Raw genomic sequence first — 288,358 nt, forward strand, 5'->3', positions numbered from 1 at the left:
TTTCAGATATGGAGCCATCCTGGAGCTGACCTCTAATGAGCTAGGGGTCAATAAAGAATTACACAGGGGTCAAAATTTCAAAATGCTCCAGTCATGTTGAAAACTATACCACATTATTTGTGTGATCATAACGGTTCCAAAAGTATACTTTGGACTATCTATGACTGAATTCCATGGAGTTATGGGGTAAAAACAGCAAAAATGGTGACAAAGGTCAGTTTAAGTTTGTACAGGGGTCAAAAGTTAAAGTTGCTCCAATTTTGGTAAAAATTATGCAAATTATTGGTTGAGTTAAAAGCATTTTAAAAAGGAATAGGTTGCACCATCTGTCATGCTTAGTTCCCACGTTTCAGGGTAACATATGTCATACGTCATAGAATCCAATGGATGTCGACCTTGTTTGATCTTTACTTTGGAGACCAAGCATTCAACACAGTCAAAACTATTCCATTTATTAATCCTTTCATTTCAACCAATAATTTGCATCACTTTTTTGCTAAAATTGGAGCAACTTTATCTTTTGTACAAACTGAAACTGATCTTGTCACCATTTTTGCTGCTGCTTTTATCACAAAATGAACAATTATTTTGCTATGCTGCCCCACTATCTGTGCAAGCAGACTTTGATTCTGAAAACAGCAGTGACCCGACACTGATGATGCCATCACAGATCTGCTTCTCGGTCAGCAGTTGTGCAGCTTTTCACGGCTGCACGGCTCTTCTAGTTTCATGTTCAGCACTTCCTTATGCATGAGCTGCACCAAGCTGCTGCAGAAGGAACTAAAACAGTCTGGTGTTAATGCTCAGTTTTACAGCAGGCCCACTGTTTGAGCATTCACTATTTATGATGGGGGGTGGCTAACTTGATGTCCTGCTCATCTGCTCTAAAAATGCACAATTATTTGATCTTATGCAGACAATATAAAGATTTAGAACAGTCGTTTGACATATTAATCATATGCAAGTGTCATTAAAGGAGTAAATAATGTGCAAGCATGACAAAGGTTTTACATAAAATTATGTCTGGTTTTCATGTCAAACTCAAAGTTACTCCACAGTTTGAAGACTGTGCACATACAGAAGATAATCCATCACAAAAAGCAACATGGGAGTCTGAATCGTGTTTTCTGTTATGTAAATGCTACTCAAAGGTGTCAGGTACACATGCAGACAGGGCTGGTAAAACTTTTTTTCTAAAAATTTATGATTTTAGATTTCTTTGATTTAAATGGACTTTTTCATTTTTATTTATTTCACTTCTCTAAATGAGACTATACAAATACTATAATTAATTAATTATCTTTATTGACATGTTAACAAAAGTGCACATACAACATGTACAAGTACCATTAATTAATGGTATTGATTTCATATTACAGTGATGTTTTAAGTACCGATTAAAAAAAAAAAAAACATTTTTGGTGATTTTTTTTTTTTTTTTTTTTAATGATTTAAATCATACCAGCCCTCCATTCAGAGCTGCAACAATTAATTATAAAGTTGATAATCTATTTTGGTAATGTCCAAATTCTGTGGGTTTCTTATAGTTATTTATTTATATGTTACTAGTTTGCTCTTCTATGTCAGTAAACTGAATATCTTTGTGTTGTAAACTGATTGATTTTTTTTTTTTTTTAACCATTTTATGGCCCAAACACCAAGTGGGTTCATCCAGAAAATAATCACCAGAATAATTGATAATGAAAATAATCTTAGTAGCTGCAGCCCTGTGAAATATTTTCAGATCTTGAATTTTCTGTCTGAATGCCGTTTTAGCTTTTGGTTTTTGACTTTCTGTGCTTTACAGCACCTGTTGGAAGTACAAAAAAAAAAAAAAGTAAAATAAATTCTTTTTTATCACAAAAATATTTACTTATTTAATAGTTATTTGTCAAATTCATGGTTACAATTTGCTGGTAAATTAATAATGAACATGTGTGGGCCGCTGAAGAGGAAGTACTGCTGGCCCACCACCACCAGATGGCGCCCTGCTTGAAGTGCGGGCTTCAAGCACGAGAGGGCGTCATAGCAACCGGGAGTGACAGCTGTTACTCGTCATCAGCATCAGCTGTCACTCATCCACATCATCACCACCACCTTAAAGGCCGGACTGCAACTCCACCTCCCCGCCGAGAAATCATCTACCAATCAGGTAATTTTCTCTGCTGACTCAAAACATTGAGTAATAATCTGAACTTCTTTGCAGCCGTTTTCCTGTGGTGTGTCCTTATCTGTGGGACTGGCGTTTGGTGTGATCAGCGACGGCTTCGCTTCACACCCGAACCAGATAAGTGGTTAGACAGGAGCTGCACGAGTGTGTGATTGGAGGTGGAGGTTCTCCCTCCTTACTGAATACAGACTGTGGGATTACTGAGTGTGCGACCTCACACTCATCAGGACTGTCTCTGTTCTCTGCCAGCAGTACCGGGTCTGACTGCTGAAGACAGCAGCCACCTGGGGCGCAGGGCTTGGCGGCTCCGGTGTTCTTCAGCTCCGTTGGCAGTGGAAGCTGTGTGGATCCAGCTCTTCTCTCGCCAGGCGTCTTCTATCGTCGAGCCTGCCCACACGTCACCTAGTGTATGATTGACAGTCACTATATTGTTATTGTCTGTACGTCGTTGTGTGATTCACAACATTAAATTGTTACTTTTGGCTATTCCATTGTCCGTTCATTTACGCCCCCTGTTGTGGGTCCGTGTCACGACACTTTCACAACAACATTCAAAGTTCACCTGGTGTGGAGTAACTTCTCAATCTCCAGAAAAACGTTAGGAATGTTGATTAGCTTTGAGGTGGACTGAACATCAGCATGTGTGAACTGTTTAGTTTTGAGCATATTGCTTGCAGGGTGACATTAGGTCTTGTGAAAAATTGGGGGTCCTGCTGTTTTCGTAGTGAGCATTGGAAAGTCTCCTACTAGTCTCCTGGTGGCTAATCTGACATACAGTAGTGTTCAGAATAATAGTAGTGCTATGTGACTAAAAACATTAATCCAGGTTTTAAGTATGTTTCTTAGATTTCCAGTAGATTCAGTAGATTCTCACAAATCCAACAAGACCAAGCATTCATGATATGCACACTCTTAAGGCTATGAAATTGGGCTATTAGTAAAAAAAAGTAGAAAAGGGGGTGTTCACAATAATAGTAGTGTGGCATTCAGTCAGTGAGTTTGTCAATTTTGTGGAACAAACAGGTATGAATCAGGTGTCCCCTATTTAAGGATGAAGCCAGCACCTGTTGAACATGCTTTTCTCTTTGAAAGCCTGAGGAAAATGGGACGCTCAAGACATTGTTCAGGAGAACAGTGTAGTTTGATTAAAAAGTTGATTGGAGAGGGAAAAACTTATACGTAGGTGCAAAACATTATAGGCTGTTCATCTACAATGATCTCCAGTGCTTTAAAATGGACAAAAAACCCACAGACGCGTGGAAGAAAACGGAAAACAACCATCAAAATGGACAGAAGAATAACCAGAATGGCAAAGGCTCACCCACTGATCAGCTCCAGGATGATCAAAGACAGTCTGGAGTTACCTGTAAGTGCTGTGACAGTTAGAAGACGCCTGTGTGAAGCTAATTTATTTGCAGGAATCCCCCGCAAAGTCCCTCTGTTAAATAAGAGATGTGCAGAAGAGGTTAGAATTTGCCAAAGAACACATCAACTGGCCTAAAGAGAAATGGAGGAATATTTTGTGGACTGATGAGAGTAAAATTGTTCTTTTTGGGTCCAGGGGCCACAGACAGTTTGTGAGACGACCCCCAAACTCTGAATTCAAGCCACACTTCACAGTGAAGACAGTGAAGCATGGTGGTGCAAGCATCATGATATGGGCATGTTTCTCCTACTATGGTGCTGGGCCTATATATCGCATACCAGGTATCATGGGTCAGTTTGGCTATGTCAAAATACTTGAAGAGGTCATGTTGCCTTATGCTGAAGAGGACATGACCTTGAAATGGGTGTTTCAACAAGACAATGACCCCAAGCACACTAGTAAACGAGCAAAATCTTGGTTCCAAACCAACAAAATCAGTGCCTCGCAGATGTGAAGAAATCATGAAAAACTGTGGTTATACAACTAAATACTAGTTTAGTGATTCACAGATTGCTAAAAAAGCAGTTTGAACATAATAGTTTTGTGTTTGTAGCATCAACAGCAGATACTACTATTATTGTGAACAGCCCCTTTTCTACTTTTTTTTTTTACTAATAGCCCAATTTCATAGCCTTAAGAGTGTGCATATCATGGATGCTTGGTCTTGTTGGATTTGTGAGAATCTACTGAATCTATTGGTACCTTGTTTCCCATGTAACAATAAGAAATATACTCAAAACCTGGATTAATCTTTTTAGTCACATAGCACTACTATTATTCTGAACACTAGTGCTCAATGATGTTTCTGTAAACATCTGATAGGTGTTGTATCGTCAATTATCAGGCTATTGCAAACACCTTATATGTAGTTTAAATGCTTTGTTTTGTTTTGTTTTTGCATTTTCTGTTAGATATGTATTTGTCATCTTTTCTCTTGTTAAAGTGGCTGTAGCAGATGGCCACCCACTGTGTCCAGTCTGCTAGAGGTTTCTTCCAGTTAAAAAAAAAAAATCCCCTCAGGTTTTTTTTTAACCTAGCCACTGTCAGTGTTGCTCGTGGGGTAGGTGAGGTAAATTTTCATCAAGCTTTCATCTCTTTAGTTATAAATCAGTGGAATTCTTTACAGCTTATTGGAATCATCTCATTTATGTTTTGTTTAATTGTCTAACATTTCCAGAACACTGAGGATACATCAGGCATTGCAACAGCCTCAACTTTAAAGAAGATGTTATGTAACCTACTCACCTCATAACCCAGTCTCACTGAAGGTCATGGGACTGGGGAATGAAAAGTACATTAATCAATGGGTTTGTGACGGGGTTATGACAATGGGGCGCTTTCGTAACGGGGGCATGAATTCATTTCGTGATGGGGCCACAAAATGTGGGGTGAAGGGGGGGGTCTGGGGGGTTAGGGTTAGCAGGAGGGGAATATTATAAATAACAAAATAAAGGGCCACGAAATGCAGGCACTAAACGTGACGGGGGAACGGAAAAAAACATGAGACCAGGCTGCTTAGTACATTACAGTCCATCTGGAAAGTATTCCAGATTCACGCCGCTTCACTTGTTCCACATTTTGTTATGTTACAGCCTTATTCCAAAATGGAGCGAAATCATTTTTTCCCTCAAAATTCTTCTCACAACACCCCATAATGACAACATGGTTTTATTTTTTTGCAAATTTATTAAAAATAAAAAACAGAAATCACGTGTACATAAATATTCACACCCTTTTCTCAATACTTTATTGATGCACCTTTGGCAGCAATTACAGCCTCAGGTCTTCTTGAATATGATGCCATGAGCTTGGAGCACCTATCTTTGGGCAGTTTTGTCCATTCCTCTTTGCAGCACCTCTCAAGCTCCATTAGGTTGGTCGGGGAGTGTCGGTACACAGCAATTTTCAGATCTCACCCGAGATGTTCAATCACATTCAGGTCTGAGCTCGGGCTGGGCCACTCAAGGACATTTACAGAGTTGTCCTGAAGTCACTCCTTTGATATCTTGGCTGTGTGTTTAGGGTCATTGTCCTGCTGAAAGATAAACCATTAGCCCAGTCTGAGGTCAGCGCTCTGGAGCAGGTTTTCATCCAGGATGTCTCTGTACATTGCTACATTCATCTTTCCCTCAATCCTGACTAATCTCCCAGTTCTTGCCGCTGAAAAACATCCCCACAGCATGATGCTGCCACCACCATGCTTCACTGTAGGGATGGTGCCTGGTTTCCACTAAATGTGATGCCTGGCATTCACACCAGAGTTCAATCTTTGTCTCATCAGACCAGAGAATTTTATTTCTCATGGTCTGAGAGTCCTTCAGGTGCCTTTTTGCAAATTCCAGCTGGGCTGCCATGTGCCTTTTACTAAGGAGTGGCTTCTGTCTGGCCACTCTACCAGACAGGCCTGATTGGTGGATTTCTCCAGAGATGGTTGTCCTTCTGGAAGGTTCTCTCTCCACAGAGGAATGCTGGAGCTCTGACAGAGAGAACATTGGGTTCTTGGTCACCTTCCTGACTAAGGCCCTTCACCCCCGATCACTCAGTTTAGCCGGGTGGCCAGCTCTAGGAAGAGTCCTGATGGATCTGAACTTTTTCCACTTACAGATAATGGAGGCCACTGTGCTCATTGGGACCTTCAAAGCAGCAGAAATATTTCTGTACCCTTCTCCAGATTTGTGCCTCGAGACAGTCCTGACTCAAGTCTACAGACAATTCCTTTGACTTCATGCTTGGTTTGTGCTCTGGCATGCACTGTTAGCTGTGGGACCTTATATGTAGACAGGTGTGTGCTTTTCCAAATCATGTCCAATCAACTGAGTTTACCCCAGGTGGACTCCAATTAAGGTGTAGAAACATCTCAAGGATGATCAGTGGAAACAGGATGCACCTGAGCTCAATTTTAAGCTTCTTAGTAAAGGCTGTGAATACTTATGTACATGTGATTTCTTAGTTTTTTTATTATAATTTTTTTAAATAAATTTGCAACAATTGTAAAAAAAAAATTCACATAGTCATTATGGGGTGTTGTGTGTAGAATTTTGGGGGAGGGGGGGAATTCATTTTAGCCACTTTGGACTAAGGCTGTGACATAATTTCATTTCAATTTATTTCATTTATTTAGTGCCAAATCACAACAAAGTTGCCAGTTTGGTGTGAGATAAACTGGAGAGGATCCATGCTGAGAAAATCTCATTTCTGCTTAAAATCAGGTTCTACTTAAACGTCTTACGGCATATTATTGACCAGTGTTTGTTTCTTGCTGCTTGTTAATACATGAAACAAACTTCAGTCGTCTGCCTTACTGGCCTTTGGCTCATTATGTGGTTGAAGGAAAATGGCGCAGCACCTTTTGTACTCTTACTGCTGCTGTAATTTTTATGAGGCAGAGCTGCACTTTGCTTCGAGCTTCCTGCGGGTAAATGCATCAGCTAAATGCCAAAATATGAATGTTGCTGGTCATTATACATCTATAACATAATGGCTTAGGCTGTATGACTAATCTGACAAACTGCTGCGTAAGTTATTAGTAAACCTGCCCCCCCCCCCCCCAAAAAAAAAAAAAACACACCCAGCCAATCCATAAATGGGAAAGGGGTGGAAAGTGGGTGAAATTGAGTCTACCTGGGTGGAGCAGCTACGTATTGTTTCTGTCTCTGTGAACTTCAAGGAATTGGTTAAAGATATACCTGCAGTTATTATGAAACAATAATATGAAGTCTTATATCACCTCTGCAGGTATGAATGTGTACCCTGCTGCATGCCCTGTGACTGCTGGAATAGGCTTCAGCCCCCATATCTTGATTTGAAATAAGCGGTTGAAGATGAGTGTGTGTGTGTATGGTATGAATGACTTCATAATGAAGCCAAACATAGTCAAAAACACTATTACTGTTACGCAGATGAATAAATTGGACCCCAAAATGCAGACAACCACACACTGACTGGGTGAAATAAGTGATTTTATTTATCAAAGAAGAAGAGTCAGCATCCTAAAGCTAAGGATTTGTCCAAACACACCAAAGTGTACCACAGGCATGGGCGGAGCATGTGGCAAGACTGGACATGGCCAGCACAGGAGGGGTGTGAACAAACTATCAAGGAGTGGATGAATGAGCTGGTCTTTTAAACTGCACAGGAGTAGATGATTGATTACAGGTGTGAGAGCCCAGAAGATCAGCCATGCCCAGCCTAAGACTCACAAGACAAACAGAAAAAGGTCAAATCCTCACAAGACAAACAGAAAAATTACAACCACAATCACAGTTACAGACATATGCATACTTCATGCTTGTACATTTTTATCACGCATAAACACACACAAACCCCAAGAGAGAGTCTGTTGGATTTACATGACTTTAATATGTAAATCAAATGCACATGATGAATGTGTCCAAATAATTTTCTTGTTATTTGGACACAGTCTGATTATGTGAAACAGTGAGCATATTTAAGTCGGGTATTGTTTTGCTCAGTGTCGAGCGCATGATGTGCATAAACCCTCCGATGCCTTTATTATTATTATTATTATTATTATTATCATTATCCCTTTTCCTAACCCACGTGACCACCGATGCTGCCTGCCAACAGAGCCACATCACCTGTGGACATAAATTGATGTTTGCGCAGCACAGAACAGAAAATAAACAGAAATAAACCGCCATCCCTTCACAACGTGGAGTTCAATATGAGAAATTATCAGGGGGTCCTCCCACCCCTCTGTCTTCTGCTCTAATCCGCCCACATGGATCGTCTGAGAGAGAGAGAGAGAGAGAGGAGCATCATCTCCACTGAACCCAGAGAGGAGGCACAAGGAGCTGTCACATTATTTTGAATTCATTTTTGTTTTTGGCCAATAACACAGAGGGAAACCGAGGGGACCTTAATCTGCTTCATTCCATCCGAAAAAGACTCATCCTCCCTTTGCCATCATCAGCATGGTCATAAGTCACATTTGCGTCCAAAGCAGATTCCCGGCACCAGACGCGCGCGCTCCTCTTCCCGTTCGGTAGAACCGGGCGGAAAAACTGGATTTACTACTACTACAGTCCGTAAGAAAGAGCGATCTAACAAAGAAAACTACGCTTTGATTGATTCCTTTCTTTAAGAAAAAAAAAAAAGAAAAAAAAAGGTTGGCGTGCGTGTTTCTGCGCGCACTCGGCAACCAAAAGCAAGTGAGTATTAAACCGTGTCTGTGTATATGTCTGTGGTCTTTTTTTTATTATGATCCTTTTAAATTTCTCTCCTCCTCTTTTTCCCCCGATGATCTGATAACTGCAGCCGTGCAAAAAAAAAAGAAAAAAAAAAAAAGAGGAGCTGCATTCAACAAGTATCGTGTTTTATATACAATAAACTGCGTAAACATTTTGCGTTTGGATGGAGCGCAAATCACGAAGACCGCCATCCCCCCCCCACCTCCTCCTCCTCCTCCTCCTGCACCTCCCAGCATATTTAACATTCTTCTTTGCACAAATGGATGGTGGTTCCTCTTCTGTTTACTAGATCAGAGCAGGTTCTCTGAGAGGAGCGTGCCCGTGCATTCCTCACCGCATCACCGTGCGTGCGTGTGTCTGTGCATGCATGCATTTGTTTGCATGTGCATCCACTGTCTCTCTCTTTGTGTGTGTGTGTGTGTGTGTCCATGCAGCACTGGGTGTTCAGTGTCAAGGCCTGAAATGGAGGTTTGATTTAAAAAAAAAAAAAAAAAGGGGGGGGGGGGTTGCTGGAGGAGAGAGCATCACAGGAGCTGGAGGATGGAGACGTCTAGACGTGGTCTTCTTTCCCCCGTCACATCTTCATCATGTCCCCCTCTGTTTTGCCTCGATCTCCATCCGCATTCTGCTGCATCACACTCCGGTTTCATAACGCCTCTTCTTCCACTTTCCAGCTCCCGTTGTTTTTTTTCTCCCCCTTCTGCCACCTGCCTTCAGTGATCTCCTCATCCTCATCCTACCCTGCCCCCTCCCCCCCAACTCAATCTTGCATTGTAAATCTACAGCTGGTGCTATTTTTAGACTGAGGGTAACCCAGAAAATACCCCTTCCACTTCTGTTTTGGGGAGTGATAGTGGTGGTGGGGTTTAAAAAAAAAATCACCTCTCATCCAGAGATAGTGACATGCTGGTGGTCGTGTGTGTGATTGGTAGTGATGAGGCGAGAAAGGAGGGCGCCGCTGTTTAAGCAGGGAGGGGGTAAATCTATTTCAAGACTGTGATTGAATTACGGGTCTGCCGTGTCCTGAGTTGTGTTCTTGCTTCCGACACTGCTTGTTTGCTCGGCTGTAACGGTTTTCCCATCTCTCATCCTCAAGCCGCAGGATTGAGAACTTCCACCAATTAAATCAAGAAGCTGATCCGGTCCTTCAAGGCCTTGTGTGTTTTCAATCATTTGACCTTGAGGGCCCCATCTTCATTTAAACCGCGCTTTTCTTACTCTGTTCCGCCTCATCACACGGCAAATCCACGCTTCCCTCCCTCGTCCTGGGCGTTGGAGAGTCGAGGCTTGTCTGTGACTTCCCGAGACCTCTTTTATGTCTAATCGGAGGATAGTTAGTTCTTCTGCTTCGTCTTCTATATCATTTCACTGCTGGATCTCAGTGTTTCTAATCATCCAGGAAGGACAGCGTCATTAATTAGACTCCTATGCTGTCCATGAGGCCCAATGGTGCTTGTGCCTGTGCCCAGATAGTATAGCATGAAGTGGATGAGAGACACCAGTCCATCGCAGGTACTTCCTCAGCCAGGACCAGCACCCATTTACAACTCAGTGGACTGGGATGATGCAAATGAAGTGTCTTGAAATCTGACCTAGATCTGTGTTTTGGCACCCATTGAGCCACCTGCTCTCAGAATTAACCAGAAAAAGAGAGGTGAGATGACTGAAGAGACAAAGCAAAGGTGAAAGCTCTTAAAGGGATCATATTGCGCAAATCAGTCTTTATCTACCTTTTTGCATACAGGTGGGAATTATTATGATCTATATTATAATAGCCAAGTGGCCTTTGTGTGTGTGTGTGTATGGCTTTGATCATGCAGAAACCGGGGAGAGGTGACATTTGCCGTTTGGTATGCTTATGTATTTTGGGTCAAGAATGAATGCTGCGAAAACACAAAGTTGATAGGACTAATATTTTTGGAGAAATTAGCAATTATAGCTTGCAAGTAAACAATGGACATTTTGCTGCAATGCATCATGGGAGTTTGGAGTTTTAAATGTTGTTAATGTGGTTCCTGCTAGTTTAACAGTGTTGTTAGTGTTATTGATTTATTGTGTTTTTGTAGTTCAGTTGGTTTAGTTAGTTAATTAGTTTAGTTTTGTTGCTATTACCATAAGTGAGAAGTGTATTGCATTTGATGTGTTACATCACCATCTTTGTTTGTGTCTAAAATTAAAAGCACCTGCTTGCGGCAAAATGTGGAAAAGACAAAAAGCTCTGCGTGTGGGTAACTTCGATCACAGAGAAACTGAAGACAGCTGACATTTGCAGTTTTGTATGCTTATGTATTTTGGGTCAAAGATGAACACCGCCAAAATGGAACGTTGATAGGACAAATATTTTTGGAGAAGCTATGGATATTAGCAAACGATGGTACCTACATTCTGGACTTGCACACCTTTCCAGCAGGGGTGGTAAATCATCTTTATATTAAACGCATGCATGCACGCGTGATTTTATTTAGTAAGTTTGATGTAAATACATAATATAATTATGAATATGTTAAAAATACATGGATGATACAAGAAAGTGAAAATACTTATTTCCATTATGGTTCATTTAAAAATTAAATGACAAAATAGATGTGATAATGATAATAATGAAAATAATAATGATAATAATAGTTTGTTTATGATAACAAGACCTTAAACAATTTATAAATACTTTAAGACAGTTAATTAACATTAAAAATTACGTAATTAACAGGAAATAAAAGGGTTGAGTTCCTCTTCTAAAAAACTTTGAGGTTTAAGCTTCTAAAAACATTCTGGACTCACACGCCATTCCAACTCATTATAGAAACTTTGCATAACTTTTCATCTTGAAAAATGTCAGCTACCTATTTTATAAACACTACCCAATCTAGAACCCATGGATCCCCATGGGCAACGCGCTAGTTTATGTTCAATATCCAAAAAAATTCCACAATTCTACATCTGTAGAAACTCTTTCACTTCAAGTAATATTTAGGCCTGAAACGGCTCTTTATGGAAGTCTATAAAGAGCCGTGACATACATCACAGAAGTGCATTTTTAGACTCTTGCTCGCTCTGGCTGTGTTCCAATTCAGGGGTTGCATACTTCTAAGGCTGCAGTTATCGGCCGCCAGGCAGCATGACTAGACTATCTCATTTTGAAGGCTCTTTGGAAAGTGGCCAACAAATGCAGCCTTCTTTCCCTGAAAACAAAGGATACAACAGGTGTATCCTTCATGACCCAAACAATCCCATGAGTCAGTGAACAGTTTTATTTTATTAGACAAAATAGTTGATAAATGAAAAAAAGACTACTTCACACTCCGTATGTACAGTTATAAATAAGTAATGTTTATGACTAATGTATAAATAAGTATGGAAAAATGATGATTAAACTATGGGTTACACCCGCTATGCTAGGTTTTCACGTTCAGCTATTAAGTTTGCCAGGCGACAGGGTGATAGGGCCGGGAAAAGATAATAAAGAAATAGCAAAATGCTCCGTAGGCTAGAACATCTCATTTCAGAATGGCCTTCACAATCTTGGAAGGTTTGACCTTCATAGGATGCAGCCTTAAAAGGGTGCAGCCCCTGAATTAGGACACCACCTCAGCAGACTCAGCTTGTCCAAAGCTCCTGTCCACTTACAGTAAACAGGTCTTCATTAGCAAACCTAACATGATTATAAAATGTGTAACTGTCTACAATTTATTTTTTTTAACTGCACTCTTTTTTAATGCACCTGATGACCTGATTTAGATGCTGAAAATGTGAATAATATTACATATTTTTGGTACATAGTCTGAGACTTGTAAAGTTGAATCAAAGTGCGGCGTGGTTGATCGCTGACATCCAATTTATTATTTCATGGTGTTTTCTTAATGGCGGCTTCAGAGTTTATTTCTTGGTGGGTCTAGGTGGTGCTTGATTATTTGCTGCACTCAAAAAACAAACAAACAAACTGAAATGCTGGCTTTCATTAAATTTATTTTGTCAACAGGTTTCACAAAAATTGGATTACTTTAGGTAAGAGCAAAATATATTTCATTCCTCTGAGTAAATTACTTGTGTTACTTGAAATAAAAATACACTCACACACTCATCTTCAATTGCTTAGTCCAATTAAGGGTCGCGGGGGGCTTGAGCCTATCCCAGCAGTCATAGAGCGCGAGGCGGGATACACCCAGGACAGGACGCCAGTCTGTCACAGGGCCACAAACAAACAAACAAACACATTCACACCCACTCACACACCTACGGACAATTGAAAGATTCCAATCCATTTAACCCGCATGTCTTTGGATGTGGGAGGAAACCTGAGCACCTGGAGGAAACCCACGCAAACACGGGGAGAACATGCAAACTCCACACAGAATTGGTGGGAATTGAACCCATGACCTTCTCGCTGTGAGGCAACAGTGCTAACCACTAAGCCACCATGCTGCTGAAATAAAAATATTTCAATTGAAAAAAAAATCATGTATTTTAAGAAAAACTAAAAACTAAAAGTTGATATAAAGTGCACAACTCACTTTTTTCACTTATTTCAGTGTTGATAACAAAATCCGTAGTAAATGTGCAAATATGCATTTTAAAGTATGTAATTCACTCATATACCACAAGAGATAGAACTAACAATTGCACAGCCACCCCTTTTGGCAAGACACTTATCGAAATTTGAAAACTCTCGGAAATCTTACAGGCTGAAACATAGAACTCTACAGGTTTAATAAAACTATTAGAGGCTGCTCTCCTTTAGGTGGAGCAATTCTTTTTCAGGCTTTTTGAATGTTGGACTGTCCTCCCGTTTCTCAATGCCCTGGTTCTTAGATCAAGACATTTAACAATAAACAATATTAATCATGCCAGTGCATGAAGCAAATGTAATAATAATAATAAAATATATTTAAATATATACATGTTGCATTTGGTGTGAAGTTACTCAGTTGATTCCAGTTGGTGCATAAGCAGTATCTCATAGGTGCCGTGGCAGCTGTATGGTAAAAAGTCTTGGGGTGGTAGTTTTGGGGGGTAAAAATAAGGACGTTCCAGGTGCCTACCCCATTAGCTTCTTCAGGTTGAGACTTGGACGGCACTGTGCAGTAGATAACCCCTCAGCACCGCACCGTCACCACCCTGCTTGAGTCATCAGTGGACATCCTTACTGCAGCACCTCAGAAGCTGAGTGAGTTGGCATGATATCTGGATCTGCAATCATCTTGGATCATAACTAAGATCCGGGTTTTCAGTGACTTCCTGCTCTCGGCCATCAGAATGTGTGAGTGTTGGAACTTGTTGAGAAATTCACTTACTTCAGCACTAATGTTCACGTCTCCGGTTTCTCTGCCTTTGAGATCAAGATGTGTCTGGGTCTCTGCAGAAAGTATTTTCCCAGACAGACATGTTACTTGAAGCCTTTGCAGAACATTGGTCCAAGTCTTTAGGCTCCTGGTGCTTTCTGCCTTACTGGATGTCTCCGGTACTCTGCCTCTTCAGTTGGAATGACTTTGTGTCAAAGGAAGTATTGCTTTGGAAGATTCAGATGAAGTGTACTAGTTGCAGTGAGAGGGAATGTCAGCTATGGTATTAAGTCCATGTGGTATGTTTCTCTGGGCATGATCCAGCACACAGACACCTCATTGCTGAGGACTGTCACCGCAGCAACTGGAGATGGCCAAGGAGACACCATTATATCACCTAGCTGTGTGGCTACTGTCAGACAGTACAGATAGATCTGTTGCATGTCAGGATGGTTCCCATCCAGGTCAGAGGGTGCTTTGGGTGGATGCAGCAACATGTGGCGCCAAGGCACCTCATCTGGGAGAACCTACAGTACCATTAGGTCACATCCTTGTGCTCCGGCTTCCTCACACATCCAAAGACATACAGGTTAGTTTGGAAACTTTGTGTTTGTGGTCCTGTGACAGACTGGCGTCCTGTCCAGAGTGCACCCCGCCTCACGCCCTATGACTGCTGGGATAGGATCCAGCTTCCAGTGAGCCTTCATTGGAGTAAGCGGTTGAAGAGATCAGTGCAATCCAAAAGCAAGCAAATATATCAAAAAGTAAATATATCACCCCGGTTGGTGACCGACCCCAAATGTTCACCCATGAGGGTGTCATGCATGCAGACCGATGGCTTGTGGAGATCCAGAGCACAGAAGTGATGCTGCTTCTGGTAGATTGCCCATTTTCCTTTCGTCTCTTAATTGATTGGCGATTTAATTCATGTTCTGGGAATTGGCCACTTGTGAGCTTTATTATGATGACAAAATGCTTTGTTTTGCCCATTAGCTGTTTTCAGAGCCAATGTGGATTTGCTCTTTCTCACCACACAATTTCTCCCGCCTTTTCGCCATCGATTCCCCGCCATTTTTCTGCCCTTTTGTTACATCATCTCTCTCTGCGTCTCACCTTTTGTGGGTGGGGTAGCTGTGCCATGAGGTGTGATGACAGCGTAGGGGGGGATGAGGCCTTGTGGTGGTATGACACTGCACTAAAGGTGGGGGGACAACCGCAGTGCTTTCACGCCGCTGCAGTGCCGCCTTCTCTCCTGTTGGGGTCTCCTCAGCACTGGGGAGCCCCGACAGAGGGGAAGAGAGGGAGGTGATGTCGGGATGAGGGAGAGAGAAAAGTGATGTGGATGGAACAGCGTGAAATGTTGTGCTTACATCCTTTGATGAGGCGGCGGGTGGGAAAGATGCCGTTCTCTCTCTCTCTCTCTCTCTCTCTCTCTCTCTCTCTCTCTCTCTCTCTCCCACTCCCCCATTTCCCCCAGTGCCATCTTCACTCATGTTCTCACTGCATTCTTCTTCCCCTCTTCACTTCCATTCAGATTCTTACTGCAGACCTGCACGACCATTCAAAGTTTTTTTTTTTTTTTTTTTTTTGCGAGCGCGCGCCTTTAACCCTCTCCTCACCTTCGCTCCTCCGCTTGCGCATCGCCTTTCCGCGCGCTTCCCTTTCCCTCCTCTCCTGTCACCTCTCTCTGTTTCTCTCCTCTCTCTCCCTCTGTGATTTATTTCTTCTTTTTCTGCCTACTGTCTGTTCCGCATAGTCAGCACTCCTCTAAATTCTTCCCTGTCTCTTTGCGCGCGCGCGCGCTCTCTCTCTGTCTCTCTTTTTCTGGCGTGCGCTCTCCTCCCCTCCCCCAGTTACTGCCACCGGTACCTCACAGTCAATGCATCCCATAATGTCTCCCCCCCCCCCCCCCCCCCCAATTGCTGCAGTGTTTCTTCTAATATATATTAGCGTTAGCGCAGCTTTACGCACCGGCTCCGCGTGCGTCTTCTCGCTCCTCTGTGCCCGCTGCAGATTTACATTCCTCCTCTATAAGATTCATAATGTTATTGTTGAAATTCATGTCTTTTTTTTTTTCCACTGTGCAGCCAGGTGAGTGTGTGTGTGTGTGTGTGTGTGTGTGTGTGTGTGTGTGTGTGTGTGTGTGTACACATGCGTCTCCCTCCCTCCTCTCCCCATGTGTGCGCGGTGTTGAGGCAGCGAGAGCGGAGTGGCGCAGGACATGGTGGCCATGGCAGGAAATGCTGCAGGAAAGGGGGGGGGGGGGAGTCTTTTTTTTTTTTACTGCTCTTCTGTTCCTTCTTTCTTTCTGCTCCTCTCGGTTTTTATTCTCCTCCTGATGCGCATTGACTTGAAACTCTCCTGCTTTTTTCCTCCTGTTTTTTATGAATCCCCACGGGATCTGAAGGTCTTCCTTCATTTAACTCTTAGCATTAACCATCTTTGGCTTTCGTCCTTTTGGCATCCATCCCTCTTTTCCTCCTGATTCTGCTCCTTGGCTGCTCCCCCATCACAGTTTTTTCTTAAAAAAAAAAAGAAGAAGATTCTTCGCATTTATCAAAGTGCTGATGCTTGGCCCTAAAACAAAACATGAAAAAAAAAAAAAATCTGAGCGGTGCTGACATCTTGAAGCTTCAGACGTTCTTATTCTGAACTATAATTTGCTTTTGATGAGATTCTTTTCATTCAAGTTGATTTCAAATCGAAAAGTTTCAAATGATTAATGAAGGGAGCAAACAAACAAGCAAGAAAAAAAAACACAACAAAAAACCTCTGCATCCTCCTAATTTCTGAGTCAGAAAAGGAAATAATAATAATAATAACAATCATAATAATCATAATAATCATAATTATTATTATTCCTGGTTTTATGTCTATGTTAATGTCCTGTAGCAATTTGTATTTCGTTGTAAGCACTTCCAATGGCAATAAAGTAAATTGTGATTCTGAATAATAATTACTATACTTATTTTTTTTTTTGTTTATTTATTTTCAGCCACGCCTCTCTGGGCACAGCTGATTCGGTCAAATCTCAGAAGTGAAGAGGAGAAGGTTCTGATTAGTATATGGCTGGGAGACTGCATGTCTGTGTTTCAGCAAGAAAACCTGTAGTTGTGTCAGGAAGGGTAGCTTATAAAAAACTTGTGCCAAATCCTACTGCGGACGTGTAGTCCTTGTGTTTGAACCAGTGCAGCTGAAAGACAAACAGCTATTTATTGAGTGTTTGATTTCTTGGTTTGTGCTGCCCGTAGTTGCTCAAGATCACCACAGCAGATCCACATTAGGATTTGGCACAGGTTTTACGCCGGATTCCCTTCCTGACGCAAATCCAGTTGTACATGGAGAAATATACCAGCTCCCGATCTTCCTCAGCGGTCTCCCAGCCCGAACTCCTTCACTCCACAGGATCAGGTGCACAGAGCTGCACTGCTGCACATTAAATAGCACTAAACGTCACCGCACGCCCCCTAGAGGCAATCAAAGGAATTTAACCACAGGTACAGGCTTGCAGGTGTTCATGCGTAAAATATTCAGCAGTTAAAAAAATAATACTAAAACATTTGTGTGAACAGTAGTTGGAGTTGCAAATCCTGCACAGCACAAAAAAGAAAAACTTAATAAAAAGTTCAGCACCGTGTTGGCGGACAGTAGAGAGTGTCTCTGTCCATGGTGCTGAAACCTGATCCAGATCCACAAAGCTGAGCTCAGCGCACGGTGCCTGCAAAATGCCCCGTTCTAAATGTTAGTGTTAAACTTCAAACACGTCCTAATTGGATTAAAGCAAACATTCACTGTCATTAAATCTCTTGATATGATTTTAAGCATGTCAGAATGACCAATGCAGGGGTCTTCTTTAGCAGATTGGATGTGTCCTGCAGGAGACATAAAAAAAACCCTGCAGAGTCTTGCACTGAAAAAAGTGAAACATCAGTGCACTTCCTTCAAAGTACAAGTAGGTCAAATGGAAATTGTCACTTCCAGTTTCAATCTGCTGGAATCACTTTACCAAGTCATAAATATACATTGCGAAAAAAAATAGCTGTAACAAATTACATCAATTTTTTAAAGTTGATCCAAAGCATCATTTTTGTCAGTGTGGGATAGTTTTGTAAAAAAAAAAAATCAATGACTTCCTATTTTCCTCATTACTAATCTTAAATTTGAAGTATTCCAACCTAGTTATTTGACTGTATTGTTTTAAGGTTGTATTTAGCGCTCAGCAGCTTTCTGTTTTGGCACCGTTATCCAAATCTGACTGCAGTTTTCCTCATCTAAGCAAATCTTACCTGAATCTTTCGTCTTTCTCCGAGATCTTCAAACAAACAAACACAAAGAAGTGCAAATCAAAGAAAGTGGTTGCCAAAATGACAACAAAATAAACTTTTTCCACACAGAAAAGTCGTTTTATGCACAAAAAAGTAATGAAATCATCAGAGTAGAACTCTATTAGGAGGAAAAGAAGAAGAAGAAGAAGAAAAAAAAAAAAAACCAGGGGAAAAAACTACAAGTGTCCCATATGAGAGGATGGAAAAGATTTAAGCCAAAGTGAATGAAGCTGACTTTGGAGCAAGGAGGAAGAGGGAGAAATGGAAGGAAAGGAGCACATCCGAGTGAACTGCAGTGAAGAGAAGGATGCAGAAAGAGCAGAAGTGGAGAGGAAGAAGGAAAGAGAGGCACCATCCTCTCCTTCAATGAAATGTGATTCCTTTATGCGGAATAGGAGAGCAAGAGAGTTAGAGCCGAGTAGGAATGTGTGGGGTGAGGAGGGGGAGAGACAGGAGGAGAGAGGTGTGAAGAGGGAGGGGAGCAGGAGAGTGGTGCATTTAACTGACGAAGGTTTATAACACATATGGTGCATGGAGGGATTTCTGCTCTGTGCTGCTTTGGTTTTTTGGAGGCCGGGGGGTGGGGTGGGGGTGGGGGAGTTTGATGCTACACATCAGGGAGATGGTGTGACCTCACCGACAGTATGAGCAAATAAATATGGTGCTTTTGTTTTTTTTTAACTGCAGCAGAATCCATTCATTTTTATAGCTCACTGTCCTTTTGGATGCCCCCCTCTTCCTCCCCTCACACTCTCTTTCACTCCTTCACCCCCTCCCCCTCTCCTCGTGTGCTCTCTGCTCACCGCAAACGAGGAAAAAACATTCACACGTGAGACTCAGGCATCACTCTTCCTTCCTTCCTTCCTTCCTTCCTTCCTTCCTTCCTTCCTTCCTTCCTTCCTTCCTTCCTTCCTTCCTTCCTTCCTTCCTTCCTTCCTTCCTTCCTTCCTTCCTTCCTTCCTTCCTTCCTATGCATGGACACATATCACTCAAAAAAAGACTCATTGGATGAACTCAATTCAGTTATGTGCAGGATTTCCATCTTAAATGTATGTAGCGCCAACTCAAAAAGCACATCCATGCAAGATAATTTAATTTAATTAAGTTGGGACTACACATTTAGATGGAACTCCAATCCAATGAGTCAGTTTTTTGAGTGACATGCACAGATGATCATAAAACAAATTGACATTTCTGCATTGCATGAATGTGTAATTTTACTGTTGCTGGTTTTAAAAACTCTTCTTTTGTGGGATTTACTCAACAAATACTTTTTTTCTTAAGTGTAATTGAATCACTTCTGTTATTTCAGTGAAATGTGTTTTGGCAGGTTAATTCGACGGCTTTTTGTTGAGTCAACGCAACCCAGTCTCACGGCAGGTTGTGGGACTTTTGGGAAGGAAAAGTACATTAATCTGTGGGTTCGTGACGGGGTTACGACAATGGGGTGCTTTTTGTAATGGGGGCATGAATTTATTTTGTGGTGGGGACCACAAAATGTGGGGTGAAAGGGGGGTCTGGGGGAGTCATGTCAACGTTGGAGGAGGGTACACACTTTCGTTATAGTTATGGTTAGAGTTAGGAGGAGGGGAAGATTATAAATAGCAAAATCAAAAAAAGGTCATGAAACACGGGCACTAAACGTGATGGGGGCACAGAAAAAAAAAAAACAAAAACGTCAGACCGGGCTGCATTATTGAGTAGAAAGCAGCAGATTGTCCCTTTAAGGCGCTGCATTCCCATGTTGGCTGTAAGTGGCAGACGGTAAACCGATCATTCTGTCGATGTCAGTGAAATGTTGACAGAAAAATATGGCACTTGCCATGAAAAATTACAATTTTTCAAGTTTTCCTGCCTGGTGCAGCAAGAAGGACAAAGCGGACAAATACTGTTTATCGTTAATGCTGAGAACAGACAGGCAGGGAGAGATGGATTATTTAAGTGCAGAGAATCCACCTATTTTAATCAGGTAAATGTGAATCATTTGTGTGGTATTTGTAGAGAGTATTAATCTATAACCTCACGAAATTTAACTTTTTAAGTGTGAGGGCCACATACAGTATACTGAGTTGAATATACTCAATTAACTCATGTAAAATTCATTTGATTTCATTAAAAAATGAAGTACTTTCAGAGTTACTTAACACAGTTGCGTGGAACCACTTGACAATTTTTTTTAAAGTAAATCTAAAATTTTTTTTTGAGTGAATGGTGTGTTGGTGGGGGGCTAGGAGGGTGTGCATGTAGCATGCACATGAAGTGATTGGGGAAAGAGATCCCCACTTTTATGCAGTGCTTCCCAATCTTGGTCCCCATGCCCAAAGTACTGTATATAGGGCCGTTTGTGATATTGTCACGAAAATGGGGCGCTTTCGTCAGGGGGGCATGAAATGTGGGGTGACGGGGGCGGTTGGTTAGGGTTAGGGGAAGAGAGACACGTATGGTTAGAGTTAGGACAAAGATTATGAATAGTAAAATAATAAAAAATAATAAAAAACCGTGTCACAGAAAGTGCCCCATTTTCGTGATGGGGGTACGAAAAAAACACATGAGACTGGGCTGCATTTGTCCCTCATCTATACTCAAACCAGATCAGCTCAGTCAGGTGTTTTCAACCAATCAACAGCTGGCTGAACAATGTGGCACACCTGGTTTGGCTCATTATGTGGTCAGGGACTTTGGGTGCCGAGTACCAGGATTGGGAACCACTGCTTTAATCCATTCTCATTTCGAATCCCTTCTCTTATTACACACACAACCAAGGGAAGGAGGCAGGGTCACTGCAGGTGTGTGTCTCCGGGCTAATTAAGGAAGGGAATTCCAGATCAATTTCGAGATTGTTGGATGAGAGAGAGAGAGAGAGAGAGAGCGCATGAAAGTTGTTTAAAAAAAGACTCGGTGACATGACATTAAGGGTGAGAGCGCTGCAAAAATCTCTGAGGGTGTCAACATGTGGGATGCTGACTCACGATTGCGCGCTCGTCACCTGTTTTCGCGCGTGTTGAAGGTCACCGCGCGTCCTTCAGTGCGTAATTGTGCAATGTTGATGATCCAAATCTCGCTTCTGCTAAAATATGTGCCCTTTCTCTCCCCCCTCTCTTTCTCTCTCTCTTTCCCCGCAGACTCCTCAGACTCCTCCTCCCTCCTCCTCCTCCTCCTCCCTTCGGTTTCTCTCATCCTCTCCCTCCCCGCCTCCCCCCACCCCCCGGTCCTCTATGCTCAGTTCGGTGTGTGTATCCTCTTTCAAAGGGCGCAAGGGTGGGAACAAGTCGTCCAACAAAGCATGTTACAGCGCAGACATGACTTGTCCGTTGGAAAGCGAGAAAATTGTGATAAACTGCGGCGGGGTGCGGCACGAGACCTACCGGAGCACCCTAAAAACGTTGCCCGGCACGCGCTTGTCGTGGCTCACTGAGCCGGACGCCTTCAGCAACTTCGACTACGACCCCAAATTGGACGAGTTCTTCTTCGATCGCCACCCGTCAGTCTTCTCCTTCATCCTGAACTATTACCGCACCGGGAAGTTGCATTGTCCCAACGACGTGTGCGGACCCTTGTTCGAGGAGGAGCTGGCCTTCTGGGGCATCGATGAGACGGACGTGGAGGCGTGCTGCTGGATGAATTACCGGCAGCACCGGGATGCGGAGGAGGCGCTGGACAGCTTCGAGACGCCGGAACCGGACGCGCCGGACGACGATCCCGCACTCGGGGGTGCGGATGGAGACTTGAAAAGACTGTGCATGCAGGAAGACGCAAGGAAAGCGGGCTGGTGGAAAACCTGGCAACCCAAAATATGGGCGCTCTTTGAAGATCCCTACTCCTCCAAATATGCTCGGGTGAGTTCCTCCTACAGGAGCCAACTTGTTTCTATATTTTCAGCCTTAAAACTTCTGCTTTTTGTGTATTTTAAAATATTTTAAAGGTGTTTTGTGCGTTCCAGAGATGCGCTGCAGTCCGATTACATATAGCGCGCAGGATATAGGCTTGCTGATGTTGAATATTTAATGCTGATAGGAAAAAACGGAAGCTGGTATGACAGGTGTGCATGTTGATGCTCTTATGAAAAATTTTTGTCACCCCTACATTGCATTATTTTGATGTTTGTGCAGGTTGAACACACATGGCACGCTTCAGTGACAGCTGCCCCCTGTCCCATTTGAATCTAAATGTCATGCACAGGCGACAGCAGCAGGTGTACGAGTAACAAGTATCCTCGATTGTGCAAACAGTTGCACACGGAAAATCCTCCAGTTAAACACAAACGGCTGCCTGATTTGAAGTGCTTTTGAACACAGCAGTTTGATCATCCTTGTCTGCAGATGTGATGCTGATGCTGCTGCATGCTGGATGCTGGTGAATGTTTCGAAGGTGTGTTAAAAAAATGCCCCCACCATTTGCACATTCTGCACGCCACCTTTTCTCAGGCCGCCTCCAGCTTTTCTGCTCTCACCGGACCTGGGATTTATGCAGGAAGTGTTGCTCTAACTGTCACGGTTATAGATCCCAGTCAGGTTGATCTCTCCCCATCCCAGCTCTGGCTGCTGCACCTTTAAACCAGCTCATTCAAGCAAACTGCACAATGGATCTTCAAATGCTGCACAGCCAAGCCAGTGCATGTGTGGAAAATTATGCTTTAAAATGCATGTGGGGGAAACAAGTGATGCTGGATTGTGAGTGCTGCATTATTACCCCAGATACAGGCTAAAATGTGCTGCTGCCTAGTTGCTAGAATGCGTATATGATGTAATTTACAGTTTAACTCTATAGCAACTGTTTACAGCAGTCAAGATCTCATGAATCATGCAATAACTCGCACGGTTTTGACTGCAGCTTGATTCCTTGCACAGCACTGGCACCGTTTGTCCTGTCCCGGCATGCCAGAAGGTTTTAGACCTTTGCCCACCATGAGAGATGCAAATATCAAGAAAGACAGAGAGGATATAAAGCGGGCAGAGGGACGCTTTGATGTGAAAATGCATGGGGTGAGGGTGGGGGTGGAGGGTTATTTGTTGTGATGTTGTGCACATGTTGCAATCGGAATGATTGACGTGCAGAATTTTGGTGATTTTGCATCCATGTATGTGCATGTGCACGCTGGTGTCTGTGCTGGCTTTTCTGCTGCAGTAGACACAGTGAGAAAGAAAGAGAGAGGAGAGAAGGTGTTGGGGGGAGGAATAGGCAGAGCAGGAGAAATGGAGAAAGGGTGAGATAGCAGAGGAGGGAAGGGAGGTTGAGAGGGACAAGGCCAGAGGCGAAGAAGAGTTGAATAGGGAGGGCGATGGGGGGAGGCGACCCTCGTCTCAGCATCTTCGATTAACTGCCAGCATCCAATCTTCCTCCTCTGGTCTCCCTGATTGATATTTTATTGATTACCTTCTGTATTTGTCTGTTTTTTTTCTCTCACCACTTTAAACGGGAGAACGTCTAAAGGAATCCGTAATTGTTCTAATCTATCGGACAGCGACTTTGTTTGTCTGTTTGATGAGGTGTTATACAATACAGTTTGCATCTGATTTCTTTATCGATCCGTGTCCGCTCGACACAGATCTACAAAGAAGCCAGCCAAGAAGTCACTGGTGTTGCGTCAAAGGATGTTTGACAGATCTGATTTGACCAATTTCACCCCCCCCCCCCGCCTTTTTTTTGGACTGATGGACATGAGCTTAATGATTTTATTCTTGTTATTCTCTGATTGGTGTTTTTAACACTTAAATAGACACAGTACAATATGATATAAACACTCCTCATTCCGTCGTTTGATAGTCATAGTTAGAAGTCACTTTGAAATCATTCATCATTTGAAAAAAATATAAGTGTTGTAATTACTGAAATCACAGCAGGGCTACAACTAATGAATAGTTCATAGTTATAGTCTAAAATGTCAGAAAAGATACGTTAAGAGAATTCCCAATTCAGTTTAGGACAACAGGACACCCCCACTTGCTGTTTTTAAAAAAAAAGATCCAACAAGCTATTGAATATACACGAAGAAAGAACCAACTTAAAATGTTGTTAATTAAGTTGTTTGAACTTAAGTTAGTAAGTTAGCTCTCTAACTCTAACTTACAAACTTAAACTGAAACAACTTCATTTAGATGTTACCAATTGAAACAATTCATTTAAGTTGGTTCAACTATTATCTTGATGTACAATGATTAAAAATGGAGTCAATAATGCAACTACTTAAGGTGAAGTTTTCTTGACAAGTCACTTAAAATGGTCAAAATAGTTTATTGCTTTTATATTTCTGGAGGCGCCCAAGTGTGAGGCGTCCGGGATGAAAATCAGCATCTCCAAATCCGAGGCCATGGTTCTCGACCGGAAAAAGGTGCTTTGCTCTCTTCAGGTCGGTGGAGTGTCCTTGCCTCAAGTGGAGGAGTTTAAGTATCTCGGGGTCTTATTCACGAGTGAGGGACGGATAGAGCGTGAGATCGATAGACGGCTCAGTGCAGCGTCTGCAGTGATGCGGTCGCTGTATCGGACCGTCGTGGTGAAGAGAGAGCTGAGTAGGGGGGCAAAGCTCTCGATTTACCTATCGATCTACGTTCCGATCCTCACCTATGGTCATGAGATTTGGCTCATGACCAAAAGAACGAGATCGCGGGTACAAGCGGCCGAGATGAGTTTCCTCCGCAGGGTGGCAGGGCGCTCCCTTAGAGATAGGGTGAGGAGCTCGGTCACTCGGGAGGCGCTCGGAGTCGAGCCGCTGCTCCTCCACGTCGAAAGGAGTCAGTTGAGGTGGCTCGGGCATCTTTTCCGGATGCCCCCTGGACGCCTCGCTGGAGAAGTGTTCCGGGCACGTCCCATTGGGAGGAGGCCCCGGGGAAGACCCAGGACACGCTGAAAGGATTACATCTCTCGGCTGGCTTGGGAATGCTTTGGGGTTCCCCCGGAGGAGCTGGGGGAGGTGTGTATGGATCGGGAGGTCTGGGCGGCTTTGCTTGAGCTGCTGCCCCCGCGACCCGACTCCGGATAAAGCGGAAGAAAATGGATGGGTGGATGGATATATATATATATATATATATATATATATATATATATATATATATATATACGAGGTCTGTCAATAAAGCAACGGTCCTTTTTATTTTTTTCAAAAACTATATGGATTTCATTCATATGTTTTTACATCAGACATGCTTGAACCCTCGTGCGCATGCGTGAGTTTTTCCACGCCTGTCGGTGACGTCATTCGCCTGTGAACACTCCTTGTGGGAGGAGTCGTCCAGCCCCTCGTCGGAATTCCTTTGTCTGAGAAGTTGCTGAGAGACTGGCGCATTGTTTGATCAAAATTTTTTCTAAACCTGTGAGACACATCGAAGTGGACACGGTTCGAAAAATTAAGCTGGTTTTCAGTGAAAATTTTAACGGCTGATGAGAGATTTTGAGGTGATTCTGTTGCTTTAAGGACTTTTCACGGTGCGAGACGTCGCGCTGCGCTCTCAGGCGGCGTCATCAGCCTGTTCAAGCTGAAAACCTCCACATTTCAGGCTCTATTGATCCAGGACGTCATGAGAGAACAGAGAAGTTTCAGAAGAAGTCGATTTCAGCATTTTATCCGGATATTCCACTGTTAAAGGAGATTTTTTTTAATGAAAGACGTGCGGACGGGTCCGCGCGTCGGGACGCAGCCGACGCTGTGCGGCGGCACAGGAAAAACACCTCCGTGTTGATAACCATTTGTAAAATCCAGGCGGCTTTTGATGGCTTTCAGTGGAGTGAGTATATGAGAAATTGTTTAACAGCAGGACATGTTCCAACTTGTCCTTAAGGCTTTCAACAGAGGTGTTTTTCCTGTGGCGGAGCGTCGCGTCGGCTGCGAGCCGACGTGCGGACCCGTCCGCACGTCTTTCATTAAAAAAATCTCCTTTAACAGTGGAATATCCGGATAAAATGCTGAAACCTACTTCTTCTGAAACTTCTCTGTTCTCTCACGACGTCCTGGATCAACAGAGCCTGAAATGTGGAGGTTTTCAGCTTGAACAGGCTGACGACGGCGCCTGAGAGCGCAGCGCGACGTCTCGCACCGTGGGAAGTCCTTAAAGCAACAGAATCACCTCAAAATCTCTCATCAGCCGTTAAAATTTTCACTGAAAACCAGCTTAATTTTTCAAACCGTGTCCACTTTGATGTGTCTCACAGGTTTAGAAAAAATTTTGATCAAACAACGCGCCAGTCTCTCAGCAACTTCTCAGACAAAGGAATTCCGACGAGGGGCTGGACGACTCCTCCCACAAGGAGTGCTCACAGGCGAATGATGTCACCGACAGGCGTGGAAAAACTCACGCATGCGCACAAGGGTTCAAGCATGTCTGACGTAAAAACATATGAATGAAATCCATATAGTTTTTGAAAAAAATAAAAAGGACCGTTACTTTATTGACAGCCCTCGTATATATATATATATATATATATATATATATATATATATATATATATATATATATAATTACTAAAATAACAGCAGGGCTACAAGTAGTGAATATGTTCATAGTTATAGTGTAAAATGTTAGAAAAATGTTTTAAAAGAATTCCCAATTCAGTTTAGGACAACAGGACATCCCCACTTGCTGTTTTTAAAAAAGATCCAACAACCTATTGAATATACACGAAGAAGGAAACAACTTAAAATGTTGTTTCAATTAGTAACACCTGAAGGAATTAAGTTGTTTGAACTTAAGTTAGTAAGTTAGATCTGCAACTCTAACTTACAAACTTAAACTGAAACAACTTCATTTAGATGTTACTAATTGAAACAATTCATTTAAGTTGGTTCAACTATTATCTTTTTTCAATGTACGATAATTAAAAATGGAGTCAATAATGCAAATACTTAAGGTGAAGTTTTCTTGACAAGTTACATAAAATGGTCAAAATAGTTTATTGTTTTTATATTTCTGGACTTATTTAGTAACCATTCTACCATTTTGGCTCTTGATATATATATATATATATATATATATATATATATATATATATATATATATATATATATATATATATATATATATATATATATATATATATATATAAACGCAACACGTTTGGTTTTGCTCCCATTTTGTATGAGATGAACTCAAAGATCTAAAACTTTTTCCACATACACAATATCACCATTTCTCTCAAATATTGTTCATAAACCAGTCTAAATCTGTGATAGTGAGCACTTCTCCTTTGCTGAGATAATCCATCCCACCTCACAGGTGTGCCATATCAAGATGCTGATTAGACACCATGATTAGTGCACAGGTGCGCCTTAGACTGCCCACAATAAAAGGCCACTCTGAAAGGTGCAGTTTTATCACACAGCACAATGCCACAGATGTCGCAAGATTTGAGGGAGCATGCAGTTGGCATGCTGACAGCAGGAATGTCAACCAGAGCTGTTGCTCGTGTATTGAATGTTCATGTCTCTACCATAAGCCGTCTCCAAAGTCGTTTCAGAGAATTTGGCAGTACATCCAACCAGCCTCACAACCGCAGACCATGTGTAACCACACCAGCCCAGGACCTCCACATCCAGCATGTTTACCTCCAAGATCGTCTGAGACCAGCCACTCGGACAGCTGCTGAAACAATCGGTTTGCATAACCAAAGAATTTCTGCACAAACTGTCAGAAACCGTCTCAGGGAAGCTCATCTGCATGCTCGTCGTCCTCATCGGGGTCTCGACCTGACTCCAGTTCGTCGTCGTAACCGACTTGAGTGGGCAAATGCTCACATTCGCTGGCGTTTGGCACGTTGGAGAGGTGTTCTCTTCACGGATGATGCGAAGGAGATGTGTTGCACTGCATGAGGCAAATGGTGGTCACACCAGATACTGACTGGTATCCCCCCCAATAAAACAAAACTGCACCTTTCAGAGTGGCCTTTTATTGTGGGCATTCTAAGGCACACCTGTGCACTAATCATGGTGTCTAATCAGCATCTTGGTATGGCACACCTGTGAGTTGGGATGGATTATCTCAGCAACGGAGAAGTGCTCACTATCACAGATTTAGACTGGTTTGTGAACAATATTTGAGGGAAATGGTGATATTGTGTATGTGGAAAAAGTTTTAGATCTTTGAGTTCATCTCATACAAAATGGGAGCAAAACCAAAAGTGTTGCGTTTATATTTTTGTTGAGTATATATATATATATATATATATATATATGTATACAAGGTCTATTAGAAAAGTATCCGACCTTATTATTTTTTTCAAAAACCATATGGATTTGAATCACGTGTGATTACATCAGACATGCTTGAACCCTCGTGGGCATGCGAGAGTTTTTTCACGCCTGTCGGTTACGTCATTCACCTGTGGGCAGTCTTTGAGTGAGGAGTCGTCCACCCGCTCGTCGATTTTTTTCATTGTTTAGGAATGGCTCAGAGACTGTTGCTTTGTTTGATAAAAATTTTTTCAAAACTGTAAGGCACAACTGAGTGGACACCATTCAATAAATTCAGCTGGTTTTCGGTAAAAATTTTAACGGCTGATGAGAGATTTTGGTCTGGTAGTGTCGCTTTAAGGACGGTCCACGGCGCCTGACGGCGATCTGCGCTTCGAGGCGGCAGCGTCTCGCCGTTTCAAGTTGAAAACTTCCACATTTCAGGCTCTGTTGACGCAGTAAGTCGTCAGAGAACAGAGAACTTTCAGAAGAAGTCGGCATGAGGAGTTTATTCGGACATTCCATTGTTAACGGTCATTTTGTAATGAAAGAACGTGCGGGCAGAGTCGCATGTCGGGCTGGACCCGACCGCGGGGGGTCGCGGCAGGAAAAACACCTCCGTTGGAAATCTTAACGGGCAAGTTGGAACATGCCCAAGCTGTTAAACAATTTCTCAGTTACTCACTTGTTGAAAGCCATTAAAAGCCGCCTGAATTCTACAAATGGTTTTCAACACGGAGGTGTTTTTCCTGTCGCGGCGCACACAGATTTGCTGAGTCGTCACGGAAACGACTCGGCGAATTTGCGCGTACGTCTTTCATTAAAAAAATGTCCTTAACAGTGGAATGTCCGCATAAATTCCTCATGCCGGCCTCTTCTGAATCTTCTCTGTTCTCTCACGATGTCCTGGGTGAATTAAGCCTTAAATTAGGATGTTTTCAGCTCGAAACAGGCCGACGACAGCGCCTGGAAGCGCTGCAGGACGTCCCGCTCCGTGGGAAGTCCTTACACCGACAGAAACACCCCATAATCTCTCATCAGCCGTTAAACTTTTCACAGAAAACCAGCTTAATTTCTCGAATAGTGTCCACTCGGATATTCCTCACAGGTCCAGAAAAAATTTTGATAAAGCAACGCGCGCCGTCTCGAGCAGCGTGTGAAACAAAGGAATTCAGCCGAGAGGGCGGGACCACATCTCACTCAAGGCCTGCCCACAGGGAAATGACGTCACTGACACGCGTGAAAAAACTCACGCATGCGCACGAGGGTTCAAGCATGATTGGTGTAATCGCATGTCATTCAAATCCATATAGTTAAAAAAAAATAAAAGGGTCGGTTTATTATCTAAGAGACCTCGTATATATATATATATTTGTATGTCACATAACATGGATTAATTATCCCATTTGTGTTGCATTGCATTCAGAGTGCTGCTTGGTTCCATTTAGAGTTCAAATTTGGTTCCATACGTTTGGTACCATTGCACTCACACGTGCACACGCAAGCGCGCACGTCCTCGTGCACGAGCGCACATGCTCGTGCGCGCAATCCACTGTGCTGCCTTGGAGGTTGTTAGCAGGAAGAAAGAAAAAAGCTGGACTCATTTCTGACGTGATTTTTTCTTTGCTGCACTGAGGACGTATACGGTCATATTTTTGTTGTTCACGCACGCACGCACAAGTGCCGACCAGGTTGGGTGTGTGCACATGCGCGCGGGGGACACGACTCTCCTGAGACATAATTTGAGCTAACTAACACTGCTAATTCTTGTAAGATACACACACACACACACACACACACACACACACACACACACACACACACACACACACACACACACACACACACACACACACACACACACAAACAAATCCAGTGTGCTGTCTGTTAGCAGGAAGAGAGAAAGAAAACCTGGACTCATTTCTGACGTGACTTTTTTTCGCTGCACTGAGGAGGTACACAGCTCGACCGAGCCGGTTGTGTGTGCGTGCGCGGGACAGCGACATGATGACTTGACTGAGTTAACTGATGCTGCTACACACACACACACACACACACAAAATCCACTCCGCTGTAAGCCATCTGGATGCATGAAGAGCTGCTCACATAAAACGCTGATGTGATTTTTGGCTGGACTGATGAACTACACAAAGTCTTTTTTTTTTTTTATGGAAGTCCGAAGTCAGTGCACAGCATTACTGGACTACACGTCACAGTGGAACACCAAAATGTAAGTCCCTTTTCTGTTGTTTATAAATTAATAAAATATCAAATTACAATGATCTATTTTAGCCATTATATAAAACAAATAATGAATGTTTTTACATTCTGTCAATGGTACGAATATTTCATGAGGTGAAAGCTGGAACAAACCATTCAACGAGGCAAAGCCGAATTTGCTGAATGAGCTTAAGTTAGTAAGTTAGATCTCTAACTCTAACTTACAAACTTAAACTGAAACAACTTAATTCATTTAAATGTTACCAATTGAAACAATTTGTTTAAGTTGGTTCAACTATTATCTTTTTTCAATGTACAATGGTAAAAAATGGAGTCAATAATGCAACTACTTAAGGTGAAGTTTTCTTGACAAGTCACTTAAAATGGTCAAAATAGTTTATTGTTTTTATATTTCTGGACTCATTTATTAACCATTTTGGCTCTTGAAAAAATAAAATCCTATCTATCTATCTATCTATCTATCTATCTATCTATCTATCTATCTATCTATCTATCTATCTATCTATCTATCTATCTATCTATCTATATATATATATATATATATATCTATATATATATATATATATATATATATATATCTATATATATATATATATATATATTATATATATATATCTATATATATATATATATATATATATATATATATATATATATATATATATATATATATATATATATATATATATATATATATATATATATATATATATATATATATATGCAATTTTGAAAGTCCAACCAAAAATCAAATGTGATTTATTTTTAATTAAATTAAATTAATTTATTATTAATCAAGTTTTGGGGCACGTGCTGATGCTACACTTTGCCTGCATGCATGACACTATGGAACTGCTTTGGGTCCTGGATGGCAACCACCCAGGTGGTCCATTCCCACATCGCTAAAGTAAAGTTTCTGCCGCAGTCATGTGAAACATGGATGTCCTCAACACTCAGGCACCGTGTACTGGATCATACACAGTTGACATTTTGACCCACATGGTCAAAATGTCAACTCTGACCCTCCCTCACAGTGAATGTGACACTCCTTAACTTAGTCTGTCTTAGCAACTGCTTGTTTGATACAAAATCATTCCAGCCGTATCCAAGGATCCTCCGAAGACACCAACGTCCAGTCAACGCCTTAGGTCACTGGTTAGCATCCAAACCTCATAACTATACACCAAGACAGTCAGCACCAGGACCCTCAAGACTTCACCTGTAAAGATATCGGCATTGCTGAACACTTTAATTAAAGGATATGATCAATTATGATTCCAGCTTCAAATTCAATTCATTTTTTTCTGTGTTTTGTTTAGTCTTTGTACTGCCTGGTGTACCAAGAGTGTTGGTGAACATTCATTAATAAAATAACAAGAAGCACTTAGGAACCTTGTATGTTTGACATTGAATTATGCAAAGTTCTTTTTTGCGTGTGATTCAGTGATACCATGTTGTCCCCAAAACATGAATCTGTTGCAAATCGTGAATTATCCACAAACCGTTAACAAGAATTTAGGCAAACTGTGGACACGAGGCTGTGAATTTTGCCCTAAGGCAGGGGTGGCCAAGTTTGGTCCTCGAGAGCCACCTTCCTGACACTCTTAGTTGTCTCCCTGCTCCAACACACCTGAATCCAATGAAAGGCTCATTAAAAGTCTGCTAACGAGCCTTTCATTGGATTCAGGTGTGTTGGAGCAGGGAGACAACTAAGAGTGTCAGGAATGTGGCTCTCGAGGACCGAACTTGGCTGAGGGTGATGCCCTTTACCTCCCTGATGGGTTGGTGGGGCAGTGGGAGAGAAACCTGGAAGTTTGGAGGGGAGTGAGAAGCAGGCTAGGGTTAGTAGATGATAGCACATTTTGATCAGACACCAAGTGTGGATTTTCCCCTAAAGTGTTCCTGGAGGAATGCGAAATGTAAGACTGTAAGGATTTAGGGCTAGGGCTAGGTGTTAGGGTTAGGGTTTAAGGTTCGGGCTAGGTGTTATGATTAGGTGTTAGGTTTAGGGTTAGAGCTAAATGTTAGGGTTAGGGCTAGATGTTAGGGGTAGGTGTTAGGGTTTAAGGTTAGGGCTTGGTGTTATGGTTAGGTGTTAGGTTTAGGGTTAGGGCTAAATGTTAGGGTTGGGGCTAGATGGTAGGGATAGGGGTAGGTGTTAGGGTTAGGGTTAGGGCTAGGTGTTATAGTTAGTGTTGGGTGTTAGGGTTTAGTATTAGGGATAGAGGTTAGGGTTAGGTGTCAATCAGACTTTGTGTCCTCGTGTTTGATTCCAGCTGCTTTTGGGAGAGCAGCACGCTGTCCCGCTTCCCCTTGTCTGGTGCATCTCCCTGAAGGTCGTGTCTTGTGATTCATTGTTTGCTGTTCTTGTCTGTTGTGTTTGGTGCCACAGCGCACAATGCTGTCATAAACACAAATATGTCCTGCTGCTGAGCCGGACAGCCTTGGAACAGGTCGTCTCCGGGTAGAAAATCACTGCGCTGTGCAGAAAAGAGGAAGAAAAGAGAGTATTGATAGGCAGAAGTGTATATATAGATACAGTGTTGGGTGAAAAAGAACATTGCTTTGGGCAGGGTTTGGGTGACATTACCATTTTTGTCAGGGACATTTACTTTCGTGTGACCTGAAACAGTTCTGTACTTTGGACAGACAAGCGTGGAACAAAATTAATATTTGACTTATACTGTCTTGTCCTAAAGGACTCACATTTCATGGTCATAATAAAGCATCCTGACCTGTTTGGTCTTGAATGATTCCTCGTTATTGAATAGGTAACCTCTAATTCCATCCGTCAAGGTGGTTGTGTATTTGTTAGCAGAATTACACAACACAATTTCATCTGATGTCTAGGAAACTTGATTAAATGATCATTCAAATTAAGTTGAAGATCCCATTCAATTTTGGTGAAGTTCAGAGTCAGTTAATGAATTATAGGTCATTTCTTTGATTCTCTCCATCAAAGAGGAGGTGTTTTTGTTGACACATGTCTGTTTGTCTGATTGTCAGCAGGATACCTGTTATAGAAGGACATCACTGGATTTCAGTTAAATTTAGTGGAGAGGTAGACCTTAGGTTTGGATAGAACCCATTAAATTTTGCTGGATCAAGACATTGATCTTTGATCAAGATTCCCTTGAATCAAGCATATTTTTCTTTTTATCGCTTCTCTAATATTTTTTTAATCTGATTTGTTGACATTTGAATGTGATCATCCATATTTGATCATGTTTCCTTTGATGCCAGGTCAGGATCAAAGATGAGCAATCACTTTCAAAAATAAGGATCAAAGATGAGTGAATAAGATCAAAGGACTGGATCAATGAATGTTCTAGAAGAAATCAAAGGAGTAAGTCTTCTGATTCCTTTGATAAGAATCAAAGATGAGTGTTCAGGATCAATGTCCAGCAATTCAGATCAAAGAATGTTAGGGAAGAGATTAAAGGAGTAAGCCTTTGATGAAAGGTGAGTGATCACAGTCAAAACTAAGGATCAAAGATGAACAGAATCAAAGATCAGTGATCAGGATGAAAGGCCAGCAATTAGGTTAAAAGAATGTTTGAGAAGAGACAAAAGAAATACGCCTCTGATGCCAGGTCAGGACTAAAAGATCACAATCAAAGTTAAGGATCAAAGATTATGATCAGGTGAGTAGGATCAAAGAATGAGAGAGAAGACATCAAAGTAGTAAGCTTCTTGCAATGTAAAGTAAATGTCATCTCCATCGGAAATACCAACACAGACAATGTAAGCAGAGGAGCTTTGGACCTTGGTGGCAGTTATTTATCTCCAAGTTTTGTACTGTAAATCTGAGTTATTTGTTGAGTGTGACGGTGACACTCCAGGTCAGTTTTATGAATAAAGATGTTTAGTTTATCAGAAAAACACATTTTCACCATACTTCTTCCATTGTTGCAGTATTATGCGGTGATCTTCCACATATGTTGAACACATGCTGTGTGCTCAGATTACATCAAGAGTTCAAATCTGCTGAAATTATTACTGTGAAAACACATCACAATTAAATAAAACAAAAATAAAATAAATAAAAGCATTACAAAATTCAGTGTTATACTGAATACTTAGGTTGTTGTAAAAGCCAAGTTTGAATGTTTGCAGAGAGTGTCGCGAATGTAGTAATGCAAAAGCTAAAAGCAAGAGCTCATGTGGTGACAAAAAAAACACTATTTCGAAGTGGTAAATAATTACTTTCAGTGAAGAGTTACATAAATGGATCACATGTTAAGGGTCTACAACAAGCTAATACAGCGTACCAGGTGCCTCATAAAAAGCGGTAAGGTAATAAAGGAGGGGAAGCATCCTTTAAAAACAAACAAACAAAACTAGAAAAATCAGTTCATTGAAAAATGTCCTGTTTATGTACCTGTTGCTTTAGGGTGCACGGGAAGCCACGCCTCCTAACAGAAGGGAGGTACAGCTGGATCAAGGTAATGACTAAACAGCCCATCTCTCTTTCACAGGTCATGTGGGCATGTCTCACAGAGCATATGACTTCTGTGACATATGTCACATAAGTTTAAAATCACTTGTTTCAGATCTAAATTTTGCTTGAAGCCTTGTAGTTTCTTCCTACATTGATGTAGAATTATGGGACTTTGAGGATGTTTAACATTGAGACTCGAGTTATACTGAGGTGTAAAAAGTAGCTAAAAATAGATTTCCCACAGGAGGATCCCTTTAATGTTTTTTATTATTAACAGAAAAAAGACTGAAAATTAGGCTGGGGTTTGGTATTTCTGCTTAAAAGTTGTTTCTGTGCAAACCCTGACCCTGCTCACAGGCCTATTTCCCACTTCCATTCTTGTTCCTCTCTCAGTGGGATGTGCCTGAAAATAGCAAAAAAAAAAAAAAAAAAAAAAAAAGAGGGAAGGAGGACTTAATGTCATCCTCCAGTGGCGGATGTATTCCGCCATTTCTGGTGAGAGGACGAGACATTGTAACCATTCAGCATGTAACAATACTTAGAAAAACAGGTAACTCACACTGTCCTGCCAAACCTGTCTCACCTCGTAGACAGGAAGCACAGCTCGGAGGAGTGAGCGTTCCTTGAGGTTCCTTGAGGTTCCTTGAGGTAGAGTTTTCCTCAGCCAGGAGGTGCCAGTGTGGAGATCGTAATTAGCCAACCTCCCCTTTCTGGGACTAGTGAAGGTTTTGTATTCGCTTTGAATTTTCCCTGACAAGGTTTTGAACCACAGGCCTTCACGTATCGTGTTGATATTCCGTGCGCACAGCGCCGATGCGTTTGCAGCCTGAGAGCTGTTTGTTGGCACGAGTTGACTCGATGGCTTACACCAATGACAGAGACAAGACCGTTATGTTGAATAAGTGAAATACTTAAATAGATTGAAAAGAGAAATAAAATACCCAGCATTTAAAAGTTCTTTAAAAGTAGTATTACTGTAGTATAAGGTCAGTTTTTGACTGTAATACTTATAGTTAACTTTGTCAACTCTGTCAAGAAGTTTATGTTTTCATTGCCGTCTGTCTGATTGACAGCAAGATATCTCAAACAAACATGATTTCATGCCGTTTTGTTGACTAAAATTTGATGGAGAGGGTGGACCCCAGAGGGTTAAGTGCTGAATCAGCCCGTCAGGCCGCCGTGCATCCAGTCAGTTAACTAGACTTTGTGTTGAAACACTGGAGTTGGACTGATTTAGGACACTGGCGTGGTGTGGAGATCACATGGCACAGATTACAGCGCTGGGAGTCTGAATTCTCTAAATGGGACAAATGGAGTGAAATCACACAAGAGCAGACAAGGACATCGTGCGCTTCCTGCTGACAGAGAGCCGTATTTTTAACTGCGTACGGCCTCAGCAGGTTTTTATCATCGCCAGCATGTACTGTATGTGCTATCGAAATGCCATTACACACTTCCATCATTCATCTTCTGTGTGGACACCTCAAACACCTGACTAGAATAAATCCCCACCTTTAGTCACTATCCTACCTTCTGTAAGCGTAGCTGACTGTGAAGCATTCTGCAGAGCGCTCACGCTCACAGCACGCAAATAAATCAGTCCACCCGACAACCCTGCAGATCACACTCACGTGCAAGTGTTTAACAGCAAGTTTGGTTTTCTTTTTTCTCTTTTTAACATTTTCTGTTTGAAAAAACACAGTAGTTTGAGCTGTATGATGCACAAGGAAGCATGTTTTATTCTGCACGCCAGGATCAGATCAAACATTCACTCAGAGTTATTGGTCAGGGGGATGCGTGTGGTCAAAAGGGTCAAAATGCACAGGACGGTATAATAAACTATAACATACATATAAAGGCAATTAAATGTGAATGCAAGCAATGAAACATTTTTAAAATAAGGATCCATGTCCAGCTCTCCACAATTCTCTGATACTTACTGGACTGGTAAGCACTGAAAGCAGAGATAGGCATGTCCTAACTTGTCCACTACACGCTGACATGGAGGCGTTCTTGGTCTCGCTCATCAAGCGAATCGGTTGTGACGCGCGAAGCCTCCGCGCGGCGTTCCATGACAAAATCTCTTGTTAAAAGTGAAATCTGCCAGAAAATGGCTGATGTCCAGCTCTGGTGATTACCGGAGAAAGAGCACACGACGTCTCGTATCCACAGAGCCATCCGTTTAGAATGATACGGTGTTTTGTGCCGCGTCGCCGCAACTCGGAGCGCGGCGTGCCAAGCGTCCTTAAAGGGGTCCTTAAAGCGACAGTTAACAGTCCTTATTCTCTGTGAAGCCCTCAAAATTTCACCGAAAGCCAGATACATTTTTCGAATGGTTTCCAGGTGCCAGTCTCTAACAGCTTCTGAAAAAAATCTGATGGAAAAAACCCCACATCATTCCGCCATTTCCAGACAATGAAATTCCAACGAGGGGGCGGGACCACTCCTTCCCAAGGTGTGCTCACAGGCGAATGACGTCACCGACAGGCGTGGAAACACTCACGCATGCGCACGAGGGTTCAAACTTGCCTGATGTAAAAACATATGAATGAAAATCCATATAGTTTAAAAAAAAATAAAAAGGGCCGATACTTTACGGACAGCCCACGTAAGTTTGTAATTTTTTTGATGCAACATGTAACATTACCTGAAGATGTGCCGTAAAGGGCCTTTCACATTGAACATGTCAGGCCGATGCGTCAATGCTTTCCAATCCGTCGGATGCGTTTCCAATGCGTCATGATGTCAGACGCTTCGCTTCGGAAGCGGCAAGGGGGCGGAGATTGCTACGTCATACTCTGGCTGTTTCCACAACCTGAAAAAAGTTCAGCGATCACCATCTTGAATTTGCGCCGCCTGAACCACAAAAAAGCTTTAATAAACAGCAGTAGAACGATTCTCCCATCACCCTGCTGGGAGAAGCTTTTTTTCAGCTAGTTTTCGGAGTGAAGCCGACTGAGGGAGGACTGACGACTTGGTGGGATATCGATTGAACTGTGACAGCGGGCCGACCCACACGGAGAAGCCGGCCTTCAGGCATCATTCCTGGGCAGACCGAGGCAGGCAGCCAGGGGGATGGAGCAAACCCAGTCAGTCCGAAATCTCCCACTTTTTGGATATATGCGAAGTCCCAGTTTGCCCAATGGAGTTTAGTTCTGCAGCTTTATCAGGTGAGGATAAAATAAAAGTAAAACGTGATGTTTACTGGACTGCTGTGAAGATTTATTGATCGGCTAACGTTAGCTTAGCTTTTTAGCACAGTTGATCTGAGTGAACGCTTTAATTTGTAGATGGTTGTCTTTTTTATTTTTACCAAATAAAGCTACAGATTTTTTCGGAGACCACAAAAGGTCAACTTTAAATAACTTTTTTTTCAGGCGTTTTTTCTGTTTTTTTTTTTGTTTGTTTTTTTTTAATGTATATATAAACTGTTTAGTGTTTCTTTATATTTAAATAAATATTTTATTTGTCCCAATCAGGAGCATTTGCTGTGCAGACAACCAAACTTCCATTGATGAGCTGAACACCACGAAGTCCAGTCGAAAGAAAACATCTCTGCTTTTCAGCAACACCACCAGAGTTCAAAGCTGCAGAAGAGACCTTCATCTGGTCCAGAGAATCCAGCAGAACATCACCTGCTTCTAAATAAAAGGCTCTTTGAACAGCAACTATTTTAGTATTTTTTAAAAAGCTGTTTCATTTTATATTTTAACAATAAATGAATGGATCATTAAAAATGTCCACGAATCAAAGTCAAAAGACATTTGCACAGGTAGAAGCACTCCACTTATTGTGCTCAAATTCATATTTTAGAAATAACTCTGTCCTGATAACAACATGAAAGGCATTACATATTTGATAAAATTACAAGTTGAAATGCACCATTAAAAAAAAAATTCATCATGAGGTTTATGTCACAGAAATCCTACTTTACAATCACACTGCAGTCATTGTTAAATTATTTCCTTTTGCATTTATAATAAACATTTGTATTTATTTAGTGTCTGTTTTTCCAGTTGAAATGAGATATACGGGGTGTATTAGATAAGAAACCGACACTTTTATTTTTTTTAACTATATGGATTTGATTGACAGGCGATTACACCAACATGCTTGAACCCTCGTGCGCATAGCGGAGTTTTTCACGCGTGTCGGTGACGTCATTTCCCTGTGGGCAGGCCTTGAGTGAGATGTGGTCCCGCCCTCTCGGCTGAATTCCTTTGTTTCACACGCTGCTTCGAGACGGCGCGCGTTGCTTTATCAAAATTTTACTGGACCTTGAGGTATATCCGTGTGGACACTATTCGAGAAATTAAGCTGGTTTTCGGTGAAAGGTTTAATGGCTGATGAGAGATTATGGGGTGTTCTGTCGCTGTAAAGGACTTCCCACAGAGCGGGGACGTCGCGCAGTGCTTCCAGGCGCCGTCGTCGCCTGTTTCGACCTGTTTCGACCTGAAAACATCCTAATTTAAGGCTTAATTCACCCAGGATGCCGTGAGAGAACAGAGAAGATTCAGAAGAGGCCGGCATGAGAACATTCCACTGTTTAAGGACATTTTGTAATGAAAGAACGTGCGCACGGCAAATTCGCCAAGACGACTCGGTGAATCTGTGTGCGCCTCGACAGGAAAACACCTCCGGGTTGAAAACCATTTGTAAAATTCAGGCGGCTTTTGATGGCTTTCAACAAGTGAGTAACTGAGAAATTGTTTAAACAGCTTGGCATGTTCCAACTTGCCCGTTAAGGTTTCCAACGGAGGTGTTTTTCCTGTCGCGACCCCCCGCGGTCGGATCCGGCCCGACATGCGACTCTGCCCGCACGTTTCTTTCATTACAAAATGTCCGTTAACAATGGAATGTCCGAATAAACTCCTCATGCCGACTTCTTCTGAAAGTTCTCTGTTCTCTGACGACTTACTGGGTCAACAGAGCCTGAAATGTGGAAGTTTTCAACTTGAAACGGCGAGACGCTGCCGCCTCGAAGGTCAGCACCGTGGGCCGTCCTTACGGCGACACTACCAGACCAAATCTCTCATCAGCCGTTAAAAGTTTTACTGAAAACCAGCTGAATTTATCGAAATGGTGTCCACTCAGTTTGTGCCTTACAGTTTTGAAAAAAATTTTATCAAACAAAGCAGCAGTCCTCTGAGCCATTCCTAAACAATGAAAAAATCGACGAGAGGGTGGGCGACTCCTCACTCAAGACTGCCCACAGGCGAATGACGTAACTGACAGGCGTGAAAAAACTCTCGCATGCCCACGAGGGTTCAAGCATGTCTGATGTAATCACACGTGATTCAAATCCATATGGTTTTTGAAAAAAATAAGGTCGGATACTTTTCTAACAGACCTCATAAATAATCTACCAGAACTACAAATTTCCATGTTATTTATTTGTCTAAAAATAATGTCTGGAGGTTCCTTATGTTAAACAAGAAATGATCTAATCTGAAATAACAGGTGGTTTTAAATTTACAGATGAAACGGTTTCTAAAGAACCATTTATTGATTTTTTAGCTATTTTAATTACAAGTGTTCTAAACTTTTTTTTTAACAGTAATCAGAAATTTTGAGGTAACAAACAACAACAAAAAAACATTTCCAAGGATTTTTCTTCAGAAACTGCTCTATAAATGAGCAGTCCTGTCACAACGTTAATGTTTTGTACAGATCAGTGGTTTTCTGCCACTCTTCCGTGTTTTGGCCCGACGCGTCGTTCCTATTGGACAGTGCGAAGGTACGTCACAGCTCAGAGCGTCGAAAGTTGGATTGGGTTGAACTTTGACCACGTCAGCCTGCCGACAAGCGGCAATGCACGCCCCTGTCAGAAGCATCGCTTTAGCTTGGCTTTTGACGCGACGCTTCTGATGCATCTAAAAAGCAACGCGTCTCATTGGAAATAATGCTTTTTAGACCGATTTTGAATGCATTTGACGCTTCCTACGTGTTCAGTGTGAAAGGCCCATAAGAATTTCTTTTTTAACACTCTGTTTATTAAACCTTTTTGTGATGCCAAAAAAGAAAAATCCCAGCCAGTGGCAACTGCCACAAATATAAAAACATGTTAATAAATTGTTTTCGAAGCATGACTGCAACTCTTAGTAACTTGAAGTACATTTTAAACACACAGAGCTCCTTATCCTATCTGTTTGTTAGCATTGCGCTATGTGATGCTAGCCAGTTTCATACTAACATCAGCATTAGTGTTATGTTTTTGACAATAGCCAGTTTCATGCTAACATTAGCCCATTAGTTTCACATTGGGTGGCACCTGTTAGCATTGTGTTATTTGACCAAAGCAAGTTTTGATGTTAATGTTAACCCTGTTAGTATTATGTTATATGACGCTAGCCATTTTATGATAACATCAGCAGTTAGCTTTATATTGTATGACGCTAGCCAGTTTCATGCTAATATTAGCCCTTAATTTCACATTATGTGATACCCATTAGCATTGCATTATGCGACCTAAGTGTTATTTCTACCTGGTTCTTTTATGTAAGATTCTGCCCCTTACCAAAAAACCAAAACATTGTATTCCTCATTTTGAGTTTATTCAGGTCACGTTAGAAACCAGGCCTGGGACCCTCACAAACAGTGTCCATCTTGTGAAAGGCCCCTAAAATGGAGTCATACAACACTTTTTATACGTTGTGGGTGTGGCCACATTTCTCCATGTAATGTGGAGTTGCGTCAGGAAGGCATCCGGCGTAAAACCTGTGCCAAATCAACATGCAGATCCACCTTGGATTTGCTGTGGCGACCCCGAGTGCAAACAAGGAGCAGCCGAAGGGACTTACTAGGGTGTTAACATGGGTGTGGTTTAGTCTCACATTTCTAATGTTACTGGCTCTCACCAACAGGTGGAGATCTCCCTGTGTCTGAAACTGGGACACATGATGAAGTAAAACTTAACATATATTTTTATGAACTTCCAAACAAATAACACAAATAGTTGATAGCTAACATAAATAAGAATTAGCACAGATATTATCTAACATAAGCAAGTTTTGATGCTATTGTTACCCTGTTAGTATTGTGTTAGGTGACACTAGCCAGTTTTCATGCTAACTTTGGCCCATTAGTTTCACATTATGTGACACAGGTTAACATTGCTTTATGTGACCTAAGCGAGTTTTGATGCTAATGTTACCCTATTAGTATTATGTTATATGACACAACCCACTTTTCCTTTTAACATTAACGCATTAGTTTATATTATGTGACACTGTAGCATTGTGTAATGTGACCTAAGTGAGTTTTGATGTTAAAGTTACCCTGTTAGTATTATGTCATATGACATTAGCCAGTTTTTGTGCTAACATTAGTCCATTAATTTCACATCATGTGACACATGTTAGCATTGCTTTATGTGACCTAAGCGAGTTTTGATGCTAATGTTACCCCTATTAGTATTATCAATCAATCAATCAATTTTTTTTATATAGCGCCAAATCACAACAAACAGTTGCCCCAAGGCGCTTTATATTGTAAGGCAAGGCCATACAATAATTATGTAAAACCCCCACGGCCAAAACAACCCCCTGTGAGCAAGCACTTGGCTACAGTGGGAAGGAAAAACTCCCTTTAAACAGGAAGAAACCTCCAGCAGAACCAGGCTCAGGGAGGGGCAGTCTTCTGCTGGGACTGGTTGGGGCTGAGGGAGAGAACCAGGAAAAAGACCTGCTGTTGGAGGGGAGCGAGATCGTCACTAATGAATTAATGCAGAGGGTGCATACAGAGCAAAAAGAGAAAGAAACATGCATCATGGGAACCCCCCAGCAGTCTAACGTCTATAGCAGCATAACTAAGGGATGGTTTCAGGGTCACCTGATCCGCCCTAACTATAAGCTTTAGCAAAAAGGAAAGTTTTAAGCCTAATCTTAAAAGTAGAGAAGGTGTCTGTCTCCCTGACTGATTGGGAGCTGGTTCCACAGGAGAGGAGCCTGAAAGCTGAAGCTCTGCCTCCCATTCTCCTCTTACAAACCCTAGGAACTACAAGTAAGCCTGCATTCTGAGAGCGAAGCGCTCTATTGGGGTGATATGTACTACGAGGGTCCCTAAGATAAGATGGGACTGATTATTCAAACCTTATAAGTAAGAAGAAGAATTTTAAATTACTATTCTAGAATTAACAGGAAGCCAATGAAGAGAGGCCAATATGGGTGAGATATGCTCTCTCCTTCTAGTCCCCGTCAGTACTCTAGCTGCAGCATTTTGAATTAACTGAAGGCTTTTAGGGACGTTTAGGACAACCTGATAATAATGAATTACAATAGTCCAGCCTAGAGGAAATAAATGCATGAATTAGTTTTTCAGCATCACTCTGAGACAAGACCTTTCTAATTTTAGAGATATTGCGTAAATGCAAAAAAGCAGTCCTACATATTTGTTTAATATGCGCTTTGAATGACATAATCCTGATCAAAAATGACTCCAAGATTTCTCACAGTATTACTAGAGGTCAGGGTAATGCCATCCAGAGTAAGGATCTGGTTAGACACCATGTTTCTAAGATTTGTGGGGCCAAGTACAATAACTTCAGTTTTATCTGAGTTTAAAAGCAGGAAATTAGAGGTCATCCATGTCTTTATGTCTGTAAGACAATCCTGCAGTTTAGCTAATTGGTGTGTGTTCCTCTGGCTTCATGGATAGATAAAGCTGGGTATCATCTGCGTAACAATGAAAATTTAAGCAATACCGTCTAATAATACTGCCTAAGGGAAGCATGTATAAAGTGAATAAAAATTGGTCCTAGCACAGAACCTTGTGGAACTCCATAATTAACTTAGTCTGTGAAGAAGATTCCCCATTTACATGAACAAATTGTAATCTATTAGACAAATATGATTCAAACCACCGCAGCGCAGTGCCTTTAATACCTATGGCATGCTCTAATCTCTGTAATAAAATTTTATGGTCAACAGTATCAAAAGCAGCACTGAGGTCTAACAGAACAAGCACAGAGAGTGAGTCCACGGTCCGAGGCCATAAGAAGATCATTGTAACCTTCACTAATGCTGTTTCTGTACTATGATGAATTCTAAAACCTGACTGAAACTCTTCAAATAGACCATTCCTCTGCAGATGATCAGTTAGCTGTTTTACAACTACCCTTTCAAGAATTTTTGAGAGAAAAAGGAAGGTTGGAGATTGGCCTATAATTAGCTAAGATAGCTGGGTCAAGTGATGGCTTTTAAGTAATGGTTTAATTACTGCCACCATTAAAAACCTGTGGTACATAGCCAACTAACAAAGATAGATTGATCATATTTAACATCGAAGCATTAAATAATGGTAGGGCTTCCTGGAGCAGCCGGGTAGGAATGGGGTCTAATAGACATGGTTGATGGTTTGGATGAAGTAACTAATGAAAATAACTCAGACAGAAACAATCGGAGAGAAAGAGTCTAACCAAATACCAGCATCACTGAAAGCAGCCAAAGATAACGATACGTCTTTGGGATGGTTATGAGTAATTTTTTCTCTAATAGTTAAAATTTTGTTAGCAAAGAAAGTCATGAGTCATTACTAGTTAAAGTTAATGGAATACGCAGCTCAATAGAGCTCTGACTCTTTGTCAGCCTGCTACAGTGCTGAAAAGAAACCTGGGGTTGTTCTTATTTTCGTCAATTATGATGATAGAAAGATGTCCTAGCTTTACGTGAGGGCTTTTTTATAGAGCAACAGACTCTTTTTCCAGGCTAAGTGAAGATCTTCTAAATTAGTGAGACTCATTTCCTCTCCAACTTACGGTTATTCTGCTTAAGCTACGAGTTTGTGAGTTATACCACGGAGTCAGGCCACTTCTGATTTAAAGCTCCTTTTTCAGAGGAGCTACAGCATCCAAAGTTGTCTTCAATGAGGATGTAAAACTAGTGACGAGATACTCTATCTCACTTACCAGAGTTTAGGTAGCTACTCTGCACTGTGTTGGTATATGGCATTAGAGAACATAAAGAAGGAATCATATCCTTAAAACCTAGTTACAGCGCTTTCCTGAAAGACTTCTAGTGTTAATGAAAGTTATTCCCCCACTGCCTGGGTAGTCCATCAGAGTAAATGTAAATGTTATTAAGAAATGATCAGACAGAAGGGAGTTTTCAGGGAATACTGTTAAGTCTTCTATTTCCATACCATAAGTCAGAACAAGATCTAAGATATGATTAAAGTGGTGGTGGACTCATTTACATTTTGAGCAAAAGCCAATAGAGTCTAATAATAGATTAAATGCAGTGTTGAGGCTGTCATTCTCAGCATCTGTGTGTATGTTAAAAATCGCCCATTATAATTATCTTATCTGAGCTAAGCACTAAGTCAGACAAAAGGTCTGAAAATTCACAGAGAAACTCACAGTAACGACCAGGTGGACGATAGATAATACAAATAAAACTGGTTTTTGGGACTTCCAATTTGGATGGACAAGACTAAGAGTCAAGCTTTCAAATGAATTAAAGCTCTGTCTGGGTTTTGATTAATTATAAGCTGGAATGTAAGATTGCTGCTAATCCTCCGCCTCGGCCCGTGCTACGAGCATTCTGACAGTTAGTGTGACTCGGGGGTGTTTGACTCTTTAAACTAACATATTCATCCTGCTGTAACCAGGTTTCTGTAAGGCAGAATAAATCATATGTTGATCAATTATTATATCATTTACCAACAGGGACTTAGAAGAGAGAGACCTAATGTTTAATAGACCACATTTAACTGTTTTAGTCTGTGGTGCAGTTGAAGGTGCCATATTATGTTTTCTTTTTGAATTTTTATGCTTAAATAGATTTTTGCTGGTTATTGGTGGTCTGGGAGCAGACACCGTCTCTACGGGGATGGGGTAATGAGGGGATGGCAGGGGGAGAGAAGCTGCAGAGAGGTGTGTAAGACTACAACTCTGCATCCTGGTCCCAACCCTGGATAGTGACGGTTTGGAGGATTTAAGAAAATTGGCCAGATTTCTAGAAATGAGGGCTGCTCCAGCCAAAGTGGGATGGATGCCGTCTCTCCTAACAAGACCAGGTTTTCCCCAGAAGCTTTGCCAATTATCTATGAAGCCCACCTCATTTTTTGGACACCACTCAGACAGCCAGCAATTCAAAGAGAACATGCGGCTAAACATGTCACTCCCGGTCCGATTGGGGAGGGGCCCAGAGAAAACTACAGAGTCCGACATTGTTTTTGCAAAGTTACACACCGATTCATTGTTAATTTTAGTGACCTCCGATTGGCATAACCGGGTGTCATTACTGCCGACGTGACTTACAATCTTACCAAATTTACGCTTAGCCTTAGCCAGCAGTTTCAAATTTCCTTCAATGTCGCCTGCTCTGGCCCCCGGAAGACAATTGACTATGGTTGTTGGTGTCGCTAACTTCACATTTCTCAAAACAGAGTCGCCAATAACCAGAGTTTGATCCTCAGCGGGTGTGTCGCCGAGTGGGGAAAAATGGTTAGAAATGTGAATGGGGTTGGCGGTGTACACGGGGCTTCTGTTTAGGGCTACGCTTCCTCCTCACAGTCACCCAGTCGGCCTGCTTTCCCGGCTGCTCAGGATCTGCCAGAGGGGAACTAAGGGCGGCTAAGCTACGTTGGTCCGCACCGACTACAGGGGCCTGGCTAGCTGTAGAATTTTCCACGGTGCGGAGCCGAGTCTCCAATTCGCCCAGCCTGGCCTCCAAAGCTATGAATAAGGCTACACTTATTACAAGTACCATTACTGCTAAGGAGGCCAAGGAATAACTAAACATTTCACACCCAGATCAGAAAAGTGCAGGAGAGACAGGAGAAGCCACCATGCTAAACCGGTTAAGAGCTAGTAGCTGCGCTAAGATAGCGGATTCCTAAAAACACGCAAAGTGATAATGTGTAAATAATTTTAGAGGTGATTCAGCAGAAGGAGTGCTTTAGTTAAGGCACGTGAAGATTACCTGTGAAACAAATCGTTATCTAGTTAACTAGATCAATCTAACTGCGCAGATTAAACAGCTAACAGATACAGCAAACACCGCTGTGCTCCGGAACAGGAAGTGATACAATACCGCAGTGAGAGCCAACCACCAGTACAGCAAGCAAGAGCCTATTATGTTATATGACACAAGCTAGTTTTCCTTTTAACATTAGCACATTAGTTTTATATTATGTAGACACTAGCCAGTTTTCATGCTAAACATATTGTTGGGAAAGTGTAGGTACACGGACCCACAACAGGGGGCGCAAATGAACGGACAATGGAGTAGGTCAAATAACAACACTTTACTGTTGTGAATGTGCACAACAAATACAACAGATTACAACAATAGACAAGAGTCAATTCACAAAGGTGTCGTGTGGGCAGGCTCGAAGATAGGAGACGCTTGTCCAAAGCAGAACCGGAACCACACGATTTCCTCCGCCACCAGACCCCGGGAATACTGGAGCCGCCAAGTCCCGAACTCCCAGGTGGCCACTGCCTCCGCGTGTCGGACCTGGTACTGCTGGCGAGGAACAAAAAGCAATTAAATGAGGGCGCGTTTGCACCCAGGAATCCGTACGGCAGGAAAGCTACCCTCCACCTCTCGTTGGAAAAGTAGTCCACAATACAACGCACAAAGTCACAAAAGAATACTGTCAAACAGTCAGCTGAGGTACGTTACCTTCCAGGTAGAACGATATCTCGGCAAAGAGGTGGAGATGACGTCTTGCTGATATACCGATGCTGATCAGATGATGGTGACAGCTGTCATAGGTGATGAGTGTCAGCTGTCACCCCGGCTGCTCCTGTGAGGCGGCAGCGCCCTCTGGTGCCTGGAGCCCGCACTCCGGCAGGGTGCCCTCTGGTGGTGGTGGGCCAGCGTACCCCTCTTCAGCGGCCCACACACAGGACCCCCCCCTCAACGTGCACCTCCTGTGCGCCCGACCAGGCTTGTCCGGGTGGCGGCGGTAGAAATCGGCCAGGAGGGCCGGGTCCAGGATGAAGCTTCCTCTTCACCCAGGGAGCCTTCTTCAGGTCCGGTACCCCTCCCAGTCCACCAAATACGGAAGTCCCCGCCCATCCTAACGGACATCTAAAGCCGGCGTCACAGTCCAAGCCGCTCGCCATCGATGATCCGGGCAGGAGGGTGGTGCCGACCGGGAGTAAGAGGGGTGAGGTGTGATGGGCTTATCCGGGACACGTGGAAAACTGGGATGGATCCGCAGTGAGGCCGGAAGCTGAAGCCTCACTGCGGCTGGACTGAGTACCTTGATGATCTTAAACGGACCGATATACCGGTCCTGCAGTTAGGGGAGTCCACTTGAAGGGGAATGTCCTTAGTAGACAACCACACTGCCTGCCCTGGCCGGTACGTAGGGGCCGGGTCCGCCGACGGTCTGCATGGGCCTTCGTCGTCATCCGGGCCCTCAGCAGGCAGAATGGGCGGCACGCCACACCCGACGGCACTTCCGTAGGTGGGCCTGGACCGAGGGCACACCGACCTCTCCCTCAACCACCGGAAACAAAGGAGGTTGGTACCCCAGACACATCCTCGAAAGGGGAGAGGCCGGTGGCTGACGACACCTGGCTGTTATGGGCCATACTTGATCCAGGCCAGATTGGGTACTCCAGCCGCCAGGTGCGCGGCTGTCACGCAACGCAGGGCCTGCTCCACCTCCTGATTGGCCCGTTCTGCTTGCCCGTTGGTCTGGGGATGATACCCGGATGAGAGACTCACCCGTGGCCCCCAGTTCCCGCAGAAGCTCCTCCAGACTTGCGAGGAGAACTGGGGACCGCGATCGGAGGCGATGTCTGTTGGGATCCCATGCAGCCGGACGACGTGGTGGACCAGGAGGTCCGCTGTCTCCTGGGCCGTCGGGAGCTTCGGGAGGGCCATGAAGTGGGCCGCCTTGGAGAATCGGTCTCTACTATCGTGAGGATGGTGGTGTTGCCCTGGACGGCGGGAGGCCCGTGACAAAATCCAGGCCGATGTGGGACCAGGGGTGATGGGGCACGGGCAGCGGCTGGAGCAGTCCCGAAGCCCTGCGATAATCAGCCTTGCCCCTGGCGCAGGTGGTGCAGGCCTGGATATAATCCCGGACGTCGGCCTCTAGGTACGCCCACCAGAAGCGCTGCCGGACAACTGCCACGGTTCTTCGCACCCCTGGATGACAGGAGAGCTTAGAGCTGTGACAGAAGTCCAGGACTGCAGCCCTAGCTTCTTGTGGGACGTAGAGTCTGTTCTTCGGCCCAGTTCCGGGGTCCGGGCTTCGTGCCAGGGCCTCCCGGACGGTTCTCTCTACGTCCCAGGTAAGGGTGGCCACGATAGTGGACTCCGGGATGATGGGTTCCGGTGGATCCGACAACTCTGCTTTGACTTCTTCTTCATGTACCCGGGACAAGGCATCTGATCTCTGGTTTTGGTCCCGGGACGGTAGGTGATCCGGAAGTCAAACGGCCGAAGAACAGTGACCAGCGGGCTTGCCTGGGGTTCAGCCGCTTGGCGGTCCTGAATATACTCCAGGTTCCGGTGGTCAGTGAAAACCGTGAATGGCACGGACGTTCCCTCCAACAGATGTCTCCACTCTTCAAGAGCCTCTTTCACCGCAAGGAGTTCTCGATTGCCGACGTCATAGTTTCGTTCGGCCGGGGTCAACCTGCGGGAAAAATAGGCACACGGTGAAGGACCTTATCGGTCTTCCCGCTCTGGGAAAGCACAGCTCCTATCCCTGAGTCCGAGGCGTCCACTTCAACCACTAACTGGCGACTAGGATCGGGCTGCACCAGAACGGGTGCAGACGAGAAGCGCCGTTTCAACTCCTTGAATGCGGCATCGCAACGATCCGACCAGGTGAAGGGGACTTTTGGTGAGGTCAGGGCTGTCAGGGGGCTAACTACCTGATTGTACCCCTTAATGAACCTCCTGTAAAAATGAGCAAAGCCGAGGAACTGTTGCAGCTTCCTACGGCTGGTGGGTTGGGGCCAGTCTCTCACCGCCGCGACCTTGGCCGGATCAGGAGCGACGGAGTTAGGGGAGATGATAAACCCCAGGAAGGACAAAGAAGTGCGGTGAAACTCGCACTTCTCGCCCTTCATAAACAGTCGGTTCTCTAATAACCGCTGCAGGACCTGACGTACATGCCGGACATGGGTCTCAGGATCCGGAGAAAACATGAGTATGTCATCCAGATATACAAAGACGAATCGGTGCAGGAAATCCCGCAAGACATCATTAACCAATGCTTGGAACGTTGCGGGGGCGTTTGTAAGACCGAACGGCATGACCAGGTACTCAAAGTGACCTAACGGGGTGTTAAATGCCGTCTTCCACTCGTCTCCCTTCCGGATCCGAACCAGGTGATACGCATTCCTGAGATCGAGCTTGGTGAACATTTGGGCTCCATGCAGGGGCGTGAACACTGAATCCAACAAGGGCAATGGGTATCGGTTACGAACCGTGATTTCGTTCAGCCCCCTGTAATCAATGCATGGACGTAGTCCGCCATCCTTTTTCCCCACAAAAAAGAAACCTGCACCCATTGGGGAAGTGGAATTCCGGATCAACCCGGCAGCTAAAGAGTCCCGGATGTAGGTCTCCATTGATTCGCGCTCAGGTCGTGAGAGGTTGTACAGCCTGCTGGAACGGGAACTCAACGCCTGGAACCAAATCAATGGCACAATCGTACGGACGGTGGGGGGGAAGGGTGAGAGCCAGATCCTTACTGAACACATCCACAAGGTCGTGGTACTCCACCGGCACCGTCCCTAGATTGGGCGGGACTCAGACCTCCTCCTTAGCCTGGGAACCGGGAGGAACCGAGGAACCTAAGCATACCCGATGGCAGGTCTCGCTCCACTGCACCACTACCCCGGACGGCCAATCGATCCGGGGATTGTGTTTTAACATCCAGGGGAACCCTAAAATCACACGGGAGGTAGCAGGAGTCACAAAAAACTCGATCTCCTCCCGGTGATTTCCTGACACCACCAGAGTTACTGGTGGTGTCTTATGTGTGATTGGAGGGAGTAGGGAGCCATCTAGTGCCCGCACCTGCACAGGCGAGGTAAGCGCCACCAGAGGGAGCCCTATCTCCCTGGCCCATCTGCTGTCTAACAGATTCCCTTCAGAGCCCGTGTCCACCAGTGCTGGGGCCTTCAGGGTTAAATCCTCATAAAGCATTGTAACTGGGAGTCGTGTGGCAATGTGGGTGTGTCCCACGTGAATGTCTCGGCCCACCCCTAGCCCAGTTTCTAGGGGCGGGCATTGGTGTTTAACCGCTCGGGGCAGTCTCTTACCTGATGCTCTATCTAGCCACAAACAAAACACGCTCCGCGGGCCAGCCTCCTCTGTCTATCTGGTGCCCTAAATGTGGCCCTGCTCGTGTCCATAGCTTCGTCAGCAGGGGGAGCTGTAACCACACGGAGCGTAGGGGCCGTGGAGCGTGGGGAGGGTGGAACGCGGTCGGAACCGGAAGGGAGAGGGACGGCGCGTGCCCGGCCACGCCCTTCGTCTCGTTCCCGACGGCGTTCTTCTAACCGATTGTCTAATCGTATAACAAGATCAATAAGCCCATCTAAATCCCGCGGTTCGTCCTTAGCCACCAGGTGCTCCTTTAGGACCAACAACAGTCCGTTTACAAAGGCGGCGCGGAGGGCAGTGCTATTCCAGCCGGACCTCGCAGCCGCGATGCGGAAGTCGACTGCATAGGCAGCTGCGCTCCGGCGCCCCTGTCTCATTGACAGCAGCACGGCTGAAGCGGTCTCTCCTCTATTTGGGTGATCAAACACTGTTCTGAACTCCCTCACAAACCCATCATATGTCTGAAGGAGCCGTGAATTCTGCTCCCAGAGCGCTGTAGCCCAAGCGCATGCCTCACCGCGAAGCAGGTTTATTACATAAGCTATCTTGCTGGCATCAGTTGCGTACATGACAGGACGTTGTGCGAAGACGAGCGAACACTGCATAAGGAAGTCCGCGCACGTCTCCACACAACCTCCGTACGGCTCTGGAGGGCTTATGTATGCTTCCGGGGAAGGTGGGAGGGGTCGTTGAACGACCTGTGGAACGTCACTGTTACGCACAGGGTCGACAGGAGGGAGAGCCGCAGCAGCGCCCTGAGGGCGCGCTTCCACCTGCGCGGCGAGAGCCTCCACCCTGCGGTTAAGGAGGACGTTCTGCTCGGTCATTAAATCCAACCGAGCCGTGAAAGCGGTGAGGATCCGCTGCAACTCACCGATCATTCCTCCTGCGGACGCCTGTGCGCCCGTTCTTCATTGGCCGTTCAACAGCCGGTTGATGCCCCTCGGGATCCCATGACGGTGGCCGAGATATCCTGTTGGGAAAGTGTAGGTACACGGACCCACAACAGGGGGCGCAAATGAACAGAAATGGAGTAGGTCAAATACCAACACTTTACTGTTGTGAATGTGCACAAACAACTACAACAGATTACAACAATAGACAAGAGTCAACTCACAAAGGTGTCGTGTGGGCAGGCTCGAAGATAGGAGACGCCTGTCCAAAGCAGAAACCGGAACCACATGATTTCCTCCGCCACCAGACCCCGGGAATACTGGAGCCGCCAAGTCCCCGAACTCCTAGGTGGCCACTGCCTCCGCGTGTCGGACCTGGTACTGCTGGCGAGGAACAAAAGCAATTAAATGAGGGCACGTTTGCACCCAGGAATCCGTACAGCAGGAAAGCTACCTCCACCTCTCGTTGGAAAAGTAGTCCACAATACAACGCACAAAGTCACAAAGAATACTGTCAAACAGTCAGCTGAGGTACGTTACCTTCCAGGTAGAACGATATCTCGGCAAAGAGGTGAGATGACGTCTTGCTGATATACCGATGCTGATCAGATGAGTGGTGACAGCTGTCATAGGTGATGAGTGTCAGCTGTCACCCCGGCTGCTCCTGTGAGGCGGCAGCGCCCTCTGGTGCCTGGAGCCCGCACTCCAGGCAGGGTGCCCTCTGGTGGTGGTGGGCCAGCAGTACCTCCTCTTCAGTGGCCCCACAACACATATTGTACAAAGAATGTCCCCGCCCACTGCTTTGGCAACTATCCAAGTAGTTGTGTAAGCTAATGGACTTTGTGTGTATATATATATATATATATATATATATATATATATAAAGAGGGAAGGGAGCTCAGCCTAGGAAGAGGGGGCTGCGTCACAAGGAACAAATGCTTATAGTGTGCTGCAGTAATCTGGAGTGAATACAAAGCAGCTGAGACACGTGCACTCGTCCATGCAGGATTGTTTTTGTCTCCGGGAACATTTGACAGGAGTGACTGAAACAGATATCAATCTGTAACAAAATGTGCAGAATAATTAGAGAGAAGAAGATAATTCTATCGTTTATAAACAATCCTCACCTTTGTCATTCTCCGCTGTCCCCCAGTGTCCCGTGCCGGTGTCACAGACCGAACGGTCCCCCCCAAAAATCGGTCCACCCTGCCTTCACTGCACATGCGCCATTAGCCGCGATTCACAGATTATCACTTCGTTTCTGCTTCAAACTGCACTCCAGTCATCATCTATCTCAGCGACAGATATCTGAAGCTTTTGTACAACAATCAGTTCCAAATAAATTCAGCATTATTTCATCATAAAAGACAGAGGAAACGATCAGAGCGCTGCAGCTACACGAGCTGCTAGCTGATGCTTTCGCTGCGTCGGTCATTTCAAAGCGGCATCAAGTATTGCCTCGTTTCTGCTTAAAGCAGCCTTGTTCCTGCTTAAAACTGACTTTAGAGTGATTTACCTTGTCATCTGATGGTTAATAATCCCATTAATCCATTTGATCGCTTTGGATGAAGAGAGTCTGTCTCAGAGCTCTGAATGAAGTATGTGCAGTGGAGGCAGGGCGGGACAATTTTAGGGGTGGACCATTGGGTCTGCAATGCCAGGTGACCCTTAACAGGGGCACACAGGCTTTTTGGTGCAGCGGTCTGTCCCGGCTCAGACTCGGCAGGGCAGCGGTTGTCGATTGGCTGCAACAAGAAGCAAACGATCTGCTTATTATCTGCCTGTAGTTAAACCTCTCTTTGAAATTAGGAAATGAGAAAGACATTTCAACCAAACCGTCCCTTGTATTATTGCATCACAAAGACGAAGTTGAAATATTTGTTGGAAATAGTGAGACATCACTGACTCGATGACTAGATTAATCAGTTGTTATATTAATTTCTTTTACTGAAAAACACATGAATGAAAATCCCAATATTTTGCTCTGACAGCTCATCGATTTGGAGATTTTCTGGCTTCATTTGCTTTCTATCAGCTTTAAAATCAATTTAGTTTCAATATTCATTGCATTCATTTTTTTTTTTTACTTCTGTTGTATTATTGAGTTACGTGATTTATTTGAGTAGATCACTGCAAAAACGGTCCCTCTCAAAATAAGACAAATAATCCAAAATCTAGCAAAAATTGTCTTGTATTAAGCAAAAAGAAAAATTTACTTGGTTAGAATTCTCCAACTAGCTAAATGTCTAGTCACTGATAATCAAAATGTGCTTTAAAACTAGACAGAATTCTTATTTTAAGATTAGCCTCTGTCTTTAAATAAGGAAAATAGACTTGTTCTTTTGCTTGGATGATTTGAAATCCATTACCTTCATTGTTACTGGTTAAATTCAGCTTGATATTAGCTGGAAAAACGTATTAGAAAAAGTGAGATACATTTTCCCAAAATAAGACTTTTTTTCTTATGTAAAAAAATGCTTGATAAGATTATTGTTCTATTTAGACAAAAAATAAGTCGAATCTTTTTTTTTTTTTTTTTTTTACTTTCTTAGATATCAGTTTTTGCAGTGATAATAGTACCCCTGAGCATGAAGACACTAAGGACTATGGCAATCTAACATTTGACCCCAATGACTTTGAACTTTGTCCAGTTGGCCAGGGTTAATGCTAGAATCCACCTGCATGCCACATTTGGTCCAAATCAAATTGAAAATCAAAGTCCTTGACCTTGAGCTTTACCAAAATAAATTTTGAAAGGGCAAAATCCGGGTCTGCTTTAATGGACATACCAAGGCTACAATCGAAAACTCTTACGTCATCATACGTGTCTTCATGACATGACGAGTTTAGATGCATAGCGTTATATGTCCATTTTTTTCTCAAATGGGTAAATGTGAATTACATTAAATTATTATTATATTATTATATTAATAATATTATTATATTATGTTATTATTTTATAATTACACAGATTTACATGAATAAAATGAAAATGGTATGTTCACATTTTGCATACTGATGATATTGGCCTCAACTAAAAATGTATGGTTTTGGGCTACTAACATTTTACATCTAAACTCTTCATATAGTCTGCAAAAAGCAGTTTGCCACAATTAGTAGGGTGTCCAAATACATTTAGTAGGCATTTAGTAGCAGTCGAACGGTACACGGATGATCGATCACCTCCACATTGTGTAAAATGGACAGTGTGATGCCACCCCAACTGAAGAAGAACTGAAAATTCAAAGAAGGTAGCAGTTAAAAAAAAAAAAAAAAATGTTCTCATCAGGTTGAAAACGATAGCTTACAATTTGATTAGAAGGATTTCAAAAATATATTTTTTTGTGCTTTTCTATGGCTGAAAGCTATGGAGTTATTGGGTAAAAACAGTGACAAAGAACTCACTTTATACGTGATCAAAAATGAATGTTGTTCCAATTTGATTAAGATGATGCACATTCATTGTGAGATGACTGAACAAAAAAACAAGAGCAATCTGAGATTTCTGACGTAACGCAAAGGGTTGACAAGGACTCAAGATAAAAGATATGTGATTCACATCGTAACCTGGACTTTACCTGGATCCGGATTCCACAACACAATGCAATAATTGTGTACTGATGCAGAATGGGACGACTGATCAAGATGTTGCAATCTGATATTTAATTCACAAGCTGAATCAAAATTGTGTCTTCCTGATGTTGGTTTACATCGCGATGTCGTATCCATGAAGTAGTTTTGGACGTAATCCTTAAAAGTTTATGAAGTCAAATCCTGATCCAGAATCCAGATCTGGATCCAGATCACCTCCAAAATTTAATGGAGTCTTCCAAGGCCTAACATCAATGTGTGGTGGAAATTTGGTGAAAATCTGTTAAGTAGTTTTGACGTAATCCTCAAAATCCAACAAAGTGAAGTGTAAAAATTGAAATCCTGATCCAGAATCCGGATCCGGATCACCTACAAAATTCAGTGGAGTCTTCCATGCCCTATATCTATCTGTGATGCAAATTTGTTGAGATCTGTGAAGTAGTTTTGACGTAATCCTTAAAAGCCTATATAAAGTGATATCCTGATCCAGAATCCGGATCTAGATCCGGATCATCTCCAAAATTTAATGGAGTCTTCCAAGGCCTAACATCAATGTGTGGTGGAAAGTTGGTGAAAATCTGTTAAGTAGTTTTGACGTAATCCTCCAAATCCAACAAAGTGAAGTGTAAAAATTGAATCCTGATCCAGAATCCGGATCCGGATCACCTAACAAAATTCAGTGGAGTCTTCCATGCCCTAATATCTATCTGTGATGCAAATTTGTTGAGAATCTGTGAAGTAGTTTTGACGTAATCCTTAAAAGCCTATATAAAGTGAAATCCTGATCCAGAATCCGGATCTGGATCCGGATCATCTCCAAAAATTTAATGGAGTCTTCCAAGGCCTAACATCAATGTGTGGTGGAAGTTGGTGAAAATCTGTTAAGTAGTTTTGACGTAATCCTCAAAATCCAACAAAGTGAAGTGTAAAAATTTAAATCCTGATCCAGAATCCGGATCCGGATCACCTACAAAATTCAGTGGAGTCTTCCATGCCCTAATATCTATCTGTGATGCAAATTTGTTGAGAATCTGTGAAGTAGTTTTGACGTAATCCTTAAAAGCCTATATAAAGTGAAATCCTGATCCAGAATCCGGATCTAGATCCGGATCATCTCCAAAATTTAATGGAGTCTTCCAGGCCTAACATCAATGTGTGGGTGGAAATTTGGTGAAATCTGTTAAGTAGTTTTGACGTAATCCTCAAAATCCAACAAAGTGAAGTGTAAAAATTTAAATCCTGATCCAGAATCTGGATCCGTATCACCTACAAAATTCAGTGGAGTCTTCCATGCCCTAATATCTATCTGTGATGCAAATTTGTTGAGAATCTGTGAAGTAGTTTGACGTAATCCTTAAAAGCCTATATAAGTGAAATCCTGATTCAGAATCCGGATCTGATCCGGATCACCTCAAAATTTTATGGAGTCTTCCAAGGCCTAACATCAATGTGTGGTGGAAATTTGGTGAAAATCTGTTAAGTAGTTTGACATAATCCTCAAAATCTGCAAAGTGAGTGTAAAATTGAAATCCTGATCCAGAATCCAGATCCGGATCACCTACAAATTCAGTGGAGTCTTCCATGCCCTAATATCTATCTGTGGTGCAAATTTGCTGAGAATCTGTGAAGTAGTTTCGATGTAATCCTTAAAAGCCTATATAAAGTGAAATCCTGATTCAGAATCCGGATCTGGATCCGGATCATCTCCAAAATTTAATAGAGTCTTCCATGCCTGATACCTATCTGTGGTGAAAATTTAATCCGACTAACAGACAAAAAAAATAAAAAAAATAAACCTAACCTAACATGAAGTAGCTGAACATAAAACTGCCTGATTTTAAAGACAACTGAGTAGCTAAATGTGAAAAAAAAAATCTGTTATACGATAATTAAAAAAAAAATCTTTGATCCATGCCTTTATTGCATATCAACCTTCAAATTTAATTTAAAAGCTACAGTGTGTAGGATTTAATGTCATCTAGTGGCAGACATGGAGCCAAATACAAAAGTATTTGTATTTGAAAATACTTAAATACATTTTTCGGAGTATTTGTATTTGTATTTTCTGATTTTGAATTCAAAGTATTTGTATTTGTATTTCAATACATCGCCGATCCAAGTATTTCCAAATACTTTTCCAAATACTTTTTCAAATACTTTTCAAACTTGGGAATCTCTGTGACACCGTGTTGAATGTATATTGTGATAGTTTGATTATTACCTGTGATATTATAATAGTGAATTTGTGATAAAACATTCAATCCTTTACTTAACAATAGTATTTGGTCATGCTATTTTCACAATAAATTGTCACCGGTTTATCAGTTTTGTGTTGATTTGTTGTTTATAGTTCATAGAAAGTATTTTTGTATTTGTATTTTAAATACTCAAATATAAAGTATTTGTATTTGTATTTGAAAAAGTACAAAGTATTTGTATTTGTATTTGGAATTTGAAAATCTAAAGTATTTGTAGTTGTATTTAAATACAATGCAAAGTATTTGACCCCATGTCTGTCTAGTGGTGAGGTTTCAGTTTGCATTCTTCTGTTGCTGGCAATTATTTGGGTTCCTCTTTTTGGTTTTTCTCTTCTTTGCAAAAGGAATTCTTGCTCTCTTGCGTTCCGTTGTGAAAAGCAATAGATATGATCCTCAGTTTCAGAGAATAGAGGGTTTCAACTTGCAGCCTGCGCTAGTAACCAGGAGACAGTGATAGGGCAGCAACCCTAAGTCCTCTCTCTTTTTTCTGAAGTTTCCTGGCTGCATTGTGCTATGCCTTATTAGTGGCGTAAGTTCCTTTTGGTCTACTGTGTCAACATGGCGGAACAACATGGCGGAACAACATGGCCGCCACTGTGAGGGGGCCCCGCTCCTTTAAGAGGAAAATGCTCATTCTAATCTTATAAAAACACACTGAATTCTTTATTGCATTTCTTTTGAACCCCCCTTCATCCAACACACTGTAGTGTTAATTTACCCGAGACAGACCGGTTTCGTTTCACTTATTTTCATCAAAATGAACTAAATTGTATGTTTATCAGTACAGTTAATTAGTTGTAAACACCTGATGTCTTGATTTCTGTTTCCAGGTCAGAGCCAACATCTTCCTCAACTTTATTTAAACCCATTAACATCCAATTAATGTATCTATTTGTCTAATTGATTGTTTACGTAGCCCTAGAAGTGTCATCGCAAAATGTTTTGCATGTTGAGAGAAATGGTGCACTTGTTTATAACATTGTGTGCTAATAATTGTAGCTATATTTGTGCACAATTTAAAAATATTGTGCGCTCGGTTTACTAAATTGTGTACTCGTTTTGCCATAGTGTGTGGCAATTTGCTATGTTTTTGTGCTTGTTTTACTATTTGTGTGTGTAGTTTACTATATTGTGTGCTCATTTAACTAAATCGTGTGCTCATTTTACTAATTGTGCTCTTATTTACTAGGGGAGTTGATGGTCTAGTGTGTTGGGCTTGAGTCCAGAGGATCATGGTTCAAATCCCGCCTGACTGGAAAATCACTAAGGGCCCCTTGGCAAGGCCTTTAATCACCTATTGCTCCCGTGTGCAGTGAGCGCCTGTATGGCAGCACCCTGACATCGGGGGTGAATGTGGGCATACTTGTAAAGTGCTTTGAGCGTCTGATGCAGATGGAAAAGTGCTATATAAATGCAGACATTTACCATTTATATATGTGTGCAATTTAACGATATTGTGTGCTCATTTTACTATATTGCGTGCACACTTTACTATATTGTGTGCTTGTTTTACTAAATTTGTTCTCATTTTACTATATTGTGTGCACAACTTACTATATAGTGCACTTGTTTTACTAAATCATGTGCTTATTTTACTAACTTGTTTCCTCATTTTATTATATTGTGCGCTTGTTTTTACTAAATTGTGTTCTCACTTTACTATATTGTGTGCACAACTTACTTATTGTGTGTGCAGTTTACTAATCATGTCTTGTTTTAGACGAAATTGTGCTCTCGTTTTATGATACTGTGTGCATAATTTTACTATATTGTGCACTTGTTTACTAAATCATGTGCTCGTTTACTAAATAGTGCTCTCGTTTTACTTATTTTGTGCACAATTTACTATAGTGTGTTCCCATTTTTACTATAGTGGTGCGCTCATTACAAGTTTCTAAAATGAGCACATGAGTGAGTAAACAAGGCACGATTTATTAAAATGAGGGAAGAATTTAGTATAATGAGAGCACAATTTAGTGAACACTGTTATAGACATTGTGTGCACGATCTAGTTAATGTGGCCACATTTGTAAAACGTGCACTCATATGTCTTGACACATGCAAACACGAGCACGATTATAGTATAGTTTGAAATCTCAATCTACTAACTGCAAGTGACCCTGCTACACAGAGTAGAAGTCCGCTATAAACCGTCACCACATGGTGAACAGGCTTTAAATGGCTGTCTACATTTATCATCACTTGCCAATATGAACTGTAATGTGTATAACTGTAATGCCTATAATGTGCTCACGTTTTATTCATTCGAGGGCTCAATTAAAGAAAAACGTGCTCGCAAATGATCACTGCCAGAAAAAACAAACATCACGTTATGTGACCTCTCTCGGGTCCCGTAATTGTTGGCTGGTGAACCACAAACGAAGCTGCATTATGTTGCATTTTATTATTTATTTTCATGTTTCACCACATGAATCAATTTATGAGAATAAACATTAATCTCAGCTAGTTGTTGGTATTAATTGTATGCACTGCATCCAATAAAAGATGGGCAGTCTGAATACTGTAGCTGCGGTTGCCTTCCATGTATGTGTGTATATTATATATATATATATATAAAAGCTGTTGGATGGTGACCCTTCAGAAGAAGAGTGCGTTTTATTGACATTTAAATGTCTTTATTTCATGCCTCATTCAAGACCCACCTTCCACCGTCAAACCTTGGTTGCAAATTGCTTTTCTCTCCGGGAAGGAATGTTACACTGCTCCTCATATTAATACTCATTACATATCACCATCAGATTATTTAAAGTGTTCATGCTATAGATCTTTTCAGCGAGGTAATACAGGTTGCCATATTGGCTTCATGAAATATCATTCATCTTTGACTATTGTTTTGTGTGTGAGAAATCATGATCAGAATATTTTTGTTCAGGAAAGAATCACACAAATCTACCATATGATCAAAATAGCAACAAAATAATGCATGCAACCTTGTGTGTAACTGTCAGTATGGCAGCAGTACAAAAGGTCAGAAGATATATATATATATATATATATATATATATATATATATATATATATATATAGATATAATATATATATATATTATATATATATATATGAGGGTCTGTTAGAAAAGTATCGGACCTTTTTATTTTTTGCAATAACCTTATGGATTTGAATCACATGTGATTGCATCAGCCAAGCTTGAACCTTCGTGGACATGCGTGTGTTTTTTCACGCCTGTCGGTTGCGTCATTCGCCTGTGAGCAGGCTTTGAGTGAGCACTGGTCCAGCCCCCCTCGTCGGATTTTCATTGTGAGGAAAATGTCTGAACGGCTGGAGCAGCAATGCATCAAATTTTTCCAGAAACTGTGAGAGACAGCCAGGTGGACACCATTCGGAAAATTCAGATGGCTTTCATAGACGTTTTATGGGCATCACACAGATTAAGGAGTGTTACAGCCGGTTAAAGAAGACGGCGCACATGGCGGAGGGCGCGCCGCGCTCCGAGTGGCGATCGACAGGCTGAAACGACCAGATCATTTCCAAACTGAATGCTGTTTTTGATCCGGGACGTCGTCTGACTACTAGAGAAATGGCAGAAAAGGTGGACATCAGCACTTTTCTGGCACATTCCACTGTTAAAGGAGATTTTGTCATGAAAACAGGAGCGGAGGAATTCGCCACAGAGCCGCTAATGGCGCGGAATGAAGCACCTCGTGTTGGTCTCACAGGACATGTTGTGACATGCTCAGATCTTCGACAATTTCTCGGATACTCACTCGAATGAAAAGCCACCCAAAGCCGTCTGAATCTTCCGAATGGTGGAAGAGCTGGGCATGTCCTGTGAGACTTCCAACACGGAGGTGCTTTTTGTTTTGCGCCATTATGTGGCTCCGTCCTGATGCACGAATTCCGCCGCACGTCTTTCATTACAAAATCTCCTGTAACAGTGTAATGTGCCGAAAAAGTGCTATGTCCACCTCTCTTGCCATTTCTCTGGTAGTCAGACGACGTCCCGGATCAACACAGCCTTCACTTTGGAAATGATCTGGTCGTTTCAGCCTGTCGACGGCCGCTTAAAGCGCGGCGTGCCCTCAGCCGCTGTGGGCCGTCTTTAATCCGGTTGTAATGCTCCTTAATCTGTGTGATGCCCATAAGATCTTCACCGAAAGCCATCTGAATTTTCCGAATAGTTTCCACCTGGCTGTCTCTCACAGTTTCTGAAAAAATTTGATGCAGCAAAGCGGCAGTCGCTCAGCCATTTTCCTGACAATGAAAATCCGCCGAGGGGGCTGGACCACTCCTCCCACAAAGCGTGCTCACAGGAGAATGACGCAACCAAAAGGCGTGAAAAAACTCACGCATGCGCACGAAGGTTCAAGCTTGGCTGATGCAATCACATGTGATTCAAATCCATATGGTTTTTGCAAAAAATAAAAAGGTCCGATACTTTTCGAACAGACCTCATGTATATACATACACTCAACAAAAATATAAATGCAACACTTTTGGTTTTGCTCCCATTGTGTATGAGATGAACTCAAAGATCTAAAACTTTTTCCACATACACAATATCACCATTTCCCTCAAATATTGTTCACAAACCAGTCTAAATCTGTGATAGTGAGCACTTCTCCTTTGCTGAGATAATCCATCCACCTCACAGGTGTGCCATATCAAGATACTGATTAAACGCCATGATTAGTGCACAGGTGTGCCTTAGACTGCCCACAATAAAAGGGCCACTCTGAAAGGTGCAGTTTATCACACAGCACAATGCCACAGATGTCGCAAGATTTGAAGGAGCGTGCAATTGGCATGCTGACAGCAGGGAATGTCAACCAGAGCTGTTGCTCGTGTATTGAATGTTCATTTCTCTACCATAAGCCGTCTCCAAAGGCGTTTCAGAGAATTTGGCAGTACATCCAACCAGCCTCACAACCGCAGACCACGTGTAACCACACCAGCCCAGGACCTCCACATCCAGCATGTTCACCTCCAAGATCGTCTGAGACCACCACTCGGACAGCTGCTGAAACAATCGGTTTGCATAACCAAAGAATTTCTGCACAAACTGTCAGAAACCGTCTCAGGGAAGCTTATCTGCATGCTCGTCGTCCTCATCGGGGTCTCGACCTGACTCCAGTTCGTCGTCATAACCGACTTGAGTGGGCAAATGCTCACATTCGCTGGCGTTTGGCACTTGGAGAGGTGTTTCTCTTCACGGATGAATCCCGGTTCACAGTGTTCAGGGCAGATGGCAGACAGCGTGTGTGGCGTCGTGTGGGTGAGCGGTTTTCTGATGTCAGTGTTGTGGATCGAGTGGCCCATGGTGGCGGTGGGGTTATGGTATGGGCAGGCGTCTGTTATGGACGAAGAACACAGGTGCATTTTATTGATGGCATTTTGAATGCACAGAGATACCGTGACGAGATCCTGAGGCCCATTGTTGTGCCATACATCCAAGAACATCACCTCATGTTGCAGCAGGATAATGCACGGCAAGGATCTGTACACAATTCTTGGAAGCTGAAAATGTCCCAGTTCTTGCATGGCCGGCATACTCACAGGACATGTCACCCATTGAGCATGTTTGGGATGCACTGGACCGGCGTATACGACAGCGTGTACCAGTTCCTGCCAATATCCAGCAACTTCGCACAGCCATTGAAGAGGAGTGGACCAACATTCCACAGGCCACAATTGACAACCTGATCAACTCTATGCGAAGGAGATGTGTCGCACTGCATGAGGCAAATGGTGGTCACAACCAGATACTGACTGGTATCCCCCCCAATAAAACAAAACTGCACCTTTCAGAGTGGCCTTTTATTGTGGACAGTCTAAGGCACACCTGTGCACTAATCTGGTGTCTAATCAGCATCTTGATATGGCACACCTGTGAGGTGGGATGGATTATCTCAGCAAAGGAGAAGTGCTCACTATCACAGATTTAGACTGGTTTGTGAACAATATTTGAGGGAAATGGTGATATTGTGTATGTGGAAAAAGTTCATCTCATACAAAATGGGAGCAAAACCAAAAGTGTTGCGTTTATATTTTTGTTGAGTGTGTGTATATATATATATATATATATATATATATATATATAATATATATATATTGTGTGTGTGTGTGTGTGTGTGGTGTGTGTGTGTGTATGTCCTTTAATAACTGATTTTACAATTTCCAGCCAGAAATGCCCACAGATACACAGAGGTAGCATGACCAGGAATCAAACCCCGGGTCTACATATTGGTACTCTGACTCCTTATCCTGCTGATCTACCTGCTCTGCATTTGACAAAGCATAACTCCTTGAATGAAAAGCAGAATCCTTTGTTTTTATGTACTTCTCAAGGTTATCCACCTTTGTACTTAAAAAAAATAGATTGTTTTCATTGATGAATCAATCAGATTGATTGAGCACACTTTGAGGGTGGTCTTGCTCATCATGTTCAGGCGTCAGAGCCGGCTGTAGGAGCCGTATTCGGCGTAGCTGCGTCCTTGATGCCTGAAAGCAGAGGTTAACGCAGTGGTTGTCATGGTGACAGGGAGCCAGGCAGGGCTGTGGTAATAGTGTAATGATAAAGCTCTTCTGGATGGTGCCGCAGTAAACACAGCGCCACTTGGGTCCCGTTAAGAAAAAGTGCCGTGCGCTGCTGTGCATGCCGACATGCCGACATGCCGTAGGGCTGATATCAGCCCTGACAATCTCTCTGCGGTTATATCGATTCCATTCCCGCACCTCCTTCTCTCTTTATTACAGTCTGCGTCTCTCCTCTCGATCAGCGATGCTCACGTCATTGTCTTCTCTCCAGCACTCATCTTTTCATCCTTTTCCCCTCCATCGGTTCCCTCTTACTCATTCGTCCATCCAAATACAATTACACTCTGTATCATCAACTTGCTTTCACAGACCCCCCCCCCCCCCCCCTCTTTCCACTCCCTCTTGCTCTCTCTCCCTCTCTGTCCTTGAAATTTATGTTGATCATCTTTCCCAACCTAATTTCAGAGTCTGGAGAGATTCGGGAGTCTCCGTCGGCCTTGAAGGTCATCGGGCTGCAGCTGTGCCACACGGTGGGAATTCTGCGGATCCAGCTTTGCACCACCAGTGCGGCTCCCAGTCGTGGGTTCATCCACTAATGTGTCTCCTAATTCCAGAACCTACATGCTGCATTGAGGAGTTGGTGGGGGTGGGGGTGGGGGTGGGGGGTGGGGTTGGGTGGGGTGTCTCTCCCTCCACCTCTTTCTCTCCCTTTGTTCTATGCGCTCTCTGCCCATCTCTCACCACCACCAGTGCCGCCTCAGTGCAGCGCTCTTGCAAGCTATCTGTAATCTGTGTGTGCATGCCGGCTCACATCGCGGGTCGTGAGCAAGACCCGCACGTGCGCTCACATGCATGCATGCACACCTCTCTGCACTGTGAGGTGCTGCTTTAGATGAAGCAGCGGGAGCTCCTCGGGATGGCTCGTCATCCACAGCGTGCCTGTGTTTGATGCGCCTCTGCGTGTTTGTGATGAATTGATCGATATTGATTTGAGACCTGGTTCAGCACTGTGATCCACTCTCCTTCTCTGTCTAGGAACACTCTGTCATTTAATTACTGGAAACACAAATCGTTAATTGTTCAGTCTGTTAAAGGGGTCATTTGAGCAGGATACTTACTGATCCGCTTGCTTGTACCTGGTTGGACCCGCTTTTGCATTCAAAATTGCTTTAATTCTTCATGGTATAGATGTAAGAAGATCCTGCAAACATTCCTCAGAGATGATGACTAGACTAGCGGAATCCATGCAGATTGGAAGCTATGCAGATATTGTAGATATGAAGGAAGAATATTAATTTACCAAAGGATTTGCCTGAATATGAAAAACTGGCACTAGAGGACTAAAAGTCTTCTGCCAGAAGAAGATACTTGTTAGCACTGTATTCCATGTTGACATAATTTCACACAGTTGCACCACATTACACCACCAGTAGGCTGTGTTTTGATACAAGGCAGGATGGATCCATGCTTCCGTGTTGTTTATCCATCGGAAAGTCATAGCAGAATTTCAGACTTATCAGACCACAGACCAGTGGGGCTGTTGTTGAGTTCATGCCCGTTGTAGTCTTGGTGGCACCCAGTGCCAGTCTTCTACTGCTGTAGCTCATCTGCTTCAAGATTTAGCATGTGATGCTCTTTGGTGGTGGTGGTTCTATCAGCTTGCACCAGTCTGGCAGTTTTTGACTGACCTCTGCCACTAACAAGGTATTTTTACTCAGCTAGTCCTTCTCAGTGAGATAGCGAGTTGGGCTATTGATATATAAACTTGGGTATGATTCTGAGTCACTTCATCTGCATTGTCCCCAACCAGCTGTAAATGGGTTTCAACCTTGGTTGGGGGAAGTAACCTAGATTGGGCTGGTGCCCTCTCTTTGGGGGGTCATAGACTCTCATCCAGTTCATGCTGAGGAATCTGGTGATTATCAGCAACACCAACTTAATCTCTACATCCTAGAGATGGTTGTGCATGAAAATCCCAGTAAACCAACAATTTCTGAAATACTGAGCCTGGCAAACTTGCTTGGTTTAAACTTGAGCAGATCCTCTTGGCCCTGCCCACATGTCACATGATTGGCTGATTAGATATTTGCTTTACTGAGTAGGTGGGTCTTATAGAGTGTCTGGTGAGTGGAGATCACCAAGAGCCTTAAAACATATATTAAAAGCTTGTAGCTGAAGACACCGGATGGGCACTAAGCGACTGTGTCCTAAAAACAAAACAACAAACAAACAACAAACAAAGGAGAGGAGCTGCTGCCTGCCATGCTCAATCAGACATACGTCACAGAAGCCTAAAATGAGCATATTTAGAGGCCAATTTTGAGTTGCCCAGTAGACATTCTACATGCAGTCACATAATTGGTGGGACTTTATGGATATTTAACTTTAAACCTGATCTGTCTGGAACTGTAGATTAAAACTGATCCCCCCCCCCACACACACACACGCAGTATGTCACCTTTAACTTATTAGACACCTGATTGATTTGTTTTGTGATAAATGCAACTTGAAGTCAGGTCCGTTTTTTTCTATGTACTGCAGACTCAAAGCTGTCTTGTCTCTATGATGTTGCTTTCATGGATAACACCTGTCATTTAGCATTAGCCTTCATGCTCTGGATAGCGTTCCCTTCTCTCCTGTTTTTTGTTTACTTTTTTCCACATTTCTTTTTTATTTTTTTAAACACTTAACATCTCACCAGGCTTTCTAGGCCCTTTCGTGTTTGAAAGTCTCTTTTGTTCGACAGTGTCAGGAGAAGTCAGGATCATCAGAATGCAATGTTACGTTAGCTCATGCTCATGATGCATTTGAATTGTAGCGTTGCGTTTTGACCCACTCTGTCCCTGGCACTGTCTTTGTAATACTCCTTTTTTCCCCTCTGAACAGCTTTTTCTTTTGGATGTTTATATGCATGGATCCCCATGTCCCTGCTCTCCCTCCCACTTGTCCACCCCCTGCTGTGTCCCCACCTGTGTAGCCTACATAGACGTTATGATGGGAATGCAGTATTTTACAGCTTTTTGTGTGCAAACCTGTATGTGTGCACGTGTGCAGTATAGGAAATACAAAATCGCCATGTACGAGGTATCTTATAAAACTAACCGGCAGTTTTATAAAAAAAACAAAAAAAACCAATATGGATTTGATTGACATGCGATTACACCAATCATGCTTGAACCCTCGTGCGCATGTGTGAGTTTTTTCACGTGTGTTGGTGATGTCATTTCCCTGTGGGCAGGCCTTGAGTGAGATGTGGTCCCGCCCTCTCGGCTGAATTCCTTTGTTTCACACGCTGCTCGAGACGGCGCACGTTGCTTTATCAAAATTTTTTCTGGACCTGTGAGGAATATCCGAGTGGACACTATTCGAGAAATTCAGCTGGTTTTCGGTGAAAAGTTTAACGGCTGATGAGAGATTATGGGGTGTTTCTGTCGCTGTAAGGACTTCCCACGGAGCAGGACGTCCTGCAGCGCTCCCAGGTGCCATCGTCGGCCTGTTTCGACCTGAAAACATCCTAATTTAAGGCTTAATTCACCCAGGACATCGTGAGAGAACAGAGAAGATTCAGAAGAGGCCGGCATGAGGAATTTATGCGGACATTCCACTGTTTAAGGACATTTTTTTAATGAAAGACGTACGCGCAAATTCGCCGAGTCGTTTCCGTGACAACTCGGTGAATCTGTGTGCGCCGCGACAGGAAAAACACCTCCGTGTTGAAAATCATTTGTAAAATTCAGGCGGCTTTTGATGGCTTTCAACAAGTGAGTAACTGAGAAATTGTTTAACAGCTTGGGCATGTTCCAACTTGCCCGTTAAGGTTTCCAACGGAGGTGTTTTTCCTGTCGCGACCCCCCGCGGTCGGGTCCGGCCCGACATGCGACTCTGCCCGCACGTTCTTTCATTACATAATGTCCGTTAACAATGGAATGTCCGAATAAACTCCTCATGCCGACTTCTTCTGAAAGTTCTCTGTTCTCTGATGACTTCCTGGGTCAACAGAGCCTGAAATGTGGAAGTTTTCAACTTGAAACGGCGAGATGCTGCCGCCTTGAAGCGCAGATCGCCGTCAGGGCGCCGTGGGCCGTCCTTACGGCGACACTACCAGACCAAAATCTCTCATCAGCCGTAAAGTTTTTACCGAAAACCAGCTGAATTTATCGAATGGTGTCCACTCAGTTGTGCCTTACAGTTTTGAAAAAATTTTGATCAAACAAAGCAGCAGTCTCTGAGCCATTCATAAACAATGAAAAAATCGACGAGAGGGTGGACAACTCCTCACTCAAAGACTGCCCACAGGCGAATGACGTAACCGACAGGCGTGAAAAAGCTCTCGCATGCCCACGAGGGTTCAAGCATGTCTGATGTAATCACACGTGATTCAAATCCATATGGTTTTTGAAAAAAATAATAAGGTCGGATACTTTTCTAATAGACCTCGTATATTATTTTGCAGATGACATGCAACTGCAAACTTGGAATTTCCAACTTATAACTATAGCAAAAAAAATCATGTACTCTAAATCATGTACCCTTAGGTAGGGTGACCAAGCGTCCTGTTTTCCCAGGACATGTCCTGTTTTCACATCCTGTCCTGGCTGTCCTGTTTCTTTTTTTTTTTTTTTTTTTAGAAAGTAATGACAATTTCCTGGTTTTCATTGTTTTTCATTGGGCCATTAAATTGACCGGCATTCAGGAGCTACTAATCACCGTAATTATTCACCTTATTCAGCCCCGCCCACTTTTACAACAGAGGCATTTCCGTTTTGTCTTAGGACTTCCGCTGAGCGGTGTTTTCAATATAGAGCAATGGAAGATATTACATGAGTAGAAACAAAAACCTTTTTGAAAAGCTCAAAGGGATGGACTCTGGCTCACCCACGGGTCATAACAGAGTGGGAAGATGACATGAAAAAGTGGCCCTCGATTATTTTTAACTACTTTGTGTTGTCACTCTGCGTGGACGGTTTGGCTACAAGGAACTATGAGCTCCGGAGCTCGTATAAAAGCACAATCAAGTTAAAATACTACCAGACAAGTAGTATCACCGTAATGCCAAGATTACGTAAGGTAATATACGTATGGTATTATTTCATCCAGTGCTTGGTTGTATGAAACGCCAGAAAATGAGTAAATAAGATAGCAGCTAACGCTACAAACACAGCTTACCCGTTTATCTCACTAGCATCTGCCGTGGCTTCTTCAACAGAGTGTTATAGTCCAATCATTTCTCTGGGTAAAGATCCAGTGGTGTGGGTTTTTTTCTCCATAAAATGAAAAGAACAGCCATAGCAACGTTTGGGTGGATTTTTCAAATTCAGCGCCTTTAGCGAACACCGGAGATCCTCGTCTTTCAATGGAGGAGGGAACAAGTTAAATGCTGGTCCACAGCACTCAGATCTCTCCTTTCCATGTTCAAAACATCGTTCTGAAAGCGATAGTTTCCTCTTCTTCCAGTTGTTGTGGCACCCAAGAACTGAACAATTAATGCTGCTCATGTTTGTACATTTCTAGCATACTGTGTTCCCACGTAGCTAATCATTCGACACAGTGGCAAACCGGAGGTTTCTTCACAAAATGGAGCCGCCCACTCTGACTTTCTGAATAAGGTGAATAGGCGGAATGGGCCGTTATTGCTTATATTACACCTAAAACAAGTATTGATAAGATGATCAGGTGTCACCATTAAAATAATCAAGTTATGTAGCCACTATATAAAGCTATAGGTCGGCATTAGAAGCCCCAAACTCTTGACATAATAGCGAAGGAATGGCAGAACGGGAGCTTGTGTAGGTGCAATTATCTTGAGATTTGATATCAATACCTTGAGAGTAGGGGGCATAGTAGGATGCTGTTCTACCAGTTATTCCATCAGTTGTATTACCATTCCGGTTCTGCCAACTGTTCCGGTTCTGCCAATTTGTAGCCGCTGCTAACTGAGTATCATTTGAGTATCTCATTGCCGGGCCAGGTGTCCTGGTTTTTGGTCATCAAAATATGGTCACCCTACCCATAGGTTTTCTGGAGGATGGGTTTGAATCTCAATTTCACAGTGCCTACCTCTGCTCAACTCCTGGTCAATCCATAAATGGGTAAAATGTCTGCTGTGAGCCAGGGGGATGAATGAAGCCCACAGTGCTTGTTGTAAAATAGGTTAAAGAAAATCGCTAATGCAGCAACATGCAACTGCCAACCCAGTAATCAACAAGTAAAACTCTGCCTACAAGCATGGGACAGAAATAAACCGCAGTCATTTCTGCTTAGCATTGAGTTTTTAAATTGCATTACTGAGGTAGCAGCACAAATTTGCTCTGGTCCAATAGCCAAAATTAGGAAGTGTACTGCCTGAAATTTATGTAGCACAAGGATCCAGTTTTTAAAATCTTTTAATTTGGTCTAAATAACGTGCAGGATTCAGTCAGGGAGGACTTTGGTCTGACAGTGTGTGCCCGTTGGCCACCGATCACCGAGCCCTGCAAACATGGGCATCATGAACAGCAGGTGGTCACACAGCACACACGCTTGCATCAAAGTCCAGAGTTACTGAGAACAAAAGAAGCCAAGCTGTTCGGTAACCTTATGCAGTATAAGATAGAAGGGCGCTGTGATATTTACAGAAACTGCAGCGGAGGATTATGCAGGAATCAGGAAGAGTATCTGCAGAGATCACACGACAAATGTACATTTTAAATTGTCTGTCTCTACAGCTTCCCGAGAAGGGAACCGTAACTTTAAGGACAACTCTTGACCTACCCGATATTTCATCTTCAACACTTTATTACAGGGCTTGTTTTATTTATGTACTTGGTTGGTACTACTTACTGTATGTCTTTAATGTCCACTGGTGCTATCCTTCACCGGGACATGGGCCCCAAGTTGGGGGGCCGGGTGGGAGGTGGGGGGTGGGGTCCCAGAACCTGCGTGCACATGCTTTCACAATATGGAGGAGAGCACTGCAGCAATCTGAGAAAGTAGGTCAGACACGGAACACAGAGAAGGAGAAGAAGGGAGAAAAGAAGGATTGGGATGGAGAGAGAGGAGCAATAAGAAAAGAGGTTCTGGAAAAGAGGTGAGGAGAAAGAACCGGTGTGTGGGGGGGGTGGTACCCTGACAAAGTTTGCTGGTTCCACTGTGATTGTGTAATATTTTTGTGAAGGACTTTCATCAAGGACAGCAAGTAATATTGATTTTTATTATAGAATAATCTGCAAATTTCTTATTGTAGAATTATGTGTATGTGTAATAAAATTTGAAAAATGTAATTTTTGCAATTAATTTAAAAAATTGATTTTTTTTCAAGTGCGTGACAACAGAAAGACAGTTGGTGATCACCCAGTAATAAAATGATTGCAAACATGCAAGACTTGGAGGGCACGACTTAAAATGACATATTACTAAAAGTGAAAAATGCAAAAAGAAAAAAAGTAACATTTATTATTTAATTGAACAGTGTTTCAGTATGACTAAAAATTCTTCTGGCACATTTTGCAAAATGCTGATTTTGTTCGCAAAATCCTGACCAATATGTAGCTATATCGGTTGGCCAGTAATATCGGCTGATATGAGCCTTTCACAAACATACTGATATCTACATTATTTTTGCTGATATGTAAACTTTTATTTTACTAAATAAACAAAGTGGAAAAGCACTTTGTTTATTTAGTAAAATAATTAATAATAATTAGTAATTAATTAATAATAATAGTAATTATAATAATTAGTCTAGCAGAGGTCCAACAGCATTGTTTGAATTTTTCAAGCATAGCTGAGACCCCCATCACCCCTTGGCCATATTAGCTGCAAAACACAGAGGCAAAGTGATTTATTTTCAATTAGAGTGTGTGTTTTACAGTGGTAGCTGTGCTGCCACCTAGGCTGGGTGAAAATAGACGAGAAGTCTACAACCCCTGGCAAAAATTATGGAATCACCGGCCTCGGAGGATGTTCATTCAGTTGTTTAATTTTGTAGAAAAAAGCAGATGATTGCATCATCACCACCAGATGAAGTAATTTCAAATGGCAACTTTCTGGCTTTAAGAAACACTAAAAGAAATCAGGAAAAAAAATTGTGGCAGTCAGTAACGGTTACTTTTTTAGACCAAGCAGAGGGAAAAAATATGGAATCACTCAATTCTGAGGAATAAATTATGGAATCACCCTGTAAATTTTCATCCCCAAAACTAACACCTGCATCAAATCAGATCTGCTCGTTAGTCTGCATCTAAAAAGGAGTGATCACACCTTGGAGAGCTGTTGCACCAAGTGGACTGACATGAATCATGGCTCCAACACGAGAGATGTCAATTGAAACAAAGGAGAGGATTATCAAACTCTTAAAAGAGGGTAAATCATCATGCAATGTTGCAAAAGATGTTGGTTGTTCACAGTCAGCTGTGTCTAAACTCTGGACCATATACAAACAACATGAGAAGGTTGTTAAAGGCAAACATACTGGTAGACCAAGGAAGACATCAAAGCGTCAAGACAGAAAACTTAAAGCAATATGTCTCAAAAATCGAAAATGCACAACAAAACAAATGAGGAACGAATGGGAGGAAACTGGAGTCAACGTCTGTGACCAAACTGTAAGAAACCGCCTAAAGGAAATGGGATTTACATACAGAAAAGCTAAAAGAAAGCCATCATTAACACCTAAACAGAAAAAAACAAGGTTACAATGGGCTAAGGAAAAGCAATCGTGGACTGTGGATGACTGGATGAAAGTCATATTCAGTGATGAATCTCGAATCTGTATTGGGCAAGGTGATGATGCTGGAACTTTTGTTTGGTGCCGTTCCAATGAGATTTATAAAGATGACTGCCTGAAGAGAACATGTAAATTTCCACAGTCATTGATGATATGGGGCTGCATGTCAGGTAAAGGCACTGGGGAGATGGCTGTCATTACATCATCAATAAATGCACAAGTTTACGTTGATATTTTGGACACTTTTCTTATCCCATCAATTGAAAGGATGTTTGGGGATGATGAAATCATTTTTCAAGATGATAATGCATCTTGCCATAGAGCAAAAACTGTGAAAACATTCCTTGCAAAAAGACACATAGGGTCAATGTCATGGCCTGCAAATAGTCCGGATCTTAAGCCAATTGAAAATCTTTGGTGGAAGTTGAAGAAAATGGTCCATGACAAGGCTCCAACCTGCAAAGCTGATCTGGCAACAGCAATCAGAGAAAGTTGGAGCCAGATTGATGAAGAGTACTGTTTATCACACAACTGAATGAACATCCTCCGAGGCCGGTGATTCCATAATTTTTGCCAGGGGTTGTATAATATACAAATACTGAGCGATGTGATGTGGCGACTGCCAATCTGAGTGAGGGCAGTGTGATGTATGTTGATTTGTAGGTATTCATAATAAAGTTCATCTTTAAACTGTAAAACATCAAGTCTCAATTACATTTAGCTGGAATCATTTCTATGTTTTATCTATATATTGGCAGATATATCGGTATCGTAATTTTTTTTCTCCCTAACATCTGTATCAGCCCCCAAAAATCCATATCGGTCAGGCTCTAAAATTCACATCAGGCATCATACCCAGTAAATGCATTGACACGGTGCCTCCTCTAATTTGGTCATTAAGATTCAAGATTCAAAGCTTTTATTGTCATATGCACAGTAAAGAAACATGTTTCCCTGTGCAATGAAATTCTTACTTTGCTGCTCACACTGGATGGCCAAATATATATATATAAATAACTAAGTATAAAATATCTAACTATAAGTAGGGGGGAAAAAATGAAATAACATAAAATAAGCATGCTGGTAAGAACAAGAGAATATAACAAGCAATGTAATAAAAATGTAATAATGTAATAAGAAGAAATATACACTGTAAGAAGGGGAATATATAAGACACTTTAGAGAAAACATACAGCATGTAGGCTCTCATTAAAATTTCAGTCCAGGAAAAAGCTGATCAGGCAAATCATGACTAGAAAGATAGCTGAGTCTCTCCGTCTTGGATGTAAGGCTTCCTTTGTGCTCTTGATATTACATGAGTGCATAATGTTGGGAATACATGGTGGCACGCACAATACACTCAGGGCACTCAGGCTTCTTATCTTCTTTTATTTATATATATATATATATATATATATATATATATATATATATATATATATATATATATATATATATATATATATATATCAGACATCATACCCTATCAGGCATATGCTTTTAAACTCAGATAAAACTGAAGTTATTGTACTTGGCCCCACAAATCTTAGAAACATGGTGTCTAATCAGATCCTTACTCTGGATGGCATTACCCTGACCTCTAGTAATACTGTAAGAAATCTTGGAGTCATTTTTGATCAGGATATGTCATTCAAAGCGCATATTAAACAAATATGTAGGACTGCTTTTTTTGCATTTACGCAATATCTCTAAAATTAGAAAGGTCTTGTCTCAGAGTGATGCTGAAAAACTAATTCATGCATTTATTTCCTCTAGGCTGGACTATTGTAATTCATTATTATCAGGTTGTCCTAAAAGTTCCCTAAAAAGCCTTCAGTTAATTCAAAATGCTGCAGCTAGAGTACTGACGGGGACTAGAAGGAGAGAGCATATCTCACCCATATTGGCCTCTCTTCATTGGCTTCCTGTTAATTCTAGAATAGAATTTAAAATTCTTCTTCTTACTTATAAGGTTTTGAATAATCAGGTCCCATCTTATCTTAGGGACCTCGTAGTACCATATCACCCCAATAGAACGCTTCGCTCTCAGACTGCAGGCTTACTTGTAGTTCCTAGGGTTTGTAAGAGTAGAATGGGAGGCAGAGCCTTCAGCTTTCAGGCTCCTCTCCTGTGGAACCAGCTCCCAATTCAGATCAGGGAGACAGACACCCTCTCTACTTTTAAGATTAGGCTTAAAACTTTCCTTTTTGCTAAAGCTTATAGTTAGGGTTGGATCAGGTGACCCTGAACCATCCCTTAGTTATGCTGCTGTAGACTTAGACTGCTGGGGGGTTCCCATGATGCACTGTTTCTTTTTATTCACCTCTTTTTGCTCTGTATGCACCACTCTGCATTTAATCATTAGTTATTGATCTCTGCTCCCCTCCACAGCATGTCTTTTTCCTGGTTCTCTCCCTCAGCCCCAACCAGCCCCAGCAGAAGACTGCCCCTCCCTGAGCCTGGTTCTGCTGGAGGTTTCTTCCTGTTAAAAGGGGGTTTTTCCTTCCCACTGTCGCCAAGTGCTTGCTCACAGGGGGTCGTTTTGACCGTTGGGGTTTTTCTGTGATTATTGTATGGCTTTTGCCTTGCAATATGAAGCGCCTTGGGGCAACTGTTTGTTGTGATTTGGCGCTATATAAATTAAATTGATTTGATTTGATTTGATATATATATATATATATATATATATATATATATATATATATACACACACATACATATATGGCCTCCACTGAACTATGAATTATCTTTCTGTGTTTCTCTTCAGGCCACTTCTGTGTTTTATTATTTATTTGACAAAACACAAAGTATACAGCATCTATAAATACACCGCGGGACATTTAAGAATGGACGGCAGCAGGAAAAGGTGTGTGCACTTGTGCCGATAGAACTGACTCTGACAATTGAATGGGCTGTGCACGCTTTGCAGATCACACACGTGGCAAATACAAGGAGCTGATTTGGTGAGCAGTGATGAAAAAGTTGAGATCCCTGTGCCAAAAAAAGTACCCCAAGGAGAGAGTTCTGTAAATGAATAAACAAGCTTAGAGCTATAAGACGTTGCATTATAAAAAGATGCCACTTGTCCAAAGGATGACAGTGTAATACACTAAAACTTGCATATAATGGATTCAGGAGGACCATTGAATTTTGTCCATTATAATAGAAATCCGCTATATGTATAAAATGGACAAAATCTGTTATATGTATGTAAAAGATTAGTTACAGTCAAGAGGCGCTGAATGATCTATGGGGAATCTCCAGCTCCAATTAGGCTTACGTATTTCCTCGACTAGGTGTCTTGACTAGAGGTCAAAACTTTATCTGAAAAAAGTAAATGCCTACCTTAAATAAGCACTGTGTTGTATGGCTGGGGGGCCTGGCTGCCTTTTTGTTTCTGTCTTTTGTTTTTCCTTCCAGGTGGCTTGCATTTGGGACTGAGTGGCTGTGTAGCTGAGGTTATCAGCTGATCACCTGTGGCTCGTTAGGACTCACAGCTGTGGTGCATCTATATGGATTGGAACATGGTGGCATTTAAGACTGGAGTATACAGTGTGTATTTGCCAGAGACTCGACCTTGTGACCAGACGGGTGAGATCGTCGTCTCGGGAGCCATCTCATCATCAGTGGATGCAGAGAACGTCCAGGGTTTGATGCACGGTCTGAGAAAGAGGAGGGGGTGAGGTCTCACGCTCGTCAGCACACTTCCTGAGGTACGTTAGATTTTGTGACTAACGTTTATACAGTCAGTAAATGTGGTGTCCCTCACACCTTATTATATTGAGCTGTACGTTAGTCATGTATCGGCTTCCACTGCAGTGGAGTTTTGTGAACTGGATGTTCCATGCCTGCAGGTTGGGAAGCTGATTAGTAATTAAGCCAGGAAGTGTTTGCTGTTTATGTACACCTTTGAGTGGTCTCTCTGTGTGTAGAGTGTGGACTCACATAATGGTTCCTTCTTTCACAGACTCGGTTTGTTGCGGCCACCTGGGGGGTGTCGGCGGGGTCCTTGGGTCCGAACGGCTTCTGGCTCCGGACCGTTAGCGCTGCTGGGAGCGCACCGTATCACCACCACGCCAGACCGCACACTCTTTTGTTGTTTTGTATCACATCACTGTTATGTATTAAATTCAGTTAGCCTTTGTACCGTGCTCTGCTTATTTCATACTGGGTCCTTCAAATGCTGGTCGGTTCTCCGAGCTGCGTCCGACACATAACAGTAGTCTCTGGCCAAACATCACGGACCCAGCGGTAGCAGAGACGGTAACGCGCCGGGAAGGCGGCAGCAGACGTTCAGTAGTTATCCGGATCAGTTGCGGGTGCTCTCCGCCCGGATGGTGCGTGTTTGAGACCCATTACTGAATACTGATTTGTGCTCTCTTGCAGCCGTGTTCCTGTGTTGTGCCTTATCCGTGGGTCGTGGTGGAGTTTGACTGGCGACGGCTTCGCGTCACGCTCCGACCGGATAAGAGGTTTAAACGGGAGCTGCAAGAGTGTGTCTGTAATGGGTGCACGCGCACGGCGGAGCTCTGTGGCACGGGTCGCTGAGCTTCCTGTGTTACAGTTGTAGCCCCGTTTCCCCGGATAAAGATAACTACTGCGTCTGTTGTATCAGCTCCGGCGTTATTTAGTTGAGCACATTTTGGTTGTGTGTTGCACACAGCTGCGCACGGAGATGCAGCTCGTTTGTTTTCTGTCACCAAAGGGGTTTTTTTCATTTTTAGCACTTTGGCTCCCTCTTTTGGTGACTTAGTCACATTACCGTTAAGCTCTTAAGTTAGAACAAGTGTGTTCGATTTGTTTGAGCTTAACGGTATACGTCACTGATTTGTTTTGTGTTAGTTTATTTTGTGTGGGTGTTTTTTGAGTTGGTTTTTGTGTGGGATTTTATTTTTTGTTTTACACTATTTAGTGTCTGGGTCGTGACCCTGCAGTTCTGTCAAAAAAAAAAAAAAAAAAAAAAGGACCCAAGCAACCTTATGTTAGTCTGTTAGTCTTTTTTATTTCTTTCGGTTTCGCCTCCCAGGGTTTGATGGGACGGTCCCCTGGGGGGTCATGGGGGGGTACTTGGGTTGTTTTTTCTTTTTTTTTGTTTTGTTTTTTGTTATGCCCTCTCTTCTCCTCTGACTCCAGCCGGGTGAGCCGTAGTGTCGGCGTTGCTGGAGGGGTGCAGTTTGGTTGTGCTGGGTATTTCCCAGGTGGCCTCTGCACCCGGGAGGGGGGGGGGGGGGTTTGGGGTGTTTTCTTTTTCTTCCCTCTCTTCTCCTCTGACTCCAGCCGGGTGAGCCGTAGTGTCGGCGTTGCTGGAGTGGTGCAGTTTGGTTATACTGGGCGTTTCCCGGGTAACCTCTGCACCTGGGGGGGGGGGGTGTTTTTTGATTCCCTGTTCCACCTCCGGCTTCAGCACGCCTTTGGCCGTCTGCCATCGGCGTGGCTGAGGTTTGGGGCAGTGGGATATACCCGCAGCTAGTGGCTGGTGTAGAAGTCGGAGGAGTGGCGCCGTTTTGTGCCGTTTGCCATAACCGCTGTTCCACTCCTCCCGGTTGGCTTCTGGGGTATAGTCACGGTTGGTGACACTGGACGTGCTTCCAGTTTCCACCGCGCCAAGGGGGTGGGGTTGGGGTTGTTTTGTTTGTATGTTTTTTTTTTCTCTCTTCTTGTTTTTCCCCCCAGTTTCCGCCACCAGGGTTTGACTGTGGTGTCCTCTGGGGGGGAAAGGGCTGTGGGTCCATCTAGCCATAGACGGCCGGGGCTGGGTCCGTTGGTCATGAGGGGAGGCGTCTCCTGGGGTTGACGAGTGGTCCTCTGGGAGGCGCTGGGAGTCCCCGTGGGTGACGTTGGATCCCAGAGGGACCTTGGCTGTGGTTATTACTCCTGGAGCTGGCGGGAAGTCCTCTGGGGGGTGTTGGTCCCTACATGTCGTTTGGGGGGGGGGGGGGGGGTGTTTTAGCACTTTTATTTGTAAGCTTAAGTTTGGGGTTTTTCTTTTCTCCTCTTCCCGGGGTTTGATGGGACGGTCCCCTGGGGAGGGGGGGGTGTTTTGGTTGTTTGTGTTTGTCTTTTTTGTTTTATGACTAAAGACCGAACATGGTTGGATAAAGGCTGACCGCACAGGTTTAAGAACTCCTGGCCACACCTGTGCTAAGTGACTGACTGAAACAAAGGCAAGGATGCAGCCAGAGGAGAGGACATCAACCATTCTGTTGGAAGATGAATGCAGATGCGGTTTCCAGCCATGGTCCCTGGAGGGGGGTGTTTCTCCTGGGCCAGGTTTGTGTGGTCGCCGGGAGGCTTCCCGTGAGGGTGGGGTACTGTTGTATGGCTGGGGGGCCTGGCTGCCTTTTTGTTTCTGTCTTTTGTTTTTCCTTCCAGGTGGCTTGCATTTGGGACTGAGTGGCTGTGTAGCTGAGGTTATCAGGACCTCACCCTGATCACCTGTGGCTCGTTAGGACTCACAGCTGTGGTGCATCTATATGGATTGGAACATGGTGGCATTTAAGACTGGAGTATACAGTGTGTATTTGCCAGAGACTCGACCTTGTGACCAGACGGGTGAGATCGTCGTCTCGGGAGCCATCTCATCATCAGTGGATGCAGAGAACGTCCAGGGTTTGATGCACGGTCTGTGAAAGAGGAGGGGGTGAGGTCTCACGCTCGTCAGCACACTTCCTGAGGTACGTTAGATTTTGTGACTAACGTTTATACAGTCAGTAAATGTGGTGTCCCTCACACCTTATTATATTGAGCTGTACGTTAGTCATGTATCGGCTTCCACTGCAGTGGAGGTTTGTGAACTGGATGTTCCATGCCTGCAGGTTGGGAAGCTGATTAGTAATTAAGCCAGGAAGTGTTTGCTGTTTATGTACACCGTTGAGTGGTCTCTCTGTGTGTAGAGTGTGGACTCACATAATGGTTCCTTCTTTCACAGACTCGGTTTGTTGCGGCCACCTGGGGGGTGTCGGCGGGGTCCTTGGGTCCGAACGGCTTCTGGCTCCGGACCGTTAGCGCTGCTGGGAGCGCACCGTATCACCACCACGCCAGACCGCACACTCTTTTGTTGTTTTGTATCACATCACTGTTATGTATTAAATTCAGTTAGCCTTTGTACCGTGCTCTGCATATTTCATACTGGGTCCTTCAAACGCTGGTCGGTTCTCTGAGCTGCGTCCGACACATAACACACTGAGCATTATGTGCATTAAAAAGACTACATTGAGTCGAGTTACTCTTTTTTTTTCTATGTCCGCTGTGGAGCAGTACCTTAAAATCCCAAAGCCTGATTAATGCTTCTCCAACTCTGTGACCATGCAATGACATCAACATGCATGTTACCGTTTGAAAGTTCTGGGTCGCGTCTTTATTGGAATTTACCACAGGAACAGCAGCTTTTTCTGGATTCATTTGTCCCTCAATGAATTTTCTTCTTTATGCAATCATCAACCTCCAAACCAACAATATGTATAATTTACGTCCATGAATTGTGGGTCATTTGAGCATCTTTATCTGGCTCTGTGTTGTAAAGTTGGTCATATTTGCTGACTTTTCTGCCAAACGTATGATCAAAATGTAAACGGGTGCGCACTGCAAAAACTTTTAAAATATGACAGGAGAGGAAGGAGTGAAACCAGAAAAGTGACAAATCACAGCTCTTTGCACTGTCCGTCATATAGCAGGTGCATGCCAGGTTCTGGAGATCCACGCAGAAGGTTCTGATCTAAAGTGGTTTGGTTTGTCACACCCAGGGATATGTGTGAAACTTAACTCCATATTACAGTGCAGACAACAAGCAGAATTTTTGTTAATAATCAACCAGCCTTGAATTATGCCTTGTCTCGTCTAGGTCCCATGTCTGAGTACGTTTTGATAAAAATAAACACCCAGTCTTTTAATCAAGGAAATACAGTACCCACTTTGTCAGTGCTGAACTTCATTTCATACCTCTGTTACTGGGCACGTCCACACTGCTCTATGTGGTACATGCAAGGGGTTTTTAATGGAAATACATTACAATTGGATGGGACGTTTTGTCCAATGTGAGCAAAAATCCGTTATACAAAATCCGATATGTTGTGAAAGTGTAGGAACACGGACCCACAACAGGGGGCGCAAATGAACGGACAATGGAGGAGTCAAATAACACTGTTTTTACTGTTGTGAAACAGGCACAACAAATACAACCGATTACAATATTGAGACTGAGTTCAATTACAACGGTGTCGTGTGGGCAGGCTCGACGATAGGAGACGTCTGTCCAAGTCGAACCGGAACCAACCCGATTTCCTCTGCCACCGAACCCCGGGAATACTGGAGCCGCCAAGTCCCGAATTCCCAGGTGGCCACTGCCTCCGCTCGTCGGATCCGGTACTGCTGGCAAGAAACAGAAACAGTCAGGTGTGGGTGCGGCTGCACCCAGCAACACGGAGGGTGGAGAGTCCACCTCCACCTCTCGTCAACAACAATCAAGGAGTGTAGGAAGGTGAGTACTTATCCAAATGCTGTCCGGTAGTCAGCTGTCCTACAAATAATCAACAAGAATACAATTATAGTCACACGTATGTGTAGGCGGAGATTGTTACCTCTTTGGTAAGGCGATATCTCGGCAAATGAGGTGGAGATGCCGTCCTGCTGATATACCTCCTTGTTGATTGGGATCAGCTGTCTCCAGTGATGGGTGACAGCTGTCATCCTGGCTGCTCCTGTAAGGCGGCAGCGCCCTCCGGTGCCTGGAGCCCGCACTCCAGGCAGGGCGCCCTCTGGTGGTGGTGGGCCAGCAGTACCTCCTCTTCAGCGGCCCACACAACACCGATATATATGGTGTTTATTACATAGAAACCCAAACAAAAGCATTAGGACTTTTGCTTCTGTCCGATGAGTGCAAATATCCAGTTTATACGACGTCGGTTTAGGCGAGTTTTACTGTCCTCCCAAAGGGTCAAAATGGGTCCAAAATGTCAATAGAAATATTTTAAATTAGTTTTGATAGAGTTTTGATATTGTTTGTTCTTTTTTTTTCAGGCTGCAGCAACAATGGAAATTGAACAAGGCAGATTTAAGACCTGTACTTTCATATGTGAGTTTTGGGCAGTTTAGATTACATTTGTGGGACTAGTAGTAGAAAATCTCAACAAAATCATTATTGAGTATCTTCTTTCGTCTGGTTCTGTAAAAATAGAATGCAGGTAGATGTCGTATTTGCACATTTACCCCATATAAAGTTGAAAGTGTATGGCAAAGATGATGCTGACATCTTTGCAGGAGAATGACGGTCAAAGTCTTTAAGGTCCTAGTGCATCCTGTCTTACTGTATAATTGTGAGACTTCAACACTAACCAGTGACCTAAGGCGAAGACTGGATGTCTTTGGTACTGGGTGTCTTTGGAGGATCAATGGCTTCTACTGGAATGACTTTGCATCAAACAAATGGTTACTTGGGTAGACACAGATGAGGAATATCACTTGCGTGGACGGGGGGCATCTGTTATGACTGGTGGACATGTGCTGCGTTTCTCTGTGCATGATCCAACACATAGCTTCTAGTGAAGGCCAAATTGATGCCTAAATTTCACCTGACAGCAGCAGATAGATGGTTATTTTTGAGAAGTAGAGATGGACCAGTTGTTTACCTAGGTCAGGGGTGCCCAAGTTCAGTTCTCAAGATCTACCTTCCTGACACTCTTAGTTGTCTCCCTGTTCCAACACACCTGAATCCACGAAAGGCTCATTAAAAGCCTGCTAACGAGTCTTTCATACGTAATAAGTAATAAGTTAAACAAAATGTTCTCAAATAAACAACAAATGTATGAAATATTATAAAAAATAAATTCCTAGTAAACAGCTTTTAACAAAACCTTTCCACAAGTAAAACGCAGCACAACAGTTGCAGCATGAAGCCCTGTTCAATTTTATTCAACCTCCATATTTTTTGCCAGAAAAATGAACATGTCCAAAACTGTCACACTGTATAAGGATATTTTTTTAAGAGCATTAATATTAAAGAATCCCTTTACTTTTGTACAATTTATTAGGGCCCGAGTAGGCAACGTCCTACGAGGACCCTATTGTAATTGCGCTGTTTATTATTATTATTATTATTATTATTATTATTATTATTATTTATTATTATTAGGGCCCGAGTAGGCAACGTCCTACAAGGACCCTATTGTAATTGCACTGTTTATTATTATTATTATTATTATTATTATTATTTATTATTATTAGGGCCCGAGTAGGCAACGTCCTACAAGGACCCTATTGTAATTGCGCTGTTTATTATTATTATTATTATTATTATTTATTATTATTAGGGCCCGAGTAGGCAACGTCCTACAAGGACCCTATTGTAATTGCGCTGTTTATTATTATTATTATTTGTTGGGAAAGTGTAGTGACACGGACCCACAACAGGGGGCGTAAATGAACGGACAATGGAAGGAGTCAAATTATAACACTTTACTGTTGTGAATGTCACAACCAAACACAGCAGATTCAGAATGTGCAACAGTCAATTAATAAAGGTGTCGTGTGGGCAGGCTCGACGATAGGAGACGCCCGTCTGGAAACGAACTGGAACCACACGATTTCCACCGCCACCTGAACCCGAGGAATACTGGAGCCGCCAAGTCCCGGAGTACCCAGGTGGCCACCTTCCCGGCGTGTCGGATCTGGTACTGCTGGCAAAAAGCAAAAGACAGTCAAAGGGTGGGTGTGTGAACACCCAGTAACAATGGTGGGAATGCCACCTCCACCTCTCACTCAACACGTTGCAGCGGTCTCAGATGAAAAGGAGCGCCGTCTTGCACAGCCTCCGCAAAAACGACCGGTTCTCCTGCAAACACTCACAATAACAGATTTATAAATCTCACAAAAAAGGGCTGAGAGTATTACCTCCAGATGAAGATGATATCTCGGCAGTTTGGTGGAGGTGTCTTCCTGCTTTTATACCAGATGTGTTGATTAGTGACAGCTGTCACAGCTGTCACGGATGATGGGTGACAGCTGTCACCATGGCTTGTTCCTGAGGCGGCAGCGCCCTCTCGTGCCTGAAGCCCACACTTCAGGCAGGGCGCCTTCTGGTGGTGGGCCAGCAGTACCTCCTCTTCAGCGGCCCACACAACAATTATTATTATTATTATTATTATTATTATTTATTATTATTAGGGCCCGAGTAGGCAACGTCCTACGAGGACCCTATTATAATTGCGCTGTTTATTCTTCTTCTTCTTCTTCTTCTTATTATTATTTATTAGGGCCCGAGTAGACAAAGTGCTACGAGGACCCTATTGTAATTGCGCTGTTTATTATTATTATTATTATTATTATTAGGGCCCGAGTAGGCAACGTCCTACGAGGACCCTATTATAATTGCGCTGTTTATTCTTCTTCTTCTTCTTCTTCTTCTTCTTATTTATTAGGGCCCGAGTAGACAAAGTGCTACGAGGACCCTATTGTAATTGCGCTGTTTATTATTATTATTATTATTATTATTATTATTATTTTTATTATTATTAGGGCCCGAGTAGGCAACGTCCTACGAGGACCCTATTATAATTGCGCTGTTTCTTCTTCTTCTTCTTCTTCTTATTATTATTATTATTATTTATTAGGGCCCGAGTAGACAAAGTGCTACGAGGACCCTATTGTAATTGCGCTGTTTATTATTATTATTATTATTATTATTAGGGCCCGAGTAGGCAACGTCCTATGAGGACCCTATTGTAATTGCGCTGTTTATTATTATTATTATTATTATTATTATTTATTATTATTATTATTAGGGCCCGAGTAGGCAACGTCCTACGAGGACCCTATTGTAATTGCGCTGTTTATTATTAGGGCCCGAGTAGGTAACGTCCTACCAGGACCCTATTGTAATGCGCTGTTTATTATTATTATTATTATTCTCACTTTTGAAATCAAAATTTCGGCCTCTTCCCATGCTGAAAAACTCACCAAACTTTCCAAAGTCGTCCGGCCGGATCCGAAATTCGATATTTTGGGGGCGTCGCGCATGGTCGCAGAAAAATCGTGAAATAGCGCCCCCTAGACATTTTCAAAAACCCCTCCGCTTTGGGCTTTTTTCGTCGTAGCCTCACGAAATTCGGTACACATATTTACCATGCCAGGATGCACGAAAAAGTCTCGTACTGTCATGGTGAAATATCAACAGGAAGTCGGCCATTTTGATTTTAAGTTTCAATTTTGAGCAAATTTTTGCAATTTTTGGCCATTTCCAGTACTTACATTTGAACAAACTCGTCCTAGGGATTTCATTTGATCGTCTTCAAATTTGGTCAAAATCATCACAATACAATGGTGATCAAAAGTTATCAAAAGATTCTAATTAAGTCAAAAGGCGTGGCTGCTAGGGGCTGTCAAACTTTGGCGAGCTTTTCAGAGCACGCCATTTCACTTCGAACGGCTGTCACGCCCACATACTTCATCGTAGATCCTTCAAACCTGCTGGACATGATGAGCGCTCCGCACTGAACATCTACATATCTTAAGTTCCCACCTGCGCCATAGCTCCCCCGGTGGTGGCGGGAAATGTCCTATTTTTACTTTAAGATGTCCTGATGTCACATACTTAACCCAATCAACTTCATTCAACTTCTAAAACATGCAGAACAAATTGGTGAACATAGGCGATGAACGCCGTGAAGTTACGAGTAACGGTGTCCGTGTGGCGGCGTGCCGAATATTGCCCATGGGTCTGCTCCAAACAGGAAGTCGGCCATTTTGAATTTTCTTGTCATTTTGGCGTGATTTCCACATGTTGTATTTGAACGAACTCCTCCTAGGGATTTTATCCAATGCACTTCAAATTTTTTCCACATCACCCACAGATAATACTGAACAAAAGATATCGAAAGCTTTTCTTTATGTCGAAGGGTGTGGCCGCTATGGCGCCGCCATTTTGACCCTTCTCCATGGAACATTATACTTAAACAGGTACTGATTTCACATACTTAGCAACATCAACTTCCTTCCACTTCTAAAACATGCAGAACAAGTTGGTCAATATAGGCGATGATCGCCGTGAACTTACGAGTAATGGCTTCTGTGTGGTGGCGTACCGAATATCGCCCCTTCGCCATGAAATTACGTTCTTCCTTTTGACGGCTTTAATTTTGTCACATCATCATGAAAATTGATACACAGGTCAAGCACGACAACCTCTTACAATTCATATGGGCGTCGCCCATGGGCGGGGCAAAATGCCTCAATAGCGCCCCCTTGAAACATTGAAAAACCCCTCCCCATAGGGGTTTTTTTGGAGTAGGGAGATGAAAATTGGCACACATGTGAACTTGCATAGACGTACAAAAAAGTCTCTTGCACCATAGGTCTACTCCAAACAGGAAGTCGGCCATTTTGAATTTTCTTGTCATTTTGGCATGATTTCCACATGTTGTATTTGAACGAACTCCTCCTAGGGATTTTATTCAATGCACTTCAAATTTCTTTGACAGCATCCAAAGATGATACTGACCAAAAGTTATCGAAAGCTTTTCTCTATGTTGAAGGGTGTGGCCGCTATGGTGCCGCCATTTTGACCCTTTGCCAAGGAACATCAAGTCATGATAACTCCATGCTTTGCCTGATTGACTTGAAACTTCACATGTATGATGACGGTTGGCCCCTGAACACACCCGGCCCCTCTGTTTGTACACTGAGCGCCCCCTAGTGGATGAACAATCAACATGTCATAACTCCTTGATGCATTGTGTGATTTGTTTAAAATTTTAACTGTGTGATGACTGGTTGCCCCTGCATGCACATGCCCACATGTGGTCACAAGGGCACTCACTGCCCTGGGTAGGCGGTTGCGCGGAACGAGGGCCCGTATATGACTGCTTGCAGTCCTAGTTATTATTATTATTATTCTCACTTTGAAATCGAAATTTCGGCCTCTTCCCATGCTCAAAAACTCACCAAACTTTACAAAGTTGTCCGGCCGGATCCGATATTCGATATTTTGGGGGCATCGCACATGGTCGCAGAAAAATCGCGAAATAGCGCCCCCTAGAAATTTTCAAAAACCCCTCCTCATTGGGCTTTTTTCATCGTAGCCTCACGAAATTCGGTACACATATTTACCATGCCAGGACGCACGAAAAAGTCTCTTACTGTCATGGTGAAATATCGACAAGAAGTCGGCCATTTTGATTTTAAGTTTCGATTTTGAGCAAATTTTTGCCATTTTTGGCCATTTCCACTATTTACATTTGAACGAGCTCGTCCTAGGGATTTCATCCGATTGTCTTCAAATTTGGTCAAAATCATCACAACACAATGGTGATCAAAAGTTATCAAAAGATTCTAATTAAGTCAAAAGGCGTGGCTGCTAGGGGTCGTCAAACTTTGGCGAGCTTTTCGGAGCACGCCATTTCACTTCGAACGGCTCTCACGCCCACATACTTCATCGTACATCCTTCAACCTTGTTGAACATGATGAGGGCTCCGCCCTGAACGTCTACATATCTTAAGTTCCCACCTGCGCCATAGCGCCCCCCGGTGGTGGTGGGAAATGTCCTATTTTTACTTTAAGAGGTCCTGATGTCACATGCTTAACCCAATCAACTTCATTCCACTTCTAAAACATGCAGAACAAATTGGTGAACGTAGGCAACGAACGCCGTGAAGTTACGAGTAACGGCGTCGGTGTGGCGGCATGCCGAATATTGCCCATTCGCCATGAAATTACGTTCTTCCTTTTGACGGCTTTAATTTTGTCACATCATCATGAAAATTGATACACAGGTCGAGCACGACAATCTCTTACAATTCATAGGGCCGTCACCCATGGGCGGGGCAAAATGCCTCAATAGCCCTTGAAAAACCCCTCCCCATAGGGGTTTTTTTGGAGTAGGGAGATGAAAATTGGTACACATGTGTGACTTTCATAGACGTACAAAAAAGTCTCTTGCACCATGAGTCTACTCCAAACAGGAAGTCAGCCATTTTGAATTTTCTTCTCATTTTGGCGTGATTTCCACATGTTGTATTTGAACGGACTCCTCCCAGGGATTTTGTCCAATGCACTTCAGATTTCTTCCACATCACCCACAGATGATACTGACCAAAAGTTTTCGAAAGCTTTTCTTTATGTCGAAGGGTGTGGCCGCTATGGCACCGCCATTTTACCCTTCGCCATGGAACATTATACTTAAACAGGTCCTGATGTCACATACTTAACACCATCAACTTCCTTCCACTTCTAAAACATGCTGAACAACTTGGTGAACATAAGAGATGATCGCCATGAACTTACGAGTAACGGCTTCTGTGTGGTGGCGTACCGAATATCGCCCTTTCGCCATGAAATTACGTTCTTCTTTTTGACGGCTTTAATTTTGTCATATCATCATGAAAATTGATACACAGGTCAAGCATGACAACCTCTTACAATTCATAGGGGCGCTGCCCATGGGAGGGGCAAAATGCCTCAATAGCGCCCCCTTGAAACTTTCAAAAACCCCTCCCCATAGGGGTTTTTTTGTACTAGGGAGATGAAAATTGGTACACATGTCTGACTTGCATAGACGTACAAAAAAGTCTCTTGCACCATTTGTCTACTCCAAACAGGAAGTCAGCCATTTTGAATTTTCGTGGCATTTTGGCGTGATTTCCACATGTTGTATCTGAATGAACTCCTCCTAGGGATTTTGTCCAATGCACTTCTAATTTCTTTGACAGCATCCAGAGATGATACTGACCAAAAGATTTTGAAAGCTTTTCTCTATGTTGAAGGGTGTGGATGCTATGGTGCCGCCATTTTGACCCTTTGCCATGGAACATCAAGTCATGATAACTCCTTCATGCTTTGCCTGATTGACTTGAAACTTCACATGTATGATGACGGTTGGCCCCTGAACACACCCGGCCCCTCTGTTTGTACGCTGGGCGCCCCCTAGTGGATGAACAATCAACATGTCATAACTCCTTGATGCATTGTGTGAGTTGTTAAAAATTTTAACTGTGTGATGAGTAGTTGCCCCTGCATGCACATGCCCACATGTGGTCACAAGGGCACCCACTGGCCTGGGAAGGCGGTCGCATGGAACGAGGGCCCGTATATGACTGCTTGCAGTCCTAGTTAATATTATTATTATTATTATTCTCACTTTTGAAATCGAAATTTCGGCCTCTTCCCATGCTCAAAAACTCACCAACCTTTCCAAAGTCGTCTGGCTGGATCCGAAATTTGATATTTTGGGGCGTCGCACATGGTCGCAGAAAAATCGCGAAATTGCGCCACCTAGAAATTTTCAAAAACCCCTCCTCATTGGGCTTTTTTCATCGTAGCCTCACGAAATTTGGTACACATATTTACCATGCCAGGACGAACAAAAAGTCTCTTACTGTCATGGTGAAATATCGACAGGAAGTCGGCCATTTTGATTTTAAGTTTCGATTTTGAGCAAATTTTTGCCATTTTTGGCCATTTCCACTACTTACATTTGAATGAACTCGTCCTAGGGATTTCATCCGATTGTCTTCAAATTTGGTCAAAATCATTACAACACAATGGTGATCAAAATTTATCAAAAGATTCTAATTAAGTCAAAAGGCGTGGCTGCTAGGGGTCATCAAACTTTGGCGAGCTTTTCAGAGCACGCCATTTCACTTCGAACGGCTGTCAGGCCCACATACTTCATCGTAGATCCTTCAAACTTGCTGGACATGATAAGTGCTCTGCCCTGAAACTTTACATATCTTAAGTTCCCACCTGCGCCATAGCGCCCCCCGGTGGTGGCGGGAAATGTCCTATTTTTACTTTAAGCGGTCCTGATGTCACATACTTAACCCAATAAACTTCATTCCACTTCTAAAACATGCAGAAAAAATTGATGAACGTAGGCGATGAATGCCGTGAAGTTATGAGTAACGGCGTCCATGTGGCGGCATGCCGAATATTGCCCATTCGCCATGAAATTACGTTCTTCCTTTTGGCGGCTTTAGTTTTGTCATATCACCATGAAAATTGACACACAGGTCGAGCACGACAACCTCTTACAATTCATAGGGGCGTCGCCCATGGGCGGGGCAAAATACCTCAATAGCGCCCCCTTGAAACTTTCAAAAACCCCTCCACATAGGGGTTTTTTTTGGAGTAGGGAGATGAAAATTGGTACACATGTGACTTGCATAGACGTACAAAAAAGTCTCTTGCACCATGGGTCTACTCCAAACAGGAAGTCGGCAATTGTGAATTTTCTTGTCATTTTGGCGTGATTTCCACATGTTGTATTTGAACGAACTCCTCCTAGGGATTTTGTCCAATGCACTTCAAATTTCTTCCAGATCACCCAGAGACGATACTGACCAAAAGTTATCGAAAGCTTTTCTTTATGTTGAAAGGTGTGGCCGCTATGGCGCCGCCATTTTGACCCTTCGCCATGGAACATTATACTTAAACAGGTACTGAAGTCACATAGTTAACCCCATGAACTTCCTTCCACTTCTAAAACATGCAGATCAAGTTGTTGAACGTAGGCGACGATCCCCGTGAACTTATGAGTAACGGCTTCTGTGTGGCGGCGTACCAAATATCGCCCCTTCGCCATGAAATTACGTTCTTCCTTTTGACGGCTTTAATTTTGTCATATCATCATGAAAATTGATACACAGGTCAAGCATGACAACCTCCTACAATTCATAGGGCCTCGCCCATGGGCGGGGCAAAGTGCCTCAATAGTGCCCCCTTGAAAATTTGAAAAACCCCTCCCCGTAGGGGTTTTTTTGGAGTAGGGAGATGAAAATTGGTACACATGTGTGACTTGCATAGACGTACAAAAAAGTCTCTTGCACCATGAGTCTACTCCAAACAGGAAGTCGGCCATTTTGAATTTTCTTCTCATTTTGAAATGATTTCCACATGTTGTATTTGAACAAACTCCTCCTAGGGATTTTATCCAATGCACTTCAGATTTCTTTGACAGCATCCAAAGATAATACTGACCAAAAGTTATTGAAAGCTTTTCTCTATGTTGAAGGGTGTGGCCGCTATGGTGCCGCCATTTTGACCCTTTGCCATAGAACATCAAGTCATGATAACTCCTTCATGCTTTGCCTGATTGACTTGAAACTTCACATGTATGGTGACTGTTGGCCCCTGAACACACCCAGCCCCTCTGTTTGTACACTGAGTGCCCCCTAGTGGATGAACAATCAACATGTCATAACTCCTTGATGCATTGTGTGATTTGTTTAAAATTTTAACTGTGTGATGAGTGGTTACCCCTGCATGCACATGCCCACATGTGGTCACAAGGGCACCCACTGGCCTGGGTAGGCGGTCGCGCGGAACGAGGGCCCATATATCAATCAATCAATCAACTTTTTTCTTGTATAGCGCCAAATCACAACAAACAGTTGCCCCAAGGCGCTCCACATTGCAAGGCAAGGCCATACAATAATTATGAAACACAGTCTACGTCTAAAGCAACATAACCAAGGGATGGTCCAGGGTCACCCGATCCAGCCCTAACTATAAGCCTTAGCGAAAAGGAAAGTTTTAAGCCTAATCTTAAAAGTAGAGAGGGTATCTGTCTCCCTGATCTGAATTGGGAGCTGGTTCCACAGGAGAGGAGCCTGAAAGCTGAAGGCTCTGCCTCCCATTCTACTCTTACAAACCCTAGGAACTACAAGTAAGCCCGCAGTCTGAGAGCGAAGCGCTCTAATGGGGTAATATGGTACTACGAGGTCCCTAAGATAAGATGGGACCTGATTATTCAAAACCTTATAAGTAAGAAGAAGAATTTTAAATTCTATTCTAGCATTAACAGGAAGCCAATGAAGGGAGGCCAACACGGGTGAGATATGCTCTCTCCTGCTAGTCCCCGTCAGTACTCTAGCTGCAGCATTCTGAACCAACTGAAGGCTTTTTAGGGAACTTTTAGGACAACCTGATAATAATGAATTACAATAGTCCAGCCTAGAGGAAATAAATGCATGAATTAGTTTTTCAGCATCACTCTGAGACAAGACCTTTCTGATTTTAGAGATATTGCGTAAATGCAAAAAGGCAGTCCTACATATTTGTTTAATATGCGCTTTGAATGACATATCCTGATCAAAAATAACTCCAAGATTTCTCGCAGTATTACTAGAGATCAGGGAAATGCCATCCAGAGTAACGATCTGGTTAGACACCATGCTTCTAAGATTTGTGGGGCCAAGTACAATAACTTCAGTTTTATCTGAGTTTAAAAGCAGGAAATTAGAGGTCATCCATGTCTTTATGTCTGTAAGACAATCCTGCAGTTTAGCTAATTGGTGCGTATCCTCTGGCTTCATGGATAGATAAAGCTGGGTATCATCTGCGTAACAATGAAAATTTAAGCAATACCGTCTAATAATACTGCCCAAGGGAAGCATGTATAAAGTGAATAAAATTGGTCCTAGCACAGAACCTTGTGGAACTCCATAATTAACTTTAGTCTGTGAAGAAGATTCCCCATTTACATGAACAAACTGTAATCTATTAGACAAATATGATTCAAACCACCGCAGCGCAATGCCTTTAATACCTATGACATGCTCTAATCTCTGTAATAAAATTTTATGGTCAACAGTATCAAAAGCAGCACTGAGGTCCAACAGAACAAGCACAGAGATAAGTCCACTGTCCGAAGCCATAAGAAGATCATTTGTAACCTTCACTAATGCTGTTTCTGTACTATGATGAATTCTAAAACCTGACTGAAACTCTTCAAATAGACCATTCCTCTGCAGGTGATCAGTTAGCTGTTTTACAACTACCCTCTCAAGAATCTTTGAGAGAAAAGGAAGGTTGGAGATTGGCCTATAATTAGCTAAGATAGCTGGGTCAAGTGATGGCTTTTTAAGTAATGGTTTAATTACTGCCACCTTAAAGGCCTGTGGTACATAACCAACTAACAAAGATAGATTGATCATATTTAAGATTGAAGCATTAAATAATGGTAGGACTTCCTTGAGCAGCCTGGCAGGAATGGGGTCTAATAAGCATGTTGATGGTTTGGATGAAGTAACTAATGAAAATAACTCAGACAGAACAATCGGAGAGAAAGAGTCTAACCAAATACCGGCATCACTGAAGCAGCCAAAGATAACGATACATCTTTGGGATGGTTATGAGTAATTTTTTCTCTAATAGTCAAAATTTTGTTAGCAAAGAAAGTCATGAAGTCATTACTAGTTAAAGTTAATGGAATACTCAGCTCAATAGAGCTCTGACTCTTTGTCAGCCTGGCTACAGTGCTGAAAAGAAACCTGGGGTTGTTCTTATTTTCTTCAATTAGTGATGAGTAGAAAGATGTCCTAGCTTCACGAAGGGCTTTCTTATAGAGCAACAAACTCTTTTTCCAGGCTAAGTGAAGATCTTCTAAATTAGTGAGACGCCATTTCCTCTCCAACTTACGGGTTATCAGCTTTAAGCTACGAGTTTGTGAGTTATACCACGGAGTCAGACACTTCTGATTTAAAGCTCTCTTTTTCAGAGGAGCTACAGCATCCAAAGTTGTCTTCAATGAGGATGTAAAACTATTGACAAGATACTCTAACTCCCTTACAGAGTTTAGGTAGCTACTCTGCTCTGTGTTGGTATATGACATTAGAGAACATAAAGAAGGAATCATATCCTTAAACCTAGTTACAGCGCTTTCTGAAAGACTTCTAGTGTAATGAAACTTATTCCCCACTGCAGGGTAGTCCATCAGGGTAAATGTAAATGTTATTAAAAAATGATCAGACAAAAGGGAGTTTTCAGGGAATACTGTTAAGTCTTCTATTTCCATACCATAAGTCAGAACAAGATCTAAAATATGATTAAAGTGGTGGGTGGACTCATTTACTTTTTGAGCAAAGCCAATTGAGTCTAATAATAGATTAAATGCAGTGTTGAGGCTGTCATTCTCAGCATCTGTGTGGATGTTAAAATCGCCCACTATAATTATCTTATCTGAGCTAAGCACTAAGTCAGACAAAAGGTCTGAAAATTCACAGAGAAACTCACAGTAACGACCAGGTGGACGATAGATAATAACAAATAAAACTGTTTTTTGGGACTTCCAATTTGGATGGACAAGACTAAGAGACAAGCTTTCAAATGAATTAGAGCTCTGTCTAGGTTTTTGATTAATTAATAAGCTGGAATGGAAGATTGCTGCTAATCCTCCGCCCCGGCCCGTGCTACGAGCATTCTGACAGTTAGTGTGACTCGGGGGTGTTGACTCATTTAAACTAATATATTCATCCTGCTGTAACCAAGTTTCTGTTAGGCAGAATAAATCAATACGTTGATCAATTATTATATCATTTACCAACAGGGACTTAGAAGAAAGAGACCTAATGTTTAATAGACCACATTTAACTGTTTTAGTCTGTGGTGCAATTGAAGGTGCTATATTATTTTTTCTTTTTGAATTTTTATGCTTAAATAGATTTTTTGCTAGTTATTGGTGGTCTGGGAGCAGGCACCGTCTCTACGGGGATGGGGTAATAGGGGGATGGCAGGGGGAGAGAAGCTGCAGAGAGGTGTATAAGACCACAGCTCTGCCTCCTGGTCCCAATGCTAGACAGTCACAGTTTGGAGGATCCCAAAAAATTGGCCAGATTTCTAGAAATGAGAGCTGCTCCCTCTAAAGTGGGATGGATGCCGTCTCTCCTAACAAGACCAGGTTTTCCCCAGAAGCTTTGCCAATTATCAATGAAGCCCACCTCATTTTTTGGACACCACTCAGACAGCCAGCAATTCAAGGAGAACATGCGGCTAAACATGTCACTCCCGGTCCTGATTGGGCAGGGGCCCAGAGAAAACAACAGAGTCCGACATTGTTTTTGCAAAGTTACACACCGATTCAATGTTAATTTAGTGACCTCCGATTGGCGTAACCGAGTGTCATTACTGCCGACGTGAATTACAATCTTACCAAATTTACGCTTAGCCTTAGCCAGCAATTTCAAATGTCCTTCGATGTCGCCTGCTCTGGCCCCCGGAAGACAATTGACAATGGTTGCTGGTGTCGCTAACTTCACATTTCTCAAAACAGAGTCGCCAATAACCAGAGTTTGATCCTCGGCGAGTGTATCGTCGAGTGGGGAAAAACGGTTAGAGATGTGAACGGGTTGACGGTGTACACGGGGCTTCTGTTTAGGGCTACGCTTCCTCCTCACAGTCACCCAGTCAGCCTGCCTTCCCGACTGCACGGGGTCTGCCAGGGGGGAACGAACGGCGGCTAAGCTACCTTGGTCCGCACCGACTACAGGGGCCTGGCTAGCTGTAGAATTTTCCACGGTGCGGAGCCGAGCCTCCAATTCGCCCAGCCTGGCCTCCAAAGCTACGAATAAGCTGCACTTATTACAAGTACCGTTACTGCTAAAAGAGGCCGAGGAATAACTAAACATTTCACACCCAGAGCAGAAAAGTACGGGAGAGACAGGAGAAGCCGCCATGCTAAAACGGCTAAGAGCTAGTAGCTACGCTAAGCTAGCGGATTCCCAAACAGGGAATCCGACACTAGACAGGCTGTGGAGCAGCACAGGTACGCACGACAACAGTGCTAAAATAAAATAAAAATCCACTAGACAGGCTGTGGAGCAGCACAGGTAACGCACAACAACAGTGCTAAAAATAAAATAAAAATAAAAATCCACAGGACAGGCTGTGGAGCAGCACAGGCAACGCACGACAACAGTGCTAAAACAAAATAAAAATCCACTGGACAGGCTGTGGAGCAGCACAGGTAACGCACAACAACAGTGCTAAAAAATAAAATAAAAATAAAAATCCACAGGACAGGCTGTGGAGCAGCACAGGTAACGCACGACAACAGTGCTAAAAAATAAAATAAAAATAAAAATCCACTGGACAGGCTGTGGAGCAGCACAGGCAACGCACGACAATAGTGCTAAATCAAAATCCACTGGACAGGCTGTGGAGCAGCACAGGTAACGCACGACAACAGTGCTAAAACAAAATAAAAATCCACTGGACAGGCTGTGGAGCAGCACAGGTAACGCACGACAATAGTGCTAAATCAAAATCCACTGGACAGGCTGTGGAGCAGCACAGGTAACGCACGACAACAGTGCTAAAACAAAATAAAAATCCACTAGACAGGCTGTGGAGCAGCACAGGTAACGCACGACAACAGTGCTAAATAAAAATCCACTGGACAGGCTGTGGAGCAGCACAGGTAACGCACGACAACAGCGCCAAAAAAAATAAAAAAAATAAATAAAAATAAAAATCCACTGGACAGGCTGTGGAGCAGCACAGGTAACACACGACAACAGTGCCAAAAAATAAAATAAAAATCCACTGGACAGGCTGTGGAGCAGCACAGGTAACACACGACAACAGTGCCAAAAAATAAAATAAAAATCCACTGGACAGGCTGTGGAGCAGCACAGGTAACACACGACAACAGTGGTAAAAAATAAAATAAAAATCCACTGGACAGGCTGTGGAGCAGCACAGGTAACGCACGACAACAGTGGTAAAAAATAAAATAAAAATCCACTGGACAGGCTGTGGAGCAGCGCAGGTAACACACGACAACAGTGCCAAAAAATAAAATAAAAATCCACTGGACAGGCTGTGGAGCAGCACAGGTAACACACGACAACAGTGCCAAAAAATAAAATAAAAATCCACTGAACAGGCTGTGGAGCAGCGCAGGTAACACACGACAACAGTGCCAAAAAATAAAATAAAAATCCACTGAACAGGCTGTGGAGCAGCGCAGGTAACACATGACAACAGTGCTAAAAATAAAATAAAAATCCACTGGACAGGCTGTGGAGCAGCACAGGCAACGCACGACAACAGCGCTAAAATAAAATAAAAATCCACTGAACAGGCTGTGGATTGCTGCTTGCAGTCCTAGTTTTATTTGCTATCTCTTTCTATTAACTGTTCATTTAATGTTTGATAATAAATCTTTTTAAGTAATGTTTTGAAAATAAAACATTGTGGGAGAGGCAAAAAAGTGAGTAAAACCACCTTAAAATATTTAGAACCACAAACAAACTTGATTCTTGGTTTGTTTATTTATTTTGCCATTAAAATTGGCCATCGCTTATTAAAATAAAATAACTTCTGAAGGCCAGGGCTTCTCAAAGTCTGGGGACTATTTAATCACAGCACAAACAAGGTCAGTAGGCTGAGCGAGTCCAAGTGAGGTTTGTCATTCAGTAGTGTTTGAACGTGGAGGATTGTAGATATCCCTCCGCTCAGTGCTTTACAGGCTGCTGCAGCGGAGGCAGGGGAGACCTGCTGCCACTCGGTGACAACAGAGACTTTCACTTTCAGTCACCAAACATCAGAAAAGTCTCCAGTAATGCCAGGAAAAGTAGCTGGATTTGTCGCGAGTCGCTCTTGAGTAGGTAGGGGTGTTATTTCAAAAAATTTGGAAAATTATAAATTTTTGCATGGAATGTGGAAATATTCCATATATATAACCATAGCACGATCAATTTTGGGTCATTTGGTTCCAAAAACCGATATGGACGGAGCCAGTGAAGATATCAGGTTCAAAAATCGCCAAAAATATCAAGGAAAATGTCATATCTTAAGAACCACTGCATCTAGAGACTTGAAATTTGGCTCCAAATGTTGCTTGACCACAGGTTTATATTCAGCTTCTATAGTAACAATAAGCCTATCTGGTGTTTTTTAAGAGTACTTGACAAAAAACCTAATTTCAGTACATATGTTACGATCAATTGTAACAAACAAAATCTATGTAGTTTTTATTTCAGGAACATCAGTTGAGTATAATCATCACATGTAAAGAATGACATGGCCACAATGAACTAATTATAAGCAACAGAGTGGTTTTCTACGTCAACAGCACATATATGACACGCGTTACTTGAAATTTTCAAACGCTCCGTCCATATGGGTTTTTGGAACCACATGACCCAAAATTTATCCTGCTATGGTTTATTCCATGTATATTTCCATATTCCATGCAAACATTTATATATTTCCCAATTTTTTGAAGTAACACCCCTCCCTATCTTGAGAAAATATGTCATCAAGAGGGTTTGGAAAGTTGCCAGAATTAGTGAGAAAGTCACCAAGTTGGCAACACTGAATGTAAACACACACAATGTGAACTCACCCATGCACAGCCCTGTATGCAACCAAACGTCTCGTACGGAAACGGTTCAATACAAATACATGTATCGTTACACCCTTGCTAATTAGTATTATATATATGAGGTCTGTCCGAAAAGTAACGGACCTTTTTATTTTTTTCAAAAACTATATGGATTTGAATCATGTGCGCTTGCATCATCAGCCAAGCTTGAACCTTTGTGCGCATGCGTGAGTTTTTTCACGCCTGTCGGTTGCGTCATTCGCCCGTGGGCAGGCTTTGAGTGAGCACTGGTCCAGCCCCCTCATCGGATTTTCATTGTCAGGGAAATGGCTGAGTGACTGCCGCTTTGCTCCATGAAAATTTTTTCAGAAACTGTGAGAGACAGCCAGGTGGAAACCATTCGGAAAATTCAGATGGGTTTCGGTGAAGATTCTATCGACGTCACACAGATTAAGGACCATTATAACCGGATTAAAGACGGCCCACACCGGCGGAGGGCGCGCCGCACTCCGAGCGGCCATCGACAGGCTGAAACGACCAGATCATTTCCAAAATGAAGGCTGTGTTGATCCGGGACGTCGTGTGACTACCAGAGAAATCGCAGAAAATGTGGACATCAGCACTTTTGCGGCACATTCCACTGTTACAGGAGATTTTGTAATGAAAGACGTGCGGAGGAATTCGCGCGTTGGGACAGAGCCGCTCATGGCGCACAATAAACACCTCCGTGTTGGAAGTCTCACAGGACATGTTGTGGCATGCCCAGCTGTTACACAATTTCTCGGATACTCACTCGACTGAAAAGCCACCAAAAGCCATCTGAATCTTCCAAATGGTTTCCAACACGGGGACACTAACCAGTAACTTAAGGTAATGGCCAGCTGTCTTTGGTCCTAGGTCTCGTTGCAGAATCGTTGAGTACCACTGGAAGAACTTTCTGTCAAATGAGCAGTTATCTAGGGAAAGTCTGCTGACGCATACCGGCAAATGGCCTTGAGGCACTGTGAACATGATCCAGCATACAGGTACCTCAATGCTGAGGACCCCAGCAACTGGAAGAGGCCAAGGGGACACGCACATATCACCAGACTGTAGCAGATAGTTGTGTACTTTTAGGAGGTGTGGATAGACCAGTTGTTTGCCTGAATGGTTGCCATTCAAGATCACGGGTGATTCCACAATGTGGCAGATGTGGCAAAATGTGGCACTAGTGCAGACCTGGGCTGACCCTAACCTGTCAAGGAACAACACATGAATCTTAATGAAAGAAATCAGGCACATGTAGATTGTCAGCACCAAAGGACTTTTATTGACGCATGCTGTTCACTGCATTGCAAATAAAATAATAAAATGCGAAAATGTAGCAAAGTTATACCTTAAGTGTAAAATCATCATTAAGATAAACAAACCTTCTCAGCTCTGCCGAACAGAGATAAAGATAACAGTTAAAGTCCTCTATGCAGAAACCTCCTTTTGTATTGTTAGTACTTCCATTGTGTTGTGGTAGTTTGCAACACATCTGTATATTTGCTTGTGTTGTACGAATTTGCAGCAGACACTTTATCAAATTTCATTGTTGTCTGTGCTGAAGGTTGTATTTGTTTGTGATCTCTGTGTTTACAAGCCATTTTTTACATAAGTACATGTGTCGAATTGACGCAGGTATTTTTTTTTGAGTTTGTATTTTCATTTGCTAGCATTGTCTTAATTTGTAATTATTGTGGTTTGTATTAGCCGTCGTGGAAAAGTGATAGCAACCTTTGACAGAACATGGGTATCTCAGCCCATTCCAAAACACCAAAAATGAATAAGTGTTGATGGTTATGTTGATGTTTCAAACTTTAACATTGCTGTACTTTCTCTTTGTGCTTTCCTCTTGGCTTAATTTTCTGAAATTTTCAGTTTTCTGAACTTTTCCTCCCTTACCCTCTCTTTCTGCCTTCTCTATTTTTTTCTGGTTCCTTTCTACAGTACGTGGCATTTGGCTCCTTATTCTTCATCCTCATTTCCATCTCCACTTTCTGCATGGAGACGCATGAGGCCTTCAACACCATCATCAACAAGACAGAGAACTTCACAGTGGGCAACATGACCCGCGAGGAAATTGTATACGAAGTAGTGACTGACAGCTGGTTAACGTACGTGGAGGGCGTGTGCGTCATTTGGTTCACTATTGAGGTTCTTCTGCGGGTCACCTTCTGCCCTGACAAATTTGAATTCTTCAAAAGCACCCTCAACATAATTGACTTTGTTGCTATCCTGCCCTTCTATCTGGAGGTAGGCTTGAGTGGTCTGTCCTCCAAAGCTGCCAAGGACGTCCTGGGGTTCCTCCGTGTTGTCCGATTTGTCCGTATTCTCCGAATCTTCAAGTTGACCCGTCACTTTGTGGGACTTCGTGTCCTTGGCCACACCCTCCGAGCCAGTACCAATGAATTCCTCCTGCTCATCATCTTCTTAGCTCTTGGTGTCCTCATCTTCGCAACTATGATCTACTATGCTGAACGAATTGGCGCCTCCCCAGATGACCCTACAGCCAGTGCCCACACTAACTTCAAGAACATCCCCATTGGATTTTGGTGGGCTGTTGTGACCATGACCACGCTGGGCTATGGAGATATGTACCCAGAGACGTGGTCAGGGATGTTGGTGGGTGCATTGTGTGCCTTGGCTGGTGTGCTAACCATTGCTATGCCTGTTCCTGTAATTGTCAACAACTTCGGCATGTACTACTCTCTTGCCATGGCCAAACAAAAGCTACCTAAAAAGAAGAACAAACATATCCCACGAGCGCCTCAACCAGGGTCTCCCAACTACTGCAAACCAGATGCCCTTGCAATGGCTACTGCATCCCCACAAAGGATCTTGGGAAATGTTCTAGGTGGAGTGATGGAATCTGGAGGCTTAGGGGGTGACTGCCCTCTTGCCCAAGAAGAAATAATAGAGATCAACAGAGGTGAGATGTTTGAATTTTCCACCAAACACAAGTGACATTTAATATGTTTATTCAGTGTATTTTTGCTCCAGTAATTGTAATATAAAATGATCTTTGGGTGAGAGGAATGTTGTATCATAGATATTCCATCGCACTCTCATAGATTAAGCTTCTATGAGAGTTTGATAAGATATTTACATTCTCTGTGACTGAAGTCAAGTGGAGTTTTAGATTTATAGGAAGTGGGAGTACTGTCAAGAAGTGATGCATACTTGATTCTGGCTCCACCCTGAAGAAAACTCAAACCCATCAGAACTCATGTTTATTTTATGATAAACTGGTAGTTCCACAGTTGCCTTAAGGCGCCCATCTGCCAGTGAAAAACAAACGTGAAAGAAAAATGAACTCAGTCATCTGTTAACACAAGCGAATGCTTGATGGTTTGGACTAACTTCACACATTTTGTCTTTGGCATCAAACACTAGTTTTCATTCATTCATTTTCTATACTTGCTTATTCCATTACAGGGGAGCTGGAGTCTATCCCAGCAGACACTGGGCGAAACACAGGATAGACTCTGGACAGGAAGCCTGTCTATCGCAGGGCCATCTATAGACAAACAAACACATCAAATAGTGATTTAATTTATTAATTTATTGGTAGCCAAACTCATCCACTTTGTCCAACTTGACTGGGAATCAAATCCATATCTGCATGTTGGCAGTGGTGGGCACCGTTCCGTTAATCTGCTAATTTGCGAAGATAACTTTTTCATTAGTGAATTAGTTTTACAGCTAATTTTAAATTTCCATCTTCCATTAAATTTAGTTCTGCTAACTTTCAGTCTGCTAACATTTTTTTGCTGGCATAGTGAATAAAGCTTAATGGTCAAAAACATTTGTAAACACTAAAATCATACGTTAGTTCCTGTCTGTTGTGTATTTTGCAACAGTCTGTGAGGAGCTCAGCCCTCTCCCAACAGAAGTGGGCAGGGCGGCTGCCAGCTGCTGCAAAAACATGCCATTTACTTTTCACATACAGCAATACAGACAGTGGCAAGAGACATCAAACGCAAGGGAATTTTCACTCATAGTTTCATTTATAAAACTAATTCCGGACAGTAAAAACCAACACACAAGTTGCAGTAATTTGTGTGTTGGTTTTTACAAATAAATGTGTATTTGTAAATATGTCATTTTTTTCATTTGTTAAAAAAAAAGGCTTTTGCAAAACTGAAAATTCTGTTTGTGAAGTGTGATTCAGCATTTGTGGATCACCAATCACACACATTCATCGCTTTGCTCACTTACGCAATATTGAGACCTTCTGAGTGCAAAAAAGCATTTGAGATTCACAAATATGTTGGCCTATTCACACTCCCATCCAGTAGATGGCAGTGTTCTATGCATTTTGAAGGGGGGGGGGGGGGGAGTTATGAAAGGAGACTCATTTCCCATAATGCCTTTTGGCGCGTGTCGGTTAACGCTCAAACCTTCAGAATTAGTGCATTACTTTAAAAGATATGTACAATATTTTCACTTTGTAAAAATGACAGAGTTGCTGATAATGTCGATAAACTGTCCGGAATTAGTTTTGTTTATAAATGAAACCATGAGTGAAAAGTGCCTCCTCCAATGGGACTCATAGATTTTCATACATTTCATGCTATAGAATCTGTGGATAAGCACCCATGGGTTCTCAGAGCCTAAATAGAATGTACTGATTCCTGGACAGAGTTGTTTGAAAAAGAATCTAATCATGGTTGCTTCCAAAAACAAACTTAATTACAATACATCTTGCCTTAATTGAGAAACATGACTTAGTTGGGTGCTATGGAAACCTGGGGTGTTATAGGACCTGATCAGTCAAGGAATGTTTGAAATCAAGGCTGAACTCAGCAATTTGAGTGGAAAATCTCAGTTTTATGATCCGTCTACAGTGAGGCTAATGAAAATCTTGTGGGGGCTACAGCCCCATCAAGCCACACCTTAGAGCTGTCTGTGTTTTCTGCCAAGGCTGTGCACATGAAGAAAAAATAAAATAAAATAAAATAAAGGAGATATGCAAATATGGGGGACTTATGTTGAAATGAAGAAGAAAAAAACCTAACAAAATTGGCATATAATAATTTGTCCTCTGCGACATTGCCACAAATACTTTGCAATGTCATAATATTCCACTAAGAAAAGCACAGGTTGTCATAATATAGAGACTATTAACACAGCAACACACTGAGCTGTGAGACAACGTGTTGCTTTATGGTGTTACCTCATTCATTTAAATAAAGTCATGATGTAGACTTGAGGCCGAATACAGAGAGAAGGAAAAAAAAATCAATAAAGGAAAACACGATGCTTTAATCCATGTTGGCAGGCAAAGATCGGTAACAATAAATCAGCCCTAACAAGCTATTGAGGTGTAGTTTAAAGCGATATTTCAAAACATACATCTCAATAACTGATTATAACTAGAAATGCATTCTTACTCAACTTTTTTTCTTGACATTTTTAGGGCCTCTGACTACATTTTTTAAATTTTTGTTTTGTAAACATGAAATGTATTTGAGTCTGAACAAAACATATATATCTGAACTGAATCACTTGATCAATTTACTGTTGGACCAAAATGATCTGTGGTAGGTCTGTGGACCCAGTAAATGGAGGAATGTGCAGCTTCTGGAATGATAGAAAGTTAATAGATGACAAAAATAAATTCATTTAAAATTAAAGGTGTAATCACTTTAAATTATTTTTTTGTTGAAATTTAGTTACTGTGAAGTATGTTTATTTCTGTGACATAATCACAAAATGTCAGCAAATTTTATTACTGGTAAAAGATTTATTGTTTCGGAAAGTATACTGACTTTGATCTGTAAGATATTGCAGGTGACATTAAGCACATGTGGAAGGTTCAATGTTTGTACTGCGTTCAATACAAACTGGGAACTTGGATTTCAAGACTTAAAACTAGGAAAATACAGTCATAATAAAATGTCCCAGAGTTCTTCCCAATGGGATCTCTGGTGGCCTATGTTTATCAGCTATGTCCGCCGCTGGCTTTCTTTCTATTTTGCATCATATTTTGGCAGTTTCCATTACAGTTGAAGGTCTTCTGTGTTTCTCTGGTTCCATGATGCCATTATTAGTATATGTAATAAAACCCTACTGATATGGCTTTGTTTTTTCAGGTGCCGAAGATTTATGCTATTGATACATCTGCCTATCTATAAAAGCATTAATTCCTTGCTAATGTTAACAAAATAAAAGAGAAAATGTCAAACAGATTTGGAGAGAAATACAGCTGTCTGGAAGCATATTCTGCCATCCTGGATTAATTTGTTCAGACAACCAGCCAATGTATGTCATGCTGCCTTCACTTGAATTAACAGTCACTGTATCGCACAGCTCAGCATTTTGGCCCCGCCTAGCTGCTGGCCACTTGTGTCCTTTTGCTAAAAAACACCCCATCTGATTGAAAATGGGAGGCAGCTGGTCGCTTTGCCGCTGTCTTTTGTCGCTAATATGACCAAGGGGTGATGGGGTCCCAGCCATGCTTGAGAGCATGGAAAACAATGCTGTCAGACCACCCAGTGCTGGACAAACAATGCAATGTCACCAATTGAAGTGACAAGTGGATTTTTGTCTATTTTTATTTATTTTGTTTGTTATTTTTATTTTTGTTACAAGGAACAGAAAATACAAGATTGATCTTCCTTTTATTGCTTTTTGTTCATGATGTGTGTTTATGTGGATGAGACACAAATGAAATGACATGAGTTGTTGTTGTTGGCGGCAGTTTCCTCGCTTGCGAGGATAGTGGGAAGGCCTTTTTTTTTTTTTAGTTTATTTTCTACAAGCCCTCTGGTGGCTGAAAAGTCCAATGCGGGATGCACAAGACCTGTTACACTTGGGGCAAATGAACACTTGAGTAGGCTGGGCTTGTGCTGCTGCCCGCTCTTTCTGTCTTTGACGCTTCTGGCGTGAGGCCTCACTTCTTTCTGCCTCAAACTTCAGGTTGGCGGATTTGATGCTGGAACGCCAGCTGAGTCTATCTGTAGCTAGATGCTGCCATGACTGATGCTGAATGCCTGCAAGGGAGAGCTGTTTCTTCAGCTGGTCCTTATAGCGCTTTTTGGGGGCCCCTTGGTTTCGTCTCCCTTCCTTGAGCTTGCCAAAGAGAATTAATTTTGGCATGCGTGTATCATCCATCCTGGCTACGTGGCCTGCCCAACGAAGCTGTTGTTTGAATATAATAGACTCCATGCTGGGCAATTTGGCTCTGGTAATGATGTCCTCATTTGAGACGTAGTCCTGCCACTTGATCCCGAAGATGTTTCGGAGACAACGCTGATGAAAGCGTTCCAGTAATATGATCTGCTGGCGATACAGAACCCAGGTTTCAACTCCATACAGGAGGGTAGGGACCACAATGTCTCTGTAGACCTGCACTTTTGTGGAAAGGCGCAGTGCATGATTCTGCCAGACTTTCTTTGAGAGTCGACCAAAAGAACTGCTGGCCTTGGCAAGGCGACTGTCTAGGTCCTTGGCAACAGATGTGTTGTTTGAGATAACACTACCGAGATACGTGAAGTGCTCTACTGCATTCAGGCTGGTACCCTCGATGCTGATTTGGGGTGGGGTATATGCTGTATGGGGGACCGGTTGATATAGCACTTCTGTCTTTCTCAGGCTGATGGTGAGGCCGAAGGCTCTTGCTGGTTCAGCAAAACAGTTGACAATGTGCTGCAAGGCTTGCTCCGTATGGGCGACGAGGGCGCAGTCATCTGCGAAGAGCAGCTCCATGATTAGCTGTTCTGTGATCTTAGTGTGGGACAGAAGGCGCCGCAAGTTAAACAGACTTCCGTCGGTTCTGAAGCGGATATAGATGCCTCACGAAGCATCATGCTGAAGAAGATGGAGAACAGAGTGGGCGTGAGGATGCAACCTTGTTTGATGCCATTTGAGATGGGGAAGCTGCCGGACAGAGTCCTGTTGTATTTCACTTGTCCCATCTGGCCTTCATGCAGCTGGCGGATGATGGTGAGGAGCTTTGGAGGGCAGCCAAGGCGTGCGAGAATCTTCCACAAACCCTCATGACTGACCGTGTCAAAAGCCTTGGTTAGGTCTATGAAGGCTGCATAAAGGGCCATGTTCTGTTCTCTGCACTTCTCCTGGATCTGTCTCAGGACGAAGATCATGTCGGTGGTTCCCCTGTTGGCCCGAAATCCGCACTGACTCTCGGGAGTATTTTCATGCGCTATGGTAGGGGTAAGCCTGTTGAGCAGCACTCGAGCCAAAATCTTACCTGCTATTGAGAGGAGAGTGATGCCCCGGTAATTAGAACAGTCGGACTTGTCGCCCTTGTTCTTGTACAGGGAGACAATGACCGCATCCCGAAGGTCATGTGGAACCATTTCCTTTTCCCAGCAACTGGAGAAGAGAATCTGAAGCTTGTCGAGGACTGCCTCACCTCCATTTTGGTACACCTCTGCTGGGATGCCATCTATGCCAGGAGACTTCCCTGGATTCAGCTGTGTGGTGGCCTTTCGGATCTCTTCAAGTGTTGGGGGGTCATCAAGTTCCCATTTCACCTCCACCTGGGGAATCTTCTCGATTGATGACTCTTGCACAGTGCGCTTGTCACTGAAGAGGTTTTCAAAGTGTTCTGACCAATGCTGCATAATGGTTTCCTTGTCCGTCAGAAGGGTGGAGCCGTCTGAGGAGTGCAGGGGTGCTTGCACTTGATGTGCTGGCCCATCGATGGTCTTAAGGGCTTCATAAAAGGAGCGCATGTCTCCGGCATCGGCATGTTGTTGTGAATGACATGAGTATGAACAAATAAATGATATATTATATATTCATTTCCAACAAAGTATTTTTCTGCATTGTTTATTTGTTAAAATCAAAGCTGTTATATTGGCAAAAATAATGTTGATGCTAAAAATGTTTGTGAAAAGCTCATGTTGGCCAGTATTATCACCCAACCAATATGGAGTATAGTGGTGCCATTTTACTCTTGCATGGCATGCTGGGAAACTGAGTTTCCTAGAGTGTTACTGCATCTTCACATTGTATTTAAATTTAGGTTGGTCAAAATTCTAAAATATTTCCAGAAAATGCAGATTTTGATCAGATTGGTGATCCAAGATAATGAATGTTGCATTTGAATACCAGATAACAAAAGTATAGCGTTGCAGAAGAAAATCCTTTTCATGACTTAAATGGTAAACAATATTTCAATGGGTCAACACCTTTAAACAATCAGAGATAGTAATCCGAATTTGTCCATATTGATATCAGAGCTCACATGTTGCTCCTCTGTTGTTTCCTAATAAAGCTCCATCCCGTGTTTTCTGTTGTGCTCCTGCTTGTTCTCCAGATTCCAAGCAAAATGGTGATGCAGCCTCGGCCGCCCTGGCTAACGAAGACTGCCCCACCATCGACCAGGTGCTGAGCCCGGATGAGAGGAGCCCAATTGGGCGAGGGCCCACCCGGGAACGTTACCAGCAGGACCGTGCCTGCTTCCTGCTCAACACCCGGGAATTCCGTCCAACAGATGGGAATGTGCGGAAAGGTAGGTTTCACCCCAGGAGACATAAACATCGTACAAAACCATACGCATGTAGTAGGGCAGATGTGGATACATCTACGTCGATTATTTCACCAATCTACACAAGATGGCGATGAAACATTTCGTAAAGAATGAGTTGTTGGAGCGTGCGGTTACGGCGTAGATCGGAATGTGTCTCTCTCACACACACACACACACACACACACACACACACACACACACACACACACACACACACACACACACACACACACACACACACACACACCACCACACACACACACACACACGTAGCTTTTCTGCTCTGCTCTCTATGTTTTCACCTCGTCTCATTCACGTTGGTTGCTTCCATCTCCGCTTGGTATCATGTTTTCTTCCATTGTCAGAGCAGATTTTCTGTCTCTCCGCGTCTCTTTTCTTTCTTTTCACAGTCACGCATCCATCATCCATCTTTCTGTGAATTTTGTTCTGACGTCACACGCTCGCTCATAGATGATCTCTGTCTTTTTCTGTCTTCTGGACTCTGACAGTTGACCATGCATTAATTTTCTTCTCGTCACTTCTGTGTGTGTGTCTCTCTCTCTCTCTCTCTTTCTCTCTTTCCTGCATTGCATCGTCCTTTCTATTTTGGACTGCTCCTCCCCTTCTCCCCCTCCTTTCTCTCCTAACCTGCCCTACATTTTCCCCTCCCGGCTCTGCTACTCCTCTACCCCGTCTTTAAAAACCACGTTTTTCTTTTTAATTTCTTTCCACCTTTTTTGTGATGTGCTGTTCCTCCACCACCCCCCCCTTTTTTTAAATGAACCCCACGTGCATCATCTCCTCTCTCATGAAAACCTGACACCTTGATTTGTTTACTACTGAAATTCAACCGCCAACCTGCACCAAACACTCCCTCCAAACTTTCTACAACCCCTGTTGACGATAAACTAGAGGCAGCAGCGCTGGCACAGAGTTCAGACTCCTCTCTGACTGAGGATTGGTATAAGATGGATGGGTCTCTGTTTCAGCAGGACCTCAATGCAAACTCCACCTCATCCTGGATCAAACCATAGATAAGGTAACTAAAAAAAAAAAAAAAAAAAATTAAAAAGGTAAAATGACAAAAGGAGCCAATCCAAAAAGGAGCCCCCACATCCTGACTGAAATCATACTGTATGCAGATGATATAACACAAAGTATGTTACACCATTTCCACATAGAATGTCACATTTGTACACACTGTCTGACTTTGCGCATCTCTGTTTCCAGTGTTGTGTGTTTATGTGTTGATTACTTGTGAGAAATTCCCTGTACCTATAAGAGTGGAAAATAATTTAAAGTTTAATGCAATAAGAGATAAATAAAAGATCAAATCTGAACATTAAAGGTGTATAGCCATTTTATTTTTTCACAAAATTAACTCTGTGTATCATAAAAATTACAGTTAATTGTGTTTCTGGTAAGGTATTGATTTTTAAGGGTATTCCGTGGCAAATTTTTCAAGACTGCGCTGTGAAATTTTGAAGGATCATGTGTAGTTTAAAGTTCATGTTGCAACTGCCAACTCAGACATTCCCACTTAAAACAAACCAGGAAAAAATACTTTCCACAAAACAACAATAAAATATTAGTCTCCCTGGTGACTTAAAATATTGTAACTGTAATTAACTTTATTACTGATAACTGACACAATGGATGTATGCGAGTGTTGTCTTACTTCTGTCTAGCAGATATTCAGCAAAACCTTCTTGTATATGTCTAAATTTTCACTTCCCAGTGGGATCTTTGGTGTCTGTAGCCATTTCTATTTCCATTTTGAATCTTTTTTGCACTTTCACTCAGTCACAATTAAAAGGCTACCATATATCTTCAACTCTGTGAATCTGAGCCTAACAATGACATTTGACTCCAGAACAGCATGCTGGGAAACTGAGTTTTAACCCATATGGTTCAAGATTCAACTTTTTTTTTTCAAGAAAGGCCATTTTTTAAATCTTATTGGTAATATAAGATGGTAAAGCCTTTATTTAAACAACTTCCAGGTGCAATATGTCCAGATTTTACCCATAATTCTTCCCATGGGGATCTTTTGTTGATGTATGTTTACTAATTGTGTCCATTGCTGTCTTACTGTTTTCATTTTCCGTCGTTTTTTTCTACATTTCCAATCACAAATAAAGGATGGCCAATTCTCTTTAGCTCTGTAAAGTTGGTACTAGCAGATGTACAATCACAATGCCCTTTGAGTCCTGAACAGCATGCTGGGAAACTGAGTTTTATTAATGTGGTTTAAGATTAAAAATATTTTTTTCCAGAAAGGATTTTATTTTTTTCATATTGGTGACATAAGATGAGATGTGAATCTTTCATTTGAATACTGTGAAAATGTGAAAAAAATGATAGCGGTGGCAAACAAATTACAATAAATAAATAATTTAAATTGTGACTTAAATTGTAAAAATTTCAAAGCCAACACTATTTTAATTTTGTGTCATCTGATCTGATTTGCTACACAGTACACAAAGTATTAAATAACTTTTTTTTGGGGGGGGGGGGGTAAAAAACAGGGATTATTTTGCATTATATGGCATTTTTATGTGAAAGCTTTAAAATTAGAAATCAATCACAAAACCAAAAGTGTGCACACATGCACGTGTGCAACACCCCAAGCAGCTTGCAAGTGAAAGCAATCCAGCTGTGGTTTCCTGTGTCAATAACTAATAAAAAATGAAGTGACGAAGCTTGAAGGAGAACAGCGCCTCACGTTGTTGTCTCATGTGCCTCTGTGTTGTTGTTGTTGTCTCTCTCTTCAGGTTGTGTCATATCACGCGTGTGTATGTGGGCTTTTTCATTATTACATGTTGTACACTGTGTGTGTATCTGTCCTCTCAATGCCGTCTGAGTGTCGTGTTTGTGTTGTCGTTGTGTAGCTTATTGATTTATTTTCCCCTTGCACTGTCTTATTTATTTGTGTTGGTCCTTACCCCACAGGCCTCCACCTTGGTGAACAGAAAAGTACAAGTTGTTGTTTTTTTTCAGTAAATATTCATTTTCCTAGAAAAAAAAAAGAATAGAATTTACATTGGCTGTTTTCACACATATAGTCAAGCACAACCTCCACATCCAACCAGGGCTGGGTTTCTGCTTGAATCCTATGTAACTTAATAGAAACAGCGTGTTAAAACACAAGCAGGTCCAGAGGGGCCCCAACATAAATCCAAAATGGCCATCAAGATGGCTGCCATTTTGAAAATGTTCCAAAATGTCCCCACCCCCATGGCTGATAACTTTACTTTTGCACTGGTGTTGATATTGTTAGCATTTTTTGAGATATAAGCAACTATGAGTACCTTTAGCCAAGTGTGACGGGGCAGAGATGGTGTGTTTTTCAGCTCACAGCGGCTCGGTGATGGCGCTGAACTTGGTATTCAATTTTCACAGTGATCACAGCCTGATGTGCATTGGCACTTAAAAAAAAATACTTTGTTATCAAATATGCAGTATGATACTCCTCTCAAAGTAATATTCAGCTTTTTCCCATGAGCTCATGTTACAAAAGCAAACAAAAATCGCAATATATAACAATACGGAATCACGGTACTTGTAGAATTCAATTTCTTAAGAATTGCGGTACATAATTAAATGGCACCCAAGTATTGTGATACATAATTTATCAGAAGATGTATATTGTCCCAGCTCTAATAACAATACACAATATATTAAAGTAATGAATCAAAAAAATTGTGCTGTCTTATCTGCACCATAGAGAAATAGAGTGTAGAGAAAGAGAAGGATTGCAGCAAATATCATATATAAATCTGTCCCAGGATCCAAAAAAATAGAGAGATTACTATTTTATTACTATTTTTGTAGCCTTCATTCATTTGGTATTAAACAACTCTTAAGGGCATTTATGATCGATGTGAATTATATGAAGAATAAATCCTGTTTTAAGTTCTTTCTTGTGCAACGATTGAACGTTGGATTTACAATTTTTTGTGAGCAACACTTCTTAAATATAACAATGTTTGTGCAAAAGATTTTATGATTACCTTACGCTTAAGACGTAGATGCGGATACGTCACTGGGATAAAGAGCTACCAATATGTCGACTTAGGTTCGATAATTCGTGTCTGCACTAAAACAAAAAGAATCGTTGAACCAACTTAAATGAATTATTTAAATTGGTAACATCCAAATGAATTAAGTTGTTTGAAGTTATGTTTGTAAGTTTGAGTTTGTCTCACTTGTTAAGTTCAAACAACTTAATTAGAGAAACTGAGTTAGAGTTGATCTAACTTACAAACTTAAGTTCAAACAACTTAATTCATTTAGATGTTACCAATTGAAACAATTCATTTAAGTATGTTCAACTATTCTCTTTTTTCAGTGTGTGTTCTTGGACAAGACACTATCTGTATACAGTTATAGATGTTCCTAGTCCACCCGGCTGTAAACAGGTACCAACTGTGGCTGGGGAAGTAACCTGCCTTGGAGCGACATCCTGTCCAGGGGAGTCGTAGACTCTTATTGAAATCTTGCGAAGGAATCCGAAGATGGGCACCAGGGGGCCTCGGGACCTGTAAAAGACTTTGTTAGCCTTAAGATGCTTTGAGGAAACCCAGTCCTGCTCTGCGAGCACAAAGTTACTGATTTATGTTGCAGTTTATACATTTCACACTTGATGTATTTTTTGTAAATTGTTTAAATATCCCTGATATTTTCAGAATGACACACTCTACATGGCCTTTCTGTCCAAGGTCTAAGGTAACTGGGGTCAGTGGAGCCATCAGGGTCAGGGAGTAGTCTCTTGAAACATGCCATGCTGACAACAAACCAATATATGAAACCTTGACCACACATAATATTAGCTTTGTTTTGTAAAAAAAAAGAAAAAGAACCGATTTGAGATAAATCACCTGATTCACAAAATGTTTCGTTGTGAGCGTGTTATGATCTGAACTTCTTCCCTCGACCACATACATGTGCTTTCAGTGCCTCGTGTAGTCCAAAGTTCAGGAGTTTTCGTATTTGTATTGTGGAGAACCTGAATAGAAATCACAAAGGGTTCCACGCTGCACTTGGTGACTGAAACACTTACACGATTACTGACCAGACAGACAGACAGACGCAGCTTCAGCTTTGATTGAAAAGTGGATACATGATATCTAAGGTAAGCAAGTTGTGAGCTGTCCAATCCCTTCACTTAGAGGCCTCTGGCATCATTTTCTCAGCAGCCTTTATGTGCCAACTATTTAGTGCGACAAAAATCCCTCTTTAAAACAAATTAGGAGTAAGTTTGTGCTGGAATCAGCAGGGTGGCACCTCTTTGATGAAATCCAGACTGGAGTTTTTACATTGTGCAGCTGTGGAGATGGTATAGCAGTTATTCTGTAGCCTGGCGTGACGGGATATGCTTCATCTCTGCAAACCAGAACGCCTGCTGTAGAACATAGGAGAATTAGCATTTCTGGACATTCAAACTTACACCACTCAAACTATTTGTGTTGGTGCTGAAGCCGGCAATCTCCTTGTTTTTAAAGAGGGATTGTATCTTCTTGTGTGCTTCAGTCGTGGTTTCGTTTGTAGATAAACGCGTACAATGTCTTTGCCAACTTATTTTGTACGCTTGAGATTTTTTTGATTGTTGGCCATTTGACTTCCTACGCACCTGCATGGCTCACTCAGGTCAAACGGTCAATTACCCCTCAGACATGATCACATGCCAAGATGCTCGAGGAGCTCTGACTTTTCCTTGTCTCCTACCCTTTCTTCTGTCTCTCTCTCTCTCTCTCTCTCTCTCTCTCTCTCTCTCTCTCTCTCTCTCTCTCTCTCTCTCTCTCTCTCTCTCTCTCTCTCTATCTCTCTCTCTGTATTGTTTTTTTGTGTGTTTGTTTCTTGGATATTTTCTGTGCTTCAGATGTATTTTTTCCATCTTTTATTCAGTAATTTTGTGGAGTCTTCTTGTAGTGCTTTCTTATATTTATATCATTTGTAGTGTTTTGGTGTGTATTGTATTTTTTTCCAAGTTATTTTGCTCTTTTCTGTAATTATTATTTTCTTTTGTGTCTCAGTGGTTTTATGTTTTGTGTCTTTTCGTGCTGTGTGTCACTTTGACTTTCCCTATGTTCCTCCTGTGTTGTCCGTTGTGTTTATTAACTACGATTTGAATTGGAAATGTGGAAGAAATTGACATTAACAAGGTTAACAAAGAAACTGCACAAATCACATTTATTTAGATCAATCTAACTTATTATTTATATATACAAATTCAACTACTGCTTTCTAAATTCAACCGAACCCCTAATTTTGTCTTTTATTTAAAAAGAAGAATACTTTTACTTATTTTGATTAAATTCATTGCTCTTCAACTTCGAGAAATTTGCTTTGCAAATAATGAAATTATGCGAAATTACAAGTATAAATATGGTTTGTAGTGTGCATTTGCGCTTTATCCACATCTCATCCCACCTTTGGGTTAAAGCACCATAATGTCAATTATGCATGTTTGAGTCCAATATATACAATTAGCAAACATTACTGGTAACAATTTCCCAAAATTCAGCTGGGATTTTTTTTTTTTAACTCCAGTCTGCTACATGCTTCAGTTTATTCTTATTAATATTCTTCAATATACTACCTATATACTTCACTACAAACATTCCCGGGACACTGGAGGTTCTCCATCAGACAGGTTTTTGTTCTATATCATGTATCGTTAGAGTTTTCATGCAGTTAAGAGTACAGAAAGATCTGAAAATGCTTCTCAGTGTACATTGATGTACTGCAGGAGGAGGATGCGTTCAGTTGCTATCAACGGCTGCACTGCAGAGAGTTGTGGTGGATGCTGCTCCAATAAATGATCTTCTGTGCGCTTTCCTTGCCAGAAAACCTCTCACTTCTCTCACCTACTGAGTCCACCATCTAAATAGTAATGTGCTAGGCTCAAGTGCAAATGACTCATGACATTCTGATTGGTGTAAGTCATGTTAAAACCCAAAACACACCTGTTGTTATTTAATTGAGTGTATATGACCCATTTGAGCCCTGCACCTTATTTTGTACCCATCTTATTTTGTGCACTATCCCCTTTAGAATGAGTGCAACAGAGCATCAAGATATGGCCTATAACACTGGTCAACACAATTTTTCTTGCCTGGAATTTTTCAGTGGATTTTGGGTCATTTTGGGGTGCTAAATGTGGTATTAGTTTTTACCAATCGCATTAAATTTTTGAGATATGAAAACAAATTTTTCGTACCAAGCATTGAAGCAAAAGCTGTAGTCTTGCACAGCTCTTCGGTGCCATAAACAATATTACGGCTCTTGTTCACATTTCGTGAACCTGGTTTAAAAACTATGCTTTTGAAGTTGCTTTTGTGCATGATTAGTGGCACCAAACCCGTTAGGGAATGAACAACTTTTGCCTAATTCATCAATACGGAACATGCAGACTGAAAAAATGTGATGTACAATGTAGTAGAGGAAATCTGAACTCAGATTTGGATTCAGCACCCCAAAATGACCCTAAATCAGTTCTCAAAGTCCATGCAAGATTTTTTTTTTTTTTGGACCAGTAATTGAAGATGGACTGGTTGAACGCTTACTTCTTTTCTTCTTCAAATGTGACAGTATGATATTCAAATGCCTGATTGCTCACAACTTTTAATATGACTAAGGTTGTGAAAAAAGTGAACTTATCCTTTTGTAAGTGTAACATTGAATTTTAATGTGGGTGCATCACCTGAAGGTTTTGTAGTGTGAGCAGATTTTGTGCAGTAACAGCAAATATAGAAATACAGTTTGATGTTATGGGAAATTGTTGCCAGTAACATCCCATGTGGTAGCTGTTGATATTATGCTCAAACATCAAAATTGCCCATATGTTCCTTTAAAATTAGCTCCACCATTCACCACACCATGAATGCACACCATTGTAAATGTGTCACATTGTTCTACATTTTTAATTGCAACAAAATGTGTAACAAAATTATCTTCATTTGAATATTTAGAAAAATGGTTAGCAATGGCAAAAATAGGCAAAAATAAATAAAATAAATAAATAAAATAAAAATGCGGAGTATCTTATATGGCCCTTTAAATTTTCTTTTCTTCATTATATTTGTGATTTTTAGATAGATTTTGATGGATTTTTCCTCGAGTGAAGCATTTATAGACATTTAACCTACAATCCCAATTCCAATGAAGTTGGGATGTTGTGTGAAATGTAAATAAAAACAGAATACAGTGATTTGCAAATCCTCTTCAACCTATATTCAATTGAATATACCTCAAAGACAAGATATTTCTATATCTATTTCTAGATATATATTATATGATCAAACTGATAGACGTTTTTGTTTTTGTGCAAATATTTGCTCATTTTGAAATGGATGCTTGCAACACATTTCAAAAAAGTTGGGACGAGGCAACAAAAGACTGGGAAAGTTGATGAATGCTCAGAAAAGACCTAATTGGAAACAGGTGAGTGTCATGATTGGGTATAAAAGGAGCATCCCCAAAAGGCTCAGCCATTCACAAGCAAAGATGAGGTGAGGATCATCACTTTGTGAACAACTGCGTGAAAAAAATAGTCCAACAGTTTAAGAACAATTTTCTCAACATTCAATTGTTAGGAATTTAGGGATTCCATCATCTACAGTCCATAATATAATCAGAAGATTAAGAGAATATGGAGAATTTTCTACACATAAGCGGCAAGGCCGAAAACCAACATTGAATGCCCTTGACCTTTAATCTCTCAGGCGACACTGCATTAAAAACCAACATTATTGTGTAAAGGATCTTACCGCGTGGGCTCAGGAACACTTCAGAAAAGCATTGTCAGTTAACACAGTTCATCGCTACATCTACAAGTGCAAGATAAAACTCTATCATGCAAAGTGAAAGCCATACATCAACAACATCCAGAAACGCCGCCGCCTTCTCTGGGCCTGAGCTCATTTGAAATGGACAGACACAAAGTGCAAAAGAGTGCTGTGGTCTGATGAGTCCACATTTCAAATTGTTTTTGGAAATCATGGACGTCGTGTCCTCCAGACAAAAGATGAAAAAGACCATCCAGATTGTTATCAGCACAAAGTTCAAAAGCCAGCATCTGTGATGGTATGGGGGTGTGTTAGTGCCCATGGCATGGACAACTTACACATCTGTTATGGCACCATCAATGCTGAAAGGTACATCCAGGTTTCGGAGCAACACATGCTGCCATCCAAGCAACGTCTTTTTCAGGGACGTCCCTGCTTATTTCAACAAGACAATGCCAAGCCACATTCTGCACGTGTTGTGTGGATTTGTAGTAAAAGAGTGCGGGTACTAGACTGGCCTGTCTGCAGTCCAGACCTGTTGCCCATTGAAAATGTGTAGCACATTATGAAGCACAAAATACGACAACGGAGACCTCGGACTGTTGAACAACTGAAGTCGTACATCAATCAAGAATGGGAAAGAATTCCACCTACAAAGCTTCAACAATTAGTGTCCTCATCTCCCAAATGCTTATTGAGTGTTGTTAGAAGGAAAGGTGATGTAACACAGTGGTAAACATACCACTGTCACAGTTTTTTTGAAATGTTTTGCAGGCATCCATTTCAAAATGAGCAAATATTTGCACAAAAACAATAAAGTCTATCAGTTTGAACATTAAATATCTTGTCTTTGTGATGTATTCAATTGAATATAGGTTGACGAGGATTTGCAAATCATTGTATTCTGTTTTTATTTACATTTTACACAACGTCCCAACTTCATTGGAATTGGGGTTGTACTTGCTACCACTGTCTGCATAAAGTTATGACATAAAATACCTATCAAGGGTAATTTATGCAATTAACAATATTAATATTAACTCAACCTCTACATTAAACAACACAAACTGTACTGTACCACTAACGTGCATTTTTAAGGTTTTTTAAACCTTAGAAATGTAAGAAAATTAATTTGTATGAAACTGTTTTAGAGTATTTGGTCATGCTTGCCAGTGTGATCAACATACAAGCATGGTAAAATCTACTGTTATACATTTTCATGCATGTGCTATTCTATGTAAAAAAAAAAAAAACAGTCATTACCATTATGCCACATTATCACACACTGCAAACTTTCCTTTGTTTGAACCAGATTATTTACCTGTTTTCATTTTATAGAAATAGTACATTATATGTACAGTATGTATATATGTACAGGTGTATTAAATATGTATTTACCTGTACATGATGTATATACTTAAAGACATTTGGCTTAGGTATGGCTAAGATGAGGATGCAGGACAGCTTGTAGGTTTCTCTAATGACATCCTATGTATTGTGTATGCTGGGTGCTTTGTGGCTTCAGTAATGGTCACAAGGAGATCAGTGCATCTAATTATGGGTAAGAGGAGATCACATCCTCTGTAACAGGCAGTTGAGTTCATGTAAGACTGATGCAGCATGTGTTCTTCAGCTTTGAACACAACAGTATCATCCAAATAGAATCAGTATCGGATGCAGAGAAATGAAATACCATGCAATGAAACTGGAGGAAAATGTAATTATTGAATTAAATGTGAACAATATTAAAAATACTGAATGAAAACCAAAGAATGCTGAGAAAAAAAGTTTGAGAATATTCAATGAAACTCAACAATAGTGAAAGAAAACTTGAACATATCTATCTATAAATCAAGAAGCGTCTGTGTGAGTGCGAGCATGTGACTCGCATATCTCTCTGATTGTTTGTCAAATCGTCCTCAGCTTTCGGATATGGCTTGTGCATATTATGAAAAGTTTGGGAATTAATTTTCAAACCCTTTATTTTGATTAACATTGTAACATTTGTACTTCCGAGATGGCATGTCTCGCTGATGTTACTGGTAACAAAGTTAAACAACATCATATAGTTCATGTTGTGTGCACCGTTTCACAATAAAACATTTAATGCCATCATCTCAGCAAATACTTTTGCTGTGAAATGCTTGCTTTCAGTGTTCCTTGTGACTGAGATTAACTTGACAACACTGAGAAGTTAGCGAAAATCTTTTTTTTTTTTTTTTTGCGAACACCAACAAATTTCCTGCTATTTGTACAACATTACATTAAGTACATAAGCTGAATAAAATCTTATATTTGATGTGAGTTCAAGTTGACATAAACTGTGTTCAGGAGGTGGGGTACTGAGGATTTGCTGTTTCAAATATAAATTTTCTGTTTAATTTGTCTGACTCTCTTCCAATAACCTGTTAAATAGGAATCCTTTTATTTTCATACAATCGATAATAAAACTGATTTTTTTAAACAATATGAAATACTTTTTTAAAATAATAATGTAATACAACATAAGTACAACTCTTTGTACATCCCACCTTCAAGCAGCCTCATAGGACCATCCATGAGAAATCTACATCAAGCTCCCAATTAGTGAAATGGATATCTGAGAATAATCAATAAAAGCCTGAGAATTTTAAACAAAACTCAAGAAAAGTGGGGGAGAAAAACTTGACAGTATTGAATGCAAGCCAGTAATTATTGAATGGAAGTCAAGAACAGTGAATGGAAACTTGACAATGGAAAGAAAGCCTGACAATAATGAGTAAAAGCCTGAGAATATTAAATTAAACTCAAGAATAGTAAAAGGAAGCATGACACTGAATAAGAGTCAGTGAATACTGAATGAAACTCAAGAATCATGAATGGAAACTTGACAATATGGAATGAAAATCTGAGAATATTAGGGGAAAAAAGCCCATGGATGTTGAAAGAAACACTAGGACAATGAATCGAAATGAGAATTTAGCATAAAAACCTGAGAAAAGGAATAAAAGCCTGACAATATCAAATTAAATTCAAGAGTATTCAAATGAAACATGACAATATTGAATGAAAACCTGAGAATATTGACTTAAACTCTAGAATAGTGAAAGAAAACGACAAAATGGAAATAAATCTTGAGAACATAGAAGGGACCATGCAAATTTAGAATTAAATTAAAATATGGAATAAGACTTGTGAATATGAAATGAAAGAATATAGAGAACAATGAATAAATAGTGATTGCATTCTCACATTTTTGATAAATTAAAAAGTATTTTCTTGCTTGGTACATGCTGTACTTGCATACATACTGACAAGAGGAGTTTTCTCTGAAATCGTATAAATAGGTTTTAATTATTATTTTTAACCCTTTAATGTTGTCACATTTTTAAATAAAATGTAGTCAACGTCAATATACTCTCCCAAAAGGTTGAGCTAAACATTAAAGGGTTAAGATGATTTTCTTGGTAAACAGTCTGGTCAGAATATTTGCCCATTTTTACTTTCTGTGTTTCTTCCCCTCCATAACCTTCTCCTTCTGTGATTAATGCTCATTCTCCATCCCATTCCCAGGCCGCCACTGCAGTGCAAGTGTAACTAAAGTCTGACAGTAGGTAGGTACGTACACTCTTCATGGTGTAAATGAAGTGTGACTTTGAATAGAGTGTTCACCATTTCCCTTGACAGAGGATCCCAGAGCACAAAACCGCTGTTGATACTCCTGTAGATTCTACCGTGAACAAAGTGAGGAAGTACAGTAGTGTTCAGAATAATAGTAGTGCTATGTGACTAAAAAGATTAATCCAGGTTTTGAGTATATTTCTTATTGTTACATGGGAAACAATGTACCAGTAGATTCAGTAGATTCTCACAAATCCAACAAGACCAAGCATTCATGATATGCACACTCTTAAGGCTATGAAATTGGCCTATTAGTAAAAAAAGTAGAAAAGGGGGTGTTCACAATAATAGTAGTGTGGCATTCAGTCAGTGAGTTCGTCAATTTTGTGGAACAAACAGGTGTGAATCAGGTGTCCCCTATGTAAGGATGAAGCCAGCACCTGTTGAACATGCTTTTCTCTTTGAAAGCCTGAGGAAAATGGGACGTTCAAGACATTGTTCAGAAGAACAGCGTAATTTGATTAAAAAGTTGATTGGAGAGGGGAAAACTTATACGCAGGTGCAAAAAATTATAGGCTGTTCATCTACAATGATCTCCAATGCTTTAAAATGGACAAAAAAAAAAAAAAAAAATAGACACTCGTGGAAGAAAATGGAAAACAACCATCAAAATGGATAGAAGAATAACCAGAATGGCAAAGGCTCACCCATTGATCAGCTCCAGGATGATCAAGGACAGTCTGGAGTTACCTGTAAGTGCTGTGACAGTTAGAAGACGCCTGTGTGAAGCTAATTTATTTGCAAGAATCCCCTGCAAAGTCCCTCTGTTAAATAAAAGACATGTGCAGAAGAGGTTACAATTTGCCAAAGAACACATCAACTGGCCTAAAGAGAAATGGAGGAATATTCTGTGGACTGATGAGAGTAAAATTGTTCTTTTTGGGTCCAAGGGCCGCAGACAGTTTGTGAGATGACCCCCAAACTCTGAATTCAAGCCACAGTTCACAGTGAAGACAGTGAAGCATGGTGGTGCAAGCATCATGATATGGGCATGTTTCTCCTACTATGGTGTTGGGCCTATATATCGCATACCAGGTATCATGGGTCAGTTTGGATATGTCAAAATACTTGAAGAGGTCATGTTGCCTTATGCTGAAGAGGACATGCCCTTGAAATTGATGTTTCAACAAGACAGTGACCCCAAGCACACTAGTAAATGAGCAAAATCTTGGTTCCAAACCAACAAACTTAATGCCTCGCAGATGTGAAGAAATCATGAAAAACTGTGGTCATACAACTAAATACTAGTTTAGTGATTCACAGGATTGCTAAAAAAGCAGTTTGAACATAATTGTTTTGAGTTTGTAGCGTCAACAGCAGATGCTACTGTTATTGTGAACACCCCCTTTTCTACTGTTTTTTACTAATAGCCCAATTTCATAGCCTTAAGAGTGCCTTAAGAATGCTTGGTCTTCTTGGATTTGTGAGTATCTACTGAATCTACTGGTACCTTGTTTCTCATGTAATGATAAATATACTCAAAACCTGGATTAATCTTTTTAGTCACATAGCACTACTATTATTCTGAACACTACTGTATATGGCACCCTGAGAGCCTTCAGTGGCTGAATCCACATGAAAACAAATGGTCTTTATGCTGAATAATTCTTCTTTGCTTCAGCAAAAGACACGAAAGGTATCAGTGGCTTTTAGCAGTAAAGGAGCCTGCCAACCGTAGGCCAGATATATCACCGATGTCCACTTGTCATGACACAATTTATTTTGTAACTTTATTCTTCACAGCTTTTTGTACTATAACATTATTAATCCAACTAATAATAATAACTAGAAGCACTCGGAGAGCGCAAACCTCCGCCAAGGCCATAGGGTCGCTGACGTCACATGGAATACCCTTTGGCAAAGAGACTTATTCCACGTTGTTTCATACATCTACCGTCATGTTTCAGATTCAGTGGTGAAACCCTTAGATCTTCAGCAAATGTATTTATAAAGACAAATTGCATGAACTACACAATTTTTTTTATTTTCTAATAATAAGTTTATTCATTGAGGAGAAACAAATGCTAAATTATTGTTGTGTCATAACTTAATTTTTGTTCAGCCTTTGTGACCCGTCTTCATGAAGTTAGATGCAAAAATGTTGAAATTGGCCCTATCCTGCAATGATAAAGAATCCTTAAAAAATTACTGGATCCGGATCGTGTTCCAGATCATTACCAAAATTTAATGACTTCTAAGTTAGGCCAAGATACACCCCTGGTAAAAATTTCATTGAAATCCACTGAGGATTTTTTGAATAATCCTCCTAACCACCCAACCAACCAACCACCAACCAAACGGACGGGGCCAAAAACATAACCTCCTTGGCGGAGGTAACAAGAGCAATCAGAGATTTCTGACATCTGCCAATCCGGATTCGGATCACCTCCAAAATTCAGTGGAGTCTTTTTTTGTGAGAATCCGTGAAGTAGTTTTGATGTAATCCTTCAATGTCTATATAAAGTGTATATAAAGTGAGATCTTGAACCAGCATATGGATCCGAAACCAGATAACTTCCAAAATTTATTGGAGTCTTCCATGACCTAATATCTATCTGGTGAAAAGGTCGTCAAAATCCGTGCAGTAGTTTTGACGTAATCCTTAAAATCCTTAAAGTGAAATCCCGAGCCAGAATCCGGATCCGGATCCAGATCGCCAACATTTAATGGAATCTTCCGAGGCCTGACACCAGTGTGTGGTGAAAATTTGGTGAAAATCCGTTAATTACTTTTGACGGAATCCTCAAAATCTGACAAAGTGAAGTGCACAAATTGGAATCCTGATCCAATCCAGATCCGGATCACCTCCAAAATTCAGTGGAGTCTTCCATGCCCTGTATGTATCTATGGTGCAAATTTTGTGAGAACCCGTGAAGTAGTTTTGATGTCATCTTTCAAAGCCTATATAAAGTGAAATTATGATCCAGAATCTGGATCCGGATCCGGATCACCTCCAAAATTTAATGGAGTCTTCCATGGCCTGATATGTATCTGTGGTGAAAATTTGTCAAAATCCTTGCAGTAGTTTTGACATAATCCTGCAGACAGACAAGTAAATGCCAATGATTTCATTATGTCCTTGGCGGACATCATCATCATCATCATCATCATAATAATAATAATAATAATAATAATAATAATAATAATAATAATAATAATAATAATAATAATTAATGTGCACTCATCTAATGACACAATGAAACCATAAATTATCAATAGAATTATAAAATTAATGAATACAGTTTTAACAAATTATAGTATTTTTTTTAAGTTGGTCCAAGTTCAAATTTTTGTGAGCATATTGTAATAACATTTTTTTTGTTTACCAATGTACAGTATATCAACAACAACAACAACAACAATTACAAACAGATCCAAAAGCAAGTAGTAGCCAAGACAACAGGAAAGAAACTCATATTTGACTTTTACCTTGACATATAAAAATTGCACAATTTACATTTTATATTCTCAGTGCAATGCCTACTATAATTGAGCAGCCAGCCAGTCATCTTAAGGATCGCTTTGGTGTGTGCTGGATGGTTTAAGGAGATGTTAACTGTGAGACTGGACAGCCGTGTCTCAAAACAGTTTGTGACGGCATCACAAAAAAAAAAAAAAAAGATTGAATCTGTTAATTCGTGATACCATGTGTTACACTTTCGTGGTGGTATCACAAATTTGGGGTGACATGGGGGGCCGTGGGGTTTACAGTTAGGGTTAGGGTTAAAAATAGTGAACACAACGACCATGTCACAAAAATATGATGCATTTTCTGACAGTATCACAAAAGAAGTGAGATTGGACTGGACTGCAAGTTAGGCTTGTGATGGGATTCATAAATTCTGTTGCACAGCAACGCAGCAGAAAATTCCCACTGAAAATTTTTCGTGTATGCTACAAGGTTTTATGCACCTGGTCCTGGTAATTACTGCAAATCCTCTGAACCAAAAACTTCAAACTGCCATATAAAGTGAGGAGTCCACTGTCAAGACAATGAAATACTGGTAACATGAGCTTCTTTGCTTGGATCGTGTTATCGTGGATGTGATCGTGTATCACAGTGAGCGGTGTGTTCTTTCTTTCCTTCCTCATCTCTCTTTTCTGCATGTGACATGCTGATTTCCATTTTGCTTCAAGAAAAAGTCCTAATGATTTTATCAATAGTGTAAAACTTTTTTGTTATAACATGATAGTTGAACTTCCCAAAACAAACTTTATGAACGCCAGTTATGCGTACGTCAAATGTACATTACTTTTATTGTTGTCCTTTCCATGTGAAAACACAAATAAAACACATAGTCCTTCACTTCTGCACTGAAGGGGAGTTTCAAATAATAATAATAATAATAATAATAATAATAATAATAATAATTGCTCAATATTGAAACTGAACCACCTTGAAACTCTTTTGCTGCTTATTTAAATTCCTTTGTGAGCTAATATTTAACAACTTGGCCCATCTAAATTTTTAATCTTTAAACTTATTTTGCATAACAGTTTAGTTTGTAGTTAGTAACAACAATAAAACCTGATGTTGTTTTTCTTAAATTATAAAATAAACAAAAACAATAACTAATTGTTCTGTAATCATTGTTATAAAATTAAATACAATAAAATGTGTTGTTATTAACAACAAAAATGTTATTCATACAGTACTTTCAAACAAATGTCACAAAGTATTGAACAACATCATAACAGAACATCATAATAGAACATGAGACAGAAATAAATGTATGTAATGTAAAAGTACCATCAAATAACGTGCATAAAGCATCATAGTGAAAACATTAGTAGCTAAATGTCTGTCTAGTTATCTTACTTGTTACACCAGTCGCTCTTATAAGTAAAAATGCCTCTAAAGACATCCATAAATGAAGTCTGACCACAATATTAGCGTGTGTGAGATTGACCCCCAAGCAGGTGCATCTTGTGCATCCTTTTCATTTTATACTGTATAACTAACTTAACCTTCTAAGGTTTATATAACTTGAAAGCAGAGGTGGGACAAAGTCACTCTAAATTCATGAATCAGCAAGTCCCAAGTCAAGTCTCAAGTCATAATGACCAACAATTGACTTGACTTGGGACTTGCTGACTGATGACTTGCGAATGACTTGACAGTGACTTTGTCCCACCTCTGCTTGAAAGCAATGTTTTGCAATATCTTATTTATTTTGTGTACAATGCTCATCACAAATTGTGTGATTCTTTGTAGCACTCTTGTTTTGCTCTGGGTCACCACAGAGGGCCTGGTATGGATCCACATAATGATTTGCCAAAGGTTTTATTCCGGATGCCCTTCCTCCTTCCATCACTGCTTGTCATGAACTGAACCCTACTTAAATCATTTACTAACCTCGCATTATTGCTTTTAGTTCTGCTCATCTTTTTTCAAAGTTCACATATTGAAAATAAACAAATTTTTTTTTAATTGATGGAATTCTTCTCTAACAATGACCAAGACACTTAATAATTTATCCATAAACACAACATTTATTGTGAAATGCCAAAATTTGTTCAACCAATAGTGACTACTTGACATACCTCGTGAACAATAAAAGCATGATCATAATTTGTAAATTAAGTCAACTGAAGTTGTCAGGTAAATGTAATAAAGTACAATATTTCCCTCTGAAATGTAGTGAAGTAGAAAGTTGAATGAAAAGAAAAACTCAGGGTTCTAATTAGTCATCTGTATGCTATATGATGTACAGAAACCCCAATTCTTATTACTAATTACACTGAAAAAAGAACCAACTTAAAAAGTTGCTTCAATTGGTAGCACCTGAATTAATGAAGTTGTTTGAAATAAAGTTTGTAAGTTAGATCAACTCCAGCTTACAAATTTAAGTTCAAACAACTTAATTCATTTAGATGTTACCAACTGAAACAATTCATTTAAGTTGGTTCAACTATTCTTTATTTTTTCTGTGTGTTTTTAATTAATCTACTTAAGTACATTGAGCTGATCAGCTTTTCCAAACTGAATTACAAGCAGCCTAATTAGGTTTTAACAGAAGTTAAGTCCACTATTCTTTTTAAATTATTATTGTTCAATCCAGTATTTACAGTGTAGAAGTAAATGTATTGTGATTATAAATGTGTTAGCATTTTGTAGCAGGTTGTACACGTTTCACTTTCGATTGCAAATTTTTTTTTTAACCACTTGTAGTTGGCGGGTATGAACAAAATTTTGCATCGGAGCTGAACTTGAGACATATTTTCAGAAATGTGATTGTGTGATGTGCAGCCCGAAAGAAACTCACTGAAAATGCATCATCAATATTTTATTCAGTTGCCGTCCGACTAATGTGCCTGAGTGAGTCGGAATAAAAAAGAATTTTTATTTATACTGAAGTGACCCACACTGCAGTTGCCTTTACCCATTATAATTTTGAATATCTTATTCTGAGTTTATGCTTAAAACAAAAACACTTGTGAGTGTAAAATGTCCTTGTGATGAAAGCGGTTTAAAAATGTTTTGATGACACACCCGGTTCTGGAGGATGTAAATATGATTTAATTCAATCAAACGTTATCTGCTAATAAGCTGACTTCTCCCATCATTAAATAAAAAACAACATAACTTCCTTTATCGGCTGGTGAGTGCAGTTCTTCCTGTCTAAACAAATTATCTGTTTGCATGGAGGAGGCTGGTCCATCCAGGAGGTGAAGGAGGTGCAGGAGAACATGCTGTACTCCACAGTGTGGCGTTCACAGTATGGTATCCATTTCTGTGCTTCTCCATTCTTAACAAGTCTCACCCACTTTCCAACTGTTCAGTCAAATCAATCACAACATTATCTAGTAAAATCTCATTCCACATGGAACTCCAACCATCAATTAACTAACTTTAAACCCATCTCATCATATTGTTCTAAAATGGCTTAACTGCATTTCATTACACATTTTACTTATAATGAGTTTAACATATTTATTTGTCTAAAGTGCTCTATATGAAGAACAAAATGGTGTAAAAGTATTTTTTAAACAACTTTAAACTGCTTTAACCAGATAAGAACTTATTTCCACCAGTCTGAAATTGCTGAAAATGTCCTAACTGCTTTAGAATGGATAAACAGGAAATAACCTTTTTATTTTTTAAATGGTTTTAACATGTTCTATGTCAAGGTTAAAATAGTTTATGATACTTTTAAACCACTTTAAATGGGTGTAAACCAGACAATGGCTGATTCGTCATTGCTTGAAATGTTTTAACAACTTTAAATTCGCTAAGTAAAAGTATTGTACAAGCTTTTAAACTGGTTTAAACCACATAAGGGCTCACTTTTATATATATATATATATATATATATATATATATATATATATATATATATATATATATATATATAATTTTAGCAGGACGGCACAAAGGGCATCAAATTGCACCAGTGGGTGTTTGTTGTTGTCTATGAGTCTGGACCTTGTGATGGCTGGAGTTTGGCACACACACACACACACACACACACACACACACACACACACACACACACACACACACACACACACACACACACACACACACACACACACACACACACACACACATATAATAGCTGCAGTTTTGGTTGCAAAAGGTTTTCAATGCATTTTGTGAAAATATATGTTAAAAGAAACTCCACCCGTCACTTATGGGTCAGTTAGCCATTGTTAAGGCAGGTGACTGCCACCTACCAATGGTCAGTTTACTTGATGCAACAACACTGTCAGCACAACACAACCTTTTTTATTTAGCTGTTTCCAATGAGGGGAGTTCAGCGTGTGCATGTTGTATTAAAACAGCAATAGGGAAAACACACAATGACCAAAAAAAAAAAAAAAAAACCAAAGCTCAGAAAATTAGATACCCCAAATATCCAGAATTCGACCCCAAAATTTTGAATTTGCCAGAAACTCACCGTGATTTGTGTGCCATTTCCCACTGTACAATAACACTGAACCAATATCTGCTACAGGATGTGATCACCGGGAAATTAAAAGTGGCGGTGGGAAAATATTTTTGTTGGCCATTTGGAGTTGAAAGGAACAAAAAGCAACAAAACAAAGTATGCAAAGTTGTTGATGGAATTACGTGTGTTGACGCCAAACTTTATCTGGTCAACTCCTGCGGCATCTGGCAGCTCTGAGTGTTGATTAGTTTGTGTTTCTTTGTACGTTGTGGACCATTTGTCTAAAACACCTGTTAAAGCTCACACGCTGACATGTTGGGTGTTTCATTCAATGGGCCAATGACAGCTGTTATTAATATCTTGATTGATGAGTATTTTTACGTTTCAATGTTGAAAGAAAGAAAAAGATATGACTCATAACTCGCGTTTTCTTGTTTTGTCTTGTCTTGTGTGTCTTTTCTGTCTGTCCCTGTCTGTCCTTTACATGTTTAATGTTTTATTGTTTGATGCTGCTCTTATTTTCTTGCCCTCCCCACTGTGTTTTATTTTCATTGTGGTTTTTATCTGCTACAACGTCACGTGTTCACATGTCCAACTTTTTAACTTTCACACTACATGAAATCATCCTCAATATATATATATATATATATATATATATATATATATATATATATATATATATATAAATGATGATTTCTTTTTACATTTGCATGTGATCCCAAATAAAAAACACAACATATGTTTAACATTCTTCCAATAAAGCAATGGGCTGTGAGAAATCTCATAGTGTCAGTAACATATCAGGAACGCCAGGGTCGTCGCTGCGCCTCACTCCGATTACAAGCCCACCCTTTGATCCCTACGAGGCCCCAGGACCAATGCGCCGCTGTCGCTCCCCAATCCCCTCAATTTTGTAGCCAAAAGGATGCATTGGATTAACAATGGACTGAATGCAATGATGCAATGTGTTCGCCGTACAAAAACAATAGCAATAACATTAAATGAAGTTGAATGTAGAAAGAATGTCCTCTTGACTTGTGAGTCCAGAGCTTATCATACGTACTTCAGGTTAGTTAATGGGGTCAACTGCAAATTTTAGCTTTATAGATTCACTTTTATTTCAAATGATCTGTCAAAATGTAAAAAAAAAGAAAAAAAGGATTAACATATAACATAGAAGAATTTGAAAACAAATGTACAGGTAAACATTAAAACTTGGTATGTAATGGATATCCATTTGGAGCTTACAATGAAAAAAAGACAAAAAAAAAAAAAAAAAAAAATCACATTTATAGTAATTTAGCCAAAGATACAATACATTCCTAGATAGGATTTGTAAGTTAGGTTTCCACATCCCTTCATTTGTGAGTATTACATGTACGGTGTAGATGTTATTTCTCTGTAAAACAAACAAACAAACAAACAAAAGACTCACAATAAAAATTACGTTTTATATCACTTTTAGTGTCACACCATTGGACACTTTATGCTGGTGATTACACATCTGAGATTAGCGATGTTAATGATTTCATAAAGCTGTGAAAACAAAACACCTATTTGCTTCAATCAAAGCTTACAAACAAAAACACTGTATCATAAAAGCTTTTAAAAATGTAACTTTAACATGACTCTAAACACTCTATAGCACTTATTTTCTTTTTACATGACTGTTATTAATCCATATATGCTATTGTTATGTTGATTATATATTTGATTATTTTAAATTATTATTTACGATTTAGAAATAAATCCCAGTGGACCCTGTGTTTCATTGGGCATCCTGGAATGGGTGTGACTGGGTCACTCCAGGCGCACTTCCTGTACCCACACGTTGTGTCCGGTTACTCTTCAGTGGGTGGTTTTGGGTGTGCACCATTTTTCTTGCTATTTAGTGTTAGTATGTGCTGTTGGGAAAGGTGTGGCCCCAGCTGACCCCCTCGGTGTTATGTCTTGCTGTGTCCCCTATTCCCTGTTTCCTCTGGGGTCAAGAGATAGTTGTGGTTCCATCTCTCCTGGGCCCTTGTCTGCAGGCCCTCTAGTGCTTGGGAGTCCACCATTGTCTGTGGACTCATTTAGTGGGTTGCCTGCTGGTGGGGTTAGTTGGGTGGGGGTTGGGGTTTCTCCTCTGCCCTAGTAGACCCTCTGGCATATATTTGAGGGTGTGTCTGGCTGCGGCCCTTGGGTTATCTGTGGTGTCTCCCCGGGCAGTGGCTCACAGTGTAGCCATGGGCACTTATTGGGGGTTGTATAGTGGTCTTGGTGGTGCCCTGTGGTCCTGAGGGAGATGGGGGGCATTGCCTTGCTCGCTCTATGGGATGTTGGTCTCTGTCTGGTGTTGGGACTGGCATCTGTGTCCAATGCTCACAGGGCTGTGTGTGCAGAGTTAGGGTGTACACTCTCAATGGTTGGCTACTCTGCAGTCCCCATGACTGCTTCTTGCCTCCTGGCATCTTCTGATGGTGGTACTGGTCATGTGCCTCCATATGTCTTCTCTCGGGAGGGTGCTTTGGGCTCTCTGGTGCATGCTGTGGCTGTGGACTTGCATCTAGGTTTTGGGGCTATGTTGCTCTAGTGCGGCACTCTACAATCATTCACATTATCAAACACCTGTTTTCATATTCGCACTCTGCACGTAAACCCATAATACACACATGAATTTTCATGTAACCCACACCTTAATAATATTTCTGTGATTACTGTCACCAGCCTGAACACCAACTCCATCAAGCATATTCTGTCTTATGTCTGCTTGTCTTGTCTGTCTCCTCCTCTCTTTTCCCTGTTAGCATCCTTGTTGTTGCCTTTGTCCACACTTTTCCCCATCACAGCCATGGTCATTGTCACTGTCGTTGTGAATTTCATGGTTTATTTAATGGTGGTTTTGTGTGTCACCCCTTTAATTTATGGGAAAAATAAAAGGGGGCAGCAAATCTTTGCTGCCATATTAAAAAAAATGTATATATTCTTAATAGTATGAGCACAACCTAACTCATACTAAAGTGATATATACAGAAAAAGGGTTAAAATGAAAAATAAAAAAATAAATTAAAGAAAGCGATCCCAAAATGTGTTAACTTTGGGTTTTCTTGAACACTGTTGGGTTATTTGTGCTTCCTGGCCACATGCTGATTGTTTATCATGTTTCAAGAAGCACAACAAACTACTTTATTTTCCTGTTTTTGTTCACTGAGATACATTTTCATAATTTATACCTACATTTATGTGGAATGCAAATGCTGCCCGAGTGGTAAACTGTGGCGTTGGGGGATGTGTCCCCTCAGGATTCTACAACTTGTAATATACACTCACAGGCCACTTAATTAGGTACACCTTGCTAGTATCTGGTTGGACCCACTTTTACCTTCAGATCTGCCTGAATTCTTTGTGGCGCAGATTCAGCAAGGTGTTGGAAACATTCCTCAGAGATGATGGTCCCTATTAACATGATGGCATCACACAGTCAGTCGCCCATTCTCTTCTGACATCAATACAGTTGTCGCTTACTAGATATCGTCTCCTTTCTGGACCATTCTCTGTAAACCCTAGAGATGGTTGTGTGAGAAAATCCCAGTAGATCAGCAGTTTCTGAATTATTCAGACCAGCCCGTCTGGCACCAACAACCATCCTACTTTCAAAGTCACTTAAATCCCCTTTCTTCCCCATTCTGATGCTCAGTTTGAACTTCAGCAAGTAGTCTTCACTATGTCTAGATGCGTAAATGCATTGAGTTCCTGCCATATGATTGGCTGATTAACTATTAGTGTTAAACAGGTGTACCTAATAAAGTGGCCACTGACTGTACATTGGCCACTTCTTCTTTGTTTACATTGGAAAACAACTTTGTTGTATTGTATGATTTGTATGGAGTGTTAGCACTCAAACAGTTATGTATTATCACTTGTCTTATTATTCAGAGAAGGTCAGATGAGGTAGGCATGGGTATAATTTAAATTTTTGAGAATATACAAGTACTAACCCCAGTATCTACATGCTAACTCTTGCTACAGTAGCACAATGTAGCTGAGTGTATAATTTCTGTTTAATACCAGTAAATGTCTGAGTAGACCTTAAAAAAAGCTCATAGTTGTGATCAGATGTTTACAGACACTTATTATGGACATGAGTACCACAGCAGTATTTGGCTTTTTACTTTCCAGATGCACTGTATTTTTGTTTTCTGAAATAAATAAATAAATACAATTGATATTTGGTTGAGTTTGGCTGGTTAACAAGTTTCACTTTAACCAGTAATGACTAAAAATCCTAAATTGCCATGGCATTCAGACCCATGATGACAATCTGTAAACTTATGATCATAACTGTATGTACATGAAAGAAGCAGTAATGCAACATGTTCTGAATTAAGTCCATAAAAATGTGACATTTATAGAAGCCCATTAAATATTGCCACAATAAGTTTGGTGCAGTGGTGGGCACAGCTAACCGAAAAGTTAGCTTTGATAGCCATTAAGTAGCTAACTGAAAAGTTCACTTTTATAATGCTAAACTGCTAAAAAAAAATTAGCGGACATTACTGCTAACCGCTAACTTTTTGACTCGGTACACTGTCAGCTACTGATAAGTTAGTTTTCAGTTTAAGTGCGGCAGGGGCTGCTGGGTAAATTCAAAGGTGATCACAAACATAAAACGAACACACGAAAAATAAATAAATAAATAGATAAATAAAACCTCAAACACTATCGTCATCTTTATCAAAAACAGTAAATTGCAACATTAGAAGTCACAGTTTATCTCTACATTATATATTTATAAACTATTAACGGAGCTACGGCTCACCTGTACTGTGTTCACAAATACAAAACAAATGGAGGAAAGATAAATAAATAAAAATACTGACTTTTGAGCTGCTTACATACTGTTTTTGTTCGTCTTGTTTTTGTTTGTTTTGACCTGTGAACCGGAAGTGTTAGCTAGCTCTCTGCCTTCATAAAAAAGAACTAACATGTATGATTTTAGGGTTTACAAATGTTTTTTATCAGCAAAATAAATATTAGCTGACTAAAAGTTAGCGGAACAAAATTTAGCGGAAGCTAGTTGGTCTGCTGATGGTTTTCAAAGTTAGCTGAAAATTCACTAATGAAAATGTTAGCTTCGCTAATCACCGATTAGTGGATTAGAGGAAGTGTGCCCACCACTGGTTTGGCGCTATACAAAAATACAACACAGATTTAATATACAACTGTTTTCTTTAGTATAAATATGAGCCCTTTAAATGGATGGTAAATGGACTGCATTTATATAGCGCTTTTCCATCTGCATCTAACAATTACTAACTAACAATTACTTTTATTTTCCAGTTACCAAGTGAGCTTATATATAAGTGTGAAGCAGACTCTATTATAAAACACTGCAGTTTTTTTTTTTTTTATCATGGTCATAATTTAGTTTTGATTTTGATTTCTATATTTCATTATTTTCTTTTTGGATTAAATGTGAGGTAAAACAGCAATAAAAGTCCAAAAAAAAAAAAAAAAAAAAAAAAAAAAAAGCAATCTGTTGTTACAGCTTTTAAATACAGTCTTCCACATTGTGCTCCCTCACATGAAAAAAAAGATGTTATAGCAATTAAATGACGTAAATATGCAATTAACATGCATTGTTGATTTAATGCTGGGAAACATGCTGTGCACATACATATGTAAATATACAGATTTATTTTTATTGTTGAAAATGCACAGACCTGTTGTATTAGCTCTTTCTGATCTATGTGCATCATCAGAACTGCGTCCATATGAGCCATTTGTCTTGTCTTAATTCAGGTCAGTGTGGCCTTATTGGTCCTTTAGACTGTTTGATGTTGTAGCATTTTTTACTTTCAGTATTTAATTGATGTTTTCCCATTTCATCTATCTTGTACTTGTATTGATGTGTATTGTATTTTATGGAATTAATTTTAATCTGCCAGTGTGTGTTAAAATGTTATAATAAAAACTCCTATTTCAATGTAATTACTTTTTAACAAACAGAAATGTGGTATGAATGAAATAATGGAGATAAACTGTAAATGCTTTGTAACTAACAGCGATTCCATGTTTTATTGTCATTTTTACCATTATTAATCTTCCATTTTAAGCATTTTATGAGAAATGTGGGAAAAATCGACATGCTTCCAGACCCGTAAACATTCAGAATTTAAGTATCTAGTATCATGGTTGACGATGAAAGCCATGATATCAGTTGAATGCTTAAATCAATTGGTGACTACACTAGTGAGTTTTGTAAAAGTTCACACTGTAGACTCATTTAATGTAATCAAGAAGTAATTGATTTATTTAGATGTTTATCACACTTTTGGGTTTTTTTTTTGGATAAGTTGAGGCTGTGAATATTTTGCACATGTGCCTAATGCTGTCAATTCATAGCTGAATCATTTTACAAAAGTTTCAAAAATTTATTGAATTTTTTTGTGCTCAAGTAAGAAAAAATATAGGGAATCGATGACCAACTGCTGGCTCTCCATTGGAATCAGTTTTTTTTTTAATAATCATGATTTAATTGTGTTGCTGAATTAATTTCTTTTCCAATAAACACTTTTGCTAATATAAAAAAGTTTAATCGGTTGTGGCCTACAACAGTGATTGGCCTGTTGGATAATGAAAGCTGTTGGCTGAAGAGATCAGCAGACCCAGACTCTATATTGTCTCATCCCATCGTTCTTGTAAACCTCATACTTTTGAAATGTGCATTCTGTGAAATATCAAAATGACTTATGGTGTGGATTTTACAATGTGTGGATCCTCTTATTGCGGTTTGTTTTATTGGTAAGCCACTTTATTGGAATATTATTTATTTATTTTGGTTATTTGCCCATGAATTTGCGATGTTTATATATAGTAGAAAAATTTCCCCTTTTAATAACAGAATTCAGGGTTTTTCAACCATTTTGACAATACGTTTGTTGCCTTGTCCACCACCACCTTGAGTTCTGGATGAGATAGATAGATTAATAAAGTTTAAAACATCTGTAATGGACTGGTACGTATTACCCCAGAATCACGGTTGGTCACGTGACTTAAAAAATAACAAAACAAACAAAAATCAATATATTGATTGGTATTTTTAGTCCTCAACAGCCCATTCACACTATGACATGAAGTGGCTGGCGTAGCAGATTCACAAAAATCTCCTGTGAATCATCAGTGAAGGTATGCTCCAGGGGTACAAATTTCCTGTCTTTGACACAAGTCAATATAGCCCAGCAGAGGGTGCCGTTTTAGTGGCAGAACTCAATGCTTGCCAATGGTCCACTGATTCACACAGGATGTAGTAGTCTAGGACCTAGCTGAGAGATTGATGCACATCATTTAGGAGACAATAATGCAACTGTTCTAGACTAATATGACCCCATTGAACAGCTTGGGATATGTGTCAAAATCTCTGTCCGGGACGAACAGCCCGAAAATGACCACGCCCTTTTTTGTCCCAAGTGTTACTTCGAATACAGCTGTATTTTCTAAACTGCAGCAGCTACAGATTTTTCAAGGTATTCAAAATGTTCAGAAAGACAAATGCATGTTTAGAAGGGCCATAGAAGAGTGTAAAATGTCTAATTTTGATATTTTAAAAGAAAATGGCTCAAATAAGTGGGTCAACTTTTTACCATGAGTCAATAACTTTTTCATTGCTATCAACTTACGTATACTGGACTTTTGAAATGTATCTAAATTTACAGAAAAAATAAAATAAAATCAGGAAGGAGTGGTGGTGGTGGGGGCATACATTTCCCATCTTCCTTTTTGGTATTAACCAAATGACCCAATCTTCAGTACTCGTCTGTGGTCTAGGGTTTGAGAACCTCTGCTGTAATTGACCACTGTGAGGACTACAGTGCCTTGCAAAAGTATTCACCCCCTTGAGTTTTTATGCATTTTAATTTGTTTATGCCATTTCCAACACAAAATGTAATTCAGGCTTCTCTACATTAACATTTTTAAAATTCTCCCCCTTAAACTCAAACTGACAGCAAATCTCTACAGCTTCATATAAATTCAATTCAATTCAATTTTCAATTTATTTTCATTTATATAGCACCAAATCACAAAAGAGTTGCCTCAAGGTGCTTCACACAAGTAAGGTCTAACCTTACTAACCCCCAGAGCAACAGTGGTAAGGAAAAACTCCCTCTCTGGAAGAAACCTCCAGCAGGCCAGACTCAAAGGGGTGACCCTCTGCTTGGGCCATGCTACAGACATAAATTACAGAACAATTCACAAAACGAACATACACAAAATTAAATAAAAACATCAAACCAAGATGATGGGTTGCACAAGTAATGGCAGCGTTTGGTATAATAAATGTAAATCATCAGTTTTATTGCCAGTTTTCATCAGACAAGTCAGGGGATGGATACATAAACATTTCCAAGCCACTGAAAATGTCACATACTTCATTGACATCAGTCATCACAAAATGCACATAGTATGGTACTGTATGGTAAATTTGTGTGGAGTGGACAGTTCTCAAAAACTGAGTGACTTTTCAGAAAGGAGACTACTCAGGAAAGCTCCCAAGACACCCATGACACCCCTGAAAGTATTCCATTCTTCGTCAAAATGTCATAAATCAAAATGTGTAAAAGCCCAAGAGAGTGAAAACTTGTGCAAGACACTGTAAATATCACTGGGGCAGTGTATTTGTTTATGTCTGTAACTTCATTTGTAAAAAGTCAAAAATTCTGTTGATATTAAAGTCATGTGGCACAATTGTGACTAACACAGATCACTAATGGGCAGATGTTTTCAGTACCACTATTACATGATAGCTAGATTTTACTAGCTGTAGCCTTAAAGCAATGTTTAAGGTAATAGTTATTACTAAGTATGTAAAGAAAGTGAAATCATGAAAATAATGCATAAAAATGAAGATTTGTTCCTATAATTTGTGTGTGGAGCAAGATGATTCACAGTCAAATGGTTTATTTTGTATGCTATTGGACATCTGTCTTTGTTTTCACCGGTTCAGTGAAGTGCCAAATTAACCAAACCTCTACACACTTCTACAAACTGTGACACACATTTTACTTTTTAAAATTTGAATGTATCAGATCTATATTACAAAGTATATGAAACATTATTTCATTATTAAAGCATTGTTTCTTCTGTAATGACAGCTTGAAGGAATAAAAGATATTCTGAATTATTACTGTTTGTGTCGTTAGCATCAATAGGAAATGGTACACATTTCTTGGCTCTTGAATACATGATCAATGTAAGTATTAAAATAGATATGCTGATATACCCAGTAGGTAAAACATATTGTACAGTCAGACCCTTAAGTAATTGGACAGTGACACAATTTTTGTAAATGTGCCCCAAGGTGTGCTTGTAGTAGAGATTTTTCAGCTTTAATTAGGGGGGTTTCATGAAAAATATCCCAATAATCACTTAAGAATAACAGCCATTTTTATACACAGTCCTTTCATTTTCAGGGGCAACATGTAATTGAACAAACTAAATATATCTCTTATTGTTAATACAGGTAAGGTGCCCCTAACGGCAAGGGACACACCTGTAAGTTGATATATTGATTGTTAGCCCATAACCCATACTAAAACACAACTGTAGGAAATACAATTTTTTTTTTAAGAATAAGCAGTCAGTTTTATGATGAAAACAGTGACAGTCAATTCTATAGAGCTATGTAGCAATTCTGTATAATATAAACACCAAAAAACATTATTGAAAATAATCAGAAATCAATTAAAAATTAGCTCACGGGTCTTTAGGTGTACAATATTCCTCATGCAAAAATTTCAGTTTCTTGAGTTTTATGATGCGGAATGTTTTGCCGTACGGAAGGAATAGATGGAAGGACAGCAGTTTCTGTTGATAAGCACAACTGACAGTTGTGAACATCAGTTTTACAGTTTTCTTTAGACAGGTCAGGGGATGGATACATGTACATCTTCAAGTCAGTATGTCTTGGACTTCATTTAAAACAGTTATTAAATAATACAAACAGTATTGTATATACTAGTCAGTAAGCAGTATATCTGATTTTGAGCACAGAACTATGTTATAACTTGTTTTGATAGCTATTCCTCCTATTTCTCACATGCAGAACTATTTTCAGTGGAATCAGCTCTTATTTTTCTTGTGACTGTTTAGTTATTTTATAATTTATTTATTTATTTGGGCTCCACCTGTGGATGGGGCAGCACAGAACATGTTCCAAATTAAAATCACAGCAGTTGAGCACACACATATCTGTCTAGTTATCAAATGTCTTGTGTGTACTGTATACAAATCTTTTGTTGTGTGTGTCTTTGTCTTTGAGAAAATGCACATAGTGGGATTACATTTATGGACAGTTTTTACTAATAATGTCTTGAGTTTGGTCAAATATTGGCAGCAAATACAAATACAAATACAAAATGTGCTGCAGCTGTGCAGTCTGTTTTTCTCTATCTATCTATCTATCTATCTATCTATCTATCTATCTATCTATCTATCTATCTATCTATCTATCTATCTATCTATCTATCTATCTATCTATCTATCTATCTATCTATCTATCTATCTATCTATCTATCTATCTATCTATCTATCTATCTATCTATCTATCTATCTATCTATATAAACACACACGGAACAAAAAAGGTGTGGGATATCAGGATGCTGATTAGACAGCATGATTATTGCACAGGTGTGCCTTAGGCTGGCCACAATAAAAGGTCACATAGAACATACATACATATGTACATCAAAAATGTTTTAGATCTTTGAGTTTAGCTCATGAAAATTGGGAGCAAAAACAAAAGTGTTGCATTTATATTTTTGCTCATTGTACACACACACACATATACAACCCCTGGCAAAAATTATGGAATCACCGGCCTCGGAGGATGTTCATTCAGTTGTTTAATTTTGTAGAAAAAAAGCAGATCACACACATGACACAAAACTAAAGTCATTTCAAATGGCAACTTTCTGGCTTTAAGAAACACTATAAGAAATCAAGAAAAAAAAGATTGTGGCAGTCAGTAACGGTTACTTTTTTAGACCAAGCATATTCCCAAAACTAACACCTGCATCATATCAGATCTGCTCATTAGTCTGCATCTAAAAAGGAGTGATCACACCTTGGAGAGCTGTTGCACCAAGTGGACTGACATGAATCATGGCTCCAACATGAGAGATGTCAGTTGAAACAAAGGAGAGGATTATCAAACTCTTAAAAGAGAGTAAATCATCATGCAATGTTGCAAAAGATGTTGGTTGTTCACAGTCAGCTGTGTCTAAACTCAGGACCAAATACAAAAAACATGGGAAGGTTGTTAGAGGCAAACATACTGGTAGACCAAGGAAGACATCAAAGCATCAAGACAGAAAACTTAAAGCAATATGTCTCAAAAATCCAAAAATGCACAACAAAACAAATGAGGAACGAATGGGAGGAAACTGGAGTCAACGTCTATGACTGAACTGTAAGAAACCACCTAAAGGAAATGGGATTTACATACAGAAAAGCTAAACGAAAGCCATCATTAACACCTAAACAGAATAAACAAGGTTACAATGGGCTAAGGAAAAGCAATCGTGGACTGTGGATGACTGGATGAAAGTGATATTCAGTGATGAATCTCAAATCTGCATTGGGCAAGGTGATGATGCTGGAACTTTTGTTTGGTGCCGTTCCAATGAGATTTATAAAGATGACTGCCTGAAGAGAACATGTAAATTTCCACAGTCATTGATGATATGGGGCTGCATGTCAGGTAAAGGCACTGGGGAGATGGCTGTCATTACATCATCAATAAATGCACAAGTTTACGTTGATATTTTGGACAATTGAAAGGATGTTTGGGGATGATGAAATCATTTTTCAAGATGATAATGCATCTTGCCATAGAGCAAAAACTGTGAAAACATTCCTTGCAAAAAGACACATAGGGTCAATGTCAATGAGCAGATCTGATTTGATGCAGGTTTTAGTTTGGGGGATGGAAATTTACAGGGTGATTCCATAATTTATTCCTCAGAATTGAGTGATTCCATATTTTTTTCCTCTGCTTGGTCTAAAAAAGTAATCGTTACTGACTGTCACAATCTTTTTTTCTTGATTTCTTATAGAGTTTCTTAAAGCCAGAAAGTTGCCATTTGAAATGACTTTAGTTTTGTGTCATGTCTGTGATCTGCTTTTTTTTCCACAAAATTAAACAACTGAATGAACATCCTCCGAGGCCGGTGATTCCATAATTTTTGCCAGGGGTTGTATATGTGCAAAGTTCCATAAAGTTCCATGTGTGTCCAACTGTGAAATTATACTCACATTATGTTAAATGAAATTCTACATTCATATTTAATCATGCTCACTTTTTTGTCCATAACCCATTTGTGTAAATACAGTTGTTGTGTTTTTCATTGTTATTACAGAGCAGAGTGACTATTTGAATGTCTAATACTGATTCCTCATGTTTTACTGTCTTATTTTGTTATTGATAATAATGTGTGTGGTTTGTGTGCTGTAGTAGTCTAACTAGAATTTGTCATTGCAGTTTAATTTTTAATTTTTTTGCACTTCATTCTGGCATGCACAGTTAACCAGACGTTTACAGGTAACAATAATCCCTGATTATTCCCATTTTTTGTGCACAATGTTAATAATTTAAAATGTTAATGTTGATTGCAGTTTGCAAAGCCCAAATCTGAAAAAAAAAACAAAATCTTTTTGCACAAATGCTAAAAGTTTGCAAACATTTTGAGTCACGTTTCTGCAACATGAGAAACGTATTCATTATGTTGCGAAAAGTAACGTGTTTTTCTCTTCTTTGTCTTTGCAGTGTTAAGTTTCTAGCATTCGCCTTCTCTCTAACAAGGAGTCAGAAACCACTACTCACAAATTTGCGGCGGGAGCCACATAAGAGAGAGAGAGATGTGACACGGATGGATGGTTAAAGGAGATCTTTGGGGTGACAAGAGAGAGAGACCAGAGATTAATCATAAAATTGAAAAAAAAAAATAAAGAAAAAATTTGAATGGTCTGCTCGTCATATTGTTACCAAAGCAGCCTCTCGGAACTCCAACCACAGTTCTGACAACTGTCTGACTGACCTTATTTTGTTTTGTTAGTTTTTTTTGGCATCTGACTGAACATTGCACTGACACTCTGGGAGAAAAAAATGGGACTCCTGAGTACACATTCCAGATGAAGTCACTTTGACAGCATTATATTTGCCATCTTGTGCGATGATCGACACCCTCAACAGTGCTGAACCAGGGGCACCGAGTGAACCATGTAGCATCTCTGCTAACACATTGTAGCATTTGTTGGCTGGAAACGAACTTGACTCAGCTGCATCAGTGATTGGACGACAGAGGAATTTTATGCATTCAAGAATACTTTCAGATGTCATTTTCCTCTTTAGTACATTTCTAGTGAGTGAGCGAGAGAGAAATACAGCAACAAATACAGCAGACGTGATGGACAAATGATCAGTTAGCCGACGTTCTTCCTCCCAACAAATAGATAGAAGGCACTGCATCCAAAGAGTGCACGCTAAACCAATCAGTAGATCAGTCACCTTTTCCACCAAAGCTGTCTTCCATTTCCATTAACCAGACTGTAAAACACTGCCCTTCCCGGAAATACTGCGAAAGCAGAGATAATTGTGAAGCTGAGCAGACAAAGCACATGTAGCATCAGCGCTAACAGATTGTCCTAGGCGTTTGTAGATCATGCTAATAGAACTATGTTATCTTTAGCTCAGATGGGCTTATCTTAAAATCCACTCGGATACCAAAGGTACTGTGGCATGCACTTCTTAATGTGTTGTAGATTAGGACCAATATTGCATTTAGAGTGAGGTAATACCGTACAGTCATTCCGTTATAAGAGAAATACTTAGTATTTTAACTGCCACTGACGTTATGCATATTTCCACAGTACCCCCCCGTAAGATACCACCACCACCAAAAACTGATCGGGTCGATCCTTTGAGAGGCTCATGATCCTCAATGTCAACGCAAAGTCAACAATATGCTTTTTAATCACATATTTAGCTGGATTTCCTGTTGTGATTTTTTTTTTTAAATGGGACCAATCAGATCAATGCTCCCGCTCAACGTGAACGGCGACACTGCCAGTTTAGGCACAAGTATCCCCCATCTCTCTCTTGTCCCTCTTGCTGCCAATGACTTGCTTCTAAGGCAAAAGCCAATGTGGAAAGGAAGACGGAACCCTTCGGCACAGAAATGGACCAAGAGTAGAGAAAGCGTGGAAGTGTACAAAGAGATCAAATCTATATTTTGATAAACACAAATATTTGTGGCATTAGATGTGAAGAAAAGATGTAGATTGGGGGGGAGGTGGGAATAATCAGTGTGGGAAACTGGGAGTGGGTATGGATCAGTTGCCTTCTCCACAAAGCAACAGAGTTATTCTGTTTTTTCTTTGAGAAAGACGTTAAGCAATGAAAGACTCTTTCCTAGAAAGAAAATCACAGGGGATAACAGAAGGATGGATGCTGAGATGAAGAAATGGGGGGGAAAAAAGAGATAATGCATTTTTGTAACTTTGTTTACCAGCATGACTACTTTGCATGACTGTCTTTTCTGCAAGCCCTTAGTTTGAACACAAGGGTGCTAGAGATACAAAAAAAAGTATATATAAAATGAATTTAAAAAAATGTTATATGCAATTTAATGTTTAAAAAAGATTATAATGAAAGAGAAGAGCTATATTTTGTTTTGAAAAGTAACAAAATGTGAATATTGAAATATGTATGTTTGAAAAGTACACCCTGAAGTACGTTTTCTTTGATGAAATCTCTCTGCAGCTACTGCCCTACGTTACTCATCCTAGCGTTTGCTGCCATAAGTTTCATTTTGTTAAATCAGAACCCCCTTCCAGCCCCCCCACCCTCCAGCCGAATTATAGCATTTGTACAAAGGGGATTCTTCCCACTTCTGGTCATTTGCACAACTACCGTAGCAGCAACAGCAGCTTTCTGTACCGCAACTTTTGGCTCATAGTTTGCTTTTTTCTTTTGGCAATAATGTACAAGAGTTGTAACGTGGCAATAGCAGGGTACAGCTTAGAGTTAGAGATTTCCAATGGTCTTGAACATCTCGAATGTTCCTAAAGGTGACAACAAGAGTTTTAAAAAAATGCAGCCGATTCATTAAATTAGAGATTTTGACAGTCATGAGAGATTTCACGTTTGCATGGAACAAACTGCCATTTGGTTTCAAGGACTCAGGTGTGTTGCTGGTCTGTGTGGATGTAGGTGTTTTGCTATTTCTTTTCTAACATAATGAATTCTAGTATACAGAAAATGATAATGTGAACACCTCACAGTGAAGTGTACAGAAAAAAATACGCATGCGCTATGACTTGATAATCTCTCAAAGGAGCAAACGAGTCTTGACGTATCCCCTCAACCCCTTCTCACGTTTCGTCGCAAATCCCGCCCCCGATAACTACGAACACTGTGCCGTGTCGCAGAGCAGCAAAATCTTCCTCAGAGAGGCAACTGAAATCTACTCTCATTCGCAGCGTCGGAATGCGTGTGTAGAAGTAGCTTCATGTTGAGGTTGGTCAGGTCTCGCATCTGTCGTACCCCCCCCGTGAGCGTTGTCCCTGTTATCCAGCTGGCTACAATCTGCGTGAGCACCAATGAGACCCAGAGCTTCCAAAAATGATGTCAGTAAAGTGCTGCAAGAATGAGACAATTAAGAGATACCAGTGTCCACCCAGGGGAGGATGGTGTACAAATGTGTTGCTTAGAAAACACCTCATTGTCTGCGAGTACCCTGTCCTTGGTTTGGTATTCCAGTTGAGTTTCAGGCCCTGCTGGTCCAGGGCTCAGCTCAGGCAGCTGAATGGTCCTCTGTCCATTCCCCGTCCATTGCAGTTGGAGGCTCGTCCGCACACGAGACTCAAGGGCGTGATGTAGACTACAGAGGCTGTTCAAACATTCTGTTGAGTCTACACAGGTTTTACAGGGTCTAGAACTTATGTCCATTTGCAAAAATGGTTTTAGTCCCTTCTCTTTTTAAAACTCTGATTTCAGTTCCTATTTTGGAAAACATTAACCAACTGCGGCTTATGGAAATCAAAATAAGTTTAAAAAGCCAATGTATGAATATTCCATAGCGATACAAGCAAAGTGCACAGTTTTACAGAGGAGTTTGTACTTCTTGGTTACTGCACCTTAAGTTTCTTCATTTTTCGTCATTGTGGCTGTTTTGATTCCCCCAAGCCAGGCTGGAAAAAGATGTCTTTCCTTTTCTATCGCGTAATACTGCCATCTGATTTAGTCATGTGGAAGGGAGTGAACTACAATGGCGTGAGTGCTCAGTCTGTTTTATTTTCACACATTGTCGGATAACTTACGCACAATCAAAATGGTTCAAAGACTAAGTAGGTGGTGCAGATATGTGGACGGTGGATGTCACATGTTCCATTGTACCATCCTCCTTTTCTTTATGTGCCTCTTTGTTGGTTTTGGTTTTTATTTGAGACACAGTATGCAATCTGCACCACAAATGCCACTGATGCTGCACATTGTATGCTCACTGAGATGCAAATGTTCTGTCATCAGTTCCGACGATTGCAACCACACGTGGTGGCTTCTGCGTAGAGTGATTTATTTACCATGCTGATTATATTTATAATATATTTATTATCTTCCTTTAATTTGGAATTTCAAATGTCATACATTTAATATTATGTAATGCTATTACACACTACCGTGCATTGAGGTAAGCAGACTTGGGTACTAGTCCATTGTACTGTGGTCGTAGTAGGAGTGTGAATGGGGAGGTGAGGTGGTCACTGGAGTATCTGGTTGTGGCTTATGCCGGATTTTATTTTTTGAAATGTTGGAACACAAAGAACAACTCATGAAGAACTGTATAAAGTATATTTCAATGGAATGTTCATGATCTATCTTTTTATATTTTGAAGAAAAAATAGAAACATATCAATAAAGTGTCATAACTGAACATATTTCTACTATTGAGACTTAAAATGTATGAATGTCAATGCGATCTAATGTGAACCAACCTCCATATCAGCTTGAATGAATCACTGATTAGGAATCATGAGATGCTTTTTCAGAGACATTAAAATTGCTTAAAATCATTGAAATGATGTTAAAATAAATGAAAAAGTGACATCAGTGTTGTGGCAGTTTGAGATTTGTATCTGATGGAATGTTTCCTACACTGCGACTGCACGATTCTTTTACTGATGGTCACTGTTACCACATGTTTAAAAACTTTGAATATTTCTCAGATCTTTTAAAAAATATAACACAAGAATCCTTTAAAGGAAATTAAATGCATCACATTATATATAATACAACTTTATTCATAGTTAATTAATTTTTTTTTAGTTTTTTGTTTGTTTTTTGCAAAAAAAAAAAAAAAAAAAAACATCCCATGGGGTAATTTATGCTGAATAAAAGAAAAAAAAAAAATCCAAGTACCTGCCACTTTAAATGGAAGGAAACAGCTTTGTTTCATGATCCCTTTCTGATACTGACTGTATGGGAGTGTCACACAATGTACAGAGCAAGCAGGGGTCCATAATAGTATTTTTGTTACAAATATATATTGTAAAATGACCCATTTCAGCCCAAAATGTACAACCCCTGGCAAAAATTATGGAATCACCGGCCTCAGAGGATGTTCATTCAGTTGTTTAATTTTGTAGAAAAAAAGCAGATCACAGAAACACAAAACTAAAGTCATTTCAAATGGCAACTTTCTGGCTTTAAGAAACACTATAAGAAATCAGGAAAAATAATTGTGGCAGTCAGTAACGGTTACGTTTTTAGACCAAGCAGAGGCAAAAAAATATGGAATCACTCAATTCTGAGGAAAAAATTATGGAATCATGAAAAACAAAAGAACGCTCCAACACATCACTAGTATTTTGTTGCACCACCTCTGGCTTTTATAACAGCTTGCAGTCTCTGAGGCATGGACTTAATGAGTGACAAACAGTACTCTTCATCAATCTGGCTCCAACTTTCTCTGATTGCTGTTGCCAGATCAGCTTTGCAGGTTGGAGCCTTGTCATGGACCATTTTCTTCAACTTCCACCAAAGATTTTCAATTTGATTAAGATCCAGACTATTTGCAGGCCATGACATTGACCCTATGTGTCTTTTTGCAAGGAATGTTTTCACAGTTTTTTCTCTATGGCAAGATGCATTATCATCTTGAAAAATGATTTCATCATCCCCAAACATCCTTTCAATTGATGGGATAAGAAAAGTATCCAAAATATCAATGTAAATTTGTGTATTTATTGATGATGTAATGACAGCCATCTCCCCAGTGCCTTTACCTGACATGCAGCCCCATATCATCAATGACTGTGGAAATTTACATGTTCTCTTCAGGCAGTCATCTTTATAAATCTCATTGGAACGGCACCAAACAAAAGTTCCAGCATCATCACCTTGCCCAATGCAGATTCGAGATTCATCACTGAATATGACTTTCATCCAGTCATTCACAGTCCACGATTGCTTTTCCTTAGCCCATTGTAACTTTGTTTTTTTCTGTTTAGATGTTAATGATGGCTTTCGTTTAGCTTTTCTGTATGTAAATCCCATTTCCTTTAGGCGGTTTCTTACAGTTCGGTCACAGACGTTGACTCCAGTCTCCTCCCATTCGTTCCTCATTTGTTTTGGATTTTTGAGACATATTGCTTTAAGTTTTCTGTCTTGACGCTTTGATGTCTTCCTTGGTCTACCAGTATGTTTGCCTTTAACAACCTTCTCATGTTGTTTGTATTTGGTCCAGAGTTTAGACACAGCTGACTGTGAACAACCAACATCTTTTGCAACATTGCGTGATGATTTACCCTCTTTTAAGAGTTTGATAATCCTCTCCTTTGTTTCAATTGACATCTCTCGTGTTGGAGCCATGATTCATGTCAGTCCACTTGGTGCAACAGCTCTCCAAGGTGTGATCACTCCTTTTTAGATGCAGACTAACGAGCAGATCTGATTTGATGCAGGTGTTAGTTTTGGGGATGAAAATTTACAGGGTGATTCCATAATTTATTCCTCAGAATTGAGTGAGTCCATATTTTTTTCTCCTCTGCTTGGTCTAAAAAAGTAACCGTTACTGACTGCCACAATTTTTTTTCCTGATTTCTTATAGTGTTTCTTAAAGCCAGAAAGTTGCCATTTGAAATGACTTTAGTTTTGTGTCATGTCTGTGATCTGCTTTTTTTCTACAAAATTAAACAACTGAATGAGCATTCTCTGAGGCCGGTGATTCCATAATTATTGCCAGGGGTTGGATATTATAGCAGTGACGTTTCTCAAGAGAGAAAGAATTTTAACACTTTTAGGATGTTTAACATGAAAACCCAACCATATTTAAATGTATCCCAAGTAACATTTTACATTTTAATAAAACAGTCAAAAACTATGTTCTATATAAATATTTAGTAGCATAATGGCATCCTCTGCAGAAGCAACACTCCCTCTGTGCTCTGAGCTTTTCTGCCCCCTGTTTATATTCTTTATCTGGCTAAGTGTGTACATTTAGCACATGTAAGTCCTGCCCTGTGAAGCTTTTGCTCCTCTACCAGTTTTTAAAGATACAGCAGTCATCAGCTCACCATATAGCCTTCGTCCCCCACAACCGCAAGCTGGCGGAGGCCAGCAACATTGCAGAAATAAGTCAAAAAATAACATTTAAAGGTAAAAAAAAATGTTGAAGAGCAAGAGCACAGTCAGACTAGAATCCATATATGTCAAAAGTCTAACCGTATTTCTTTGTGCTCAAGGCGGGGTGGGCGGGGTTTGAGGAGGAGTGGCCGAGAATGGGAACTTTGTTTTGATTCTGAGAACAGAGCTAGTAAAAAGTTGATTTAAGATAAAAGTTGACCTGTGGCCTGCCATCTGTGATTATACTTTTGAGGTCACAACCCAAGACCAAAAGGTAAGTTGTGTCTGCACTGTGCCTCAATAGTGAAGAAAGGTCGGGCCAAACATTGCACCTGGTTTTCCCTCACGCCTGTCACTTACAGTGCCCTTCCACAGAAAATAATGATGGCCTCCATCATCCATAAATGGAAGAGGTTCGGATCCAACAGGACTCTTTCTAGAGCTGGCCCCCACATCTAAACTTAGTGATTAGGGGAGAAGGGCCTTAGGCAGAGAGGTGACCAAGAACCTAATAGTCACTCTATCATTCCTCTGTGGAGAGAGGAGAACCTTCCAGAAGGACAACCATCTCTGCAACAATCCACCAATCAGGCCTGTATGGAAGAGTGGCCAGATGGAAGTCATTCCTTAGTAAAAGGCACATGGCAGCCCACCTGGTGTTTGTCAAAAAGCACCTGAAGGACTCTCAGACTATGAGAAACAAAATTATCAAAGATTCAACTCTTTGGTGTGAATGCCAGGTGTCATGTTTGGAGGAAACCAGGCACCATCCCTACAGTGAAGCATGGTGGTGGCAGCATCATGCTGTGGGGATGTTTTTCAGCGGCAGGAACTGGGAGACTAGTCAGGATTGAGGGAAGATGAATGCAGCAATGTACAGAGACATCCTGGATCAAATCAATCAATCAATTTTTTTTTATATAGCGCCAAATCACAACAAACAGTTGCCCCAAGGCGCTTTATATTGTAAGGCAAGGCCATACAATAATTATGTAAAACCCCAACAGTCAAAACGACCCCCTGTGAGCAAGCACTTGGCTACAGTGGGAAGGAAAAACTCCCTTTTAACAGGAAGAAACCTCCAGCAGAACCAGGCTCAGGGAGGGGCAGTCCTCTACTGGGACTGGTTGGGGCTGAGGGAGAGAACCAAGAAAAAGACATGCTGTGGAGGGGAGCAGAGATCGATCACTAATGATTAAATGCAGAGTGGTGCATACAGAGCAAAAGAGAAAGAAACAGTGCATCATGGGAACCCCCCAGCAGTCTACGTCTATAGCAGCATAACTAAGGGATGGTTCAGGGTCACCTGATCCAGCCCTAACTATAAGCTTTAGCAAAAAGGAAAGTTTTAAGCCTAATCTTAAAAGTAGAGAGGGTGTCTGTCTCCCTGATCTGAATTGGGAGCTGGTTCCACAGGAGAGGAGCCTGAAAGCTGAAGGCTGTGCTTCCCATTCTACTCTTACAAACCCTAGGAACTACAAGTAAGCCTGCAGTCTGAGAGCGAAGCGCTCTATTGGGGTGATATGGTACTACGAGGTCCCTAAGATAAGATGGGACCTGATTATTCAAAACCTTATAAGTAAGAAGAAGAATTTTAAATTCTATTCTAGAATTAACAGGAAGCCAATGAAGAGAGGCCAATATGGGTGAGATATGCTCTCTCCTTCTAGTCCCCGTTAGTACTCTAGCTGCAGCATTTTGAATTAACTGAAGGCTTTTTAGGGAACTTTTAGGACAACCTGATAATAATGAATTACAATAGTCCAGCCTAGAGGAAATAAATGCATGAATTAGTTTTTCAGCATCACTCTGAGACAAGACCTTTCTAATTTTAGAGATATTGCGTAAATGCAAAAAAGCAGTCCTACATATTTGTTTAATATGCGCTTTGAATGACATATCCTGACTCCAAGATTTCTCACAGTATTACTAGAGGTCAGGGTAATGCCATCCAGAGTAAGGATCTGGTTAGACACCATATTTCTAAGATTTGTGGGGCCAAGTACAATAACTTCAGTTTTATCTGAGTTTAAAAGCAGGAAATTAGAGGTCATCCATGTCTTTATGTCTGTAAGACAATCCTGCAGTTTAGCTAATTGGTGTGTGTCCTCTGGCTTCATGGATAGATAAAGCTGGGTATCATCTGCGTAACAATGAAAATTTAAGCAATGTCGTCTAATAATACTGCCTAAGGGAAACATGTATAAAGTGAATAAAATTGGTCCTAGCACAGAACCTTGTGGAACTCCATAATTAACTTTAGTCTGTGAAGAAGATTCCACTGTCCGAGGCCATAAGAAGATCATTTGTAACCTTCACTAATGCTGTTTCTGTACTATGATGAATTCTAAAACCTGACTGAAACTCTTCAAATAGACCATTCCTCTGCAGATGATCAGTTAGCTGTTTTACAACTACCCTTTCAAGAATTTTTGAGAGAAAAGGAAGGTTGGAGATTGGCCTATAATTAGCTAAGATAGCTGGGTCAAGTGATGGCTTTTTAAGTAATGGTTTAATTACTGCCACCTTAAAAGCCTGTGGTACATAGCCAACTAACAAAGATAGATTGATCATATTTAAGATCGAAGCATTAAATAATGGTAGGGCTTCCTTGAGCAGCCTGGTAGGAATGGGGTCTAATAGACATGTTGATGGTTTGGATGAAGTAACTAATCAAAATAACTCAGACAGAACAATCGGAGAGAAAGAGTCTAACCAAATACCGGCATCACTAAAAGCAGCCAAAGATAACGATACGTCTTTGGGATGGTTATGAGTAATTTTTTTCTCTAATAGTTAAAATTTTGTTAGCAAAGAAAGTCATGAAGTCATTACTAGTTAAAGTTAATGGAATACTCAGCTCAATAGAGCTCTGACTCTTTGTCAGCCTGGCTACAGTGCTGAAAAGAAACCTGGGGTTGTTCTTATTTTCTTCAATTAGTGATGAGTAGAAAGATGTCCTAGCTTTACGGAGGGCTTTTTTATAGAGCAACAGACTCTTTTTCCAGGCTAAGTGAAGATCTTCTAAATTAGTGAGACGCCATTTCCTCTCCAACTTACAGGTTATCTGCTTTAAGCTACGAGTTTGTGAGTTATACCACGGAGTCAGGCACTTCTGATTTAAAGCTCTCTTTTTCAGAGGAGCTACAGCATCCAAAGTTGTCTTCAATGAGGATGTAAAACTACTGACGAGATACTCTATCTCACTTACAGAGTTTAGGTAGCTACTCTGCACTGTGTTGGTATATGGCATTAGAGAACATAAAGAAGGAATCATATCCTTAAACCTAGTTACAGCGCTTTCTGAAAGACTTCTAGTGTAATGAAACGTATTCCCCACTGCTGGGTAGTCCATCAGAGTAAATGTAAATGTTATTAAGAAATGATCAGACAGAAGGGAGTTTTCAGGGAATACTGTTAAGTCTTCTATTTCCATACCATAAGTCAGAACAAGATCTAAGATATGATTAAAGTGGTGGGTGGACTCATTTACATTTTGAGCAAAGCCAATAGAGTCTAATAATAGATTAAATGCAGTGTTGAGGCTGTCATTCTCAGCATCTGTGTGGATGTTAAAATCGCCCACTATAATTATCTTATCTGAGCTAAGCACTAAGTCAGACAAAAGGTCTGAAAATTCACAGAGAAACTCACAGTAACGACCAGGTGGACGATAGATAATAACAAATAAAACTGGTTTTTGGGACTTCCAATTTAGATGGACAAGACTAAGAGTCAAGCTTTCAAATGAATTAAAGCTCTGTCTGGGTTTTTGATTAATTAATAAGCTGGAATGGAAGATTGCTGCTAATCCTCCGCCTCGGCCCGTGCTACGAGCATTCTGACAGTTAGTGTGACTCGGGGGTTTTGATTCATTTAAACTAACATATTCATCCTGCTGTAACCAGGTTTCTGTAAGGCAAAATAAATCAACATGTTGATCAATTATTATATCATTTACCAACAGGGACTTAGAAGAGAGAGACCTAATGTTTAATAGACCACATTTAACTGTTTCAGTCTGTGGTGCAGTTGAAGGTGCTATATTATTTTTTCTTTTTGAATTTTTATGCTTAAATAGATTTGTGCTGGTTATTGGTGGTCTGGGAGCAGGCACCGTCTCTACGGGGATGGGGTAATGAGGAGATGGCAGGGGGAGAGAAGCTGCAGAGAGGTGTGTAAGACTACAACTCTGCTTCCTGCAGAGATGAAAACCTGCAGAGCGCTCTTGACGTCAGACTGGGGTGACAGTTCATCTTTCAGCAGGACAATGACCCTAAGCACACAGCCAAGCTATAGAAGGAGTGGCTTCGGGACAACTCTGTGAATGTCCTTGAGTGACCCTTGAGAGCCCAGACCTGAATCCAATTGAACATCTCTGGAGAGATCTGAAAATGGTTGTGCACTGACGCTCCCCATCCAACCTGATGGAGCTTGAGAAGTGCTGCACAGAAGAATGGACAAAACTGCTCAAAGGTGCACCAAGCTTGTGGCATCATATTTAAGAAGCCTTGAGGCTGTAATTGCTGCCAAAGGTGCATCAAGAAAGTATTGAGCAAAGGGTGTGAATACTTATGTACTGGTGACTTCTTCTTTTTTTTCAGTTTTAATAAATTTGCAAAAAACAAAAAACAAAAAACCCTTTTTCATGTTGTCGTTATGGGGTGTTGTGAGTAGAATTTTGAAAGGGAAAAATTTTAATTTACTCCATTTTGGAATAAGGTTGTAACATAACAAAATGTGGAAAAAGTGAAGTGCTGTGAATATCTTCCCGATGTACTGTAAATGTGTGGATTAGTTATATGAATTTCAAAACTGTCATTATTGCTCGTACAAACAACAGTGGCCTTCATGACCCTAAAAATAGCAACAAGGCTTCACAGGCAACATGACAGGCCTGTCTGATTTATTATATGTTATGGCAATGTGCATATTAAAACATGCCAACATAACCCAAAGTTCACACCCAAAATTTCAGAGGCAACTGGTCAGTTGTTTTTATGGAGTTACGGAAATTTTGTGTGCTTCACGTTCTTATCACAGACTCGCTGGTATTATCTGGACTTCCTCAATCGATGAAAAAAAAGGAGATTGAGTGTATTTAGTCTTTTTTGACAATCTTGGACAGTGTGGACAAATTTTAAAATGCATTTTTGTCAAATTCATGGGAGTTCTAATTTGTTCCTACTGCTTATAAAAAAAAAGCATTTTGTGATCCGGTTCCTCCTTCCTTGTTTTTCTTTGTTCAAGCTCACAATGTGTGATGCTGAGCAAAATCCTTTGGACATAAATTAATTCCTGTCAAACATTTGCTAAACTCGTTTGCATTCTGAAGCTGCTACAAACCAGAGTATTGTTTCCCTCGACATTTTTTAAAGGAGAAATCAGGAAATGTCGCCAGAGGCCCTTTTCTACATTTTCTCCATTGGTGCTCAAGACACCAGCGCCCTCTGCTGGGAGCTCAGAGTAACATCTTATTTGGAGGATTGTTACAAATTGCTTTTTTTTAATACAGCCTTATTCCTCCAAGTGCTGGACACACCTTTGATGATTGCTGCTATTGATGATTGCTGCTATTGATGATTGCGTATAGACTGATGGATGGATGGACGGCCAGTCAACCATTGATTGGATTGGTTAGTCCAGATGATAGGAGCTCTTCAAAGGAACATTAATTTCCTCTGATGTCACACTGCCCCAGTTGCTACATGGTAAACTGACTGCATTTGTATTACGCTTTTTACATCTGAATCAGAAGCTTAAACAGCTTTACAATGATGCTTCACATTCACCCATAAACACACACTCACACACTAATGTCCATGTGCCACCATTCAAGATGCTCAACTGCACACTGGAAGCAAATGGGGGATACAGCCCCTAGTGATTGTTTGAACCGAGGATCCTCTGGTCTCAAGCCCACCGCTTTAACCACCATCACCTTCTCACAGTCAATAATCTTAAATATTGATTTTATGCTAGTTGGTAACAGTGATAAACGCTGGCCAATATAAACACATACATTACCTCACATAGCGTAGCATCAACATGATGTTTTACAGTAGAGGTGGGCGATACCGGGAATGTTGGTATTGATCCGATACCAAGTAAATACAGGCCCAGTATCGCCGATATCGATACTGATACTTTTTCATATTTAAGCTTCATAGATCAAAAGGATCCAAAAGACCTAGAGGTAGAGGGCTGACAAACCACAATACAAAGGTGCATTGCTCCGTGTTGTGTGACACAGTGCAGCGCTGCTCTTACAGACAGAGAGGAGACTTTGCTGAATCTGCAGTCAGTCCATGCGGGAGAGAAAAAAAGCTTGAGTATCGATCTTTTTACATGAGGATTGTTCAATATCAATACCAGTGTTGGTATCGATATTATCGATATTAGGATCGATCTGCCCACCTCTACTTTACAGCACCACAATGTGACGTCACATATCCATGACAACAGCCGATCTAGTTCTACTCAATCTTTTGAAAATGGCCATTTGTGTTTCGAAGACCAGTCTGACCGCAATGTGTCAACTATTTTCATCCTGGTGTTCAGTGGTGATGGATCGAACAAATATGGTGAGTTATTTCAATATTCAATGTATTAATCATGTTTGAAAATAGAATTTCAACTTAGTTCACACCCAGAGTGCTAGTTGACTTCACACTATGCACATACTGTCCTACGCCAGGTTTATGCTGGCATTCGGACAGATTTATGCCTATGACTGCGCTGGAGGTGGTGTTCATTGAAATTCTTGTGTCAAACTGGTGCTTTATGCATTTAATATGTGAGGCTGGGGCAGGGACTCTAAAACATTTGCTAATGTTAAGATGTATCACCTGGGGCAATGTCACATTAGATGAAATCAATATTCCATTCAAGGAATCCAGCCATCTGGATAGAACAACCCAGCCATAGTCCATGGGCCAAGCAGGTTTTTGGTACCACTTAAGGTGATGAAGCAACACTTAGAATCCAGCCTTACTGTACCATAGCCTCCACAAAAATGTATGATAACCATCCCAGGGTGGTAGTTATAGCCAGCTAGGGGTCAATGAAGAATTACACAGAGGTCAAAATGTAAAAATGCTCCAATCATGTTAGAAACTACACCACACTATTTGTCTGATCATAACGATTACAAAAAGGTGTGTAGTATGGACAATCTATGACTGAATGTTCTGGAGTTATGGGGTAAAAACAGCAAAAATGGTGACAAAGGTCAGTTTCAGTTTGTACAGTAGTCCATGGGCCAAGCCTGTTTTCGGTACCACTTAAGGGGAAAAAAATGACACTTAGAATCCAGCCTCAGTGTATCATGGCCTACACAGAAATGTATGATAGCCATCCCAGGGTGGTAGCTGTAGCCAGGTAGGGGTCAATGAAGAATTACACAGAGGTCAAACTTTAAAAATGCTCCAATCATGTTGAAAACTGTATCACATTATTTGTCTGATCATATCGATTCCAAAAAGGTATAGTTTGGACTATCTATGATGGAATGTTCTAGAGTTATGGGGTCAAAGCAGCAAAAATGGTGACAAAGGTCAATTTCAGTTTGTACAGGGGTCAAATATTAAAGTTGCTCCAATTTCAGTAAACAAATTATGCAAATTATTCTTTGGGTTAACAGGGTTCTAAAAAGGAATAGTTTGCACCATCTGTCATGCTTAGTTATAATGTTACAAAGTAACATATGTCACATGTCATAGAATTCAATGGATGTTGACCTTGTTTGACCTTTACTTTGGAGACAAAGCATTCAACACAGTCAAAACTATTCCATTTATTGATCCTTTTATTTCAACCAATAATTTGCATAATTTTTTTGGAGCAACTTTAACTGTTGACCCCTGTACAAACTGAAATTGACCTTTGTCACCATTTTGCTGTTTTTACTCCATAACTCCAGAACATTCCATCATAGATAGTCCAAACTATACTTTTTTGGAATTGTTATGATCAGACAAATAATGTGATATAGTTTTCAACATGATTGTACCATTTTTAAAGTTTGACCTCTGTGTAATTCTTCATTGACCCCTACCTGGCTACAGCTACCACCCTGGGATGGCTATCATACATTTTTGTGTAGGACATGACACACTGAGGCTGGATTCTCAGTGTTGTTTTTTTTCCACTTAAGTGGTACCGATTAGGTCAAAATTTATGACTGGCTCATGGACTACAGGGGTCAAAAATTAAAGTTGCTTGAATTTCAGCAAAAAAAAAAAAAAAAAAAAAAAAAAAAAAAAAAGCAAATTATTGGTTGGGTTAATAGGGTTCTAAAAAGGAATAGTTTGCACCATCTGTCATGTTTAGTTATCATGTCACATGTCTTAGAAGCCAATGTACATCGACCTTGTTTGACCTTTACTTTGGAGACCAAATATTCAGCACAGTCAAAACTATTTCATTTATTTATTATTAATGATTAATTATGATTATTAATTATTAATTATTATTTTTTATTTATTATTTCTTTTATTTCAACCAATAATTTGCATCATGTTTTACTGAAATTGGAGCAACTTTACCTTTTGACCCCTGTACAAACTGAAACTGACCTTTGTCACCATTTTTGCTGTTTTAACCCCATAACTCCAGAACATTCCATCATAGATAATCCAAACTATACCTTTTTGGAATTTTTATGATCAGACAAATAATGTGGTACAGTTTCTAACACGATTGGAACATTTTTACATTTTGACCTCTGTGTAATTCTTCATTGACCCCTACCTGGCTACAGCTACCACCCTGGGATGGTTATCATACATTTTTGTGTAGGACATGACACACTGAGGCTGGATTCTAAGTGTTGTTTTGTCACCTTAAGTGGGAACAATTAGGTAAAAATTGATGACTGGCTCATAGACTATCAATGGTATCGGATGTTAGTGGATGTGCGCCTTTGTTTTCTAGTTTTTGATAATTACTTAAAAATGTTATGAAGACGTAACTCCACAGACCAGTGGAGCTGCTCTGTCAGTCAGAGTACCATGCTTGATAGAGGTTTATTGCCAGCAGTGCCTGGCAGAACGGGGTGACATTTGATAAGGAGGTGAAGATTCTCTTGCCCCCATAGCTAAAATGGAGGGAAAGGACGGGGGGTAGAAGGGGTCTAACGGAGATTAAATTTCAACAGAACAGCATTACAACCACCCCCCCCCCCTCAAAAAAAAAGCAAGACGGACAACATGAGGCAGCTAGAGAGAGAAGGACAAAACTGTCAATGTCCCCGGAGCAAACGACCAGGAGTGACACGTGTGTGCAACTCGGACCGAGAGTTTGCATCGGCAGAGGTCCTGTGGTGGAGTGCCCACTGAAGACAGACAGCAAGACCACTCTGGTGGGACTGATGGACGCAACAACATCTAAAGACTAACAAACTGACAAACCACACGAGACGAAAAATGTTTTTTCAACCTGCCGTATCTGTGCCAGCTGCTGCCTCACACAAAGTAAGTCAATGTCTCCTCTCACTCAGTGCTGTGGACGTCAAATTTTAAGATCGACTGCCCCGTCTGTTGACTGAACTCTGTTCTTTCAGTTTTAAGCCTTAGGTCCAGCTGTTTGATAAATTCCCATTAAAGCTGATTCCGGAGGATCCTGGCCTGGAATACAAACGGGGATGGACAGCACAGATGAATGGGAAGATGCAAGAGGAGGCGGGGAGAGAGCGGACGACGGAGACAAGGATAAGCGGCTGAAGAACGAGCTGAACGCTGAGGAAAAAGGAGAGAAGGAACTCAAAGGGAATGACAAAGAGAAGAAGAAGAAGGAGAGCCGGCGCTCTGGTACTCTGTGGAGAAGTGGATGGGGGCTGAGTGAAAGACTAGCCATCAATGTCTCAGGGATGCGTTATGAAACTCAGCTTCGGACCTTAGCCAGGTTCCCCGACTCCATGCTTGGTGACCCCAGACGGCGGTCTCGATACTTTGACCCACTACGAAACGAGCTCTTCCTGGACCGCAACCGGGCCTGCTTTGATGCCATTCTGTATTTTTACCAGTCAGGGGGGCGACTTCGGAGGCCGGCGAACATACCCCTGGACATCTTCATGGACGAGCTGCTGTTCTACGAGCTGGGAGAGGACGTTATGAACCGGTTCAAGGAGGATGAAGGCTTTCCGAAAGAGGAGGAGAGGCCCTTACCATCCAACGAAATCCAGAAAAGACTGTGGATGTTGTTTGAGCACCCAGAGTCTTCGTCGGGGGCTCGTATCATTGCCATCATCAGTGTGATGGTCATTGTGGTGTCCATTCTCATCTTCTGCCTGGAGACGCTGCCTGACTTCAGGCTGGAGAAAGAGATACGAGAGGTAAAAAATGGAGAGAACACGATGGGTCAAAGAAGGAGGGTTGGAATGTTTAGATGTCGAGTAGGAAGCTACTCCTGCCACTTTTATTTCATTTTCTCAAACCAGTTTCGGTCAACACATGGCCTCTTTATCTGTAGTGAACATCAGCTCTGGTGATGCACTGATAGAGGAAAGTGACAGAGTTTGTTGAGTGCTGGAGTTCAAATGTCAAGCCCTTGAGAAACCAAAAAGATGACGTAGTGTAGATCAGTGGTTTCAAATTTAAGTTACCAGACAGACATGTGTCCTTCAGGAAGCCTGAATGAACCTTCAAAGAAAACTTTGGATTCAAAATTCAACAGGTGATTTTATAATAAAGTATATTAGCTTTTATAAAGCACAATATACATTTCCAAATTTTCTTAGAAACAAATTATAAAACTGATGCGCATTGTATTCTTTTTGTTTCTGATATTCAGAAATCGAACATGCATGCTCATAACTACGCAATGGGAAAGAAGATAAAAAAAAATCAAATAATATGCAATCAAATTGTGATCAAGTATTTGCTAAAAAAAAATACAGATTTGTACAAACACCAATGAAATAACACTGAAAAAAGTATAATATATTTCTGTATTTCAGTGGAAAAGTCGTATTTTTTCTGACTATATCATGACATTTTACTGATATTGTCACAACGTCATTTATACTGTTGTTTTTTCCAGGGAATGTCACTTTTTTTTTTTTTTACTAATTGGAATGGCTCCTGCAACTTTTGTAGTCTGCTGCTACACATTTATGAAAGTGGAAATGAGAAACACAACATTGAACTTTTTTAAATTTTAATTTAATTAATTAATTATCTTTTATAAATGAATGGTAAATGGACTGCATTTATATAGCGCTTTTCCATCTGCATCAGATGCTCAAAGTGCTTTACAATTATGCTTCACATTCACCCATTCACACAAACACACTCACATACCGATGCCAGGTTGCTGCCATGCAAGACGCTCACATCACACCGGGAGCAACTTGGGGATTAAGGACCTTGCCCAAGGGTCCTCAGTGATTTTCCGGTTCCCTCTGGTCTGAATTCCAGCGCTTAACCACTAGACCATCACCTCCCCAAATAAATAAATAAATAAATAAATAATAATAATAATAATAATAATAATAATGAACAAATAAATAACTAGAAGCACTCAGAGAGCGCAAACCTCCACCAAGGCCATAGGGTCACTGACGTTACATGGAATACCCTTTGGCAAAGAGACTTACTTCACTTCGTTTCATGCATCTACGTCATGTTTCAGATTCAGTGGTTAACCCTCTGGGGTCCAAGAGCATTTTTTGGACAGTTCACTCACCTGGCATAAATGTTATTATTGCTGTTAATAGCTCTCCCTGCATCCCACAATCAAGTTTTATGTCTCTTTTTTTTCAGGACAGCCTGTACTTTCAAAATATATATGCTATAGTTGTGTTTTATAAGTGTAATAAAGGTTTACAATCAGAAATAAGAAAGAAAAAAGTAAAGCGGAAATTATTTTCCACACACATTTATTCACAAAAACACAGCAAACTATAATAAACTAGTAACACATCACTCCTAAAAACAATCTTTGGTGTGTCACGTGAGGTGAATCTGCCCTACAACTGGATTTTGGAAAACCATGTGACGGTGAACCTATTGGACACTCACAGTGCTCATGTCATCACACAGCTTCTATGAGGAGTACAAAGATGGTGGACGGTGGCTCGAATGTTCGCGGAGTTAACGTTTCAGCAAAAAAAGTTTCTAGCTCATATCGTTAAAAAGTTATTTATAATTTAGTAAAGTATACAACGGCATTGGCCCCAGAGGGTTAAACCCTTAGATCTTCAGCAAATGTATTTATAAAGAGAAACTGCATGAACTACACAAGTATTTTATTTTTTATTTTCTCATAACAAGTTAGTTCAGTGAGGAGAAACAAATGCTAAATTATTGTTGTGTCATTACTTAATTTTTGTTCAGCCTTTGTGACCCGTCTTCATGAAGTTAGATACAAAAAATTTGAAATTGGCCCTATCCTGCAATGATAAAGAATCCTTAAAAAAATTACTGGATCCGGATCGTGTTCCGGATCATTACCAAAATTTAATGACTTCTACGTTAGGCCAAGATACACCCCTGGTAAAAATTTCATTGAAATCTGTTGAGGATTTTTTGGGTAATCCTGCTAACAAATCAACCGACCAACCAACCAACAAACAGATGTGACCGAAAACATAACCTCCTTGATGGAGGTAATAAATGAGCATGCGTTTATCACAGTTGGGTCACACTTAAAGCCTTCGTTATATGAACAAATGTGATGGCATCACTAATACAACCTTTTCCTCATATTTTTCACGATCGTCAGGCCCCAGGGATAAAATACAATTAGCAGTCATGCTCAATTCAAGTAAATATGAATAAACATCTTTATCAAACAGCAAAACGTGCTTAGTAAACAACTGAATAAATGGACGTTTGTTCCCGTGCTGCTGCGGCGCACAGCAGAGAAACAGAGCATAAACAAAATACATACAAAATACAAAATAAATCCACAACTGAAACCAGAGTTTTCTGAAACATCAGAGTTTGCGTTGTGTTCTTGGGCTCAAATCAACCGATCTGCGAGTGGTCATCTATCAATTATTAAATGACAAACTGGAATATTCCCAAACAGCAAACTCCACGCTGTGCACAGAGAATCAAATAAAATCCAGTCTTTCGTCCGATCACGAAAATAATCTTAAGATAATCTTTCAGCAGAGGCTATCTTCTTCTCCTTCTAAAGATGTAGCTTGGAGGAGACAGAAGATGAAAATAACATTCTTTGTTCTTCAGAAATAATGTATTTTTTAATTGGAAGACCACACTTGTGAATAAAAAAAAAGGAAATATCACATTTTCATTCTATTTGAAAGAAAACGTATTAGGACTATGTTGAACAACAAGGACAGTTATTTTAAGAGTTCTGTGCAAAAACTGAACAACACAACAGTGGTTTCTGTGTAGGCTCTCAGTTGTCCAGGTGGTTTCCATAGTAGAGAAGCTTGAATCTTCGACTGGACTGGGTTGCTTGACGTGAGGACATTTTGCTTCAAATCACAGAAGCTTCCTCAGCTAAAATTCTTGCTCTGGTAGTCTGACTTCTGTCTTGACTCTTGTAGAGAAGAATAAACCAGAAGCCAACAAAAGCTGGAGTTTTTAACCAGACCCCTCCTACCGAGAGGCCGACTGCTATAGGCTAGTGACTAAACAATAGCTCTAATTAGCACCTATTGTGCGCTAGTTAGCACTCTCCTAATGATGGGATGGAAGCCTCCCCTGATGGCTCCCTTGACGACTCTCCTGATGACGTGAATGACTCATTACCATGAATAAAAGACTGAAACTGCTTTGAGGGGACAAAGCGTGTCTGAGACCCACCCCCCGGTTGAGGCTGGGTTTCAACTGTTTTACAAAGAATGCTTCCTTGACACCTCTCTCAAACCATTTCTTCTCTCTGGCTAAGATTTTAACTTCCTTGTCCTCAAACGTGTGGTTAGTGTCTTTCAGGTGGAGATGAACTGCAGACTGAGGTCCACTGGTGACCTCTCTGCAGTGCTGGTATAGCCTCTTGTTTAAAGGTTGCTTAGTCTCACCTATGTAGTGTTCATTACAGTTATCCTGACATCTGATATAATACACTACATTGCTCTGTTTGTAACTAGGGATCCTGTCCTTAGGGTGAATGGGGTGCAGTATTAGTTCACCCTAAGGACAGGATCCCTAGTTACAAACAGAGCAATGTAGTGTATTATATCAGATGTCAGGATAACTGTAATGAACACTACATAGGTGAGACTAAGCAACCTTTAAACAAGAGGCTATACCAGCACCGCAGAGAGGTCACCAGTGGACCTCAGTCTGCAGTTCATCTCCACCTGAAAGACACTAACCACACGTTTGAGGACAAGGAAGTTAAAATCTTAGCCAGAGAGAAGAAATGGTTTGAGAGAGGTGTCAAGGAAGCATTCTTTGTAAAACAGTTGAAACCCAGCCTCAACCTGGGGGTGGGTCTCAGACACGCTTTGTCCCCTGTTTACAATGGGGTACTCAGGTCAAAGCAGTTTCAGTCTTTTGTTCATGGTAATGAGTCATTCACGTCATCAGGAGAGTCATCAAGGGAGCCATCAGGGGAGGCTTCCATCCCATCATTAGGAGAGTGCTAACTAGCGCACAATAGGTGCTAATTAGAGCTATTGTTTAGTCACTAGCCTATAGCAGTCGGCCTCTCGGTAGGAGGGGTCTGGTTAGGTTAAAAACTCCAGCTTTTGTTGGCTTCTGGTTTATTCTTCTCTACAAGAGTCAAGACAGAAGTCAGACTACCAGAGCAAGAATTTTAGCTGAGGAAGCTTCTGTGATTTGAAGCGAAATGTCCTCACGTCAAGCAACCCAGTCCAGTTGAAGATTCAAGCTTCTCTACTAACACAACAGTGGGTTTATTGTTTTTTTTTTATATATAAATGTACTATAAAAGAGTTTTCAAACATTTAATTGCATTGCACGTTCACCTCAAACATGATCATATGTTCAGTGTTAAAGAAGCAGTTAACTCACATTTTGTGCTATGTATAGTGACTTTAATTAGCTTGTTAGCTGTGCTTAACACCATGTGCCTTATAAATAAATAATGTGGCAATTAAATTCATTTTGCTTCTTGTTGAATGAGGTAGTAAATGCAACTTACACTCTGGTGTGACTTATATATGTTTTTTTTTCTCTTAACAGGTGTAGCTTATACTTGTGAAAATACTGAATGGTATGACAAATAGGTGATTAATATAAGCTTTGGGTCACCTCTTGCCCTATTGGCTTCAGAGATATCCTGAAAAACGCATTTTTCAGACAATTACGACATCATAAATACAACAAAACTTTAAACTAAACCCATGGTATTGATACCAGTATTGAGGACAACTCTTAACAATTATGTGAATGGTGATGAAAGCCTAACTTTAACTTATACCTCAAGGGCTTTAACTGGCTGACAGGCCCCCAGTTTGACACCCCTGAGTAGTTAATTTTAAAAAGACAGTTTCACTCTTTCTACTGGGAATTTACAAATTAAGAAAGTCCATTCAGAAGGTTTTGAATGGGATATGTGAGCGCATGGCTAAAATGGAAGCATGACCTCACGGGCAGCAGGTGTTTAGGTAAACATGTACTTGGTGTGTACTACAGTGTGTTGAGAGGAAAAGTACTGACATGGAGGTAACTATTGGCCAGTAGGCCTGGAAGCACACCAGGGGGAGAGAGAGAGAGAGAAAAAGTTTCAGGAAAGCTTATGGAGTGATTATTTTAGTCTGCTGTTAAATTTGATACACTTGGATTGAGGAAGCGTGAAAGGGTACGGGGAGTGACAGGAGGTGCCTGGGATACAAATGAAAGGAAAGAAAGGATATAGAACATAATGGTGCTGCTAAACGTGTTGAAAAAATGTCACACAAGTGACTTAGCACTTTGGCAAAGATGAGCTAAAACCTTCCGGCCTCTTCGAATTGAAGAAGGAAATGTCTAATACGCCGGCACACGGGATCGTGTTAACACATTCCTGCAGGACTACTTTGCTAGACCTTTGCACAAGGGAGCTGCCAGGAAACTACTGTAACTTACTCCTGTCCAAGTCAGCAGCGGACACTTTTGAACTGCCGCGGCGATATTACAGCAGCTCAGGAGATGTGATGGAGACGAAGGTGGAGATGGACAAGGCGTGGTCATGAGACACTCTCATGTTTCCGCTCGGAGATCTCACAAGTTTATATATAGTCTTAGGAGAGCCCTTGGAGCTGATCAACACATACATGTCCACCTTTAGTAATAAACGCTTGTGAATGACTTGCTACTGAAAGCTGTGAGAAACACTCTGGGCTTCATTTATTTAGATGATCCTGATGGCTATCCGTAGCATCCCTAAATAATCCGTAATACTTGATGCCAAACATAAAATATTTTGGTGCTTCTTTGAAATAGTAACTGGCAGGGAAGATGGAAAGACGGGGGGGCTCAGCTGAGGTTGCGATTTAGAGCCACAGATGTCAAACAGTTTTAGCCAAAAGTTAATCGGAATGAAATGGTGGGGATTAGCTTGAACTTCAGGCTGCTGAAATTGAGTATGTTTCAAGATATGCACTGACAAATGATGGATTAATTGCAATAATCATGTCAAAATTTTGCAGAGATATATAAATATGCAGTGCCCCAAATGTTCACCTTAATTTATTTGATAAAATCTCTAAATGGCTTGCAGCTAACTTCGCCATATTAGCCGAATACATGGTATATTCACGAACAAGTGTAATACACTTGTTTTTGATACATATACATGCTAACTTACCAAGCTACCACTGCAAAACCACTGTAATAACTGAGCTAGCTAGCTAGTACCTAGCTCATGTGGTGGCTACTATAGAGATAAAAAAGAGTAGAACCGACATTTTCCTTGGCTAAACCAGCCAGTAAGGAATACTTAGGGCTGCCATCTTGAAGCAAAGATGCTTACTGCTTACACCACAAACGCTCGAAGAAGAGAACAACCGATTATCTAGGTGTTAACTACCGAATGCTCCAGAATCAGAATCACAACGTCATTGCCTGGATGATAACACAGGAAAATGAAAATTACAATCATAGTGATAAATGTTTAATTTTAATAACAAAAACCACAATTATCAAAATCACTTGGCTTATGTGGTGTTATTTAAAGAGAAGGCTAGCGGAGTATATTTAAAATATTGAGTTTCACCCAAAAACGCCATTGCAATTCCTCATACAAGATGTTGGATGAATATCACACAAAAGAGTTCAATGTCTGCTGTAGTCTTTTTTTTCATCTCTATGCTAGCTACCCAGATAAGTTAAAAATTCCATGGGAGGAAAGCATTTGTGCTGTCTAAACTTGTCTTACACCTGAGAGAATATGAATACACTTGAATATTAATCTAAATTTGCAATGTTTTATTTTATTTAAACAGAATTTTATACAATTATGTGCATCACAGTTAGCTAATATGATAGAGGCCATTTTGGCCATTGTGTCTATCGCCTCAAAGGTCAGCAGTACTGTAGTAGTACATAATGCTTGGAAGCTATTAAATCGGGTTACACAAGCAAGCATATCATCTCTTTGGGAAAATGCAAGCAAAGCCACAGATTGCAAAGATTTAGACTGAGAGTTAAATCTGATATCTTTTTGGTAAGACTGACTGAGGCATTATGGTGATACCTTTGACATATATATATATATATATGTATATATATATATATATATATATATATATATATATATATATATATATATATATATATATATATATATATATATATATCCTGTCTGTTCTGTCTCCTTCACTTCAGGAAAACTATTACAAGTACCTGTCTCATGCTAAGAACACAACAGAGAACATACCTCCTCCACCCAGTGTTTTCCAGGACCCCTTCTTCATTGTGGAGACCATGTGCATTTGTTGGTTCTCCTTCGAGCTCATCATGCGCTTCGCTTGTTCCCCCAGCAAGACGCACTTCTTCAAAGACATCATGAACATAATTGATTTCAGTGCCATCCTGCCTTATTTTGTCACGCTGGGAACGGAGCTGGCCAAGGACAACGACAACTCTCCAGCCACATCCTTGGCCATCATCAGAGTCATCAGGTTAGTGAGGGTCTTCAGGATCTTCAAGCTGTCTCGTCACTCCAAGGGCCTCCAGATCCTTGGGCAGACACTGAGGGCCAGCATGCGAGAACTGGGGCTCCTTATCTTCTTTTTGTTTATTGGAGTCATCCTCTTCTCTAGCGCCATCTACTTTGCTGAAGCTGACCACGCCAACACAGCTTTTATCAGCATCCCACATGCTTTCTGGTGGGCAGTGGTCACCATGACCACAGTGGGCTATGGAGACATGTACCCCGAAACAGTATGGGGCAAATTGGTGGGTTCTATGTGCGCCATCGCAGGTGTGCTCACGATCTCTTTGCCCGTACCTGTAATAGTGTCCAACTTTAGCTACTTCTATCATCGTGAGACTGAATGTGAGGACCAAACCGAATATACCCACGTCAAGACTGCACTGTGGGATGACGAGGAGGCAGAGGAAGAGGCCACAGATGAAGAAGATAAAGATCTAGAGGGAGATTATTATCCCATTGAAGGCATTTGCAACCCTCTGAATGGGACTCTGTTGAGTGGACTTTGTACCAGTCAAAGCACAGACTGCAGAGGTGGAAATATGTATCTGAGGGAACTGCTGGTTACTCAAGTGTAAGGAAAGTGAGCATGATTTGTACCCTTGTAAAAGCAAATGGACAAACAATTTGGGTATTGATTTAAGTCAAATCAAATGATAAATATATAAAAAGTAGATTTTTTATGACAACTTTATTATTTATTACTCCTTCCAATAGATTGTCCCACATGGACAATTTACTGTTTGCACATGTGTGTGTTGCTTGTTTATTCAGTCGTCAAAAAACCCCCAAATCTCTCCTTAGCTAGTCCGGATCTTTTTGGATCAAAGGTCCTAGTGATGCCTGCAGATTTCTTGCCTGTTATGGACCTACATAGAACCTGGCCAGCTGTACAAATTCCTCATGGTACATGAGCAGTTTGCACCGCACCATAGCTGCACATTGTCAAGCCACGCCCCCTTCAAAGACAATCTAATTTTATGAACAGGAAAGCTACAATATTTATCTCCTCCAAGGTGGAAATGCTTTTTTTTTTTTTTTTTTTTTTTTTTTTTTTTTTTTTTTACTTTTCACAGGACAATTCAAAAACTTTTAAAGTAATCTTCATGAAATGTGGTGGAGGGATGTGAAACTGGCCCATACAGTTTTGGAGCAGATCCAGAAAATAGAGATAAGGATTTTTTTTCCATCTTTCTTCAAGAAATCTGGTGTTTCTAACATTTTTGTCAAATTCTCAAGACAAAATATGGCTGTAGGATGCAAATGACTTACGAAAGGATTGAGGTGCCAATCTACATGTTGGGGAAAGGTCAACTATCACCCTTGCTGGAGGTATGCACCACTCTCATTGGAGAGTGGTGCATACAATGCACCACTGCACAATGGATTACAATTTGTTCATGTAAATGGGGAATCTTCTTCACAGACTAAGGTTAATTATGGCGTTCCACAAGGTTCTGTGCTAGGACCAATTTTATTCACTTTATACATGTTTCCCTTAGGCAGTATTATTAGACGACATTGCTTAAATTTTCATTGTTACGCAGATGATACCCAGCTTTATCTATCCATGAAGCCAGAGGACACACACCAATTAGCTAAACTGCAGGATTGTCTTACAGACCTCTAATTTCCTGCTTTTAAACTCAGATAAAACTGAAGTTATTGTACTTGGCCCCACAAATCTTAGAAACATGGTGTCTAACCAGATCCTTACTCTGGATGGCATTACCCTGACCTCTAGTAATACTGTGAGAAATCTTGGAGTCATTTTTGATCAGGATATGTCATTCAATGCGCATATTAAATAAATATGTAGGACTGCTTTTTTGCATTTGCGCAATATCTCTAAAATCAGAAAGGTCTTGTCTCAGAGTGATGCTGAAAAACTAATTCATGCATTTATTTCCTCTAGGCTGGACTACTGTAATTCATTATTATCAGGTTGTCCTAAAAGTTCCCTGAAAAGCCTTCAGTTAATTCAAAATGCTGCAACTAGAGTACTAATGGGGACTAGAAGGAGAGAGCATATCTCACGCATATTGGCCTCTCTTCATTGGCTTCCTGTTAATTCTAGAATAGAATTTCAAATTCTTCTTCTTACTTATAAGGTTTTGAATAATCAGGTCCCATCTTATCTTAGGGACCTCATAGTACCATATCACCCCAATAGAGCGCTTCGCTCTCAGACTGCAGGCTTACTTGTAGTTCCTAGGGTTTGTAAGAGTAGAATGGGAGGCAGAGCCTTCAGCTTTCAGGCTCCTCTCCTGTGGAACCAGCTCCCAATTCAGATCAGGGAGACAGACACCCTCTCTACTTTTAAGAGTAGGCTTAAAACTTTCCTTTTTGCTAAAGCTTATAGTTAGGGCTGGATCAGGTGACCCTGAACCATCCCTTAGTTATGCTGCTATAGACTTAGACTGCTGGGGGATTCCCATGATGCACTGAGTGTTTCTTTCTCTTTTTGCTCTGTATGCACCACTCTGCATTTAATCATTAGTGATTGATCTCTGCTCCCCTCCACAGCATGTCTTTTTCCTGGTTCTCTACCTCAGCCCCATCCAGTCCCAGCAGAAGACTGCCCCTCCCTGAGCCTGGTTCTGCTGGAGGTTTCTTCCTGTTAAAAGGGAGTTTTTCCTTCCCACTGTTGCCAAGTGCTTGCTCACAGGGGGTCGTTTTGACCGTTGGGGTTTTTCCGTAATTATTGTATGGCCTTGCCTTACAATATAAAGCGCCTTGGGGCAGCTGTTTGTTGTGATTTGGCGCTATATAAATAAAATTGATTTGATATACAGGGTGAACACAAAAACACTCCTTGGTTTCAAATATTTATAATATCAAAAGTCACATGAATAATTTTACAATTTTTTAGAAGAAGAAGCTGCAAAAGAGAAAAAAACTTGATGAGTTTCTGCAACTGTTGATATTCAGCAGAAGTAGGGGACAAACTACAGAGGATCTTCAGACAGCACAAAATCCCAGTTTACTTTAAACCTGTTAACACCTTGAGACAGAAATTAGTTCACCCTAAGGACAGGATACCTAGTTACAAACAGAGCAATGTAGTGTATTATATCAGATGTCAGGAAAACTGTAACGAACACTACATAGGTAAGACTAAGCAGCCACTGCACAAAAGGCTATGCCAGCACCGCAGAGAGGGCGCCGGTGGACCTCAGTCTGCAGTTCATCTCCACCTTAAAGACACTAACCATATGTTTGAGGACAAGGAAGTTAAAATCTTAGGCAGAGAAAATAAATGGTTTGAGAGAGGAGTGAAGGAGGCATTGTATGTGAAACAGTTGAAACCCAGCCTTAACCGGGGAGGGGGTCTGAGACACGCTTTGTCCCCTGTTTACAATGGGGTCCTCAGGTCTAAGCAGTTTCAGTCTTTTGTTCATGCTAATGAGTCATTCACGTCATCAGGAGAGCCGTCAGGAGAGGCGTCAGTCCCATCGTTAGGAGGGACAGCTACCCTGTCATTAGGAGGGTGCTAACTACAGCACAATAGGTGCTAATTAGAGCAATTGTTTAGTCACTAGCCAATAGCAGTCTGCCTCTTGGTAGGAGGGATCTGGTTAGGTTTAATACTCCAGCTTTTGTAGCTTCTGTTATTCTTCTCTACAAGAGTCAAGACAGAAGTCAGACTACCAGAGCAAGAATTTTAGCTGAGGAAGCTTCTGCGATTTGAAGCGAAATGTCCTTGCGTCAAGCAACCCAGTCCAGTCGAAGATTCAAGCTTCTCTACAACTGTTGATACCAAAATTGTAAAATTATTCATGTGACTTTTGATATTATACATATTTGAAACCAAGAAGTGTTTTTGTGTTCACCCTGTACAATGAACTGTTGAAAGCTGCATGTAAGCACATCATGTCCGGAAAGAGTGTTGTAGTGAAAGTTTTGCTCAGTTGATTAAAAACAAAATACAGCCAAGGAATTAGAGAGTGAAAGGTATCAGATGCAAGAAATATGGAATTTTGTACCTATAGATATGGTTTGATTCCTGGTCACACAAACTTGACACTTCCTCTACACTGTTTCAGTCCGCTCTGCTATAAACCCTGGGTAGGCTACTGGTTTAGGCTGGGAATGTAACCTGTAATGCATCAGCTTCCCATCCAGGGGGAGTTGTAGACCCTCATCCACTTGACACTACTTGGTAATCACCAGTGCGCCTCAAGGCCCATATAGGATTCACTACTACTTAATACTTTACCTGGAGAACCTCTTGACTTAGATGTGTCAATAGTTGCTCCTTATTTTTCAAAGTTTGGCATGACCTACAAGTTCATATTACACAAATAATGATTGTTTATGAGTTCAATGCAATGGTGCGAATAGTTAACTTGGTGAAAGATGGAACGTTCCATCTTTCACCGAATTAAATATTCGTTCCATTGAAAGAATGAAAAACTGTCTTGAAAAACTATTATCACTGTTTTATATAACAGTGATAATAGATCCTTGTCATTTGATATTTTATTAATTTCTAAACAAGAGAAAAGGGACTTACATTTTGGTGTTCCACTGGTACATAACAGTCCAATGCGAACTTTAAATTGGAGTCCAAAACTGCGATGATGTAGTCGGTGATGCAGTGCACTGACTTTGTGTACATCCAAAAAAAAAAGAAAAAAAAAAAATCGTTCATGTAGTTGCTCAGTCCAGCGAAAAATCACATCAGAAATTTGTCCAGCTTTTCATCCTAACAGCTCTTCATGCCTCCAGACAGTTTCCAGTGTAGTGAATTATTTTATTTTTTGTGCTAGAAGAATTAGCGGCTCCTTCAAATCCTCATCCATGACCAAAACAAACTCCGCCATGTTTAGCTAAATGCTGCCCCCGGTAGTGTGAGCATACCCGGTGGTTGGAGTGTGCAACAGCACATTTCATATAGCACCAAAACTGCATGCTAAAAAAGAACTATTGCACGGCCAATGAAACACAGTGGCAAATAGTATGAATAAGCCATGTCATGTGACATACAACCAACCAATCAAATGACAAGGATCCACTCAGCCGTTATATAAAAGTATACATTTATTTGCAGGTATGGATCGGTTCATGAACTTGTCATATAACTGTTCAAGTTAGGTTCTTGAACTGATTTATTGATAGTTGTGGACAAAATGCTGAAACAATATTGGTAAAATCTAGAGCTATGCCGGACTCTGGAGGGATTTTGTTTTTATTCTCAGGGTCACAATATAAACACATAATAAGCTGAAATGTTCTGTACATCATCTTGTGTTTGATATGATGCTGACTTAGTGAATGTCTGTGCCTTGAAACTAAAATGTCTTAGTACTACTGTCACGTCGTGCCTTAATGTCTGAAGTGGAAGCAAATAGTTTTGAGAAATGTACAAATGATACTGAACACAATCGCAACGAAACGTTTTCTGCAGAATGCATAAAGTCAACATGTCATTTTTGATTCTTTCAATGGAGCCAACTGTGATATAATACTATAGCATTGCTGTCACCTATTTCTGTCAAATAGTGAAATTTTGATTGCTTTTGCTGCTTAACTGTTTTTAATAAAGATTATATTTTAGTAGATTTCTAATAAGAGGCTGCAGTTTGTGGTTTTAATGGAGTGTGATTAATTATAAATGCCAATAGAGAAGTGCATATAGCATTTCTGCTGCTGTATAGTTCCAAGAAAAGGACAAATTTGCTACCAAAGGAACAAACAAAACACAAAACGTAATTAGAGATACTGAGAATTGTGTAGAATATCTGATTGGATTAGTGCAATGGGAGATTTTCCTAAATACTACTTTCATTAGTGTAGGGTGACCAAACGTCCTGTTTTACCAGGACATGTCCTGTTTTCACGTCCTGTCCTGGCCTACAAGTTCATACTATACAAATATATTGGCCTCTCTTCATTGGCTTCCTGTTAATTCTAGAATAGAATTTAAAATTCTTCTTCTTACTTATAAGGTTTTGAATAATCAGGTCCCATCTTATCTTAGGGACCTCGTAGTACCATATCACCCCAATAGAGCGCTTCACTCTCAGACTGCAGGCTTACTTGTAGTTCCTAGGGTTTGTAAGAGTAGAATGGGAGGCAGAGCCTTCAGCTTTCAGGCTCCTCTCCTGTGGAACCAGCTCCCAATTCAGATCAGGGAGACAGACACCCTCTCTACTTTTAAGATTAGGCTTAAAACTTTCCTTTTTGCTAAAACTTATAGTTAGGGCTGGATCAGGTGACCCTGAACCATCCCTTAGTTATGCTGCTATAGACGTAGACTGCTGGGGGGTTCCCATGATGCACTGTTTCTTTCTCTTTTTGCTCTGTATGCACCACTCTGCATTTAATCATTAGTGATTGATCTCTGCTCCCCTCCACAGCATGTCTTTTTCCTGGTTCTCTCCCTCAGCCCCAACCAGCCCCAGCAGAAGACTGCCCCTCCCTGAGCCTGGTTCTGCTGGAGGTTTCTTCCTGTTAAAAGGGAGTTTTTCCTTCCCACTGTAGCCAAGTGCTTGCTCACAGGGGGTCGTTTTGACCGTTGGGGTTTTACATAATTATTGTATGGCCTTACCTTACAATATAAAGCGCCTTGGGGCAACTGTTTGTTGTGATTTGGCGCTATATAAAAAAATTGATTGATTGATTGAAATAATGAATGTTTATGAGTTCAATGGTAGGACAATTGTGTAGAATATCTGATTGGATTAGTGCAATGGGAGATTTTCCTAAATACTACTTTCATTAGTGTAGGGTGACCAAACGTCCTGTTTTACCAGGACATGTCCTGTTTTCACATCCTGTCCTGGCCGTCCTGCATGTTTTGTTTTTTTTTTAGAAAGTGATGACAGTGTCCTGGTTTTCATTGTTTTCCATTGGGCAATTAAATTGACCAGCATTCGGGGAGCCACTAATTGTCGGAACTATATGCGGAATGGAACTGAACAACTGGTATCCGCAGAATGGGTTGTTTTTGCTTATATTACACCCAAAACAAGTATTGATGAGTTGATCAGGCCTCACCATTAAAATAATCAAGTTATTTAGCTGCTATATAAAGCTATAGGTCGGTATTAGAAGCCCAAACTCTTGACAGAACAGTGACAGAGTGGCAGAACGGAAGCTTGTGTGGTGCCATCTAGTGTTAGTGAGGGTGAAGTTCCCAATATGGTGATCTGCTATTCCAGGGATTCGTGCTAATTGATCAATATCTTGAAAGTAGGAGACATAGTAAGGTGCTGTTCTGTCAATCATTCTGTCAATTGTATTACCACTCCAGTTCTACCAACCGTTTCAGTTCCGCCGATTAGTAGGCGCTGCCAACCGAGTATAATTTGAGTATCTCACTGCCGGGCCGGGTATCCTGGTTTTTGGTAATACGTATATGGTCACCCTATTAGCGACCCTCGTTAGCATTAGCAACGTGTAACGCTGTAGGGCAAGTGGCGAGTCTGCTTGCTTCTAAAGCAGAAGGTTCTCATTCTCCAAATAATGTGGACTTATGGAAGGGCTCCTGGCATAAACGTGTGCCAAGTCCAACCCCGTGAAAAGTCAGAAACCAAAATAAATGATTTACGAGCCATGCCATTAGCTTAGCTACAGTTAGCCGCACATATTTCAAACTTTGGCAACCATCCAGGAACACAACCGGTGCATCCCCACTTCTCAAAAGTAATCTGTCTGTAGCAGCCAGGTGAAAACATGGGCATCCCCTCAGCCTTCTCCAGCTGCTGGGATAAGATAACTGAGATGGGAAGCAAAGTGAAATCCAGGTTGATTCTTCCTGGCTTGTCCAAGTGGGGATTCCCCTTTGACTGACATGGTAGCAAAAGTCTGGTGTTTGAATCCCACCAGAAGCTACAAAGATATATCACACAGTGACCAAAACATCAAACGGACGGGGTTAGAGGGACACATTCAAAGCCCCGTCTCCATGCACAATCTGCTAATCGTGGAGGTCCACCAGGTCAGAAGTGCTTTTCATGTTGATACGTGTGATGATGTCTGACCTTTTCTTAAGCTGCGATGAGCTGTAGCACTGCATAATTTTCCTGTCTCCGTAACATACGTACATCAGCCTCTCCACGACAGATTAATGACCTCTAGGAAAGAAAGTGTGTTAATGTTTCTCTCACAGCTGTTTAATAATTTGTTAGATGGTCAATATACTCAACAAAAAATATAAACGCAACACTTTTGGTTTTGCTCCCATTTTGTATGAGATGAACTCAAAGATCTAAAACTTTTTCCACATACCCAATATCACCATTTCCCTCAAATATTGTTCACAAACCAGTCTAAATCTGTGATAGTGAGCACTTCTCCTTTGCTGAGATAATCCATCCCATCTCACAGGTGTGCCATACCAAGATGCTGATTAGACACCATGATTAGTGCACAGGTGTGCCTTAGACTGCCCACAATAAAAGGCCAATATTTGAGGGAAATGGTGATATTGTGTATGTGGAAAAAGTTTTAGATCTTTGAGTTCATCTCATACAAAATGGGAGCAAAACCAAAAGTGTTGCGTTTATATTTTTGTTGAGTGTAGATGGTTGGCGAAAAGCAAATCTTTCATATCAACAGGTTGTAGCATTAAAGTGGAAATGAGTCAACTGCACTGTAAAACTTGACAATTTAACTGAAAAGGTTTGTTGAAATGGATTGCATCAGGCCAACTATTTACTTTTAAGTTAAAGGAACTTTCTTTATTTAGTATTCTAAAAAATAGCTGGTGTCACTTAAAACTGTTTTTGTAATAAATTTCAAAGATTTTTTTGTTACTTAACAGGTTTTACAGTGCAAATTTCACTCAATTTCATATATAAATACATCCCCAAATCGGGAAAACTTGGGACTGTATAGAAAACACACATAAAAAAACCTGCAGTGATCTTTACATTTACTTTGTCTTCTATTTCATTGTAGATAATATGAACTCAAGCTATTTCATGTTTTTTTGCAGTCAAATATATATATTTTAATTCCACAGTAAAGTTTTAAGTTGGATTTTTTTTTTTTAATGTACGAGGGGCGATTGAGACGTTTTGAGCCTGACGCAGAAAATGTAGGGCATGGTTCTTCATATTTTACATACCGGGAAACCAATGTTTCTCAGCATTGCAACCAAAACTTCACACATGCTCAAGAAATGTTGGTTTCTCAGAAAGCAAAAGATGGAGAATCACACTCTACTTTTTCTGGGTTAGGGTCAGAACGTCTCAATCGCCCTTCGTAACTCTGTATTGTAGTGTTTGACAAAGATATCCCAAAGTAATCCCTTACCCACATGGTTATATCAGCTATTGATGAATGACTGCTATTGATGCAGTGCCATCTGAGAAACCATTGCCCTTTACACACTGAAATTCCTTCAGATTCCTGGAATTATTTCATGATACTATGCAAGGCAGAAGGAGAAACATGCAAATCTCTTCCCATTTTTCTTTGAGGAATATTGTTTTAAAATATTTCAATACTTTTCTCACACATTTGTTGTTAAATTGGAGATCCTGTGCCCATCTTTGCTCCTTAAAGACTCAGCGTTTTGTGGATACTGTTTTTGTACAAATCATGATTACAATCAGCTGTTGACATTGTTATTATTATTAATATTTATTTATTTTTACACCATTAATCATATTGTCATATCATATCATATCATATCATAGCAACCTTTTCTAACTTGGATGGTATTAAATAAGTGGGACTGCTGTCTCCCTGGAGACATCTCTGGAGATTAGAATCAAACCGAAAGTGGACTGAAGGTATGGTCAGTCAGAAAGAGGGAGACATTGCTATGGATGGTTCTTCTATTTCCAGTAAAATGGCCTCAGTATTTCTTTACATTGTCAAATTGTCACAAATTGTTGTAACACCAAGGAACACCATATATTTCACGCTGACTCACAAATACAGTGAGCTAACCGGTGCTAAAGCAAAAATTGTTACAGCTGTTCCCAACCTCCCCTACATATGTACAGTCCATGTGCGCAGCTCCTTTTCTTTACTTATCCACTGAGAACTGGGGGCTGAGCAGAGAGTTTAAACCCATTCCAAGTGGGTCGCCTGAGTCCACGTTGAAATATTCCTGATTGTTTGTTGGCTGTTGGGTCATACTTTCCGCTGTCAGGGTGTTTGTAAGTGGGAGGAATCGAGTGAAGGGGAGCGAGTGATGATCCAGGGAATGTTTGGATGCCAGGGACACAGCACGTCCGTGGTACGAGGACAGGAAACGTGTGTATCCATCTGCCATCAGAAGCTCCCTGAAGGCGCAGTCAGCTTCTGCATAGTGCATCTAAAAGACACGGAGCAATAAAATATCAACAGCACTGGAGCAGAGAACTGTAACAGTTGTTCATTTCTGGAAACAAGCACCAAATTTGGCACAAATACGTCTTAGACATTACTCTTTGTAAAAGCATGTTAGCCACTTGTATAGTTTGGACTATCTGTGACTGAATATTATAGAGTTATGGGGTGAAAACAACAAGAATGGTGACAAAGGTCAAATCAGTTTGTACAGGGGTCAAAAGTTAGCATTGCTATAATTTTGGTTAAAAAGTGATGCGAATGATTGGTTGAGTTAATAGGGTTTGGAAAAGGAATAGTTTGCACCATGTATCATTCTTAGTTATCATGTAACATATATATGTCACATCATAGAATCCAATGGATGCTGACCTGGTTTGACCTTTACTTTGGAGACCAAACATTCAACACAGTCAAAACAATTCCATTTATTAATCCTATTAGCTCAACCAATAATTTGCATCACTTTTTACCAAAATTATAGAAACTTGAACTTTTGACCCGTGTGCAAACTGAAACTGACCGTTGTCACCATTCTTGCTGTTTTAACCCCATAACTCCAGAATATTCAGTCACAGATAGTCCAAACTATACCTTTTTGGAATCTGTGTGATCGGGCAAATAATGTGGTATAGTTTTCAATATGATTGGATCATTTTCAAATTTTGACCCCTGTGTGATTCTTCAATTGACCCCGACCTGGCTGCCTATTGAAAATTTAGGTGGCTAACGTGCTTTTACAAAAGAGTAGTATTTGTGCCAAATTTGGTGCTTGTTTCACCACTTGAAAGATTCCTCTTCACTAAGAGAGCACAGAGCCTTGAGACTGAGATGCTAAATTTTGTTTGGTGCCCCCGCCCCGCCCCTACCTGTCCTCTCAGCCGGCCTGCACCATCCATGCAGAGAAAGCGAGCTGCAGCCTGTCCTTTGATGGCTACCTGACCTAGCTGAACAGATTTCAACTCCAGCAAACCTGAAAGGCCACAGCACAGAACATGCTTCTATTTTATGCTCATCCGCGTGCACGTTGTGCATTTTGCACACCAAAGATACCCTGAGTAACGCCTTATGTTTGTGTCACTCACTGTAGCGGTTCTGAGCAGTGCTTCCTGATACTCTTCCATCAGGGGTCATCTGCAGAAAAAGTCCTCTTCTGTGATTTTCTGGGGTGCAAAATGTGGAATTTGAGATCTTTAACAGCAATATTAATGCAACAAATATTCCTTAAAGCTGCAGTATGTAGGATTTAGTGGCATCTATTGGTGAGTTTGCACATTGTGTTTCTGTTACACTAATGAACAGACGGTTATCAATGCTGTGTTCTACTTCTGCCAAAACAAAAACCTCTAAATTTACACACTGCAGCTTTTATGAAACATTTCAGTAGAAATACCTGTGTAGAGGTGCGTCTCTCTCACTTGACTGGTGAAGGACAAAAGCGGATTGGAGTCGGTGATGTAAAAAGAAAAAGAAAACAGAATGCTCGAGAGAAAAAATGTCAAGAAAAAGAAAGCGTTTTGGCCAAACATAGACATTTAGAAGAAAAATATAATCCACACAAATAAATACAAAATAAATAGCAAATAAAATAAGTATAGAAAATAAATAAGAGAGTCGTTTTTTTGATGAAATTCTAAACACCAGCAATGGTTGTGCCCTTATAAACGAGTCAAAAGGAGGAGGTCCTGCTTCAGCAGAATGAGTCAGACAATTGTTTAGAAAAGTAAATGTGATTTTGTGATGAGAGGAAAATCTATAAGGCGCAACTTCTTGGAAGAGGTGCTTAAGTTGTATTTTTTGTCAGATTCCTCGGAGTGCCGGTGTGTTCATGTAAATTCAGTCAAACTTAATAAATGCAATACAGGGTTTTTTTTTATTTAATTGAGCTGTTTGTTATTTATTGTTTTTTATTATTTGTCTTCTTTGAACTGTCCAAGCTGACAATCAGGAAACACACACACACACACACACACACACACACACACACACACACACACACACACACACACACACACACACACACACACACATATAGTCACAAACACAAAGTTAATACTTCTGATATTTACCTCTGCCAATTATGTTTTTGCACCTGTTTGTTTGTCTGTTTGTTTATAAACAGCATGAAGCCCACAATTTTCATAAATCGTTATAAAATTTTTACTGAAGATTCATATCCTGATAGGCAAGACCTGATTCAATTTTCAAGATCATAGGGCAAAGGTCAAAGTCAGGAAAAATCTTGGAAAATTGGAAAAACCCCGAACATCGAATGAATTTAAAAAAAAAAAATCATAACTGTTTAAAAAAAAACATCCAATCATTATGTTGGATGGCATCCTTTATTGAGTGATAAAGTTTGAGTTTCTTTGGGATTTATAGTGCAGCAAATAACTGAAACAATACTTCAAATGGTGATAAAACCACCAAATTTGGCAGAAGTACACCTTAGATATTACTCTTTTGAAAAAACAGACGGGCCACTTGAATTTTCAATAGGCGGACACGTAGGGGTCAATTGAAGAAATACATAGGGGTCAAAATATAAAAATGATTCAGTCATATGGAAAATTATACCACATTATTTGTCTGATTGTAAATATTCCAAAAAGGTATAGTTTGGACTATCTATGACTGAATGTTATGGAGTAATAACAAGAATGGTGAAAAGGTCAATTTCAGTTTGTACAGGGGTCAAAAATGAAAATTGTTCCAATTTTAGTAAAAAATGGTGCAAATTGTTAATTGAGCTACTTGGATTAATAAATGGAATAGTTTTGACTGTGTTGAATGCTTGGTCTCTAAAGTAAAGGTCAAATAATGTTGATGTCCATTGAATTCTATGACATGTGACATATGTTACCCCGTAACGTGATAACTAAGCATGATACATGGTGCAAACTATTCCTTTTTGAAACCCTTTTAACTCAACCAATAATTTGCATCACCTTTGAACAAAATTGGAGCAACTCTAACTTTTGACCCCTGTACAAACTGAAACTGAACTTTGTCACCATTCTTGTTGTTTTTACCCCATAACTCAATAGAATTCAGTCATAGATAGTCCAAACTATACCTTTTTGGAATCTTTACAATCAGACAAATAATGTGGTATAATTTTCAATATGACTGGAGCATGTTTATATTTTGACCCCTATGTAATTCTTCAATTGACCCCTACGTGGCCGCCTATTGAAAATTCAAGTGGCGTGTCTGGTTTTTCAAAAGAGTAATATCTAAGGTGTACTGCCAAATTTGGTGCTTTTATCACCATTTGAAGTATTCCTCTGTAAATATTCTGTTATCTGCAGCACGATTACATTTTAACTTTTAAACATAACAGAATTTACAAGACTGAAAAAAAAAAAATCAATTATAAGAACAATTGTCTACAGTACCAATATACTGGATCTTTACTTTATCTGTTCAGGACCAGTGACCCTCAGGTATTTTGTGTTCGTGAGCTTACTCATATTCAGGCAAATACACTTACAATAACATCTGACATGACGTTGTTGTGACATAATGCCTTTTGGCGTCATGTGCGGAATAAATGATAACAAAGATTTATTAGCAGGAGTGACTAACACTGTTTTCAGATTTACAGTGTTTTTCCACTTTCGATGCACATGTTTGTGTAGGAGGGCGAACAAAAAGGAAGGCGAGTGTTTACTCGACTGCAGCTGTGCGGTCAGCAGACAGGACACGCGCCAGCATGTGAAGAAACACGCTTACTTCAAAGAACATCATCACCTTGTGTCTCTTCCTGTCTTGGTATTTATAGGCCTATGGCTATATATTGCAGACAGCATAGGGCTGGTTGTAACTGAGGTTTAAAAAACATTCTTTGAAGATGTAAATAATAAAAAATATAGTGAGGGGTAACTGGAGAAAGGTTTAATTTTATTTTTACTCATTAAACCAAATGGATTGAGCACATAAAGAAGTTATAATCACATAAATCCATGTTCTGCAAGCAGATGTCACTATACTGTGTTTTTGTGTATATATATATATATATATATATATATATATATATATATATATATATATATATATATATATATATATATATATTAGAGATGTACCGAATCCTGATTTTTTAAGGTTCTGCCGAATACCAAATCCACTCCAATCCAGATTTCGCCGAATCCGAAACCGAATACCGAATCCTACTCCGATCATCAGCTAGTACATTATAATGCAATGAAAACCATTGCACAGTGTATTTCCTTTCCTTAACAGTAAGATAAAACATAGGCAATAACTTCTACCATTATTTTTTTTAATTTGAATATAGTCACACTTAGAGAACACCACTGAAATGTTAAGCTTAAAGCCATTCAGTGTACAGGCTTAGTGTTCGATTCATTCCAAAGAACAAAGAAAGAGAGCAAAAAGGTTATCTTCTCTTAACATTAACGACGTAATCACGTTGTGCTTACGCGCGGTAGGATTCGGTTGGCGCGCTAGGGTTCGGCCGAAACCGAACCCCGTCAACAAGGCCAATGTTCAGCCGAATCCGAAACCGAATCAGAAGGTCGTGGGTTCAATTCCCATGGCCTTTCTGTGTGGAGTTTGCATGTTCTCCCCGTGGTTGCATGGGTTTCCTCCGGGTGCTCCGGTTTCCTCCCACATCCAAAGACTGGCAGGTTAGGTGGATTGGAATCTTTAAACAATTGTCTGTAGGTGTGTGTGTGGGTGTGTCTGTGTTTGTTTGTCTATTTGTGGCCCTGCGACAGACTGGCGTCCTGTCGTGGGTGTACCCCGCGTCACGCTCTATGACTGCTGGGATAGGCTCCAGCCCCCCGCGACCCTTAATTGGACTAAGCGGTAGAAGATGAATATATATATATATATATATATATATATATATATATAAAATACAAATAATGGATGGTAAGGAGTCCAACATAGAGTAATATTGGATGAAGAAACGTTACATTGGACAAGGCGTAGCCGAGTCCAGTATAACTTTTCTTCATCCAATATTTCTCTATGTTGGACGACTTGCCATCCATCAATTATGTTCTCCACCCCCCTCCCAAATTAAGCAAACAACAAAGAGTCAAGTAAATTAGATAAATTTATTTTGTTGTGAACAGCATATGATTGATCCAGATGAATGCTTCTAAAACGTCAGTAGCGTGCTTGTCTACCTTCTTAGTGTTTTTGGCATCCTTGGAGTTCAATATTTCCACCAGTTCCTCCTCTGTGAACTCAGCAAACCTCGCTGGCAGACAATTTTCTGCTGTTGTTGACGTGTTTGTTGCCATTTTTTCAACCAGCGTCTGTCAGCTAGTTCCTGACCTTCGTATGCCGTGGTCTGACTGGCAAGCTGTTGGCAGTAAGCTCTAACGCTATTGGTCATTGGGAACCGATCCAATATAACTTTTGGTCCTAGCCTTTTTGGATCCAACATAACTTTCTGGCACCAAGCATGCCAAAATACAGGAAAATGATGGACAGAAAGGCTAATCTGTGATTGGCTATTGCAATCTGAGTGGAGAATATATATATATATATATATATATATATATATACATATATACGAGGGCTGTCAATAAAGTAACGGTCCTTTTTATTTTTTTCAAAAACTATATGGATTTCATTCATATGTTTTTACGTCAGACATGCTTGAACCCTCGTGCGCATGCGTGAGTTTTTCCACGCCTGTCGGTGACGTCATTCGCCTGTGAGCACTCCTTGTGGGAGGAGTCGTCCAGCCCCTCGTCGGAATTCCTTTGTCTGAGAAGTTGCTGAGAGACTGGCGCTTTGTTTGATCAAAATTTTTTCTAAACCTGTGAGACACATCGAAGTGGACACGGTTCGAAAAATTAAGCTGGTTTTCAGTGAAAATTTTAACGGCTGATGTGAGATTTTGAGGTGATTCTGTCGCTTTAAGGACTTTTCACAGTGCGAGACGTCGCACAGCGCTCTCAGGCGGCGTCATCAGCCTGTTTCAAGCTGAAAACCTCCACATTTCAGGCTCTATTGATCCAGGACGTCGTGAGAGAACAGAGAAGTTTCAGAAGAAGTCGGTTTCAGCATTTTATCCGGATATTCCACTGTTAAAGGAGATTTTTTTAATGAAAGATGTGCGGACGGGTCCGCGCGTCGGGAAGCAGCCGCCGCGACGCTCCGCCACAGGAAAAACACCTCTGTTGAAAGCCTTAAGGACAAGTTGGAACATGTCCTGCTGTTAAACAATTTCTCATATACTCACTCCACTGAAAGCCATCAAAAGCCGCCTGGATTTTACAAATGGTTATCAACACGGAGGTGTTTTTCCTGTGCCGCCGCACCGCGTCGGGACGGACCCGTCCGCACGTCTTTCATTAAAAAAAATCTCATATATATGTATATATATATATATATATATATATATATATATATACATACATATATATATATATATATATACATATATATATATATATATACATATATATATATATATATATACATATATATATATAGTAACGAGCCAACAAAATTGTTCCATTGAAGAGTGAAATTAAAATAATCTAAAGAATTACAGTTGAATATATTTCAAATTATGGTGACATAATGCAGAAGGGAAATTTTTTTATTTATTTTTCTATTATTTCCTGATTGTGTTCCTTCTCTATTCCGCTGACATGTGACAAACATGCAGAGAAATGCCAAAATAATTCCTTCAGCACCATTTTTACAGGTATGTATTTTTTTAATTACAGCTTTTACAATCATTATCATTATTATTATTATTATCATCATATCATATTCAATTATCATCACTACTCTCATATAATAGGAATTTCAATCATAACACAATTTGTTTTTTCAAAATGTACACATACAACTAGCATGTCCATAATTTTAAACATAGTTCCTTTCTCCACTGAAAATCAAATTACAGTCTTAAGTATGAAATGAACAGACGTTTTAAAACACACACATACGTACTGTACATACATACAATATCAGTTATCATTTTCTTTTAAAAAAATGATAAAAATAAAATGCACATTGTATAAAGTCCTTATTCGAGCGTTCACATTTGCAGATGAGTGATATGACGCTCACTATAAACAGTTGATGTTGGCATGCATGTGAACACAAATGCTTACTTCTTATTTTCAGTTTGAACAGGACTCCATCATGAAGCACTTTGCTAAATGTCTCGTTGTCCGTCATATTCACATTTGTGCATCTCATAATGTCTGTTATGGCTTAAGAACATAGTCTCCCTTTGTACCTCCCTCTCCTTTGTGATGTCACAAGGCTGAGTTTAATAATAAATAAATAAAAAAAAACCTGTTTTGTTGATTCAGTATTGCCTTCTCATACTCAGAACAGAAGATGGATTCATGAGCGCTGATGATGACTTTCTACAGGATCAAACATCATAGAACAACTACAGATGGAGCGAGAGAGAGAAACAAACGAATGAACAGACATTCACACTTTTCAGAGTCCACTCGTGATTCTGACAGACGTCTGGCTCCGATGGTGTTGGTCATCTTGTCTTCATTTTTTAAAAAAAATTCAGATCCTTTTTTTACATTCTTCAAAACAAACAAACAAACAAAAAATATATTTTTTTTCTGTAGGTTCGGACGGAGGCGGGGCTCTACAAAATAAAACACAGAAAGAAGTGTAATAGCACTTTGTGAGATTTTTATTGGTGCAAACTCATTTGGTTTCTGGGGTAACATCAGGAATTCCAGGCTGGGACTCACCTTGTGTGCTTTTGTTTTAGCAGGAATATGTTCTGACGGACCCGGAGTCTCCTCTCACACCAGCGTTCACTGCCGAGGGAGAAGAGAGGCACAGAAAACTACATCCGCGTGTTTACAGTGAATCACACTGAACAAACATTGCTTTCAAACGAAGGAGCGTCACATATTTCTGACAAGCACTTTTATAGAAAACGATTATGCAACTTAAGACTTAGCGGGAAACATTTCTGCTCTTCGAGAGAACACTTAAAGGATCCGAGCAACAATTCTTACAGTTTTTCATAGAAAACAAAACCATCAGACTGATGAAACCAAAAAAATCACCAATTACAAAATGCTGAACCTCCCAAACGTCTGTGACTCACGATTCCATTTTGAAATCAGGAATTTTTGCGGCCGCAGCTGTTTGATATTAACTTTTTTGTGGATGATATGAAGGATTGAATCTGTGATGTTACTTAAAGCTACAGTGTGTAGGATTTAGTGTCATCTAGTGGTGAGGTTGCAGATTGCACTGTGAAAAAACTCCATCTGATGATATTGAGGAAGAAACCTCCAGCAGACCAGACTCAAAGGAGTGACACACTCGTTAGGCCATTCTATCAAAAAGGTTTTCAATACAGAACACAACAACAACTGAGAGTCCATGCAGGTGTCCAGTCCACCGTGGGGGGGGGGGGGGGGGGGTTGGGGAGTAGAGTGCCTTGATTGGAGAGTGGTGTCAACTCAGAACGTGGCGCCATTTTGGGTCTAACTGCGCTAAACTACTGAATGGACCTTTTATGTTTTCAACATTTTAAAAAATCATTAAATATAAAAATAATTAAGCTATCAAATTTACAAAGATTTACCATTTATGATGATGTATTTAATTAATTTACAGCCTGATTTATGCAGCTGCAGCTCTGTAACTCCGTGTCATGCAATGACGTGCGTGACAGTTTTAAAGTTACTGTCTCTGGATTATGCTTTATTATTGATTAATTTGACCCTCAACAAGCTTTTATTTCTACAATCATCACCTCCAAGTCACAGGGAAGCTGTATATTTTTCTCTTTTACCGACTTCATGCTGTAAATGTGATGTGGACTTTTCTGATCCATTTATCGATAAAAACCGTCATAATATGATGGTAGATGAAAGATTAAAAGCAGAAAAGTGTCAAATCACAGCCTTTTGTGCCTGATTTAACAGGTGTTGGGGAAAGTGTAGTGACACGGACCCACAACAGGGGGCGCAAATGAACGGTCAATAGATGAGCCAAAAGGTAACAATTTAATGTTGTGAATGTGCACAACGAACATACAGACAATCACAGAATCTGACAGCAGTCAATACACCAAGGTGACGTGTGGGCAGGCTCGAGGATAGAAGACGTCTGCCCTGAGAAGAGCCGGAACCACACGATTTCCACCGCCACAGAACCCGGAGAATACTGGAGCCGCCAAGTCCCGAATTCCCAGGTGATCACCGTCCCCGACTGTCGGATCTGGTACTGCTGGCGAGGAGCACAAACAGTGAGATGTGGGTGTGTGCACACCCAGTAACAAAAACAGTCAGAAGGTGGAAAGTCACCTCCACCTCTAATCACACACACGTGCAGCTCCTGTTAACCACTTATCTGGTTGGGGTGTGAAGCGAAGCCGTCGCTGATCACACCAAACGCCAATCCCACAGATAAGGACACACTTACAGGAAAACGGCTGCAAAGAAGTTCAGACTATTAGTCAGTGTTTTCAGTTTAGCAGAGAATGACCTTCACAGGTAGATGATATCTCGGCAGCGAGGTGGAGATGACATCCGGCTTTTATGGAGTGATGAAATGAAGATGGCTGACAGCTGTCATGAGTTGATGTGTGACAGCTGTCACTCCCGGTTGTGTCCGTGGCGGCAGCGCCCTCTCGTGCCTGAAGCCCGCACTTCAGGCAGGGCGCCCTCTGGTGGTGGGCCAGCAGTACCTCCTCTTCTGGCAGCCCACACAACAACAGGTGCACATCAGGCTGCAGGTCCGAGTCTGAACACCATTTGAAAAAAAAAAAAACTAATCGGTTGGACTTTTAATCACAGAAATGATTCCTCTCCCACTTTTCACAAATCGGTGAGTGTCAGAGCTGAACTTTAATTTGTACCTCTGTAACTGTGCACATCCAGACTGCTCAGAGTTTTTAATGGAAATACATTGCGATCAGATGGGGCATTTTATCTGATGTGAGTGAAAAATCCGCTGTAGAAAATCTGTTACATACGGTGTTTATTACATGGACAACAATACAAAAACTTTGGGGCTTTTTTTGTCAGGTGACTGCGAATATCCGGTTTATACGATGATGGATTAGTTGATTTTTACTGTACATGGGACTGAACAATAATTTTGTTGACGATGATGTCGGCTTCCATCCCACACAGCTGACTTTATATTCCCAAATTTTTCTTCTGTTTGGATCTGAAGGGAATCTGTACATCTTGAAGCCGTTGCTGTGACTATTTGTGCCTCCAAATGCACAGCAACCCAGCATTTTCAGAAAATAAATAAATAAAATAGCTGGATTTGCCCCAAGATGGCACCATGAGAGGGTTCCCTCCCATGTAGATATGAAGGGTTCATTGTAATTTTAATAAAACACAACAATTTGGTGGTGCAGGTAGTTGTAAACTAATGGACAGATGGTTTTGAATACTTTATTCCATTTGTGTTAATAAATGCCCCTAAATACTACACATTGGAGCTTTAAAAATACTCTCCACTGCCGTGTGTTTGTACCACTGGTGCTGGAAAGGTTTCCAAAGTGTTAGACTCTTCAATCAAACAAACAAACAAACAAATGGTGCAATAACAACAAAAACAATATTAGTGGTGTAACAATTCACCAATCTGAACACAATAAATAATATAGAGGCATTCAAATGACAAAAAAAAAAAAAAAAAAAAAAAAAAAAAAACCACTACCACCACCAACACCAACAACAACAACAACAACAAAAAAAAAAAACAGATTAATTTCAAAACGTGGGAATTTATGCTTCGCTATCAGAGAGACCACAGCTGTGGGCTTCTTCTACACTGCTTTTTGCAAATGTATGTGTTGCTGCCCCCCAGTGGTGAACAAAAGGTAAGCAGAGGCAGCACATAAGTGTTGCAGCATGGTAGTAAAAACCTGAAAAAGGTCCCTGGTCTTTAATGAAATATGCATTTGAAGGCTATCAATCAATATTTTGGCTTCTTGTAATTTATCATGGAAAATAATTTCTACATTAAACAAAGAATTGTATCAAAGTGCATCGCACGACACCGCCTCAAACTGCACCGAATCTAATCGTTCCATATCACTCCTGAATTGTATCATCCCCTGTGTATCAAGAGATGCACCAGATTACTTTGTAAGGAAGATACATGTCCCTAAATATTAGATGTTATTAATAAAGCTTAAAAAAAAGCAAAAACTAAAAACACACAAAGAAAACCGAAAACAAAAACTGTTAAAAAAAACATTGTATTCCATAATGAATCACTCACTTATGCTGCCTGGAAAACTGGCATTTTGACACCGATCTGAAGTTTTAATGTATTTCTAGAAATGCTTTTCAGATCAGATGCTTATTGTGTTTTGCATTACACGGCCACCTTACCTTTTTCATCAATACATACAAAGTGTAAATGAATAAACCAACTTTAATCTGCAGCAACACAATGTTGCACGCAGAGCTACATACTGTTGTGTGTCTGCATTAAATCATGCTTCATTTCTCATTTAAACGTTTTTCGGCGCGTCGCCTCACCTTCACTCTGGACTTTTCTCAGAGTGACAGAAGGAGTGGCGATGGCGGAGGCACGAAAGTTGGCGGGTAATGTTTCCGAAGAGTCGGACGTGACGCCGCGGAGATCTTTCTCTCTGAACATCTTCCTCCACGATGGCGACCGTGTAAACGTCTTCGTACCATCCTGCAGGGAGACAATGACATAATACCCGTGATTACGCAGTAAATAACAGCGCTGACGGTAGAAGCTTGCTGCTTCATCGTTCATTACACATTAGTGGTGATTAAATACAGAAAGCACTGTTTGTTAAAGCCAATTTGTTACCACAATGTAGCACCACTGCATAGTTTCCAGTTGTGCAGACTATAACTAAGTAATTATCAGTGGTATAAACACAGCTGAACCGCTTTGGAATGCCAACAATTTGCCAGCAGTATGTGCACTGATGCCAGTGGATTCCTAAGGAGTCTAATATTTTCCAACACGGGGAATGTACATAAGGCAAGCACAATTTTAACAACTGGATTAAAGACCCATCTGTTTAAGTCAGGTAGATGTTTAGAAGATGTTATTATTTAGCAGTCTGGGAGCGCACACTGCTGTCCTGCCTCACCGAGCCTCACCACATTCAGGTTGTGGCTCCTAGATGCCAACTGCCCAGATATACAATCGGTCCATCTATCTGCTGCAGCCAGGTGCAACATATAACAAACCCTTTCCAGTCTGGTTTTAAGAAGCAACACAGCACCACAACTGCTGTCCTAAAAGTTTTAAATGATGTATTTGAGGTATTGGATTCTAAAAAGTTTTGTTTTTGTAAAACGTTTTTGCGCTATTTCTTGATTTCTCGAAAGCATTTGACACCGTGGATCACAGTCTCTTGCTAGAAATTCTTTACAAGGATGGTGTCTTTACACATGCGGTCTCTTGGTTTGCAGGACTCCATGTGTTCAGATAGCTAGTGTTAACTCTGCCTTCCTCGAGGTAACGGTGTTTCTCAAGGCTCAGTCTTTGTACCTTTCTTGTTCACACTTTATACGACTGACCTGTGTAGAAACCTATCAAACGCCTTCTATCATCTGTATGCTGATGACACCGTAGTCTATTGTTGCTCAAACTCAGTGACACAGACATTTGTATTCTTGCAGTCTGTTTTTGATGTGGTGCAGAACCATCTGGAGAAATTCAAACTAGTCTTGAATGCAGAAAAATCCAAATGTTTTTCTCTAAATCACCTGTGTTCTGCTGCCTTTCCAGGTCATCCTTGCAAAAGAGTTTTTGATCTCAATGGAATTCAACCTGATTAAATAAAGGTTAACTTGGGGCATCCCCTTGCACTTTTCCTGCCTTTCAGGTCCTCAACAGTGAGGTACCTGTGTGCTGGGTCGTGACCAGAGAATTCTGGCACATGTCCACAATGCAAGTAATGTTCCTCCTCTGAATCTAACTGCTTGTATGAAAAAAAGTCATTCCAGTGTCACCCAAAGAGGCCTAGTACCAAAGTCATAGGTCACTGGTTAGTCTATAAACTCTTCCCAGGCGTCTTTCATTCTCAAAGGCCAGTGACCACGAGACATGACTGTCACTGCTGAGATAAGTGAGTGTCTCTACAAGTCCAACACTTTAACCACATATGGATTCACTTCTGATGGTCGAGTCTAGATCCAGGAAGATCGCAAATCCAGACACTCCAATGTCTCATTCAGCTTCTCAAGTGCTACAATCAAAGTATCCACTGACTCTGCGAAGATGACATCATCGTCCACAAAGTCGAGGTCAGTAAACCTTTCGTCACACACAAAGGCACCTAATCTACTGGTTTCCACCATCCTACCTTACACCCTGACCATGCAAGCACTGAACTGCACTGAACATTATAGGAGCGAAAACACATCCCTGAGGAATGCCAGAATTCACTTGGAACAATTGAGACATTCTGCCTCTCACTTCAGTGTCTGTGTACAGACTGAGTTTGATGTCCAGCAACTTCTTGTTGACACCGGAAACTTCATGATGTTCCAGAGAGCATTCCGATCATCACAATCAAACACTTTGTGAAATTCAACAAACTGAAGATACTTTGTCTTGTACCTCATCTGGCCTCCTCTCTGTTCCCATGGAGATGAGAGCATTGTACTCCTTCTCTAGAAGCTGCCGTGCCTGCGACATGAAGACAGAATGTGATCATCATATCATCATTATATTGTACATTTAGGGCTGTACCCAGGGTTGGTTTGGCATTGAGGAAACAGAATGTGTCAGCGTCAGATGTCTGACAACAGATTTCAGACGAGCCCGCCGATACGTGTTGAGGTGTGCAGTACCTGTGTGTTCTGATTGGGTATTTGAAGAAGGAGGGCCAAGTCAGTGTAGTCAAAAGTGTCATCTAGAGCCAGAAGGGCCCCGTGGACTCCGCTCTCTAATAGGTTGTCTGCAAACTCTTTCAGACCGATGGACTGCACCCAACACATCACTCGCTCATTGGACCAAACCATTACATCTGTGGGAATGGACACAAAACAACAGTTATCAACACAAATCACTGAAACAGAACAAATAATGTGTTGTAGTAGCAGTAGTACTACTACTACTAATAATAATAAGAGCAACCAGAAATGTCTGTCATCTGCCAATCTGGAACTGGATCACCTCCAAAATTCAGTGGAGTGTTCCATGTCCTAATATCTATCTGTGGTGAAAATTTGGTGAGAATCCATGAAGTAGTTTTGACGTAATCTTTCAAAGTGTAAATTAAGTGAAATCTTGATCTAGAATCCGGATCTGGATCACCATCAAAATTTAATGGAGTGTTCCGAGGCCTAATATCTATCTGTGGGGAAAATTTTTGTCAAAATCCTTGAAGAAGTTTTGACGTAATTCTTAAAAGCCAATAAAGTGAAATCCTGAGCCAGAATCCAGATCTGGAATACCTCCAAAATGCAGTGGAGTCTTCCAAGTCCTAATAGCTATCTGGGGTACACATTTGGTGAGAATCCATGAAGAACTTTTGATGTAATCCTTCAAAGCCTAAAGTGTAATCTTGATCCAGAAATCTTGATCCAAAATCTAGAGTCGGATCCAGATCACCTCTAAAATGCAGTGGAGTCTTCCGAGTCCTAATAGCTATCTGGGGTACAAATTTGGTGAGAATCCATGAAGAACTTTTGATGTAATCCTTCAAAGCCTAAAGTGTAATCTTGATCCAGAAATCTTGATCCAAAATCTAGAGTCGGATCCAGATCACCTCTAAAATGCAGTGGAGTCTTCCAAGTCCTAATAGCTATCTGTGGTACAAATTTGGTGAGAATCCATGAAGAACTTTTGATGTAATCCTTCAAAGCCTAAAGTGTAATCTTGATCCAGAAATCTTGATCCAAAATCTAGAGCCGGATCCAGATCACCTCCAAAATGCAGTGGAGTCTTCCGAGTCCTAATAGCTATCCGTGGTACAAATTTGGTGAGAATCCATGAAGAACTTTTGATGTAATCCTTCAAAGCCTAAAGTGTAATCTTGATCCAGAAATCTTGATCCAAAATCTAGAGCCGGATCCAGATCACATCTAAAATGCAGTGGGGTCTTCCATGGCCTAATAACTGTCTGTGCTATAAATTTTGTGAGAATCCGTGAAGTAGTTTTGACGTAATCCTTCAAAGCCTATATAAAGTGTAATCTTGATCCAGAAATCTTGATCCAAAATCTAGATCCAGATCACCTCCAAAATGCAGTGGAGTCTTCCAAGTCCTAATATCTGTCTGTGGTACAAATGTGGTGAGAATCCATGAAGTAGTTTTGACGTAATCCTTCAAAGCCTATATAAATAAAGTGTAATCTTGATCCAAAATCTAGAGCTGGATCTGGATCACCTCCAAATGCAGTGGAGTCTTCCATGTCCTAATATCTATCTGTGGTACAAACTTGGTGAGAATCCGTGAAGTAGTTTTGACGTATTCCTTCAAAGCCTATATAAATAAAGTGTAATCTCGATCCAAAATCTAGAGCTGGATCCGGATCACCTCCAAATGCAGTGGAGTCTTCCATGTCCTAATATCTATCTGTGGTACAAACGTGGTGAGAATCCGTGAAGTAGTTTTGACGTAATCCTTCAAAGCCTATATAAATAAAGGCTTCTGTGGTTGTGATTGGAGAGTCTGGGCATAGTGCATATTTTGTGTTGTAGTGGAACAGAGAAGGAATTTAATGCAAGAAAACATCAGATCTAGGCTCAAGTCTCTCATGTGTCTTCTGCCAAACTGTAGCTGAAATTTCACATCTTATTCTGTATAAACTCCTTCTCTATTCCTCTCCAATATGACACTATGTAACTGGTGATGCAACAGTTAGCTGTTTCTCCAAGCATAGCCACATATTAAGCCTATATCTCCTTGAGAGTTGTCATAGGTGTCTTGGTGGCTTCCCTCACTAGTCTCCTTTTTGCACGCTGCCTACTCCAAATACGTAGCTGCAAATGTGACAATTTGCATAAGCTATCATCCTTACATTTAGTTTGTCTAATTACTTATAGCATTCCTGCAATGTTTTGGTTAAACCCCTTGAATTAACGCTGAAGGTCTACTCTGCAACACATCTTGTTTGTGTCACTTCAACTTGGTGCGACTGTCCCAATACTTATGGACCTGACTGTTCGTGTTGTTACTGCCCACAGGACCCTGACCTTGATTTTGATGTTGACTCTCATCCCTCCTCGTCTCCAGCTCCTTCCTGTCGTAGTTCAGTCTCTTCAGGCACATGATGCCATAGTGGAGACTGACCCTGTCAGTGAAGACACAAACCGTAATTCCAATAACAACCTAGAGCACCGTGCTCACGTTCTCATAGAGTGAAAATTTCCACCAACGCTAGTTTCCAATTCCACAAATTTTTACCTTGGAAAAAATTTTCAAGGTCCAATACCTGTTAGAAGTGGCTTTTCATAAGATAAAATATAATACAAAATATGCATCAAAAGAGCTTTTCAATGTTAAAAAAGGAACTATCCGCTAAATCAGCAATACGGATCAGATGCGGATCAAACTTAGTCTATTCATTCAGAGTGCCAGTTTTCACCTTATTGTCACAAGTGAGAATAATTGAGGCATTTTTGATTGAGATATAATGCAAAATGTACACCAAATGGGTTTCAAATGGGTTTCAAATTCAAATGGCCACAAAATCCACAATCCGGATCAGATCTGGATCAAACTTTGTCAGGTGATAGTGAGTGCCAGTCTGCACCTCATTTTCAAATATGACAGTGATTGGGGCATGCTTGGTAAAGATATAATGTAAAATATACAATAAACGGGGTTTTCAATGTTAAATTTAAATTAAAATAAATTAAATTAAAATCTGTAATCCAGATCAGATCCAGATCAAACTTTGCCAGTCGATAAAGAATGCCATCCTACATAATGCTGTCAAATATGAAAGAAATTCAATCTTTTTTGACAGAGTTATGAATTTCTGAATTTTTTTTCAATGTTAAAGGATAGGATTTTTTTTCCCAATATTTTTCTTGACTTTGATCTTTGACCTATGACCTTGAAAATTGAACCAGTTTGTCCCTATCAGGACATGAATGCTCTGTAAAAATTTCATAACGATATATGAAAAATTGTGGATTCCAGGCTGTTCACAAACAAACGGGGGGACATAACATGAAAAAATATACAAAACTCCTGGTAAGACTTGTACAAACAACAGTTAATTCAGACCTGTGGAAACTGTCCACCATCTTCAGCTGGCCCCTCAGTTCCTTCTTGGTGAGGTGATCGAGCATGCGTGCATCCACCAGCGACTCCATGAAGTAGGAGCGGTACTGAGGCAGGCCTAGGCTGGGCAACCACTCGTTTCCTACCCACTCGTGGTTCATGTCTCCATAAGCTAGGATCTGCAGAAGGTCAACGGGTGCAGGTGGACACAAGAAAACAAGCTATAACTCTCCCGGGAACGTGTCTCCAAACTTTGACTGGTAGTGATAGTTTTTTACTTTTCCATATTGACGGATTTGTTTTTTTGGGAATGTTGCACCAATGTGAAGACAATTTGACTGAAACTCACCTGATCCCAGCTGAACTCCTTCTGCTCCTTGAGTTTCACGCAGAGAAGAAGTCAAAGAGAAGCAGAGCATCGCAAAGGGAGGGATGTGTTATTGTAAAAGTGGCGAGGAGAGAATGGAAAAGAGGAGAGGGAATGCAGAAGGAGGAACAGGATTTTGTTAGTGAGTGAAAATTAGATGGAAAATCACCACATCATAAACAGATTCTGAGGGAATAGCACGGGGAAGTGTTGCCTAATTAGAGAAGAAAAGAAACAGAAAGAAGTTCATCAGTGTGAGACGTCTACATGTTTCTATTTATGGTACAAGGTATAAAGCATAAAGATCTCCCTAATTATTGGGAAAGTAGGAGAATATTTGTAATTTTGCCTCTGTACACCTCCACAATAGAATTGAAATGAAACCATCAAGCCTAGTTCTCTGTTACCCCCCCATGAAGTTGTGAATGGTGATGGGACTAACAAAAGTTACACTACACTCAGACTCCTAATTCCAACCACAGAAGGCTATAAGGAATTGCCATGCATGTTTTGGTGGCTTCCCTCACTCATGCTGTTTTTTTTCCACAAAAGCCTACAACACCTCCAGAGTCACCATGGGCATTTTGGTGGCTTTTCTCACTAGTCTCCTTCTTGCCCTGAAGCCTATAACTGCTTCACAGTTGTCTTGGCTGCCTTGGTGGCTTCCCTCACAAATTTCTGTCTTCCACAAAAGTCAATAGCTACATCAGAGTCATCATGGGTGTCTTGGCAGCTTCTCTCACTGGTGTCCTTCTTGCACTGAAACCTATAACTACTTCACAGTTGTCTTGGGTGCCTTAGTGGCTTCCCTCGCAAGTCTCCTTCTTCCACAAAAGTCGATAGCCACATCAGAGTCATCATGGGTGTCTTGGCGGCTTCTCTCACTGGTCTCCTTCTTGCACTAAAACCTATAACTACTTCACAGTTGTCTTGGGTGCCTTGGTGGCTTCCCTCACAAGTCTCCTTCTTCCACAAAAGCCTATAACGCCTTCAGAGTCATCATGGGTGTGTTGGCAGCTTCTCTCACTAGTCTCCTTCCTATACTGAAACCTATAACTGTTACACAGTTGTCTTGTGTGCCTTGGTGGCTTCCCTCACAGGCTTCCTTCTTTCACAAAAGTTGATAGCTCCATCAGAGTCATCATGGGTGTCTTTGCAGCTTCTCTCACTAGTCTCCTTCTTGCACAGAAACCTATACCCCTTCAGACTTGTCAAGGGTGCCTTAGTGGCTTCGCTCATTGCTTTTGTTCTTGTACAGAAGCCTATAACCCCTTCAGCATCATCAATCAATCAATCAGTCAACATTTATTTATAAAGCGCTTTACAGCACCGACTGGTGTCCAAAGTGCTTAACATTAAAAACACAAATTTACAAAATAAAACACATATAAAATAAAATTTTAAAACAACACATAAAAAAAAACATAAAAATAACAGAACATGTTACCTCCCCACTAAGTGTTAAAAGCCAGTTTAAATAAATAAGTCTTTAACTTAGATTTAAAAAGTGCTAGGTCAGGAATAGTACGTAACTCAAGAGGTAGCTCATTCCACAGTCTGGGGCCAGCTACCGCGAAAGCATGATCACCCCAGCGTTTATATCTTGACCTTGGAACATCTAAGTAAAGCTGGCCAGACGCCCTTAATGTCCTACTGTAGGTGCGCGAAGTTAAAATTTCAGACAAGTAGGGAGGTGCAAGGCCATAAATAGCTTTAAAAACAAACATTAAAATTTTAAAATCAATTCTAAAACAAACTGGAAGCCAGTGGAGTGAGTATAGGATGGGCGCAATATGCTCACGTCTAGAAGTGTTTGTCAAAAGACGAGCAGCAGCATTCTGCACCAATTGGAGACGCGCAAGAGACGACTGATTAATGCCCGAATAAAGTGCATTACAATAATCAAGTCTGGAGCTGATGAAAGCATGAATGGCTGTCTCAAGATCACGTCTACTGAGAAAGTGCTTTATTTTAGCCAAGAGGCGAAGTTGGAAAAAACTAGCTTTGACAACAGAATTTATCTGTTGATCGAACCTCAAACAGCTGTCAAATATCACTCCCAAATTCTTGACAGCTGGTTTTACATAGTTAGCCAAAGCACCAAAATTTGGTGTTACCACATTTGGTATGCCAGAGCGCTCAAACACCATGATCTCAGTTTTACCATCATTCAGGTAAAGGAAGTTTCGGGACAGCCACTGCTTTACATCACGAATACAATTAAATAATGATGACAAAGCATCACTCCCATTAGTCCTCACAGGCAGATAGATTTGCAGATCATCTGCATAACAATGAAAGGACAAATTGTGCTGGGTTATAATTGACCCCAATGGCAGAATGTACAAAGAAAATAGAATCGGCCCAAGGACAGATCCCTGCGGCACTCCACAGCACAGAGGAGCAGTTGATGAGGAAAGGTCCCCAATCATGACAGAAAAGCTCCTTTCAGCCAAATATGATCTAAACCACTCAAGTGCAATACCATGAATGCCAATAAAATGTTCCAACCAGGAAACAAGTACTGTGTGATCCACAGTATCAAAGGCTGCTGTGAGGTCCAACAGAACCAGCACAGCAGGATTCTCTGCATCCACCGACAGAGTAATATCATTATGAACTTTTAAAAGTGCTGCCTCAGTGCTGTGTCGTGATCTAAACCCAGACTGGAATTTTTCAAGGATGAGATTGTCTTCTAAAAATGATTGTAACTGTAAAAAGACAACCTTTTCTAAAACCTTAGACAGAAATGGCAGATGAGAGACAGGTCTAAAATTGGATAAAACTGATGAGTCCAGGTGAGGTTTTTTAAGAAGAGGTCGAACCACAGCATGTTTAAAAGCAGCTGGAACAGACCCTGATCTAAGACAAGCATTGATAAAAGTTAGGAGACCCGCCCCAACAGTATTTAAAAACCTCCTTCAGCACCTTAGCTGGAACAACATCAAAAGGACAACTTGTAGATTTTATGTGTTTTACAACATCAGCGAGAGATGCAAAAGAAATGGGCTCAAACTGTTCGAGCACAGCAGAATGTGCACGAGGAGCAGACAACTCAATATTACAGCTCTGATCAGCGTTCTGTCTGACTGATGAAACCTTATCAATAAAAAACTGAAGAAACTCCTCACAGGTTGTGGTTGTAGCTTCCATCAAAACAGAGGTGTGTGGATTTACAACTGAGTTTATAGTCTGAAATAACACACTGGGACGATGACAACTGCTAGAAATAATATGAGACAGATATTGTGCTTTTGCCTCCTTCACAGCCTTCTGATAGTCAGTTAGACTGTCCCTCAGAAAACCCAGAGACACCTGCCGTTTGTCCTTTTTCCATTTTCTCTCCGCCCGTCTGCAGCGTTGCCTGAGGGCACGGGTCGTGGCATTTAACCAGGGGTCGGATTTTGATTTCCTGGATTTGCAGCGCATCGGTGCAACAGAGTCCAAAATGACTGTGCATGTAGAGTGGAAAGAAGAGAGGATGTTATCTGGGAGTAATGGAGAAACCAGTCCATTCATGGCATAAAACTGAGAGTCCATGAAGGCAGCAGCAAAGTCCCCCGCTGTCGAGGAGGTGACCAAACGGCGGCGAGAGACAGGAACAAGTGGCTTACTAGCAGATGGAGGAGCAATAAATTCAAAAATAACAGGAAAGTGATCTGAAATAGCAGCGTCTGATATGTCCTTAAGTGAAACTGAGAGCCCAAAAGAAATAACCAGGTCCAAGGTGTGTCCAAGATTATGTGTTGGTCCATCCACAACTTGTGTTAGACCAAAAGAGTTCAGGAGGCTTTTAAAATCATCAGCCAACTGATTAGAAGGACAACAGATATGAATATTAAAATCACCACAGACCAAAAACTTGTCATATTTTGGGATAAAATCTGCCAGAAACTCAGAAAACTCCTGAATAAAATCCTTATTAAATTTTGGTGGACGATAAACAACAGCACAGAGCACAGGACAGTCGAGGGTGTCTTCCCTCACCAGTCTTCGTCTTGCACATAAATCTATAACTTCTTCAGAGTCATCATATTTGTTTGGTTGGCTTCCCTCACTTGTGTCCTTGCACAGAAGCCCATGACTTCTTCTAAGTCATCAGTGGAATCTTGATGACTTCCCTCATTGGTCTAATTGTTGCACAGCCATTCAGTTTTTTGAAAACTGCCTACTCCAGACAGATTCACCATCCAGTACTACATTTTGTTTTTCTTACTGAATAATGTAAACAATGTCCAAAATGCATTAATTATGTGATATGTCTAAAGAAAACTGGCAGTAAAAATAATGATTTGTATTGACAATAATCCTTATATTTTGTTTGTCCCATTAGTTATCTTCTTCTTCTCTCGGCTGTTCCCGTTAGGGGTTGCCACTAGGGATGTCCCGATCCGATTCCAAGTCATCTGATTTTGAGTATCTGCCGATACCGTGTCCCGATCCGATACTTTAAAAAAACTGAATGAACAATGAACAAATGCTAAATATATAATATTTTCATTTTAATCACCTTATTTTATTGTTTATCATTTAAACAGTGCACTTCTCCTTGAGGTAGCTTGAACAATCAAGTAATAATCTACCAGACTTAAAAAATGTACAAATTTCCATGTTATTTTATTTGTCTAAAAATAAATGTCAAAGGTTCCTTATGTTAAACAAGAAATTATCTAATCTGAAATAACAGGTGGTTTTAATTTACAGATGAAAGGTTTCTAAAGAACCATTTATTGATTTAGCTATTTTAATTACAAGTGTTCTAAACTTTTTTAAACAGTAATCAGAAATTTTGAGGCAACAAACAACAACAACAAAAAAACATTTCCAAGGATTTTTCTTCAGAAAACTGCTCTATAAATGAGCAGTCCTGTGACACGTTTCTGTTTTGTACAGATCAGTGGTTTCTGCCACTAGTCTTCCGTGTTTTGGCCCGATGCGTTGTTCCTAATGGACAGCGCGAAGCTACGTCACAGCTCAGAGCGTCGAAAGTTGGATTGGGTTGAACTTGTGTTTTTTCTTTTGTTAAAAAAAAAAGAAAATAATAATAATAACAAAGATTGGGTTGAACTTTGACCGCGGCAGCCTGCCAACAAGCGGCAATGCGCGCTCCCGTCAGAAGCATCGCTTTAGTTCGGCTTTTGACGCGACGCTTCTGACGCCTCTAAAAAGCAACATGCCTCATTGAAAATAATGCTTTTTAGACCAATTCCTGACGCCGCTGACGCCTCCGACGCATGAAAAGCCCATTAATCTGCAATAATGATCTTGAAATAGTGCTGATCAAAATAATGAGGATAAAATCTATATCAGATTCCTGATCGGGATGCAACGTCCGATGTCGTTCAAGTCTGAAACCACGTGATTGGGCCTGATTTCCGATCACGTGATCGGATTGGGACATCCCTAGTCGCCACAGCAGATCAATCGTTTCCATCTCACCCTGTCCTCTCTATCTTACTCTGTCACACCAACCACCTGCATGTCCTTCCTCAACACATCCATAAACCTCCTCTTTGGTCTCCCTCTTCTCCTCCTGCCTGGTGGCTCCATCCTCAGCATCCTTCTCCCTATATACCCTGGGTCCCTCCTCTGCACATGTCCAAACCATCTCAGTCTCGCCTCTCTAACTTTGTCTCCAAACCGTCCCACCTGAGCTGTCCCTCTGACATGTTCACTCCTAATCTTAATCCTAATCCACCTCCAGATCTGCCTCCTGTCTTTTTGTTAGCGCCCAGAACTATGTATAAATATGACTGTAATTCCTAAGTGGCTCATGCAACATTTGAGTTCAGCCCCTTGAATGAAAGTTAAAGGTCTAAACTTCTATTACATCTTGACTGTTTCAGTTTACCTCCATGGTGGAGGTGTACAGAGGCAAGATTACACAAATTGCGCCACTGTGTAAATAATTATGGAGCTTGACTGTACATATTACATCTGAGCAGAGAATAAGACAAAACACATGAAATCATCTTTTTTTTTAAACCTGTATGAACATAATTCTTGCACCGCATTTTTTATTCACGTAACATTCAGTCTTACTGGTTTGGTGGCGGCTGTCAGGGATTCCATCTCTGCGTGTGTCATCCAAATATTACTGGTCGACTGTTATGAACATAAAGAAGCTTACATCAGATTTGTTGGTGTTCTCGCCGTTTGTGTGACATCATGCATTGGGCGGAGCCTTACAGAGCGAGTGCTTGCAGGTGCGGACGGACTCGTAAGGGAGACCATCTCCTGGATGGCCAGGCGGAGCTTAAGCCGGTGCAGCGGGTTGCTGATGCCGATCTCCCTTTGGATCTCCGTGTCCGACAGGTTGGCCATGATGGCGCCGCTCTTCACGTTGGCACGACACGCCGCCACATACCACGCCGGCATCCCCACCCACAGCTGAGTAGATTTGGACGTGATAAACACCAATGTTTACAGTGGTAGGTGTCTATTTGGTGCACACAGACTTTGGAACGCCAACCTGACTCCTCTGCTAAAATTAAACCAACCCGCTGTGATTTATCACCATGGCAACACGAGATATCTACAACCTACTATACTTACACTCAGGAACACTTTAAACTATTAGTGGCACATTGCACAAGTGGGCTTATGATCAAATAAAAGGTTTCATTTAACTATTGCTCTTAGGTTTTTACAGGACAGTGTGACACGCTGTACCTCAAGCCATGTGACAACAGTCGGACCATCCCAAGAGGCAAAAGGCAACCCCTGTCGACAAGCTTCCTCTAACAGGTCATGCCTGGAAAGGAGAGCGGAAAATGTGACCGATCATTCAAAATAGAAATGTACAGTAAACTGGAGATGTTAAACCGTCGTATCATCGTTTTTTTGTCGTATCAATACTTACTTTTTCTTGCTGCGACGGTCTTTTTCCACTGTTCCAGTCCCGATTTTAGCCAAACCTAAGGGATCGGCTGAGCCCAGATCATCAGAGGGTGTGGAGGCTGCAAGTTTTAAATTCATAAATTAGCCTTAAGAATCAACTTTATTGTCTGAACAAATTGAAGTTATGGTTGTTTGTGTATTTGAAGAAGTAAGCCCCATACAGACCCCGAAGGGCATCGGTGTTTATCTCCAGATTTCATAGTGTGGAGCGGATGAGAGTTTTTGACCCGTTCTGGACGCTAATAAAAAGTAGGAATGGTTGTTGTGGACAGAATTCAAAAGGAGATTTATAATCCCATTTTAACATTGCGAGGTAGGTCCTAATGTACTTTAATCAAACGGAAACCTCTGGTACTATAAAATGAGGCCAATGTGGAAGTGCCAAATCTTGCAATTTCTTAAATGTCCACTTGAGGCTGTCTCCAAAAAGTAAATCAATCCCCACAGATACTCATGTTAAAATGTCCAAGTTTACAGCAAAAATAAACATGAAAATAATAATAATATGGTTTCATGTCTATAGCTAGTTGCATCATTCATGACAATTGCAAAGGGTAAATTTTATTATAACTCATTAGTTAACGATATTTTAACCCGTAAAGGTATGAATAATTCAGCCCAGTCTCATGATTTTTTTTGCACTCCCTTCACTAAATTAATTACATTTTCGTGACACAGATTTTTTTTATTTTGTTATTCCTGTCCTTTCCCTGAACCGTAACCATAATCCCCACATCACCCTGCATTTCATGATACCATCACGAAATGAATTTGTGCTCCTGTCACAAAAATGTGGCGCTTTTCATGACATATCACAAACTAATAGATTCATTTACTTTTCGTAATACCATCATGAAATGGCATGAGACTGGGTTGGAATAATTATAGGCATGGTCATTATGAGAGAGAGTTAGTATGCCAGTAGAGGCTAGCAGAGGCTGCTAGCTGCTGTGGAATCAATAGTGTTTGTCCTTTTTGAGCATTTTATCACAAATATATGAGATATATGGCTTGCTGTGAGTTTAATTCTACTGACAGCCCAAGTAAGACGTCTGTGCTCCAGTATTTCCAATAAGTGAGTTTTAGTATTATTTAATTGCTTTGTTAGCACTGTTGGAACTAATTAGCAGGTACTGATAGCTTGATGATGTTAGCTGCAGTGATAGTGCCAGTTATTTACGCAAAATGTTGGTCATAGTTTTTAATACTAGCACCCAACCCACCCTTCAAAGGGTTAGTTATTCATCTGAGTTTGTGTGACCTCGCCTGTTAGTTGTAGCTAGTTTGGTAACTTTGAGATAGGTGGGCGTGTTCAGGCTTCAACTGTCCTGCTGTCTTTCCCACGCTCCACCCCTTTACCCATTTATGGGTAAAGCCGGACGTTAGGTGAGTTAGGCATGGCAAAGATGGCGATACTTGAAACCGCCAATACCGCCTTTCTATAGAGCTTCAAACCTGCTCTCTAGAAACCCTATGGGTGACATCTGTGTCTCTAGCGAGTGCTGTCCTGGCTCACAGCAGTAACACTACTCATACAAATGGGGCTGGTTTTGTGAATGAATGAACAGCTGTGGCTGGTTCACAGACCTAGTGAGACGGATTCACGTCCAGGCGCCCCAATCCTCCCCTTTTCCTTTTTGCCAAAGAGACGACCGATGGATGACTTGATGCTTTTCTTTTTGCTGGCTTTGTGGAGAGAATCTTGGCTGGCAGTCGTAGCACCATCACTAGAAAGACTAGAAGGAAATCTGTTAAATGATGAGCCGGCTGTTTATTTATGCATTTATTTCAGTTATCGTTTTTAAGAGTACCTGCGAAATTCCCGGTGGTCATCAAGACCTGCCCCTGGGTGCGTGTGCGTCATTCGGTCCAATCGTAGGGCGCGAGGAACGGGAGGAGGTGTGGAGTCAATCAGGGCGAGCGCTCTGCATTCTTCGCCCTCTTTGCTGTTCTATATTGGACAAAAAAATTGCAAATTTGCACAGAGCAGTTTGCCCAACAATTCTACTCAGTACAGACATACATGAGAACCCCACAACCTCGGTTGTGGCGTCGTACCTGTCTGTCGGTCTCCCTGGCGGGGGAGTGTGGCAAGCGAGGAGTGGAGTGCCCAGAACTGGGTGGTGATGGCGACGCCAATGTGGAGGAGGTGATGGAGGGACTCATGTAACCCCTCCCAATGCTGTCCCTTCCCCCCAACGAAGATGGCGGAAGAGGTGAAGCGTCAAGGGCAACACTGCTGACCCGACTCTCGATCTCCTCTGCCCTCAGCTCTGTGCTCTCCTTTTCCTCCTGGATCAGCCTAAAAGGAGACAGAAGGACCTCTAATCAGCCTCACGGACATCGTTTTTAGGATTCTGAAGGACATTTCTGTAGACCGCTGGTTCCCAAAGTCGCTCACACTGTTTGTCTGTTGACGTCAGGTACATGGGGTGTGCAGCCAGTACATTCTGAGTACCAGCCCCAAGCCCGGATAAATGAGGAGGGTTGCGTCAGGAAGGGCATCCGGCGTAAAACTAGCCAACCCAACTATGCCGACTAAGAATTAAATTTCCATACCGGATCGGTCAAGGCCCAGGTTAACAATGTCCGCCACCGGTGCTGTTGCCAAACAGGATGCCGGTGGAAATTGGGCTACTGCTGGGCGAAGACGACGAAGAAGAGGAGAACATTTCCACAAACAGCAGGAGAAGAAGAAAACTAGAAGGGTGGAAATGAGAGTGGGGACTTAGAATGTTGGTAGTATGACTGGTAAAGGAAGAGAGCTGGCTGATATGATGGAGAGGAGAAAGGTAGACATATTGTGTGTGCAAGAGACCAAGTGGAAGGGAAGTAAGAGCAGGAGCATCATTGGTGGGTACAAGTTGTTGTACCATGGTGAGGACAGGAAGAGAAATGGTGTTGGGGTCATTTTAAAGGAAGAGTTTGTTAAAAGTGTGTTGGAGGTTAAGCGAGTGTCTGACAGGGTGATGAGTGTGAAGTTGGAAATTGAAGGGGTGATGATGAACATCATCAGTGCATATGCCCCACAGGTAGGTTGTGAGATGAAGGAGAAAGAAGATTTCTGGAGTGTGTTAGATGAGGTGGTGGAGAGTGTGCCCAAGCATGAAAGAGTGGTGATAGGAGCAGACTTCAATGGGCATGTTGGTGAAGGGAACAGAGGTGATGAGGAAGTAATGGGTAGATATGGTATCAAGGATAGAAATGGGGAAGGACAGATGGTAGTTGATTTTGCAAAAAGGATGGAAATGGCTGTGGTGAATACCTACTTTAAGAAAAGGGAGGAGCACAGGGTAACATATAAGAGTGGAGGAAGGTGCACACAGGTGGACTACATTCTTTATAGGAGATGCAAGCTAAAAGAAATCAGAGACTGTAAGGTGGTGGCAGGAGAGAGTGTCGTTAGACAGCATAGGATGGTTGTTTATAGGATGACTTTAGAGGTAAAGAAGAAGAAGTGAGTGAGAGCTCAACAAAGGAGCAGATGGTGGAAGCTGAAGGAGGAAGACTGTTGTGTGAAATTTAGCAAGCAGGTGAGAGAAGCACTGGTTGGAGGGGAAGCAATTTTGGACAACTGGAAAAGTACTGCAGATGTGGTGAGGGAGACAGCGAGGACAGTACTGGGTATGACATCTGGACAGTGGAAGGAAGACAAGGAGACTTGGTGGTGGAATGAAGAGGTCCAGGAAAGCATAAGGAGAAAGAGGTTGGCGAAAAAGCTTTGGGATAGTCGGAGAGATGAAGAAAGTAGACGGGAGTACAAGGAGATGTGGCGTAAGACGAAAAGAGAAGTGGCAAAAGTGAAGGAAAAGGCATATTGCGAGCTGTACAGCAAGTTGTATAGTAAGGAAGGAGAAAAGGACTTGTACCGATTGGCCAGACAAAGGGACAGAGCTGGAAAGGATGTGCAGCAGGTTAGGGTGGTAAAAGATGCAGATGGTAATGTGCTGACAAGTAAGGAGTGTGTGCTGAGAAGGTGGAGGGAATATTTTGAAGAGCTGACGAATGAAGAAAATGAGCGAGAGAAAAGGCTGGATGATGTGGTGAGCGTAAATCAGGAAGTACAAGAGATTAGTAAGGAAGAAGTGAGGGCTGCTATGAAGAGGATGAAGAGTGGAAAGGCAGTTGGTCCAGATGACATTCCAGTGGAGGCATGGAAATGTCTAGAAGAGATGGCAGTAGAGTTTCTAACCAGATTGTTTAATAAAATCTTGGAAAGTGAGAGGATGCCTGAAGAGTGGAGATGAAGTGTGCTGGTTCCTATTTTCAAGAACAAGGGTGATGTGCAGAGCTGCAGTAACTACAGAAGCATAAAGTTGATCAGCCACAGCATGAAGTTATGGGAAAGAGTAGTAGAAGCTAGGCTTAGAAAACAGATGAAGATCTGTGAGCAGCAATATGGTTTCATGCCAAGAAAGAGCACTACAGATGCAATGTTTGCTCTGAGAATACTGTTGGAGAAGTACAGAGAAGGCCAGAAAGAGTTATAGTAGTGTTCAGAATAATAGTAGTGCTATGTGACTATAAAGATTAATCCAGATTTTGAGTATATTTCTTATTGTTACATGGGAAACAAGGTACCAGTAGATTCAGTAGATTCTCACAAATCCAACAAGACCAAGCATTCATGATATGCACACTCTTAAGGCTATGAAATCTGGCTATTAGTAAAACAAAGTAGAAAAGGGGGTGTTCACAATAATAGTAGTGTGGTATTCAGCCAGTGAGTTTGTCAATTGTGTGGAACAAACAGGTGTGAATCAGGTGTCCCCTATTTAAGGATGAAGCCAGCACCTGTTGAACATGCTTTTCTCTTTGAAAGCCTGAGGAAAATGGCGTTCAAGACATTGTTCAGAAGAACAGTGTAGTTTGATTAAAAAGTTGATCGGAGAGGGGAAAACTTATACGCGGGTGCAAAAAAGTATAGGCTGTTCATCTACAATGATCGCCAATGCTTTAAAATGGACAAATGTGCAGAAGAGGTTACAATTTGCCAAAGAACACATCAACTGGCCTAAAGAGAAATGGAGGAATATTTTGTGGATTGATGAGAGTAAAATTGTTCTTTTGGGGTCCAAGGGCCACAGACGGTTTGTGAGACGACCCCCAAACTCTGAATTCAAGCCACAGTTCACAGTGAAGACAGTGAAGCATGGTGGTGCAAGCATCATGATATGGGCATGTTTCTCCTACTATGGTGTTGGGCCTATATATCGCATACCAGGTATCATGGATCAGTTTGGATATGTCAAAATACTTGAAGAGGTCATGTTGCCTTATGCTGAAGAGGACATGCCCTTGAAATGGGTGTTTCAACAAGACAGTGACCCCAAGCACACTAGTAAACGAGCAAAATCTTGGTTCCAAACCAACAAAATGAATGCCTCGCAGATGTGAAGAAATCATGAAAAACTGTGGTTATACAACTAAATACTAGTTTAGTGATTCACAGGATTGCTAAAAATGCAGTTTGAACATAACAGTTTTGAGTTTGTAGTGTCAACAGCAGATGCTACTATTATTGTGAACACTCCCTTTTCTACTTTTTTTTTTTTACTAATAGCCCAATTTCATAGCCTTAAGAGTGTGCATATCATGAATGCTTGGTCTTGTTGGATTTGTGAGAATCTACTGAATCTACTGGTACCTTGTTTCCCATGTAACAATAAGAAATATACTCAAAACCTGGATTAATCTTTTTAGTCACATAGCACTACTACTACTACTACTACTATTCCGAACACTACTGTACCTTGTGCATTTGTGGACTTAGAAAAATCTTATGATAGGGTGCCAAGTGAAGAGCTGTGGTATTGTATGAGGAAGTCTGGAGTGGCAGAGAAGTATGTTAGGGTAGTGCAGGACATGTACAAGAATAGTGTGACAGTGGTGAGATGCGCAGTCGGAATGACAGACTCATTCAAGGTGGATCAAGGATCAGCTCTGAGTCCTTCCTTGTTTGCAGTGGTGATGGACAGGTTGACGGATGAGATAAGACATGAGTCACCATGGACTATGATGTTTGCAGATGACATTGTGATCTGTAGTGAGAGTAGAGAGCAAGTTGAGTCTAGTCTGAGGAGGTGGAGATATGCTTTGGAGAGAAGGGGAATGAAAAAGATTGAGTAGATGTGTGTGAATGGGAGGGAGCCCAGTGGAATAGTGCAGTTACAAGGAGTAGAAGTGGTAAAAGTAGATGACTTTAAATATTTGGGGTCAACTGTTCAAAGTAATGGAGAGTGTAGTAGAGAGGTGAAGAAGAGAGTGCAGGCAGGGTGGAGTGGGTGGAGAAAGGTGGCAGGAGTGATTTGTGACCGAAGAATATCAGCAAGAGTGAAGGGGAAAGTTTATAAAACAGTAGTGAGACCAGCTATGTTGTACGGTTTAGAGATGGTGGCACTAACAAAAAGACAGGAGGCAGAGCTGGAGGTGGCAGAGATGAAGATGTTGAGATTCTCTTTGGGAGTGACAAGAATGGACAAGATTAGGAATGAACATATCAGAGGGACAGCTCAGGTGGGACAGTCTGGAGACAAAGTCAGAGGTGCGAGACTGAGATGGTTTGGACATGTGCAGAGGAGGGACCCAGGGTATATAGGAAGAAGGATGCTGAGGATGGAGCCACCAGGCAGGAGGAGAAGAGGGAAGCCAAAGAGGAGGTTTATGGATGTGCTGAGGGAGGACATGCAGGTGGTTGGTGTGACAGAGGAAGATACAGAGGACAGGGTGAGATGGAAACGACTGATTTGCCGTGGCGACCCCTAACGGGAAGAGCCAAAAGACAAAGAAGAAAAAGAAGTCAAATTGCTGTTGCTGTTACTTTTCATGCCAGCAGGTACTATTACCAAGTGCAACGATTTGTAACTGAACTGTATAGTGCCTCCAGTGTTGCAAATCTGGTAATACAAGTAACAGGTTGGTCATCGTTTAGTCGTCATTGGTGGTGTCCCATAGCAGCCGATATGCAAGGTTCTTGAAATGGAGCAATACCTCCCCCTGGTGGACATTTATGATTAATGCAGGTTCCACAAAGAGAACTAGAGGTGAATGTTGTGGAAATTTATGGGCCACATAAAATGACTCATCTGATCTGGTCCACGGGAAAAAACTTAACATTGTGCCACAGATGCAATAACTTACTTAATCTCCTTGTTGATGGCCTCCAGTTGCTCCTGTAGCATGATGGCCAAAGTCTGTACATCTGTTTGTCCACTGGGGGAGAGCAACTCAGACCCAAACAGAGTCTCCCTGTCGTCCTCATCATCAGAACAGCCTCCTTCCACGCCGCCTTCAAAGCCGGGGCCGAGCATAGTGCTACTGTCCCATTCTCCATACTGAAAAGAATGGATGGACATAGAAAGAATGAAGTCTGAGCAGCTTTTCAGAGTGATTTGATGATCTGAAGGCAAATGGAGGAGGAGTAACAGGAAGACAGAGGACAGGAAGGAGAGGAACAGTAGTAGCCAGTAAACCAGTATTGATCAGTATGCCTGGCATTTATATTTGTGTATTTATATTGATATTTGCAAACTGTTTTTTTTTTTTTTTAACTTTCACTGTTGATACTCTGTGTGCTTCTTACCCTGTGTGCTGCTTTTTTTTCCTGCAATTCCGGGTCTTCCCAAGGGATCAATAAAGATCTATCTAATCTTTAATCTAATCTGTTTGGTTTCCCTACAAATCAATTTAACAATTTTTTTTAGTGCCGCTGCAATCGTTGCCTTCCTGTTACGGCTCTGTGTTCCCCAGTGGTTCCATAGAAGTTGCAAAGTTCCATAGTCTATAAAAGGTAGTACAAACTAATCCAATGCTACATGAAAAATAAATATCATCATCATCATAAAAGCCGTGCACAGTGTGTGATCACCACCTTGCTGCTGTCGTCTCTCGGGGGCGCCCACCGGCCGCGGTGCGAGCGCCTCACCACCACCCCGCCAGAGGAGCTGCCGTAGCCAGCAGGTAGGGAACCTCCTCCCTGCGGGTACCGCAGTTCTGAGGCGCTCCCTGGTAGAGATCTTCGAAAAAGGGTGGAGGGAAGTGAGCTGACGCTGCCTGCCCTATGGTGAGATACAGAATTCATTAGTTGTTTCAAACTGATGGGACTGGATTTAAGCATTAAGCGGGATTTTGATCTGGATTATGGCTGAAAAATGCATTCAATCACATGTACAATGAGAACATTTGTGGGGGAGGAAGAGTAACAGGAAGACAGAGGTCGGGAATGAGAATGAGAGGAACAGCAGTAGCCAGTAAACCAGTATTGATGAGTATGTTTGGTATTTATATTGTGTATCTGTATTTATATTTATATTTGCAAACTATTTTTCTTTTTTTCCACTTTTGATGCTATGTGTGCTTCTTCCCCTGTGTGCTGCTATACAACGCTGCAGGAACCTCATTTTCCCTGAGGGAGTCTTCCCAAGGGATCAATAAAGTTCTATCTAATCTAATCTAATCTAACATTAAAAGCGAGGAAAGAGGAAGGTGCAAAACACGATTAAAAGATGGGGGGCACATCCTCCCTGTTCCACCAATTCCTACACCCCTGTATGGATACACAGAACACATACTATCTATTCCATTGAAGGTCTACTGTGCCTAACCTGGAATAGGAAGAGCCAGACCTGCCTCTCAGCTGATCCAGCTCCAGCTGGATTCTCTCCAGCTCAGCCAGAAGCTGTTCCTAGTGGATTAGAAAAGGAGAAGATGTCAGCACGCAGCCGTACAAACATGGAGGTTTTGAAAATGTATTTTCTGAAACCTGCTCAAACGGTGAATACCTTATTAGCTAAAAGGTCGTCTTGGATCTTCTTCATGTTGGCCAGCTCCTCAGAAAGAGCATTCTATCACAGCAGATGAATGATTTTAGAATATCACGTCCTGTTCTTTGTGACATCACAAAACGTTCTGCACCTCTGACACATCTTTATTATTTTTTTTACCTTCTCTTCCAGCGCTGCCATCCTCTCTTTCAGGTGCAGCTGCAGTCTCTCATTGGACTCAGACAGAAGCTTGTCCACTGTATCAGAGAGGCGTTTGTTGTGCTCGTCGTTCATCTTCTCCCTCTGTCTCGCCTAAAGTGAAGCGAGCGAGGCGTTCAGCGGTGGACTGCTAAGTTTGATTTTGCACAACACGGGGTGGGGGAGAACAGGAAGATAAACGGCTTTACCCTTTGCAGCTCTTGGTTTTTCTCCTCAAGTTGGGCCTCCATTTGCCGTAGCCGCTCCTCAAAGTTTCCATGACGCTCCTCGGCCTAAATGAGAGGAAATGTTTCTTGAGAAACCTCTTTCTGTTTCTGTCACTTTAAATAGGGAGAAATTGCCGCTTGTCACACGCCCATCACCCGAAACACCATGTGGGGTGTCACACAGATCCCAGACTGGCTCAAGGGTGTGTCACACATTGTAAGAAAAAGTTCAGATCTGGATGTCCGTGACATATGTCACAGAAGTCGAGGGGTGATATTGCTTTACAGCAGTGGAGATTAAGCATGCAGAGTAACAATGATAACATGAATATCACTAAAAACACTATATTTTTACCCGAGGTCATCAAATATGGTCATCGGGTATTGTGAAAACTTTGCATCCATCCGTCCATCCGCCCATCCGTCTGTGCTCAGCATAACTCCAGTCCTATTACTGCCTGAGTCTTCAAATTCACAGGGAACATTCTTGGGACACAGACCTTAGACAAATTCAAAGATGGCTAACCTTGACCTATTTTAAGAGGTTAAAAAGTTGCATTCTGTTTCAATCTGTTCCGTTTTTTTTTTCTTTTTTTTGAGGGGCGGGGGTGATACCCAATCAGAGTAGAGCGGTACAGTGATGTCATTGGCTGGTCTAGCTAGCTGCAAACTCCTTTTCATTTATGTATAAATATAACCTTTGTCATACATTTTGTAAAAGCTAGTGAGGAATAAGCACTTCTAAATCTGAAAGCACTGTTTCTGTAACCTGATAACACGTCTGAAGTGATTTACAAGACAATTCGTGGACGTTAGCATGGTGAGTTCACAGGCTGGTTTAGCTAGCTGCAAACTCCATTTCATTTGTGTGTAAATATAACCTCTTTGCCATATATTATGTAAAAGCTAGTGAGAAAGAAACACTTCTAAAACTGAAAGCACTGTTTTTGTAACCTGATAACACCTCTGAAGTGATTTACAAGACAATTCGTGGACGTTAGCGTGGTGAGTTCACAGGCTGGTCTAGTTAGCTGCAAACTCCAATTGTGTGTAAATATAACCTCTTTGCCATATATTATGTAAAAGCTAGCGAGAAATAAACACTTCTAAAACTGAAAGCACTGTTTTGTGTAACCTGATAACACCTCTGAAGTGATTTACAAGACAATTTGTGGACGTTAGCATGGTGAGTTCACAGGTTGGTCTAGCTAGCTGCAAACTCCATTTCATTTGTGTGTAAATATGGTATGGGATGTCATCTTGGTACGGTAATCTCTCTGTCCAGTTAAAATCTAGGCTTGCTCGTCTGGTGAAGACTGCTATGAAAGTTGTAGGGAGGACGGGAAACTCTTCCCTGCAGTCCATGTATGAACAGTCTGTTCTCAAACAAGCGCAGAGAGCTTTGTCAGATCCTTCCCATATCCTCTATCCTGAGTATGAACTCCTACCATCTGGTAGGCGATACAGAGTCCCTCAGTGCAAATTGAATCGCTTTAAAAACTCATTTGTGCCCACATCAATTAGAGTCTTAAATATGGTTCCTGGGATAGGTAGTAGGATTGTGCATTAATGACATGGTGGCATTGTAATTTTAGTGTTATTTATTCACTGTTAGTATTTTCCTTAACCATATGTGGGAGATGGCTGTGCAATAGGGGTATGTGTTTTTAGGGATATGTGCAATATGCATTAATTATTTATGGGAGACCGCTGTGTAATACGGGTATGTGCAATTTGGATATGTGTATTAGGGATGTGCAATATGTATGATTGATGTGTGTATTAAGTTATGTAATATGTATGAGTCATGTAATTATGTCATGGCAGTTTTACTTTTTACTTGTGCAGCTCTTGGAGTCTAAAGCCGCGTTCACACCGGGCGCGATATATATATATATATATATATATATATATATATATATGTATATATATATATATATACATATATATATATATATATATATATATATACATATATATACATATACATATATATACATATATATATATATATACACGAGGTCTGTGAGAAAAGTATCGGACCTTTTTATTTTTTTTCAAAAACTATACGGATTTGAATCACGTGTGATTACATCAGACAAGCTTGAACCCTCGTATGCGAGAGTTTTTTCACGCCTGTCGGTTACGTCATTCGCCTGTGGGCAGGCTTTGAGTGAGGAGTGGTCCAGCCCCCTCGTCGGAATTCCTTTGTCTGACTTCTCCGTGTTGATAACCATTTGTAAAAACAGGCGGCTTTTGATGGCTTTCAGTAGAGTGAGTATCTGAGAAATTGTTTAACAGCTGGACATGTTCCAACTTGTCCTTAAGGCTTCCAACGGAGGTGTCTTTCCTGTGGCGGCGCGCTGCGCCGGCTGCCTGCCAACGCACCAATTCGTCCGCACGTCTTTCATTACAAAATCTCCTTTAACAGTGGAATGTCCGGATAAACTGCTGATACCGAGCGCTTCTGAAACTTCTCTGTTCTCTCACGATGTCCTGGGTCAACAGAGGCTTAAATTTGGAGGTTTTCAGCTCGAAACAGGCTGACGACGGCACCTCGGAGCGCTGCGTGACGTCCCGCTCCATGGGAAGTCCTTAAAGCGACAGTAACACCCCATAATCTCTCATCAGCCGTTACAATTTTCACCGAAAACCAGGTGAAATTCTCGAATGGTGTCCACTTCGATCTGCCTCACAGGTTCTGAAAAAATTTTGATCAAGCAAAGCGCCAGTCTCTCAGGAAGAAGTCAGACAAAGGAATTCCGACGGGGTGGACCACTCCTCACTCAAAGCCTGCCCACAGGCGAATGACGTAACCAACAGGCATGAAAAAACTCACGCATGCGCACGAGGGTTCAAGGTTGGCTGATGTAATCGCACATGATTCAAATCCATATAGTTTTTGAAAAAAATAAAAAGGTACGTTATTTTTCTCGCAGACCTCGTGTATATATATATATATATATATACACACACACACACACACAACTGCAAATTATAAAGAAGACAATGTTCATACAGCCGAGGGTATTTTATCATTGCATTATTTTATTTTTTACAATATGCATTATGACCTAATAATCTGGAAGGAGACCAAAAGATCAAAATGAGCCAGAAATTCAAATCTGTGAGTCTGAATTGCAGATTATCCTAAAAAATTTAATAGAAAGTACCTTGTTGAGAGCAGCGACTCTTTGGGCGAGCTGAGCCTCAATCTCAGGCAGTGTCTCTGCCCGCTGTAACGTCTGCTGCAGTTTCTGCTTGGCTTCATCCAGACGTTCCTGCAGCTGTCTGTTCTTCTCCTCACTCTGGAATGAAGCAACAACATGCAGTCGATACTACGGCTGTGACTGGAGAAGCTTGGCTTGTGCGTGATGAACCAGTTTTTAAACGGGCTGCGCAGCGTCAGAGTAAAAGGCACCTGGAGTGTCTGGTTTTGGAATTTCATGCACAGCAGGAGCTCAAAAACAACAACAAGGTCATTAAAACATACAGTAATGACATGATTTCAAACGTACCTGTCTGTGGAGGGACTCTTTGCTCGCAAGCTCATTTTCCAGCTTATCTTTGATATCGTGGAGAGACGTTGCCTCCCTCTGGGCGCTGAGGTACCTGCATTCAATATCAAATTAAACATTAGGATTAGGAATCTCATTTTAATTTGGCCTCTAGGTTAAATTAAAATTTTGATGTTGCCTCAAACTCACACAGACAGATTTAAAATCCAGCAAGGAGTAAATAAATACATAAAATAAATAAATAAATCCAAATTTTAATTCTGCCTCAGCCAAATAGAGTATAGTGAATATTGAAAATTTAAAAATTAAATTAAAAAATAAAAATTCAATACAGAGATTTTGTATGAACTGTATTAAAGTAAAATATATGTAATGTTTAATAAACTTGAGTCATTTTAGCATAGTAATTAATATGATAACTGTCAAAAAGAGGATTTTGTTAAAGTAAATTAAAAGGGTAACAATAATTTTTGATAGTGATATTAAGATAAAACATGTTAATGCTGTATTTCAATATTGTGGTTGTGTTTTTGATATGTTGCTGTAAATTAAATTAAATAAAATGACAATTACAATTTATTTATTGATTATACCTGTTACCTGGCAGATAAAATCATAATATAGGCAGATTTCTGTTGTGTGGAATGGAAGCGCTGATTTATTCTCTGTGAATTCAAAATATAAATTTTGCCAATTTAAAAAAAAAAAAGAAGCAAAATGCCTTGCTCACCACAAAATAAGAGTCAGAGATTTCAATTTAATTCAGCATGGGAAGATATTAATTTTATCAAGGCAGAATTAAAATTTTGATACTGCTTAGGTGGCTGGAAAATCAGACTTGGCACATCAATAATCCCAGATTCTGTATTTTTTAGAAAAATCATATAGTCCAGGTGAAATTACAACTTCAATTTGGCCTAACTAATTAGTTGATCAAAGTCTCTATCGGTACGGAGAACTTATCCCAAAACACGAATTCTACAATTACATTACGAGAAGTTCCGAAAAGAATTTCAAGTCCCGTGGATCAGTGTTAGGGTTCAGATTAAGGTTAAAGAATCAGCTGTATTCTTAGAAACTTGAGCACAGGGTACTCGGATTCTCGCTTGACGACAAACAGCCAATCAAAGGCATAGAATTTTCCACACCTGTAGCCACTAGAATTTTCCACACCTGTAGCCACTGCCTTAATCAAATTTTTAATTTAGACTAGGTGGATTGTCAATCTGTCTGGGTATTTTGGACTGTGTGTGTCTCTCTCTCTCTCTCTCTCTCTCTCCTCTCTCTCTCTCTCTCTCTCTCTCACACACACACACACACACACACACACACACACACACACACACACACACACACACACACACACACACACACACACACACACACACACACACACACACCTGTGAAAATCTTTGCATGTTTACCACCCCACACCTGTTGGTGGTGATACACAATACTCCTGCTTTGCTTCATTCTAAAACTCGCGATAGCTACACTTACGAGGTCTGTCCAAAAAGTATCGGACCTTTTTATTTTTTGCAAAAACCATATGGATTTGAATCACGTGTGATTGCATCAGCCAAGCTTGAACCTTCGTGCGCATGCGTGAGTTTTTTCACGCCTGTCGGTTGCGTCATTCACCTGTGAGCAGGCTTTGTGTGAGCAGTGGTCCACCCCTCTCGGTTGCTTTTCAGTCGTGTGAGTATCCGAGAAATTGTGCATGAGCTGGACATGCCCCAACATGTCCTGTGAGGCTTCATCACGGTGTTGCTTTGCGCCATGCGGCTCCATCCTGATGCGCGGAATTCCTCCGCACGTCTGTCTCAATGTGCTGAAAAAGTACTGATGTCCACGTCTTCCGCAATTCCTGTGCTCATCAGACGACATACCAGATCAAGACAGCGTCCAGTTTACAAATGAACGGCACATTCCACTGTTACAGGAGTTTTTGTCATGGAAAGAGGAGTGGAGGAATTCTGCGCATCGCGGTGGAGCCGCATGGCGCAAAGCAACGTTGTGATGAAGCCTCACAGGACATGTTGGGGCATGTCCAGCTCATGCACAATTTCTCGGATACTCACACGACTGAAAAGCAACCGGAAGCCGTCTGAAAGCCATCTGAAAGCCGTCCTGTGAGACCAACACGGAGGTGATTTTGTCCTGTGCCATGAGCGGCACAGTGGCGCAATCCTCCGCTTCTCTTTCCATGAAAAAAACTCCTGTAACAGTAGAATGTGCCGAAAAAGTGGTGATGTCCACGCCTTCTGCCTTTTTTGTGAAAGTCAGACGATGTCCCGGATCAACAAAGCCTTCACGTTGGAAATGATCTGGTTGTTTCAGCGGGGTTTGAGCCTGTCGATTGGCGCTTGGAGCGCGCCGCGCTCTCAGACACTGTGGGCGGTCTTTAAACCGGCTGGAGCACTCCTTAATCAGTGTAATCCCCATAAAATTGTCGCTGAAAGCCATCTAAATTTTCCGAACATATCCACCTGGAGGTCTCTCACAGTTTCTGGAAAAAAATTGATGCAGCAAAGCTCCAAATCGTTCAGACATTTATTCGCAATAAAAATCCGACGAGAGGGGTGGACCACTGTTCACACAAAGCCTGCTCAAAGGCGAATGACGCAACCGACAGGCATGAAAAAACTCACGCATGCGCACAAAGGTTCAAGCTTGGCTGATGCAATCACACGTGATTCAAATCCATATGGTTTTTGAAAAAAATAAAAAGGACCGATACTTTTTGGACAGACCTCGTATTTCGGAATTCAACCTATTTTTTGAACAAACTGGACAGCTGCATCTGTACATTAGCACGCCACCCACTGTCATCGAAACTAACCCTCAAACCTAACCCTATGTTTTGACCTTGAAATTCATCATTTTAGGGCTTCAACCTCATGTCCCCCGATAATCATAGTGGTTTCTTATTGGAAGGCGCGCAATCACAGCACTTTGTAATTGGAAGCCTATGAGAAAATGGAGTATGGTACCGTATTAATAGTCATTTTGTTAAAAAAAACAAAAAACAAACAAACAAAAAAGCCCAAATTCTCTGATTATGCAATATTTGTTTATGTGCAATAAATATCTACTGCCACTGAAATATGCACAGTTTTGTACATACTTTTCTCTTTTTTTAATATGCAATCTCTTTTTTGCTACTACGTTCTTATGATTTTTTTTCTTTTTTAAATTTGAGGTCTGGACATACCTCTTTCATTCCGTTAAATTTGATGTTTATTTTTCTTTTCTTCCTCAGATCTTTCAAGCCTGCACGTAGTATACTCAGATTTATATTTGCACTGAAAGGCTTGCACCTTACCTTTTGCTGTACCTGTTACAATGACAATAAAGAATCTGAATCTGTATTATCGCTTCATAAATGTGACTATTTTCTGATTCATTACTAGTTTCTTTACTCTTGAACATCTTTGACTTGTGACCAAATCAAGACATTTGATGGTATCATCGTGGGCTTTGACAAACACCAATTTTTCATTTTTCAGACATTTTATTGACGGTACAGTGACTCAAGAAAATAATTACCAGCTTGATCGATAATGAAAATAATCATTATAACGATTATTTTCATTATCGATCAATCAAACAAGGGCCTCGTTTGAAATGAACTCTGCCTCCAGTGTTGAGCAGAGGTCAAAAATGTTGGCCGTTACTCTGAGCCGCACCTTTGACTTAATAGGAATTCAGTGCAAATGTTATTTATGTAAAACAGCTTTCGTCTGTGTAAACAGGTGTCAGGACACCTTTGAAACATGCTGCAAGCCAAAAGGTGAAACATATGGCCCTTCTGTTCCAGTAAGTGGGCAGAACTGAAAATCTGCCCAAATAAAAGAAAGAAAAATGAGAGATGTCACCTCTTTTCCAATGCTGCTAGACTACCTGCGTTCTAGTGTTGTAATCCTTTCCTCCATGTCTTCCCTTTGGCAGAGGGCCTGCAAGAGCAAAGACACATCACTACGAGGTGATTATTAACTGCTATTATAAGAATATTATTATTATACATTATATACATTTTTAAAATGAGTGTATCAACATTAACAACTGCAAATGTGCTTCTTTAATCAGTTTTAAAAATTGTTCAACACCCCAAATTCATACAGAGGACTTCATTTAGCGCCTTGGGGCAACTGTTTGTTGTGATTTGGCGCTATATAAAAAAAAAGTTGATTGATTGATTGATTGATTTAGAACAGATGTCCATCATGCTCTAATAATATCCATTTTGGTGGCCTGGCAGTCGAAAGAGCTCAGGGGTTCTTTGTTATTATTATTATTTTTTTTTGGCCAGGAAGGGGCAAACTGGACCAACAGACCTCTTTCACCTCCCTTTGCAGCTTCTGATTGGCCTCCTCTGATTTCGTCACCTCCCTCCTGGCGGCCGCAAGCTGTTCCTCTATTTCGCCGACCTGATGTGACACAATGAAGGGTCACGGAATGACACACATAGAATCTGTATGAGTCAGTGTAGTGTAAATAACGCAGCACTGATCGATCGTGAGAATGCACGATGACAGTCCCTTAAATGTTGACATAATGGAATCATGGCCGCCTGACCAAACAGCAAAGATGTTACAGGACAAAGTGTTTTCAGTTATTTATCAGTCATCATCAACTAATGAGTCTTGCTCAGTTAAATCACATTGTGTCTGTTTGTGCACGAGGAACTGGGTGCGATAGGATTTTTCTGTGGTTTCTACAAATTGTCAATACTTTGGCCACAAGAGGGCAGAGTGGCACAGTAGTAGATAACTTGATTTATCTTGACAGTTGGACAAAAAATATTTACGTATTATTAATATATTGTCATCATCAAATGGAACAAAACACATGAATGACAGAAATACTTATATTTGTAATTATAGACATCTTCATAAGCAGCAACTTATAAGATAAAATAAAATAAGAAAATAGATAAGATAAATAAGATAAAAAAGGCAAGATAAGATAAAATATAAGAATAAAGATAAGATTAAATAAGATCAGATAAAATAAGATAAGAAAAAAGATAAGACAAGATAAAATAAGATAAGATAAAATAAGACAAGAAAAAAGATAAGATATGAAAAAAGATAACATAAGACAAGATAAAATAAGAAAAAGATAAGACAAGATAAAATAAAATAAGATAAGAAAAAGATAATATAAAATAAGATAAGATAAAATAAGACAAGAAAAAAGATAAGAAAAAGATAAGACAAGATAAAAGATAAGATAAAATAAGATAAGAAAAAAGACAAGACAAGATAACATAAGAAAAAGATAAGATAAAATAAGACAAGAAAAAGATAAGATAAGACACGATAAAATAAGATAAGAAAAAGATAAGATTAGATAAAATAAGATAAGAACAAAGACAAGATAAGATTAAAAAAGGATAGATAAGATAAGATAAGATAAGATAAGATAATCCTTTAATAGTTCCATGACGGGAAAATTTACGATGTTACAGCAGCACAGGGACAATTACAGAACAACAATGCAGGTACGCAAAAATAAGGTAAAAGAAAAGTAATTACCAAAATACGGAAGTCAAGTTCCATGCGGAATTAGATTACGCTAAATACAAACAGAAAGAATCTTACATAATATTCCACGAGTGGTAAAGTGATGCACTCACTACACACCGGGAGCAACTTGGGGATTAAGGACCTCGCCCAAGGGCCCTTAATGATTTTCCAGTCAGGCTGGGGTTTGAACCCAGAGTCCTCTGGTCTCAAGCTCAACGCTTAACCACCACCTCCCAAATTTGCATCAACAGATTATCGCTGTCAAACATCACCTTCTCACATCGTTTTTTTTTTTAAATGACATCATCAGTGGTTGGCCAACCTCCGCTCGACGTTGATGGACAAACTGTCGACTTTAATCAAACTGAAGTTGTGGACACCTTGTGGACTCACCTGCCGGCACATGAGGGCCAGCCTCTCCCTCAGCTGGGACAGCTCGGCTCTCTGTCGCTCGATCTCTCCTTCTCTCTGCCTTTCGATCTCACTGTCCTCCAGGCCTGAAGACGGGCCGTTTGGCAGCCGCTGGCATGGCGCAAGGGTGATGAAGAAGACAGCGAGTTAGAACGGATGCAGGTTGTTAAGTAGATGTGATGTTCACGAGGTATAAGACGTGGAGCTAGAATCACAATGACACAACGTGATACCCACACATCTACTGTTCTACTGACTGTCTGTACGCTAACACACACAAAGATAACTGGAACCAACATGCATAACACCCTCCCTTACATCTTTCCCGCCGTCCAACCCTTGTTGACGTCTTTTAATTTGGTCTCTTAAAGAGATTACCTGGAGAGAGAGAGAGAAAAAAGAAAGAAAACAACAAATGAAAGTTCTTTCTTCTCACCAGCCCTGCAGATTTGCACAGATTCACCACCATTGGACTTTACCTCTTGAGCAGATGCTGCAAGCTGATCTTCCAACATGGACACCCTCTCAAGGGCCACACGGAGTCGCTCTCGAACCTACACAGTAGAGTAGACAAGAAAATAATAGATCTAGGTTAACTGTTAGGACGAACAAACCAATAGATCTGTACCTCTATTGTATACCAGAATTCTGTCATGCCCAAATTTGTATGTCTGTTATTATGCTAGTTAGTTGTGACGCCTGAGTAACGTATCAAGTAGGGGACGACCTTGAGTATCCAGTTGCCTCTATGGTAACCATGAAGGCCCAACAGGAACCTTGAACACAGGATGGCTAACAGGGCACAAGAAGTCCTCAATGGCGGATCAGGGAGAGGAAGTGATGACTTGTAACCCATGGCTGTGAAGGCGGGTGACGGCTCCAGTAGGTCCTCAGACCCCGATCATCTGAGATTTCCCAGCCATTGGATCGGGCTAAGGAGCTGTCAAGGACCATGTGTTTGCTGGCGTGCAACGACATTCCCACATTCATCAAAACCATGCACAGGTGTGTCTAGATCGACCCATGCTACGGTGGTTTTCTTTTACACTTGAAATACCACAGAATGTGTTGTTCATCAATCTACTGATGTTTATCTGCTAATATTGGCTAACCTGGTAGATGTTGCTAACAATAACTGGCTACATCGCGCTACAAACTGAGGAGCAAATTAAAACACTAATGTTACTTTTGCACCATCTGTCCTCTTCTTTGAGGTCTTTTTGGTGGACTGCAGATTTTTGTACCGCTTTAAAATCTTGGAGGCATCCAGCTTATTTGCATGTGATTTTTTTCTTTTTTCTTCTGCATACTGGTTTGTCATGCAGTGTTTGGAGGTGTTAAAGAGTGCAGTTGTGGGCAGACGTTTACATACGCTCATCACGGGCATGAATGTCATGGTAATTTTGGGTAAGGCCTATTAACTCCTCGTTAGTGACCATGATTGACTACAGCTGGAAGTTTGTCCTCCCAGTATAAAAAGGATGTTTGACAGCACGCTATGGACTGACCAATACTCAGAATAATAGGAAAGTAAAAAAAAAAACTCAGTAAAGATCTAAGAAAGTCTCTTGAAGCCATTTTTAAACAACTGCAGATCCTAACTAAGATCATCACTTCAAATGACTGTGGGTGTGTCACCACTTTGCCATGGTCTGGATCCAAAGTGTAACCCTCAGAGAGAAAACTGAATATTCAGGAACAAGCAGAACCACCAAAGCTCAGGTCTACTATTAACTGGAACACCAGAGTGACTGCCACAGTGAAACAAGTTTTACATTGCCATGGACTGAGAGGGTGCCAACCAAGAAAGACGCCCCTGCTCCAAAATCAACACCTTCAAGTTAGACTGAAATTTGCAGCTGCCCACTTGGTCAAGCCAGATGCCTTCTGGAGAAAGGTCTTATGGTCCGACGAGGCAAAGATTGAGCTAATTGGCCACAATGATAAGAGGTATGTTTGGAGGAGTAAAGGTGAGGCTTTCAAACCAAAGAACACTTTACAAACTCTCAAGAATGGTGATGGTAGCATCAAGCTCTGGGGCTGTTTTGCTGCCAGTGATAGTGATGCATTGCAACAAGAAGGAGAACTATCTTCAATATCACCTCAAATCAACAGCTAGATAGTTGACACTTGACCACAATTGGGTGTTCCAACAGGACAATGATTCCAAACACACAACAAAAGTGGTTGTGGGTTGGATAAAGTAAGCTAACATTAAGCTTCTGGAATGGTCTTCCCAAATTTTTTTTTTGTGCTTGTGACAACGAGGGCAGTCGCATCTCCTCCACTCTCCCTTAGCGTGTTTTGTCTGTGAGGCTGCCAGCCCTGCTCCTCTGGAAAACGACAAAATGGATCTGATCTAGTGGTCTCTGAACGCAATTGATACTATTTTTCCACAAGACACTCAGGAGCGGAGGACCCGACCTGTCCTGCCGGGACACATGTGGTGGGTTACATGATGGACAGCTGGAGGTGGCAAGTCATGCGCCTGTACACGTTGTCTGTGGAGGACGTTGAAGATGTTTACTTATTTGGAGCTGTGGTGACTGGGTTTCTGCTGTGTGGAGCAGCCACAGCACTGGTCTACCGGAAAATTAAGAAGGTGGAGGCGGCATTAATCGGCCCGTCCAGGCTGCCCCACATAATTGATTCAATTGGAAGGGCAGTGTCAGCTCAGTCGGTGGGTGTCAAACGCACGTTGGAATCCATCTCGGGGAGAATGGCTGCACTGGAAAACCGCTTTGATTGTCTGTAAGACCACATCTCTCCTCTATTCAGATGTATTTGGGAGCCACTCTGAAGTTTCAGACTGTGGAATCTGCCAGGCGTCTGTTAATCTGGATATCTATTTGGTTTCCAAACACCAGCTGTCCTTCAAGGCCGCTCTGATAAAATCCTCCCCCTGAGGAACACTCCTGATAGCCTCGCTCCTCGTCTCCCTCCCCGTCCCCCACATTCCTCCCTCCCTTCCCAGTCCTGAGATGTTGACTGTGGGACCTTGAGACTCTGGTGGACTGATTCAGGACTGGGATCCCCCCAGGATGGACAGATAAGGCCTGTTGATGGAGCCTGTGCGGCCTTCCGGGCTGTGTGTCTGGACACTGGGCCACTCTCTGCCCCCCCAAGCTGGTCTTGGCGGCGCGACTTACAGTTGCAGCGACCTTCACCCACTTTACCTCAGTTCGGATGACGGACTGCTTCAAGTTAAGTGCACATAAACAATGTCAAATGTATATGTGTTGTCTTTAATTTTGATGTGTGCCATTACTACGGTAAACAAGTAGTAATTGTGGATTAATTGCTGTATCTTGTCTGAGGTCATTGGGGTGTAAACATAATTGCCCTTTTTTGGGATCAATAAAGTTGTCTGAAAGAACAGCTGAAAGAAGTCATTAAAAGGCCCGAAATTGGATGTTCCAACAGGACAATGATCCCAAACACACATTAAAACTGGTTGCGGGTTGGATAAAGTAAGCTAACATTAAGCTTCTGGAATGGTCTTCCCAAAAAAACAGTCCAAAGAAGTCATTAAAAGGCCCAAAATTGGATGTTCCAACAAGACATTGATCCCAAACACACAGCAAAACTGGTTGCGGGTTGGATAAAGTAAGCTAACATTAAGCTTCTGGAATGGTCTTCCCAAAAAACAGTCCAAAGAAGTCATTAAAAGGCCCAAAATTGGGTGGTCCAACAGGACATTTGTTGGTTTTGAATAATCAGGTCCCATCTTATCTTAGGGACCTCATAGTACCATATCACCCCAATAGAGCGCTTCGCTCTCAGACTGCAGGCTTACTTGTAGTTCCTAGGGTTTGTAAGAGTAGAATGGGAGGCAGAGCCTTCAGCTTTCAGGCTCCTCTCCTGTGGAACCAGCTCCCAATTCAGATCAGGGAGACAGACACCCTCTCTACTTTTAAGATTAGGCTTAAAACTTTCCTTTTTGCTAAAGCTTATAGTTAGGGCTGGATCAGGTGACCCTGAACCATCCCTTAGTTATGCTGCTATAGACTTAGACTGCTGGGGGGTTCCCATGATGCACTGAGTGTTTCTTTCTCCTTTTGCTCTGTATGCACCACTCTGCATTTAATCATTAGTGATTGATCTCTGCTCCCCTCCACAGCATGTCTTTTTCCTGGTTCTCTCCCTCAGCCCCAACCAGTCCCAGCAGAAGACTGCCCCTCCCTGAGCCTGGTTCTGCTGGAGGTTTCTTCCTGTTTCTTCCTTTTTCCTTCCCACTGTTGCCAAGTGCTTGCTCACAGGGGGTCGTTTTGACCGTTGTGGTTTTTCCATAATTATTGTATGGCCTTGCCTTACAATATAAAGCGCCTTGGGGCAACTGTTTGTTGTGATTTGGCGCTATATAAATAAAATTGATTTGATTTGATTTGACATTGATCCCAAACACACAACAAAACTGATTGTGGGTTGGCTAAAGTAAGCTAACATTAAGGTTCTGGAATGGTCTTCCCAAAGAACAGCTCAAAGAAGTCATTAAAAGCCCCAAAATTAACATGACATCACTGTAAATGTTTCACCCACCTTCTCATCAAGGGCTTTGTGATGCTCAAACAGAGACTTGAGGGCCTTGAGGACTTCCACCTCACTGGAGACCCCTGCTGGGGACTGGGCTTGTCTTTTCACCACTGTCATCCTCAGACTGCGCTCATGGCGAGACACCAAGCACTCCAGATGTTCCAGCAACAACTGAAGAGAAGGCGATGATGAAAACGTTTGAGAGAAGCAAGAAAAGGAGCGTGAAGAACGGCAGCACAGAAGACAAGCAGAAAGAAAACACAGAGGTGAGAGGGATTTTAGAATCGAGAAGCAAAGGAAACAGAGGGGAAGAGTGGGCGAGATTAGGAAAGTAGACAGAGAAAAGAGAATCACAAGGAGAAGATGTGACAGAAGAAATCAGGCCGTGTCACACTCATACGCCCACAGTACACGAGGAAAATAACACAGAGGCTGCCACAGTGCTAATAAGCAAAATGGCCGTTAAACATCTTACGCGTGTGTTGTTTCGTTCCGCCTTGAGCTCAGCGATTTCCTCCTCTCTCTCCAGAAGCTGCTCCCGGCAAACGTTCAGCTCTTTAGTCAACACTGCAAACTCCTGTGGCACACACAAGATGCGTTCAGGGGCGAACAAAACAAACTGTGTAGATGGCGGTAATCTGTACGGCGGCGGGTTTAACATACAAAAGACAAAAATATCTGGTGATGTGAAACAAATTGGCTGAGATACAAGCATATTTATGAGACAGTGACTTTTGGAAGATGATATTTTTTAAATCTCCATAATTACAGTGTTAATCACTGACAGTTATAATATTAATAATAATATGGTTAATGGACTGCATTTATATAGCGCTTTTCTATCTGCATCGCTCAAAGCACTTTACAATTATGCCCCATTCACACAAACACACTCAAACACACCAATGTCAGGATGCTGCCACACAAGGCGCTCACTACACATCAGGAGCAACTGGGGATTAAGGACCTTGCCCAAGGGTTCTTAATGATTTTCCTGTCAAGCTGGGGCTTGATCCGAGGATCCTCTTGTCTCAAGCCCAATGCTTAAACACTAGACCATCACCTCCCCCAAATAATAACCTTGATTTAACCAGGTAGAAATTCCATTGAGATCAAAACCTCTTTTACAAGGATGACCTGGCCAAGAAAGGCAGCAGCACGTCATAAAGGACAGGTTAGCATCAACATGAGAACATTGGTGATAAATAAAATACAGTCATCTTGGTCATAACATTGCACATGATATAAAGACTCAAGCAGATTTAGATTTAGAAACAAAGGTATTGCACAAACGAATCCCATTTGCGATCTCGTAGGATAGACCGGAAGGTGTTCGGGAAGTCAGTCTGGGCGCCGTCTTATCTGGCCGATCTGGTGGAACCCTACATGCCGGCCTGGGCTTTGCGGTCGCAGGATGCGGGACTTCTCTGTGTTCCCAAGGTGAAGAAGAAGTCAGCGGGTCAAAGAGCTTTTTCTTATCATGCACCCACTCTGTGGAACGGTCTTCCTGCGACCATGAGGCAATCGGAGTCTGTGGACATTTTTACGTCAAGACTTAAAACCTATTTTTATTCTCTTTCTTATGAATAGTTTTTATTTTTTATCTGTTTTATTCTTTTACTTCTGTTTTTAATGTATTTGATTTTTTTATTTATTAATTTATTTTAATTTTTATGTTGAATCGTTCTGTGTAAGGCACCTTGAAATGGCTTTTGTTTTGATCTGCTGCTCTATAAGCTGATTCAATTGATGATTAAATTGGGCAGTTTCAGTTCGGATTGGAGAACATTCCAAAAACTAAAGGCATTCTTTCCCGCTTCAGTGCGGGCACAAGGTACACGGAAACATAACATGTCATTTGAGTGTAGAGCATAATGACTTTCAGAGCTCAGAAGTAAACTGTATAAACAGATCGGAACCAGACTAACAAGAGTTTTGTAAACCAGAATCATCCAGTGTGTATAACACCTGCCAGACAAAGAGGGCACGTCCGCATTGAAGTACAACTCACAGTGATGGGTGAGGCAGTTACAACCAGTGATAAATCTCAGGGCGCAATGGTACAATAGGGTCAAGGACTGTAGACAACTGGATGATGCACACCTAGTCACAGCATCGCCATAGTCCAAAAAGGGCAGGAAGTTAGCAGTTATTGGGAGCTTCTGAACTCTTAAGGACTTGTTTCTCTAAAGAAAGCCTCAGTTTACCCTTAATTTGGAAATCAGGTGTTTAACCCTCTGGGGTCTGAGGGCATTTTTTGGACAGTTCACTCGCCTGGCATAAATGTTTTATTATTGCTGTTAACAGCTCTCCCTGCAACCCACAATCAAGTTTTATGTCTCTTTTTTTCAGGACAACCTGTGCTTTCAGAATACATATGCTTTTGTTGTGTTTTATAAGTGTAATAAAGGTTTACAAACAAAAATAAGAAAGCAAAAAGAGAAGCGGAAAAATAATTTTCTACACACATTTATTTAAAACACACAGCAAACTATAATAAATAACTGTTTTGACACTTTATAAGGTAATTTGAGATCTTGTGTGAAAGACTGTACAACAAAAAGGTTCAAACAATAAAACACAAATGCACATTTTGAACGATATATATAAAATGGTCTTTGCAGGGGTTTTTTTTTGTTGTCTTCATCTCAAAGCAATTTCTGTATACTATTACACAAAGGTTACAACACAAACTTCTACTTCTACTATGTTTTGGACTGTTCTGTGCTGCTCCTAAAGCAGCTTTCACGTGAGATTGTCATCAGAGGCTCTCCGTCTGCTTTCACTGATCACTGTGCGTAATGGCGCAGGGCGCACTGAGTATTTACTAATAGTTGTACTCATTGGAGCACCCAGGGGGCTATTCAAACGGGCCAACTAGTAACATATCACTCCTGAAAATGATTTTGGCGTTTCACGTGAGGTAAATCTGCCCTACGATTAGATTTTGTAAAACCATGTGACGGTGAACTAATTCCGATTGGCCACTCATATTGCGCATGTCATCACACAGCTTCTATGAGGAGTACAAAGATGGCCGATGGCTAGCTCAAAAGTCCATGGAGTTAACTTTTCAGCAAAAAAAAAAAGAGTATGTTTCTATCTCATATCATTAAGAAGTTATTTATAATTTAGTAAAGCCTGGTCTTAGCCGTCGTATATGATGGCGCCGGCCCCAGAGGGTTAAAATGAACTTTCAAATAGAGATCCCTGTCAATAGTTAAACCCAAATATTTGTAGCTGCTGACTAGCTTAAGAATATTACCTCAGGTAGTTTTGATTGATGGCATGTTCTCCAAAGAAACAGCTGCTCGTTTGCTCATCCACCTCTGCAAACTAGCATGGACTACAACACATCATTACGCAATAGTGTGCCGGAATGCACAAGACAAACCCGAAGAACACAGCATCGATATGTCACTCACAACACTACTGGGAATACAACAGCAGACACTGAACATACCACGCGAAAAGCGCTGTGAATTCACATGTTTAGAGCAGTGACTACCTGTTTTAGAATTCTGAGCTGAAAGAAAAATTGATGAAATGGATCTGTGTGAGCCAGGAGGGAAACAGCGACCTGGACAGATGGTGACACAGTGGGTCCACTGGCTCGTGGCCTTACAGGATTGTTTCTTCTTTGGATCGGGGTCAGCATCTCGGTCTGCTTCTCTCATCCTCTTGTCATTTTGTTTGTGTTTCACCTCACTCTACCTCGACGTGCCACAGCCTTCATTAATTTTAATGATTTTGCATTATCTGTGATATATACTGAGATTGACTCGGACACATCAGATATAAAAAATGCCTTGTACTAGCAACACTGTTTACAAAAGACGACTGTATGTGACTGACTCATAAAGCAGCGTGACGTTGATGACTGTCTTTTGTCTCACTGTGCTTTATCTGGCAATTTGGACATAATATCGCAAGTTCTTATGCAGACTAATACAAAATAATATGATACACCTGTAATTAAAACCAATTCTAAAACCAATGTTAATTTTTCTGGCCAAGATTTAACTCTGGATTATGGTAAAATTTTGCATTTGTATGTGTGTTGTTGATTTATGTGTCCACATTCATAAAAACTGGCTCAATTAGACTTGAAAATTTTACACCAGAGGATGTTGTGTATATTATATGTGTATATATTTAGGAATTGTAGTCATTCTTATAAACAGTGTTTATATTTACAGAGGCCATGTGCAAGTGGGCGTGCAAGTGTGCAGATCAAAGTTGTGCAAGTGTCAGGACACCCTAAGTACAATGTCAGATGATGCTTTCTGCATATCATGTGACTTATATTAGCGAAAAATTGTTTCCATTCAACTTTTAAAAAAAAAAGTATTTTGGGAATCACTGGAAATCCCACCTCATGCAAGCCTAAAAACAATTTTGCGAAATTTAAGGTGTTTTTTAAGCATATTTTCCATTTGCAACTTGAATTTGCACAATTTATTGGGTGATAGAAACCCACTCAGAGAGGCATTTGTCATCCCTTAAACCAGAATGCACTCAGTGCGCTGCGCTGGGTATTGAGAAAATGGATGCAAATGAAAATATTTAATGCAAGTTGATGAATTGGTGCCAAGCTGTCAGTGGCCACTAAAAGATTGTGTCCATCTGTCCTAAGGTAGATCTCACTGGTCAATGGGTTTCCGTCACATTTTGTGTACTATTAACGAACTCCAGCCTCATGCCTGTAATGTCAAAATATGACAAAGTTGTGTAAATCATCATGCTCCTCACACTCACAGAACTAGTTACTCTAACTTTTAAGATTAAAGTAATTTTATTACATGACATATTCACATTTACTTTTTTTTTTAGATAATTTTAATACAAACCTATCAAATAAACCTTACATGATGCATACTCATTACTGTAATAAATCCTATTTATTTGAAATGCATAACCCTCAGCTTTATGTATTTAGTATTAATAAAATATAATTACTCTAAATCAATAATAATGACAGTATTTATTTAAAATACATAAAGTATATTGTTTGAATTGCATAATTATTTTATCTGTGCCATTTATCTTGTATAGGTAACATAATTATTATGCAATTCAGACAGTATACTTTATGTATTTTAAATAAATACTGTCATTATTCTTGATTTAGAGTAATTATATTTTATTAATACTAAATACATAAAGCTGAGGGTTATGCATTTTAAATAAATAGGATTTATTACAGGAATGAATATGCATCATGTAAGGTTTATTTGGTAGGTTTGCATGAAAATTATCTAAAAAAAGTAAATGGGAATTAGTCATGTAATAAAATTACATAAATCTTAAAAGTCAGGGTTAGATATTTCTGTGAGTGCAGGGTTTGACACGCAGGAATTTTCAGAGTTTTGTGCACAGATGGTTATGTATTAATATTATTTGTTTATAATGTATTTAAAGATGCATGATATCACATGACGCTGTCATCTACTGACTCGTAGACCTTCTCCAGCCCGCAGTCCGCCAGTTTGAAACCCCTAACCCGCTTTAAACAAATAGAACACAGACTCTTCTTCACATCATGTCTTGGTGTTGAATGCTGTTGCATGATCAAGCATTAAGGATTTGCTGAATTTCAAATGGTTAAGGTGTACTGACATATTTTACAGAGTTCTGAAAATGTAGCACAAACACAGCTGTAGTGCACAGCAGAAAACTAATGTGCAATTTCTTCCAATATACTAAAGAGATTCTCCCAGAAAATCAAGTATTCATTTAAGCCAAAAGCCATTAACACAAACTCCAAACTTTCCCAGCTTCATTAATCATCTGCAGTAACAACACGGTCAAACATAATGAAACCTGATTACGCAGTATTGGGAAAATTGCAGATGCAACAGACCAAAAAGCCTGAAGAGAATCTGAGTACAAACTCACTGCCTTAGTGAGAAGAACATTAGCGAAGACAAATCTGAAGATTTACAGAGAGAAGTATTTATTGTCTACTTTCAGCCGAATCTCTTTGCACAAACACCAACTGCAAACACACAACCAGAGTCTGCAACCACGCGGTGTAAACAGTTTTTACCTTAAAGTAGTCACACTGTGAGGTATTTTCCTTATCTGCCTTTTACAGTTAACCCTCTGGGGTCCAGGGCATAATTGGCCGTTTTTGAGTACTTTTGGTTTTACCTTCATAATTGACCTAAAAAAATGGTTTACTTTGCCTTGTTTGGTGTAATTTTTTTCATCACAATCTCACCTGTGTGACTTCACAGTTTTTCTTTCAATCTGACATACTGTATGAATACAGTGAACCTAAATTCACACAAAAACATAAAATCCAAATAGAACATAAAAGTTTTTTTTTACAGTACTGTGAAAACCACAAACATATTTAACAAACCATTTTTATAACTTAGAATGTAAATATAAATTGTAAATTTCAAAAACATTTGTACAACTGTAGCAAACAACAAAGTTATATACCACTATTTACATTAGAAATCATTGGATTGTCATGTCAGACATTCCAAGTTCTACAATTCTATTCTATGCATATAGAAACTATTCTGCTGTAAGCAACAATTACGCCTCAACCAGCTCGTTTTAGATTTCAGTGATGTCTGTTAGGGCCACTTTACACATAGTGCTAATACATACAACTCAGGGTGACTCACAGCGGTAGAGCTCGTATGAGCACACCACAAAACATTGCGCCGACAGGGATGCGTGCACGATGCGGGTGCGACGGTTTGTACACGCGATGGTGTATTTCGAGCAGGAACCCAGTGCGAGCTGCTGCAGCTGCTCACACTGTGTTCCATGGGACGAGGTGCAACACATCGCGCCGGTGATGTGGAGGAAAATAAAATAAAAACCAGCTGTATAATTAGTGAATAGCACTGGGTTGATATAAATAATACATAAAAGAGGACACAATACAGAAGCACACGGTTAAATAACCCTGATTAAATTACAGACTCACAGGATTTGAACCCATACACTTTGATTACCAGATGGAAACTTGCCACTGCACTACAGTCACTGTCTTGTAAAAGCAGTGTGAAATGGTTAATATCAACAAGCAGATAAACGTATTTTCTAAAAATAGAAAAAAAAGCGCTGTGATAACTGACCAAACAGCGTATTTCTGCTGATACATGACTGAAAGTGGCGTATTTGTCACACTGTTGGGTTGTTCTGGTCCTGCGGCGCCACTCACGGCCCTCACGGCCTGACATGCATGTCCTGTCAGACGTGACACTCAGATCGCCTGCTGTGTGTCCAAACAGACTGATGATCCATTTTTATGTTTTTATGTGTTTCCACACAAACACACACACGCGCATGTCTGCCAAAACACGGGACATTTCCTGCAGCTGTGATGTGTCCAGAACCAGAGATGTCTCAACAGCTGTGGGCAGCCAGCCACGCCCCCTGCCCTGCCACCTCTAGTTTTTAAATCTCGTCTTAAAACATACTTGTTTTCTTTGGCTTTTGACTTGAGGGTTGATGATTTTATTGTTTTAAAAACTTTTATTGTTGCCAATCTATTTATTTATTTATTTATTTATTGATTTATTTTATGTCATTGTACAGCGCTTTGGTCAACTTTGTTGTTTTTAAATGTGCTCTATAAATAAACTGGACTGGACTGGACTGCCAGTGCACAGACCAACATGTCACTCTGTGATTAGATGAGCGATGCCTCGCCTGCTGGGGCAAGAGAAGAGGTGCACAAACCACACACGTACACGTGTTGGGAGGAGTGGGGGGGGGGCACGAAACACATGCACAGGTGTTGTGGGGAGAGCCAACACTCTGGCACACCACATGTGCACTCGGCAACTTCACAGTCGTGTGGCACTTGGACAAATTTCACTGCCAGCACAACAGTGATTGTCTGCTGACTGTTGTCATGTTAATAGTGCGAATGGCCACACATTTTCTAAGTGCCAAACAAGCGGTGTTAGATGTTCATGTGTGTCACCTGGAATTTGGCCGACACCTGCTGTGAGAGGATTTGATGGGCTCGCACAGTGCACACTCTGTCTTTCAGCCGCTGGTGTGCACAAATAGTTGTAGCAACAGGTGTACGAGGCAGCTATGATTTTACATATTTTGCACGCGATTCCTGCTTCATGCGCACTTTATGCGCAAATCGACCAAATTCGCACTATTTGCGAAGGGGCCCTTAAGGAAGTTTATATAGGGGTGGGCAGTACGCTAGAGTCATAGCCATCACCAGTGCAGTGGTGGGCATAGTTCCGATAATCCGATAACAGATATTTATCGAAGATGTTTTCATTATCAGATTATCTTTTTTCATGTCAGACATTCCAAGTTCTACAATTCTATGCATGTAGAAACTATTCTGCTTCTAAAAACCATTATCAGACTAATTATCTTCAGATAAATTTTTGTCCGATAACTTTTAGACCAATAACGTAGTAAACAAAGCTGAACAGTGACAAACATTTTTAAAATTTAAAATCAGTTGAGCACCTACCTGTTAAAAGTTTCATAACAGATGTATAATTCTACCCTCTGCAAACAGAAGAGAGCTGCTTCTAGGAGAAAATGCTCTATCCTCTGCAGACAAAGGAGAACTGGTCACACACACACACACACACACACACACACACACACACACACACACACACACACACACACACACACACACACACACACACACACACACACACACACACACACACACACACACACACACAAAGAAACCATTTCCTTTAACACCATACTGATACGCTGGCAATATCACCCAAGTCATCCAGAGGCATGCATTTTTAACTTATGGTTCAAATTTTAACCAAACAAATTTCGTACAAGTTATTTAAAATTACTGTTACGTCTGAAGTTTTATAAAGTGAAAATATCAGATATATGTTTTAGTTGTGCTAATCTTGATGTGCTAATCTTTAAGGTTTTAGTGAGCACATGCTGTGCCCAGCAGTGCATTATGGGTAGGATAGGGTAATCTCAGTACGTTCACAACAGGACAAATACATTTGAGACACTCTGTTCAGGCTCCATGGACAACAGCATTAAACTCTAGTTCCTAAAACTCTTGTGAATATATTCTCTTGGTTTATAGACGTTGTTATTGTATTTGCATTTGTTAAATTCCATCCATCCATCCATCCAATTTCTTCCGCTTTATCCGGAGTCGGGTCACGGGGGCAGCAGCTCAAGCAAAGCCGTCCAGACCTCCCGATCCACACACACCTCCCCCAGCTCCTCCGGGGGCACCCCAAGGCATTCCCAAGCCAGCCGAGAGATGTAGTCCCTCCAGCGTGTCCTGGGTCTACCACGGGGCCTCCTCCCAATGGGACATGCCCGGAACACCTCTCCAGTGAGGCGTCCAGGGGGCATCCGGAAAAGATGCCCAAGCCACCTCAACTGACTCCTTTCGACATGGAGGAGCAGCGGCTCGACTCCGAGCTCCTCCCAAGTGACCGAGCTCCTTACCCTATCTCTAAGGGAGCGCCCAGCCACCCTGCGGAAGAAACTCATCTTGGCCGCTTGTACTTGCGATCTCGTTCTTTTGGTCATGAGCCAAATCTCATGACCACAGGTGAGGATCGGAACGTAGATCGATCGGTAAATCGAGAGCTTTGTCCCCCTACTCAGCTCTCTCTTCACCACGACGGTCCGATACAGTGACCGCATCACTGCAGATGCTGCACCGATCCATCTATTGATCTCACGCTCCATCCGTCCCTCACTCGTGAACAAGACCCCGAGATACTTAAACTCCTCCACTTGTTAAATTCCATGCATCTTAAATGTAGCAGACACGGATCTGGAATTTTGTTTTGGCAAGTTTTCACGGTCTCTACTGCCATCTACTGGCCAGTAGTGTTCATGGCAGTTCATGGCAGTATTCATCTTGAAGCTGGGCAGACACTGTATGATATTTTTAATCACTGTACTCGGTTTCAGTTCAAACTGTACCACAAAACCGCATGGTGTAAAAGTTCAGAGCGCCCGATTTATGTTCTCACACACATTGTACGTTCAAAAACCACACGTCGGACTCGTGTTTTTTTCAGAAGCAAAACGTAAGCTTTTTTTCAAACTTCATTTACAAAAATTCTCGATGGGAGACATCAAAGTTTAAAAACAAATCAAAATAACAACAACAACAACAAAAACAAGACAGGTCTGTGGTGTTTGCACATGCACAGTGCGAGCAGATGGATGCTTGTAGCTCTTCAGCAGCAGGATACCCTCACGACGGCCGACCAGAATAATATCAAACAGGTTTGATTTTCATTCAACCATACAATCGGTGATCAGGAGGTGGTCGTGAGATGTTAAATGCAGCTTGTTACTCCATGTACACTACACGATGCAGGACGTGTGATTAACCTGAAACTCGGTCTAAAAAATTCTCGCACGAATGAAAAATCATCTGAAAAAGGGCCAAAACTCGTACAGTGTAAAGCCAACATTTACGTGTCAAGACAATATTGAGTGCACGTTTTACAATATAATAAAACATGTGCACAATATAATAAAACGTGCGCACAACATCATAAAACGTGCGCAAAACATCATAAAATGTGCGCACAATATAATAAAATGAGCGCACATTTTGCGATGACACTTCCAGGGCTCTGTAAAAATGCCTGTTTTTACAAATAAAAAAATGTAATATTTTACAAAAGCACATTTATCTGGAAACACCAACACATGACACACGTCACATTAATGTGTTGGTTTACATAATGAATGACTGAACCAATCAGTGTTTAGCAGAGGCACATTTTACCCAGAATCCTTTGCAATCTGTCTGTGTTCGTTACAAAACCTCAGAATTAGTCCATTATTCAACATTAAAAGATATATGTTATATTTTAACTTTGTACAAATGACAGAATTGACATTAATAGAGTTATTCTATCAGTATTAATGTTATTTATAAATCAAAACCATAAGTCAGCACTGCTTTATTTTCCAAGACCTCCGCCTGACCGGAGCATTGTGATTGGGTAGAGAGCTGGGTTTTGTGGCTGTTCTCAGCTGGCTTCTGTGCTGGAAGCTGTGTAGTAAACAAGAGCTTCCAGCAGGGGGCAAGATGTTCAAAGACAGAATTGTGGGCTCATTGTTTGGGTCTGTTGTCGCTTTTGATGCTACCAGAAGCGATCGTGGTGTTAAAACTCAAATTCAGTTTGTTAGTAGTTTCAAATGTACCAGAGGCAATACTGGAATTGATCTTTTATCTGTAACTTCAGGTGGGTGGTTTATCATTTTATCTTTATCAAAGATAACTTTTCAGTGTGATAGTGCACCATGATATGTATTGGGCAATACCACCTACACTGTGAGAAACTATAGGACAATGAGAATGTGTACCAGAAATATTTTGTAATGGCGCCAATGAACAATGACAATGGAAATAAAGGAAAAATATCTAAGTATCCATTAATTTGGAAAGCTATAATTAATTTGGGCCATCCAAAGTTTGGATCAACACTGGTGCATTTCTACAGCAACAAAATTACAATAACAAGAAAATCTGGCCATATTTTACGTTACTGTGAAAAAATTTGCTCTGATTGTTATTTCATTACCGTAGAATTACCCACTGCATCACTGAGGCTATGATGATCGTAGGTCTGGTGTTTTTTCCCTATTCTGCTGAGCTTCACACATGAGTCAATACACCTGTCAAAAACTTTTTCTTATAGATGTAATTGGCTATGAAGTCATTTTCACATGAAGGCACAAATTAACATTCATGAAAATATTGTTAAACTATGATTCTGTTGTGTAATCCAGTGGGCGATTGTGCTGTGGCTTTTTAAGCCTTAGTGAGCAATAACTAGACACAGCCACAGGTTTGTTACACATTGTGTAAAAAGCTTTGATTCATTAACTTTTTTGAATGAGTAGATCTGAAAATGAAAATAAACCAATTAAAAATACTGGTCAAATAATATAATTATTATTGAGATCATGATCGATTTATGGACACCCAAAATTTAGACTATTGTAATAAAAGTCCATTTTGATTTGCCTGTTTTTGGGAGGGGTCGTCTGTGCGGACGATTCTGGAAGACCTGCAGCAGCTTAAGGAGGAAGAAAAAGATCCCAAACCTACTCCAGATGAAGAAATCATCACCAATCAAGAAGGAATCACGCTTCAAATTGTCAAAACTATTATAATATGGCAAGGTAAGCTGATTTTCAGTTTATCTGGTCAACCTCATTAACTTGCGAGATAACTTGTGGTCCAATTTTGTGGACCCCAATTTGCGTGAGTTAACGAGGTTTACCTGTATTAGGTCACATCGCCCACCCCTAGTTCTTGCGTGGGCTCATTCTTGTTCTGTATAACAGGCTTACACGATCTGTGTGAAAGACACAGACTGTAAGATTCCTCCTGTTTCCCCTTCTTTCAAAGCAGGTGTGTGGCAGACATCTTCACTTTAGATCACAAGAGACAGAGGCAAAGCAATCAGCTGCCATTCATTTTCAATCAGAGTGGCCGTTTTACAGCAACAAAACTAAAGTGGTTTCTATGCTCCCAACTATGTGCAAACATAATAGATAAGTCTAAGAGATGCATTCACATCACAGCCATCTCCTCTCTCTTCTGGTGTTCCCCAAGGCTCTGTCCTTGGTCCTATCCTTTTCATTATCTATCTTCTCCCCCTCAGTAATATATTTTAGAAATATAACATTCAATTTCATTGCAACGTGGACGACACCCAGCTCTAACTTTCCACCAAACTCAGTGAACTTCTTCACACACACACACATACACCTGGACGCACCCTCAAATCATCATCTTCTCTCAGCCTCAACACTTCTCCTGGTCGCTTGAACACCATAGGATTTAGAGCTTTCAGTCGCTCTGCTCCACAACCTTTGGAACTCCCTTCCACCAGATATTCCCAACATTGACTCTCTGGCTATTTTCAAATCATGTCTCAAAACCCACCTTTTCAAGAAAGCCTATTCACCATGAGTACCATTCATTCACTACATAACCTTTGTCTTGTTTTAAATTGTTATATAATTTCTTTTAACTGGTAAATGTCTTTTCCAGTTTTTAATTCTAATTTGTTTATGGTTATGCTTTTAATCTGCTTATTGCTGCATTGTAATGGTGTCCTTGAGTTTTTTGAAAAGCACCTATAAATGGCATGTATTATTATTATTATTATTATAATAATAATAATAAATAGTTCACTCACTCAGTATGTCGCAGGACCACATATAGACAAACAAATACATTCACACATGCACGCACACCTACGGATAATTTAAAGTTTCCAATCCACCTAACCTGCAAGTCTTTGGATCCCATTCTTGCTGTGAGGCAACAGTGCTAACCACTAAGCCAACATACTGCCCTATATAAATAGTTATTATTATTATTATTGTTGTATGACTGTTATTATTATTGCTGTTATTATTATTATTATTATTATTATTATTATTATTATTATTGTTATTATTATTATTATTATTGTTGTTGTTGTTATTATTGTTACTATTATTATTACTATTGTTATTGTTATTATTGTTACTATTATTATTACTATTGTTGTTGTTGTTATTATTAATGAAGACATTAATTTTTTTTAGCATTTTTTATTTATTTTACAAGTTGCACTGGAGTATAAGTTGCAGGACTTCCCAAACTCATAAAAAACAAAACAAAACTGCGAATTATACTCCAGAAAAGATGGTACTTGATTTGTTTTTTTCCTGACCTTTTAACATAATATCCACCAGCAAACATTACATTTTACTAGGTAACACTGCAATAGTACAGATACACATTTCTACCTGTGGAAGCGCGATAGAAAGTTGCCTCTGAAGTGACTCCTTCTCGTGGCCGAGTTCGCGGAGGCGGAGCTGAGCCGTGCCCAGGCTCTCCTGTGTTTCCCTCAGGTTCTCCAGCAGCCTCTCCCTCTCCGTCAGCATGTTCACCATGAGCGACTCCAGGTTTCCCGTGCTGCCTCCTTCGTCTCCTCCACCTCTGGCCTCTCTTCCGTTAAAGCCTCCACCTCCTCCCATTGCACTCCCGGGCCCTCCGACCCCTGCCCCGGCAGGAGTAGAGGGGTCCCCGCCAGTCCCGCTGCGCCCATCCTCCGAAATGGTGGGCATCACTTCGCACATCATCATGAGACCGTGGCACGTGTGTCAAGTGGAGACAGAACAGGAGCTCACGTGTGTCAAATATCGTGTGTGATCTGGGAACTCGATTACATATGAGCTAAAAGTTTAAAAAATAGAAATCTTTACATCTTTATTTTTCCAAAAAAATATATAATTCCTTTGGTTGTGTCTCCATGTCTTCTTCTGGTTAGTGCCTTTAAGTTTTCCTCCAGCCTTCACGTCTTCACTGCTTTTCTTGTAATATCCCAGTTTGCATCGTAATTGTCCACAACAGGTTTCCCAGGAAGAATCTGATCCGTGGGAGGTTGGGAGTAAGGAGCGGTGCAGGCCCAACACAGGGGCCAGTTGTGGGGTGGAGAAAGGGCAAAAAATTAAAGAAATAAATAAGGAGGGTTGATCTTCCTCAGCTGTGTCCACATGGCAGAGCGCCTCACAGGGGTGAAAGCTGGAAAAACAGAAAACACTGTATTAGATCTCCAGCAGTAAACATCAGTGTGTGTGTGAGTGTGTGTGCTCTAATTATATGGAAGTACAGTATTTCCAAAAAGAAAAACACACACCACACACACTTATACCTTCAACTCTAAAAAAAGTAGTGTTCCCAAAACAGCACCCAATGATCATATCTGTGTAAACACAAGATATATATGCATTCTGAATATGGGGTGTCTTTTCAAGAATCCCTGAGTTAATTCCTGTCCACATTAGCACACTAACTGAATAAAATGTTGTCTGGTTTGTGTTGCAGTAATATACACAGATTCTGAGTATAAAGTGTCTTTCATAAGTCATTCTCGAGTAAGTAGTGTGTAAAAATGGCTTAATTGTTATTAATATGCAACTATATGCCGAACATCCATTGAATCTAATCAGACTCAAATGTGAATATTTTTATGGTTTATTTTACTATTTTCTTTACTCCTCTCTGACAGTGAACTGAATATCTTTGAGCTGTGGAGAAAATGAGACATTTGAAGATGGAAAGGACTGATCGATATTTTTTTTTTTTCACCATTTACTGATGTTTTATGGACCTGACAACTAAAAAAATGAATCGGTCAATTAGTTTCTCAATTAATCGGTTATGAAAATAGTTAGTTGCCGTTCTAACATAAGGTTGATACATTATTGGTTGATATTATAATTATTAATTACTGATAAATTAACCAAAGGAATACCAGATGGATTAATTCATTCATAAAAAAAGAAAATCAGATTAAACAGCTACAGCAGCTGTACTGTGCCTTATGTATTGGTAATATACATTGCAGGATTGATTATACTTTCATTGCAAATACACAAAAGGGGCGGAGACAGCTAATATAAAAAGGCTATTAAGAAAAACAAACTTCCAACATTTAGCTGTCTGTTAGTGAACAGCTTGTAACCCACAATTTTTCATATATATTATTAGGATTTTTTTTTTTTTTTTTTTTTTTTTTTTTTTTTACTGAAGATTCATATCTTGATAGGCAAGAGGTGATTCAATTTTCAAGATCACAGGTCAAAGGTTAAAGTCAGGAATAAAACTTGGAAAATTGTAAAAATCCCTATGTTTAACATTGAACGATTTTTCAAAAATTAAAAAAAAAAATTAAAAATTCCTAACTCTGTTAAATAAGATCAAATTTATTTCATATTTCATCTGGATCTGATCTGGTGTCGCGGACCAAACGGTCCGCTCTGCCTCTACTGCGCATGCGTCATTTCGGAGCTCAGTCGCTCATCTAAGACAGTCTCTTCACCCAAAGTGATCAAATGGATTAATGGGATTATTAACCATCAGATGACAAGGTCAAACCTCTTAAATCATTCTAAAGTCAGTTTTAAGCAGAAACAAGGCCGTTTTAAGCAGAAACGAAGCGATACTCCGTGATGCTTTGAAATGACCGACGTGCAGTGAATGCATCAGCTAGCAGCTCCTGTAGCCGTGGCGCTCTGATTTCTTCCTCTGTCTTTTATCACCCTCACATCGGGATGAATGTGAGGCATTATTGTAAAGCGCTTTGAGCGTCTGATGCAGATGGAAAAGTGCTATATAAATGCAGTCCATTTTACCATTTTATGATTAAATAATGGTGAATTTATGCAGAAATGATTGTTGTACAAAAGCTTCAGATATCTGTCGCTGAGACAGATGATGACTGGAGTGCAGTTTGAAACAGAAACAACGTGATAATTGGTCAACCGCGGCTCATGACACATGTGCAGTGAAGGCAGGGCGGACTGATTTTTAGGAGAGACCGTTCGGTCGGCGACGCCGGATTACAGATTATGTGGCAATTTAAATTTAACACTGAAAACCCCATTCTATGTATATTTTGCATAATATCTTAACCAAACGTGCCCCAATCACACTCTCATATTTGAAAGTGAGCTGCAGCCTGGCACCCACTATCACCTGACCAAGTTTGATCTGGATCTGATCTGGATTGTGGATTTTGTGGACATTTGAATTTAATATTGAAAAGCCCATTTGGTGTACACATTTGCCAGGGGCGGTCCTGGAGGCGGGCCGACCGGGCAGCCGCCCGGAGCGGCACCGCGGGGGGGCACGACCGTGCGGGGGGGGGAAAAAAAACGGGGTGGGGGGGTTGTCCTGACGGGGGGTTCGTGGTTACAACGCGTTCAACTTTTGTTCAGAATCAGCTTCTTATCACCGGTAACGACGCGGCTTTCCCCTCACTCATTCCCACAGCTTCACAGTGCTTTAAACGGTCCACAGAGTTCAATAGCGACACAAAGAGTGCAGCGAAACGAGACAAGTCATTGGATAAATGCTGGGCTTTGTCTCGCCCATCGGACGCTCAGCGTGTCTGGGGGTCTACGGGGCAGTGGGCTGGCCTCGGCTGGCCCGGACGCTCAGCTTCTGCATGATGATTGGATGATCGTGAGGCTGAATCCCTTTTTGATTGACAGCGAAATGAGCGAATCAGCGATCTTTTGGTGTAAACATCTGTAGGAGCATTTTTTAATTTTCATTCTGTTCTGAGTTGAACCGGAGACTTTCCTAATCCTCTTAGCGGCATTTTCTTTGTTAAAAACGACTAGCGACAAATCGAGCTTCTATTTCTGGTGTTTTTTTTTTTTTTTTTGTAGTTGCTTGTGTTTAGAGACTGACTTCTATCACTCTTTCTGACTTCTATCGCAGTTTCTGTCCCTACCGAGCAGCGGGTGCTGCTGAGCTCCTCCACCGTCACAAAGCACTCACAGGCGGACACACTTCACACGAGCCTCGCGCCAGTCCCAGCTAGCGAGCTAGCTAGGTAGCAAGCTGCACATAATGGCAGACAATTTGAATGTTGTGGACCGGATTTTGGCGAAGCCATTTGATAGTCTTCCTTATGAAGAAGCCATGGCTGCTGTCATGGCTTCATCTCTCAATGGTTTGCAGGCCAAAGTTAAGGCAACAGCCCCCAGTGCAATGTTTGTGCATTGCTATGCACACAGAGTGAATCTGGTTCTGTCTCAGGGGGCTAAATGCTTATCTGAGTGCAGAATATTTTTTGCATCACTCTCTGGGTTTGCCACATTTTTCTCAAAATCCACAGAGGATGTCTTTTCTTGAGTCTGCAGGCTGCTCAAGGTTGCACAGAAATGCTCCTACTGGATGGAATTTCACATCACGGATAGTGAGCACTGTGGCAAACAATTATGATGCCCTCCTGCAAACTTTTGAGATGATCATTGCAGATAAGTCCATGGATGATGACACATTAGACTGTGCCAATTTCTTTGTGTTTGTTATTGCAGTAGTCATTAAAACTGGAAATTTGGTCTTGAAAATAGCTGTTGTGAGTTAATTTGTGGGATTGTGGGTGTTCTGGATGAAGTTAGTGTTTTCATGGGTGGTGGGGCGGAGGTGGTGGCCATGTTAGTGTGCGCGGGGGGGCACGCAGGGGGTTTCGCCCGGGGAGTAAATCACTCTAGGACCGCCACTGACATTTGCATTATATCTCAATCAAAAGTTCCTCAGTCACTCTTATTTGTGACAATGAGGTGCAAACTGGCACTCTGAATGAATCAATGAATAGACTAAGTTTGATCTGCATCTGATCCGTATTGCGGATTTAGTGGATATTTGATTTTAACATTGAAAACTCATTTTGATCTATATTTTGTATTATATTTTTAGCTTATGAAAAGCCACTTCTAACAGGAGTTTGACCTGGGAAAAGGTAAAAATCTGTTGAATTTGGAACTAGTGTTGGCGGAGGTTTGCTCTATAGTTTATGGGTAGCATATAAATCTGTCCATATCAACCAGTCCCATTGCTAGATTTGACAGCTGTTCAGAATATATTCTCTAGGCTCTTTTTTTGGCTTTGGCAGAGGTACGCACTCCAGTGAGTGCTCTTCTTGTTTAGCCGAAGTGGTTTTTGTCTCCGCCTGCAGAGTTACAGATCATGCCGATCACAGCGTCTCACTCTTTACTCTCATATTCTTCACTGTCTATTCGAGGGCTGGCGGTGGCCTTTCTACTTTTAAGTGCTTTGGAATGATTTAGTGCCCCGTGCAGACTTCATAACATCACTGTGGCTGTGCACTCAAACACAACTATTTCTTTGTCCTGCCAAAATCACACTTCAATCACTAAACTGACCTCACTGGAAACAGATCTTAGCAGTTAGATTACTGCAGGACCCCTGATAGATACCTTCTCATTCTGGTGAGCATCATTGAATTCATTCATTCCCCGTGTGGTTCTGTGCAAAACGCTAACAGGTCTGCGTGCGGCCTGCTCAGGACACACCAGTCCGCTTGGCTGCAGGGAAACTTTTATTTTTTTGTTGTTGTTGTTGAGGAGTTTGCTGAGTCAAACTGTGGCCTGATTCCTTTCATCCTCTAATGCATATTGAACTCTTACGTTGCTGCTGTGAGTGAGCAGAGCTGATTCGGAGGAAGAACAATGCACCGTTAACATATTGAACACCGTCCTGTGAGGGAGCAGTTAAAAATTTGGACACCCCACTAACTGGATGTAGGACATGTGCTCATTCTTCTGTACCATTATTGTGCTTTTCAAAACATCTTGTGTGTTTGGGGGGACAGGGGGAGGAGGGGGCTGTTCAAAATCGATCAAGTCGAAGGCAGTGTTCCCCTTAGAATTTCACAAAAATGTTCATATGTGATGTTGAACAAGATGTAAAAGTGCAGGATGCGCCTAATGAACAGCTGCAGTTGCTTTTATAATTTTATTGGACACAAATTATTAAATACACACTACTTTGTTATTGATGGTGCACAAAATGCCACACCATCTATTCAAGGTTATGGGATGGATTTTAGTTATAAATATCCCCCTCATGTTTTTGAAAAATTTGAGCCACGTGAACAACGTCGACTCACAAAAGAATTCAGTGTTTCAAATTGGTGTGGACGGCAAATGAAACAGTTGCTTGAGACAACGAAAGAAATGTTTCAAAATGAAAGAAAGAAACCCAGGAGTTAATAAAATGATTTAGTTCTTCAAACAGTCAGAAGAGTAAATAAGACACATTCAGAAAGGAACTCATTGTTTCAGTCATTTGAACCAACAAATGAAACGTCTACTTTTAAAACTCAATGAAAGCGGCAAGTGAATAATTCATTAAATGCAGTGGTGGGCACAGCTAACCAAAAGTTAGCTTCAATAACTGCTAATCAGCTAACTGAAAAGTTAGCATTTATAATGCTAAACCACCCAAAAATTTATTGGAAGGTACAGCTATTGTCTCCAGTACACTCTCAGGTACTAACAAGCCAATTTTAAGTTTAAATACCACAAACGCTTCTGATAGAATCAAAGGCGATTACAAACCCAAACCCAAACCCAAACCCAAACCCAGCCACAGCCACAGCCACAGCCACAGCCACAGCCAATGAGTCAGCGCTTCTGTTTTCTTCCTGGCCACTTCTGTAGGAACACATAATTTACTTCAACAGCATACAGCCGTGAGCCAAACGTCTTGAAAAGCAAAGCAGGTTTGACTTATGGTTTTGATTTATAAATCAAATTAATCCAGATAGAATAACTACATTAATGTCAACTCTGTCATTTGTACAAAGTGAAAATTTAACACGTCTTTACATTTTAAAATAATGCACTAATTCTGAAGTTTTGAACATTAGCACACACAGATGCCCAAAGGGATTATGGGTAAACTGAGCCTCCACTCACACTGATTGGCTGACTCATTCATTCTATGTAAAAACCAACACAAGTTAACAGAATGTGTGTGTTGGTGTTTACAAATAAATGTGCTTTTGTAAAATCTATCATTTTTTAAATTTGTAAAACAAAGGCATTTGCAAAACCAAAAAGTCTGTTTATTAGGTTGTGATTGGACAACCGTGTGATATAACTGGGTACCAGTAGCAGTGTTCTATGCATTTTGACCCATCTACTGGATGGCAGTGGGAATGGCTCCCGGTTATATCACACGGTTGTCGACCTGAATCACAACTTAACAAACACACTTTTCGGTTTTGCAAATGTCTTTTTTTCCCCTTTTCAATGTGTCTGCCTCATGGCTGTGTGTGTGTATGCTGTGAAGGAAAATGACTTTAGTTTTTTCTTTGTGGCAGCCTGGCAGCCAGGCCCCTTCTGCTGGGGTAGAGTTGAGCTCAGCTCCTCTCAGCTGCAAAACACGTAGCAGACAGGAGCCAACAGGGTTTATAAATGTTTTTTCACCGTTACTAATTATGTTAAAAAAAAAAAAGCGGCCTAAAAGTTATCGGAACTAAATTTATTGGAAGCTAATTGGTCTGCTGATGGTTTTTGAAGTTAGCTGAAAAGCTAATCCAGTAACAAAAAAGTTCGCTTTGCTAATTAGTGGTTAGCGGATTAGCGGAACTGTGCCCACCACTGATTAAATACGTACACATCATTTTGAATTTTTTGTAACATAGATCATTTTGTAAATATTTGTTTTCCCTTTATTTTGATTTGATAACATTCAGCAACAAAAATATCCTAAAGTCTACAAGGATGACTGCTTTTTATGGGCAAACCACACACGACAGTAAACAATTGTGCCCCCCCCCCCCCCCACTCAATAAAAATAAATAAATAATAAAAATGAATCACGTGGATGGAGCTGCCAATCAGACCTGGGGATTTAATACAATTTTTATTCATAGATCAATTATTAATTTACAATCCAATAAATAAAAAAAAATCAAGGGCTTTCCTTAAAAAAAAAAAGAAAAACTGACAGTAGAGAAATTTAAACATGTAAAAAATGAAAAGCTGCCAGTTTTGTAACTACATGTGACTCTAAATGTATTTATTATATGGTTATGGTTATGGTTTGAAATACAAGAATAAAACTGGCATTCAACGGAGCTTATGAAATGTATGAAACAAATTGTAACATAATTACAAATAGTAAATCAGTAAAAATCAAATGTAGAAATCGATTATTGAAAGCAACAACTGCAGAGTGAATTCTGGAAATGTACTTTTATGTAACTGATATATATCTTATGGAGCAGATCTCAGTGTTTTTCTGTTGTCAATTTTCTTTAAATTATTCAACAAGCTTTAATTTGAGTTTGAAACCACTGTAGTAAAATCAACTTTGCATCCAGGAAAACTGAATTAGAATACTGGAGCATCGGATAAAGTGGCTCCTGATTCAAGAAAAAAAAAAGAAGTGGCTAAAAATTCAAACAGGACAGAGGGAGGTCTGTGTGCGCGCGCACGCACACACACACACACACACACACACACACACACACACACACACACACACACACACACACACATAATAAAAAATATTTCACACTGTTCGTGATGTTTCAGCAAAGATGAGCTTATGAATCTTGCTTTGCCGACCATGAAACGTTGCACCGAAACGCATCAGCATGGAATCGATGTGACGGAATGATGGAGAGAGAGAGAGAGAAAGAGAGAAGGGATGGGGGATTGTTTGAGCTACATTATATATGGCATCCACACTACAACGTCGAGGCCCCTCCGGATGATAATCGGGTGCACACGCCTCGATTTGTGGCTGCACGGAGGAAGGAAACACCTCCAGCGCGCAGCCAGAGCGCGCGTCATTCCCATACATTTGTCACCCCCACAACCCAACCCAACCCCATCCCTCAACATTTGGAGGGAGTCACGACAAAATAAACAAAATCAGTCTTATGAAGGGTCTGCCTTTAGGATTAGAATTAAATTCATATGGAGACAAAGTGCCAAAAGCTGCCACACGCACCGACTGATCCTGATCCTGATGCTGATCCACATTGGAACATCTCATGATATGATGTCCATCTCTCTCCCTTCTCCCTCTTTAGCCATAACTTGTGTGCAAACGCGCGCACGAAGTATGTCGCGCTGCCCCATCATCATCATCATCATCATCATCATCATCATCATCATCATCATCCTTGCACCTCCACCTGGAACCAGCTGCACTTATAAAACACGTTTTGTCCAGATTGCCCCCCCCCATCACTCATCCCTGACAACACGCCGCTTCAGGTCTACCCCACTTTGTCATCTCACACACACACGCTCGCGCGCGCATCGCTCCATTTGCGCATGCAATGTTGCAGAGCGCACAAAAGCGTCGTACGGCTTTTTTTTTTTTTTTTTTAATTTCTTTATCAGCGGCAACACGGATTTCGACGCCGAGTCGCGTGTCTTACCACAGTCGGAGACATCCGGTAGTGTCCACATTTGACGCTAAACGCTCCCCGGTGCGTCCACATCCCGGTACCGGAGCGTCCGTCGCGCCGCGCCGCGTCGCCTCCCCGTCCGCGTGAAATAAAGCACGCGCCTTAAAAACAAATTAATAACATAAAATGTTCCCCTCCTTTTTTCTTTCTTTCCTTTCCGTCTTCTTTTTTCACATGTAAGCGGCGAGGAAGAGAAGGAGGAGGAGGAGGAGGAGGAGGAGGAGGGGGGGGGTTTGGGGGAGAGGAGGAGAGGAGGAGAGCGGTGTTGGGGGGGGGGGGGGGGGACAATACGCCACCTTACCACACAGACTCCCCCGTCGGATCGGAAAGTAACGGGCTCTTAAAGAAACACCGTCTGCACCCCTCGGCGCCTGACTCGCACGCGTAAATGCGCGCACGCCGCCCAATCAAACGCCCTGTAATTCCTATACGTTGTGCACGCACGCACGCACGCACACGTGTGCTACCTTTTGCGGCTGCAGCGTCACGCGCACGTGCATGCTTTGGTGGACACTGTGCACGAGAGGTTTGGATGCTTTGGAGGCCCCAAGTTCATCTAAACAATGTGGCATTTGCGTGTGTGCTGATAATCCAATTACAACAAACTGCTTCTCGAACCGTCGCCCCCCCCCCAATCTGCTGCACATTATAAAAAATCTGAAATGTTAAAAACATGAAACATGCGGTGTTGCACAATGCATGTTAAAATATAATGCACTTTGCAGGAATGCATGCAATAATGGTGATCCTTTTCTAAAACTGGCCTTTTCTGCGTGGATTTTATTCAGCGCATTGCATCCCATAATATGTTGTTATGAATGCACATATTGATATTAATGCCACATTTGCAAACAGCTAAGCAGGTGTGCGCTACTCAGTGAACATAAGGTGGTGCTGTCTTTAAGAGAGGGAGCCTGGGAAAAGGTGATGTAATGTGTTCTCAGACAATGATGTCATCGACTGAGAAGCTGTGAGGATTTAAAGTGACAAAGGCTTTTTTTTTTTATGAAACTCTGCATCAGGTCTCCTCAGAGATAAAGGCTGAAGCATGTGGAAGACCTCCACTGATGTGGGAGAGCACGAAACACAGGAGGTTTATTAGTCAGGATAGTTAAGATGCACAACATAAAACACAGGTTCGAGTCAGTACAGTGAGAACCAGAGGGGTATTTAACAGAGTGCATCCACCACAGCTCATCAGACCCTAAACGTCGACACCAACCAAATGGCAAACCGTTTGGCATCTCTGTACTTTAAGTGTTCATATTATGGGGAAAGGCTGTTAAATATAGTTCTGTGTTTCTGGGGGTAGAAAGTATTTTGCTATTATCAAAATTTAGGCATGAAATGGTCTGTCATAGACATCCGTGACTTATGTCACACATGCCCATATTGGGCTTCCTGTGTGCTCTGCATGTGCTCCCACTGTATGGGAAACACAACATATTGCTGGGATTCCCCACATATCTGCATTTGCTAACTTTCAAAGCATAGGGGAACCTGAGCATGGGGCAAACACCAGCTCCTTTTCATTTACGGTAAAGTAACCAGCTGTTTCTTGGAGACCTGATTTTTTTTTAAAGATGCAGTACCTAATCCTGTTAGCTATCTGTTGGTAAAACCAGCCTCCAATTGCTCTGCTGTTTTTGACCCCAATTTATGACCCAATTCCACAAATGAAGAAATCAGGCTTGATTTATTACAATCAAGGAGTGAAAATTTTTGTTTCATTCGCATATTAAAGACATCCAGCTAGTGCTGACTACACCCGAATACGGACGCGGCCCCATGACACAAGTATTTGTGTGCATGCACAAAAAGCAACTCCAGAGAGCCTATGTGCCAACGTATGTGGTGGTGGTTATTCCCACAAAACTAAAATGCATCTGTTAACATGTCCCAAATTTCTTTAGTTGAAGAGCACAATGTGATTTTTGTGGAATTTATGTTTCAGAGGAGAATCAGAAGGAGACTTCTATCACTGCATGTTCTACTTGCCCGTCCCCAACTTATATTTTTACCCCATAGATATTCACATGCATAATGCTTTTGTCAGAGTGATGAGCAGAGCCATGTGCACCTCACAGAGCCATATTCGCCCCTGTGCACAACCACTGCAAGCTGAGTCAGTTTTCCTTCTGTTTCAGTGAAATCACTCACCATGCGCTCCAAAAAAGAAAACAATCTGCTGTGTATTTTAATTGCCTTCAGCCTGGAATCAATATAACTAACCAATCAAATTCACATTAAAGCAAAAAATGATTTATTTCAAGATGCAGTAATATAAGAACCAAAGCCATCTGAAAAAATTAAAGTAAATGACGCAGTTTACCTCTGTCTGCACAAATTACATGATTGTTCACAATTTGTGGATGATAGTGTGTGGTGATGCCACAAATTGTTTTAAAAATATGTTGAGACTTTCCCCATTTACCACAAATTACACCCATTTTCAGCCCCTGATTGGGTATCTGATTTTTGTTTGCACAAAAGCATACACAGGTGTCAAATATTTGCGATGGAAGGCCGGCTTAAGACACTTTGTGACCTATATTACTGTAAAGAGCACGATGTGACTCCTTTAAGTGACCTTGGTGGATGTACACGTATCCAGCCAAAAAAAAAAAAAAAAAAGTCGATATATAATGTTGGGAGCAGCGGGGGGTGGGGGGTTTCAATTAAATTAACGTAAAGTAGTGCATAATTTGCATTATACAGATATTTGTAAAACTGCAAGTTTGTACATGTTAAAATTTGACTTATCTTTAAAAAAAACATTCATGGACTATATAAAAAAAAACATTCATGGACTATTTCATGAAAAACTGGTGAAAATACAAAAAATAAAAATAAAAATAAAAAAATAAAAATTTAAAAATCTGAATCTCACAAAAATTTCCTGGATCCACACCCACAGATTCTGATTTGCACCAAAATCAAATGGGTTGTTTGTGGGCCAATGCCTGCTGCTCCACAAAGTCCACAGGTTTATGACTGATCCTGATCTCAACAAAGTGTAAAAAAAAAACAAAAAAAACAAAAAAAAAAAACACAAAGTCCTCAGCTACGGTAATAGCAGTTGTAGATTCTGATCGTAAGTGTCTTATAATATGTGTAGTTTACTTCAGAGGGTCATATTATACGAACTGGAATGAAGTTTAAACCTGAATAATATATGAGTGTGAACACGATACACACTCAGCTGTAATAATGGAATTAAGTTCTGTTGTTCATCTGCTTTAAAAACACACCACGTTATAAATAGTGGAACTGTTCAGTCGATATACTTATGAGTGGAGTTCTTAATCATTTCTAATTTAAAGGTGAGTCAAAATTCATTCAAGCTTTCCTCCATAGTCTTTTCTATTTAAACAATGTAAAGCATTCAGTTGTGTTCTTGTCCTTCTCCAGTTTGTTCATTTTTCTTCTTTCTACAAACTTGTCCTCAATACAGTTACTCTTGTCTTTCCGAGGGAGGTGCCCCGGATCACGCGTCCACCTGCATACACCGAGCTGGTAGTGATGAAGTTGCTGCCTTGTTCTTGCACTGATTCTTCCCTGTCTTCACATAAACTCCTCGGTTTCTTCAGCTCTGCCGATGTCTCTTCGTCTACCTTTGTGTCTTCCTCCTCTTGCGTCTGGGTGTGATCTTCACTTTTCTGTGCACAGCTGTCAGACTCAGAAGCTCCTTGATTAGCCTGGATCTCATGCTTTAAGTTGTCCCCAAATTCTTCGTCCTCAGCGTCTTCACCTGAGATGCTTGGCACTGCTTTGGCCGCGATGGTTTCTTCTTCGTCCTGTGTATTAATCACAACTCTGTTTTCATCCATGTCCGATTGCCCGATCTCTTGCTCAGACATTCTCTCAGGATGATATGTTGGTTCAGCTGGTATGGATTCTCTGATCACCAGTTCTGCTTCTTCTTCTGGACCAGATGTTGGTTGGGCATTTAAATTCCCATCATTCCTCGTTATGTCTGTGTCTGAAATACTGATGTCACAGGCGATCTTATAGAAGAGTGAATAGTTCTCTTTCATTTTCTCCAAGCTTTGACTGACTGTGGATGACATTTCACCAGAATCCATCATTTCATCAGTGCATATAGGCTGGTCTGTGAAGTCTGATGTGTCCTCATTGTCCATCAAGTCTGTGTCATGTATCTGCAATGGGATTAATCCTTGGCAACGACTGGTGGAGAGGAACCACTTGGTTCTCATGTCATTGGATGAAAAATTTCTATCTTCACCAGGAGGCTCTTCAAGCACTTCTTCATCTCTGTCTCTATAATTCCAAAATCCCTTACCTCCATCTTTTTGGAACACAGTCAGAGATGAGATATGATTCTGTGAAGCTGGAAGTTTTGTTCTAGTTTTGGCAATCTCCGGTTTGCCACTGGGATCTTTGTCTTGTGTTTCATTCCCCAAATGACAACAGTCTCCTTCATCTTCATCCAGAGAAAGCTGAAGTTCTACAGGTTCATAAAATCGTTGGTTTCTAGTGGTATCACCACAGGTTCTACAGCCATCCTGAGTTTTGGAATCTGGAAATGAGAAGACAACAAATTCTTTACTTAAAAGTAACAGTCCATGAGCCAGTCATCAATTTTGACCTAATCCGTACTACTTAAGGGGAGTAAAGGACACTCACAATCCAGCCTCAGTGTACCATGATCTACCACAAAATGTATGATGACCATCCCAGTGTGGCAGCTGTAGCCAGGTCTGGGTCAATGAAGGGTTACACTGAGGCCATAATTTTAAAATCCTCCAATCATGTTGAAAAATATGCTGCAGTATTTGTGTGATCATAAAGATTCCAAAAAGGTATAGTTTGGACTATCTATGACTGAATGTTCTGGAGTTATGGGGTAAAAACCGCAAAAATAGTGACAAAGGTCAGTTTCAGTTTATACAAGGATCAAAAATTAAAGTTGCTCCAATTTCAGTAAAAAATGATGCAAATTAATGGCTGAAATAAAAGGATTAAGAAATGGAATTGTTTTGACTGTGCTGAATGCTTGGTCTCCAAAGTAAGGGTCAAATAAGGTTGACGTTCATTGGATTCTATGACATATGTTACCCTGTAACATGATAACTAATGGTGAAAACTATTTCTTTTTAAAACCCTATTAACTCAACCAATAATTTGCATCACTTCTTACCAAAATTTAACCAACTTTAACTTTTGACCCCTGTACAAACTGAAATTGACCTTTTGCTGTTTTTTCCCATAACTCCACAGAATTCAGTCACAGATAATCCAAACTATACCTTTTTGGAATTGTTATGATCAGACAAATAATGTGGTATATTTCTCAATATGATTGGAGTATTTTTTAAATTTTGACCTTTTTTTAAATTTTGACCTCTGTGTAATTCTTCATTGACCCCTACCTGGCTATAACTACCACCCTGGGATGGTTATCATACATTTTTGTGGAGGCCATGGTACACTGAGGCTGGATACTAAGTGTCATTTCATCCCCTTAAGTGGTACCGAAAACCTGCTTGGCCCATGGACTGTAAATCCTGCGGACGTACTGAAGCCTGGTAATACCGGTGCTTATCTTCAGACTCTGTAGGGTCAAGCAGATGAGAGTCTATAACTCTCCCTACACGGGACACCAGTCTGACACAGGTTATTTCCTCAGCTGAGGCCAGTGCCCATTTTCAGCTGGGTGGACCGAGACAATGTAGATTAAGTGTCTTGTCCAAGGACACAGACAGACAGCATGAGTGGGATTCAAACCCAGGTCTGCATGTTGGCAGGCCAACTCCTTATCCATTCAGCTACCTGCTCTACAAACCAATCATCACAAAACCTGGTGAAATGGTTGGGCTTGACATACAATGGAAGCCATCATGACTCTTGGAAAGATAGGCTTTTATTTTTGATAAATTCTTGAACATTTTAAGGTATGGTCATTTTGCTGTTTGTGCTTACTCACCATTTCCATAAAGTACTTCACAATACAAGCATTTTGAGATGACATCATTAGTACATTTTTATCCAAAACAGATCTTATCACGTGTGACAAAAGTCCCAATAACAATTTTTTTTTGTGGCTTCAGCATCTCGTTAGCTAAAACTGTAAAAGGTAAAATATTTTAGCCTGTCAACTTTTCATTAGTGGTATAAAGAAGAAAAATCTGGCATGAATACACATTAAGCTTTTTACAATGTGGACAGACAACTTTCTGCATGTAATGGAAGCCGATGGATCTTGTCCATTGTGAACTTACCCGACTTTGGCTTTGATCGCTTCTACTTCACATTATTGCTTCTATTAATCTGTACTTCACACCACTCATCAACACGTGACTGGGTACGTTACCTGGATTCAATTCAACATGACAGCGTGCGCACTCGGGTCTGAAATATTATAATTGGATTTGATGTATTACAACACATCTTCAATTAAATTCTATAATTAAATTTGTTACAGGCCTAAAAGTCTACAGGCTTCCAGATTTTGAGCTGGTGTTTTTCTACCACCTACTCAGACACGTTTGTTGGATTGTTGACGCTGGTAGAGGTGTGCAGTCTACTGTTAATTTCCTGTTGTTATAGATAATTGTTTAACAGCTAAGGGCCAATAAAAAACAGATTTTCAGTACAGTCTGCGGTCACATTCCACCATCTGCACAAAGACTCCTTCAGTTATGGTCTTATTGATATTGTACTAACAAATTCTGTGTTGGTAACAAAAAAATAAAAATAAAAATTACCTGATGTTGTCCTTTGCTTTCTTGTTTTGTCATTGATCAGTGTTGGAGGCCAATGGTAATCTTCTAGACCCTCCTTCATTACCGGTAGTTGATGAAGTGCTTGCCCACTCTCTCTGATTGCACTAAGAGATAGATAGATAGATAGATAGATAGATAGATAGATAGATAGATAGATAGATAGATAGATAGATAGATAGATAGATAGATAGATAGATAATCATAATTTGAAAGGTTTTAACAGTTTTTATTCCAAAAAAGATTAAAAAGACAGTTATTTTAACTTGTATTTACCATCTCAGATTTTCAATGGTCAAAATGTATGTATATTTTGTAAATATTTGTTGGTATCAAACAGTTAAGGTCGTCATTCCACAATTCTTGCAATATTTTGCTTCAGTCAAGTTAAGGGCCTTCAGGCTCCCCCCCCCCCCCCCCCCCCCCCCCAATTCCCCCAACCTTTTGTTTTAAATTCCTTTTTCAGTTCGGTCTGCAAATGTTCGATGGAATTCATGTCAAATCTTTGTAATGGCCACTCCAACAATTTCACCTGATCTGTGAGTCATTGTGCCACAGTGTTTGGGGGATATATGTTGTCTTGTTGGAAGACCCAGCTGTAGCCATGCTTTCGCTTTCTGATTGATGTCTTGAGGTGTTGCTTGAGAATTTCCAGGGATGGGAATTAAGAACCAAGTTCCAAGTTTCACTTGAGAATCAGTTCCAATTTTTTCAACCCATTGAAATCATAGGGATCAGGTTTTATCAATTCCTTTTATCAGTGGGGCAAGTTTTTCTGACAGTTTCGCATTGTAATTGTGTGTTGTGTCATAACTTCAGATTTAATAGTATAATGTCAAACTCTACAGTTCACAAACAGGAAAACAGCTGGATTGATGCTGAAAATCTCTGTAGGCCTTCATTTTTTTAAACACAGATAATTGATAAGGGAGTGAGCCCAATAGGCAGGATCGATAATGGCATCATTGTTGATAATATCTGATCAGTTCCCATCCCGTATAATGATCCATGTTCATGATGTTATTTAGCAAGTGCACCAGTCTGTTTCCAATGAAAACACCTCCACAACATGGTGCCGATCCTCATGACTTAGTAGGCATAAGTGTCAAACTGATTCCAGAAAGGGCCAAGAGTACAGGTTTTCTTTATAACCACCAGCTCCACCGGGTGATTTCCCATTAACGTCACATTGATGGGATGAGTTCATGGTTACAAAGAAAACCTGCAAACAGTTTGAAACCTATGCCTTAAGAAGTTTCTTTGTTGTTTTATTGGATCAAAGAACTGCCTGTCAAAAGGCTTGATATTTCTCCTGGTGATCAACTACAAGTTATTTTATGCTGATTTTGGAGTAACTGCTTTATCTTCAGTTAGCAGTCACTTAAAACATTGGTGAAGGAGTCCACTCTTAAAGGTGAATGATGACACATTTCTTGATACCTCCAATTCCATGTAATTCCTTCCAAATTTCCTTACTTATCCTGGGGTTTAGTTGTATCTTTTGAACCAAGGCTTGTTCATCCTTGAGAGTTAATTTGGGCCTACTTCCAGAATGATGTCTATTCTGTATGGTTCAGGGAAATTGAGGTTCCAGCAGCATTGTATAGCAGCACACAGGAAAGAAGCACGGGTGAAGGAGGCATTGTATGTGAAACAGTTGAAACCCAGCCTTAACCGGGGAGGGGGTTTGAGACACGCTTTGTCCCCAATGGGGTACTCAGGTCAAAGCAGTTTCAGTCTTTTGTTCATGGTAATGTCTTTCACGTCATCAGGAGACTCGTCAGGAGAGGCGTCAGTCCCATCGTTAGGAGGGACAGCTACGCTGTCATTAGGAGGGTGCTAACTAGAGCACAACAGGGGCTAATTAAAGCAATTGTTTAGTCACTAGCCAATAGCAATCTGCCTGTCAGTAGGAGGGGTCTGGTTAGGTTTAAAACTCCAGCTTTTGTGGCTTCTGTTTGTTCTTCCCTACAATGGTCTAGACAGAAGTCAGACTACCAGAGCAAGAATTTTAGCTGAGGAAGCTTCTGCGATTTGAAGCGAAACGTCCTCGCGTCAAGCAACCCAGTCCAGTCGAAGATTCAAGCTTCTCTACTATGGAAACCACCTGGACAACTGAAAGCCTTCACAGAAACAAGCACAGAGAGTATCAAAAGCGAAAGTAAAAAATAAATAAATAAATAAATAAAGTTTGCAAATATAAATGTAAATACACAATATAAATACCAGACATACTGATCAATACTGGTTTACTGTTCCTCTCATTGCCTTATACTTTCATACAGAAGGATGCTTATTTGCTTGTAGTACTCTGAAACTTGAGATTTTTTTTTCATTTTTCATTTTTTTTTTCCTGCCCATGCCCATGCCCCTGTTTAACCCTAATCATAACCCTAAGGGCTCCCCCACCCCATGTCACCCCAAATTTCTTCATAGCATCACTTTTTTTTCCCCCCATTTTGTGACAGTATCGCAAACTAATAGTATAAATCACTTTTCATGATGCCATCACAAACTTGATGTGAGATCGGCTTGTAAATACAGTCACACATGTGCCCCAGGTCAACCCTCATCAGCCAATCATAAGCTTCCGAAAGTAACTGTATAAATCTCTCAAATTTTCTTGACTTTTTCACACTGTTTATACAGGCAGTAAACTTGATTTATGTAAACCTTTTGACACACAGTAAATAAAACTGTAACAAATCTTAAATAATATTTTTGAATAGGTTTTTATAGAAATTAAGCAGACATTCTATTTAATTGAGTTAACACATTATTTGTTAAAATGAAGTATGTAGAGTTCAGGGAACTGAGCCTTCATATATTTTTTTTTAGCTAAGACGTATATAAACTTTTATGGCCTCAATTGTCACGAAATATGTTATAAAATTCTAAAGTCGTTATTTCAGTCTTAACGTTTGCATGCATGAGGGTAGTTTTAATGTGCACAGACATAAAATTGAGAGATGAGGAAGATGAAAAGCCCAAACATATTTAACTGCTAACACTGAATAAACAACAATTTGGCAATATATGAATCCTTGAATTAAAATTCAACAACTTTGTTCATCTTCATGCAGATGATAACACATCTACACATTATTTGAATATCAAGGGTCACACCTTCGTGTCACTCTCTCTCTGATACGATCCACTCGTCTGAGCTTAGCCTCCCTCTGCTCAGGGGTCACCTGCAGGTCAGGGGCCACATCAGGGGTCAAAAGGGCAGAAGAGCCATCCACTGCTTGTTTCTGCAAATTCGTAGGAGATGGTGCATGGTTTATTAATGCAGCACATATTCATTTTTTTTTTCAACTTAAAAACACACACTTGTTTTCAAAGAAATGTTCTGAGTCAAGGCAGGCTGAGCTGATGCTCAACAAGATTTCCGACTGTTTAGTTTCCCTGATGATGTCAGTCTTTACTGTCTTTTAATGGTGTCTTACCCTGACGTCTGAGGTTATGTTTCCATGGCCTGTTGCACCTGGCCGGTCCCGCGTTCGGATTTGCTCGACTCTGCTTGCGTCCGACCTGCGCACTCTATGATGCTGCTGTCTGCTTGCCTTTTTGATGGGCTGCGTCTCTGCTGAGGGCAGCTTTTGATCAGCGCCATCTGACAGCAGCTGCCTGGGCGGCTTGTTCAACATTTTTCTCCTCTGATCGGCCGGTTTCAATTGGAACTTGGGTGGGATCTGCTCAAGCAGTGGCGTGTCAATCTCGGCTGGGGGATCCTCAACAGAAACCCGTCTGGCCACGAGAGAAGACGGCAGCACAGCTGTAACGACGCGTGTCACCCTTAAAGGAAAGGGAGCCTGAGGAAATGGTGGGGCAGACAACAACAGAGGGCTGTGTGAATAGATGCCAGCACCGATAACCAGGGGTGCACATAACTGGTGCTAAAAATCATTGATGCACAGCAGACAGCACACAGAGGGAAACACTTTTCCTACAATCTGTCATTGTTTTCTTTCTCTAAAGTAGAGGTGGGCAGCTCGATCCTAATATCAATAATATCAATACCAACGGTTTTATTGATACTGAACGATCCTCGTGTAAAAAGATCGATACTCAAGGTTTTTTTCTCTCCCGCACGCACTGACTGCTGCGCACGCAGATTCATCAAAGTCTACTCTCTATCTGTAAGAGCAGCACCGCGCTGTGTCACACAACACGGAGCAGTGCACCCTTTGTATTGTGGTTTGTCAGCCCTCTACCTCAGGAGATTTTGTTTTAAATTGTGTTGAGTGATATTTTTTTAAACAAAAATGTTGATTGTGATAAAGTATTTTGTTGTCACGTACAATGTTTGCTGAAATTCTATCCTAGGTCTTTTGGATCCTTTGGATCTATGAAGCTTAAATATTAAAAAGTATCGGTATCAATATCAGCAATACTGGGCCTGTATTTACTTGGTATCGGATCAATACCAAAATTCCCAGTATCGCCCTCCTCTACTCTAAAGTGCTTCCCTTGTGTTTTCTGTTGCACATCATCTATTTTTAGCACGCACAAGCACACTGAGTGCCAGTTATGTGCATGCCTGCCTATAACGAGTCTCAGTTATGCTGATGAAGGATTCGGCAAACCTCCTCCGGCGCCTCTCGGGTGTGACTCTGCTGGATTTGTGCACCTGGAGTGGGCACGGGGGGCTTCTTTCTATTACTCAGTCTCTCCTGATTCCTCTTCATTCTCTCAATCTGCTCCTCTTCACTCATCTTCATCTTCTAGGAAAAATATAGTCTGTTTAGAATTTTTGTGGACTTAATTGCACGTAGAAAAGGCTTAACCAGGCTTTGAGCATGAGATGTGTGCACACTGAGAAGTGAGCCTCTGCCTCCCCCGCTTGCCTAAAACAGGCACTGCAACCTGCCCTATTTGCAAGGAAGAAGAAATAATGAAAGACCTTAAATTTGGCTGTAATTGCCGTGATGATTGTTGAGGGAATCGGCTTTGATTGCTTCTAAATGCAGTGTGTTTTTGGATCACATTGCACACATCCTGATAAATTTAGCCACCATACAGGAAATTCTGAAAGATCAAACCTTGGTTGATTGGGACGGTGTATCGTGCATGCTCCACTTTGAGCTTGGCGGAAGCTCTAAAGATGAAACGAAAATGTGGGAAAGGGGTGGAGTAGGATAGAAAACACAGACGAGGGTCAGTCACAAGAGAAGGGAGGAACAGGGTTTGAAACAGGAAACAACGGCTGGATAATGAAAAAAAATAGTTTGACACAAACCTCCATTAAGCTGTTTATTTGATGTGTCACAAAATACTAATTTTGTGTATTAACATTGGTTATTGGAGGTACTGTAGTTGTATTAGAGGTAATAATGTGTGCCCACCACGAGCATCATATGGAGCTTTAAGGAGGTCAGGATGAATTTTTCCTCGTCTCTGAACTGGATCAACAAAACGGCTGTAGATTCCCTAAAACTCACACAAATATACACACAGTTAATTAACAGATCATGAGTGCGTGTTAACAACAATGACCAACAGTGTTAATAAGTTCCACCTCATATGGGGAGTCCATCCAGCCATGATCCACATCCTGGTCCTGGTTGTATTCCCGGATCTCCTGGGGTAAGGGTGGGCGGGCTGGTGGCTCTTGTTTTTCATCCTGCAAAAATTATAGATCATACAAAAGGAAAGATGACTAAGGGCGGTCTCCCAGTGCCAAAATGTGTATGTTTTGGTGCAAAAAATATCTGATTCCCACTTGGGGCTTAAAAAAAAATGGGTGATCTGTGGTAAAAGTAGTATTGTAGAACCAACCCAGTCTCACAGCAGTTTATGATGGCATTATGAAAAGTACATCTCTGGGTTTGTGATGGGGCACCCAAATGGGGCGCTTTTCGTAATGGGGCACGAATTCATTTCGTGACGGGGGCACGAAATGTGGGGTGATAGGGCGGGGGGTTCTGGGGGAGTTATGGTTATGGTTAGGGTTAGGGGAGGGGAGACACTTACGCTATGGTTATGGTTAGAGTTAGGAGGAGAGGAAGGATTATAAATAGCAAAAAAAACAAAAACAAAAAACAAAAAAAGTGTCACGAAAATGGGACGCTTTTTGTGACGGAATGGGGATGGACCATTCTCTGAGCAGACGCTTTTTTCTGATCCTCTACAGCATATAATCCATGAAAAGTATGTTATGCTCTTCAACAAGAAGAAGAGGAGTGTCTCTCCCTTATTTAGCAGGAGTAGGGAAAAAACTACAGAGGATCTTCAAACAGCACAAAATCCCAGTTTACTTTGAGACAGAAATTAGTTCACCCTAAGGACAGGATCCCTAGTTACAAACAGAGCAATGTAGTGTATTCTATCAGATGTCAGGAAAACTGTAACGAACACTACATAGGTGAGACTAAGCAACCTTTACACAAAAGGCTATACCAGCACCGCAGAGAGGGCACCAGTGGACCTCAGTCTGCAGTTCATCTCCACCTTAAAGACACTAACCACACGTTTGAGGACAAGGAAGTTAAAATCTTAGCCAGAGAGAAGAAATGGTTTGAGAGAGGTGTGAAGGAGGCATTCTATGTGAAACAGTTGAAACCCAGCCTTAACCGGGGAGGGGTTCTGAGACATGCTTTGTCCCCTGTTTACAATGGGGTACTCAGATCAAAGCAGTTTCAGTCTTTTGTTCATGGTAATGAGTCATTCACGCCATCAGGAGAGGTGTCAGTACCATCGTTAGGAGGGATAGCTACCCTGTCAATAGGAGGGTGCTAACTAGAGCACAATAGGTGCTAATTAAAGCAATTGTTTAGTCACTAGCCTATAGCAGTCTACCTCTCGGTAGGAGGTGTCTGGTTAAGTTTAAAACTCCAGCTTTTGCGACTTCTGTTTATTCTTCTCGACAAGGGTCAGACAGAAGTCAGACTACCAGAGCAAGAATTTTAGCTGAGGAAGCTTCTGTGATTTGAAGCGAAACGTCCTTGCGTCAAGCAACCCAGTCCAGTTGAAGATTCAAGCTTCTCTACTCTTCAACAGAAGACAGTTTTGAGATGTTAAAGACACATTTTGTCAATGTGGACCAGGAGAATTGTTTTTATTGTTATTGTCTGTGAGGACGTCAATGGAACTTGCGAGACGCAGCTCAGTGGACATCATTCTGTAAATCCGCGAGTAGTTGGTCACACTTTTCTTCTTTTTTAATCATTATTTCTTTATTCAATTATTATTTTCAGTGCTTTTTCTGCCCAAAGTCAGGGGAATTTTCACAGCCTCTTTCATATAATGTAATACTCTGCAGCCATCCTGAGCACTGTGTACGCAAATGTGTCGTCATTTCAGCCACGCCACAGTGGTGCTCAACATCCGTGAGAGTGCCACCTGGTATTCACACGCGAATCCTTGCGTCTGCAATGACCGCACCAGTGCTGCTTGACTTTCGCAGTTCTCAGGCGGCGTGTGTGCAGACTTTTCGAGATTCGTGGACGTAATTTTTGCTCCCACTCCGGATGCCATTCAGTGGACAGTCGACCATCATGTGCACGTGTCAGGAGAACGAATTTAGTGAGATTCCACATGAGAAAGTTATCTCCTTTTCCCCAGTTTTCGCATGATTTTGTGTCTCTGCCTCTTCTCCACCAGTCTTGCGTCAGTGAGACAGAAGTACTAGCCTAAAACAGGAACCACCAGGACCCTAAAGACTTGGACATTTGCTCTTCTTTGGGCATCACCAAAAACATCTCTGTCCATTGACCTCTTGACTCCATAAGCTCTTCTCAAGCATCTCTGGTTCTTAAAGGTCGAGGACCCAGAGACACAAGTGTCATTCCCAAAATAAATGAATGACTGTAGAAATTCAACACTTTCACCTGATAAGTTTCAGATGGTTGAGTCCAGAAAGTCAATGAAGATCTTAGACTTGATCCAGGATAATCACAAACCCAGGCACTCAGACTCCTCACTCAGATTTCCGAGTGCTGCACTCAGGGCATCCATTGGTTCCTCAAAGATCACAGCAGGAGCCGCAAAGTTGAGGTTTACTGAAGAGTATGTTTATGGGCAGAAAATCAACATCAAGGCCACAAAGAATGGGACAGTGGGGTCTTACTTTTTGGAATCCAGTCTGCAGCCTCTCTGTTGGAGAATCAGTGGCTCCAGGATGTGTGGTCATCACTGCAGCGGACACTTGGAGGGACAGAAATGTCACATTGCGAACACAGATTATCTGTTCTCATTATTTAAATGTTTTTGTTTTTTTTTTTGCTCCAAACTGCAAAACAATCCATTTGCCTTTTAATCTAAAAACAGTTCTATAATATGTAGGATTGTACAATATAATGTTACCATTTAACTTCATTCAATAGTGAATAAAATAATACATTACATTAGTTACTAGCAGGAGAGAGCATATCTCACCCATATTGGCCTCTCTTCAGTGGCTTCCTGTTAATTCTAGAATAGAATTTAAAATTCTTCTTCTTACTTATAAGGTTTTGAATAATCAGGTCCCATCTTATCTCAGACTGCAGGCTTACTTGTAGTTCCTAGGGTTTGTAAGAGTAGAATGGGAGGCAGAGCCTTCAGCTTTCAGGCTCCTCTCCTGTGGAACCAGCTCCCAATTCAGATCAGGGAGACAGATACCCTCTCTACTTTTAAGATTAGGCTTAAAACTTTCCTTTTCGCTAAGGCTTATAGTTAGGGCTGGATCAGGTGACCCTGGACCATCCCTTGGTTATGCTGCTTTAGACGTAGACTGTGGGGGGGGTTCCCATGATGCACTGTTTCTTTCTCTTTTTGCTCCGTATGCATCACTCTGCATTTAATCATTAGTGATCGATCTCTGCCCCCCTTCACAGCATGTCTTTTTCCTGGTTCTTTCCCTCAGCCCCAACCAGTCTCAGCAGAAGACTGCCCCTCCCTGAGCCTGGTTCTGCTGGAGGTTTCTTCCTGTTAAAAGGGAGTTTTTCCTTCCCACTGTAGCCAAGTGCTTGCTCATAGGGGGTCATTTTGACCGTTGGGGTTTTTCATAATTATTGTATGGCCTTGCCTTACAATATAGAGCGCCTTGGGGCAACTGTTTGTTGTGATTTGGCGCTATATAAGAAAAAAGTTGATTGATTGATTGATTAGTTACTGCACATTAAATTAAAAATACTTGTGAATGCATAGGGTTTTTTTGTGGAGCTTTTTTATTTATTTATTTTTCTCATATTCTGGAGGGCTTTGTTGTACTTTAAATTTGCAATTGCATTACATGTTGTAAAACAATTTTTACAGTTTTGAAAATGTATGAAATGGTGACATCTCTATAAATCATTGGAATAAACCCCCCTAAATATTTAGAACTGTAACACAGGCAGTAGAACTCCTCTCAAAGTCATAAATGTAATTTAATTAAGTTGATGAGGGCCAACTTACTGTGGAGTCTTTGTAGCCCCAGCAAGAGTCGGAAGTGATCCCTGTTGACCTTTAGTCCAGCCAGGATGTCTTCCATCATCCACAGCTCTCTCTGGGCCTGAGACTGTTCCTAAAAAAGACGAACAAGGTAAAAAAAAAACAAAAACAAAAATAATTATAACTCTGTAATTCGACTCACAACACCCCAAGATATTTGAGCAAAATGCTGATATAATTTACTGCACCAGTCACGCTAACTGACTCCAACTGAACATTAGCAAAAAACATCCAAAATATAACGCTAAGTGAATAAAGTTAACAGCACATAGTGACACGCAAACTGAATTAAAACAACTAAAGTCAATCCCCACAAAAAAGTAACTGAATCTAATCAAAGTCAAAAGTCAATACAAAACTAACTGAGCATTAAAAAGCTAACTGCAAAGCTAATTGTAGCTTTGTAGCTAATAGAATTTGGTAAGGGACAAAGAAAAAAATCCTTCAGTGACAGATAGATAGCAGCACAGGACGTTTGACACTTTAAATGTGTTTCCCTCTTAATACTCTACATTGCCAAATGGCCTTCACTCATGAACGGCATGAATGTTTTTTTTTCCATCTTCTCCCATTTTTGAGCAGGCCTGATACAGCAGATATGAAATGGTTCTGCACACTGATTTGGCTCAGATTTTACACCAGATGTCCTTCCTGACACTACTCCAGATGGACAAGGAGAATGGCTTCCAATCAGGGAACTTTTAGTTTGGCTCAGGGGCACCACTAGGGATTTTGGGTCCCATGTAAAGAAATCTCAGTGGGTCACCCCCCAATATTATCATTATTATAATTGTATTGAGGCCTTTCTGGGCTCCTGTCAGTCATAGGCCCCTAGAATAATTCTCCTATTCTCCCCTTTTACGGGACCCCTGGTTTGGCTACAAGCATACTAACTGGCTGTACCACCCATATTCATCCCTACAGAGGGGCATAAATTAAAGTGAGAATATTGTACGGACTAGCATGACGAAACTAGAATTTGAACATTTACAACTGCGAAAAAAAATCCTCACTGCCTTCAAGATCACGCCTCCAAACCACATGAAATATGATAATATATGATAATATATGATAATTGATGCCTGCTGGAGGACGACCCTACTGCCCAAAATACACTCATCTTTACATCTACTTAGAACAGCCATAAAAAGCATTAGTAGAGATATGTAATGTCAGCTATCCAAATGAATAATTCTCTTTCCCTCCTCCTGCTCAATGAGCGAGTGGAAAGATGGTCGAGTGAGGTAGGAAACAAATGGAATAGAGAGAGCTCTTGAGGAAAAATGCAATAAATTGCTAAAATAAACTGTTCATTTCTGACTGTTTCACAATAGTTGCATTATTACATTACAACCATGTGACTGGAAAATGTTTTTTCCTTATCAGTATTATCGAAGCAGAAAATATTCCTTTTTTCTGATCTTCAGTGGCTCAGCCCCACCTTCAGATAGAGCTGAAAATCACATTTTGCCCTCTGATTGGGTTGAAAATTTGATACTAAGCCAAAAAAAAAATTGCTCACCACAAAGAGGGATATACAGTAGAATTGGTTGAACTTATTGCTTGTTTGAGACTGACTTGGCAACAGCTTTTCTGATATTTAGTGTTAGAGCATTATATTCAATTTATTTAGTTTATATAGCACCAAATCACAACAAAGCTGCCTTAAGGTGCTTCACACAAGTAAGGTCTAACCTTACCAACCCCTAGAGCAAGCACACAGGTGACAGCGGTAAGGAAAAATGCCCTTTGAAGATTTGAGGAAGAAACCTCAAGCAGACCAGACTCAAAGGGGTGACCCTCTGCTTAGGCCATTCTACCAAAAAGACTAACAATACAGAACACAACACAACAACAATCAATCAGAATCCATTCTGCATCCCTTCCAGAAATCATCTAATCCAGCACGTGGATCTAATCTATATGGATTGTCATTGGGATGTAAAGAAAAAAAAATCCCAAATTTTTAGAAAAAGTGCTTCTGAATCAGTCTATGTACGAAGCCTGTAAAGAAATTAATTATGTTATTGAAAATAAATTTAGATACCTGTGGCATTCCAAAGTTACAGATGTGCTGAAGGTGTGAATGGATCACAGACAGTTCACTTTCCATTCTCTCATACTGACTCCACACTCTTTCCATTTCCTTGATTGAAAAGAAAAACAAAACAACATTCCAATATATTATATGTACCATAGTGTTATAGCTGCCACACTGAAAAAAAATTGGAGTGATATTTACTTGAAACAACCTAGGAAAGTTTTTTCACTCAGAAATTCCAAGTAAATTTTACACGGAAAATTCTTAACTAAATTTTACTTGCATATATTAGTTTTTCTAAAAGAATAACTCAAGTAACATTTACTAGCAATTATCAATTGAATATTTTCATTCAATTTTACTCTGTCGTTATTCATAAAAAGTAAAACGTTAAGGTTGTTCCCCGTGTTTTCACTCAAGGTTGCCACAGCAGATCCAGTTTGGATCTGCATGTTGATTTGGGACAAATTCTACATTGGATGCCTTCCAGTGATGCACCTCCACATTACATGGAGAAATGTGGCAGGGAATTGGAAACCTTTTGCACTGAAACCAAGTGCACTAACCATTTGGCCACACCTCTGCCTTCTATGGATTATTAAAAATACTTAAATTTGTGAGACAGTAAAACAAAAGAAATTCTGTTTAGTAAAAAGATGCATCAAGACGCATCGATGGTTGTTTTATAATCAACACATTCATGAACTAATGATCCAAGATCTGCTGTGGCACCTCCGAGTGAAAACCAAAGGGCTTTAAAAGTCAGCGCAGGGGTGGTGGACAAGCGGTTAGTGCACTTGGTTTTAGCGCAGATGGTTCTCGGTTCAAAGCCCACCCCTGCCACATTTCTCCATGTAATGTGGAGATGTGTCAGGAAGGGTATCCAGTGTAGAATTTGTGCCAAATCATGCAGATCCAAATTGGATCTGCATGAGTGAAAACAAGGGGAACAGCTGAAAAGTTTTACTTTTTATGAATAAAGACAGAGTAAAATTCAATGAAAATATTTAATTGATAATTGCTAGTAAATGTTACTTGAGTTATTCTTTTAGAAAAAAAAAACTAATATATGCAAGTAAAATTTACTTAAGAATTCCCCTTGTAAAATTTACTTGGAATTTCTGAGTGAAAAACTTGCCTAGGTTTTTTCAAGTAAATATTACTCCAAATTTTTTTCAGTGTATGGGGGGGAAATGTAATCTGGAGATTTACTCATGCATTGCCACTGTTTTTCATTTATGTTCACTGTCCCCTAAATTATTTACATACCAACGAGACGTCACACATTCTAGCCCGGATTGTGACGAGTTCTTCCTGAAGCAAAGCCTTCTGGGACAGTGTTTCTTCCTGGGCCCGGGGTCCTTGGCTCTTCCACTCCTCTAGTTGTACTCTGGATACTTCTAAGGCACACTGGACGCTGTCCTGGTAGAGGGACACAAAATACACTAAAACATGCAGATTGTCTCTCTCTGTAAAAGAACAATTCAAAGATATGATTGAAAACCCAACATTCCCGTGACGTTCATGACAGCAACCAGTGTATGTAAATCTCTGAGCACAACCGTAGCTCCTGTAAAGTGACTAACCTTGTCCATTTGTAGCTGGGCCAGTTCCACAGACAGAGACTGCAGCAGTTTGTCACACCCACACAACCGCGTCAGCACAGCCTGAGCGGGATCATGATAATTACACATCTAATAATACACAAAGCCATGATTATGGTGGCAGATTTAGGGAATACTCACATCCGCATCACTTTCAAGGGGCCTGATTGGTGGGATTTCCTTAAGGTCAGACTTTGAGGGCTGAAATACACCAAGGTAAATTTTTATTTTTAATCAGAGTGTATTTTGGACTTCATGTTCACTTTCTTATAATTGTACACAGCAAAATTACCAGTGTTAAATTAACACTTACAGTGTCTATTTGAATCCACACTGGTTCAGTGGGGAATATATAGACACTGACAGTGTCTATTTGAGTCCACACTGGGTCAGTGAGGTATATGTAGACACTTGCAGTGTTAATTTAACACTGTCTGTGTTAATTTTACACTGGTGATTTCACTGTGTAAAGCTAAATTTTATGAAAACATTTTCTACATCTCTCCTTCTACACTCTAAAAAATTAACCGTTGTCTCAATGAGAAAAAGTGATGTAACAATTTGCATCAATTTTTTAAAGTTATTTCAACTTAATGAGAGACGTCTTGTGGCATTAACTCAGTTGAAAGTTGAAATAACTAAGGTGAAATAACTTTAAAAAATCAATTCAAATTGGTACATCAATTTTTCTCATTGAGACAATAGTTTCTTTTTTAGAGTGTATCTCTTGGGTGGGTGGGCGGGGCGGGGTGAATATAGTCTAGGTCCTAGACTCTAGGACCTAGCTTAGACATGTATGCACATCATTTAAGAGAGGATAACTCAACTGTTCTAGACTAATATGGCCCTTGTCCTACTGTCCTGCTGCACTCTAAAAAGGAACTGCTTGAAATAACTTAAAGCAATCTATGCAAATTGTTACACCACTTTTTGTCATTGAGACAGCGGTTCTTTTTTAGAGTATGGTTTGTGTTCTGACATGCACTGTCAACTGTGGGACCTTATATGTAGATGTGTGTGCCTTTCCAAATCATGTCCAATCAACTGAAATTACCCCAGGTGAAATACAATTAAGTTGTAGAAACATCTCAAGGATGATCAGTGGAAACAGGATGCACCTGAGCCCAATTTTGAGCTGTGAATACTTATGTACATGTGATTTCTTATTTTTTATATTATTTTTAATAAAATTGCAAAAATCTCAAAAAATTGTTTTTCCACATTGTCATTATGGGGTACTGTGGGTAGAATTTTGAGGGGAAAAATGAATTTCCTCCATTTTGGAATAAGGCTGTAACAGAACAAAATGTGGAAAAAGTGGAGTGCTGTGAATACTTTCCCGATGCACCGCATGCATTTTTTTTTTAAATTTGGTGAGTTATAAGATGGTAACATTTATTGTTTTTAAGTTATTGTTGACACAAGCTGATTGGCATGGACCAACTCAGTGTTACCACCACAGAGAACAATAACATAACATAATGAGACAAAACACACAAGACAGATTTATTCACTTTAGTTACAACGGTAAAAAGTTGACAATACAACAAACAACAGTAACACAAATGGTTAAAACTGAGATTTTGTTAGTGACATTTTAATACAGTCTGCACATAAAACATGTCACTGTCAGAGACACAGCGCCGTAAGACATGCTACACACGTGAAGTGACACAACACCAACACAAACAGCACAAATCCATTTAAAATGAAAAATTGACACCATGCAAGAACCCATAAAAACTCAAAAAGCTGTAAGTAAGGCAGCGGGTACCATAGCTTGTGGTAGCAAACAAACAGATAAATGGCTGCGGAGATGATGGTGGTGGTGGAGGTGTGAGGGGTGGGGTGCATGTACGGCTCTTGATGAAGGGGGCAAAGGAGGCAGGAGATCTGCATGCGCCCCCGTGGAGAAGCTCTGAAGGAAGAGATGATGCATAAATAAAGAAGTGAGAAAACCCGAGAACACAGGGAATTATGCAAAATATGTACTGTGCAGTTCCATTTTACACGTTAAGTCGACCCCACTAGTGATTGCGAGGGTCTACTTTAACAACAACTTTTGCAAAAGGAAATGCTATTACTTTATAAAATAAGCATTGCAGACTGACAATTGTTTGAGTGACATTTATTATTGACGTTATCGTCACCTTTCCCACTGGTCTTCTCCCACTTGGAATGTAATGAACAGAACCATATGTAGGAGTAGGCTGCAAAATACATAAATAAATTAAAATTAAAATACGGTTTTATTAAAAAAAAAACATCTAAAATAAGAAAGAAAGAAAAATAATGTAATAATGTTGATTCCTTTGGGAAAAAAATACAAATACATAAATATTGTAGGTAACACAGCTGAGTTAATCGAAACTGAATTTAAAAAACTTCTCACCTTGCTCGGGTTTTGCCACCTCTCTGTGATTAGAGTATTCGGAGGGGATTTGAACTCCAGCTTAGGTGAAGCAGGTGCAGAGTGCAGGTCATTCTGGGGTCGAATATCTACTCGTCCCACTGGCGTATGAGGTCGTGACCACAGCTGACCTCTTATTTCAGTCTGTCTGGGTGACATACTGTCAGCTGTGTAGGGAGGAGAATCTCCATCCGGGTTTGGACCACGAGCTCTTCTGCTGCTGAAATCGGGAGTGCTCGGCGGGCGCGGTGAAGGGCTGCGTGAACATCTGAGTAAAAAGTAGCATGAAACATTCATCTTTTGGAAACCTGCAGGATTCTTCCACATGCAGACTTCAGAAACACAAAAAAGTCAACAACCTGCTGTTTCTCTGACGAACACCCGGCCTCCCCCTGTGCTCCAAGTGGGGTGATGCCTTCCTCCCACCTGTCAGGTGGCTCGGTTCACTTAGGGTCCTGGTGACCTGTCTGGGTTGGTGGGCGGGGTCTTCTCCATCGCAGGTTGATCTGGGGAACTCCACTGATTCACTGCTGCCACCTATCTGTGTGAAGTCCTGGTAACTCGAGCAACGCCTGAAAGCATCAGAGACACAAAAACACTCATCCGGACGGAACAATTGCTCCAATATAAAAATGTTGAATATTCCGCGGTGCACAGTGTTACGTACCTGTTCATGGAGCTGCTGGGTTCCATGGCTGCAGACTGACTGAGGGCACGGACCCATCCCAACATATCCTCCTGTGTGTCAGCGCTGAAGAAATACGAACGCATCCCCTGGTGCACCACCTAGTACACACACACACACATATATATATATATATATATATATATATATATATATATATATATATATATATATATATATACAGTGGTGGGCACAGATAACCAAAAAATTAACTTCGATAACAGATAAGATAACTGAAAAGTTATCTTTGATAAAGATAAACAGATAAACCACCCAAAAATGTATCGGAAGTTACAGATAATTGATAACCGATAAATTCCAGTGTTGTCTGTGGTACATTTGCAAATACTAAGAAGCTGAAATTAATTTTTAACATGATCACTTCTGAAAACATCAAAAGCAACAAAAGAGCCAAAAAATGAGCCAGAATGTTTAACTATGCTGCCCCCTGTAGAACACAGCACAGACAAATCCTGAAAGCAACCACAAAATCAACTCTCTACTCATTATAATTTTTCTTTTAACATACTGTCCCTGCTGGAAGCGCTTATTTATTATATGAAGTAACTAATGAAAATAACTCAGACAGAACAATCGGAGAGAAAGAGTCTAACCAAATACCGGCATCACTGAAAGCAGCCAAAGAGAACGATACGTCTTTGGGATGGTTATGAGTAATTTTTTCTCTAATAGTTAAAATTTTATTAGCAAAGAAAGTCATGAAGTCATTACTAGTTAAAGTTAAAGGAATACTCGGCTCAATAGAGCTCTGACTCTTTGTCAGCCTGGCTACAGTGCTGAAAAGAAACCTGGGGTTGTTCTTATTTTCTTCAATTAGTGATGAGTAGTAAGATGTCCTAGCTTTACGGAGGGCTTTTTTATAGAGCAACAGACTCTTTTTCCAGGCTAAGTGAAGATCTTCTAAATTAGTGAGACGCCATTTCCTCTCCAACTTACGGGTTATCTGCTTTAAGCTGCGAGGTTGTGAGTTATACCACAGAGTCAGGCACTTCTGATTTAAAGCTCTCTTTTTCAGAGGAGCTATAGCATCCAAAGTTGTCTTCAATGAGGATGTAAAACTATTGACGGGATACTCTATTTCACTTACAGAGTTTAGGTAGCTACTCTGCACTGTGTTGGTATATGGCATTAGAGAACATAAAGAAGGAATCATATCCTTAAACCTAGTTACAGCGCTTTCTGAAAGACTTCTAGTGTAATGAAACTTATTCCCCACTGCTGGGTAGTCCATCAGGGTAAATGTAAATGTTATTAAGAAATGATCAGACAGAAGGGAGTTTTCAGGGAATACTGTTAAGTCTTCAATTTCCATACCATAAGTCAGAACAAGATCTAAGATATGATTAAAGTGGTGGGTGGACTCATTTACTTTTTGAGCAAAGCCAATTGAGTCTAATAATAGATTAAATGCAGTGTTGAGGCTGTCATTCTCAGCATCTGTGTGGATGTTAAAATCGCCCACTATAATGATCTTATCTGAGCTAAGCACTAAGTCAGACAAAAGTTCTGAAAATTCACAGAGAAACTCACAGTAACGACCAGGTGGACGATAGATAATAACAAATAAAACTGGTTTTGGGACTTCCAATTTGGATGGACAAGACTAAGAGTCAAGCTTTCAAATGAATTAAAGCTCTGTCTGGGTTTTTGATTAATTAATAAGCTGGAATGGAAGATTGCTGCTAATCCTCCTCCCCGGCCCGTGCTACGAGCATTCTGGCAGTTAGTGTGACTCGGGGGTGTTGACTCATTTAAACTAACATATTCATCCTGCTGTAACCAGGTTTCTGTAAGGCAGAATAAATCAATATGTTGATCAATTATTATATCATTTAATAACAGGGACTTAGAAGAGAGAGACCTAATGTTTAATAGACCACATTTAACTGTTTTAGTCTGTGGTGCAGTTGAAGGTGCTATATTATTTTTTCTTTTTGAATTTTTATGCTTAAATAAATTTTTGCTGGTTATTGGTGGTCTGGGAGCAGGCACCGTCTCTACGGGGATGGGGTAATGAGGGGATGGCAGGGGGAGAGAAGCTGCAGAGAGGTGTGTAAGACTACAACTCTGCTTCCTGGTCCCAACCCTGGATAGTCACGGTTTGGAGGATTTAAGAAAATTGGCCAGATTTCTAGAAATGAGAGCTGCTCCATCCAAAGTGGGATGGATGCCGTCTGTCCTAACAAGACCAGGTTTTCCCCAGAAGCTTTGCCAATTATCTATGAAGCCCGCCTCATTTTTTGGACATCACTCAGACAGCCAGCAATTCAAGGAGAACATGCGGCTAAACATGTCACTCCCGGTCTGATTGGGGAGGGGCCCAGAGAAAACTACAGAGTCCAACATTGTTTTTGCAAAGTTACACACCGATTCAATGTTAATTTTAGTGACCTCTGATTGACGTAACCGGGTGTCATTACTGCCAACGTGAATTACAATCTTACCAAATTTACGCTTAGCCTTAGCCAGCAGTTTCAAATTTCCTTCAATGTCGCCTGCTCTGGCCCCCGGAAGACAATTGACTATGGTTGCTGGTGTCGCTAACTTCACATTTCTCAAAACAGAGTCACCAATAACCAGAGTTTGATCCTCGGCGGGTGTGTCGCCGAGTGAGGAAAAACGGTTAGAAATGTGAACGGGTTGGCGGTGTACACGGGGCTTCTGTTTAGGGCTACGCTTCCTCCTCACAGTCACCCTGTCGGCCTGCTTTCCCGGCTGCTCGGGATCTGCTGGAAGGGAACTAACGGCGGCTAAGCTACCTTGGTCCGCACTGACTACAGGGGCCTGGCTAGCTGTAGAATTTTCCACGGTGCGGAGCCGAGTCTCCAATTCGCCCAGCCTGGCCTCCAAAGCTACGAATAAGCTGCACTTATTACAAGTACCATTACTGTTAAAGGAGGCCGAGGAATAACTAAACATTTCACACCCAGAGCAGAAAAGTGCAGGAGAGACAGGAGAAGCCGCCATGCTAAACTGGCTAAGAGGTAGTAGCTGCGCTAAGCTAGCGGATTCCTAAAAACACACAAAGTGAATAATGTGTAAATAATTTAGAGGTGATTCAGCAGAAGGAGTGCTTTAGTTAAGGCACGTGAAGATTACACTGTGAAACAAATCGTTATCTAGTTAACTAGATCAATCTAACTGCGCAGATTAAACAGCTAACAGATACAGCAAAACACCGCTGTGCTCCGGAACAGGAAGTGATACAATACCGCAGTGAGAGCCAACCACTTAACATATGAATGGAAAATCAAACATCTTTGCTCTTCTTGTGGTTTTACACTTTAAAACAGTTTCTTTCTGTGAGCTCCTGACTTGAAATCAGAATTTAAAAGGTTAATTTCATGCTACCTTTAAGTGAAATGTTGTAATTTCTGATTTGTGCTTTCCAATATGTCACTATTTATTTATTTTAAGTTGTGCTTTTCAAAGAGTTTTGAAGATAGTCACAACTTTAGATTAGATTAGAACTTTATTAATCCCTTGGGGAAACTCCCTCAGGGAAATTGAGGTTCCAGCAGAACTGTATAGCAGCACAAAGGGTAAGAAGCACACAGAGCATCAAAAGTGAAAGTAAAAAAAACAATTTGTAAATATAAACATAAATACCAGACATACTGATCGTTACTGGTTAACTGGCTCCACTGTTCCTCTCCTTCGCGTCCCCTGTCTTCCTGTTACTCCTCCTCCCCCAGAGGGAGGAGTTGTACAGTCTGATGGCCTGAGGGACAATGGATTTTTTCCGTCTACCAGAGAGTCCAGCTTCATGGTTTTATGATCTCCATTTTGTCCATATATGTTAAAAAAAATTATATTTTATGTTTTCAAAAATGCTGTTGTTTGAGTTGCTGTTTTGCACATCACGACCTCCGTACAATACCTTGAAGGTGAACTTTCTGTTCTTGCATTCTCGCGGTGTGCAGAAGAGGATTTTGTAGCTCGGGAGCGGGATGCTGCCCAGCACAGATTCTTCTCTGCTGTCTGATGAGAAGACAGAATGAAGCACAGAAGCAAAACTGTACATTTCGAACAAATGAACAAAGTTCCACCCACTGTGTTTAATTACCTTTATAGTAAAAGAGACAGTAGTTGGAGAGAACAAACCACCTTCTCTTCCATAACTTCAAACCAGAGCTATCCTACAGGAGAACATGAAGGAGTAGGGATCAGAGCTGCTTTTCAGCTGGAGGTATGATTTTGGAACACTCAGGAATGCAGTTTGGAACTTTACTTTTTTATTTAGCCATCCCCTGATGACCACAGGACAGTTGGGATCTCTCTTGGCAGCCTGGCATCTTTTCCCAAATGTATGCACCTTGCCATCACTCTCCTGTTTGAGAAGAAGACAGTACGTTCACATCCTCCATCATGACACACAGAGGTGTCACTTCATGATGTGTATCAGTGTGTGTGTGCAGGTGCATAAAAAAATAAGAGTTAAAAATGAACCTTTCTGACAGGGAAATAGGAAATGGTAGCCACACTGGATGCTTGGCTTACTCTGTCCTGGTCCTCCATCCTGCAATCAAACCATCAGAAGATAATGACCAAATTAGATTAAGTGGAAAATAATTATAAATATTTGTCTACAATAACAACAGAACTACAATATGTTTAAACAGTCGGTGGAGGTAAATTTTCTGTACTCACTAAACACTAACACCTCAATTTTTTCTCCAGCCACTAGAGGGCAGTAACATGTTATTTGATGAACAAACAAAAACAAATTGATGTTAAAATAGGCCATATTGTGTGAACCCCCCCCCCCCCCCCCCCCCCCGCAATAAAGGTGGGCGATACCGGGAATTTTGGTATTGATTTGATACCAAGTAAATACAGGCCCAGTATCACCAATACCGATACCGATACTTTTTCATATTTAAGCTTCATAGATCCAAAGGATCCAAAAGACCTAGGATAGAATTTCGCCAAACATTGTATGTGACAACAAAATACTTTATTTATCACAATCAACATTTTTGTTTAAAAAATATCACTCAGCACAACTTAAAATCTCCTGAGGTAGAGGGCTGACTTGGAGAGCGCTGAGTGGGCGGGCCAGGCTGAGCCTACCTGCATGGCTGTTGGCTGGCACCGCTGAGCCACGTGATGGCGCAACAACAAAAGACCAGAGGGGGGAAGATGCACTGCTCCATGTTGTGTGACACAGCGCAGCGCTGCTCTTACAGACAGAGAGTAGACTTTGATGAATCTGCGTGCACAGCAGTCAGTGCGTGCGGGAAAAAAAGTTTGAGTATCGATCTTTTTACACGAGGATCGTTCAATATCAATACCAGCGTTGGTATCGATATTATCGATATTAGGATCGATCTGCCCACCTCTACCCTGCAATGCTAAAATACTCTCAGCCATATGAGCATTGTGCTCTTTATAATTGGCAGTTGTTTAATTAATTATTATAAGATCCTATTGTCTTATGTACAGTTTGTACATTTTCAAATCAAATCATCATTTTTTTCATGTTTTGCAAATCAAGGAATATTTGTAGATCACCCTCTGTGTATGTGCACATATTAATAATGAGACAAATTTAACTCCATAGAAAGTTAGCTTTGAGTTAGCAAAAGTTAGCGTGCAAGCGAATGTCCACAAAATGTCTTGTAAATGACACCAAAGGTGTTATCAGGTTACAAGAACAACGTTTTCAGTTTTAGAAGTGTTTATTTCTCGCTAGCTTTTACATAATATACCAGAAACAAAGTGGCACTCTGCTCAGAGTGCCGCTCTCATTGGACCAACATCTCTGCTATTTTAGCATTGTGGGATAGCTCGCGCCACAGATTGAGCTCGCCGGACTACTTTCGCCACCCTGCTCAGTGTGCCGCTCTCATTGGAGTGACAACACACAGACTGTGTCTCTTTCCAGATAGATCTCTTTCAGTGCAGCTTCTTGTTCTGACTTTAACACGAAGTTAACACCCAAGTCTTTCATCGCCAACTGCAAATGATAATCAAAACATTCCAATCGTATCTTTCTGAACTCTTCCGCTTTAAACTCCATCGTGTCAATGTTTACAATGTGCTTGAGCGATAACAGGTGAAGTTGCTCATAAACTTTAAGTTTCTTAAATATTTATTACAGCACTCTTAAAACTTCAGTTATCTTTATAATTTTATCACTGGTAAATTTTAGAATTAATTTAGATGAGATATACACATTATCTCACAGGAACCACTTTTTGCGCAGGAATTCATCAAGCACGTCGGCCGCGGGCGTACCAATACAGAATACCCAAAAACTGGCTAGAAGTTTGGCCAAAACAAGAGTGTCCATTTTTAGCTTGCCATAAGCTAAGCTAATGGCGCTCGTGATAGTGTGACAAAGTGGTTAGCAAGTAGCTAAAGTAGGAAGTGACGTCACCATGCTATCCTGTATAAAATGTCTTATAAATAAGTTCAGAGGTGTTAATAGGTTCCAAAAATAGCGTTTTCAGTTTTAGAAGTGCTTATTTCTTGCTAGCTTTTACATAATATATGAGAAACATGTATATAAACACACAAAAGGAAGCAGTTTTGAAGAGACCAGCAAGTGACGTCACGGTGCAGCTCTACTCTGACTGGCTCTCACCCGCGTCATTCAAACACAAAACGGATCAGATTGAAACAGAATGTGACTTTTTAACTTCTGAAAATACCTCTTAAAATACATCAAGGTTAGCCATCTTTGAACTTGTCCAAGGTCTGTGTCCCAAGAATGTTACCTGTGAATTTCAACATTCTGGCAGTAATAGGACTGGACTTATGCTGAGCACAAACAAATGGACACACGAAAAGCCTTCGCAATACCCGATGGCCATATTTTGGCCTCGGGTAAAAATTAAATCTACCCATGACTGCTAAAAAGTTGTGTTTTCATGTGTAAAATCTTAAATTTTACTATATATATAGAACCTCACTGTCAATGAGCCACATTTAGGACTCATATAACTTGTTTTCTACTTCCGTGGCTTATGTCACAGAAGTGACATAGGCCACTATCATAGATATCACTATCTATGATATTTTTGGCTCCGAACTTTAATGCATTTAGACACCTGGTGACTTAAAGCTACAGTGTGTAGGGTTTTGCGCCATGTAGTGGTCATTTTGTAGATTGCAATGTCCCGTCGCTGGTCATGATTTTGTTTTCATGCTTCTTTGCTGATGGGAAAACTCACTAGCCACTTTATTAGGTACACCTGTTGAATTGCTTGTTAACACAAATAACTAATCAGCTGTGACCGTAGGACCTTTGTGGCCGGGACGGCGGTGGGATCGAACCCCAGATGGCTCACACTAAAGACCATTCCTCTACCAGGTCAGCCAAAGGGGAATTCTGGCTGACCTGGTAGAGGAATGGTCTTTTGTGCGAGCCGTCTGGGGTTTGAGTCCACCGCCGTCCCGGCCACAAAGGTCCTATGGTCACAATTGGCGTTGTTGGCAGGATGTGGGTAGTCACAGAATATGCTTAAATGCATCTGTGACTTCAGGACGAAGTCAAAAATGGTGGGGAGATATGTAGCAGTATGAAGGTCCTGGGTCCTGATTGAAAAGATGTTCCCGCTAACGGAGAATTCCCCTTTGGCTGACCTGGTAGAGGAATGGTCTTTAGTGCGAGCCGTCTGGGGTTCGATCCCACCGCTGTCCTGGCCACAAAGGTCCTACGGTCACAATTGGCATTGTTGGCAGGATGTGGGTAGTCACAGAATATGCTTAAATGTACCTATGACTTCAGGACGAAGTCAAAAATGGTAGGGAGATATATAGCAGGATGAAGGTCCTGGGTCCTGATTGAAAAGACGTTACCGCTAACAGGGAATTCCCCCTTTGGCTGACCTGGTAGAGGAATGGTCTTTAGTACGAGCCGCTGCCCCAGCCACAAAGGTCCTACGGTCATACAGTCGATTACATGCATTTAGGCATCTAGACACGGTGATTTCCTGAAGTTCAAACTGAGCATCAGAATGGGGAAGAAAGGCGATTTTGTGACTTTGAACATGGCGTGATTGTTGGTATTTCAGAAACTGCTGATGTCCTGGGATTTTTTCACACAACTATCTCTTGGGTTTACAGAGAATGGTCCAAAAATGAGAAGATATCCAGTGAGCGGTAGTTGCGTGGATAAAAATGCCTTGTTAGAAGAGAATGGGCAGACTGGTTGAATGAGTAACTGCATGATGCCATCGTGTCAATATGGACCAACATCTTTGTGGACTGTTTCCAACACCTTGTCAAATCTATACCACCAAGAATTAAGGAAGTACTGAAGGAAAAAGGAGGGTCCAACGTGATGCTAGCTAGGTGTCCCTGATAAAGTGGCCAGTGAGTGTACACGCTCCCTTGCCTTCTTTTGTGATAAATAATGTATATGATCCCTCACTTCACATGAATGAGGGTTCTCAAACCTTTATGGGCTCCACTAGCAACCAGTAGACTGTGTATAGGGGAGCAACCACTCATTCCTCCTCTTTGTCTTCGCTTTTCTGGTCATACTCCAAAAAACTCCCTTTTGGGCTCCTGTATTAAGATGGTGGTGCAACATGGCAGTCTCCATGAGAAGACCTGCTTCCATGTAGCTATGAACTTATGGAAAGATGTCAATTTGTTGTTGCAGGTGTTACCCAGTAATGAACAGATGGTTATGAATGCTGTAATATGTTGTGCTAATAAACACCACTAAAATCGGACACACTGTAGCTTAAAATTAGCTTGCTAAAAATGTGTATGATATCTTGAAGTCACTCAATTCAACATGAACCAGACTGCAAAATAATGATAATAAAAAATGAATGTCCCTAAATCCGCCAAAGTGTTTGAATGAACTGGATGAAATCTATGATCGAAGGCCTTACCGCTATAATCTGACCCACGTACGCTGTAGTCAGTGACGCACATGTGCAGCACCCAGTAACCTCCGATAGCACATATCCCAAATTCCCATCTGGCTGAGGATGTTCCCATGTCAACTGTTCTTTCTGTCAGAGACTTGGTATTGTGCTCTCCCACTCTACCAGTAACATTCTCCCACAATTCTATTCTGAGTCGAATCCAGCCGGTGTGCAACCCCACGAGGAAACTGACAGGTGACAGCTGCATCACCGTCGTACCAGGGAGGGGCAGAGAGTGTGTGAAATCCAATCTGGCAGCAGGGAAGGGCCGGTATGAGAGACATGATTTGGAATGTGCTCCAAACTGCTGAACTGCAGGCAGGCTGACAAGTGAAAACCAAAATAAAAGTGTGTGACGACCAGAAAGTTAAGTAGTACATTGACAGGGAGTGGTGACGTTCACTGTGTCATACGTTTTTTGCATCTTTGTGGTCATCTTGTCACTTGGAATGAAGTGACAAGATGACTAGCAGAACACAAAGTTTGTATCATCATTTGGTTGTGTACAGGTCATATGGTAATTGTGCTTATTGTTCCTGCACCTATAGTGTTCCAACCCAAATCTGAAACATGCCCTTTTAAAATTACACACAATTATAACTACAAATGGACCAAGAAAGGACCTTTTTAAGTGATCCTATTTATCACATTGGTAATATAATAAGAGAAACACTTGCAACATGAATTAAGCATGTCCAACTGGTTACTCTATGTAATATTTAAAAAAAAAAACCCTCAAATATACTGAAACAGAAAAAGTTGACATGTAAATGAATGAAAACTAACTCATATCTGGATTAGAAATTGTTGAAATTTCTAATGTCTTCATATTATTTTATGAACAAATTAGCATAGGAAACTAATGTTAGGAAGGGGTGTTATTTCCAAAAATTTGGAAATCTATAAATGTTTGCATGGAATATGGAAATATACATGGATTAAACCATAGCAGGATAAATTTTGGGTCATTTGGTTCCAAAAACCCATATGGACGGAGCCAGTGAAGATATCGGGTTCAAAAATAGCCAAAAATATCGACGAAAATGTCATATCTTGAGAACCGCTGCACCTAGAGACTTGAAATTTGGCTCCAAATGTTGCTTGACCCCAAGTTTATATTCAACTTCTATAGTAACAATACGCCTATCTGGTGTTTTTTAAGAGTAATTGACAAAAACCCCTAATTTCAGTACATATGTTACGATCAATTGTAACAAACAAAATCTATGTAGTTTTTATTTCAGGAACATCAGTTGAGTATAATCATCACATGTAAAGAATGACATGGCCACAAGCAACAGAGTGGTTTTCTACATTAACAGCACATATACGACACATGCGTTACTTCAAATTTTCAAACTCTCCGTCCATATGGGGTTGGGAACCAAATGACCCAAAAATTATACTGTTATGGTTTATTCCATGTATATTTCCATATTCCATGCAAACATTTATATTTTTGAAATAACACCCCTCCCTATTAATGTAGTGAGTGTTTTTGATTAGTTAGCTAGCTAGCGCAGGCAAATGGTTGCATGGTGGTTTTGCACTGTCCACTATTCCCTTCCAAACTATATTAAATATATTATTGGAACAGTTATTCTTTACAATGGCAAGATTTTATACAATTAGCTTAATTTGGCATGCCTTATATGTCAATGCCACAAAATCACATGGACAACAATTGTAGTGACTGCACAACAGTCCTCACAGCAGCCTAGCACTGCCATTAGATGTGCTTTTAAAACACTTTACACATCTGCATTGCAGAATTATATTAGCTAGCATGTCATTACTTACAGTCATATTACAGTCTTTAAAAAGGTCAGTTAGTGATACGAGCTAGCCACGCTAATATGACAGCTACTGTAGTCATTTAGCCACTGCTGCTAGTGAGCAAAACTATCAAATCAGATAGAAGAGTTTATACACTCAACAAAAATATAAACGCAACACTTTTGGTTTTGCTCCCATTTTGTATGAGATGAACTCAAAGATCTAAAACTTTTTCCAAATACACAATATCACCATTTCCCTCAAATATTGTTCACAAACCAGTCTAAATCTGTGATAGTGAGCACTTCTCCTTTGCTGAGATAATCCATCCCACCTCACAGGTGTGCCATACCAAGATGCTGATTAGACACCATGATTAGTGCACAGGTGTGCCTTAGACTGCCCACAATAAAAGGCCACTCTGAAAGGTGCAGTTTTATCACACAGCACAATGCCACAGATGTCGCAAGATTTGAGGGAGCGTGCAATTGGCATGCTGACAGCAGGAATGTCAACCAGAGCTGTTGCTCGTGTATTGAATGTTCATTTCTCTACCATAAGCCGTCTCCAAAGGCGTTTCAGAGAATTTGGCAGTACATCCAACCAGCCTCACAACCGCAGACCACGTGTAACCACACCAGCCCAGGACCTCCACATCCAGCATGTTCACCTCCAAGATCGTCTGAGACCAGCCACTCGGACAGCTGCTGAAACAATTGGTTTGCATAACCAAAGAATTTCTGCACAAACTGTCAGAAACCATCTCAGGGAAGCTCATCTGCATGCTTGTCGTCCTCATCTGGGTCTCGACCTGACTCCAGTTCATCGTCGTAACCGACTTGAGTGGGCAAATGCTCACATTCGCTGGCGTTTGGCACGTTGGAGAGGTGTTCTCTTCACGGATGAATCCCGGTTCACACTGTTCAGGGCAGATGGCAGACAGCGTGTGTGGCATCGTGTGGGTGAGCGGTTTTCTGATGTCAATGTTGTGGATCGAGTGGCCCATGGTGGCGGTGGGGTTATGGTATGGGCAGGCGTCTGTTATGGATGAAGAACACAGGTGCATTTTATTGATGGCATTTTGAATGCACAGAGAAACCGTGACGAGATCCTGAGGCCCATTGTTGTGCCATACATCCAAGAACATCAGCTCATGTTGCAGCAGGATAATGCACGGCCCCATGTTGCAAGGATCTGTACACAATTCTTGGAAGCTGAAAATGTCCCAGTTCTTGCATGGCCGGCATAATCACCGGACATGTCACCCATTGAGCATGTTTGGGATGCTCTGGACCGGCGTATACGACAGCGTGTACCAGTTCCTGCCAATATCCAGCAACTTCGCACAGCCATTGAAGAGGAGTGGACCAACATTCCACAGGCCACAATTGACAACCTGATCAACTCTATGCGAAGGAGATGTGTTGCACTGCATGAGGCAAATGGTGGTCACACCAGATACTGACTGGTATCCCCCCCCCCCCCCCCCCCAATAAAACAAAACTGCACCTTACAGAGTGGCCTTTTATTGTGGGCAGTCTAAGGCACACCTGTGCACTAATCATGGTGTCTAATCAGCATCTTGATATGGCACACCTGTGAGGTGGGATGGATTATCTCAGCAAAGGAGAAGTGCTCACTATCACAGATTTAGACTGGTTTGTGAACAATATTTGAGGGAAATGGTGATATTGTGTATGTGGAAAAAGTTTTAGATCTTTGAGTTCATCTCATACAAAATGGGAGCAAAACCAAAAGTGTTGCGTTTATATTTTTGTTGAGTGTAATTCTGCTATCATATAAAATGTTACTGTCACACATTAGCATTGGCACCCATTGCAGGTCATTGTAGGCACGGACCCACAGTAGATACTTAGGTGGCATGGCTACTGGCCACTACATTTGTGTTTAGAATACTTTAGTTGACACTTGATCTTGGTCACTTGGTCAATTAATATGAGAGCTACTTTCACAAATTAGCATAGGTAGCCATTTTAGTGGCCTTAGCTATTGTTTATTGTTAGCTAGCACAGCCATGAGACAGAAGACTGAAGAGCTGACTATCACATGGCATGGTCAGCTAAAGGAAAATACTTTGACTAGGTCACAGTAAACAGCTAGTGGAGCCACAAGATCTGATTTTAGGGGAATTTATATTTCTGTAGGGTGCAGCATGGTGACCAAGTGAAGGTTCCCAGTTCAAGAGTACCTGTGCTTATTCTCCATGTAACCTGGAGTTGCATCAGGAAGGGCATCCGCCGCAAAACGTGTGCCAAATCGACATGCAGGTCCATACTGGATCCATTACAGTGGCCTCAAGCAAAAAAAGAGACTCCAAAACAACTTACTTACTACCTTCCTGTTGGACATAATATCATATTATCATGACATGATGACTAATATTATGTCAGTTGCTGTCACAGTCTTTCATAGACAGTTGCTATAGTTACTAGGCCACAGTAGCTTGCTAAGACAGCCACAATCTGATTTTTAGATCAGTTTACACTTCTAAAGAACAGAATATCATAAAATTACATAATGGGTTCGCTAATGAGTGATACAGTCACCAACTAGCATGGGCAAACATTGTTGGGACTGGTTCATGCTAGCTAGCTAGTTGTGATAGTTAGTCTACTCATGAGTTTTGATATTACAAAAAAATTACACTTGTGGTGCAGCTTAGCTAAGATTTCCATAAATATTGTTCATTTTGTGATAAAAGCATGGAATGTGGCACACATATTCTAAATTAACTAATGTTTATTTTCAGATATGGAGCCATCCTGGAGCTGACCTCTAATGAGCTACAGAGGTCAAAAAGAATTACACAGGGGTCAAAATTTAAAAATGCTCCAATCATATTGAGAATATTGAGCACTGAAACTGACCTTTGTCACCATTTTTACTGTTTTTACCCCATAACTGCATGGAATTCAGTCCTAGATAGTCCAAACTATACCTTTTTGGAATCGGTATGATCAGACAAATAATGTGGTTAGTTTTCAACATGACTGGAGCATTTTTAAATTTTTACGCCTGTGTAATTCTTTACGTAATTCGTTATTGATCCCTGTAGCTCATTAGAGGTCAGCTCCAGGATGGCTCCATATCTGAAAATAAACATTAGTTAATTTAGAATCTGCCAAATTCCATGCTTTTATCACAAAATGAACAACTGTTTTGTTATGCCGCCCCACTACACTGCTTGTATATGGCAAGCAGATACAATAGCTGTCACGATTTTGGATGTTCTCTGTAACTTCCAAGTCAAAATATTTCTGACATACCTGTGCAAATATTTAAGGTGACATATGAGGGTAGTTCGTCACTTCCCCTTGCTAAGTGACTCAGTCAATGAAAACCCCCTTCTGCTTGAATTTGCACATGCTGTTAAGTTTTTAAGTCTTAAAATAATACTGATGAACATAATGATGATGAAAAGTCTTGAGAATTTTTTATTTCTCACACAAGCACTGGCGGTTGACCCAGAGATCTGTTGTGGTTAGCATGAGCAATCTGTCTCAGCATCAACCGCAACGCCCAGTCGGTGGAACACACAGAAGAAAGGACGTCTTTGTTAGTGATGAGAGCAGAGACCAACAACCTCATAGCTGACTGAGGTTATGTGGGTGTCATGAAATATTTAGAAAATCTCCTTCTCAGTCAGTTGGGGTCAATTGCTCGGGGAGGGGAACACTTAAAATGCTAAAGAGCGAGAGAGGTGAAGACAAACGGTCGGTTTGTGCACCATACAGAGTGCGCTTTGTGGTGTCAAAGAAGTCTGGAGCATCATGTGAAGTTCAGTGAGAAACATCCTGAATACATCAGAAAATATCCTCCCTCGCCGTCAACCAAAACATTTGCATATCTCCCACGTTCCCGTGCCTTTGGAAGTCAAGAAAATCATCACAATATATTTGACTTTGCAGAGTGAATTAGTGACGTAAGACGCGATGAACGACCGATTTCAACGCCTGAGGACATTCCCTGTGAAGACATGGGAGCACAACAAGACCTTTGAGTAGCAGTCGTGGTTTCGTGTTAATATAACAATATATCTACCAATACGTGTGTTGTAATTAAGATGCCATATTGCAGTACCTGACTAACTGTGCCCGCCTGCTGGCTGCTTCAAGCTCCATCACTTGGTTCGGCTCCTCACAGCACCTCCTCGGGTTCACCTGCTCTGGTCGTGGCTTCTGGCTCTTGATGCCCAGATGGTCACAACAGCCTTGTGCTTTTCTCCTCCTGTGTGTGGACCTTCTTCACTCCCTGCCTGGTTCCTGACTTGTAGCCCCACTCTGTCTGTAGATCTACCTACGCTGGATGTTCGCGTTTTCTCTCCTCTCACAGTGCACCCTCTGTGAGCCCCTTCTTTCTTCCTCCCTCCTCTTCCTCAGCATCCCTCCCTCTCACCCTGCCCTTGACAGACTCGCTGTCCTTTACTGAGTGTGGGTTTGTGAAAACAGCTGTTTTGCCTTTCTACTTCTGTGCCTATCGGAGAACATAATTTCATAGGCATCTATACCTGGGCTCCTGCCAATGTGAATGGTTACTTAAAAAAAATTGTTTTAAATTGGAGAGTGAAAGGGTCTATGAAGTTATGGAGAGAAAAAGATCAATATAGATCTACTAGCTGATTACCCGCCCCATAGGGTGCGTTTGATTCAGAGACTGAAATGAAAACTTCATCTTCACCAACAAAGCTATCACCTCCCACCTATCCCGGATTCCAGAGAACTGTTAGGACATGACTAAAGCTGCCTCAAGAAGAGGCATCTGCTATTACTACTACTACTACCATGACCACTACTACTTAATAGCCTTTGTCACTCCCCGTATGCCAAAGTATATGTGTGCCAAGTTTGGCTCAATTTTGCAGCACAAAAGTGTCTCTCCATTTAACTACTACTACTACCACTACTACTAATACTACTACTACTACTAGTACTAAAGTGTTCAATAGTCTGTGCCACTCCGCATATATTTGGCTATATTTGGTTATATTTATTTAGCAGTGACCATAGTTTTGCCTATTTGACCCTTTTACATCTTACAGAAGTTTTTTTCTTTTTCTTTTTTATTGTTGTTTATGTATCAATAACACCAGATCAGATTCCTTGTATGTCAGAAGTTGGCAATAAATTTGATTCTGATTAAAAATGAGAACAAGTGGGAAGCGTTCTTTGAAGACAATTCATGTCCTTAGGTGAACTTTTATAAATCTCAAAAGAATTTTAAATTGAATACAAAGTAGGTTGTCACTGTGGTTCTGGCATGCACCATGATCAGATGGATCCAGCTACTTTTTTTAAAAACAATATTTTAGAATTTTCTTTAAGTGTCTTGTACCACTGGATCATTCCAGTAGGGTTGGGTGGAAAAAAAGCTGTGCAATCTCAACATCAGTATGTCATTAAACATGCAAGTTGTTGCTCACTGCATAGATGGCAGTCATGCAAAGGTCATGACCTCTAATGTCCAGAATGTCCACTTCCCGCAGACAACAAACCATTCTGCTGTCAGATATTTACAGCCCCACCCTTCAGCATACTTCACTAGGACTGTTGACTGACAGCTGCGAGGCCACTTATCTCCTGCTGCACGCTGCACGTCCTGTGGGGAGCGCTAATGGGAACCAGTAACTGTAGTACTGTCAAATAGAGGTGGGCGATACCGGGAATTTTGGTATTGATCCGATACCAAATAAATACAGGCCCAGTATCGCTGATATCGATACCGATATTTTTTCATATTTAAGCTTCATAAATCCAAAGGATCCAAAAGACCTAGGATAGAATTTCGCCAAACATTGTACGTGACAACAAAATACTTTATTATCACAATCAACATTTTTGTTTAAAAAAAAAAAAATCACTCATCACAACTTAAAATCTCCTGAGGTAGAGGGCTGACAAACCACAATACAAGGGTGTGCTGCTCCTTGTTGTGTGACACAGCGCAGCGCTGCTCTTACAGACAGAGAGGAGACTTTGATGAATCTGCGTGCACAGCAGTCAGTTTGTGCGGGAGAGAAAAAAAGCTTGAGTATTGATCTTTTTACATGAGGATCGTTCAATATCAATACCAGCATTGGTATTGATATTATTGATATTAGGATCAATCCGCCCACCTCTACTATCAAAGTAAAAATTCAAGAAAGGATAGCTTCTCCATTACACAAGTGACAATAAACTACATGTTTGTGTGCATGTACAGATAGATTTTCCTACATTTTGGCAGAAGTGTAACTATGTACCCTATAAAGTGAACATTTAATGGTATCATCGTGAAAATTTCCATATTTAAAGGGTATATAATAAGGATAAGATGATTAAAATTCAATCAATTCTGATGCAGACGATTAATATAAAAACTGAGTTTATTTATTGTGTAATGGAAATTAGGACTAGGGTGTTGGCTTATCAAGTTTCCTTTTTTTTTTTTTGTTTCTTGCATTACTAAAGTCTGTTTCTGGTGGCCACCAAAGGAAGTGATGCTTAGAATTTTAAACATTCAGCAATGACATTAATGATTATAAATACTCTGCAATCAAATTTTTTATTTTTTTTTATATTAAAAAAACATTTTGTATCCAGGCTTGCCATGTGCCATTGAAATATATATATATATATATATATATATATATATATATATATATATATATATATATATTTCAATGTATATTTCAATATATTTCAATATTTCAATATACACTGAGAGAGGTTTATATATTTTTAATGACTGGGATTCTTTGCGGGTCTCGCCTCCCTATCCCACCGGAGGCGAAAGACAGTAGATTTTCATTGCGACACCACTCAATCAAACGGGCGTATGAAAAAGTCCCCCAAAATAATTTTCAAGCACAAATAAAAGAAATGTGTACTCACCAAACGTGCCGCAAGACAATATGAAGTTTTAAAAAAAGTAGATCCTTCCGTATAAGACAAGAAAAAGGTGCAGATGCAAACTGACGTAAATCCACAAATTACAATTGGCGCAATGCATGCTGGGAGAGGGTCTTGTCTGTGACGTCTCAGCAGCGTCCATGATCAGAGGGACAATTTGCGGAGGGCTAAATGTTAGCTGTAAATTTGTCATTTTCAAATGAAGATTTCTCCGTTGAATGACAGATCTGGGCTTGCAGATTTACTTTACTACATTCAGAAGGATCTCATGTGTAAATGTAAGTCATTTTTTGTTCAAAAAATCTGACTGCATTTTTTTCAATGCAGGTCTCCTTTAAAGCCGTCCTTAAAGCTGTTGTAACACTCCTTATTCTCTGTGAAGCCTGTAAAATTTTCACCAAAAGCCAGATAATTTTTTCGAATGGTTTCCAGCTGCCAGTCTCTAACAGTTTCTGAAAAAATTCTGATGGAAAAAAAGCCCAAATCATTCCGCCATTTCCTGACAATGAAAATCCGCCGAGGGGGTGGACCACTCCTCACTCAAAGCCTGCTCACAGGCGAATGACGCAACCGACAGGCGTGGAAAAACTCACGCATGCGCACGAGGGTTCAAGCTTGTCTGACGCAATCACACGTGATTCAAATCCATATGGTTTTGAAAAAAATAATAAGGTCGGATACTTTTCTAATAGGCCTCGTATATATATATATACGTATACATATTCAATATATATATACGAGGCCTATTAGAAAAGTATCCGACGTCATTCGCCTGTGGGCAGTCTTTGAGTGAGGAGTCGTCCACCCTCTCATCGATTTTTTCATTGTTTAGGAATGGCTCAGAGACTGCTGTTTTGTTTGATCAAAATTTTTTCAAAACTGTAAGGCACAACTGAGTGGACACCATTCGATAAATTCAGCTGGTTTTCGGTAAAAATTTTAACGGCTG

At 40.9% G+C, this 288,358-nt stretch overlaps 5 protein-coding genes and 1 long non-coding RNA gene across 19 annotated transcripts; 3 read left to right on the plus strand and 3 right to left on the minus strand.

Moving 5' to 3' along the window:
• Positions 1-21,582: 21,582 nt before the first annotated feature.
• On the plus strand, positions 21,583-142,971 carry LOC117530735 (potassium voltage-gated channel subfamily C member 1-like). Of its 9 annotated transcripts, none has more exons than XR_004566439.1 (6): positions 21,584-22,243; positions 100,574-101,555; positions 107,913-108,107; positions 109,038-109,164; positions 120,467-120,511; positions 141,270-142,971. XR_004566439.1 is itself a non-coding variant. In XM_034193637.1 (6 exons), exons 1-4 carry the CDS (start codon positions 21,623-21,625, stop codon positions 109,157-109,159), a joined length of 1,920 nt encoding a protein of 639 aa, XP_034049528.1. In that variant the 5' UTR covers positions 21,584-21,622; the 3' UTR covers positions 109,160-109,164; positions 120,467-120,507; positions 141,270-142,971. The 9 variants fall into 9 exon arrangements, 8 of the variants coding, with proteins under 8 accessions (XP_034049536.1, XP_034049528.1, XP_034049530.1 ...); XM_034193637.1 differs by having other exon boundaries at positions 120,467-120,507; XM_034193640.1 differs by lacking the exon at positions 109,038-109,164 and adding an exon at positions 110,900-110,920 and having other exon boundaries at positions 21,585-22,243; positions 120,467-120,507.
• On the plus strand, positions 70,466-92,058 carry LOC117530738. The gene is made up of 4 exons (XR_004566440.1): positions 70,466-70,597; positions 78,660-78,666; positions 81,899-81,904; positions 92,048-92,058. It is a non-coding gene; the product is annotated as an uncharacterized LOC117530738 (long non-coding RNA).
• A 14,496-nt stretch (positions 142,972-157,467) lies between the features above and the next one.
• On the plus strand, positions 157,468-167,224 carry LOC117530737 (potassium voltage-gated channel subfamily A member 1-like). Its single transcript, XM_034193646.1, has 2 exons — positions 157,468-158,457; positions 165,872-167,224. The coding sequence occupies exons 1-2, from the start codon at positions 157,768-157,770 to the stop codon at positions 166,775-166,777; spliced, it is 1,596 nt and encodes a 531-aa protein (XP_034049537.1). The 5' UTR covers positions 157,468-157,767; the 3' UTR covers positions 166,778-167,224.
• An 8,960-nt stretch (positions 167,225-176,184) lies between these two features.
• Positions 176,185-178,024, minus strand: fgf21 (fibroblast growth factor 21). Its single transcript, XM_034193486.1, has 4 exons — positions 177,883-178,024; positions 177,575-177,652; positions 177,359-177,462; positions 176,185-176,475 (listed from the first exon to the last, which is right to left on the minus strand). Exons 1-4 carry the CDS (start codon positions 178,022-178,024, stop codon positions 176,185-176,187), a joined length of 615 nt encoding a protein of 204 aa, XP_034049377.1.
• Positions 178,025-183,177: 5,153 nt separating this feature from the next.
• Positions 183,178-238,395, minus strand: LOC117530734 (liprin-alpha-3-like). 3 transcript variants are annotated; one of them, XM_034193634.1, is made up of 31 exons: positions 237,912-238,394; positions 224,602-224,703; positions 224,133-224,297; positions 220,073-220,147; positions 219,912-219,971; positions 219,576-219,704; positions 217,989-218,081; positions 217,555-217,607; positions 213,652-213,745; positions 213,307-213,441; positions 210,116-210,199; positions 209,889-210,020; positions 209,727-209,789; positions 209,550-209,629; positions 208,817-209,003; positions 208,087-208,280; positions 203,005-203,248; positions 202,758-202,897; positions 202,534-202,682; positions 200,909-201,005; positions 200,719-200,800; positions 200,236-200,436; positions 200,089-200,151; positions 194,029-194,055; positions 193,683-193,858; positions 192,644-192,741; positions 190,295-190,470; positions 190,062-190,130; positions 187,991-188,153; positions 184,214-184,282; positions 183,178-184,104 (listed from the first exon to the last, which is right to left on the minus strand). In XM_034193634.1, exons 1-30 carry the CDS (start codon positions 238,248-238,250, stop codon positions 184,230-184,232), a joined length of 3,723 nt encoding a protein of 1,240 aa, XP_034049525.1. In that variant the 5' UTR covers positions 238,251-238,394; the 3' UTR covers positions 183,178-184,104; positions 184,214-184,229. The 3 variants fall into 3 exon arrangements, with proteins under 3 accessions (XP_034049525.1, XP_034049526.1, XP_034049527.1); XM_034193635.1 differs by lacking the exon at positions 219,912-219,971; XM_034193636.1 differs by lacking the exons at positions 183,178-184,104; positions 184,214-184,282; positions 187,991-188,153; ... (3 more) ...; positions 193,683-193,858; positions 194,029-194,055 and adding an exon at positions 194,181-194,260 and having other exon boundaries at positions 237,912-238,395.
• An 11,594-nt stretch (positions 238,396-249,989) lies between these two features.
• Positions 249,990-284,890, minus strand: si:ch211-234p6.5 (pleckstrin homology domain-containing family A member 7). Of its 4 annotated transcripts, none has more exons than XM_034194080.1 (24): positions 284,603-284,890; positions 274,287-274,356; positions 274,069-274,167; positions 273,904-273,976; positions 273,718-273,818; positions 269,799-269,917; positions 269,491-269,703; positions 269,114-269,387; positions 268,872-268,931; positions 268,496-268,639; positions 266,863-266,922; positions 266,704-266,784; positions 266,387-266,539; positions 265,124-265,222; positions 263,041-263,149; positions 261,731-261,807; positions 259,181-259,285; positions 259,008-259,092; positions 258,705-258,760; positions 258,249-258,383; positions 257,109-257,474; positions 256,786-256,913; positions 253,645-253,766; positions 249,990-251,456 (listed from the first exon to the last, which is right to left on the minus strand). In XM_034194080.1, exons 1-24 carry the CDS (start codon positions 284,641-284,643, stop codon positions 250,348-250,350), a joined length of 3,879 nt encoding a protein of 1,292 aa, XP_034049971.1. In that variant the 5' UTR covers positions 284,644-284,890; the 3' UTR covers positions 249,990-250,347. The 4 variants fall into 4 exon arrangements, with proteins under 4 accessions (XP_034049971.1, XP_034049972.1, XP_034049970.1 ...); XM_034194081.1 differs by having other exon boundaries at positions 256,786-256,853; positions 258,249-258,386; XM_034194079.1 differs by having other exon boundaries at positions 258,249-258,386.
• Positions 284,891-288,358: the final 3,468 nt, after the last annotated feature.

Source organism: Thalassophryne amazonica, chromosome 18 (assembly GCF_902500255.1).
Source record: "Thalassophryne amazonica chromosome 18, fThaAma1.1, whole genome shotgun sequence".
Classification (NCBI taxonomy): domain Eukaryota; kingdom Metazoa; phylum Chordata; class Actinopteri; order Batrachoidiformes; family Batrachoididae; genus Thalassophryne; species Thalassophryne amazonica.

Excerpts from the sequence above, each read along its gene's own strand:
- LOC117530735 (XM_034193645.1), top strand. The coding sequence starts at position 21,623 with ATGCTCAGTTCGGTGTGTGTATCCTCTTTCAAAGGGCGCAAGGGTGGG. Across the intron at positions 22,244-100,573 it reads ACTCCTCCAAATATGCTCGG|TACGTGGCATTTGGCTCCTT; the intron begins GTGAGTTCCTCC and ends TCCTTTCTACAG. Across the intron at positions 108,108-129,228 it reads AGATGGGAATGTGCGGAAAG|CAATGGGCTGTGAGAAATCT; the intron begins GTAGGTTTCACC and ends CTTCCAATAAAG.
- LOC117530737 (XM_034193646.1), top strand. The coding sequence starts at position 157,768 with ATGGACAGCACAGATGAATGGGAAGATGCAAGAGGAGGCGGGGAGAGA. Across the intron at positions 158,458-165,871 it reads TGGAGAAAGAGATACGAGAG|GAAAACTATTACAAGTACCT; the intron begins GTAAAAAATGGA and ends CCTTCACTTCAG.
- fgf21 (XM_034193486.1), bottom strand. The coding sequence starts at position 178,024 with ATGTCTATGTTTGGCCAAAACGCTTTCTTTTTCTTGACATTTTTTCTC. Across the intron at positions 177,653-177,882 it reads AGAGACGCACCTCTACACAG|AAAATCACAGAAGAGGACTT; the intron begins GTATTTCTACTG and ends TTTGCACCCCAG. Across the intron at positions 177,463-177,574 it reads CACTGCTCAGAACCGCTACA|GTTTGCTGGAGTTGAAATCT; the intron begins GTGAGTGACACA and ends GTGGCCTTTCAG.
- LOC117530734 (XM_034193634.1), bottom strand. The coding sequence starts at position 238,250 with ATGATGATGTGCGAAGTGATGCCCACCATTTCGGAGGATGGGCGCAGC. Across the intron at positions 200,437-200,718 it reads CTGTTGTCACATGGCTTGAG|CTGTGGGTGGGGATGCCGGC; the intron begins GTACAGCGTGTC and ends AAATCTACTCAG. Across the intron at positions 200,152-200,235 it reads CACCTGCAAGCACTCGCTCT|TCGACCAGTAATATTTGGAT; the intron begins GTAAGGCTCCGC and ends TGTTCATAACAG.
- si:ch211-234p6.5 (XM_034194079.1), bottom strand. The coding sequence starts at position 284,643 with ATGGAGCTTGAAGCAGCCAGCAGGCGGGCACAGTTAGTCAG. Across the intron at positions 273,977-274,068 it reads GGGGATGGCTAAATAAAAAA|GATAGCTCTGGTTTGAAGTT; the intron begins GTAAAGTTCCAA and ends GTTCTCCTGTAG. Across the intron at positions 265,223-266,386 it reads GAATGTGTGACGTCTCGTTG|GAAATGGAAAGAGTGTGGAG; the intron begins GTATGTAAATAA and ends TTTTCAATCAAG.